The sequence below is a fragment of the Styela clava genome, chromosome 7 (assembly GCF_964204865.1).
Source record: "Styela clava chromosome 7, kaStyClav1.hap1.2, whole genome shotgun sequence".
Classification (NCBI taxonomy): domain Eukaryota; kingdom Metazoa; phylum Chordata; class Ascidiacea; order Stolidobranchia; family Styelidae; genus Styela; species Styela clava.
This window is the reverse complement of record NC_135256.1, coordinates 14,345,567-14,633,924: the sequence shown is the minus strand read 5'-3', so window position 1 is coordinate 14,633,924 and position 288,358 is coordinate 14,345,567. Positions and strand designations below refer to the sequence as shown.

Sequence of the window (288,358 nt, the reverse complement as noted above, 5' to 3'; positions counted from 1 at the left end):
TCACTTTCAATGAAATTGTTTCACTTTTATTGTAAAAATAACAGTCGGAAATAATTTGGGTTTTACCAGGCGTTTTCGTTGTCAGTGGAAATTACCTATGTTACTATTAAAGCAATATATGGAGTTGTAGATCGAATATACATGTAAGCGTGTTTCTAATTTGCACAACGTACTGCTTTCCAGTTGGGCCATAATGTATTCCGGATTATCCAACAAATTTGAAAATGTGAAAAAATTTATGTCATTATGTAGTGATTTTTATGAATTTATTTCATAAACATATGAACAGTTTCACAACAGAGCGGAAAGTGTGGTTAAATTTAACTATCTCGATAAAATTTAACTATATCGTATAAAGAATTTTGGTAAAAGACGGTTCCGTAAGTCACCTTTTTCAGATGTGAAGTGATAAGACGAATAATGTGCTATATATCGACTTCTATACAGATGACATTTGCACTAAAAGGCCAATTAAACAAGACTTATGTGATATATATAGGTTCTGATGATAAGAAAATAATTAAAATACAATCAGTACTCATTACCACCTGGAGACACATTACTGAAGAGGCGTAGCCTATCATATATGTGTATTTATGACAGATATCCAACTGTAACCATGGCGACTCTAATGTGGGCTACTTCAAACCACCACAATGGATATCCATATATTGGTAAATTTCCTTGCGCATATTAATTCATTAAAAGGTATTTGCTCGCTAGCACTCTACGGGTTTTGGTAATTAACTTCACCTCAACTTATAGTAAAACATCGTCAAATAAGCATAATCATCGAAATATGTCATTCGAACAGTCGCGTTATGTTGGGCAAATGAACGATCATGCTGAACAATAGACCTACGCCGAAATAGAAAAGGTGGTGAAAACAATAATGAGTATGGCATTAAAATAAACGCCGCATTGTCTTTGTAAATTTTGCTGATACTGCGAAGCAACCTTCTGTTTAGCCGACCGTAAAATTTGAATTTGTTCAATATGACTCATAAATACCAATTTGATTACACAATCGACTGATCGAGATTCCAAATTCAGACATTCAGTTCATTGAATGCAGATTAGACGATTAAACAATATGGACACATACCAAGACAAGTCGAAAAAGAGAATAATATTTTAAGCTCGAATCCGACCAAAGAACAAGAATGAATATAAGCCATAGACCGATATTAGTATGAATTCGAAATAGCATGAACGGAAATACTGAATTGCCCAAGTAACCTGTACAAATGTTACCTGATTGTTACCACCTGTCTTGGCCAATTTTCGTCTATGTAAAGTAAAGCTTTTTAGTTTGTGGTTATTCATAGGCTATTAGCTTCTATTCACATTACATTTTTGGGTCGGTTGAGCATTACAATCTCACTATAAAATGTACAGCAACACTTTGTTACAGCTCCTTCGTCAGTGACATATGAAACTGTGAAAGGCATTGACTGCAATTTTTTACTTTAGACGAACGTTGTAAACTTTACTTTTATTACGTACTTACTATCAAAAGTGTATGTCAATGGTATATGATATCCCATTTGACTATTATCAATACGCTTGTTGATTAACACCTGCAAATGAAAACAATGACGTAATTTGACCAGACCACGTCGACCAGTGCTGATTTATGGCATCACGTTATTATGAATCTTCGTCACAAACGTTATTATGAATCTTCGTCACAAAACAAATATATATCATTGAAACATGAAATTTATATCTCTGAGTTCACGGCTTGGTTATGGAGACTGCGCATCGTTATTTAGTTCAATCGCTATTAGAAGTTAAAAGATTTTTTTCTACACCTGACATAAAATCACGCGAAAGTTTGTGAGAAAATGGTTTTGGATCCATACTATTTCTCGACCTCTATGGATTGATATTTTGCCTCTCGTGTTATTGTCCAAACATGTATTTTATGTTATTTACCTTTTACACGAAAATAGTTCTATTCACTGTGATGAAACATAATGTAATAAAATATGAATTGGCAACAAGTGCAACTGTAGGTAGCCTATATAAAAAATATATTTCAGACAATATTTTAAAAGCTATTCTTGAAAACGACGTCAGTGTAAGGTGTGTGTATAAATAAATTTATATTACTAAACATATAAGAATCTATTTACTGTCTAGCTAGACTCTAGAGATCTCAAGGATGTTCGTTCATTTTATTACATAAGGCTATCTCAGATCAAACGCTGTGAAATAGATGCTGCTCATTAATGCAAACAAGGATTGGCCTCAAATGCTCGCTCGCAGTGTGTTTAAGTATTTGCAAAAACGATAGTAAAGTTTATTACCGATGATCATGGTTTTTGTTGATTTCATCTATAATTGGGTAATATGAGTGTTTTTTGTTGATTCCATCTATATTTGGATAATGTGAGAAAACACCAGGAAAATAAATATTTTTAGGCCAAATTGGTGACTAAAATTTAATGACTTAGCTTTGTACTAAAATCAACGCTTCGTTCCAAACATGATCACATTATAAGCTCAATAGGAAAGTTCCACAACAGGCTGCCGGTAAACATTCTCATGGGTAACAGATCGTACAGTTGGCATACTGTCAATCAATTCAATCGAACGATCCAAAACAATTTTCCTGAAACATCAAATACGGCATCGAAATTGCGCCATCAGTTGTATTACTCCATAAGACCAACTCTGTAAAGAAATAATAGGTATGTGGCGCAACACTGTATGTTGGGTCACGCAACGCAATCAAGATTATTCAAGAATAACACATGAACAAACTGCTCATCTCGCAAATACAGAATTTTGTTTCAATGTCGCAATAGTCAGTGAACGCGTTCTTGTTTTTTGCTTCAGACGTTAGCGGGCCGCAACAAATGGGTAACATGTAACGCATCTGACGACTAGCGTTATACTTAGCGTTTTGTATCAGATTTATGTCATGTTATTGTAGCCTACGTTGTGACATACATATATTTTCTGAAATGAAGGAACGTGTTGTTGAAAGAGCTCAACAAAAAGAGAACATGTTCATAAAAGTACAATGAGTGACATATTTTCAATTGTTCAGCACGAAATGCTATTTTGCGAGGTACAACCGCTAGATAGACCACACTGTTAGGGAAGGATGAAAAGTACAAGATAACTTGCTTTTCATAATTTACGGTGTGTTTTTGTCTATCCAATAGGTCAGGGGTGGCCAACACGTCGATCGCGATCAACCGGTTAATCGCCACGTCTCGAATAGTCGATCACGTCTGATGTTGAGTCAATTTAATAGCATATCACAAAAAACTGCCCTGAACGAGTTTCATACAGCGCCTGTTGTGTGTTTTAAAACAGGAAGAATATAGTACCGTACATGCGCGAAATACCATATACTCGTACACATGCAGTAATTGGGTGTGGGCACGCCCGATAGAGCATATCATTACGTAACAAATGCAAGTTTCACTACTGCCAAGTTTTAGAAATGACCTTGCAGAATATCGTGTGTCTTGACTGGCAAACGATTCTTCAACAATTCCTGCACTGTGCGAAAGTCATTGCCTCACTCCACGAGTAGTGTGATAAATATTATTCGCAACGGTAGCAGTGGCATCAGAATGCCAAATCTGTTCTATTTTCCAAGCGAGCAAAGAATCGGACTTGGAGAAAATTGGATACTGAAGTTTGAGCAGTCATGTACCATTTATGGTTTGTTTGAAAATATTCATTATTCGCTGTTTAGATCAGGGGTGTGCAACCTTTAATACAAGATGGCCAGATACAAATAACTGGGTGAAACAGCGGGCCGTGCCTTTATTTAACATGGACTTTCTAGTAGTTGCAGTCACAAAAATTTTGGTTATTGATCCTGTGACATGCGTTGTTCGCTTTGCACTGAGGCACATGCTCAGATATTGGCATTGCAATACAAAGGATTTGGAGTTACTCGCACATAATAGATAAAAAATTCGTTTCGCGGGCCGCACACTATTCAAAAGTGAGGCTTCTCCGAGGGCGGCACAATTTTCTTTCGGGTCTCATTTGAACCGCGGGTCGCAGGTTGCACACACCTGGTTTAGATAATATATATATGGATACTTTTCGAGGTTTTTTGAGGAATTGAAAACACTTACGACTAAATATTAGACAGGCCCTAGATTTGAATTGTATGATTTGAAGAAATCTAGAATAAATGATGAAACATTTACTCCGGGTACAATTACATAATTAAATTGACAAAATGTATGGAATATTAAAAATGCATATTTTTGTGACAATTTCATTGAGAATGCGCCTACAGAGCCGAGCTTATTTGCAGCGTTGGAATTTTTGTACGTGTGTGCAGTTATCTGCGTATTCAGTATTCATTCATTTTTGTTTATGACCTTATTACCGATCAGTCGATCGCGAGCTATTTTGAAGATTTTAGTCGATCGCGATCGAAAGCAGGTTGGCCACCCTGGCTATAGGTCATTCTAAGTAATAAAAATACTGGACCTGTTTAAAACAGTGACAGATATTTTTGCTAATGGACCATGCCGTCCATGGCTGTCAATGAAACTGTCATCGTAGGAATGGATGTTTGATTAATCGAATTAGCAAATATGTACAGTTGCGATTGTATCTGTCAAAATACTGAATTCAATAAACACAATTCAGAAGAAAAATGTCGTTTTAATAAATTGTCACGATACGAACGCACTTCGATATTGGATCTTCAAACAAGGTTTAAATACATTCGGCATTTGAATTTTGTAGTATCAAAGAGGTTTTATAATCGTAAATATGAATATATATCCATAATATAGGTTGACTACGTCAAAGCTTTCACAATCTGAATGCGTTATTGTTAGGAGTTACCCTTCTCACAACAATCCAACCAGTATTGTTCTCTCCGATTCATTGCGATGGAAGTGTTTTAATTGATCAATCATGAATATGTATATTTCAATTATATATATCATAATTTGCCCAAATATCGTGACAGCTATTTTAACATCTTGATATGACGCTGATGTACACGGTTCATGGAGTATGAATGTTTTCCCGGCCTCTGACCCCCGAAAAATTCTACCTATACCATAACATTGCAAAATTTTCGGACCTTATTTTAAGAGTGGTTTCGCGAGTTGGCTAGAAACTAGTTTATATGTTTTAAACCAGGGGTCGGCAAACTGCGGCCCGTGGGCCAAATGCGGCCCGCGAACCAAATTTTTGCGGCTCGCCGCGAACGTCCCGAGAACTTTGGATGCATAAAACAAAAATTGCTAATAAATTTATTGTTGTCTCCACATGGACTTGTGCGGTAACGAATGCAGCTGTACGTCGATTTTCTGCAGCGTCAGTTACATATGAGTTGTATGTCGTTTACTAAATAAGTTTTTTTTTTATTTTTAAAATATATGAATGTGAATTTTTTTCCTCCGGGAACGGAGGGAAGTTCGCGTTGAGGGTCGAACATCCCGAAGTGCTTGGACAAAAACTATTTTTCGTTTTTGCGTATTTCGAAGCCGGTGTGCCTAATATATATATAAGCCAAGTCAGTATCGCAGGTGATAGAGGATTAAATGTTAAACGTCATTACAGAACGTATCACTGCAAATACGAAATTCGACCCCGAAACCCAAGTTGCGCCACTGCTCTGTGCGACAGTGCAAACGTGTAATACACACGTCACATATTGTACATAATGCTGTGAACAGCTTTATATGAAATGTATTCAACTCACAATAAATTTCGTACTGCTTGTCAAATTGTCATTTGGACTGCGTACTGCGGGGCAACAAAGTTGTCATTTGATTTTAACGCTTTCGCCGTGGCACAGAAAAAACATAATATAAAAAAATCGCGAAATAAAAACAATGTATGATTTGATAATACAGTATATTTATTAAAAAGTCCAACAGAAACACTGTCCTAGTCTAGAAGACTATTCCTTTTAATATTTCTTCTGGGTTTAGTGGTTCGTTGTCCCTATCCGTCCTGCGAGTACAAGTAAATTTGCCGACCACTGTTTTAAACCATCAATTTGATTTAAAACATTCAATTACCTGTCCTTTAAAATTAACGGTAGAAAAGTTAGGCCTAGTCTATCACAGACATTTCTGGACTAATTTTTGATCACTGCAATTAAACTAAATCTCATAAGAAGACAAAATGATCATTGAGCTATTGGATTCATATATACTCAAATTTCCGAAACAAAATTGAAAACTAACGAATAGCGTGCAAAAATGTTTACAACCATGCCTGAAAATCTGTTCGAGTGACAAAAGTGTCTGATAAAACGTCTATTGTTACGTCAATTTTTGCATCTTCTGATTAGTCAATACTACGGATGCAAATATGAAAGCCGATGCTCAGGGAAACATTCATTAATTTTTTTTTAATTGGAACGTCAATTTATCGATGTAGTGAACACCCTATATATATATATTTACTAACTAATGAGAACCATACTGAAATTGTTAGCGATAGGTGCAAAACTTTTATTTCATTTCAATCTTCTACGTGCTAGGAAAAAATGTGATTTTGACGAGGCGGTTCGGAAAAATTGCTGATCTTATAATTATACACGAAACAAATCTTAATCCCCGCAATTTTGCTATCTTCCTTCTCAGTTACTGGATATTCTCTAACCTAACGCATAGGTTCTCAAAGTGCTCCGTACGGAGCCCCAGGGCTCCGCGAGAGAAACCCAGGGGCTCCGCGAGCTATTCGATTACTTTTCAAAATAATGACTAGTTTTGTGTTCTGTTCAAAGAACTGTTGTGTAACTGTTCAAAGAAGCAATAACAGCTTTGATAAAATTTGACAACAATATAGCCTCGAAATATGACAAAGAGGCGGAATTAAAAAATGACATTATTTATAAGCTGGAGCGCAGCCAGGATTCTCAAGAGGTGGGGATTTGAATCGGAAATTTCCGCGCAACATTCTTTGCGATTATAAAAAAATGGATAACGAGATTTCTGTTGCGTAAAATATTCAATGTATGGCCGATGCGAGCATTTAAAGTGTCTTGTCGTAATAATTCAATTGTACTCATAGTTACACAAGTTTCATTCGAGATTACTATTAGGATTACTAAAATGAAAGAATACTATTCTAAAATAACATAAAATACGTGATAAACTGCCAACTATAAATAAATTGGAGTCTTATTTTTGCGATCTTGGAATTTGTCAAACTTGATTTGTTCTTTTGCACTCGAGATTATTATTAAGCAAGATATCGCCGTTTAAAAAATCACAAGATCTGGGCAAAATACGATTGAAATTTATTTTGCATGCGGCTCCGTCGGTAGTTTCAGAATAAAAAAAAAGGTAAATCGCGCACACAATTGACTGTGTTTCGATTTCGCAGTTACTATACGATGAATAACCAAAGAAAACCTAACATTACACCAAATTTTATGATTTACAATGCCTATAAAAGCGTTTTTAATCTGACGTGAGTCTGCTAAAACCAAACTTATAGTGTCATCTTTCATTTTAAGTTTTAATATTTTAGAATGCCGTTTTTCAATCAAGAAATTTGAGTTGCGGATTTACCTCTTTATTATTAATTATTATTTTTAGCATTTCGTCGCCGATGACTATATAGTAACAAATTTTTCACATTGAACTCATAATTCCCCACGAGGACAAAAAAGCAATTATCGTCGCATTGTGGAACAATACATGTATATGCCGAAGAAAATTTTTGATTTAGGGAGAATGAACACCGGCGTAAAGATGTTTAAAAACATGCCATGCTGACGAAAACTATCCATGATTGTAACAAAATGCAATCGCGCACGCTAATAGCGGCCTTTTGAGTCTTCCGAAAATTTCAAAAGGGAAAAGATTCGACCCCTAGTTTATTAATATGTTTGTCAAGTGTCAAATTTACAGCTTTAGTAAGAGTATATATAATTTATCTTTAAAATTTTGATTTATTTATGACTTGCATTAACCCCATTAAAAAAAGGTTTAGCATTTAAATTAAGTTAAGTACTTTTAACTTACTCAGGAATATTTATCGGAAAGCTACAATTTTAACATTTCTTTTGGGGCTCCGCGAATAATAGTTAACCTTTTCAGGGGCTCCGCAACACCAAAAGTTTGAGAACCCCTCCTCTAACGCACAAGCACATGCACGAAATTTACGCAGAAGCAATTTTTCAGACAGATAAGACAACGATTGCGCACTCCCAGTCTGTCAAACTAGCGACTTCAGAGCGGATTGCGCTCGATCAGTCTTAGCTGGAACAGTCACTGTTGTTTTCATGCATACTTCACCTCTCAAATTCTTCGCGAATTCCGGGTATATATATATCACAGTTTCGCTAATAGTTATAGTTTTGCTAAACTCTTGTTGTTGTCAGGAAATATTTTTCTCTCCGTTGTAATGGGTTTAAAAAAGTTTTTTAAGCATCTAAAAAGGCCATTATTTCTTTCAAATTATTGTCTTCTAAGGCGTTATTTCACTGAATAATTTGCAATTATTATGTTAAGAGCGGAACAATTTGTATTCTATTGTGTTTGAACGCCAGCAATAGAATTGTTGCGGCGGTGAGAACTGATTTGCAATTATAATGGTCAAATAACGGATTTCAGAGCAAGCCGAACAGGTTGCTGGTACTGACTGTGGTTGGTAATCGGATCGTCGCGTCCCTATGCGGAGCACTGCTCTCTTGTCCGAGATTCCAAGGTTGCACTGCCATTAACACCCTTTGCGGTCTCTATGACTAATGAATTTTTCCCAGAGCATAGATTTCATTGTTTATTTCCGCAACAATAACAAATCAGCAATAAGTTAACAATGACGTAACAATTGAAATTTATGTCGCCGCTCAGACAGACATTCAAGCGTGGTTGTAAACATTACCTCTTTTTGGTAGTTCTGCATGCTATTTTACAGTTTTTAGTTGTTTCCAAAAAACAGTTGTACATCAGATAACTAACGTCATTGTGTCTTCTGAAGACCTTGAGCTCAGTTACAATAATCAAAAATTGACAGCGCAAACTCTGCGATAGACTAGCCTAAAATTAGCTATCAGTACCTGCAAGCAGCACGTGGTTTATTGTTTTGAATAAAAATGATAGCTTCGAACATGCGAATCAGTTTGTAAGCGCCAACTCTCCAAAACACTCTCAAAATCAGCATTGAAAAGTTTGCAATGATAAAGAATAGGGAGAATCTTCCGGGGGGTCAAGGGTCGAGAAAATGTCCATAGATCCTACGATAGGAATTCATCGCGCGATACACCGCAATTAGTGTTTTGTTGCCTTCTGCTAGTCATGTTTGTACAAAAAAATCGCCGAGATCATTTTTTGGCGTTTTGAAGCATAGACATTGAAGCATTGAAGCAAATACAACGCACAGAAAGCAAATCAAGCAAGCTCAAAAATATCATCGCCCAATTGATCTATAAAACCGGACGTACAACTAGAAGTAAAAACAAACTTGTTGTTTTTTATATTTTCTCGATTGCCTTGCAAAAGCTTCCGATGAAGAACATTGCTATTTGGTGCAAAATACAAAATAAGTTTCACTATTATACCGTTCATAAGCAAGAGCATCTACAAAATAGAAGCATAAGAAGTTATGTTAACGACTAGCGCTTTTTGAATGAGAATAATAGGTTATAAGCTATATTTTAAAATATTGAAAGGTAGAAAAAATAGTCAGAAAGCAGCGTCAGGAAAAATCAGAAACAATAAAGATTTCAAAATTAGACAGATGTAGCAGGAATCTTGTCGGCCACGTAAAATAGAAAAAATCTTACACCAAGCGAGTTTATTTAAAACTGCGTATAGAGCTAATAAAGCAAAGTATGATACTACTGATGAATGACAGGAGAATAGCGTTTGATTCATTATTCACAAATATATCTAATTACAAATAATCGCAGGAATAGGTAAATTCATAACAGTTTGTATTGAAATAAACTGGCCTTGGGGATCTTTTGCATCTACAATCTTACTCTCATTCCCTGTTAATGCGATGAACGGTGACAATCACAATGCGTGGCTGAACAAATGAGTAAAAAAAACTGCATGCATCAATATGGCAGACTAGCAAGTGCCTTCATTTTGTGCAGGTTGAAAAATGGACCTGGAACTGTGAAGTTGACGTCGATATATAAAATAATCGAATAATAACTCAATGACAGTGAATATTGTACAAGATTATCACATCACAGTGCTTGTCCGTTTCTCTCTGCGAAAATGTAACTGAAACAAACTTCTATCAATAGAACAATTACCTCAGGTCGCCAAGTAACAACAGAATCATCAAAAATCAGCATATAAATGAGGAAAGCTCTTCCGGATCTTATAACCATACTGAATTGGTATATACAAACGGTTGCTCATACAAGCAAATTATATAATAGATGTACCGAAGGCAATGTTATTTTAATATATATATAAGTACTCTGTTTGTTTAAGTGCTTTTTTATAATGGTTGACGTTTTAGTGCAATGATATTCTGAACGCTCTATTTCAAATGATTAAAATCGGGGCAGTGCCAAGGTTCATGTTCTTATATATATTCTTCTTCCATTTTATATCCAATATTTCTTTCATATTCAGAATTCGGTGAGCTGTCATTCAGGCATGTTTACAGTAGAGGCAGCATCTCAGATATCTATTTTGTACTATTATTATTGGTGTTATCTCAACGACGACGCCCTTATAGCTTTCAAGTGTGGTAGAATAACGTCACCTTCCTGACCATAAGCCTGTTAAATAGGTAGTCCATGGATCCCAGTTCCTGTATAGCACCGCAAATATTAGAACGCATAAACCAGTGATAACGATGCGTGTCTGAAAATAAATTTAAATATTATAAAACGAATTTTATGATATGTGCAAATCTTATGTGACAGATCCTGTTGCCACAGCGTTTTATAATGCATAATTTCAATCTCACAACGGCGCAAAGCAACACAAAAAAGGACACGAAGGAGTGTTCGAAATTCTCGCTGTTTATATGATCCCAAGTCTCTCTGAAATTGATCATCAGAGAATCCCGGTGGCAATAATAAATATAAGGATGAGGACAACGAACCACTAAACCCAAGAGAATTATTAAAAGTAATAGTCTTCTAGGCTAGGACTATTATTCCCCGACCTGTGGGTCGCAACCCACAGCTGGGACGCCTGAAAATCCTCTCGATTCGCTTGTTTTTTCAACCAAAAACTTAAAGTTATTGATTTTATTTTCAAATAAATTTTATTGGTTATTTTGCACTCAATATTGAAGTGCTGCTTAATTATAATTGAATATGTGAGAGGTATTGCAGAGTAAAAACATGGCACTAATTTAAACCACGCCATGGTCTCAATACCTCGCTTATGGTAAACAATCGAAGCTTTCTCACTTCGACGTAATTTCTGGTAAAATAAATTTTCTGTTACGTAAAAATGATTGTTTTTGTTAAGAAATTTCTTTTTGGCCATAAAAGTTGCATGCTGTTTAATATTAGAGCGCATCCTTGGGACGCGATATTTTGCCGAATGTATTTTTTTTTTATTTGGATCGCCTGGAAAAAGCCGTGAACCACCGTTTTAGAATTCCACTTTTAGATAATGAAAATTTAAAAGCGATTGGTCCAGCGGCTAAAAGGATATTTTTCGACCCAACATAACTACTACTACAGCAATAACTACTTGGCAAATTATTCTCATGCCCAGGAAAAGCAAAATATATTGCAAAACTCACCTGACTTCGAACAAAAGGCATAACAATGCTTGATACAGTGGATACAAAAACGAGTATGACAGCGAGCACCGATAATAATAAGTTTATAAGTTTTCCAAGTAAAGCACGAGCAGTAGCGTTTTCAACACCTTCCATTGTTACAAGTTGTTGGTGTTGATGTTGTTGTTGAACTTCCATTTTAGAAATTCGAGTTTGGCAACTTTCCAACGCTTCCTAAAAAGATACAAAAATTGAATGTGAATTAGATTGCTTGGCCTATATGGGACTGCGCCTGACAAGTGCGATATTTTGGGCCAATTCCGATATTCCCAAGTTTCAAATTTATTTTCGATTACCCGTATTTTGGGCTAGTGTGGCGTAGCGCGTATCGATGACATCATTTGTTCAATATTTCGAAAAATTCGAAAACACCATCTGTTTGATTTATTTAAAATTTTAATTATAATTTGAAATCTAATTCCAGACAGAATCGTATCGACTCGAATCTGTTACAGATCTCTGATTTGAATTTATTTTTCATGTTTACGGGTTTTGGAAGTCATGGGTTAATCCCAGTGCCCGGACATTTTAAAGTTGGAATCACAGGTCATGTCAAGTTGCCTCAGAGTCGAATCTGTGTCATGGTCAATTCGACTCGAATTTGTTACAGGGCTCCGATTTGAATTTATTTTTCACGTTTCGGGTTTTTTGGGGCATGTTTATCCCAGTGCCGGGACATTTTAAATTTCGAGTCAATAGTCATGTCAAGTTGCCTCTGTTTCGAGTCGAGTATGAGTATTGGTGACTTTCATAAACAACCCAGAAATGGGTACGAGTCACATTGGCAATAAGACTCGAGACATATAGCCTGCGTTAGACCAGGCGTGTGCAACATTATTTTTTTCGGTGGGCCATATAACCAACTTCATCCAAAAATTTAGTTTTTTCCAAGTACAGAACCAATTAAAAAAATTTCTCAATTCCCAAATCTCAATAAAAATTTTATTTGTTTAACATTTCGGTGTAAACACTTGAAATTACGAGTTCTTGCATAGTTTGGTAACATCAGCTTTGAAGAGAATACGGCTATTACTTAGCCTTACAGTCATAAAGGCACCGGGCAAAACGGCGAAAAACTAAACGCAGCGATAAGAGCAAAAATTTTTCATGCATTTTTACCAGTGTGAGCACCTATTTAAACATAAACTGTCGGGTTAGGATTTTATATCCGATGGGGAATATCTGAGTGTTGACAAGGGCCACGATAAAAGCTTGGCAGTCCGGGTTGTTGCACACCCCTGCGTTATCAAAATATGATCCAATTATGTATTGACAACATTCGGTATCAACGATGCCTATTTCAAGTTATTACAGCACCAATTTATTAAATTTTTTTATTCTCTTTTCAATACAATATTACTGGACTTGTTATATAGAGTATAGACATCCTGGTAGTTAAGTCGGGTTTAGATGACTCGACTGACTCGATGACTTTGCCAGAGTTGAAATAGCAAAACATGCCCATCAAAGTCCAGCAATGTTTGATCGCTATTTATAAACATCGATCCATGAGTTTTTTCACAAATAGGTATATAGATTAGGAATAGCAAAAAATTAGGTACCATTAAACCAAAATCAATAGCTTTAAGTGTACCATACGCCGACTCTGTATATTTTATTTGAAACATTCTACCACCCCACTTGTTGTAATCAATATGCTATTTAACTATGAAATATAATCCGTGTGTGAAATAAAAATATGAAAAGTGCATTCCGCTGATGATCTCTAACCTGTATATCTCTCGCTCTCTCCTGAGCGTGATATTCTAATTTTTCTTCTAAACTCGACAAATCTTGTTTGATATCGCCCATCTCTCTGTGATGCATTTCTGATAAATCATGCAATTGATCCTCTATCCTCGTACATCTAATAATATTAAATAGAGATCATGAAATCCTTCACCATTTTTGTCTATATCTCATAACAGGGATATGTCCCATCAAGCAGTTGCAAAAACGCACGAATCGAGGAAATTAACTGGAGACAACGGAGAGACGACGCAGATTTATCGTACAAGTTTCTCTGTATCTGATCAAGATTTAATTATTAGAACAAAGCAATTTATATCTTTCGTCATTTACGCAACACACCAAGAGGAAGGGACCCAGAGTTTTATATAATGTTGGCTTCTCCGAAAATAAAACTTAAAAACTCATTGCAAAGGTTAATTAACTCAAAACTAATGAAACGCCTAAATATCATGTTGCATTCCATAAGAATGATTTTAGAGAAAAACATAGAGAGGAGTACAATACAAAATATAGAAACGACTAAAATATGGGTGGTAAACAGGATTCCCAAAGAGAATTATATTGAACAGGGAGACATAGATAAACCTTATTAGTATTTCTCCTTTTTCGGAATTTCTCATCCGTCATACAGCGACCACGAACAATCCATTACCTCAAGCATTAATTAGATTCTAAAATCGTACTGTAAAATTCAGATGTTGTAGCTTATAACAGCTCAAAACAACCGTTAAAATTCTTATATTTACCTGTATGATCCCTCTTCAATAGTACTAGTGAGAATACCGATATCTCTTTTCACTTGTGATGATAAATCAACGATTTCTGTTTTCACTCTTTCGTGTTGCGCTTCTAATTCCTGGAAACAATACAAGTATCAAATTAAAATGTATGTTCTTAAAAGAAGAAACAATAATTGTAAGTCGCGAATAACACGATGGAAAATAACGGCATAACTGAGGACGAATTTTAGACGAAATATTCAAGAGATAACAAGCACAATGATCATTGTTAAGAGAAACTACAAGATTAACGAGGTCACAGGGACAAAAATGTAAATGAATATGCTTGCACAAAATTCAATTTGGAGCGCTTTCATGAAGAACCAGTTAACGTGCTGTATACCAACAACCAGGTGTATCGTGGATAACAACATCGCCCAGAGATAACCAACTAACCTAAGCAAAACATCCCTATGTTTTTATCACAATTGTCCCGGCGCCGAGCCTCGTTCCTTGACCTCTAAGCCGGATATACATAATATACCACGCTAAAACCTTGTAAAATGATGTCAAATTGTCAACCATTTTCAGTTTATTCATGACCTAAACAAATCACATAATTGTGCTTACGATTAGTCGTTTCAAATGTGATTCAATTGTAGAAAGTTGCGATTTCATCGCTATAACTTGTGGATGTAAATGAATCTGTACAGGTGATTGTTGGTTATTGGCTAAAGATTGATTCGCGTGATTCGTTTGATGAATTTCAGATAATTCTCCGGAACCAGAGGTAGAGACGCTGATGTCTCCGAAGCTGTTGCTTCTTTCAAGACCTAAAAAACAATGAATATACAACGTTGTGATTTCGTGAAATTTAAGAGAGACAACAGAAACCTATATTCGCGCTCAGTGTCCATCAGTGAAAATTATAAAATTTATAAAAGTCGGAATAGCAGTCGAGAAGCCTTCATGAAAACTGGAAAATAAGCTTTTGTACACGGTCTAACGCAAAGTTATGATATAAATAGATTTTGATGTTTGCAGACGTTGAGACTTGAAAAGTTTGTTTGCGGATGATCCCAAAATTGATTTTACAGTGTGGAGGCTTGGCATTATTATGGCAGGCATTATAAACTACGCAAAGCGAAAAGTCTATAACGCGGAAGAAAAAGGGGAAAATACTTTTCAAGAGGAAGATTACGCCAAACGTTGTTATTTCCTGAAAAGTATACATTTTTTAGGGTGAGTTCAACATTTATATTATATTTATCTCATTTGAATCATAATACGATCATTTTCTGTGAATATAGCTGTTGCAATAAAGCTATCCACTCTTGTTTTCACAATCTAACGATGGTGGACGACAAACAAGAACTTGAGAAAAACGAGAAAAAAGGAAAAAGAAAGCTAAGTGAACGTTTAATATCCACGGTAAGTACTTCACTGTCTAAAGGCATATACACCATAGAAAAGCAGAGGGATTTGAAAAAAAACTTTTTATCCAAATATTATCAGATTGAAACGAAGACGCCTTGGCGGAAATCAATGTAAATTAGATTCTATTCTATATGCCACGTCAGTTTTATATACCACACCAGCATAAAAAAAATCCGAGTCCAGCAAATCAAACCCTTTTATTTAAGTACAGAACATGTCTGATTGAACGAAGTTAAAAACCTACCTTCTGATATTGCATCTTCTTCTTTTAATGTCGCTATATTGTCAGAACTTCCGAATTTTTTATTGATCAGCTTTGTTGCTATACCACGAGGCCGTGAAACGATACCAGCAGCACTCTAAAAATAACATAAAGGTATAACTAAATCTAAAGGAAGAGTCGATAGGGCAAATAACCATTTTGAAAAAAAAAACATTGGCAACAATGGAATAAAAAATTAAGCCGAGTGCTTATTAAAGGTTAGCTCGCTATACTATCGAGATTAGAGATCTCGGACACCGATGCGTCAAAGATTGTGTGACAAGTGTGGTCGGATACATCCAACCACGCAGAGAGAAGGCTTACGCAGATTTTCAACTACATTCAAAGAAACCTAATTGGCTAATGTGTAGTAAGTAACATAGAAACCAATTCCAACGTAAGAATACCACAATTAGCTTACAAATTTTTAAAATAGCATGTAGGTATAATCGTGGTGAATAGCACGCAAAGAACTAGTATGTACATGAATTAATTGAACATTCATCGGGTAAGGCTTGAAAAATTTAACAATCAGATCGAAAAATAATTACCAAATTAATAATCAATAAATGGCAAACGTTTTGTAGACTAGGTCTAGGCCTCCGGAAACGAAATGTAGGAACAAAATGACTAAACTCAAAAAAAAAACGAACTTGTTTAACGCTATCCACAACACCACCAGAGAAATCAGTTAACTTAGCGCCGACTTCTTTCAGACCATATTTTCCACTCTTCGGTCCAACGTTTTCAATCTCCCGTAATCTTCGATGATATGTTTCAAGTTTCTTTTGCAGCTGTAACGAAACAAAATTATTAGCTGAGTGATTTTCCATGATGGAACAGAGCCATCTGAACTCACCAAGCGAGTTGTAGTTTTTGAACGTAGACTTCGTCTTTTTAAAGGTTCGCTTTTTGAACCAACCAAGTTCATGGTTTGCAGTTATTTAGAAAAAGCTTACAAGTAATTACAATAGAGCAAGGAAAGGTAGTTAGTTTCACGTAACCCCAACTGTTAGTTAAGTAATTACAATGTGTGATTTTAATATTCATAACGAAGCTATTGACACTTCAGACCAATTTTACGAAAACAATGTAAGGACAGGCATCAACGTCTCTACATATTGAGTCATACCAATTCCTACAAGGTTTAATATAAAGCGTAGTGTGTCGCTAAACCAACCAACAGAACGGGTGATTGCATAAAGAATGGTAATAGATAAGATTATATTTAACACATTTTATTCCCAAAACGCATCGTCAAATATCAGACCACTGCACGCTTCTGGGCATTATTTATTGAAATGCAATGCATAGTCGGCTTTACTGCGACATGCTCTCTCCAAGGAAATCAAAATAATCCATAAAAGAATGCAAGGAAGTGACAGATATACACAGATGGCCCATATATATCGCAAAGTAAAGAGCAACTGGACATTACTTGATGAGGATTGGGCAGACTTTAGCCTTGGCAGTTATCCAAGTGAAGTCGCAACTACGCATCTGCAGTCTAAAATCGATTACAAGAACGTTGACGTACTTAGGTCAATACGATAAAGAGAAAGTAAATTTGCTAGAGTATATAAACCTGACATGAGCAAACTACGACCTGGGGGCCAAATCCGACCCGTTGGGTAATTCAATCTGGCCCACCCGATGCTGCCACAACCAAACTAAAACCAAAATTTGATGTTTTAACTAATAAATAGCTCAAAGAATTTGTTAAGATTGCGATTAAATTTAGTTTCGACAGCGGCCCCATTGTTTTCAAATTTTGCTTTTTCAACTTTTACCTCACACTCACATGGCCCGCCATTCTGAATGGGCAAAATTTTTAGCCCCCTTGCCCACCCCTGATATAAACTGAATCTTGATGACTGAACCATCATGAAAAAAAATGATTAGCAACTATAATTTGCAATGAAGCGCTATTGTAGATCTTACCCATGCAGCTAAAACGGAAGCTAGTGGCGGGAGATCTCACCTGAGCACAATTGTTAATTGAGGTCAGCGAGAATGAACGAAACAATTGTCTATCTATCGAGGATTGCAATATGCAGATGACAACACCGCGAAAAATCATATAACCATCGAATATATTGATTTTTCTCGACTGCTTGCTTGTACATACTGACTCAAGAGTAACATAATAAATCATTGTATAATATGTATAAACCCAAGCAGCTTAATTTTAAAAGCCATAAAAATTAGGATCTTGAATCGGATACTGCAAACAAGCACTTCTCGTATACATATCATCATGAGTCACAAGTCACAATGCTCCGGAAGGTAGCTAGCTACTATTAAAAAAAAACTGAAACACGGGCGTCAAGTCGATATCGATTATTGGATAATATATATAAAATGAATGAATTGATGTGATTTTATTGTGTCGGTCCTAATAGACTATACGAGTTCAGGCCAAAAGCAATAGGCCGGTATGAGGCATAAAACTGGATGCATTATTACAACACCGGACAGTCGCTAGCTACTTCAAAGTTTTGTATTCTAAGTCATAATCCTTGACTCGTGATAAAACAGCAAATCCCAATTTAAGAGAACTCGACCTAACTCTGTATCAATATCCATCGAATACATTCATATCCCACTTGGCTTCAAATCGTCATTGATTTTCTCTCATTAACTCGTCCGACGAAAAAATTAATTATCATAAGCAAGATTCGGCGTTGAAATGATGGGCCCGCTGTAATGCTGTATCACTTGACAGGCTGGAGAATAAATCAGAATTCAAGTTCGAACGTTGCATCGGCCAAGTGGTAAATAGTATTTAAAACAGGACTTATTATCGTAATAAGTGTTAAAAAACGTATAACCAGGACAGAAATACATATATTGACTGACTACTTCAACACACTTTCCGTCCGTGCGTTTCAAGCATGCATACATTAATTTCAAGGTAAAGTCTATTTGAAGTTTAATAAAAGTATTAAAAAAAGTTTAATTTTGCTTAGGTCAGCAAAATCATCTGCATTCACACGACTATCTAAACAAGCATGTCATTAAAGCAGATTCATTTATACCATTATGGGCGACATTATTTCGGCCAAAAATATAGTCCAGCTCTAGCCACAAGCACAGATCATACAATTTATATCGGAAACGCTTAAATTTTAAAAAAATCAATATATACGCTGTCAACGAATTACGTTTAATTAATTTCATAGTGAAAACTTAAGCATCAATATAAAATATTCGGCGTCGGAAGGATGGAAGGGGCCTCGCTTGCCTATTCCCCGCTATTGAATGCAGATTACATCAGGGCAAAATTACAGACATCATTTTCAAAACTTATACTCAGAGCACACAGTCCAACGCCTTCAACTAATACGGGAAAAGTACTTATAGAGAAGACTAGAGAGCTACAGCTGACAAGCTAATAAATATATCTGGGTGGAATCGATTGATGCGATTGCAATATAGCGACATGGTTTGTGATCTATCGAGAATATCATAAAATCCCTAACTCTTCCAAAATACATCTTTCCTACCAACAATTATTTATTACTTAACTAAAAAAAACTTTCCCAGCATGTTGCACACCTTAGCGCTATACTAAATCGCTGATATGATGCAATTACTGATAAAAACGGTGATGTAATAAGAGTCGAAAATAAAAATGACAGGTTTTAATAATGCAAAAAATATAAATATTCATAAGCACGAAAATATAAATAGTGAAAGGTATAACAGCGAGTTATCAATGATGAATAGCGAGCTATATCTTCTAATAATAACACGAGTAAACGACTGAAACCTGGATATAATTGAAGCGTTCTATATATTGCGATTGACGACAACCCCTGCGACTGAGGTAAGTTTAACTAGAGACTTTACATCACATAACAGAATTTTATTCAACCGTGATCCAGGAACCCCTCTTGCTAACAGCGTCATATAGAATAAAGTATAAAATATTTTCGATGGTTAAACAGCATAACAACGTGAAAGAATGTGTTACGTCCTCGAAGTAAATCGACGAACGTCCAGTTATAATATTATCGCTATAGATTTAACCAAAGCTATGCTACATAAAAACTTGAAGACATAACAAAATGGATGCCCTTTAGCTATAAAATCTCAATACAAGACTCAGAAACTCACAATACGTTAAACATTTTACCTATACGTAACAGCGCAAATCAGGTTTTAGTGCGCTTAGTCATAGAGTGTAATTGTATATCACATCCATTAACCTGGTTTCAGAATTAATTCACTGCACGGTTATGTGATCTGGCGAGTAATACAACTATTTTCCCGCGGAGATTTCAGAGAAAAAGTCTAGTAGTATGTTTGAATCGCAAATTCACTTATATGTTTGCACGACAAAGATGTAGTTTTATTTTGAGTATCACCTTTGATCAGGTGGGCAGGCACAATTACCTTCATTTTTCTCGGTTACCTCATCTCACCTTATGTGCATACATACATAAATTATTCTGAAACGAAGCCGAATATGAAATCCCCAAACTTTGCTATAATGGAAAGTAACATTTAGCCAATAACCCGCCCATGAACGCCCATCAAAAAAGTTGCGAAAGTCTTCTACCTTCTATAACGGTGGGCGGAAATCGTGAGTCGAATGAATACATCAAATCACTTCTCTACGTACTAAGTTGTATAAGGTTATTTAATGTTTGAAGACCTTGATCGACCGAGGGCGCGATCACTATGCAACATTCTGACTCGCCGTTTCAATACAAACTGCCTTTTACAGGACGAGGTTGCGATGGTGTATATTCTATTCTGTTTCACATAATACGTATCCCAGACAAAAGCTTTCCGCACGTCAAAACAGGTTGCCCACAAAAATCATAACAAAAGAGCTGAAATATTAAATTTAAAATTTGAAAGGCACTATTTCAAAGCAGAATTATTAATGTAACCGCACGAAATTGACGCGATGTTTTTATAAGAGGAACCTTCCAAAAAGTATTCGAAAGTTCGTCGAAACTGTGAATTTAAACAACATTTGTGTTTTGCAATAAAATCATTTATTATTTAATATTTATCACAACCTTAAACATTCCTAAACCCATTAAGCCATTTCAACGATAGGAGCAAATTCTAAACCTGACCTAAAGCCGGACCAAAGTGCTTTCTACCAATCGTACCTTATATTAGTCATAATAGAGACTTTGAAATAATCGAGACATCATTTATTATTTAACGTATATCAACAACAAAATTTTCCAGTAGCTTAACAACACCCAGTGTTATCTATACAAGACACCGCAAATCAAATACGCGATGGCAACCTTGCATCCGAACCCCGTGCCTTATATTACATTACAGCTATATTCGAGACTTAAAAATAAATATTTAACATTTATTGACTCGGCTGACATGCAGTGTTATCTATACATATTAGACGCGACAAACCAAGTGCGCGGTGACAACATAGCATTTGAAGCGTGTTGTATATATAAAGGCCTAAGCAGATAACTTTGTCTGCTACGGTAGACTACAATTTTTAATATCATCATTCAAGTACTCAAGTGCGCTCCTACAGCAGCATATACAACCCATTAAAACGATCTTAATGACATATCTCTTTATTATATCGAGTATAAATGTAGGTGTAGAAACAAAGGGTCAATAGTCAATAGTGTTAAGAACGTCAATTTCAAATTCAGTTCAACTGCAACTGTGCCAAGTCTCTTTCATAATATATCAAGCGTGAATAGCCAGTCGACCATTGACTGCCAACCAATGTGCCTACTTCAGGGCTTCAAATAAACATTTTTCATATACCAGTCGGACCGAGCTGCTAGGAGCAGCTAGGCCATAGTTATGTCCAAGTCCATGCATAAAAACGAGAGCAATTTCAGAGCGAGTAGCAAAGGTGGATACATTGTCCCAATCGCCGTTTGTGTGGGACCCTCCGAGAATTGCAATTGAAATGTCATATAGGGAACCGAGTTGTTGCAACAGAAAGAATGTATTTCAATAAGAATGAACGGTCAAGTAGCCGTCCTCTGATAACTTTTTTCGTATTTAGTCGCATTCGAAACATCTCACATTGTGGTGACTTACTTGCATAACGATTGCCTTCGACTTCTGATTCTTTTTTTCAAAAACGCTTTTAATTCTAGCAGCTTGTTGTTTGTCAGCGTCTTTAGCTAGCTTCAAATATTCAGCAACATTTTCGTCTCTCGATTGTTGTTCTATTTTGATTTGTTCACTGAAAAAATGAGACGTTTTTATAAAAGTAACATATATATTGTTAGAAAAATAAATACAAAACAAGAGCATAAGACATGGGCGAGCTAACTTCGAGTCTGAAAATTGGAAAGTTACTCGAGGATAACGGGCATCGAAATATTATATTTTCCGCGTGTAGTAAGAAAGTAATTAAACACGATCGGTGCAGATGGGAATTATCTAAGTAGATTTTACTTGTCATTGTTAAGTGACCTGTTCAAAACCTTGATAGCACCACGCTACATAAGTCATAATTGTATTTATAGATTATCTAATACAACTTTCCTGTACTAAGGAGGCTGAATGGACGTCAACGAGTAAATGAATATGACATCAGATTTGAATGCCAAACCATACTTAGCACACATGGCCATATTCCAGGATAATTTAGGATTTTTGAAGTTATAAACAGGCATCAAGAGCCGTCTGGTCTATAAGTGAATTCATATGTGATGCGTCTATTTGCTAATCCTATCATGTTGTTTAATATCAAATTGATGCTTTAGAAATCCCACCTACCTTATTTTCAAGATTTTTTGCTGAAGGTGAGCCCGTTGCGAATCGTTTGAAGACCCTATACCATCGGGAACATCCCCAGGCATACTACTGGTAGAACCTGTAAAATACAATGCAAATATCACTGCATTGATAACCCTGGATAATTCATCCGTAACTTTCTATCAGATAAATGCAGAAGAATGGGATTCAATAGTGAATAATCGAAAGATGGTTCATCAATACAAGAGTTTATCCTCAATGAGAAAAACTATTCAGGGATATGCCCCCTGAAACATTACCACAATAATTGGCTAGGCAAGTCATGACCATAATGACGATCCTATATTTTTGTGGCCGCGTCAGCTTGTCGCTAACAACTATCTATATGCGTGTTTTAAAGCAGAAATTGAAGTGATATTATTAATGCATACCAGTAATTGTTTTTTGAATACGTTGTAAAATCTTATCATCGGAATTGACCGGAAACTAAAGATGTACAATGGTTAAAGGCACAAGCTATCGTGGGCCAAGCATCGGTAAATTACAGTCTGTGGTCAAGCAGAGGGGTTTTGAATCCTATAACACACTAAGAACACAACGGACATTCTTGAATAATAATTTTGTAAAGAATTCTTCTAAAATGAATATAACAAAAAAATACTTGGCATTTTGATGGGCGCAAAACATAAGCTTGTACTTCTGAGCCAGTTCTATCAACGAACGCGCATTTCACTCCCCAAATTATAGTGCGCGATGTCACAAGTATTTAATAACTACAAAATCATCCATGGATGACTTTACTAACCTCTAAACAGTGAACCTTATGCCATAAGTTACTATTACCGAATGATAATCAGTATCAATCTATCTTTGGCATTAATACGGAGTAGCAGAATTATCCATCGATGCAAATGCAACATATATATAGAAACTACATCTCAACTGCAACTAATGTACAACCAGAGAAAATAAACACATACTAACTGACAAGCTTACTGGCTTGTCAGTTAGTTGCAACAATAGATTGACTCAAATACCCAATTATATTGGTGTGTGACTAATTTGGTTCGTAACGCCTCAATCATATGATTTTATAACACGTCGGCCGCGAAGTAGCCATGACTGTACCTTTAACTAATCTGAAGAGATGACACGAGGACCTGTGGCCACACTAGCGCAACAACGGAGAAATCTTACAAGATACAATGGCTGAGTAATGGGAGAATGGTATAATGTTAATTTAAAAGTTGGTCGAAGACTTAAATCGCACACCGTCTCCCGCTCATGCGGTGTTAAATTCTGAAAATTTATGACTGCAGCACGAATCTGTATTCAATAATAGTTATTTGTATACACTCTAAATAACTTAAGTAAAAATAAAAACGGAAACAACTAAGTCAAGACACTTTTCATCAAAAAGACTTAATCATTATTTTCGTTTGGCTCAGATAGCTCAGACAAATAACACAGCTTCAGCGGAAAGTGGTGACTACTAATACGTAACAAAGCAATCGCCCATGAGGTAATACATAGTTGACAATTGACAGCAAAAATTATTTGGCAAAAACAAACCTGCGGCACTTCCAAGAGGCGTTGAGAAGTTCGGTATGATAGGCGTCTCGTATCCCCCATTGGAGCCATCAATATGGTAAGAGTCAGCTGCGTTCTGAGTAATTATCATATTGTCCGCTCCTTCTGTTCCATCTGATGTACTGCCCACACTCTGCAAGACAGACAATTATATATATAAGCAATGGCGATAGCAACAGACCTTATAAAATACTAATGAACACAAAGATATGTAATAAGATGACTCAGGCCCGGTTACAATAACTGGACAACTCTTCCGTGTCCATTGTAATCGTTCATAGTTTTATGGACCTCCAGCTGACTGGGGGTTCAGAGTAGGCTTTTGTAATGTTCTAAAAATAAAGTCGCCTGCTTGACAAATTGTATATCAGGTTTCGTCTGAATAGAACTTTCTCAAGTTTCCAGCGGATACCTCAGACGTTTACAAACATGAGAGGCTGTACAAATATAAACATATCCGATTAAATACATAAAATGAAAGCGCAAACCTGGACTGAATTACGCACTTAATAAGATGATGTTTGTATTTAGTGGTCGCAATTAATGAGAGTAAGGAAGGAGCGATGACACAATCTACGTCATTGGTGGTAGTAAGAGTATGTATGAAGAATGAACACTGGGACAATAGCAACCAATTTTGATAGTTTAATCAAACAAATATAATCCACGACTGGATGCAATATATGATCGATAAATCTTTTTTTTTAAATAGTAATTCTCCCGTGAACTTGGCGATTTAGAAAACTCAAGTATTGAAAGTATATGAAAGAGAAATTAAGGGAAATGCTTCATGAAACAGTGAACATTGATTGGAGTGATGCATTCATAGGAATGATATTTAACCGACTACATGATGCAAAAGTGTGGATGAATGGACCAATCACCATTTCGATGACCTCATCCGTAATGGGCTATTAGGACGCCATACAGACAAATACGGTAGTGAGTCGGTAGAAAAAGTGAAATTTTCTAATCCTACGGAATGACGTTCCGAAATATCGTATTTGGCAATACATCCAATTCCACGTTAAATCATGATGTGAAAGGCACAATTGAATATTTACGAATTTTGGTATGGACCACACTAAAATAACGTTAAAAGTCAAAGGCTAGCAATAGGTTCGAAATAGATATACTTTAATATTATAGTGTTGATTTAAGACGAATAAGTGATTTTGAAATAAAACTAAACTATTAGTATTATTATTACATCTTTAAATACTATTCATTACTCATAACTCAGCATGTATATTATCATCAACCTCGCGAAGAAATGCCACCACGTGGATTCACTTATAAAATATGTCCGCTATAAGCAGACTTGCCGGAGGCTGCAATATAATATGCTATATTATTTCTTATGTTTACAAAACCAAACGGTTTTGCACAAAAGTTTACATTCAAAACATAATGAATTTTATATACGTATTGGAGATCCTTTCCTTGAGGCATTTATTTCTAATTAGCGTATAAATATTTGGATTGTATTTCTTTTCTCATCATTATATCGATATTTGGATTATTGTACACGGAACAACAAAAGCTAAGTAGAGTATTTTTGAAAGCTTCTACCAAAAATTATATTTTACGTAATTACCTCCAAAAGAATGTCGTCAATTGCGTCAGATATGTTGAATGCCATCTTCCTTATTATATAGATTGCAACTTATCTATAAAGCGTAATTGAATTTTTCACTATGAGAAAACTAGCCCTTGATAGAGCATAATTATGATCTTTCAGACTGACAATAATCACCACAGGAAAAATCGCCCTACTGACAAGATTATGTATTATTTATTCAATACCAATTCCTCAGAAGATAACCGCAAGTCTGGTTCAGATAACAACGATAACTCCTGCAAAAAACTCCTATCCTGATCATTCTACCGTTACAATAAATGGTTTCCCAATGACAAGCTCATAAAAATATTCTCCACATGGAAAATGTATCAAAAGCAAAGATTACCCAATTCGGCCTGAGCCAAACCGCACAGACAACGAACAATCCCTTGGGTGTTACTGTTAAACCCACTATATTGTTATTCCAAAAACAATAATTCAGCGGTAATATTTCACTAATAGAACTCCCAAGCACGCGTGCGACTGCAACTTTAAAACTTAGTTATTCCAGAAACCGCATAAGCCTCAGCGTTGGTAGAACGATATGTTGTTGAGCGATACAACAATTTGGACTCTAACCTCGAATGTGACCGCAGATAGTCTAAGATTGCTGTCTTCTATGACACGCATGATCAAATAACAAGGTTAGGCAGCAGGCATGGTAATACTTTCTAACTTAGGGTGTTGATCGATATGAAGGCGGCGAAAGATGGATAACCTGATGGCCTGTCTTTCGTACTTCTTTTAGTTTTGCAGAGCTGATTAATGAAAAATCAATTTTTGGGCGTGGCGTAGCGTGATGCTTATCTGGCATTTATTCAAATTACATAAGTTTGACAAAGCGAAAAACAAAGCATGTTTAATATCGAAAATCCACAAGACGTTCATATTTTAATACGATTGTTGGCGAAAGCGATAGGCTGTACTGTATCTCTCATCTATTTAAAACCCCTTGTCAAGGAAGAGCAAATATGCTTCACACCCAAGTATACTACACTCCAACTCAACACCTTAACTTGACTCTTATAGTTACCACCATACGTCCGATCATATTCTCTTGCCTCAATGGCACTAGGATACATCGTGTGCATCAAATCCCAAGGGCAAAACCATTCGCATATACGTTTAAAATATATCGTCAGGAGCACTCGCAAATATGCTTTATATTTAAATAAACACCCTAATTTGACTCCTATAGCTCCTACCATAAGTCCGACCTCTATAGCATTGGTATATGTCGTATGCATCAAAGCCTCAGGGCATAACCATATTTTGTTTTCAACCAAACATCACTAATTATAGAGATAACTGGATTAAAGTACTCAGTGTAGGTGGATTTTGTTGAATTGGCACAAACAAGCGTCATTATCTAAATAACTTCACCCGTTTAATATTCCATTTAAATCAAATAGGATTGCCATCTCTTTACAGACCCGTGTTGAATATTTACTCTAAGAACAAGAATATAAATACTGCGCAAATGTACTCGCGACTTGTGATAAAAGTATGACTCCCTTTCTAGTCAACCAATTTAAAAATGCTACTGTTAGTTATAACAACTGGTTCTTACAGCCAACTGCTTATCCCTGACAAATAAGTTGTAAACATGTCTTCACACATGAATGCTATTCTTCACGGTTCAGCAGTTTTACTTCTATAGCAATGAACATAGCATAGCAATAAACGCGTCCGATAATTCAATACTAAATTAAATTGGGGGTTCAAGTAAGTATGTTCAATAATATCGATCATAACTTCATTTATTCTGAACGGACGAGGCTACTTATAAATTTACAACGCATGCGCAAGCACAGTAATACAATGCTCATCTCATGTAAGCCTTATTGCTTTTTATTACTGTACACGCATTCATGTATAAGTTATCCGGTTAATGACAAAACAACGAAGCACAGAAATTGATAACAACTATCCTCGGCTCGCTTATATTCACTAAACTAAAGGTGTAGTATATGAAACTCATCTGGCTACACATAAAACCGATAACCAATATTACCTTATCTATTTAATTCCCGGTAGCAGTAGAGACAACACGCATACTACAACTGATTACATATCTGTTCCAGATTTTCAGTGACATTGTGGTTATACAGCTCGTCACTAAAACCGCACTCTTAGCATTTCGTCATTTAGTTTAAGCATAAAAACGATTTTACCCAATAGCAAAACTAACAAAAACGCGGAAATAAACAAGTTAAATGCCAATGATTCTATGATATATACATGCATAATTGAACTACAGAACGATTTGAACAATGCGGAAATATGGTCTTCAATTTCTCGCGAAAGGCTAGCTGGCTTCGGAATGTTTATTGAAATCAAATCATTGAATCGTACTTCAATGCTAAAGAAAAGTATGTTAATAAATGCAAGAGACTTACATCATGCCATATAAAATCGCGTGTCGCATTTGCTGAGGAAGTGGAATCACTCATTTGTCTGCGGGTCAAGAAACGCAAAGTACGTGCCCATGCAGCCTTGGTGCCTTCTAAAGAAGTTTCCCCGAGAGTACCTTTAAAAATTTGGGATCCTGCGATTGAAAAATTCACCGGAGAAGAAGATCGAGATTTGGATAAATATTTCCGCCTGGGTTGTGGAGTTTGACTTCTCTTCTGATTAACTGCAATTTCTTCAGAGTTGTTTACAGCGTCACGCAAAGAAGTTTGGTTTGTCGGAAATAAGAATTTCGGTAATCGATTTTTGCAATATTCGGCCGATTGGGATCTCAATGTTTTATGACGTTTCGGCACTTGTAAACTTTTACTATCAGTTTCCTTACAAGCATACGAATACTTTGTCGAAATGTTTCCGCAACTACGACTGATTGAGAGTGGTTTCTTAAGATTCAGTAAACTATCATCAGATAATTTTTGTTCTGCTGCTGCTTGTTTTATTTGGTCATTTTGGCTATAATCCAATGAAATATCAACAACTGAGTCACTATCCGCTAATGATGAGATGCTTAAATCTGAATCGTCCATGCTTTCCGTTTCTTCTGCGTTAGTTTCCCATTGAAAAGGTTCTTCCATATCAATACTTGGTGGTGTAATCACAACGAACTCTCTTTTCCTTCTGTCCGCTATAGAAGAGCTTGTTGGCCACTCAGGTAATGAAGTGGACGACGGACCCTTCCTAGCGAGTCGCTTTTTTGACGGCATATTATTGTTATAGGATTATCACACCTAATCCGTGCAATACGGTCGTTTTAACTCCGTATCAATGAGTTTAAATTCGTGTATAAGTATTTCTCGAATAATAAAAATAACAAAACAATGAGTTTATTGACTACTAGAACATATCGCCTAACTGCATCTACTTCACAGTCAGTCAGAGGTAAATATGAATTGGAATCAATATGACCTGCATAGTAAACATTAAATTCTTTACATTTTAAATTATTTTGTATTGTATAGACCAGTGGTCGGCAACCACCGGGCCGCGGCCCATCGCCGGTCCGCGGAAAGGTTACTACCAGTCCGCAGAATAGTAACCTAAAACGTACAAGGACTCAATAATACTTTTACAATTTAGCAACCACAATCTCCACGACTAAATAACAGCAAACCAGACAAACGAAAAGCAACAAAATTGACTTCCCAATCAATTGCCATGCTAGTATGTCGCAATAATGCTGCGCCAATTGCGTCCTCTGCGTCTGTATAAGAAGTCTTACATCAGTTCGAATAAGATCTCTCAAACAAAATCATTCTCGCTAACAACGTGACTGCTGGCTCGTAGCTAACTTGGATTTTGTTATAGAAGCGTTTGAACGCTACTTTCCTAGCGCAAACGACCCAAGAATTTTAAAGGAATGGATACGAAATCCCTTCATAAATAACCCTTACGAATCAACTATGAGATTTGTCTCATACAAGGCAGTTGATTGAAATTTAAAATGATTGCGGTCGTTTGGTCAAAACTCTTAAATGAATACCCAGACATAGCTTCACAGGCATTGCTATCTTTCCCGACATCGTATTTATGTGAGGCCGGGATTTCAATATTCACAACTACAAAAGCCATGTAAATAAAAAACACGTTACGTGTATCAATGTCGACCATATCGCCGAATTAGGAACAGTTAATGCCAGCAAACAAACGCAGATCTCGCATTAAATAGCATCATCTTTGTTTTAGAATATGGTGTTCACGTAAATTTTCTGATGCGTGTAATTTATCACATAAACTTAGTTCATTTGTGTTAAGGTGGTCCGCCAAAGTTTTGGTCAGGCTTTACCGGTCCGTCACTCAAAATAGGTTGCCGACCACTGGTATAGACTATAGAGTATAGACTACTACAGAGTTGATTAGAGTAGCGTGTACCTAAATGATTCCCGAATTTCACTGCACTGACTACAAAAAAGAAGCAAAACGGCTACCAAGCATGGACGCGTTACCGAATAGCACTAGGTTTTCCAACAGGGGAGAAAGTTTTGGGTGAAGAAATTTTACGTTGAATTTACAAATATTTTAACTTATTTAGTATTACTGTAATTCATATATAAATATGCATACATTATAAACTAGTACAAGTTAAATGTATTGCCAGAATATATTGAAGATTAAAAAACAAATACAAATGAAGGTATTTGTACTAACGTTTGAACTAATCCATTTTTCATTATTTGAGATATGAAATTTTGCAAAATATTTTTGTGACTAGAGAATATAATACCTTTGTGATCATTCTCATATTTGCCTAACTAACTATCCTTACCTAAGTTTCATCAGAATCCAAGATATGTCAAATGGAGTAAAAGAATTCTGCCTAATTAGATTAAAAATCGTAAGGTAATTTCAAAAATCGTCTTTCCAACAAACGGCAACTAACATGGCGCAAAGTCAGCTAAAAGTAAAATTGATTAGTTTTTCCACAATTAAGAATAAATATTATTGAAAACATCAACCATGCTCTCTACTTTTTATCCTAAAAGCAAATGTCACACCAGTCCAGGTTTACTTGGATGAACACTAATTTCATGACGTTAAATCAATTTTACGTCCATTAATAAAGGCACTGGACTATAAAAAAACGCCCATTATCTATTCTGTTCAAGTGTTGGTGGATATCGTGTACGCAGCCTTGATCAAAAAATATACTTGTCGGGCAGTGGCGCATTACCTAATTTTGTGATGATAATTTGGAAAACTAAAAATTAAAATAATAGAATTCAAAACAAAAACGAAGTGACGTGATTCCAACCATAAGAAACGTCACAACTCACAATATTCAAATTCAACGTATCGACAATATAAGGTCTTCAAGGTCAGAATAAATTGTGAGGAAAGGTTAAAATTATTCAGCGCACTAGGGAATATATCGTGTAATAAAGATAAGATGGCCAAATCAGATACAACATTCTGCGATTAAGCAACTACATTCAAAACTTACTAAGCATTCCAACTATCATTAGAAAAGAAATTTCGCCAATAAATCGATAAGTCGTCGTAAGACCAAGTTGACATTTGACAAACAAAAAAACAAGTTCGCAAAGAAATCACAGGTCCCTAAAGAGAAGCCTTCTTTACCTCATTGTCCAACTGGTCACTTCGTAACTTCCAATAAGCAATGCGAATACTTTTAAAGTTTCTGGAGTTTCGGGAATAGAGAACGCTGCTAGACCAGTTTTAAGCAAAAATAGAACTTGGAAGGTAACTCCAAAAACTCCGTACTTTTCACATATAATTTTTATTTATCATATTGACGAACAAATAAATTTTAAATAACTTCAAATAATTGAGTAGTGGTATTATTACCGGGTTTATCTATGATTTTCAGTATTTTCGCGAGAAATGAATAAAATAATTGCATAATAGTATTTTAGTCCGAAGTATAGTCGGGATTATGCAACGTTCATATCATTGTATAATCCCTCATCATTTACCAAATATTAAATGCATCTTAGACATCAAGAAATTGCTTAAACTTAGAATCAGTAAATCAAATTCCATATGCATATCTTATTATATAATTTATTTTTTGTACCTTTCTGTATATTATAAAATTTATAATTAATCTAAAAACAACCTAACATATCACCTAATACTGATGGCGTTAGTATGATACACCATGGAAATGGGCAAGGCACAAACTGATCGAACAACTGATTATACAAATATTACTCTTGAAAAGGTGAATGAATAGCCAATGATTTGGATATTCACGGCTTATAGGAAATTATGTAATTTCCGGAAATACATCTGAATGTTAATGACACTAAACGACCACACAGATAAATGATAATCAACAAATGACAAATAACAACTTGTACAACCTGGCGAATTCGAATACTTATTTAACACTTTGACTATCTAATCTTGTGGCACCATGCAACACAATCACTAATTAAAAAAACGGTTTTCCGCATGATATTTTAGAATAGCCTGTATATTAAAAAAAGTTTCAGATTCAACTTCAACTAAACCTGTTTGAAGTTCTTCTGTATAATGAACTATAATTCATCAAGAATAAACTCATAAACATTTTAATTTGCACCTGGTTGGTTTTGAAATGAAACATTTTTGATTTTTCAAAAATAATTTACACAACGGGTTTACAAATCAAATTTAATGCCATGGAGCTAACTAGATCTATTACGGGTTCACTTTATGTAAGCCAACTAAATGAGTTCTTTGTTTACTGGTTAACCTAACTTTGATTACGGATAGTTGCTAGCTGGACTAACTTTAACTAGGTGAGGACATGAAGTAACAAAAAACTGCCTTACACTTATGTACTATATATTAATATATCTATTCAATATATAATATATATGTACATGCAATATACATATAATATAGGTACTACGATACATTAAATAATCTTTAAATAAAATACAAGTATACTATTCCCCCAACCGCATTACCAGGACATTATATCCAGATGGATCATGAAGGATTTCACTCTCTGCATTAGTGACCCGTGTACATAACCTAAGTAATTATTTTTTGAGGTACGACTTCCGAAAGGTCCGTCAAAAATTGCTACTGAAAGCCAGAGAGAAACGCATACCAAAAATGCTGTGGTTGCGTTCGGAAGCAATAAATATAGCAATTCCCTATTGTCTTCTACAGACGACTAAAACAGTCAGTCGGCTAGTCGTTGTAAAGTGCTGTGTATATTTACAATTCCGTATTGTCAACCTACCCGAGTACGTTTCCCCGTTCGCCCTAAAATACTACATTACATGACGAGCGAACTTGCTCTATTCTCTAACATTAACTGCATTGACCTTAATAAATCCTAGCACTGAATAGTGTTTTGATCGATTTTATAGATTTATATAGTGACTTGGGTCCGTATCGACAACTACATCAATGCCCATGACAAAACCTTTTGGTATGAATCGATTACGGCTACATTTCATAAAGAATTCAACAATAAAGATTTGCTTTTCGTCAATAATCGATCAGAATATAAGAAAAGTTATCTTAAACCGTGATCCGCAGTTTATTTCCTAAGCCGACATAAAAATAACATCGCCAATTAAACAAGCTCAATACGGAAATTACTTTCTGTCTATCATCATTAAATAGCAATTCTACATCGCAATCTGCAGAATAATCACACCTTAAGCAGAATCGATCATGAAATTTTGTTATCCAAGCATTTTCTCATTTGATAGTTCCACTCCACTGATGGTAACCACTCATGATCTAGCCGAGCTCGACCGTTAAAAACCAAATCCATCGAAGTTAAATTATTTCCTAATTTACCAACAGTACATAGCGCGCGCGATATGTCTGTGTTATTTTATCAGACACAATTATATGCATTCAAATATCTGATAATCAACTCGCGCAAACAATACTACTTCCGACTGAAAACAAAGTTTAATGATAATGGACGCCTACGTAGTAGTACCAGTGAACATTTTCGATCGTTCGGTGACACGTTTTTCTACCACGACAATGCGTAAATAGGGAACGCTCAAACCTACAAACTCGCAGGAAATATTAGGTCAGTGCCGAAGTCAGACGTGCAAAAACTTTGAAAGTCCTATCAAAACATAACATAACTCAACTGTATAAATATTTCAATACAACACAATTTACCTATCGTCATATCGGATTTACTGCTGCAATTCTTCAACCGTTAATCATTTAGAAAAACCATAAATATATTGAATAGGTGACACATACATAGTCAGCAGACACTTCTAGATTTATTTTGCAGGAAGTAATACAGATTCAGACTACCGACTTTCAAATTTTCACCAGCGATAGGAAAAAAAAATCCGACAAAGTGAGAATAATGGCACCTTATAGCAAAGCATTAATCGAACCTTAGGGGGCAATGCTACCCGTTGTGACTGTGGAACTTTCAAAAAAAAAACTTTACTGAACTGTTACTACAAAGTTTCGATATAAAATAGATGCTAGAAATACACCCTTCGTGTGACGTACTTGAGAGATTCAGTATATCCTATTATTAATGAAAAACTCAGTTACAATACAAACCTGAAAATACTATTATCTAAATTTGTCTGCAGCATGTTGTAAATCAGGTCACTTCCATTTTCCCCTCAAAAAGAACTATGATGAAATGAAAACAACATTCTATCTATTACGAAAAGTAGCGCTGTAATATGAAATTAGTAATTCACAAAACGTGTGTTATGCGGAAACAAAGTAGCGCGCCAAGAATGCTACTCAAACGCCTTCTGCTGCGCACACGCAAGGCTAAATCGTATAATAAACTAGACAATAAGTAATAACTAACCTAATTGCAGAATGCAGACGACAAAATTAATTGAATGACGTAGCACCTAACGCACGCCATGAACCTATCACAAAAATAGTCGACGCAGTTGGTATGTAAAAAGTATAAAATAGGTATCTAAAGGATATGTAATAGACGCATGACGACGCATAATACGTGGGTTTATCCAAGCCACTATATAAAACAATAATTGACTACGCAAAATTAGCACGCAATCAACATAAGGAAAAATATGTAAACCGCTATCGCGACTTCATACGTAGAACAAATTCATGAAAACCTTTGCATTTAATCAAGACAGAAAACAAGACATATTTCCAATGTTTTTCCCATTTTTTCTATTTATTCTGATTTTCCCCACAGGTTCGGGCGTTCGCTTCTGCTCCATGGCGACACCCAGTGAAGTTCAACATGATGTTGAACGAAGATTAAGGTCTCCATACCTTAATTGATGAAACAGCCAGCTTTACATGCTATCCTCGTGACAGATATGCTAGATACCGCTACAATTTTTCAGTCAGGAAGTAGCTAAAATAAAACCATATGGGGCAAGCATGCCACAGATCAGTTAGAGAGGGTGTTACAATTAGGGATGGCGGAATCGACTCCGGATTCGATTTTAGAATCGATTCTTTGTGGATTCGACTGGAATCGATTCCGGTGACTTGGAATCGATTCTTAGGTGTTAAAGCTTGGATTGCAAACAAAGTATAACGTTTTGTGACACATATATGTATGAATCGCTATGTGAAGCTGCTACGACGCCACTAACTTCACTATATTTCTACACTCTTATCCCACTCGCTCGTCTGGGCGGGTCAAGGACACGTGCCACATTTCATTCGTATATTTTTTGTCTTTCCTATTGCGTTCATAACTCCTATTTATTTGATTCAAGATGCCCTAGGAAAAGTGAAACGACTGTTGCAATTTCGAGTACAAAAATGTTTACCCCGCAATCCGGCAGACCGAAATAGCAAAATAGCTCTCCAATAGAACGAATTAAGCATATATTGAAAATCTCATCAATGATGGTATTGGCAGCTTTGAAGTAAGGGGCGACGACATTGGTGAATTGACCAGGGAGGTGGGGGCTTCAGTCGAGATATCAAAATATTTAAATGACAGAAATTTTGGCATATCAGCGATCCAAGAAGAAATGTTGCAATGGTGGCAACAAAACAAAAATTCTTATCTATACATCGCAGTTGTCGTCCAAAAGTACCTCTGTGTTCCATCAACATCCGCTGCTTCCGAAAGAGCATTTTGCTCAGCGGAGCTATGTTCAGGGATCGAGATTCGGAATCGAAAATTTAGGAATCGGATAAGAATCGAATGCTTGTAAGTAATCATACTTAGCATCCTTAGTTACAATACAAAATTGATTTTATTGCGATTTCGTTTGCATGCATTTCCCTTTATAACAAAATCCTCCGGTCTTCCAAGTTGCATTACCGGTACGAGAAAAGTTTTTTTCAGATACAGGGTATTTTCACTTTCTTGTGTTTGGTCATATAGTCTAATTGGTCATAATCTACCAATCAAAATAATAACCTCTGTGCTCTGCGAATTCTAACCTTCTGTAGTGGCAAGTCAACTAACCAACTGTAGTGGCAAGTCAACTAACCAACAGGTCATGGTGAACAGAGCCTATACTTGTAACGACAGTTTCATAAGACTGCGATATAGCCGTCACAAACGTACTATAAACGCAGAAAATACATTTAAATTTCAAATATTACAAAGCAACCGAATTGGGACGAATGTAACTTTGCCAAAGTATTTAGAGATGGCCTCGACTGTACGCAATGTTCGTATTTTTGGAAAGGTGAATATGGGTCTACGAGCGCTAAAAGCCTCCGGGAGGGGGTCCCGAAACATACAAGGTTGGGGACCACTAATTTATTCACATAAAAGAATAATACAAACGTATCACAAGAAAATACATTGCAAATAACAAAAGGAAACTAATTTGATTCATGTTGGAATCAGATGGCACCAATAGCAAATGAGATGGGGTGCAAACATGAGGCCATACTAGTGTGGATGGCAACTGCAACCTAATCCTCTGGAACGAATAAAAGTGAGCATATATACGCGATATTCTGACATTGTAAAGGGGTCTATATATGCTATTCGCACAAAAAATTGTGAGGCGAATTTTTTTTGGGTGTTTTGAGGTCAAGGATTTCGAACATGGAGTTTGCTTTCTGTGTCGCCCGCAAAATATAATAATACAACAATAAAATATTTGCTGATTTGGAGCGGCGCATTATCCCAATGTAATTAATTGTCTACATACCAGTGTGTGAACACAAAAACAAGTCGAGGACAATTCTTTGAATCGAAGATGGCGCTTAGGGAAAAGTCAAGAGCATTTTTTTAATTGAAATTTGCTAGAGAACAATAAGAAAATTGGCTAAAGCAGTTGAGTGACGTTTTTGAAATACAGTAGCTTTTCGCCGCATGCGGTCTCTGCCTCTTGAAACTGTCAACTCGATAGAGTTGATTTGATATACGCGTCATTTTTGCAATGCGTTAATTATTAGACGATATGACGCCCTAACATGATTATAAATAAACCCTCAAAGAGTAATGTTTTTACGTTGAATAAACTGTTTACTAATATCTGCATGTTCAAATATATTTGCGCCAAAGTTCCGGGCCTATCACACTCATTAGTACGAGATAACGATCGCGCACGTAATGCCATTCGTTCTATATTGCTTCGTGTCTTGGAAAATATTTTGTGGGAATAGGAAAACTACAAGTTTTGAACGCATATTGCATATTGTTAAAGTGCTATTTCTGCTCGGTCCTAACATTATCATGAATCACTTATGAGAAAACTAGTATCACAAAGATGAATTCACGAAGCTTCCAATTATCTTCCGTCAAATTTGAAGTTGCATGAGGGAAGTATGGGAATCCCTGCAGAAACTTTCTAAAAGGCATTGCTGATAAAAGCAACTACGGTCCAGTGAAAATAGTCGTGCGACTGACTGATTACTACTTGAAGCAGGATATACAACCGAATTATAATCAGTGACAAATAAAAACAAGTTCGATTTCTGAAATGATTGGCCGTCAGACTGAAATTAATTAATCTTATCTTGGGAATATCATTCAGCTCAGGAACCATGCCTTTCGTGTTGTATATTGAATTTGAAAACAATCCCCGTACCAACAATTGGTTACCAAGTATCTGATAAGCTGAACACGCAGCATGGGGTTCTTCCAATAAAAATGTGGCAACTTCTCCACTTGCCTACCAAGAACTAATAAATTTAGTGACGTAAAACAGTAACGACATACACAACACAATACGGTAGCTCATAAATAAGTAAATCATTAATTTATGATGGTTTGTATGATAACTACGTTTTATGGGAACTGTACATTTTATGAGTATAGCCTTGGGTGGGAAACAAACATAATGATAAATGCATCATTGGAAAAGTCAAAGTAGAACATCATTTCAAGCACTTTTATTTCCGCAAAACCAACTCCAAGCCTCATTTTACAGATCACTTAAGTTGAAAGTGTATAAAATTTATAACTGTCTTCTGTAATATATGTTGAGTAAACACAATATACACAATGCCACATGTGTAAATAGAATATCCATTCTAAAGAATTATAACGCACACTATATTTCTGACATCATACATTGTGTACTCAATAACATAAGGGGTCTGTCATATTTGACTTCCACTTTCCAATATTAATTTCATAATAAACCATCCCTGTGGGCGTCGCAATGGAGATGAACCATAGAATATCAAATACAATGTACAAGAGTATCACCTTCAGATACATTCCTGTTTATTATTAGTAAGATTATTCCAAATTTTTTGTAAAATAGGAGCCATACATTGAGAGAAAATTTAGAAATTTGTTAGCATTTAACATGACATCATAAATATGATGGAAAATGTTTTTTTTTCACATTTCAAGAATTAATTTTAGGCATTTCACCTTGGTACAATCCATCACAGGATTGAATGGTATTTTATAGAAAAGCATCCGAACTCCTCAATACAAACATAAGATACTGTTTTCAAATATTCTTACTTGAAAAAATGTATCTTAGTTTTCAATATTGATATAACAGTAACTGCAATTGTACTTAGTATGTAATCAGATTGCATACTGTCACTGTTATTTGATTTTTATTATGCATATATTGTACAATTCCATATCTTCTATGCAAAAAAAATCAATACTTACTTCAAAATGACAAATGATCATGTATCAATATCATGTCAAGTACTAGCATATAAAAACAAATGGCAAAAGCAGCGAGTATGCAACAAAAGACTAAACAAAACCAAAGTTAATCTAATATGGCTGTCTTTCTGAAAATCGCATAGCACAGGAAACTTGACTTAAAGATCGAAATACAAACCTATGAAAACACGTATAAACAATAGATTCTTACTCGATAAGCATCTGAAAACTTCATTGTAAGTCCTCCATCAATAGCAGCTATAGATGCAAATGCAGATGAGGCTGAAACTGCACTCACCGACCTGAAGTGAATACAATACAAAATATGCATTGACCATAAACTACACATTCCACAATTAAGCAATGAATCAGCTTTTCTTTATTTTTCTTTGTTATAAAAAATGCTAAGTGCAAGGTTTGTTAAATTGTTTAGAAACTGACAATGGGACCAAAATGTAAAAAGTTGATCAAATCTAGAATGTTGATAAAAAAAATTTTATTACAAAATTCTTGGAACAAGATTTTCTAACCAATATTGTCAGTTATAGGTCATGTCAATATAAAGTTTTTCATTGTGATAGATGATTGCCAAGTGCATTAAAAATAGCAATCAGAATGGTGCAACAATGAATCCTGCTGAAAATTGAATAGATATATATATTTTATTATGACTGCTGTGCTTCGGAAAGGTTTCTAGAAAGATTTGTTGTCATTGTCAAGGTGTATAAATGAAGCAATGATTTGTTTTGTAAGTGAAAAGTGAGTCGCTCAGAATTCATAGTGAAATGAGTAGACAAGAGTATAAAACCATTCTAGTTTATAATTCTGTATCTCCAATTTGGGCAAAAACTGAAAACTGCGTCGGTGAAGTAAAAAATTACAAACTGTTAGTGCTCTCACACACAATGAGGATGGTAAAAACTAAAATATCAGTATATATGCTTCCTAGCTAAATATTACTAACACTACATGAATAATTCAAACCTTGGTCTTGAAGATGAACTATGAAATTTGGACGTTGACGCATCATGGTGTACCGATGTTTCATCAGTTGAAAAATGACTCTAAAATTGGGAATATGCAAAACAATTACGGTACTACACCTACACATGTATATATCACAATATGATCCATCCATCAATTGTACTTCCTATGTTGCCATTTAGGAATTAAACCATTTTCTAATAGGTCCGATACAATTGATCTTAAATTTTAATCAGAAAGTAGGTATGACATAACCAATTTAATCAGAAAGTAGGTGTGATATAACCATAAAATGTGAAGAGAACAAACAGTGCTCTGATATAATTCTATTCTGAGGCACCACTGTAAGAATTATCAATATGAAGTGATTTGAACACCATCTGAATAAAAACCAATAACCTGAAGAAGATTGAGTAATCCAGATATTAAGCATCTATAAAGCAATAGGCTACTGAATTTTCCCAATGACTATTTTACACTGGATGGCATAAAATATCCTGCAAAATGCTTACTGGCAATATTTAACTGAAAGAGTAATGCTTGGTAAAAACAGATGAGTTTCATTTAATAACAAAAAATCTGCCAGCAAAAGCACCTGCACAGGAGATCCTCTAGTGGCCTTTAATTTCTTGAAGCTATGAACTTTCTTCATTTAATCAGAATCTGATCATCTCTAGCATTATGTACAATAGATTCAGCCTTCACATAACATTGCTTTTTTAAACAAACTTAATAATTCCCTACTATACCTAACTGCAATTCAAAATAAAATCATTACAAAATTATTCACACTGTCGATAATATGCCTCCTGATATAAAATTTATGGGCATGAAATACACACAGGAAGCAAGAAATAGATGCACTAGGTAACCTTGATACACCCGCATTATTATGTTTGTTTGCAGTTTGCATAAATATTATGAGTGTCGATGAAAGGTTAATTACTTATCCTAACCAGGACATCCCAAATAAATTATGTTCAATACAAACGATACATTATACTGGATAAGTCAAATTAACCCGGAAAAGTATGTCACGCTAGGTCAAATAGCATCCTGTATAATACACAATAACAAAGAATAATAGTTTTGTTCATTGACAGTCATATCAGGTAAATATTCACATTTCACGAAACAGTCAAAAATTTGCAATACATGTCAAATGTCATTTATAAATCAATATAAATAAATATTTTGCTTTCTAATTTGGCAGTTTTACACAAAAAATATTATCAATTCCAGCTCACTGAAATGTAGTTGTAATAATAATAAAAATAGTTATTTCTACTATCCATTTGAAATTTAATTACTCAAATTGAATTGAAACCATCAGTTTATTAGTATTCATCTTGAACCATTATTTAAAATATAAATCAGTAACAAAAAGAAATTAAAAAGAAATTAAATATCAGTATATCAACCATGAAATTGCATCCTCTAATTATAAAATGTTGGAACAGAAAGATTAAAAAACATAATCACCAAAAACCATTTAATGAAAAAGTATAACAATTTATACAATTTAACAGGTTAAAAAGCTTCATAAATAAAAATAATTTCACAAGAAACAAGATTTGAAAACTATGCTTAAGTTTGTTTAAAGCTATATCACAGGCACTTGAAACTGAGAAATGCGACTACTAAGATGACAAAAACTATGCGATCATTTGTACCTTGAGAAAACAAATGTTATTGGTACAAGACATGAAAAAGTCTAAAAAGAAAATACAATCACAATTTCATGAAGTTGTGTTTGATTATTCCAACCAACACTAATTAAACAGTATATGAAATAATAAATTGGAAACATTGATGAATGAATAGGAAAGTCAATTATCACATACAATTATACAATATATCGATCAACAACAAATATCAATAAATCAAGGCACATCATGGCTTGATTAAACTGAAAAATTATAAATTTAGGATGCTTCAAACAAATAATCCAAAAATCATTTCCACTTTTATTTCACAGTGCTATTTGCCATTGTGAACATATTATTAAGTTTCGTCAGCTTCCAATTCTCCATCTTTTTGCTTTGACCTGTGTCTGTGGCAATGTGAAAGAGGTATGCTTGAGCTCAATAAGTAGCAGAATAAAGGGGTGTAAAATATCTATATATATCTAATCATCAATCTCTGATTGCTTATATATGCCCATTAACACTTGTACCTGTCGGCTGAATAAAATCTATAATTAGAGATCAATTAGAAAATATATTTGAATGTGCCTATTGAATTTAATCTAATTATCATTTCAAATCAAAGACTGGTAATAAAATAGAGTAATGGTATAAAATTAACAAAGGTGTGTTAGATGTTAGATGATATTACATTTTGCTATATATCGCACAACAACACAGCCTATATAAAAACATAAATGTTCACTTAGTAAATATATCAGTTGTTAACGAACTATTTATATAATACATCTTATCACTGCATAAAAAAAAAAAATCAAGCTCAATCTTGTTGTATTATTTTTAATCTACTTTCAAAAATTGATTGACATGTTGCCAAACACTACCAATTGGTTGCCATAAATAATACATCATAGATCAGCAGATCGCCAGTCTAGCCATTGGTGTCCACACCCAGCATAAAATCACATTGAGATAATTTATTAGCGTTATAATTACCAAAATAATTCTACTTTTCAGCCATTCTTGTTTTTTACACATCTCCAGATAGGAGCAACGATGATGTAACATAACACAAGAATGTTTATAAATTTAAATTAGTTTACATATCATACTTACATCATGATTCTGGCAACCTGGGTTATTCCGGTAGCTCCAAGAAAAACATTGCAGGAACAAAGAAAATAATTTTTAGGAATAATGACCAAACAATACCGAGCCCAGATTGAACCCGTTACAGCAAGAGAGAGGGACTGATTCAAACTCAAAGCCTCAACCGGTCTTGTGAAATCTGACATCCCAGCAATGACTAGACCCTGAAATGTTAAATATTGTTACATGTCTCAGAAAACATTTTTATCATAGATATGCTGTCAAATAAAACCAGTCATCCAACAAATGGTAAACAGTTTGTCATTTATCTGAAAATAGTATCGCAAACTATCTGTAAAATATCGTAAACTAAATTTAAACGAGGAAGCTCAAATTCTTAAACTCCAGTAATATGCAGGTCATATATTGCAATTTAAACATAACAAGCCAATTGATCCTCAATTTCAGTTATATTGAAAAAATACTTCAACAATAATATTTATACTGTCACTGGAGATAAAGCATATCAGGGTATGGAGGTTGGTACAACAGTGATAAGATGTCAGTAAGTCTATAATGAGTATTTTTCTAATCAAAACCAGGGCCTTAAACCTTCTTAACGGTTTTTCATAGAGAATTGTTCGGAAGTAATGGAAGAAAAAGTATCACAGAATTAGCTCCTGCATATTTATTAACTTTAATCTCAGTGAGGTGAAGGACAGATTTGTGCCAGGTTCCATTTGGTTAATTAAAGTCCATCCAATAAATTATTCAGAATTTCTCATCCAAATTTAAGCTAGAAAAATGCAGATTGTGCAAACTTACCCATTTAACAACAGGAGACCAGAAATGGACTGTTTTTGGACCTGGAATAATATTGCAATCAATTAATATAATTCAACTGTAATAAAACAGTCCTGCAGTGGGTGGAAAAGGGAACAAAATAGAAAAACACTGTCTAAAGACAGATATTGGCTATACCAACTCAAGAATACATTACTGGTTACTGCATAATGCATAAAAATAATTTTGTTAGGTGTAAGTTAGATATATATTGTTGTCCCAGAGCAGCAACAGCAATATTGCTGTAAACCTCTACCAACCATCATAATCATGAGAACTGGAGAATGAATGATGAAAGACATACGTACTATTGCATGAATGCTAAAATCGAACACTCCTTCAGTCTATCTTGTGTTGTTTACCACTTAAAACCAGCCATATATCATAACTTTTGGAATGCATGTTAGCAAGTCTAAGTATTGAAATGCACAACCTTGCAACCAGACAACCGCATCACACGCTTGTGATTTGTACCAGTATTGTGATCAGATGTATAATCCAAATGTTTTTGATGACTTTACCTGCAGGATGATTCCATTTACTCTTCCAGCCTGGCGACAACCTTTCCTGAATTCTAGAATCCCATCGCAGAGCTAATCTTCTCAAAGCAGAGGCCATGGCTAATTCAAAATGCCCTTCAAAAGACTGAAGTGCCACTCTGCAGCGCAGCGAGACTGACAGAAGACAAACAGTGGCCTATAAAAGCAGTCTCGGGAGAAATGCCGGGTATTCCTTCCAATGTACCGAATGTATCAGGAATAAATGAGAATATTTATTTCATTTGGATGGAATTTTCCTATTTATTTCCCGGAAGGAAGGCCTATAAGACAACTGAATCACAGACCCTCAGTGGTTAGGTACGCGCCCATCTGCATATCGAATATGGGAACCAGCAGTCATTTGTCTCAGATGGCTTATGCATGAACTTCGCTTGGGAAACCATAACAACCCGACCAGTGGTTGCCTGAAACAGCCCAATGTTTTCCCATTGATTAATTATCCCAATCAGCATCGACTTCTTTGTTTACTTCCGTAACATTGGCTAATCAGCAAGATGCAATGTGTGACGTAACAATAGACGTTTTAGCAGTCGTCCAATCACTTTTATCACTCACACAGATTTTCAGGTACGGTCATAAACATTATCTAATTTTCGCGTTTTTCATGTTATTTGCTAGTTTTTAGCCGTGTTTCGAAAATTTAAGTATGATTTGAATAACTCAACGATCATTTTGTCGTATTAGAAGTTTTAGTTTAATTGCAGTAATCGGAAATTAGTCTAGAAATAGAAGCGATAAACTAGGCAAAACTTTTCTACCGGTAATTTCAAATGACAGGTTGTTGAATGTTTTTAATCAAAATAATGGCATGAAACATATAAACCAGTTTAAAGACGAAGCCACCCTAAAAAAAGCACCTACAATTTTGTAATGGTCAAGTACAGAATAGATTTTTCTCTCAAAAACAGTCTCGGGAGACATGTCATGCATTCCTACATACAAACGAGAATGTTCTCGTTAGGATGGAATTTTCATATTTATTTCAATATGAAAAAGACGACTGGATCATATGGTGGTTGGGTACGTACCCTCTCCCGTGCATGTAATCATTTCTTTCAGATCCCCGTGTATCGACTCTTGGTTTGTGAAACCAGCTTTGGTGAAACTGTAACCGACCGCGTTCACATGAACAGCCAGCCACGACGGCGAGCAATCCAACACAAGTGTTCCCGACGGATTCGAACCTGCAAACCCGCGCAGAGAGGCAAGCGTGTTCCTTGACGCCTAGCACGATGCGCCTTGAATGAAGGCCCTGTTCACAAACGCTATCGGTTTTGGTAGTATCTGGACACCACCGAATAGTATGATTAGGTATCTATCTAGTTCGCTAGATCCATCTCAAAACAACTACGGCAATCCTCCTCCGACAGGAACTTTCAAACCTCGAATACTTGTTCATTAATTAAAACTTACATCACTTAATGCTAAAAACGCTGAGCACTTAGGCACAGATTAAAGACAATCACTTTATCAACTTCAATACTTGAGTTTGAGAGTTTAGATATATCAAATTACACCCAGAATGTATTCTTTGCAATTTAAATAATCATATTTGACAGACATACACATAAAAATTTAACAAACAAAATTTACATGGTGCTTATCCCATAGAGTTTCATATAGAATATTAAAAGTATAATTGCGGCAGCATCACAGATTATGTATAACTAACAAAATTAGTAAATACGTTGCGAGTCAGCATAGAAAATATCAATATAATCCAGCAAGATATCCTACATATCCCATGAAACAATCTTGGATTCAAACACAAGCTTAGTACAAATTCTTTTTTAACACTGGAATATTGTGCACAGTTATATTATTACTTGATTCTGGAGAAGTGCAACAAAATTTTTACTTATGCCTATTGATGTCACATCTTGAAAATTATAAAAGCATGGATGACCATATTTTAATAACCTTCAACAAGATTGCAATAAATAAAATCTGAAGCTATGTTAAATTCACACATGATTAAAAGGTTAAATGTCATATTTCCACAAAAATAGCCTCTAACATAGAAAATTTTATGTCTACCATGAATCAAACCGTTTATGAAATGAAGACAAGGCACTTAAAAATATGAAGTAAACAAGCCAAGAAAAGGTATATCTGCATACTGATTCTTACCATCTGTACCTTATCACATAAAAGATGAAACATCTTAAAATTTCAAACATCATATTTACCGATTGCAATGAAGACATGGTTCAACTGAAATTAATAGAATTGTTGTGTGACATTGGGACCAACTAAGGAATCGATACTTATTGCTGCCTCACTGAGGCTAAGAAGGAGTTGGTTCCACAATATCGTGAAGGATTGGTTGTGTCTCATGTATATTGAAAATTCGATTTAATGTTGGCATGTCTCTTGTATCTGCAGCTGTGTGAGCTTCATCATCACGCATAAAAGAAGTTGCCATTCGTAATGTTGACCAAATATTATCAGATGTCACACCTGTTTCACCGTTGGGTCCTCGACCAGATTTTTGCATGTTCAAGGCGGTTAAGAAGTGTTCAGCTGCCTCTCTGTGTATATATATCCATATGATATTTTATTACATCTTTTATTTGTATCAAATATAAGGCAATAATCATGCCACAAACATTTAGATTGTGATCATGTGATGCAACTAGGTTTTCCATGTGCTGGTCTGTATTTGGTTTCAGTCTCGAGGACGAATATACAGCAACAGAAACACAATTCAATCAACCATTGGGCATGAACATGAAAGACGTATCATTTTAGGGAAATTAATTCCATAATATTCATATACTAATTTTCCCAAATAAATATCTGTTGGATCTATACTGATCTGATTGTAGTGTTGCATATATCTGACTTACCAGATCAGAACCAAGATTACTGAAACATTAATAATGTATAAATTAGAATATGAACTGGGAAACATACCTGTATGCACTCAAGTTGACACAGCTTATTCCCAAATTATATCTTGCCCTAATGAATCCTGGATTAAATTCTAATGCTCTCCTGTATGCTTGTACCGCCTGAATAACAACAGTAACATAATCAGAAATAAGATAGTAAAAGGAATCTCTTGTGATGTTAGCACCACAGGTTGATCTGAAATTTGTTTCCTGATTAGATTTATGACATATAACTGGACTCTAGATTATTCGATCGTGGCAAGGAAGCTCACCAGGCATTAGCCAAGGTTGTTTAAGTCACAGTTAAAGGAAATTTATGTTTTACTTAGTCCAAGATGAGCCAGGTGCATAATCACACCCCAAGGAACTATATTTTTCAAATATCACTGCTAAACTTATGTGAACTCAGAATGAAATTTAAACAAATAAATAATTTCCTCTAGTGCTATCAAACAAAGGGGAACTTAACAACCTCTGCTCATTTCAAATAGTATTTTAATGATCCAAACAACAGCAAATATATAGCAGACTAAAGGAGGAGAGATGATATCAAAGTAAAATGTTATATAAGCAGTAATACCTCTTCAGATCTAGATCCATTAGCTAGAGTTGCACCAAGTTTGTTCCACAATAAAGCATCATCAGGTCGAACAGATAAAGCAGCCTATAACACCAAAAGAAGAATAGTACAGGTTAAACTGTATTGTAGAAGTAAACTATGTAACTGAAGCATAGATTAAACCAATTCCATTTGGCAAATTTCAACCAGCATTAATGTGTCATACATGATGTCATAGGGATAAGTACCCAAACAAAAAAAAACAGATTTAATCCAATTGAAGTTTACATAATAGTGGGATGTAATCATGCGAAGAAAAAATTGGTAGAGATGAACATGCTTGGTATGATAGTGACCCTATTGGTTTAATCGTTGGACCAACTATGTCAGCTTCACAGGTCAATGAGATGAGATATGGGAGAGAAGTACATACACAAAATGGTTGAGTAGTAAAAATCAACAATTTATACACCTTTCAATTGGATTCACCTATATAGACAAATCACACATTTATTTCCAACCTGAAAACAGTCCACAGCTTTATCATAATCATTGCACAGATTGAATAAAACTCCTAAACCACATTGCACATCTGGATCAGGATTCTCTGGTGACATTCTTGCTGCATTCATATATATGTCTCGGACTTCTCTGAATAATTCACTGGAAAGTAGAAACAAATAAAATTGCTTGATATTGCATAACTGCAGCAACCTATTAAAACAATCGGAAAATAGGTATGTCAATCGAGTGATGGCCCACTGGTTGTGCATAAATGCAACTTAAATGCCAAACCGACAAAATTCCGGTCCCTCCCAACTAAAAATGAAGCTCCTTACATATCATTAGATATCAGCGACTGCTTGTATAGTGCCTTGTTTAAACTAAAAAGCACGAATAAGCGTTGTACTGAAAAAAAATTAAGTGTTTGTCTCAGTAAATAATACATAAGTACTTACCTGCTTGCAACACTGCTAACCCAATATGATTTTTGAAGAAAATCTGATTCAGTGCCTGCACTACCGTCGCCTCGTAAATGTTGATATTTCGGATGAACTTTCATCCATTGTTTCAATGTCTGACAAGCTTGCTGTTGCATAGATTCATTTGTGAAACTTACAGCAAGTGCTAGTAATGCATCTGTGTTGTTTGGAGCGAGAGAAATACACCTGAAATGATGAAATATAAACATAATTTGACACAAATAGGAATGATATAGTAAATGTAACAACTGTGATAGTGACACAAAAAAAATTCAAAATATCACTGATGATTACTATACAAGACAATAATTATAAACTTTATTTAAATTCACTTAACCAATACCAAATTTAGAAAATGTCACTCTAAACCTTTTTTGAATTTAAATGTTCTCTCATTATAAATGCATAAGATATCTATTTCTTTTTTTTTAATACCTTCAATATAGGTAAGTGTGAACTGCAAGAAATTTATAGGACCCAAATATTTCAAAGATTGCATGGATATAGCATATTTTTACATATTGCCAACATAGCGCCATATTGCTCAAAAGTCAAATCCTCCTATAATAGTATTTTTGATTACCGTTATTTTACAATCAATTATTCAATCAAGCCATATATCAATTGATCATAATGTCATACAGAATAAAATTTATATGCATTCAAATATTCCATCCATTCATACATTCTGACATCACAGACATGCACTATTGCATAATACTAGTAAAGTAGGGCACTATATGCAAGCAAATATTTACTTTGTTAAGGCGCTTATTGCTGACTGTTCTTGTTCATTTTGAGCTTGTGTTGTACCAAGGTATTGCCACGCCTGAAAAAACATAAATCATAGACAATACTCAATGGTTATCTTTCATAGTTCTCGATGGTACAAAAAGTGAAGGCGTGTCATATCATCATAGCCAAAATGTAAACGAAACATACATGTTAAGAAAGGTGACCTGCAGTATCACTATGCTATACTGTTCAGTGTTCAGTCTCACACTGCATGACTATGCATTTATCAATGAAGATCATCACATAGACATAACGCTTTGTTTACATTTTTTGTGCAAAACAAACTTGTCGCAGCAGTAATTTTGCAATGCATTTCCCACATTCAAAGTACAATTACCATTCTTATCCCGCAGTTGGTATAGTACAGGGTTTTACAAAGCTATCCAAATTTGATTATAAAGGCAGTTTTCAATATATCTTAATAACGATGTTTATTTTATTTTAATCTGTGTTTATTTAAGTTTTTTAACTCATTTAATACATCCTATATAAATTAAAGAGTAGATGATTATATATGATGTTTAAATTTGTTATTTATAGGCTTTATATTCTCTCCTGAGCGTTTATTGTTATTACTGCTTGCAGTTCACCGGTGCTAATAAGAGTTTATCATAGTACTTAACTGAGGATTAATGTAGTCCGCAAAATATTATTCCTATGCCTTGATCAAGTAAGTAAGATCAATAAACCAAAGTTTGTTATATCTCACATACCTCCATATGAGTAGGGTCATTCTGTACTGCAGCTTCAAATAGAAGGACAGCATTTGATAAATCTCCAAGTCGTAACCTTTTCATGCCTTCATCAAAAGGATTCGGCATGTCTTTTAAAGGATTCTCTTCCTTAAATTGATATTCCTGAACGGAAAGGAAAATAAATATATCAACAAAAAGTAATAAGCACCATACAGTATGAAAAATAGAACTCTTTGAGTTAATATATCATTGCATTGATCACAGTTACCCAGGGTTTTACACCTGATCATTAAATCAGACATAAAAGGTGAGTAATGATTCAAAAAGTATGTAGCATGCCATATGTACAGACAAGTAAATTGCTTGACACATACCCTAGAACAGTGGATCTCAAATAGTGGGGTGTGCCCCACAAAGGGAAGCATAGACAATTTTTAAAGGAGCGTGAGACTAATTAATAATAAAAATATTTATTAGATTTGATCTTAGCCGACTTAATTTGATAATTTACATTTTTTCATTGGCTATCGTGCTTGTTGTTATTTTTATTATATGCTATATTACTTCCACCTTACTATCTATTATTTGCAGCTTATTTTTAGCTAGTTATTGTTGAGGTGGGGGGTGAGACTTGACGAATTCTGAAAAGGGGGCTCATAAAAGGTTTGAGAACCACTGCCCTAGAAGGGTTTTTCAAATAAATACAACTTAAAATAATAACACAATTTATATAGTAATAAAATCTGATAGAACCTTCTAATGGTCATTTAGATTGTCAAAATAAAACAATCATAAATAATTGCGACTTGTGATAAAAATCTGAACATAAATCAGGGATGGCCAATACCGAATAGTTCACTATTTCGAATACATTCGAAATTATTTTTTTCGAATATGAAATTTCGAATACTTCGCAAATAAAATCCACTAATTGAAGCTAATCTAAATGTATGTAGGAATTTCCATACAATAAGCAATGGAATAACTGCTATCTACAAGTTACAACCTATCTATATTACCAGGCATTTCATATTTGCAGATTATTGCAGTATATATTTTATATACCATGAGTCATGTTAACAGAATTAAATTAATACGACAATAGTGGTATCGATGATAGATTTGAATATTTGCGCAACACAAAATCACCCTAGTAAAACGCCCATACTTTTACATACCAACCATTATCCAAATTATTTGTCGAAAAGCGGGATAAAGTATGAGGTATTTTTCCGACTTGTGACAATTTTTTCTTGAGTACAAAAATACGAATCAAAAATTAATTATATTTGGGAACTTTACCACACATTTTGAGTCCGCAGATCGCCGTTGTATGTTTGAGTAATAATACTTTTATTATTTCATAAATATGAAAATAGGAATCAAAAACTATTTATAATCGGGTAGTTTACCACACATTCTAAGTTTAAAGATCGCCGTTGTGTTTTGTAAATACGAAAATAGGAATCAAAAATTAATATTAATCGCGAGTTTGCCACACAATTTATGTCCGCAGATTGCCGTGATATTGTGCCGAATAAAATTAGTTTTGATTCTTATTTTCGTACTCACAAGTCGGAAAAAGAATTTATATTTTATCCCACTCTTGGGAACTTATTTGGATAATGGTTGCCATTGGTTTGCATTTAAAAGTATGGACTTTTTACTAGGATGATTTTGTGCTGCGCAAAATATTCGAATCCATGACCGATACCACTATTTAAAATGCCTTACCGTGTTAATTTAATTCTATTATCATAACTCAAATGTTGGTAAATTGGGCAGTTTACCACACATTTGAAGGCCACAGATCGCTGTTGCAGTTCAGAATTATTAGTTTTATTATTTTGTAAACACGAATCCGAAATTAATTATAATTGGGCTGTTTACCACATATTTCATGTCCACAAATACCCGTTGTATTTGGCATTAATACTTTCATTATTTTATCAATATGAAAATAGGAATCAATATTTATTAATATCGGTCAGTTTACCACACATTTTATGTCCACAGATTGTCGATACAACCATGAGTTACGTTGAACAGAATTACATGACATTTTAAATGCCGGTACCATGCAGTCATGGATTGTATTATTTTGCGCAACAAAAAATCACCCTGGTAAAGGATCGATACTTTTAACTATTGTTATCAGAATTATTTGCCAGAAATTATTTTCTAATAAATCGACTTGTTTTTCCAACTAATGATTCCACATGGCAAATAGGACGATGTCTATTTTTAGCACTCAAAAAAGGGGTTTTTCCATATAGGCCTCCAATAAGACGGGTAGAAAAAATCGCTAATAATTTTATATGTTTAGAACCAGATCATGTTAGTTTGGTAGAATCATACTCACTGAATTAACTATTTTTAACAATTGAGCTGTAAATTTAAGTTGTAAAGCGGCAATCATTTTGGACAACCTAATAACCGGAATGTTGAAATAATTTTGGAATGTGATAAATAAGTGTACGTCCACGGGTTATTTCACAGCTGTTTTTTCCTGTCCCTGTCGTGTTTTGCTGAATCGGCAAAACGAAAGGGTCACAAATCACTTTATCTTGGTGGCTGTTTCTCTTTAAAGTAACGATAACCAGCCTGCGATTAAATATCATGATTGGCAGACCCTAAGACCCAAATATAAGGTTACACAAATCATGCTTGAGAAACTCATGCGAATAATAAGCTGGCCACATAGAAATAAAATAAACATACTTTCTCAATTTTTCGACGTAATGGAAATGAATTTGTAAATTAAAAGCCTCGTACACGAATGTCGGCAATGTCCACCAACGCAAACGTGCAAATGTGTCGCAACACTATGCGACGTACGGTCGCACAGAATATAAACAATCAAAGTGCCGATTCTTTTTCATCGTACAGCGTAAAAAGTCGTTTAAAGATTCCCGTAAAACGAAACACCACGTTTACGGCGAAAAGTGGCTACTATTCGGAATTATTCGAAAATCAGCCGAAAAGGTATTCGAATACTTTGATATTCGAATACATTCGAATATTCGATTCGTTTTGGACAACCCTGACATAAATATATACAGTTTTGTACTAACCTTGTCCTGGAATTTAGAAAAATCATCCAACCATGGATGTTGCTCAGATTTTGAAGCATCATCCCATTCCTCCTGTAAACGATCCCAGAATCCTGTGTCAGCCTAAAAATTAGGATAACATGTTTTATTTATGTAATTAGATAAAAAGATTCAATGCATCAACCATTTCATACGCTGAATGAAAATATAAGACAATAGGAGCCTTACGACTATACAATGATTTTCCGGTACTCCCGTAGTATGTGTACTAGGTTATGGTTAGGCCATAATTTTACTCCCATTTTCCTTATATCAGTTCCAATACGAGTTCGGGGACTGTCAAGTGAATATAACCCCGCCCATAGATTTCAGTCCCTCTAAACAATTCGGTGTAGACGAATAAAAGTAGTTACCTCCAAATTGGTACACACACTACTGGAGCGCCGATTCTCCTACACATTACTGTTTCAACAATTTAATTCTAATGTGCATAATTTTTTAGTGTCGAATCACATACAAATTAAATTCCTAAATTGAATTGCAATCTTTGCCTCATAAAGTAATTTTTAAAACATACAGGAGTTGTAAAAGATCCATTCGCTGCTTTTGAGTATTCATCGGCCCATTCCCCATCTTGTGATGCCATTTGTTCATATTCATTTATCCACTCTTCTGCTTTTGACAATTGTGGATTGGTTTGATGGCTCGCCTGAATTGTAACTTAAATTTTAAATTGTATTCAAAATATTGGCATAACTAGTGAACAACTGAACATCATTAACTTCCTGTCAAATAAAACATCATTATCTGGATGACTCTAACCTGATAAACAATAAAAGAAAGTGTTTCAGAGAGAAAGCAGATGAAAAGAAAAAAGATTTGGTGTTTTTAAAAGTCATAAAGTGTGGTCATGAAAAATGACAATTAAATGAAGATGTTTAAGAATAACATGCTTAACAACATACCTTTGTGATGACCAGATAAAAAACAGCATCATTTCCTAATTTGTGATGATTTTTTATACATTTATGAATAATTAAAATGTACCTGACTTCCATTCTCTTCCACAAATTCTGATGTCCAATCATCTGCTTTACCTTTTGTACCAAGACTTGAAACAAAATCAAAAAATTCGGTATTTGATATTTTATTGTCTTTCGAGAATGATTCGACCATTTCATCTGCCGCTTTCTGTAATTCTGTCTTTTCTTGAACTTCACTGCCAAATTCCTTTGACCTGGAAAAACATCATCAGTTGAAAGATATTAGACTATGATAAAAGTCATATATACCAACTAAAAATCACTTTAGGATTCAGTTTGGAATGAAAAAAGAATTTCGAACGGAACAAACATTATCTGGTAATATTATACATACCAGTACCTAAAAGTTCATGCATGGACATAAAACAGTGGTTCTCAATCGGGGGCCCGTGGCCTACCATGGGGCCGCAGAGCAGTTGGAGAGGGACCACCATGTCAGGGGCAAAATGATAAACAGGGGGATGGCTATCAGTGCTAAAAGCCTCCGTGAGGGACCACAAGGCATAATACATGTCAGATCTAAGTCAATCATAAGATAATATCTCACCAGTCTTCAGTACTTGTAACATCATCTATTTCTCGTATTCTGGCAGGTTCATAACCCATCATATTAGGTCCATTCAAATTATTATAAAAAGGTATTTCTTGATGTTGTTCTGAAAAGTTGATAAATGGACAAAAATTATGAGAAACATACCAATGAACAGGGAATAATGTGATAAGTTCAACATGTGTTCAGAATTTTCGACCAAATACAAATCACATGAAGTCAGCAATTGAACAAAGAATTTTGTTCAGCTTGTTAAGCCACTGAGTTATAAATATACACTCTATTCCTAATATCCTGGCACAGACTCTGGTAATATTTAAATTCTCTAAAGTTCTTAATGATATGACTTCATGTTTTTGAAATAACACATCATAAACAATGAAAAGCACAAGACATCTAACCCTACTAAAATATAAGGAAAATTGAAGCAAACAACAAGAAAATGTCTGATAAACAATAACATATAACTTAAATTTATATTCACCATGTCGCAAAAATTCTTCAGCCCACAGAGCTTCTTCACGTCCAGTTTCTCGAAATGGAGCAGGCCTAAAACTTTGAAAATCTTTTTCCCAATGTTGTGCAGTAACTGAGATTTGAATTTCTGTTGATTGAATAGCGTGCTATTATTTGATTTAAAAATACCATGAGCTAATTCAAGCTATATCTAGACAAATCATTAATCACAAAGTCATTTACAGCAAAAACTCTGCACAACATTACATATCCATCAATGCAATAATTTTCAAATCACAAGCAATACCCATTGACTCAATAAAATGTGAACAAGACCTGAGTATGTAGGTTTCAATAAAAAACACCAACGAGAATATCGGTTGGAAACCGAATACTTATCGATCGATAGTTAGGGGATCCCCCAAAACAGAAACTGCAGTTTCGATTCATCCGCTCGTGTAACTTGCGCACTGCGCATCGCACACACACACTCGGCGGGTCTCAAAATTCTCTCGCTTTACAAAAATCTAGATCACTTAATCAATAATTGATTGATAACTCGCTAATTATACGACATAATTCGCCCAAAATCAATTAGAATCTGGTCCGAGATAAGATGAATGCACATGCAAAATCTGGAGCAGATTCAATCTCGCTTTCGTGAGATATCGCGTGCATCTAACAGACACACAGACAGACATACATACATACAGACAAATACCTATCAATATACTTACCGATCTTAAGATCGATAAGTAATAATTGCTCAACCAAAGCTTGGCACATAGTATGTATGTATGTATGTTTATTTGTCTCAAAAATATAACAGTATATGCATAATAATTAAACGGTATAACAAAGACGGGATACATGTTCAAGACCTTACTGGCCAAAAACACAGATGTGCGACATGAACCCCAACAAGTATAACTGCAGTTTAGGACTGCTGCGTTATAGTAGGACAACAGACATGGAATATACAATTAAAACTCTTGTACAATACACAGGACAAAGAGGTACGGCACATCGACGATATGTACAATAAATAGATGAGTAAACTTCACACAATAGTATAAGGCAGAGTAAAATGTTTTACGTTGTGGTGGTCTGGAATCCAGTAAACGTGCTTCATGTAACAGTCGTCCCATATCGAATGTCTGTGGATGTTTGACCACCATTTGATGATCTTGAAGAAACTCATTTGCATATTGTTCCGCGAGAGGTTGATGAGCTCCATGGCCTGAAAAAACACATCAAATATTACAATGTTAGAAAAATTTTTGATATTATTGAACTAGACAATCTTCAAACGATTATTAGGGTGAAGATATAAAGAACTATCATCAGCTGTTTAAACACTTCATGACCTAATGGTAAAACTGTTGAACCATTGTTGACATAACAAGTTGACGAAATCTGCCTCAATTTTCAACATCTCATTCATATATAAAATGTATGAAAATTGGGTAGAGGATCCGGGATGACCATCATTCTCAGCATAGAACAGCATGGTCACTGTTGCATGATGTATCAAGAATGCTTGTCTAGAGCATTGTTATGGGAGTTGTTATGTATGAAAATACATATTCACTCATATCAGCGTATAAAGTCACACCCTGTATTATTGATTGTATCATCAATATATCACCAAATGATGTTGTCAGGTTGTTGTGTATCAGTTTTCTACATACTTATAAACGATTGATTGTTGAACCATATATTAATGTTAGTAGATGTTATCGCTACTGGTGATAAAAGGGATTTCAGACTTTTGGTATGGTAATTATAATACAGTATCTGAATGCAGGAATGTGATCACCCAACGGTGCATAAATCTAACCTGCACTCTACAGAATGATTGACCAATTGCAGAATTGACAGACGGATGAATAAACCAAGGACCCTTACCATTTACTCTGTTAGTCAGTCCTCGATGCTGAAACGATAAATCCTGGTTAACGTGCTGAGTTATTTTCATCAAAGGATTAGCCCCTCCACATTCACCTGCCACCAGTTCCTTAATCGCAGACATTTTACTTCGGAAAAGCCTTCCGCAGCGAGCCAACTCAGAAACTCGAACTGCGATGAATGACCACTGTGAAGCTAGTAGCAAACCTTCTTCGAATTGTGCGCAGCGGTGCGTTAAGTCTCGTTTTTGTGCTCATTGAAGAGTGATATTACAGCTTTGTGCTTTTTGAAGGGTGATGGAGTAAAACGTAGGCGATTTCTAAATTCCACACGGCAGAATTGCTCTCGATTATGGAATTGCTCTCGATTATAGATATGGAAGAAACATCAAGACCAACCATCCGAGACCAACAATCGCCGTGAAAACGCACAATTGACGATTTTCACAGCGCTAATGTTGTTATTAAAATAGCCGATTATTTTCGGTAGCGTGACGTGTTATTTAGCCGTAATGACAAATAGCGGAAGACAAATGTCTTGTTTCATGAAGAAAGATTAAAATTACATATTGTTTATTTATTTTTTGTCAATTGTGCGAGCGAGGCACTTTTTATTCATTGTAAAAATACCGGCGGGAAACTAGCGTAACTTTTTATATAAAATAATTAATGTGTAAAGTATCTTCCATCAACTTTTTGAACTAAATTTAACTCAATGAAATTTTATTGCTGTCGCAGGGATTTGTCTAACGGTTGTCTTAAAAGCATTACAACCGAAAGAAATGCGATAGAGCCGTGTCAATATTACAAGAACAGCTCAGATTTATCAAATTTGCGAAAATACAAATTACATACAACACGATATTATCAGGCACTTTACCACACATTTTTATGTCCGCGGATTACCGTGTTAATTTGAGAAATAACGCTTTCATTTTGTTGACGCAATTTATCTCACATTATTATGTCCACAGTAGTATATTACAGTAGACTCTATCGACGCAACAACGAGTTACACTGAACACAATTAAATTAATATAGAAGGACTTTTCAAATTCCTGTAGTTGTCGCGGATTAAATATTTCACGCCACATAAGAGTCATTGTACGCTGAATACGTCAGCCGTTTTAACGAACACACAATCTCGGCGAACGTTTTAGAAGCCGTTGCATGGGAATTTCCGATTTTGAACAATCGGTGATTTTAATAACAATATTAGTGCTGTGAAAAACGCAGTCGATGTTATGAAAATTTCATAAGAAATTATTCTGCGCTTTTAATAGAGCGTCTCGCATAGATTCGAGATCAGACATGGGATAAATTGTGTCCAAATATGTTCTTAATAGAAAGTCCTTCCGCTCAAGTGGCACCCAATTTTATAATTTCTTATCAAAGTGGAATATATGAAGTTTATCACACATATTGAACCTAAAACTACTCGAACTTAGAAAAGGGAGTACTTCCCTGTTGAAGATACCTCAATTCATCAAAATTACGTAAAGCGAAAAAGGGTTAAATTTTGCAATTTTCAAATATTAATAGAAAGTCTTTCCGCTCAAGAGGCACGCGATTTTATAAATTCATATCGAAGCAGAATATATGAAGTTTATCACACACATTGAACCTAAAACTACTCGAACCCAGAAAAAGGAGTACTCCCCTGTTGAAGATACCACTTTTCATCAAAATTACGTAAAGCGAAAAAGGGTTAAATTTTGCAATTTTCAAATATTAATAGAAATATCTTCCGCTCAAGAGGCACGCGATTTTATAATTTCATATCAAAGTACAGTATATGACGTTTATCACACACATTGAACCTAAAACTACTCGAACATAGAAAAGGGTGTACTCCCCTGTTGAAGATACCCCTTTTCACCAAAAATACGTAAAGCGAAAACGGGTTAAATTTTGCAATTTTCAAATATTAATAGAATTATCTTCCGCTCAAGAGGCACGCGATTTTATAATTTCATATCAAAGTAAAATATATAAGGTTTATCACACACATTGAACTTAAAACTACTCCAACTTAGAAAAGGAAGAACTTCCTTGTTGAAGATACCCCTATTCATCAAAATTACGTGAAACATAAAAATAGGTAAATTTTGCAATTTTCAATTATTAATAGAAATATGTTCCGCTCAAGAGGCACGCGATTTTATAATTTCATATTAAAGTGGAATATATAGGGTTTATCACACACATTGAACCTAAAACTACTCGAACTTAGAAAAGGGAGTACTCCCTTGTTGAAGATACCCCTTTTCATCAAAATTACGTAAAGCGAAAAAGTGTTTGATTTTGCAATTTTCAAATATTAATAGAAATATCTTCCGCTCAAGAGGCACGCGATTTTATAATTTCATTTCAAAGTAGAATATATGAAGTTTATCACCCACATTGAATCTAAAACTACTCAAACTTAGAAAAGGGAGTACTTCCCTGTTGAAGATACCCCTTTTCATAAAAATTACGTAAAGCGAAAAAGGGTTAAATTTTGCAATTTTCAAATATTAATAGAAAGTCCTTCCACTCGCGATTTTATAATTCCCCCCTCCTTTCAAATTCATGGAAAACTGAAAAAGTCACAAATAGCGCGTGCGATTGCTTTTCGCTAAAATTCCTGATTGTTTTTATCAGCGTGACGTGTTATTTAGGCCGTAAACACTTTTAGTTGGTGTTTATTCTCCCTGAATCACAACAATTATTTCACGACAACGATAATAATTACTTTATTTTTGCCCAGAATTGAAATTCGCTGAGAGTTATTATACAATCAATCGAAACTAAATACAATTAGCCATTAGGCATGTTTATCTCATATTTTTACATCAAAAGATTGAGTGGTATTTCAGACTAATAATGTTTATATTTTGACGCAAGAAGACGTAACCGCGAGTTACGTTGGACACAAGATTATATCAATATAGAAGAAAGTTTTAGATTCTCGTAGCTATCATGAAATGAATATTTTACTGGAGAGAATGTTGGTATACGCTGAAAAACTCGGCCTTTTCAATGAGAGCGTAATCGCGGCGACTGTTTCATAAGGGAATGGAAATTTTCGGTTTTGAAACACACCCTTTTTAAAATCCTGACTGCGCCCCTGGCTGATTTTCATCATTCCACCGTGAGCTACATGTAACCCTAACAAAAACGATGAAATAAAGGCGCTCCGTAGTATGTGCACCAAGATGGCGGACACCGGAACGTAGAATGTGTACCAGGTTTGGGTTAGGGCATAATTTTATTCCAGTTATATTTAGAGATGTACCGATACCGATTAATGTTTGGTGTTTGCTTTAACTGATTAAGATACACTGTACAATGTACAGTAACGCTAGTAATCTCGGTGTTCAATTAGAAAACTCATAAGCCGGGTCGTCCAATTTGAATTTAATGTCAATATCGCGAGCTTCGAATATTGTTGTTCGTGTTTAAAAGAATATCGAATATCACCCACACATTCTAGCGCCGCCGTCCTACGTTCAAATTAAAAGCATTTTACAAATATTTTCCTTCGTGGCTAATCGTAATCGTCGACGCAATAAGTCAAAGCCAACATGAAAGAATATCGATCAGCACCGACAAAAAGAAGGCCTACCTATAACCGTCGAGGATGTTTTTTTACTTTACTATTTTATAATATTCTACAATTGCTATCATATATTTTGAGACATTCTAGAGGGATAGGCGGTCACGTCAATATATCTATAAAGTAATTGTGTAGTTAAACAAAATTAAATTAATACCTAATAATTGTGTCGGAATTTAGTTTATCGATGTCGATGGACTAAATGACACGCGTACTTGACGACAAACAATCAGAATTTATACCCGTGCCAAAAGTATATGTGCCGTTAATAGGATTTACGAATCGATTCGAATCGCATCTTTTCCGAATCGATTCGAATCAGATTTACGCGATTCGGAAAAAGAGAGCGATTAACCGAAAAAAACAAAACATTGACCGTTTTTTAATAAATCGTTGTTTTCGGCGGCTTTAAATCTGCCGAATGCGTGCATGCGCACTCCAAATAACACCAAATTACGGGACCAAAAGAAATACATTCAACATTTGTTAATCGTTGTTTTCGGCGGCGTTAAAACTGCCGAATGCGTTTATGCGGCACTCCAAATAACATCAAATTACGGGACGGAAATGAATGAAAATGAATTTTTCGTGATTGACTCATTTGTTTCAAATTCGGCACAACACACTCTTCTACGCATCACTCGAGATGATGTGTGGCGTAATTTCCACCAAACTGCAAGTTCAGTTTTCCACTAAATAGCCTAAGTTTCTATTATGCGCGAATTTAAATAGATCGTATACTTAAAAATTCGTGATAATTTTGATGAAAATTTTCAACAGCACACCCGCGCTGCGACTGAGTTATTGTACGCCCTGTCATGATTAGATAAAGAATCAGCTACCGACGTCTAGATAATATTTAATTTTGATTGAAATTTAATTTGAACTTTGTTATGAGTGAATTATTTTTCGTACATTTGAAGAGAACTATTACTGAATGAGTTCATCGACCGGCAATGTTAATTGACAATCATGTTTCTCATCTTAAAATATATATTTATTTTGTTTGCGTTTGTCAGGCTTCCACTCGAGTGGCGGTAAACGAAATCAGGGGGGCATAATGTAATAGCTAATACAAAAAAAAAGTAGTATATACTTACTTTTAATTCTGTTAGCGCGATACAAGCGGGAATAAAACATTTCGGATTATTTCTAGCAAATGTCATAACGGACAGGTGGGAGTAAATAATACTTGAGGTAAGGCAACTTGTGCACTGTTTTATACTTGTGCACTGTTTAAATCAACACGTGCCAGATTTCATACCAGACCAAGCATACTGTGCGAATGTCGTCTTACTTTAGCCCTGTTTGATCGAGATGAAGCGTCGACCAATTATCGCTGGTCAGCGCGGCGTCCGTTATGCACATTTGGACTTTCTGAATTACGAAATTAAACGTAGTCCACGATAATAATGAAGACTTAGTTAGCCAATAACGCTGTTAGCCACAAATAACATTGTCTGCAATATTTATGGAAAGTTTTGTTCGCAATCGTAGTCGGGTGAACGATTGTTTTTCTCGAAATTAATGTAATTAATCGTGGTTAATTTTATTGTCTTCAGTCATATTCTTGCAAGCATTTCCCATTTATAGCTATTCAGATGCAATTAGAATGTTTTTGTCATATTACTCTATGTTGCTAGCATAAATATAAAATATTGTACTGAAAATTTTGAAGATAAAGAATCGCTAATAAGGCCGGCCTCAATTCAATATAACAAGAAGTGAAACACCACATATACTGGTGTGGGACTAGGGAAAGCAGTGCTGTTATTGTGTTTATGGCATAACAGTACAACTGTTTCCTGCTTATTTTCTTATATGAATTCCGTCAAATTGCCTCAGTCCTGATACGAGTACAGCGTGTTTGGAGCTCAAAGATACACAATAATAACTCAATATTGTAAGACTCACAGATAGGTTGCAACAGCAAGTTTTTCCTCAATGCATTTATTGGGGATATCTATGACCTACATCTTTTTTTATCATGATGGAAATAAGTGTGGCTCATTCACTGAAAAACCCTTATCATCCTTGCTATATAGCTTATTTCACTTTCAAGTTTTTCTCTTCTAGATTTGAGCTTTTTTGTGACTTTGAGCAAACATACGCATTCAATAAACAAAAAAAAGTTTAATGGAATCAGATTCGGAAAGATTCGATTCGAAAATTTTTGATTCGAGATTCGATTCAAAAAAAATGTATCCAGAAGTGGCAACCCAAGCCGTTGATAAGGACCCCAATTCCACTGTATGATTTAAAACTGGGCGCCTATAGTTGCTTTTTGTTATGTGCTGTGTTGATATATTTCTTCATAATTACTACGTAATATTAAAAACGTCATTGCCGATACCGTTACCGATAAATCTCTAGTTCTATTACGAGTTTGGGGACTAGCCAAATGACTCCTGTAGTATTTGTACCTGAAAATATAGCCTAACCCTAACCTGGTACACATACTACGTTACGGTGTACGCCATCACGGTGCACATAATACGGGAGTACCAAAATAAATTTTATCTTCTTTAGTATTTATCGCGATTTCATTGTTTCTGGCTACAAAACTAATCGCGAGTGGCCTTAATTAATACCTATTACTTAAGTCGTCCAAAGACAGGTCGGGTGTAGAAATGCCGTATGCCGAAAGCTATCGTAAGCTCGTAAGCTATTTTCCATGCACGTTATCCAATAGAATGATTTTGTTGCTCATCCGCTTACTATTCAAACCAGGTAGATGGCTATGCAAACCATACGCATAAAAATGTTTGGCACGCAAAGGTGCTCATTATTCATAAACTGGCACGCCGAGTTCAAAAGGTTGCCGACCCCTGTGCAAGAGGTAACATGCATACTCTTCTCCCAACCCCAACAGAATTTTTTTAAAGCTATTCACCTGCTCGAATTATTATTATTTGTATTATTGTTTTATCAGAATGTTGTAATTCAATTTTTCTGTGTGCACGATCCCCGGAGGAAAACTTTCACATGGAATTGCCGAGACTTTACATGGCACAGTATTTAAAATGTGGATCTAATTATTTTGGCCCTGGGTATCAACGATTTGAGGGGGTCGTGCGCTTCTCCTGCAAGGTTTATAGAATTATACTTTCACTTTTAAATGTCGTGGGACAAGTATCCGTCAAAACAAATATAACAAATTGTTTGTTATTAACCTTTGTAGCAAAATTTGCGATGCATATGTTAACGACCTGCCAAATGTTAGCCCTAACACTTTTGCTGCCACGGACCACTATAGTGGCCCAAGAAGCTGACTTTCTTTCTTGCACAATAAATCGACGTTGGATGGATCAATTTTAACAATATTCACATCGACAAAATCTGCAATCAATTATCTTGCTAACTTACAACAATTCTGTGAAAATGAGCAAAATAGGCACGGCACGGTTTAAATATATTTCCATCGATTCCAAAATGAATATTATATCTTTATTTGTCGCTGAGTTATAGTCAATTAAGTTTGCCATATTCAGCTGTTATTGGTAATTTTGATGAAAAGGGGTATCTTCAACTGGGGAGTACTCCCTTTTCTAAGTTTGAGTAGTTTTAGGTTCAATGTGTGTGGTAAATTTTATATATTCCACTTTGATATGAAATTATAAAATCGCGTGCCTCTTGAGCGGAACATATTTCTATTAACATTTGAAAATTGCAAAATTTAACCCTTTTTCGCTTTACGTAATTTTGATGAAAAGGGGTAACTTCAACAGGGGAGTACTCCCTTTTCTAAGTTCGAGTAGTTTTAGGTTCAATGTGTGTGATAAACTTAATATATTCTACTTTGATATGAAATTATAAAATCGCGTGCCTCTTGAGCGGAACATATTTCTATTAACATTTGAAAATTGCAAAATTTAACCCTTTTTCGCTTTACGTAATTTTGATGAAAAGGGGTATCTTCAACAGGGGAGTACTCCCTTTTCTAAGTTCGAGTAGTTTTAGGTTCAATGTGTGTGATAAACTTAATATATTCTACTTTGATATGAAATTATAAAATCGCGTGCCTCTTGAGCGGAACATATTTCTATTAACATTTGAAAATTGCAAAATTTAACCCTTTTTCGCTTTACGTAATTTTGATGAAAAGGGGTATCTTCAACAGGGGAGTACTCCCTTTTCTAAGTTCGAGTAGTTTTAGTTTCAATGTGTGTGATAAACTTTTATATTCTACTTTGATATGAAATTATAAAATCGCGTGCCTCTTGAGCGGAACATATTTCTATTAACATTTGAAAATTGCAAAATTTAACCCTTTTTCGCTTTACGTAATTTTGATGAAAAGGGGTATCTTCAACAGGGGAGTACTCCCTTTTCTAAGTTCGAGTAGTTTTAGGTTCAATGTGTGTGATAAACTTAATATATTCTACTTTGATATGAAATTATAAAATCGCGTGCCTCTTGAGCGGAACATATTTCTATTAACATTTGAAAATTGCAAAATTTAACCCTTTTTCGCTTTACGTAATTTTGATGAAAAGGGGTATCTTCAACAGGGGAGTACTCCCTTTTCTAAGTTCGAGTAGTTTTAGGTTCAATGTGTGTGATAAATTTAATATATTCTACTTTGATATGAAATTATAAAATCGCGTGCCTCTTGAGCGGAACATATTTCTATTAACATTTGAAAATTGCAAAATTTAACCCTTTTTCGCTTTACGTAATTTTGATGAAAAGGGGTATCTTCAACAGGGGAGTACTCCCTTTTCTAAGTTCGAGTAGTTTTAGGTTCAATGTGTGTGATAAACTTAATATATTCTACTTTGATATGAAATTATAAAATTGCGTGCCTCTTGAGCGGAACATATTTCTATTAACATTTGAAAATTGCAAAATTTAACCCTTTTTCGCTTTACGTAATTTTGATGAAAAGGGGTATCTTCAACAGGGAAGTACTCCCTTTTCTAAGTTTGAGTAGTTTTAGGTTCAATGTGTGTGATAAACTTAATATATTCTACTTTGATATGAAATTATAAAATCGCGTGCCTCTTGAGCGGAACATATTTCTATTAACATTTGAAAATTGCAAAATTTAACCCTTTTTCGCTTTACGTAATTTTGATGAAAAGGGGTATCTTCAACAGGGAAGTACTCCCTTTTCTAAGTTCGAGTAGTTTTAGGTTCAATGTGTGTGATAAACTTAATATATTCTACTTTGATATGAAATTATAAAATCGCGTGCCTCTTGAGCGGAACATATTTCTATTAACATTTGAAAATTGCAAAATTTAACCCTTTTTCGCTTTACGTAATTTTGATGAAAAGGGGTATCTTCAACAGGGGAGTACTCCCTTTTCTAAGTTCGAGTAGTTTTAGGTTCAATGTGTGTGATAAACTTAATATATTCTACTTTGATATGAAATTATAAAATCGCGTGCCTCTTGAGCGGAACATATTTCTATTAACATTTGAAAATTGCAAAATTTAACCCTTTTTCGCTTTACGTAATTTTGATGAAAAGGGGTATCTTCAACAGGGGAGTACTCCCTTTTCTAAGTTCGAGTAGTTTTAGGTTCAATGTGTGTGATAAACTTAATATATTCTACTTTGATATGAAATTATAAAATCGCGTGCCTCTTGAGCGGAACATATTTCTATTAACATTTGAAAATTGCAAAATTTAACCCTTTTTCGCTTTACGTAATTTTGATGAAAAGGGGTATCTTCAACAGGGGAGTACTCCCTTTTCTAAGTTCGAGTAGTTTTAGGTTCAATGTGTGTGATAAACTTAATATATTCTACTTTGATATGAAATTATAAAATCGCGTGCCTCTTGAGCGGAACATATTTCTATTAACATTTGAAAATTGCAAAATTTAACCCTTTTTCGCTTTACGTAATTTTGATGAAAAGGGGTATCTTCAACAGGGGAGTACTCCCTTTTCTAAGTTCGAGTAGTTTTAGGTTCAATGTGTGTGATAAACTTAATATATTCTACTTTGATATGAAATTATAAAATCGCGTGCCTCTTGAGCGGAACATATTTCTATTAACATTTGAAAATTGCAAAATTTAACCCTTTTTCGCTTTACGTAATTTTGATGAAAAGGGGTATCTTCAACAGGGGAGTACTCCCTTTTCTAAGTTCGAGTAGTTTTAGGTTCAATGTGTGTGATAAACTTAATATATTCTACTTTGATATGAAATTATAAAATCGCGTGCCTCTTGAGCGGAACATATTTCTATTAACATTTGAAAATTGCAAAATTTAACCCTTTTTCGCTTTACGTAATTTTGATGAAAAGGGGTATCTTCAACAGGGGAGTACTCCCTTTTCTAAGTTCGAGTAGTTTTAGGTTCAATGTGTGTGATAAACTTAATATATTCTACTTTGATATGAAATTATAAAATCGCGTGCCTCTTGAGCGGAACATATTTCTATTAACATTTGAAAATTGCAAAATTTAACCCTTTTTCGCTTTACGTAATTTTGATGAAAAGGGGTATCTTCAACAGGGGAGTACTCCCTTTTCTAAGTTCGAGTAGTTTTAGGTTCAATGTGTGTGATAAACTTAATATATTCTACTTTGATATGAAATTATAAAATCGCGTGCCTCTTGAGCGGAACATATTTCTATTAACATTTGAAAATTGCAAAATTTAACCCTTTTTCGCTTTACGTAATTTTGATGAAAAGGGGTATCTTCAACAGGGGAGTACTCCCTTTTCTAAGTTCGAGTAGTTTTAGGTTCAATGTGTGTGATAAACTTAATATATTCTACTTTGATATGAAATTATAAAATCGCGTGCCTCTTGAGCGGAACATATTTCTATTAACATTTGAAAATTGCAAAATTTAACCCTTTTTCGCTTTACGTAATTTTGATGAAAAGGGGTATCTTCAACAGGGGAGTACTCCCTTTTCTAAGTTCGAGTAGTTTTAGGTTCAATGTGTGTGATAAACTTAATATATTCTACTTTGATATGAAATTATAAAATCGCGTGCCTCTTGAGCGGAACATATTTCTATTAACATTTGAAAATTGCAAAATTTAACCCTTTTTCGCTTTACGTAATTTTGATGAAAAGGGGTATCTTCAACAGGGGAGTACTCCCTTTTCTAAGTTCGAGTAGTTTTAGGTTCAATGTGTGTGATAAACTTAATATATTCTACTTTGATATGAAATTATAAAATCGCGTGCCTCTTGAGCGGAACATATTTCTATTAACATTTGAAAATTGCAAAATTTAACCCTTTTTCGCTTTACGTAATTTTGATGAAAAGGGGTATCTTCAACAGGGGAGTACTCCCTTTTCTAAGTTCGAGTAGTTTTAGGTTCAATGTGTGTGATAAACTTAATATATTCTACTTTGATATGAAATTATAAAATCGCGTGCCTCTTGAGCGGAACATATTTCTATTAACATTTGAAAATTGCAAAATTTAACCCTTTTTCGCTTTACGTAATTTTGATGAAAAGGGGTATCTTCAACAGGGGAGTACTCCCTTTTCTAAGTTCGAGTAGTTTTAGGTTCAATGTGTGTGATAAACTTAATATATTCTACTTTGATATGAAATTATAAAATCGCGTGCCTCTTGAGCGGAACATATTTCTATTAACATTTGAAAATTGCAAAATTTAACCCTTTTTCGCTTTACGTAATTTTGATGAAAAGGGGTATCTTCAACAGGGGAGTACTCCCTTTTCTAAGTTCGAGTAGTTTTAGGTTCAATGTGTGTGATAAACTTAATATATTCTACTTTGATATGAAATTATAAAATCGCGTGCCTCTTGAGCGGAACATATTTCTATTAACATTTGAAAATTGCAAAATTTAACCCTTTTTCGCTTTACGTAATTTTGATGAAAAGGGGTATCTTCAACAGGGGAGTACTCCCTTTTCTAAGTTCGAGTAGTTTTAGGTTCAATGTGTGTGATAAACTTAATATATTCTACTTTGATATGAAATTATAAAATCGCGTGCCTCTTGAGCGGAACATATTTCTATTAACATTTGAAAATTGCAAAATTTAACCCTTTTTCGCTTCACGTAATTTTAATGAATAAAGGCATAATCAACACGGGATATTTATAAAAAATTAGTTGCTAACTATTTATTATGCTTATTTTACCAAGCAATTAATGCTTGCTTTGTAAATGGTAATTTTAGTTTTATTTAATAAATATCTTTTCTTTTTTGTTATGTTAATTTTACCTGTCTTCATTTTTTCAGTTGTAAATAATGACACGCCTACAATTCTGCCAAGAATTTTAACCTTTTCGCCTCGCCGCACACAAAGGTCAAATTCTACTAGCTTCACAGCGGTGATGAATGAGACTTGGCTGACGGAGGTTGGAATTAGATTAGAACCATAGTTCACTGAATATAGTTCGCTCACAGCCGATTCGCTACGCATGAGTGATGCATTACTACGTCTTCGGTTTGCTATATTTTGAAGCTTACGGAAGAGGATTTCTGTTTGAATTTAATTGTGTATTTGGAATGTTTTAGTTTAGTTGCAATATTCAAAAATTAGTCCCAAAAAAGCTGCGATAGACTAGGCTAAAATGTGCAATTATTACGTGTAAGCGGCACGTGGTTGTATATTTTATTGAAAATAATAGTTTTGGGCATATAAATCAGTTTGTAAGTGAACACTGGCAAAATAAGCATCCAAAATTTTGCAATAGTAAAGTATGGGGAGAATTTTTTGAGGAGTCGAGAGTCGGGGAAACGTCCATTGCTTCAAAATTTTCAGTGGTTAAATATTCTAGTTTTCACTAGTTACTAAATGTTCTATGAATCCTATGAGATCTGACATTTTATGCTAAATTTTGCTAAATTAATATTTTTCATAGGTTAGGAACACGGTTTTTAATCCACCAAGCGTGACGTCTGTTTCCGATTTGATTCTACGCGAAGTCGCGAAACTCGGGACAAAAAGTACGATACCGGGTTTGGTATAGAATATATAGTACGACATCAAAAACATATTTGAATATATTCGAGCATTGCTCTATTTAAAAAAAAAAGCAAACTTTGCCATGTAAAAAGTTCAAATCTATGGACCTCTTCCCGATCTTTGACCCCCGTAAAATTCTTCCTATACTCAACCATTGCAAAATTTTCGGTGTTTATTTTAGGAGTGGTTTTGCGAGTTGGCTCCTGCAAAATGGAATATTTATTTCAAACCATCATTCTGATTCATGGCATTCAACAATCTGTTTTTAAACGTACCGGTAGAGAATTTTAGCCCAGTCTTTCACAGTGATTTCTAAACTAATTTTTGAATAATGCAATTAAACTGACACTCCTAAAAAGACAAAGGGATCATTGAATTATTTGATATATATTCGAATTTCCGAAACACAACTGAAAACTAACGAATAGATTTCAAAAACGCGAAAACGAGGTAATGCTCGGGGAGAGGTCCGTAGATTCTACCACCCATATTTTTTAAAACCTTGACAAACTTTTGAATGGGAACACTGACTTTTTCCGCATGGAAATTAATAGCAAAAATTGTAAATTTGAATGAAAGTGACTGAGGAATGAAAGTGACAGAGAGCTGGCACTTTGGTACCGGTATCTGTCTACGTGCGGGTTGCGGATCGACGTTCTGACATCTGAAATTCTGACATTGCGAAGTTCTCGGTTGAAATTGGCTATTTGTTCCTGTCTCATATCATGACATTGGTTAGTTGTCTTTATTTTCATTACTTATATAATGTATTTTCATCATAATAAAAATAACGAATCAAAAAGTTGAATAGTGTGGGATAAATACTGAAATACGGTACTGGAGTATGTAAATCTTATGATCCTATTCTGGTATTCGAATAACTGAATAAGATTTTGTTTTTTTTGTACTGTACTAGACTACTATAAACAATCAACAGCTTCAGCAGTAATGAAATGGCTACAAATGATTTGGAATTTATAATAATAATAATCTTTATTTTGATTTCCCCAAAAAAACATACACATACAGACATAACAAATAATGACAGAATGAACACATAAAACAATGGGAAATTGGGAAAACAGGCAAAACCTCGAGTAGAGTTTGAAACACGTATAAATACATGTGCCTGTTCACCCATGATATTACACTCACAAACATATTACAAAAAAAAGATAAAAACATGAACGTGTTATCGTTCCAACGTTCGGGCGTCTAACTTGTGTTACATCATCATCATTCATCTGTAGTCTACTATTCTATGAAAACTATTATGAAATTCAGCTATTACTGTATTATCGAGGCGCAGTTCTTACCACTTCATGGCAGCTCCTGCTACGAACGAACCGCGGCAGCTCTTGCCATGGTTTTATAGCGCTATTCAGTAATCAGTATTAACGGTATATTCACAAATTAATGTACCAGATTTTAATTGATCATGTGGAATTATATGTACTTGAACCCTAACCCCAAATCCATCAAAACTGTATCCATAAGAAAAACGTTTCAACTTACCCAATATTTGTCACCATGAGGGACAGCCCTGTCTTTACGGCCCACCTGCCGCGGTTACGGCAGCAAAATTTTACCTGCCATTGGTTTTCAATTTGCTGCCGCGGTAACGGCAGCTCGACATTGGTTTGTGGCAGCTAAAATGTCAGTCGCCATAAGTTTGGCCGTAGCGGTCATGGTATGGAAATACCGCCATGGTTTTGCGGCAGCTGCAGACGCCACAGAATACTTAAAACTGCACTTGGTATTATCTAGCTGCTGAACTGAGTACAATGATATGGTAACTAAACAATCAATAGCAAAGTCTTGATTGCTTATTACTTAAAGCTTATTACTTCCCAACCTTAGTGAATTGCCCAACTAACAACTTAGGGAGCGTTTAAGAATACGACCACTGCCCCGATTTCAATATTCATAAAACACTCTGATTTAACTGCCCTGCTTATCTTATACTATTCAGTATCCTATTGCGTCAAATTTACTCCAAATCATAAAATATGAGAATGAATCGAATGATTGCCTTAACTTCGTATTTACATATCTAACAATGTCTTTTTTGACTCAATCTTGACATCTTTCCAAACTCTTCAGTTGAACAATTTAATCTATCTTTTTCTCAAATAACAACTTAGTCGCAGAAGCTCGTCTGATATTAAAAAAAATTAACGGTGTCCAAATCTTTTTATTTTAGGAAAAACTATTGAATCCGGATGGTTATGGGCCAGAGGAATATTTTATCATTTCTCTGATAATATTCATTATTTTTGTCATGATGAAACATCTTATATTCCATACACTTTATTACTGGTGGTATAGAGAAGGAAGACTCTATCTGCCCATGAAATTTCATAATTTCTTGACAGGTTTGTGGGGATATTTATCATATCTAACTTTATATATGCCTAGATATCAATCTGTAGTTATAGTTAACTTATGACTATGAAGTTATTTCAAATAAATGAAAATTGTCGGGAACTGAAGCAGGGATGGCTCAAACCGAATTTAATCTACTATTCCAAATACAATCTAATATAATATTTCAAATATTGAATATATATTGTGAATTGAGTTATGTTGAACAAAAAACTTGTATGAAGTTCATACATGTCTAATCAATGAGTTTGAATTTGTAAATACAAGGAGGTAAAGATGAAAAATTGATTTGGATTGTTTAGTTTGGTTATATTTTCTTTTTTTTTTTGGATTTGAAAAATTAAATGAAGGCCTACAGATTTCGATTACTTAAAATAATAATTTCTCAAATGAAACTATTCTGAATTGCTCCTGATTTCAAGTATTCGAAATATTGAATATAATGTTGATATATAAATATTATGTTCGTGTTTTTAGATCAATGTATATCTTTCTATCTATTTTCACAGGAAAGTCACTTCCACAAAGACTGTTTGAATTTGTAAAATTAGAGTCAGAAAAACAGAAGTCTGTTGAAGCAATTTTAGAAAATATTGAGAATTACTGTGAAAATAAAGAATTTGCTCTCACCCTTGGAAAACATAAAGGTAATATTTTTATTTTGTCTCGTTCAAGTAGGTATTTTATATTGCAACAATAAAATATGGGTTTTAGGATTGACCACTAACTTCGGATTCATTACAAGTGGGTGAAATTGGTGTGTTTCAGCACAGAAAGGATATTGTATAAAATGATTGTGATTTTGATTGAAATTTCTGTTCTGAAACATTTGTTCTGGGGCTTGAAGGAAGTTTTGAATTCAAATTTTCATCATAAGCACGGTAGAGTAGATATATTGAAATCTATTGAATGAAACTTGATTTGCAGAATGTAAAGCATTAATCTAACTTGTGGCTATTTTGAAATTTTAGTTGTAGTCTATTTCATATATTCAGTAATGGAAATGTTTTTGTGATCTGCATGTATTATTTAAATGAAGTTTTCTGTCCAGATGTACACAGCTGTTCCACTCATCAATAACAGACATAAATCCTATGTTGCCGACGTGACAGCAATAGTGTTCACAGGAAACTCCATTCTTTCCTGTGCCGTAGTATAAATAATTGATTACGCAATGAGCTTGTTCAGATTGTTTGCCCTCAACAAATATAGTGGTAAACCTGGATTTTTTGTCAGTCACCAACTCACAATCTCAATTGATTATGTTCGAACTGGTCATGTGTTAGTGATGAAACCCATGTGATTTCAATTATGGATGAGTCACATCACATGATTTGTATTGATCTGTAATAATTTCAGTAAATTTACTTGCATTTACTAGTTAGTCAATGGCCAGTAATGAAATGTTTTTTTACCGAGCATATAATATTTTTTATGTTAAATATACAAAATTGCTCCAGTTTTATATAGTTTTTTTCTGTTGATCCTACCGCCCCTCAAGAATTGACATGAGCGACCCAAATTTTTAAAATCACAGATCTAAAGTTTTCAAAAATCAATTTTAAAATTTAACATAATTCATTTGTGTGAATTTCCCCAGATCATAATATTTTAATAGGCTCATGTACAAATTCAAATTGAAACAGACTTTAAATCTCAAAGCAATTCTCAATAGCTATTTATATGCAGTGCAACTGAGGTTCAAGTATATGGTTAATTGGTTATAAATTCTTAAATACTAGCCAGATTCCTAACTGTAACTGGAATATCGTTCGACTTTTCAGGAGATATTTTGGAGCAAATAGTATCTGAGAGGGAACCACAAAAAGTTCTTGTGTGTGGATCGTTGTGTGGTTATTCAATATTTCGAATCTTGAGATCTTCTTCTCCATCTACTCACATATATGTGATTGAAACTAATGTTGAAAATTGTTCTTACACAAAAAGATTTTTCTCTTTGAATGGAACTGATAATCAGGTTTGTTGAAAACAATTCTTAGATTTCTGTAACTTTCAACACTTCATATTTCCTCTCAAACTAGTAGTGTCAGAGTCAAAATTTTGATCAAATAGCTTGGAATGGGATTAGCTCTCCTTCCAACCCCATGGTTCTCAAACTTTGATGATAAATGGTCCCTTTCCAAAGACTTTGCTCTTCAACAAGTAAAAACAGTTTTGTTTTTTCAATAGGTTTCCATTAGTTAGTTTATCCATCAATTTTGATGATAAATTGCCAACAAACAAAAGTAAAACCCTGTTCTAAATACCTTTTCCTGCTTATTAAACAAATATTAATTAAACGATTAATGTTTTTCTATGTGAATCACTTTATTTAATCAGTACAGTACTATAATTTTCAATTATTTGTTGGTATGATGTGTTTTATACTGTTACTCGGAACATGGCTCCAGAGCAACAAATAACTTTGTTTACCCTCAATTTATTACACCATTTGTGCTTGTGATTTGAACCCATAAAGTTCTCCTACATGAGACACTAGCATGGTTCGAATTTGTAATGCTGCTAATTGTTTCAAGTAGGACAGAAGTGATAATTCAACGATCAATATATAAATTTTAAAAATGTTCATTTTGACAGGTCACTGTGATTTCTGCCAGTCCCGAAGAAGCCATTCCAAACTTGAAAAAAGATTATGGGATAGAAAAATTAGATTTTGTGTTCTTGTCATCATCATCACTAGGAGAACCTACTCATCACAAAGTTCTTCAAAAACTTGAAGAAAGTGATTTATTTTATCAGAATAAAAAGGGTGTTGAAAGTCCCCATACTGTGATTCTCGCAGACAAAGTAGTTCATTTCGGAGAAGCAGAGTTCTTGAAACATGTTCGACTTTCGGAACAGTACGAGACTAAGTATCATCAAATGCCGTTAGAGTATTCACCTAAAGATATCGTTGATGGAATGGAAAAGGCTGTTTTTGTGGGATAGAACTGGCATTTTATTGGGATGTTTCACATTGATGCAAATTAGAAAAGTGTTTTATTATTCATTATTTTTGTGAGACTATGCTAGAATATAGAAAAATATTTTATTTAGAATTTTATACATGAGAAGATAACTATCTTTTATATAATAATAACTATCGTCAAATCCAGTTTCGTGAAACGTGTTAACCTACTCAAAAATATATTCTATTAGCATTGTTGATTGCAAAATCCTGCTGTTTCCATATAATTCTCCACTAATCATTTCCCTCTATAGCTAATGTTGTTACCTACAATTTCTGAATAATTTATGAATTAATTGTAATTAGTGTTGCAGATAATTAGCACACCCATCCTGTATTAATATTGTATCTCAACTCGTTTTTTTTGTTAGGTTATTTATATAAATTAAGAAGTTTGCATGTTGTTCCTGAAATAGGTTAATTGGATTTTGACTTATAACTTAACTTCATTGGAAATGTTAAGTTTTATTTACCGGTAATTCAAATGAATAATGAAAATTCATGTAAAGGAATGTGTTGGAATTTTATGCTGTAGCGAAGTTTAATTAAACAGAAACGTACATTTTTTGATTTGCCTGAGGTTCTATTTTGGTTTACTGCAAAACAACTTTATTGTTTAATGTTGGACACAAATTTTATACTGAAATAATATTATTTCCTTTTGGTATGTTTGCCTCATCATGAAAGTCTTACGTGGGTGTTGCATAGCATAGCAGACTTCTCCCAGGAAAAATAGTTTTGTGTTAGATATGGAGTGTCTAATCATTTTTTTGGGGGGTTTTGTACCAGCCTGAAGGGAAGTTTGGGACAATGTGCAATGACGATTTCAGAACTTGTTTTCCGCATGATTATTCCCGAAAAATGATTGAAATATTTGCTATTTTTTAATATGTTGTTTGAAAAAATCGAGATTTTTGCAAAAATAATAGTTTCGTTGTATAACTTACAAGTAAACGAACATACTTGATCGCGGGTTTCCGTTAGGATTTTTTGGGGATGAATACGAACGTGAAGGAGAAAAATTCCGAGTTCAATCAATTTAAATAACGTGTTGAGAATAACATTTAATCGTCATTTGGCAGCCCTTAACTTTTTTCTACGGTTTCTTCAAAAACTTTCATTTACTTCAAAAAAACTTGTAAATGTTACTATCTTTTTGAAATAGCGTCTTATGCCATGGAAGGCACTTAGTAAGTTCATAATCCACCTCTTATCGCAGTACAATAACTGAGCCAGTTTCTTTAACCACGGAATATATAATGTAGGCAAGTACTATCTTTATGCATAGATATTAGGTATATATATATATAAGAATTTTCATTCGATTGCAGTAACTTTTATACACGAAGGGACGTTAATACGGCGGCGGCTCATCCCAATCTTCTTCTGCAATCTGTTCATATTCAATCCTTCCCGTTCTTCCCTCTTTCTTGTCTATTATCCAAACAATTCTGAAAGATATTTGTTGAGATTATTAGGTGATAATACAGTATATTAACTTCGTGGAGAATCTTCCTAAATGTCAATCAAGTACAAATGTAAGTTACCCCATTAGGAAGAGGGGAATAAGAGCAATTCCTGCTGAAAACATCCATGAAAACCAGTGTGATATATATTGCGTTGCTGGGTAGATCGTTAGGTAGCAAACCGTTGCAAGAAGAAAGCTGAGTACCTCGCTAGACGACAACATAGCAAACGCTGCTCCTGAAAATAAACAGAAAATATTCACGAGTCAGTGACCGCTACCATTCATTAGGAAATATTTTTTTACAAAGACCGATGATTCTGATTTAGGTGACGAATCAGGCATGCAAAAATTTGTGAGTGACCTGCTTTCAATTTTGACGTTATTCTAATTTTGCTGAATACCGATGATAATATATATGATGAAGTGATAATTTCTTGGTTCACGCGCAGAATTTTGTCTCAAAAAATCAGTCCAGGTTCTACACGGGCATCTTTTTTACGACATTTATTAACTCCGAGCAAGCCACAGATATCTTACAATATGAATGGAGTTACTTTTCAGTTTTGTGGAGGAGCGCGACTAAAAAAATGAGCGCAAGGGCGACTCTGCGTGTCTACTTACCTTGCTCAGATTCAGAAGCGAGAGATGATACTTGAGCTTGAATAAAAGGCTTTGGGATGCAACCTATTGTCATCATACTCGTTGCTAAATAAAAATTAATGATGTAAATGAATCTTTAAATATTAATGGTAGTTTAAATTGAAAACGGCTAGTGTATCGGACAGAAGCAAGTAAGCATGTCAACCTGAGTGAAATACTCAAAGAATCAAGAAAATATCAACCAACCATGACACTTACCCACAAAAACAAGCCACGCACTTTTGGCAAATATCATCAAGAATGGAAATCCAAAATATCCTACCAAACTGATAACGATTATCGCCTGATTTCCGATTCCACACTTCTGGAATAAATAGACGAGAATGGGACCCGCAACGACAGATATAAATTTTGTCGACTGAAAATAAATAGATTAGTTATTTTTAGAAAACGTGTAGAAAACAACTACAGTATGAATTCTGGAATAAAAAATATATGTCTCAACGCGAAAATAAGTATCTTGACATTTGGCAGTAAATATAAATTCGGAAAAGTTTTAAAATAATCCTGGTATCCCCATCTCAGATTCATAAAATCTTAAATGTGAATGTAGAAATCACAAATATAATTCAGATTAAAGGGTTGAAAAATATCTGTAGCAATCTCCTACGCTTCATAACGAAGAATAAACTGAAAATGATAATAAATCATTGTATATATGTGATACATAATTTGAATTCGAACTTGGCAATTATGATTATTTATTCTTTTAATAGTGTATTATATATGATGGTTTCCACTTACTAATTGCGCTCCGACCAAAACAGGAGTGAAACAAAGAGGATACGAAAGAAAAAATATTGTTTGAAACACTATGATTCCAACGTTCAAAAACATATACGTGCAATATGATATGATGTACAACCATAGTCTCCACACTCTTCCAGGCATAATACCTCCGGCGTGTTCACATTTTGTCTTTTTCATTTCTGAAAAATTAACACAAGAATTAACGTTTTGTACCTTTGGTTACAATATTTTTGTATTGCTTTTTAATAACAAAATATATATAACCCACAAATCGAGCCAAACTATAGCATGGTGTACGACCAAACATAATGGTGTACTGGTCCTATGAAATATTTTTCTTACAATAATGTAACGAACGATTTTGATATACGGTAATTTATCATTATGACAATCATATCGACAAATAAAACGTCGTAGCATATAATCATTCCGTTGAGCCTCATGCACGCGTAATTTCATATTATCAATCATAGATCCGAATATGAGATATATATTATTTTTGAATAATTACCTGCTTTTAATTGTTTAATATCGGGATTTGGCCCAAAACATTCGTCACACGTCATATATTCTGTCGAGTACACTTTCCATACAGCTCTCCATAAATCAAAAAAGGTGTATTTCTTTTTTCCTTGTTCAGAACGTTTCCCAGTCGACAACAGCGGAGATTTTTCATTGTCATTATCACTGTCATGAGTAACTTCCATGTAAGGACTCTCTCCTTTATCACTGTTTATAGATGAAGACGACGATGGAACTGAAGTACCAGCTTTTTTGTCATTCTTCAGCTTTGCTAAAACCCTTTTATTCCTAATCCCATATTCCAATGAATTCGGAAGAAATGGAACAATGAGTAAGGCGATAAATGTTAATGCCGCTGTACACCATACTGACGGTAAAAATCCTTGTGCTTTTATCCAATAGCCGCCTCCCAAACCAGCCACGCCTCCACCGATTCCAATGAAAGTTTCAAGTATTGTGAATCTGAAAATTCATCGTTAAACTCTTAACTCCAGATAAGTAATTTAATCACCAATTGACAGCGTTATTCTAGTCGAATTAGTAGACATATGTAAATAAAATTTCTGCTGTGTACAACATTGCTTCTTCAACGTAATATATTTATCCACGCATATTTACATTGATTACCGGTTAAGTTTTCTGTGGTTCTGGTTCAACGCATTTGATGCAAAATTGATATGTATTAGAATTTTGTAGTTTATATGGGAACATGTTAGTCAGATAAGACAAAGTGTATACCGCTTTCCTCTGCCTTCAAGTTCTGTTACATCGCCAAGATAGGCCGTCCCTTGAATCAGCACCGTCATAAAATATCCTGTACCTCCTGCCACTGCACCATACGCATACATAGCCTCCAGAGGCCAACTGTGAAAAAAAAAATTATATGTAAGAGAGAGAGAGAGAGAATTATTGTTTAGCCAACCAGAAAACAAGTATTGCAACAATAAAAGATATAGACCTACACAATACGAGGCTTGTCCATGGGAATCCCATTGGAAACGTCCCCGAGTCGTTAAGTAAGATGCATAGATACTATGGAAGATGCCTGTTTATTGTGTGATAGTATTACTTACTGGAAATAGATAATTAATGCTTGGATGATGCTGCTCACTGTCATACCAGCAAGTGGAATTGCAATAGTAATTTTTCGTCCAACTCTATCGCCCCAGGATGTAAGAAGAGCTCCCGCTAACATAGCAGGCACAAAAATGGAAAGGTTAATTAACATCGTCCACCTGGAAAGTAAGTAAATGATTACATTGTCATTTTGTCACTGTGAACCAAATTGTCCCATTTAGTCTAATATCGGCGATAATCGATCTAAAAATATTCAGAACTGTTGTTTTTCTTGCCAATATCAACGTTCGTCTATTTTACATCGACTTTATTACAGTAGGCTATATTGACCTAATTTAACCACTTTACGAGCCCGAGCGCGTTTTTCTATTGTGGTGGAAATCGTATATTTTTGAAGCCGTAGGCCTATGGACCTTTCCCCGAGCATCGACTTCCTTGTTTACTTCGTGACATTGGCCAATCAGCAAAATGCAAAAAGTGACGTAACAATGCCCCTTTTCGCATCCGCTCAGACACTTTTTTCACTTAGACATATTTTCAAGCGTGGTTGTAAACATTACTTCGTTTTCGTGTTTTTGAACTCTATTCGTTAGTTTTCAGTTGTGTTTTGGAAACTTAAATATAAATCAGATAATTCAATGATCACTCTGTCTTCCTAGGAGTTTTAATTTAATTGCAATAAGAAAAATTAGTGTAGAAATAGCTGTGATAGACTAGCCTGAAATTCTTTACCGGTACCTTTAAAAAACAGATTGTTGTATGCAATAAATCACAATGATGGTTTCAAACATATACCCCATTTTACAGACGCCAACATGCAAAAGCACTCTTAAAATAGCCCCGAAAATTTTGTAATGGTAAAGTATAGAAAGAATTTTCTGGGGGTTAAAGGTCGTGGAAAGGTCCATTAGGTTATAAGAGGGTACTGGGGTATTATGTAGTAAATTACGATATAAGATGTTATTTGCGGGATATGATTCCTTAAAATCTCCTACGCAGATGGAATTTTAGTCTAATATTTCGAAGCCATTTGAAGTCGCTGCTTCTTTTTTCGACGAAATTCAGAATATTGTTCCAATCAGCGAAAAAAACGTTACATTGCGTCCGTTTTTAGCGCATTTTTCAATATATATATATTGCAAGAATATTTAGTGTTTAAAATAAGAAAATGTCAAGAGAGAATGCATTTCTCGAAATGTGTACACGATTGATTTTTTACTGTTCGGAAAAAATAACCTGACTTGTCGTATCCATACAATATTATCAAATAAAATACTTTTCATTACTTGCCTTGATACTTCATCTGCTAATACAGTGTCTTCATTAGTCTGATTGGTGCCATTCGGCCCACAATATGATTGACCGGATTCATTGTAATGATGTTTTTCAGCAACCCTCTGCAATAAAATGTGTTATATATATACTGTATACCCATGGCGAAATTTTTTTTATCAAGTTCAATATCAAACTAAAACACAACCAATTTGCATAACAACTGTAGCCTATATGCTATAAGTGCACTATCGCTCTAATTTTCGAATTTTATTGCCAGTTCCGATTAGTTCCATATGGCAAAAATTGATTTTATTAAAATTTATTATATATATATATATATATGGCAAACATTTACACCTATGGGATCAATTAACTTTGCGATCAGTTTTGTTGATGTAATGCTCAATTTCTCTCACATAGTTTTAAACTAATTACCATGAGATGAAACAGCAATGTGTGACTATTATTTTAAATATCTCTTCACCAATTGCCTGTAAAGCAATGATCGTAATATTCTCATAGTTCATCAAATGCTCACCTTGTATATAAATTCATTTCTTAATGGCATTAACAGGAAAGCAGAAGCTGCAGCAAGAAACAATATCAGGTCTACAAGGTAAAATCTCCACATGTTTTATTTCATCTACTGATATTTTTCAAGAAATCATTATGAGAGTATTGCATAATAAGTTAACTGAATAAAGTTTTAATAAAACATTTTGTCATATAATAAGATCAGTCGCACAATTTGTGACTGATCGGGTCCAACAAGAAGAGATTTCATTGCACGCGGTCAAGCTCAGAGAATTTCGAAGAATACTTTACGTGATAGGTGAAAATTTAACTCTTGAAGACATTCCCGTCGCGTACTTTTTCTCATATAGCCTATATATAGTTTATCTTACGCTTTGTCTTCGAGAAATCGAGGTAGTGAAGCAAAAACTATCTCTTGACACAGAACAAAGCTACTATGTTGTATCAGAAACAAGACAATATTTTCACGTCTGCGGTCGACAATTCGTAATACTGAAACAGCGGAAGGCATTTCTGAGCGACTGACCCTTCTTTGTCCGTTGGTTATTTGTATTAGAACTATGCTGTCAAAAAATGTGTAAAGTTAGCTGCATTTTTCCTATATACATATCAATTGTTTGAAATCGCAGTGAGTGCCGCATACCACGAGTGTAATTTAGGAAGGTTTCAATTCAGTCTTATTTTTCTGCAAAAACGCTGCATATGAATTACAGATACGAGTGATATTCAAAGTCAAGTAGTCAAATTAGACCACTTCATTAATTTTTGCACGAAGTGCAATATTCAAATATTTGTTGTTTGCAAGCTTACCGCGATGGCGTTTCGTGTATACGACCGAAGGATATTTATTCATATATCGTGCTTGGTTTACTTTCATCGCTATATATTCCTGGAAACAATGTACTGTTATCACAAAATAGTCCTTTGACCTCATTTATTCATTCCGAAAATAGATACGAACACGTGGATGCGAAAATTCAACCGATCTATCAAAGTACGGAAAACTCGAACATTTTAATTGAAAGGTTCAGCTCGACCCTTCATTTCATAAAAGTTCGTTTTGTCTCAGTCGATTCGGGGCCCGGCGTTATGACGCATACCGCACCTCTGTTTACCCTGCGTGAGTTCGCAGGTTCGAATCCGATGGGCAACGGATTGCTGAACTCCTCTCGCCGCTGCAGTTTACGTAATCACTTGTCGGTAACTGCTTGCTCCACTATCGAGTCCATGCAGCTGAAACAAATAACTGGCTTACTAACATCATACCCGACAAGAGCTGGTAACCGAGTGGCCGTGGTTCGCCACATGATTGATCCGTCTTATCGACTCTTCTCTCCTCCAAGATAAATATGTAAATCGAATCCCCTTTTCCTTATACTGTGCTTATTTAAAAATGTTCCAGCCGATATCTCGAATTTATATCGCATTCCGAAAATCTATCAAGGACGAACACGGATTTCGCATCCCGTGAGAGAGACCAATTAGATAATTTATTCACCGGCACAGAAACTACTGTAATCGCTCATCCGTTCTTGATGTGCCATCCTAGGCATAATAACAACAGTAACAGCTGTACTTACACCATAGAAAAATGAATCAACTGAACGACTTTAAGACCTTATTCTACATAGAAATAGCTTCACGGGACAAGAACATATCCAAAACATGCAGATGCATATTGTTAATCACAACATTGAGCCAAATAATCTGAAACGTCGTTGTCGGTATCTGTTCCCATTTGGCAGGTCACGGTTCGATTCCCCCCACCATACAGTTCATGCATCATCTCAAAGGAAGAAGTGGCTAACCATACCCGAAATTACCCAGTGACTGGACGATGGGCTCGCCATAGTATTCGGCCGCCATTCCTGTTTTACTTCCTGCTGGGAAACTCTTACCATATCCATATCTTGACTATCAGTTTGCTACAGATGTGGCATTTCCATGAATTAAGCTTTCTTGCTGCTTAGCTTTCCCACCCTTGGAATAAATACGAAATTGAACAACTCGAAAACGTTTGAAAGCGAGATATTGAATGCGGATAAATATATCATAGTTCAGATATAGTGAAATAATATACATTAAAAATGTACATGGGATTATTACATAAAAAAATTACAAATGGCACATGCACAAGAAAAAACGATTAGTTATTAATTAGTTATAATGGTCGAAATAAAACTGTTATTACCTGTATATAGTAAATGTAATATAAAAATCTGAATCTTAGGAATCATATATATTTGACTTCCAAGTTCGGGACTTGCTATTCAAGTAGAATGAATCATGAAATAACTGCATACAGATGATCTGGTAGCAAATTAGAATCGTCAATTTTCATTTAATGCTATCCTTTTGTTAGATCAAACCGTAGACAATTGCTAGATTACACAAGATATTTAACAATAAGCAAATAGTGGGAAATGATTTGTTAAATTTTGCATCATCACCTTCATTTTTCCTCCAAAAATTTTTTAATTTAATGAATCAACATCAAACTTCCTAGTTCAGGAAATATGTGGAATTAATTACATAAGATATATAAAAGAGTAGAAGTCTTGTGATATTATTTATTAGATTAAAAATTATTTTATGACAAGCTTGCCAATCTACGCTCTGTGCCAATTGACTGGTTACCCTGTACTACACACACACACACAAATTAAATTCTATCCGATGAATCATAGTGGCCAAATCAAAATAGATGACGTTAGAGCAATAAAAATTACATTGCATTCCAAAAGAAGAATTTTAATGCATTCAAGATGACTAATACATTGGTTTAATCATCTAGGTATACAGGGCTGCCGCGTGTCATAACATGAAGCAATAAATGACCTACTTATGAACAAATTATTCAAATTTATAACAGAGTTGTGATGCCTGAATTATGATAAAATAATTGGAAAATACTATGAATGCTCAATACATTAGAAAAAAATATAATGACTAGGGAACGTATACGAAGAAAATAAAAAACATGGAACGGGAGATATAAATTAATATACTGAGAAAAATCAATTGTTTGTACTTTATATTTTACTTCAAAGTAGTGAAAAATAAGGTGCTAACATTGAATCAATACAGATTTCAGTTTAGTCCTACTCAATTACACAATTAAGCATCTTTAAGTAGTGATTTTAGTAAAACACACAAAATACACAATTTGAGTACTGTACTTCTCAGGTTAAGAATATGTAAATTCAACTCTTCTTCGAAACTCAGGCATAACCTCAAAAAAAAAATTACGCAATCTGCATAGACTTATTGTTTCAAGTTTGACATGAACTTTGAGACAAAAGCGCCACACTCATCTGTAGTTTCATACGAGGATTGATGATAAACGGTAAAACATTTATCATGTGAAAAATATCGGTCGATATGTCTGAGATGTCGCTATAGTTCTAGGTCCCCATGTAGTCAACAATTACAGCTTAGAGATAAGGTCAAGTCAATAACAAGTTACTCATTAAAATATTGGACTAAATATGTTTTGTTGACACAAAGCAATTTTATCATTCATCCTCCCTGATTATATTATGCACGTTTAAAAAATATTATATCTTGGAAGACTTGGTTCGTAACTAATCTCCATTAGTTAAAATTAACAGTACCTTCTGGCAAACTAGCATTGCATAAATAGAAATATCTCAGATCATTGACAAAATTTTGTAAGCATAACACAAATGATGGTTGATCAGATTCCTTATTGAAACTTTTATAAAGTGTGTCTTTTTGTCCTGGTGTAATACCATCCAAGTTTCTTAAAAATTGGGGCAAAAATTTATTGTAAAAAATGTCGAAATCAACCTCCGCCATATTCCAAGTTGTCGAATAAATTTCTTCCTTCAATAAATCGTGTGATTTTTGAACCAATGCTTGAATTAACACAGTGATAAACTGGAACAATATATTCTCATCTGCCAGAAGTTTATAAATTTTTTCATACAATTTTTGTTTTAAATTCAGATTATCAAGGGCATTTAAATTGTGACGAAATATACTGATATCAGGCTGCAGAAATGACTGTCCAAATGCTTGCATAATAGCAAGAAAGTCTTTCTTATGATTAAGCACACCAACCTTATCACCTGTAAGATAGGAAGCGAGCACAGGTGCTGGAAAAAAGTGTCGATTTTTGCGTGACAGAATGTGAAATAGTAGACTGAAAAGTGCTTCTTTCACATCAGGTGATGGACGTTGTGCAACCACAGGGTATATCTGATCAATTGCCAAAGTTATGATGCTTTGGGTCAGAGATTTAAATGTTGTTGTCGACTCATCAATAACAAGCTCTAAAATTTTAATAAAATGTTCGACTGCTCTCACTCCTGCAGAATTTTCATGCATAATTGTTTTCTCCAGGACATCTGGTGTAAAAACCTTCATAAAAGTTTGTATCATTCGCACAGTTTTTTCATGACCCATTTGGGACCGAAGTCCCCGAAAAGCAGCGAGAAAAAATCCCATTAGACATTCTGTAACATCAGGGTGATCAATATAAATAGGGAATAACTCAAGACACAGTTCTATAGAAGATTGCAGGGATACATGGCATATCTGTCTCGTTTTGACAATTTCTTCTCCCACAGCATTCACAAGATCTTCAAGAATATGGAGTGATTTAATAATAATTTGCTTTGCTTCAACTTTATTTTGTATAACCATCTGAATTCTATCACTCAATGATAGAAATTCTTTTAGCAAAGCATTGATGAATGCAGAATGATTTTGCTGTCTTGCATCCCAACATTGCTCCAAATCTGGTGTATTTGGCCAGGGTAGAAGAAGCAAATTAGATAGAGACCGATACACCAATTTTTGTGATTCTATTGACAGTTTACCGCATGAACCCCCAGCAACGTCACTATATAACTTGTCAATGATGGGCGACTTCAGGAGGAATGCTGCACGAATGGTGTTTATGGCAGATAACAAGGTGTGGCTAGCAGGAAGTACCAACTTGTCAGGGACTTCCGGACTGAGCATTGGAATAAGAGCATTTAAATATCCCTGCATGATATCTTCTAATTTAGCTTGAGAGTGGCCAGCTTGTTGAGAATCTGTATACAGCTGAAATAGCCAATGAGTGAAAGGTTGAAGGGTTGCAAGAGATTGGACATGCACCTCTATAACATCAGAGTACAAAACAGTTGGTATTCTTGCTTGCATTTCATACAACTTTATTCTGCTCCCGAAAACAGAAATAGTCAAAAATTTATCAATAAGTGACATGGCTTCTGTTCTTTGCGGAAAATGTTCTCCAATGAAATATTCCGATAAGCGACCCAATGCTTGTAAAACTGTAGAAAGATCTTTCAATGCACAATGAATACGATTTAGCGAATCATTAGAGCCAGGAATACTGAATTGGCGGTTTGGATTGTGAGCCGGACTGTTCATAAAATCGCTGGTTTTAACATATAAATTTTGATTAACTGGTAGAACATGCCTACCTAACTCAAGGTAAATGGCTGCATTCTCTTCTAATATTGGGTATAATAATGATAATGTATCAGATGGAAAAAAATTGCATATCTTGGCTACAATTTCCAAGTTTTCGATCACAAATTGTTGCCATTCTGTGTGGCCTGAATCATCAAGTGTTTCATTATCCAATTCTTCAAGTCTGTTCTGATTGAACTGATACTGTAATTGAGTCATAATTAATTTCACAAGCAAATGTAAACCTTCTTTATAGGGGGCAAGAACCATCATACGAGCATCTTCCCCCTTTCCTTCTAACTTATTACTGAGGAAATCTAGGAATAGTTCCCAGATATCCAAACAATTGTAGTAACCATCAAACATTGGTTGGTTGAAAGTGAATTTAAACAAGAGTTCCAAAAATTCCAATAAAGGAAAGTTTGAGTTACTTTCAATTCGAATAAAATGTACACTGACGAACAGTCTCAAAAATTCTGTAAACTTCTCCAAATAATCCTCATCCAATAATTCCAAATCTGCTCTCGGATTCTCATTTTTGGTCACATGTTTGAGAAAATGGAAAATAAACTTGAACACCCTAAGTAAATAGTCTTCAAAATTGTTAGGGATACAATTTTTTGCCATAAGTTCATTTATACATGTCATTGCTAGAGTGCCAAGAGGTAAATTTGGCATATTGGAATGCTGACCAAAATTTTTGCTTGTAATCAGAGATGAATGAACACCAAATCGTGTGTAAGCAAATAACACATTTAACAATCGTGATGAAATGTTGGATGACAAAGGTATCCAACTGAATAAATGGCACAGGCATTCCAAAGCTTCTAAAGCCAATTTGTGTGATTTCTCAGGCAAAAATGGTGGTAATGTTTCAGATGAATAACCAAGACTGTCAGAATCACCCATTTCAAACAATCCCATAAGATCAGATGCTGTTGAATTCACTTGCTGTGGAGATGAAGAAATAAATATATTCGAATCATTATCTGTAACGCGGGAATGTTTTTTCCATTCTTTTTCTAATGTGTCAGAAATAATATGTAGAATTCCAGGTGCTTGCTGAAGAAGAAATCTTCTGAGTTCTTTCTTTCGCTGATGTGGCAGATCTTCTCTAGGTAATGCCATTTCTTCTGAGATTATACGAAGAGCATTCAAACCCATTGTCCGGGTCTCTTCATCATTTGGTGGACATGCTAGTGATATTATATTAGTGAAAAAATCTGGATAAAACATTGGCCAATCAAGTCGACCAATATCAACAATCACTTTCAGAAGCTTCTTCTTGATAAATGAAGCAACAGTTTTATGTTTTTCAATCAATATGCGATACAAACTGGCACGTATTTCGGTTTTCTCATTAACGTCCACACCCATCCACATTTTATTAGTTAGATTTTCCAGAACTGACAAACAATACATCATGACGTATTCATTCGATGTGCGATTAAAAAAATATAGGCAATGTTTCCACGATCCTTTCTGCTGTCCGAATCGATCCAATTGTTCTTCAATCTCTCTTTTTCTATGATTTGATGTTGATGTATGAAAAAATTCTGTCATAATGTTTTCCAAAGCATGGAGAGAGTGTCCGTCGTCCCCCATGATGCAAATAAACTAGTTGAATAAATTTACTTTAACAAGAAAAAAACAAGAATTATTTTTATGTGTGGAAAAGAAAGAGAGTAGAAATGGGAAGTAGCATACTACTGTACTATGTTCAAGTAGAATAAATATTGCAAAACTCTCAAAAAGCTTTGGGAAAACAAGGACCTATCTTGTTTATTCATATTTCTGTATTTATTGTCTTGGCCAACTACCATATCCTGATACCGGTATCCGCATACTAATACTGCAGTCCCAAACTTCTTTTCCTGTCATGTGAGATGTACATTTCCTACATGCTGGCATGTCTGCATGTAGACTGACGACAACAAATCTCTGTTAGACTACCGTACTATGTTCATTATTCAGGTGCTCTTATTGCAGTATTGCTGCTCAGTCCTACATTCTGGCATTAAATACAAAATACAGTAACAAATACCGGTACAGAAAGCCGTGACAAAAACTCAAGCATAAGGCATAAGATATATTCAGAAATTTGTTATCTTATACCAGAATACTGAAGCTACGGTATTACATCGATTTGTACAGGATACAGATTATTACGCATAAGATATATTCAGAAATTTGTTATCTAACGTAATACCAGAATACTGAAGCTACGGTATTACATCGATTTGTACAGGATACAGGATTATTACGTCTATTTTCACATAATATACAGAATAGCACCAAGAGACGAAAAATTTGTAATGTATTGTGAGACAGAAACAATTATTGACGAAAAGGAAACTAGTTCTAATCGAAAGTTAGAGTACCGTACCGGTACACCTTTACTATATTCTGATATCACCGTACTATGCGGAACTCACCTACGAAATGGCACACAGGGACAACGACCAATATGTAAATTTCTAATCATGACTTCCGCGGACCTCTGTGAAGCTAGCAGCAAATCACGAAATTGTGACTGACAGAATCGCAGAAAATACCCACGCGTAAAGTTAAATGTTCCCAATGATTTTTAAAAGAAAGTGTATATTTTGATTAGTTTTACAATAGCAAATAAAGCAAAACAATCATTAACTACACTACTCGTATTGTTAATATATAGTAAACAAGCTAAAACGACTATTACAGTGCATACATTTTTTTATACTATTTTGAGAGTTGTTTAAAAATGACTGAATTTTCGCCGTTTAAGACGGTCGTTTCATGAAAACCTCCAATAAAGGCAGCATTGCAACACCATTGGTAAAAAGTAGAAACCTCAAAGATTCGATTTCATTATGTCAGAACAGTCTCAGCATGTTTTGACTTGGCCATATATAATACTAAACATAGCGTATAATTTTCAATTTTATGCACAATGTATATACAACAAATTTAAAACTGATTTTGTATTTCAACTAAATTTACTGGATAGTTCATCAAAGAAGATATTTTTCTCTTTGTCACACAACAATAATGCACTTCATTAAACTTAGAATAAGTTGGAGAAAGTCTAAAATACCAAAAAAAAATTTACGCCCTCATGTGGATTCTTTAGCAAATTTCACAAAATTATCGTTTTTGAAAGAGCGATTTCTCAAAAACCGCCAATAAAGGCACACATTCGGAGAAAAAACGGTACCTTATAAATTTGATTTCATTATGTCAAAACAGTAGCAGCACGTTTTGAATTGGCCAAATATAATACCAAACATAGCGTGTATTCAAAATTTTATAAACAATGCAGACGTAACATATTTAAAAATGGTTTGGTTTTTCAACAAAATTTACTAGATAATTTATAAAACATCTTTTTCTCTTAGACATACATATATACTGTAGGTCCATTAAACCTGGAATGAGTTGCGGAAAGTATGAAATAACAAAAAATCATTTTACGCATTCTTGTTGATTATTTTCAAATTTTCAAAAAATTATGTTTTTGAAATCGCGATTTCTCAAAAACCGCCAATAAAGGCAGCACTACGACACATTCGGAGAAAAGCAGATACCCTATAGATTCGATATGAATATGTCTGAACAGTAGCAGCACGTTTTAACTTGGCCATATATGAAACCAAACATAGCATATAATTTTCAATTTAACTAACTATGTAGATGTAACATATTTAAAAACGATTTGGTATTTCAACTAAATTTACTGTATAACTCATCAAATACTTTTCTCTCTTGGTCATACATTAAAACTGTACGTTCATTAAACTTGGAATAAGTGGCAAATCCTAAAATAACAAAAAAATGATTTTACGCCCTCTTGTGGAGTTTTTTCGGAATTTCAAAAAAAAATCGTTTTTGAAGGGCGATTTCTCAAAAACCGCCAATAAAGGCAGCACTACGACACATTCGGAGAAAAGCAGATACCTTATAGATTTGATTTCATTATGTCAGAACAGTAGCAGCACGTTTTATATATAGGTTGTAAGACATTTTTCATTGTTTTATACGATTTGCATCTTATTCCAAGTTTAATTAACACACAGTATCGGTGTTTGAAAAAGTAAGAAAACGGAATATTACGATATTAAGTGAGTTTATTTGAAATACCAAACCTTTTTAAAATATGTGAACATCTACGCTATTCAAATTATTGAGATATACGCTATGTTTGGTATTATAAATGGCCAAGTCAAAACGTGCTGCTACTGTTATGGTATAGTGAAGTCGAATCTAAAAGGTATTTGCTTTTTTCCGAATGTGTCGTAGTGCTGCCTTTATTGGCGGTTTTCGAGAAATCGTCCTTTCAAAAACGATTATTTTTCGGAATTCAGAAAAGAACCCATTATAGAAAGCGTATATTTTTTTTTTTCGTATTTTAAACTTTCCCAATTAATTCTTAGTTTAATAAACGTACAGTATTCATTTGTGACAAAGAGAAAAATATATTTCATCAATTTTCCAGCAGCTTCAGTTGAAATATAAATCCATCTTAAATTTGTTACGTCGACATTGTTTATAAAACTGAGAATACACGCTATTTTGGTATTATATATAGCCAAGTCAAAACATGCTGCCACTGTTTTGTTATAGTGAAATCAAATATATAGGGTATCTACGTTTCTCCGAATGTGTCGTAGTGCTGCCTTCATTGGCGGTTTTCGAGAAATCGCCCTTCCAAAATCGATAATTTTTCGAAATTTTGAAAAGAATCCACGAGAGGGCGTAAAATGTTTTTTTGGTATTTTATACTTTTCTTCTGCAACTCATTCTAAGTTTAATAGACGTACAGTATTAATGTGTGACAAAGAGAAAAATATATATTTTATCAATTGTTCAGCAAATTTAGTTGACATACAATTTCTTTTTAAATTTGTTTCGTCCACATTGTTCATAAAATTGAAGAGTATACGCTATGTTTGGTATTATATATAGCCAAGTCAAAACGTGCTGCTACTGTTCTGGCATATTAAAATCGAATCTATAAGGTATGTGCTTTTATCCGAATATGTCGTAGTGCTGCCTTTATTGGCGGTTTTCGAGAAATCGCCATTTTAAAAACGATAATTTTTTGTAATCCAGGACAGAATCCACTAGGAGTCGCAAATGTTTTTTTGCTGTTTTATACTTCCCGCAACGTATTCCAAGTTTAAAAGATGTACAGTATTAATGTGTGACAAAGAGAACATTATATTTGATCCATTGTCTAGCAATTTTAGTTGAAATACAAAATCAATTTTAAATTTGTTACGTCCATGCCGTTATTAAAATTTAGATTACACGATATGTTTGGTAATATATATGGTCAAGCCAAAACGTGCTGCTACTGTTCTGTTATAAAAATATCGAATTTATAGGGTATCAGTTTTTCTCCAAATGTGTCGTGGTGCTGCCTTTATTGGCGGTTTTCGAGGAATCGAGGTTCGGAAAAGGATAATTTTCCGAAACTTTGTATTTGCGGAATGCCTGGAAATTCATTTTTCGCTTAGTTGGTCTTTTTTTAAACACTATTTTCTTATTAAATTTAATGTATTATTTTAGTTTAAAGATTTTTCATCTATTTTCGTGCCAATATTATATTTTGATCAGCATTTTCAATTTCCATATTTACCTATAAGTGAACACTATATGCGCGTGGAACCTATATTCAATGTGTAATAATATTCTGGCTGAAAGTGCTGCTAGCTTCACAGTGGTCTTCCGCGGTGTTCCACCGCCCTATCTGCAATGTATCTTGGCGTCACCGTGTGACTGGGAAAATTCGGACGGACAATACGGCTATAGTGTATTTCGAGCTGGCTAGGTTTCAGTGACACGACGCTGGTACATAACCTTTGAGGAACAACTCCGTGGTTACTACCAGAAAAAGTGCATATTATCAAAACTGCACACAGCAATTGCCTCGGAGGAAGATGTTAAGACAGGGCTCGGCAACCTACAGCCCGCGGAGTAATAGAATCGGCCCGCGACGCTTCGCTGAATTATAGTAACAAAGCAGCTGTTTTGACGATTTGAGACACTTGTAGACTAAATTATATTATGACCTTACAAGTATATTCTTCACAATCACTCGTTTAATGTGCCTATAAAGCTATAATGTAATTATAATTAGACAAATAGCAACAAAACGAGGAAAAGATGATGCTAAGTACAAATGGTTCAACGAAAAATATCCAAATGGTCAATCTTCGCGCGCTGCTTAAAATTTAACTTCTGACCTGTGTGAAAATATGTGATTCATCAGCCACCCGTTCGGTTTTTAACTTTCTAAAATATGTGCGGCCCGCCAATGACTCGCAACCTTATATTTTGGCCCGCGAGTGACAAAAGGTTGCCGACCCTGACGTAGAGGCTGATCGGTGACTACGACTTTCTCCACCTTCAAGTCCATACTTCCAAAAACAAATACCCGGCTAACTAACCCCCATATCCGACATGGACTGGTAACCGATCGGGGGGGGGGCGTAGTTTGCCACATGATTAATCCGTCTTATCGAACCCCTGGGATAAATATGTAAATTCTATCCCATCTACGATACTTTGACAAGAGTGATGAAACATGTGAATGTGAAAGTGCATTAAGTCAGTAGTTTGTTTCATCACATGCCGAAAGTACACAATGGACAAACATAAATAAGATTAAAAAAAAATACGTTTCAGTGTGAAGGGAGACGCGATAAACCAGTGATGGTTTTCGAGCAGCTTCAACTATTAAAAGTCTGATTAACAGTTTGTTGTTTGAACCGTTTATGTATTTTATTGTTCCTGCCACACAGTCGGTGCATAAACATTACATTGTAGTACCTGTTACGTCACGATCCACAGGATCCAAGTATTATTGTTTGGCAATATTATTGTTGCCACGTGTAGGCGCTGTTAAGTCGAGTTCGCCGCCATTAATGGATATTGCACCATACTTTGCTGCTGTTTTGCTGCCAAGTCAAGTTTTCAAAGTTTCTTTGTGTTGGTATTATTGTGATTTGATTATTGCTGTTTATTGTGTTTATCTTGTAGATGACTTAGACATCTAAATTAGTTAGTAACTGGATTTATTGGGTTGTTGCCCTTGGTGTTAAGATATTGTGCCGTACATTTGTTACTGTGAAGAAAGTGTACTGATGTTTCCAGAATGTATTATGCAATGATTTTTGGGTAAGAATGCTAGTACTTTAAGTTGCTTAATTTGAAGTTCACTGATGTATGTGTATTAAATATTGTCATTGTTAACAGATTGTGAAGTATTCTCGTGGATTCACAAAGTTTTCTTACCCGGTGTCATAAATATTATCGGTATGTTATTTATATTTGGATCATTGCTGAATTTGGTATTATTTAGTTTTATAAGTGTTCTAAGACATGTTATTTTGTTTTAGAAAACCGTCTTCCATCTTTCATTTCCGTCTATTGTGATGTTTGTGTATTGCTGAGCATTTCATGTTATGCTATCAATTCTTCGAATTACAATTTCATTACAAGTTTTCAACAATTGGTTGTGTTTGGACAAGGATTTGGGAGATGCGTTTTCGATTTGTTAGTTTTCTCTATGTGACACCTTGTGCTACCGGGTCACGTTGAAAGGGAGGTTACAGTACCCAAATACAGACTAATATTTTAGGTTTCATTCATTTCAATATTATGTCGTTTTGTATCTTAATAACGTTACCCGTCCGCTGATGGTGAAAGTTTGTTTCAGAATACGTGATTAGTGAATGAAGCTGTAGCTGTAACCTTAAATATTCGTACCATGATGGCCAGGAGTTCTGCAAGCCGACACAAGATGATGACTTAAAGTCGAAATACAAGCCTCCTCTTCTCAGTCTTATACCCCAAAAACGTAAGACTTCATTTCGCTACGGCACAATACAGTTTTTCTTATGATAAAATATTTACTAATACCAACTCTTGGCTGGCAATAATAAGAAACAAATTGAAGAACAGGTATGCGTTTCCAACCTGCAAAGTATAGTAGCCTATACACTATACCAGGGATCGGTAACCTACGGCCCGCGCGCCAGATCCGGCACGCGGAGTAAAATAATTCGGCCCGCGACGCTTCACTGAATTATATAGCGACAAAACGGCGGTTTTGACAATGAATTAATTTTATAATCCACGCTTGAGGAGTTGATCATATTCTTTACGTAACAGAATTTATTGTGAGACATGTGTAGATTAAGTTTTATCATAACCTAACAATTTAGTGAACATGTCATTTGCAAATATTTTTTAGTAAAACTACTGAGTTGTGTTCACGAGTTGTCGCAGTATTCTCCCGCTGTTTAAACTTCTGATCTGTGTGAAAAAATTGTGTTTCATCGGCCATCCGTTCAAGTTTTAAGTTTTTAAAAATATGTGCGGCCCGCCAAGACTTGCAACCCTTAATTTTGGCTCGCGAGCGACAAAAGGTTGCCGACCCCTGTGTTAAGACATATATATATTGTCGGAAACTTGACGGACATTTGCACTCAAGGCTGACGTTCACTGAATATTTATGATTCAGACAAAATTGCAATTTTATTTCAATCATGTTTGACCTGACGTTACACGTCTTCCCATGTTATCAAGTAAAAAAAAACTTCAACAAAAATTGCCGGCGAGCGATGGCTTTCCCCGGCGTAAACCACTTTGTTTTCCTTGGTCGAGTTATGTTTTTTTCCTGTTTAGGTTAAATTTATAATTTCTTATCGCAGACGGTTTCTCGTGTGAGATTAGTTAACTCAAGCATAATTAATTTATTCATGACTAATTAATGTGATTTGGTGGGTATTGACCAGACACCACCGCAAAACGGGTATATAATTTGGCACGTTTGCTTGTAATGAACAGTGAGCTTAAGCACGAACTAGCCAGATTAGCCCTTGTGAATTGGAACCGATCTCGATTTTCAATATATACTGTAACATATTTGATAAAATGTAAAAAAACTACGGGTGCGAAATACCAATACCAATTGACTGTTTCCCTGATCATATTGTTGCACGTTTCTCGTCAACAGGCAGGCATTTACTTGGGTCATTAATTCATTATATTGTATCACTAATGTCTACTACCATAAATTACAGTACAGTATTTATTTATAATAATTCTTATTATTCAGGGGCTTTGTTCAAATACGATTTTTTCTTAGTGAGTGCGCGTGGTGTTATTGAGTAAAACTCTATAAGCAAACATTGATCGGCATCTCTTCCGATTATCACTCCAAGATTTAAAAAAGGTGACTTATAATCATTCCAGATGCATACACTTGGATGGCAGAGCAAGCAGCACATAACACCTCCTACGGACGGTTTCAGATAAAAATAGTTATCATTTTATTCTTTAAAATAAACGAATCTACAAATAGCAATACATATGTATATATTTATTCAAACAAATTTATCTATTTGATCGTGTTTAATAATCTATTGACAGTGGCAAACGGAAATATTCGGAACAAGAATAGTTAACCTGAGTAATATATGAAACATTTCACTTTTAAGAACGCGCGTTTAAAATAATTTGAACCATGGATAAAAATAAATGATACTATAAAATTGAATATCAGGGCTAGCCTATATCATAGCAAAGTATCTAATATGTAGGCTATGTATGAATATACATTTCTCATTCAAACAATACTATATAATAGGCAGTGGCGGCGCATGGTCATTTTGACAACCGGGGCAAGCTACTGCGGGACCATGTCACCCCCATCTACAGGAACAGGATGAGCGCTGTAAGTTCTCCCATCATTTTATGAGTATAAAAACCATTCCATCGGTAACAACCAATCGGCAAAAGCGACAATTTTTAACGATAAGAAAGTGTCCTTAAAACCGGTCCAAGTCAAGGGATTAATAAATATAGACATAGTTTATTTTGAAAGCTCTTTCAAAAGGAAAGGCAATATTTACCCAGATAAATACAATGACATATTAACAGAAACTTCGGGAAAGCAGACAAAACCTAAAATAAGGTTTAAAACGTTACTATGAAGAAAGGAATGTTAATGCAAAGATAAGGACATGCGTCGCTCACTCATAGATATATATGCTGCTAGACTTTTACTGCTTGAACATATATGCAACACGCCGCGGTTTCTTGGAAGCAAAATGCTCAATAACGCGCTGATTAAAGTCATGCATCCCAGAAATAACGTTTCTGTGAATGGATAAAACAGCCAAGGAATTTAATCTATCTTGCTTCATTGTGTTTCTGAGATACGTTTTAATACGCTTCAGCGTGCTGAATGTTCGCTCTGCGTCGGCGGAAGAAATAGGCGTCGTCAAAATGATGTCCAGAAATTTTGCAGACGCCGCAAAGGTATTTACTAGAGTGTTATCTATGAACCCATAGAGCGCGCAAGTTGATGTGATGTTCAAAAAAGTTTGATTGGTGTATATACATCGCAATTCATTTTCCAATTTACCCACGTTTATCATGGGGTAAAATTTGGAGACAGTAGCCAACAAATGGATGGGAAATTGACGTGCAAATTTTGAAAAAATTTTGGGGTTCATCAAAGAGAACGCGGCAAGGTGTTCAGTGCGCAGACGATCGCCTATTTGATTCACCAGAATGTCACAGCATTCCTTTGCAGACAAAATCAAACGCTGCGTTGTTTGCCCGCGGCGTAAAGAAGCACTCCATGTGTCGTCGTATTTTATTGTTTCCCGGATACGAGATACAGCATCGCAGAAGTCTGAAATAAACGACTGCACAGACGCTCCATCCATTAGCCTTGACTGCAATGCGCCATATAATACATTCACGTGATAGAATATTGTGGAGGAAAAAGCGAGAAAAAATGAAAACTCACCATCTTCTATCAGACGCTTTAGACCTGCCGCCTCCCTCACAGAGCGTTCGTCCCAAACCGGAGAGCTCTGAATGCCATTGAAACGCTCAATGAGCTCAGACCTGATTTCGGACACGCCCTGCACCACGCGTGATTGGAAGTTCCAACGTGTTGGTGCACAAGCTGGGAGACGGCGGCTACATATCTGGCGAAGGAGGTCAGAGCGCTTCGGCGAAACGGAAAAAAATGAAGAAAATCCCGAAACATTTGCAAAATATATACGGACGAGAGGGGTATCAAGACACATATTTTTAATAACGAGGTTAAATTGGTGTGCATAACAATGTAAAAAATGCGCATGAGGAAAATCTTCTTTTATATAAACTTGAACACCATGTTTCGACCCACTCATGACTGCCGCGCCGTCATAAGTTTGAGCTATCAATTTTGACTTCACGTTGTAAGGCTGTAACACTTCTTTCAGTACAGCCGATATCCCGCAAGCCGTGCGATCAACGATTGGTACAAAGCTGTGAAATCTCTCGGTAGGTTTACCATCTTTCACAAACCGAAAAATCACAGCCAGTTGGGAAACGCACGTGATGTCAGTTGTCTCGTCAGACTGAATCGAAAGGAACTGGCAATTCTCAATTTCCAGAGCCAAATGTTGTAAATAAATTTTATACATTGAGTCGAGCAAATCATTTTGGATATCCTTAAATGTCCCTTTCGAACCAGTTGCGGCATCAAGATGATCTCTCAATACTGTATCTAGGGATGCGGTGTATTCCACCATATCCAAAAATACCCCTCTATTAGAAGAGCCAGCCCGTTCATCGTGCCCACGGAGGGACAGCTCGTGACAACCAATGAACTTCAAAACATCTATCAATCGACCGAGAACATGGCGGGTTTTCTCGACGTTTTGGTTGTGCCGACGAATAGAAACCGCGCGTCCTTCATCCAACTGTGCTGCAATATTAACATTTCCGAATGTTCGGTATTTTACTGCATTGTCCAGATGCTCCATAGAAGATTGATGATCCCTGGCACGCTCGGAAAGATGTTTAAGATCTCTAAAACCAAATTTACACCAACGTGAGTCACGGGCGGTAGCAAAAAGTAGGCAATCAAAACAAAAAAGTGCTCTTTTGTCCTCGCTGTAACACAACCATTCGTGTTTTTTATACCAAGTTTCTGCGCAGAATGTACGCCGACGCTTTCCTCCGTCATGGGATTGGTCCAGTGAACAATTTTTTGGTTGATAAGGCCCAAGACGTTGTACCTCTAATTTTTGTTCCAGCGGCAGCTGCGAAAACGGAGTGCGAAGTAGTGCATCAACCTTATTCATTATGAGGTCTAAGGCTAAGAAATGCGAAGCCGGAAAGAAGTGAGGAGCTCAAAAGGAATGTGGAAAATCGAAAGCAAATGGACTAAAGGTCTCTAACTGATTCAAATAGCGAAACAAGCGACAAAAACGAAGGCGAGGAAACTATCAACTCTTCAAGCAACCAACGAACGAGAAGGAATGCGTGAATATGTCAACATGTTGTTGTAAGAAACGTCGGCATTGTGTCGTCATAATTTCGGGGCTAGCCCCGATCGGCCCCGATGATTTAGTAAAAGAAACAGAAAACAAACGAGACAAACGCGGCGAGTGGAAGATAAAAGAGAGAATACGATATACAATGAGCAACCGGGGCAAAATCGGCGTCGCCCCGTCGACGTTCGGCGAAGGCTTTGCGAGCGAAAAATGAACCATGTCGGGAGAATATGGCTAGTGTAGACAGTCTGTGCAACCGATATTGAGGTATTTTTCAAATATTTTTTATTATACCGAAAAAACAACCGGGGCATTGCCCCGGTTGGCCCTATTGACGCGCCGCCACTGATAATAGGTAAGTATAATATGAAAGGATATAATTGCGGTCACCATACTGAATCACAGATTGACACACGTCAACTCTAGAATCTAGATGCATCTGTCCCTTAGCGATTGAAACAGCATTCCTGGCAGTGCCGACGCGATGTTACCATCCCGAGGTTATAACAGTTCCTTCGTTACGAAGCGAGATTCTTTGCGATTCTCCCGCATATCAAACACAATACGAAATATCCAATCACATAAATTATAATATGAGTCAAACTATCTACTACTGTGACAAATGATAACGGTAAGCGAAGAAGCATTAAGAACAGAAATTAGACTATAATGTTTGTGCAGGCGCCGTAATAGGAAAGTTTGAATTCAAAACAATGGACAACCACTAAAATTACAAGTTCTGATTCTTTCAAACTTAACTTATAATCACTGGCTATTTTCTAAGATTGAAAAACTGACTGATATACTCTAAAAATTCTTCGCCCCTTCATTTCAGGAAACATCGTTCTATACATCAACTGTTGTGGGCTACACAAACCTGAAAACGAGTATCGGACAAGCTCGCTCGCAGCACCATGCTTTCTGTTTCTGAAAAAATTTAATTGTTACATCACACAGTTAACACTGACTGGCCATTATTACGCACATGAAATAAGTCGGCCTGCTAACCACGCCCATATAAACAAAACGTGCCCGCCCATATATTAGTAAGTGACCTATTCTCTCGTTTCCAAATGCGCGGAAATTTCAGAATCAGATTCATCGTGCGTCTGGCTATTACTGTATTAGGTGCATTTGTGCCGGTGATTTTATCGTTTTATGATGAATGAGGATGTTCCTATCATTGCTCAAGAAGTGAATGAATCGTTTAACGTTACTTTCCTCTCAGAAATTCATGAAATATTGAGCAAGTAAGTTCTGTTTTGGATCAAACTGTTTACAGTTTTACTAAAATCCTTACCTTTATACTGTTATAACTGTATAGTAACGAGCCACTGTCAGACTGTTACTACAGCATTTTAATGACAAATTCTGAAAATAAGTTCTGAAAGCATAGTAATAGAATAATGTCAATGTCGACCAACTGACAAAGCAGCATGTAGGCTACTGATGTACCTAGCTCTGTAGCTTGTAAATTTAAACCTGTTAATACTGTAATAGCATTGTGAACAGGTTTATTGCATTGAAAAGCATAAATACAGAAATATGTCAGTACCGGTACTGTATGTCTGCAAGACCTAAAACTGTAAAGTATCTTACAGTTCTGCAGTTATAACCTGCTTGCCTACATTTGAATTTAGCAATTTTATACAGTAATAAAAGTGTAAGTAGTCTACATACAGTATGTCAGTATGTATCAAGCCTGCAAGTCCAGCCCCAACATTTGCAGATTTGTCAGTTATCTGTTTATTGGAGTGAGGTTTTGAAGTTCATTTTAAGCTTTGTATCACTGTCGGCTATGAAAAATTTAATTGACGTACATCTGTAGATTGAACTTGTGTCTTCAATTTGGTGTAAAATGTGCTCTCAGTAGCTTCTGATTCTAAATTAGAAAAAAAAATTTCAGCTCACCACTCTGTGATTTCAACTACAATACAAATTTCAAGTTTTTTTCAGTTCTTAACTCCAGAGTATTTCTAAACATTGCTCTGACTCAATGCTATCAAAGGGTCTTACTACTTACTGAATACAGCGCGAAACACCGCAAAGAGCGCAAAACAGTGCGAAACAGCGCAAAAGAGCGCAAAACAGAGGAAAACAGTGCGAAACAGAAGGAAACCAGCGCAAAACAGAGGGAAACAGCGCAAAACAGGAGACGCAGTCATTACCACCTCCTGCCACGAAAGAACCACGGCGCCTCTCGCCATGGTTTTATGGCGCTATTTTCGGTATATTTACAAGGTTATGTACCGGATTATAGGTCATCATGCGAAATTTTATCTACCTTTTTGGTGCTCCAGAAGTATGTGCAGCATTATGTCGCACAACTTGAATCCGCTACACACACACACACACATACTATTTTCAGGTTGTGCGCCATCTTGGTGCACATACTTCTGGAGGTCCCTTTGTATCTAACCCTAACCCTAAAGCCAACCATATCCATAAGGAAAATGTTCTAAATTATGGTAGCCAAAATGTGTCACCAGCAGAGGCAGACCTGCCATTACAGCATTTCTGGCTACATACGTTGGTTTGTGTTTTTAATTTGTTGCCGTGGTACCCCAAGTCAAAACAAGGTGCCCCGAACTCATTGCAAAAATTTTTTCTGCTTCACACTGTTTCCCTCTGTTTTGCGCTCTTTCGTGCTGTTTCCCCACTGTTTTGCGCTGTTTCCCTCTGTTTTGCGCTGTTTCGCGCTCTTTGCAGTGTTTCGCGCTGTATTCAGTAAGTAGTAAGACCGGCTATCAAAAACATAAGTTTGACTCAAGACTTGATACTGTCATAGCCATGACTTGATGATGATTAAAGTTTACATATATTATTTAATTAATTTTCTTTCTTAACTTATTACATTTTATGTTCCATAAATCTTTTTTAACATAAATGCTATGTTAAATGTTGCTATTCATCCAATGTTTATATCATTTATGTAATTTTATTGCAGGTTGGAAGTTGGTCAAGATATCGACAGTCTTACAAACAAAGTGAAAGAATTGATAGGAAAATTTGATCAAGCAAAACAGGAGATTGCTGCTACTGGTGGAATTGATTCTACCAAAGAAAGACAGGAAACTGTTCTTAAATCTCTCCAACAACAATTACAAATCAAAAGACAAGTTATTGAGAAATATCAAAATCTCACACTTTCTCGTAACCAACCACCAACTTTGTAAAGACAAAAATAGAATGCAATGACAGGGAATCAAAGTTCTTTCATATATGAGTTTGTGGATAGGAATTCCACACCAGATATAGTTTGTGAATATCCCAGAGATTTAACTGAAGATTGCCCATTGATAATCGACAATGGATCATATCAGTATCGTGCTGGATGGGCAATAAACGATGAACCATCGATTATTTTCAAAAACGTCATCGCAAAAAACAGGTAAGAATGGTTTTCATTCGATCATTAATCTATACTATCTCAGTTTTTGTTTGAAAACTTTTTCTGTTTTTTGTGTGCACTCTGAATAAGGTTGAGGACAAGTGAACACTACTTCTTGTACATTACTATGATTATTTTTGTTTGAAAGCAGTTCTCTATACTTCTCAGCTTTATTTATTCTACCTAATCTAGGCAAGGTGACAAGGTGGCTTGGTATACTTTGCCAAATTCAGAAACAATTACAGATTTACAATTCCATTGCATTTTAAGAAATTTAATGTATGGATGTTCAATTGTATGAAAGTAGTGTCATGTTAACCGTTGACAATTCTCTGTAATGTTTATAATATATATATATGGTATATTTATATTTTTAGAGGGAACCGGAAAGATAGAGATTGGGATATTTTAGTTGGAAATGATATTCCTGATTTAGAAGCTGTCAGATGGATGATTAGAACTGCATTTGATTTCAACATTGTTGTCAATTTTGGAATTCAGGTAGGTTTCGATGGATTTTTCTTTTTATTATTAAGGGTATTGTTTGTGAAGGTTTTAAGTTCCCGTAGGCACAGTATGAGAAGTATGGATGGCAGTATTCACCAAGCAGTTCATACTCAAAATTATAGTGATGGTGTGATTGAAAACACAACGAATACTATGAACGAAAGATCTCTCACCTCAAAAAGGAATAGAATGTTCAAACTTGCTATTTTTGTTTCTGAAATAATAATCGAATAGTGATATGAAAACTAAATCGTGACAAATTGACAATACATAGGCCTACAAGCAATTTAAAAGAACAGGAGAGAGATGTGATGCAAGAATGCAGTTTTTTGTGGAGTGATCGAATTTACCAAAAGTTAAGAAAAAACCTTGATTTCTGTTGAAATTATTGAAGTCATCTCATGTATGATGATTTTTCACGCATCATTTAGTTGTTTCTATATACCACGAAATGTATCTATTACTATCTTTGTTTACTTGTCAAATCCGGTCTTTTTATAGTGTTTCTATGTAAAAAAATAAGAGACTTGGAAAGCCATTTGGTTGCTTGCTCAGTCTCTGACAACCTTCTGAGTTTATGAGCAACAGTGTGGATGGCATTGCTGGTAAGTATTGTGATAGCTGAGAGAATCGACTTGTAAAATGATATTTTTTTGTGAGAATGGTGTTGGGAAGGAATGCTTGCTCGTTATTTCTTTTATAACTACTGGTACTGCAGAGCATGTGATACTGTGTTACCGGTACATACTTAAGCATTTTTTCATATTTGTGTTATGTAAAAGAAATTTTGTTTATGAGATGATGCACTTGTTTCGTTGCAATCATTTCATCTATTTTGGGTTGGGTTTTGAAGAGCACAACTCTCTTGTCATATGTGACATCAGTATTAGTGATTGGACCAGATGGGACTTGTATGAATTATAAGCTAAATGGCATTGATCAGTCAGTGAAGGGAAATTCTTGAGTTACATTTAAAAATACAATTCAGTTGAAGAATATGTTGTGATAGGAAAAAGCAACATGAGTGAGACTTAGTTTGTTAATCCTGCTTTCAGTTTTATAAGTGAACTGAATTTTATTACCGTAATTAGCATTGTTGGATTATCCTACATCAAGTCATGATCTATTGAGACTGCCAGTCTGAAACAGTATAGTATCTTAGAAAAAGCAGAGTTACAGATCGGAAAGAATGATGAGAAATAGTTGACAGTTGACACACAGCAAAAATTGTTTTATTATAAGTCTGAATGCAACAGCATGGAATATTATGGAATAAATCTTGCCAATAACAATCAATGACTTTTTTCAATCTATTGCACGCACTCTGTGAAATGAAGTTTGTAATGCAGCCATCAATCTCAAAAAGGTTCTGCATCCTTTATGTGTGCAGATGGCTGTGTTTTGTTTAGACATCTAGAAATTGAGTCGCTGTATTTTTGTCTTATATTTATGTATTTATTGAAAGTACCAGTGGTACTTTATTGTAGAGTAAGTTATTGTGATTAGGATTCACAATATTTTTTTATTGACTTTTTCCAATAACATTTGGTTTTTTATTAATATTATGAAGTTTCTCAACATTTTTATTGTATGGCTCATATTTTGTAAAGATGAAAAATTTATTCTGTTTTATATCATTTTTCACCAGATTTGCTATTTAGAAAAAGTACTAGTATTGTCTACTTACTTGCAAAGATAGGAAGATTTCATGGATGACTTTGCGGGAAAATCAAAACTATCAAGCGGAAGTGCCATACCGGAAACTTCAGTAGAAAGTTGTGACATTGAATTATTCAATAATAATACAACTAGTGATTCCACATCAATTGATGATGTTATAAGAAAGACATCATTACTAGATTTACAGGACAGTTCGATCGCTTTCAATCAGGAGAGTCATCAGTATTCAATATCAAACTCACCCTTACCTCACCTTTCTACAGTAATGAGCCCTGGCCTTTTTTCAAGTCCAATTCAAGAGTCTACATCTAAAGTGTTACCCAAGCAGTTACGGCTTAAGCAAGTACTAACACTAAGACGACAGAGACGTTTCGGTAGTAGTTGTAATGGGTCTTTCATTCCTCGGCATTTCACAAAAATCATTAAGAGTCCTCCCAAAACGCAGTTTGTTAAACGACGAAAAAAGAAATATAAAATTTTTAGTACTTCGGTTGCACCTTGTCCATCACCTACTCAAAAATTCAATGACTCACTCTTGTTTCGTTTGAGTGGGATCTCGATGAGTCCTTCAACACCAATTGCATGGATGACACAAAGTCCGATAGAATGGGGTGCAGTTTGTACATCAGGCTCATTCTTCTCGAAAAAGAATTCTTGTACTTCAAATGATGCCAAAAACTCAAGCCAAACGGACAGTGTTTTATCATCTACCAAGAATTGCAAGAATGAAACAGAGTGTGTCAAAACGCCTGATTCCGGCAATACCAAAGAAAATTCTAAACCAAGATTATTGGTTTCAAATGATACCTGCCCACCTGACAAGTTATATTTCTGGCATGAAGATGGGTCAGAGCTAATCACTGATGAAAAACTTGGTTGTGGAGGATTTGGACAAGTGTTTGAAGGAACCTATCGTGGTAAAAAAGTCGCAATCAAGAAAATGAAATCAGAGTTTCAGCACAAGAAAGCAGTGTTTGAAAATTTTGTTGGAGAATTATTTTCACTTAGATTGAGTCATCCAAATCTTGTTCGTTCATTGGTTTTGGTACAACCTCCAAATTCACCTATGACCCCTGGGTCGAAAGGTCAAAGTTTTCTTGTCATGGAGCATGCTGGTACCAAAAACTTGTTACAAATCATCAATGACTTAGCTGAAGAGATTACAGTAAAAAGGCGCAAAAACATTTGTATTGATATTTTAGAAGGATTGACATATTTACATGATAAAGGTTTAGCCCATTTAGATTTGAAACCAGGAAATATAGTTGTTACATCACAAGGAACTTGTAAGATTTGTGATTTTGGTTCTTGCAAGCTCGTTAAAATGACTTCAAAAACTTTTAGCGTCAATTCAACAATTTCATTTAATAGTGAATCTTGCACACCATCCACAGCTGATTCTGGATTCTCGTCTGTCAACACAAGTGGAAAAATAAAGCAAGAATCTTTGCTTATGGGTACTTTGATGTATCGTGCTCCAGAACTTTTAAGAGGTCATCAACCAACTCTGAAAGCAGATATTTTTTCATTTTCTATTACTGCTTGGCAACTTTGGAAACGCACAAGTCCCTATCCTGGCCTGCACCAGCATACAGCTGTGTTTGCTATTGTCGCTTTTGGCAAGCGACCAGATATCTCCATTGACTCTTTTGAACAGAGCATATTCGATAAAAAGTATTTAGATATGATTATAAAGTCTTGGAATGGTGGTATCACCCAAAGACCAAGTAGTAGCGAATTGTTGAGTGAAATGAAATCATTGCCTTTGCATGATTAGGTTTCAAAATTTCTGATAACTTGGTTTCTGGTAAATTGTCATTGTATAGGGTTTCTATAAAGTCCTGTGTTAATACAGGTAAAGGAACTTTGATGTGCTTTGTACGACTAATGGTGGGTGTATTAAATGAAGTAATGATATCTACGGTAAATAAATATTGATTAAAATGAAACAACCTGGTTAGGATATATTCATTACCAAATTTTTATTGTAATAGAACAACCTACATTATTATTTTGTCTCCTGTCATATTCCTTTGTTTGCTCCTCGAAATGCATATCTAGTGATCCTTTTCCTGAATACTTATGAAAAGCAGATGTATAATCACTCAACATAATAAGCAGATGCTGGCATGCTTTTTCACCTCTTTTTCTGTGGTTTTGTATCTTTGTAATGTACCATCCTACAATTTTTGAGTAGAGAGACCTCATGAATATATATATCTTTGTTGTATATTTCAGTAGTATTTTGTGATTTATTCCGTTTTGTTCACTTTTGCAATACAATCTCGTTTCACAAGGATATTATGATCGTTAACTTGTCTGGAATGGATAGTAGCATTGAGAAATATCACATTCCCTTATCATTACTATGAACAGTTTTGGGTCGCAAGTCAATCTAGTTATCGGCCATTCAAGTCTCAAGTTTATTGTGAGCCCCAACATATTGTTGAAGTCGCGAGTCAATGCGAGCCTCTGCAATCATGAATTGAGTAGCTACTGCATATAGTTAAGTGCAGAAGTGGATTTCACATCAAGGCTTTTTGAGTATAACTTCCACAACCTAATAAAGATCACCTTGGAACTTCAACCTCTTATAGGGTACTGCACTAGGTTTGCATCAGCGGTCTCTTTTAACTGTCCAATTCAATTAAATATCGGTGAAGTTATAGCAGACATAGTTTTCTCTACTGCCTGGACTTGAGATATCTAACTTACAATGTCAAAGCAACTGCCCGTCCATTTTATAAATTGCAATATGGTTGCACGTTGCATCAGACACTGATGTGTTGAAGAATTATGTGAAAAAATTTCATAAAATAAAGATTTAGGTATTTTATTAAGCCTTTTAGAGTATAGTATTCACACTCTGAATGGAGTTCTTGCTATTTATTATACTTATTTTATATTCTGTTTTTCAGGAATCTGTATTCGACCATTCATTTCGTAATCTTGGTATTAACACTGAAGGTGGAATTCATCATCCTGTTGTATTAACAGAACCAGTTGCAAATCCAGCATATTGTCGAAAACAAATGTCAGAATTATTGTTTGAGGCATACAACATTCCGAAGGTGATTTTCCTACTCCATTAGCTGAACAATAATAATCTCTGTTGTAGACATTTTACCAATTTGTGCTTCATCAAATTCATTCACCAACTAAATTTTTTATTGAAGTATTGCTACACGAGTGAACCAAATGAAGCTATAGATCTTGGGTGGCGAACCTTTTTCAATCAATTGGTCATACATTATATTTTTATTATGAAAAAGAAGACTGTGGAGTGTGGATCAATGATATATGAACAATGTCTGTATCAATGAGAAACATACTGTTGCAAGTCAATTGTATTGTTATGTCACAAATGTTGTAACAACATTGTTGTCGGTAGCTGCATACTTAGTATTTCACTTATTGCTATCAATTTTCATCATGGCTCTGTTTTTGTTTGGGTCGACATATACCTTGCATTTTGTTACAAGATTGTACGCTCCGGTTGATCTCTGGAATATTGTGTGCTTGAACATGAGACAACTGCTCTGCAATTATATGCAGTTTCTTATCAATGTTTGCAACATCATTTCTCAGTCTGATTCCATTTATTTCCAGTTGATGTATGGCATTGATAGTCTCTTCAGTTATCAATACAACAAGGAATCTTTGAATTTGGGTGATTGCGCACTGGTAATATCATCAGGTGGATATTGAAATTTTATATAATAGGATTTTATTGGATTTTTTTTATTCATATTAAGGAGAGGAAAATGGATGACGTCTGGTTCTTAGTCCAGGTTGGGTATGTGAATTGTTAGCCTGCTATTCGTTCCAGATGCTCAAAGATCATTACTGACCAGCAGTTATATGAAACACATTGCATTGGTAAGGCGTCCAGCAATCCCCTCACACACATCATTCCCTCTCCCTCATAATTCAAACCAGCTTAAATAAGCACACTTGTATTTGTAACTGTTTTTGTAACTTGTATTTGTAACTAACAAAGTTTTTTGTCCTGGTTTCTTAGAAACATTTTGAGAAGTTATATCATGATTGACCACCGGAGTATTTATGGTTTCTGGGACCCTGTTTGGTTAGCCAACTTCTTTTAATAACCTCTTTTTTTAATTTTGTAGGATTTCAGTCAACACACATACTTCCAATAATAGATGGAAATCTTGATCTTAATAATGTTAAAAGAATAAATCTTGGTGGATATAACAATGGTGCATATCTGCAACGTCTTCTTCAACTCAAATATCCAAAGCAAAGCAGTATTTTCACTTTGACTAGGTAATTTTTTGTTTGGAGAGGGGGGGGTTTATTTTGTTTTATACGATAGCATCAGCCTGTACTTAGTGTAATCATATATATATATATTTATTCGATAGTTTCTTCGCCATGGCATTTTAAGTTTTGGGTACTCCTGAAGTATGGGCACCAAAATGTCGCATAACCTGAACCCTAAGCTGGTGCACATACTTCAAGAGGTCCAAGTTTTGGAACATCATCTGGAATCTGCTCATATACCTACTATTGCAGTATAATTTTCTGATCCTATGTATTTACCACCACTGATGTCAACTATGAATTCAATTTTACATACCGTATTTGCTCGTTTAATAGCCCGGGCGCCTATTTTTTAAACATACTCACTAGCCAGGCCCTTATTCAAACCGGCCCTTATTCAAGCAGGGCCGCTTGTTATTTTTAAAGTAAAATTACACACAAAAATACCGGTAGATAAAACCGATCGTTACAATAATTAATACCGTATAGGCGTATATTGTCATTTCCAGTTCTCAAGCATGATTTAAACGAGAATAATGAAAATTTTGACTTTTTCTACGCACCGCAGGTACAAATCCGCAAAAAAAAAAAAAAACTTTTACACCGGGCGGGTTTTCAAGCACCGGCCCGTATTTATTTTCATGTCCTGTTCACACGGGCGGCTATTCAAACGGGCCCTTAATCAAGACCGGGCGTTAAAACGAGCATTTACGGTATTTGTTTATACAAGTTTGCTATAATCAAAGTCCAAGTTGCAAATGGCCACTGGTGCACTAATTGCTATTGACACGATACAAGACTGAGACAATTTCAGTTAACTCTGTCCTGTGTATTTATCAGAGTGGAACCATTAAAAATCTTTATATAAAATGTAAAAATATTCATTTAACCTTTCATTCCAGAATGGATCAGTTTTTAAGAGATAAAGGTGAGGTACCTCTGGACTACATAGCTGAAATGAAGAAATGGTCTGATAGGAAATTCACCTCGAAAAACACAATCATGGTGCAGGTCCCCGAGAAATCCAACCCAATGTGTAAGCCAACTTAATATTTTTAACAGGGGAGATACTTTGGATCTGTTTCACTTTCTCGGACTTGAAATTCCTGCGTACTTTTTGTCTGTATGATGGTAGTAAGCATCTAAAAAATGAGTTTCTTGTTAATAATAGTGTTTTGATAAATTTGACTTCAGAAGGAGATTAAATATGTGATTAAAATGATTGCCTATTACAGGGGTTCTCAAACTTTTGGTGTTGCGGAGCCCCTGAAAAGGTTGACTATTATTCGCGGAGCCCCAAAAGAAATGTTAAAATTGTAGCTTTCCGATAAATATTCCTGAATAAGTTAAAAGTACTTAACTTAATTTAAATGCCAAACCTTTTTTAATGGGGTTAATGCAAGTCATAAATAAATCAAAATTTCAAAGATAAATTATATATAGGCCTACTCTTAATGAAGCTGTAAATTTGACACTTGACAAACATATTAATAAACTAGGGGTCGAATCTTTTCCCTTTTGACATTTTCGGAAGACTTAAAAGGCCGCTAAAAGTGCGCGATTGCATTTTGTTACAATCACCGATAGTTTTCGTCAGCATGGCATGTTTTTAAACATCTTTACGCCGGGGTTTATTTTCCCTAAATCAAAAATTTTCTTCGGCATATACATGTATTGTTCCACAATGACGACGATAATTGCTTTTTTGTTTTCGTGGGGAATTATGAGTTCAATGTGAAAAACATGTTACCATATAGTCATCGGCGACGAAATGCTAAAAATAATAATTAATAATAAAGAGGTAAATCCGCAACTCAAATTTCTTGATTGAAAAACGGCATTCTAAAATATTAAAGTAAATATTAAATAATTAAGTTTGGTTTTAGCAGACTCACGTCAGATCAAAAACGCTTTTATAGGCATTGTAAATCTCAAAATTTGGTGGGTTTTCTTTGGTTATTCATTGTATAGTAACTGCGAAATTGAAACACAGTCAATTGTGTGCGCGATTTACCTTTTTTTTATATTCTGAAACCACCGACGGAGCCGCATGCATTAAAATAAATTTCAATCGTATTTTGCCCAGATCTTGTGATTTTTTAAACGGCGATATCTTGCTTAATAATAATCTCGAGTGCAAAAGAACAAATCAAGTTTGACAAATTCCAAGATCGCAAAAATACGACTCCAATTTATTTATATCTGGCAGTTTATCACGTATTTTATGTTATTTTAGAATAGTATTCTTTCATTTTAGTAATTCTAATAGTAATCTCGAATGAAACTTGAGTAACTATGAGTACAATTGAATTATTACGACAAGACACTTTAAATGCTCGCATCGGCCATACATTGAATATTTTACGCAACAGAAATCTTGTTATTCGTTTTTTTATGATCGCAAAGAATGTTGCGCGGAAATTTCCGATTCAAATCCCCACCTCTTGAGAATCCTGGCTGCGTTCCAGCTTATAAATAATATCATTTTTTAATTCCGCCTCTTTGCCATGTTTCGAGGCTATATTGTTGTCAAATTTTATCAAAGCTGTTATTGCTTCTTTGAACAGTTACAAAACTAGTCATTATTTTGAAAAGTAATCGAATAGCTCGCGGAGCCCCTGGGTTTCACTCGCGGAGCCCTGGGGCTCCGTACGGAGCACTTTGAGAACCTATGGCCTATTACATAGTATTGCATGAGCTAATTGTATTCAGAATTTTGTTTCACAATAGAGACTATGTTAAGGTATAAGATTTGTTTACTGTACTTCAATTTTTTTGCTGAAATCCTGATTTATTTTGAATTCATTGGCATTATGTTGTCTTCTCATAGCCTCTTAATGTTTCATTCAGCTGGACAGATCACAAATCCTCCTTGTGAACGAACAATTTCACTTGGGAAGAAGCTGAGGAGAGTAAGATTCTTTCTAGTTCTATATATATATATATAAACATAGTACTCTATGTACAAACTATCAAGAGGCTCGCTCAACATTATTTCTTATAAGTCCTGCAACCTTTTGCATCATAATAAGCATTGATAACTGATCTCACTGTTTATTGCTATTTCGTTTGTTTGAGGTTCAAATTCTGTGCCTGTTAAGATATCAATATTTGTTACCGGTATATGATTTTTGGACTACATACTTGTCAACACAAGGTGGCTTTCAAATCTGCCAATCAGTTGCAGCTTCCTTCATGCATCTGGAACTATTATTTGCTTGGCTATTGCCAAATCTAAAAAAGTGAAGAGTGGTTGTGGGTAACACAGATCGCTATATAATTAAATGGTCTTATGAGCTTTCTTCTTTCCTGGGATAAGTTTAAAGAGTCCTATCCAACTTACAAACAATGCAAAGTTTTCTATAATTCACTAACTAATGATAATTGGCCTAATTTTCTAGTTGGAGTACAGATATTATGATCTCGAATGTATTCTCGAACTTGAAGACGAAAATCCAGATGCAATGTCTAAGGCCATGTCTGATGCTGGGTATGCAGAAGTAGAAGATATTAATAAGAAAATGCATAAGGTTTCTGAGTTTGTATTTTATTGTCATTATTGTGGTTTATTTCCTTTTTCTGATAAATTTACATTTTATGAGGCAAAACCAGTTAAAACCGACTCGAACAGAACATTTCAATTTTATTATTGAATTTTCCTAAATGTTCACCTTGTGATTTGTACATGTTAAAATAGTATAAACTTACTTACAAATTCATTTTTTTTCTCAGCTGCAGACAAAAATTGACAAGCTTCACGAAGAAATGACATTTCTATCACAGAATCCACTCCCTCCTACAGAGGTACCATTTTATTTTTTTTTCTGAAATTTCCTCTTATGCTTTAAACGGGGTTGTTTCTAGGCGTGCCCCGATATTTTTGCAAGTGAATAAGCTTTTCTGATTTGGCATGAGCCTGCTTAAATACTTAAAACTCTGGGTGAGGAGGTATGGTATTGGGTTTGAAGAAAAATTAGTTGACATGGAAAACCAACATTGGAGTCAAGTCATGTTTATTGTGGCCACTGAAATTATTTCTTTCAGAAACCTTTGGTTTAACATCCCAATTCCTATGCCTGAATGTGTAGTGAAAGATGTGTAAACTTTTTTTGGACCTCCTGAATTATGCGCACCAAGATGGCGCACAACCTGAACTCAGGTTGTGTACCAGGTTGGGGTTCAGGTTGTGCGACATCTTGGTGCGCATACTTCTGGAGTACCCTGCATATAAATCCTATCTTTTGTGAATTTGTTAGTTTTAATTTGTTCTAATCGGATATTGATATTCATACATTTGTTCAGATTCCTATTCGAGTAGAAAGACATCAAGCTCTGGAGATTTTATTTCAACCATCATTAGTTGGATATGATCAAGCTGGTATTGGTGAAGTTATGGAAACAATTTTCAATTCTTATCCAGAAGATACTCAAAACCAAATGGCAAAAAATGTTCTAATAACAGGTTGAAAAGTCATCCATGTTTTTTTCTTGACATTTCCTTGGTAAATGTGCCCTCGATGGTGAACTTATAAGAGTTGTGACTATTGCTATTGACATACCATTTAATTGCTTTTTTTCTTAAAATTCGAATTTTGTAGTAGATTTGATCAGAAAAAAGGCTTCTCAAGTTAGTTAGACACAAAGTTAGGAAACTACTTCCTTGTGACCTTTAACATCTACTCGCTGCGATTTACTGGTGCAAAACCAGTTTGGTGGTGCATTTTCTATAAATTTTTGAAAATTCTAATAAAACCACTGGCAATTGAGCTCAAAGAAGATTTGGAAAAGAATATAAGTGTAGTAATACTCTTGAGACAATCAAAGTTAAATTATTTCCACAGACTAGACTTGCTTGCTTTAGCTTTCTGTAATTTGTCTTTAATCTAGTCTTTTAACTTTATAAACTTATCACAGGAGGAAACACCCAGTATCATGGTTTCAGGCATAGAATTGAAGCCGAACTGACTAAATGTCGCCCATTTGGTTCTGAATGCGGAGTAAAAGTCTCAGAAAATCCAACCCTAGATGCATGGAGAGGTGCTAAAAAGTGGGCAATGAGCCATATGGACCAGGAAGATATGTGGATGACAAGACAAGATTATGATGAACATGGATTTGAGTATTTGAAGGAACATAAAGCTTCGAATAAATATTTGAATGTGAATTCTCCAGTGCAAGAATGATTTATCCTTCTGTTCCCAACGCAATCATCCACCTGTTTGAGGCTACAACTTGCTACACATACAGAAGAGGAATGATGAACAAGTTTCAATGCCAAAGCGGGACAGCCCAAGAGAAGGATACCATCTTTTGTGAATGAGCTGATATTCCAGGCCATGTTTAAAACAGCGGTTCAGTCATACATGGCCATTCATTGCACGTACAACAGTAACACTTTCCAAATCTTCGGGTTAAAAAATAAAGTGTATTGTAGTTTTGTATGTGTGTCATATTTCGCTGAAGATGTGAGCAGTCTAGGATCGGAATTCAAAATCACTTTATTATCATGCGAAATTTTTAATAAAATCTCAATCTGACTAGTTGTGTGAAGTCTGTCAGTGGTTCGACACCACGTGGGGTTTGAGTAGCTTGCCTCTTCCTAGACTGCTAGAAAAAGGCCTGTGCTCATACCGGGCTGACATGTACAACAGGATTCCCAAAATTTTGAACTAGTACTAATTAGGGGCTAAAGTTCTTTTGACTGAAGTATGACGAACTGATTTAAAGATTTCACACAATTGTGGTTGTCATATCCCAGTTAAGGCATGGCTGTGAAATGAAATTACACTGGATTCCAGACACCAAATTAGGAAAAATTTTCAGAACTACAGGTTGTGAACTTTTTCGGGTGCGAGCCTTCTGTATTGGACATACAGATTGTTTACTTGATCAATTGCTCTAAAATTTTAAGTAGTTAAAGATTGTGATCTTTGCTAGAAGGCCATTTCTTCTATTTATTTTAAAAATTTCTGTCGATATGGGACTCGTTTTTGTGTGTGATGATGTCAACATAGTTAAAAATTGCACACCTTCACGATCGTGGTCCGACGAAGTCATGAAGAATGCAGTGCCGGTAGTCTCCCGTACAAAATTACATACCCATACTACTTAGTTCTTGCCTTGGCCACAAGTGTGAAAAATTGCATACCTGTACTACTTCGTTGTCCACAAATTTTGACCATCGCTATCTTGATCGACACTGTTTTTTGGGTACCTTTGGAAAACTACGAGCGCCGAATCTGGAGTTTGAAAATAAAACTCCATTCAATGTGAAACCATGCTCAACAGCTCTGACTGCCGATACTTGATTTTCCTTATATAAAAAGTCACATCATTGTCCGAAAAACACAATTCCTGATCATATTCTGTATTTCCAACTAATCTTTAAAATTTAAATGCAACAATAGTGTATATAGTAATTTTAAACAGACTAGAAGAACCCGTAAACCCATATCCCAAAGACCAAATCAAAACTGCACATTAAACTTTCAAGCAAATAGTATCAACTTACACATTTAGCGCCTACTTTTTACAATTCATTTTTAGTGTCTACAAATCTGTGCTCAATCTCTGCATATTATAAAATAAAACCAGGCATTTTGTGATAGTACTTTGCAAAGCATGTTCCAAACAGCCTGTATTGCCTAATGGCCTACAAATAGCCAATTGTGACATAAAAATAAATTCTTTGTTATATCTGTAGTGATGATCATCAGACAACACGTCTAACTTCGAAGAATCTTTGTAAATAGTAGATCTGTCCAAGAGTCATTGCAACAAGAACAACGGACTCAAAAAATGCCCACAATACCACTCTTGAGTTTGTGTTGTCATTGACTGAAATAGAATAAACGAAAAGGTTGATATCCTTGTCCTTTTCAAACTATTTAAGCGTTTTTAAGTTGTTTGATATAAATTATAGCATTTGGGGGAATTATACGAAAAAACAGATGCTAAAGTATCCAAGAAAAACGCTTTGATCATTGAAAATTAACACTAATTCCCAAAAAATATTAATAGCTGTTCTCAGAACACTGTAATGGAATTACGGTACGTTAAATCCTGAGTAATAGAAAAAAAGGAGGGAAAATAGGATTGCCGGTAATCGGAATACAAGAATGAAAGAGTGGGTTTCCAATCGTAATGTATTACTCCGTTATCACCAAGTAAGATAGCAAATTTTATGGAGTATATATACATTATTTTGCAATGATCATTATATCAAAAGGATGGTGGTAATTTTAAAGACGACAGCTTACATTCATAATTAGAGAGCAATTAACAATTCCCAGCCTTAATTTAAAAACAAATTTTTTCAAGCCTATGTCTCTCAGTTTCCACTCTTATTAAGATTTTTCACTTGTCTTACTTGCTCTGTGTATCCTTTCTCTAACCTCCATATACTCTTGTTCATGTTTTACACCAGTCATTGCAACAGAAAGTTCATTGATCATTGATTCCAATTTGTCTTGGTGTTCAGCTAAAAATATTATAGGTAATATCAAGTAACTTCTATAATTGCCAGACTCTTTGCAATTTTGTCAGGGTATAGGTGACATAATCCAATCTGATGGGAATTTGTATCACCAAATGTCTTAAATTGTACTTCAAACATTTATAACTACCCAGATAGATTGGCACTATGAACAATACATTGCAAAACATATATGGAACGAGAACAGACTTAATACATCCGCTTGAAACAAGTTTTCATTCTCACTTATGTTTCCCAGCTCAGTACATTGTTACAAGATGGCATAGGTGATTGCTTCCATACCGCTTGAATACCGGCCGGGTGATCATAATATAAGTTATACAGAGAAATAGGAGAAAATAAGCCAACTCAGATCACAGAATAAATCCATATAAGTTCTGAACTTAGTAATATCAAACCAATTTAATTTTGTAAAACAAATACTCTTACCATCTGATTCTGGACTATCGTTCTTAGGGGAATCACCAATATCAACGCTAAACATGACAATTTTCGGAGTCATTGTTGACATCTTATTACTGAAACAGAATTTATACATTCCATCCTTGTGAGCAGCAAATGCATATTTTCCATTCGACTCTTTGATTCCTTTGTAGATGCTCTCACCATCTGGGCCAGTAACCTGAACAATTGCAATTATTAGCCATTGTAAATATAAATCAATATAAGTAACGGGTCATTGTAGAATTACATAGCTTTTTGCAATACAGAATTACATTGACCAGATAATGAAAATGAAACTATATTAAACTTGAATACTAACATACATGAGAACTATTGAATAAAAACAGAAATCATACATGGTATATTTAATAAAGAAAATTATAGTTTGATATTTTCTTCAAATTACTTTTACCTACAAACATTGCTATAAAGTAGCATGTTTTTATTCGGTTTTATATAACTATTCAAGCAAATGTAAAGGTCCCTATTTCTCATAACTGAAATGTTGGTCATAAACTGCTTTGGTTATTTTGAAACTGATTATACACCAAACTAATAACAGAACCAACCTCCACATCAATGTCTAAGAATCCACCTTCAGCTACTTCAAACATCAGACCCATCTTTGTTCCGGACGGAACTCTGTCGTAGAAACATTCTTCCGCATGAGCATCAACAGTTATAAAATATGCTTGAATTGTTTGCGCAGAGAATGCGATCAGCACCAAAGCTATATAATATTTAATCATTCTTGTTGATATTATTTACAAGGGTTGAACTCTAAAATATAAAAATGTAGAATCTCTTTTATTTGGTATGATTTTAACACATGTTGAACAGCAAAAAAATATTTAAAGATGGCTAGAGTTGATGAGAATTTTAGACACTCAAAAAGTCAATTGAACAATATAGCAAATTAGGGCCAGAAATAAGAATATATTTTAACCACCTCATAGTGGTTATCTTATCGCCAAAGTTTTTTTTTTGCCAGGCTGTTAGAATGAGTTTTACAACATTTACACTAATATGCATAGCATATACATAGGATAAACTTGTGCAACGTCACAATAGACAAAAAAATTTCATTGTCTGGGTTTCTACGATATATATTAAGCATTTTCGTTGGTGTTTTTTCCTTGCTTCAATTGTCTATGTTGTGGTTGATTCAGATGCATTTATTCACTCGTGTTTTTTATGCAAGAAAAAAAAAAACAATAGCAAGGCTGTCATTGAATAGATAGTAATGGGCCCAATGTGATTAGTGTATTGGTATATCTTTGTGGAAAAAATTTACATGTAGTCAACAGTTTTATGAAAAAGGAATCAACAATGCAATGCTCACATATGCCAGTATTCTATAGAATTACAGACGTTGACTAAAATTACACAGCAAGAAAATGAAATGAATAAATTATTGTCTGCGCAAAATTTATCAGCTGTGGAAAGTTGAATGTTGCTATCAATAATACATGTAGAGTGTGTAAATTAAAAACTAGAAGGCATAAGATTTCTAGAAGAAGTAAATTTAAAGCCTCATTGATACATTTAGACTAAGTAAGGTTTCATGTCTATATCATATTTATTATTTCTGAAATCGAATGCAACTTCCCATGCGCATTCAATTTCATTTTGCTCAAAATCATTGCATGTGCCATTATTCATTTGTTTTTATTATCATACGCCTACTGAATAAATTTCACTTACAATTATAGAATTAAGTGATCAGTTAATCATGGTTTATATTTGACGCCAAATATCTTCGGTTTATCACAATAGCCTATCACCGAGAGATGGGGCTTATTAGCTAAGTGGTTTAAAAGTATAACCGCTCGAAAGTTCAATACATTAGCTTATTTTTGTTTGTATATTTCTGGCCCAAGCCTCGTTTTTTTTATAATTTTTTTGGTAGTCTATGTTTTTCTCGATCTCCAGAATTGTCCATTTTTATTTTATAAACTATTTCAGTATTTATAAATCCAACACCTAATTTTTTAATTACAATTGGTACAATGCTATCGTTTGTCTGTTTACATTATATCATTGATTCTACGGTTAGATTAGGGGGATATCTGCAAATTAGAAAATATGAACGATTCCCACTGCAATAACAGAATAACCAAAACAGCAAGAGCGAAACCCAAATACTAAAATACGGCACAAGCAACTGTGTAACATGCTAACTAACGTTTCACTCTTATACAAAATAACAGTTGTTTAATTACTTAATTCTGTGACAATCTTACTATAAATATATTTACAAATTAAAACGAGACATTCACCTAACTGCTTCAATAAAACGAGGTCGACGGGAAGCAAACTCAAACGGAAAGTGCCATATGCTGCATTCTCATTCAGTGAGGTCAATGACGTGTCTTATTCAATGACCCGTAAATATCCGGCAAACGGATTTTCTTTCATTGTGATTTTTCGTAAAATTCTTTCGCCAGCATTCTACGTTTTTGAAATCTGCCTGCGCTCTCATTATTGAAATATGGATTGTTGAACACATCGCAGTAGGGTGATTCACGTAACCACTGGTCGGTTATGGCTTGCTCCACTATAAAGTACATGTATCTGAAAACTTGTATGTATAAGTTTATTTCGACTCCATAATCAGCATAACAATAAAATGATTGATAGAAACAAATAAATAAAAACTGATAATGAAATCCGAATGTACGAATTTGATAGTGATGGGAGCAGTCAGCAACCAGTGGCGTTTGCGACAGAAAAAGTCCAGTCAAACACTGAAACATAATTATCCCCAATGGATTCGAACCCATGCAAAAACCGCACTAGCATGCTCCCAACGCATTGGTTCTCAAACTCAGTTCTTTGGGAAATTCTTAGGCTTCCTGCCGAACATTTGAAAAAGTAAAAACTCCAATTGTGTCCAGTCTGATTAATCAGAGCATCAACAAAACCCATTTTCCTTTCAATATTCAGTTACCAAAGTTATGGTTACAAACGTGGAATGCCAAAACAATTATCCCCCTCTTCCAGACGACCTCAAATAAAATCCATAAGCGATCACAGATTTATTTTATTTGCAGAAACAAATCCGATGATCATGGAATACATACATTTAAAGACAGAAAGCCAGACCGAACGCATTGACTCTTTAATAATGTACTAACATACAAGCCAGATTTTTATTAGGCTGAACGTATTAAGCAACCGATGGGGTATCATAACATAAGACAATTTTATCCTCCTGGAGGGGCACGACTGTTTGCTTCGGTACAAACACTAAGCTCAATGGCGTCAGGAAAAACCCACCAAGACAAATTAGTCAACATTTGAGAAATTCAGCACAAAATTAAAATTTTTAGGACAGTATATTTATCAGAACATTTTGATTATGACACAACAAATCTTCATCCAAATGGAAAATGATTTCCCACGTTCATGTTCAAAACAATATAAGAATTAAAACAAGCTGGAAAACAAGATTAAACTGTACAAGTGATAAGGCAATGTCCTGAAGCAAAGGTCATTCTGATCATCATTTCATAAATTGTATTCACAAATTTCAAATATGGACCAAAGTTTTAAGGGGCGAGACATCTGTTCTCGACTATTATTTCACATTTGAAAAGTACATGCCAGAAATTTACAACTTTTTTTACAAGTGGTGTCTATTGCTGCTGCTTCTTTTTATCCTCCTCAGTTTGTTCAGTGGTACTTTCCTCTGCAGTACTAGATGAGCTTTCAGTTGAGCTAGCGTCACCACCTTGGTCTCTATCAGCTGCCATTTTCTTGTATGCCATTTCAAAAAGTTTCAAGCTCTTTTGTTGTAAGCTAGAGAAAGCTTCTCTAATTGTTTCAACTGATTCGTTTTCTTTGTTAGCAAGAATTGTTTTGACCTAAATATAGAACAGTATCAATAAATCGGAAATAGCATAGCAGCTCATACATGCAGTCTGAAACAATTACAATTTAGTATTGTAAAATAAATAATACAGTCCAAAATTATATCCATTCGCTAACTCGCAGAACTGCAGTAGATCAAATCATCGTTAAACACTGAGCATTGAAGTTTTCATTTACAAGAAGTTTCTTCGCTTCTAGCTGTCACAATGTCAATTCCGTAAAATGAAGCCTAGTTAAAGATTTTTCTATTTCTACACTATACAAAAATGTTTAGATATTGAACACTGACAATTGAACAAGACACATAAGATTGAGCGTTATCATATTCCTCAACTACTATACAAATACAATATTCCCAGCAACGAAGCCAAATCCGTTATATAGCAGGTATCAGATTATACAATTCATGGAAGAAATTGAAATAAAATTAACCTTTTCAATTTCTTCTTTGATATTTTTACATTCTTCTTCCGGAAGTTGATCTTTAAATTCCTCCATTTTAGTTTCTGTATCATGAATCGCATTTTCAGCTTGGTTTACAATCTCAACAGTCTCCTAAAAATCAAAAGTAATTGTTCACTACATATTACTACTTGACAATCATCACAAAGAATAATGATGAACAAAGTAAGTGCTATATTTGATTCAATAGTTCCTACTACTGAATATTGGTGATAATCAGAAAACTTTTTTTGAAATATCTCGTAATTTGAAACAAAATGTCTTTGTAAAAAAAGTTTCCCTAAATAATTTTTACTATATATTTGGTCATTTCCAGTGATTCTATCATCATTCATATAGAATTGCACAAGAACAAAATTTTGCATATATCACGATTTCTCTGCAAAGACGAAAAGACCACTATTAGAATACTTCAACTGAATACTAATTACAATTACTAACAGAAAATTTACAATACCAGATACGCAGTGTTCTCAGGTTGAGAAAAAGTTTGAACTCTTTGACAAGAAAACAGGCAACCAATTGCTCTGTTTATACTTGTCTCAGTATTAGCATGGCATAATCATCATTGAACACAGGGAAGAGAAGATAAGAGAAGATAAGTATTTTTTTACTTTGACAATCGGCTAGAATATATACCTTTCTTTTTTTGTCCTCATCAGCGTATTTTTCCGCTTGGTTAATCATATTTTCAATATCATCCTTGCTAAGTCCTCCAGATGATTGAATAACAACTGAAAATTTCAATAAAATTCATTTGGCACCATACTAATAGCTGGTCTAATTTGGAAATTATTCTATAAGCAGGTGAAAATTGAAATTTAAAAAGGCAGATAAACATTCCAACTCTAACTCCAATCAGCGCACTATACCTACTAAACTAGCAGTTTGAAAAATGAAACTTAACATGATTGAAATTTTTGAAAATATAAGGAATGGGTGACACATGAGAACGGGTGTTGCTGCTCGATAACCACTTAACCAGTAATGATGTCTCGAATTTCTCTTCACCCTGAGGTAACATTTCCTTTTTTTGTATTGTTTATTCATAAGGTGTACTTTAGTATGGTGGAAAAATAAATTACTGAGAATGAATCAGATATGAGATTGAAAATCAATAAAAGAATACAACTTACTTTGTTGTTCACGACCAGTTCCCTTATCTCTTGCCGAAACATTGACAATTCCGTTTGCATCAATGTCAAAAGTAACTTCAACTTGTGGTACACCACGAGGTGCTGGCGGAATTCCGACCAATTGAAATTGACCTGGAAATAAATAAAAATTTATCTCAATGTCAACTCAACATCTTGGTTCCATTTGAATATCATTAAGGAAAACAATTCTTAATAATTCTAACTAGCATTGCAATTGCACTTATAATTCCACCGGGTTGGGTACACAAACAAACTCAAGTGTCAACCGCTATGGTGCTATCTACGGAAATCTCTGTTTCAAGGTTGAACAAATAAGTAAATCTCAGCATGTGAAAGGTCACTTGCAACATTCTACATCTTGATGTTATGAAGAAAATGGGAAAAACTCACCGAGCAACTTGTTGTCTAGAGCCATTTCACGTTCTCCTTGGTGTACTTTGATTTCAACTTGCGTTTGTCCATCAGCTGCTGTGCTGAAAACCTGAAGAGTTGAATGGGAAAATTACTATCTGGTTCATCTGCCACATTGAACAATATGATATCATATAACGATCAACATTGAACCTTGCTATGATGACAGCACTGGTTACATTAGAAAGATTACCATTCATTTTAAAAATAGCAGCTTCTTATCCACCAGTGGACATTTGTTTAAGTCTTGCTCAATGAGAGAATTGAAAAAAACCAAATAAAATGGCATTTACGAAACATGGAGTAGATTCTACTCCATTTTAAAAATTTAATATTAATCAGCATACCTGGCTCTTTTTAGTTGGTATGGTTGTGTTTCTCTGGATAAGTTTTGTGAAAACTCCACCTAGTGTTTCAATTCCAAGAGAAAGTGGAGTTACATCGAGCAGCAAAACATCAGTAACATTTCCAGCGAGCACACCACCCTGAACAACATACAAAATATCAGTGCCAAAAAATAAACGACTTACTCCACCATCCTAATTCATGCTTCCAAAAACTAATAACTGGATAACAAATCCCATGCCCATCATGAACTGGTAACCGAACGAATGGCTGTGGTTCGCCATATGATTAAGCCGTATTATCGACTTTCCTCTGCCCTGGGATAAATATGTAAATCCTATTCTATTCTAAATTATATTAGACATCTCAATGCTGAGAAACAATTAAAATAGATAATTCCTGAATAGATAGTTTACCTGAATAGCAGCCCCCATAGCAACAGCCTCATCAGGATTAACAGATTTGCTTGCAGCTCTTCCAAATATTTTCTGAACAGTTTCCTGTACTTTTGGCATTCTGGTCATTCCACCAACAAGAATAATGTCTTTAATTTCGCCTTTTGATACATCGGCATCCTGAAGTATAATAGAAAGGATAGATACTTTGAAATTTGAATTAGTAATGATTTCTTTAAGATATGTACGTTTTATTAAATACTATAGATTGAAATAAACATAGAAAAATAGTAATTAAAATTGAAAAAAGACACACAATGCTATCAGGTTTAGAATACCTAATTCATTATATACTGAGCAAGATTATATATATATATGCATAGACGAAACTGTTTCATCACATAATTGAACTGAGTTCTCGTCTTTCCTCACCGTGCTGCAATGACAAAGCAATTCTACTCAAAACATCCAAACTGCTTCTTGGAATATGTATACGGTATTAGTCCAGCCAACAAAATTGTTACTGATATGGTAAGATCACTGGCATGACATAATAGAATGTGCTTGTGGAGATGCAGTTCAAATATACAAGTTGGAAATAAATGAAACAAAACATACCTGAATTGCTTTTTCGCATGGCTTTTCGGTTCTTTTAATCAATTCTCCAACAAGGTTTTCAAACTGAGCTCGAGTCATTTTCAAATTCATATGTTTTGGTCCACTTTGATCCATAGTTAAATACGGCAAGTTGATGTCAGTCTGAAACAAACAAAAATATTAATGTATTAAAAATAGTGATGAGTTGTAAGTACAAACTGAGATACAACATAAAAGCATGACGAACTAAGGTACGAATGAATAGAGGCTCATTCGGGACCAGGGTGGTTTGATAAAATTTTATGCTGATATAAATCATATAAGAAAGCCATGCCCACAACATCATCTACAAATTAAATCCTTTGTGACAGTATTGAACAAATGAAATTTCATGCCACGTGAATTTTGAATAAAGGAGGATGTTGGCAATCAATAGTTAGTACACAAAAATGACGGACATCGGAACGTAACATGGGTAACAGGTTAGGGTTAGGCGATAATTTTTTTCCAATTTTCCTTATTTTAGTCCTATTATCAGTTCGAAGACTAGCCAAGAGCCTCCCGTAGTATTTATACCTAAAATTATGGCCTAACCCTAATTTAGTACACATATTACATTCCGATGTCCGCCATCTTGGTTCGCATACTTCGGGAGCCCCCAAAAATATATGTTGGAAAACGCGAAATGTGAAATATTTTGAAGCGTTGTTCTGAATACTCTGTTGCACAGTTTAGTTCAATAGGCCAGAATTTTTTGCATTATTGAGTAAAAGATAAGGCTTCAGGCCAATTATCTGCTGTATTGAAACACAAATTGTACATAAAGTCATATATCATTAAGATCTACCTAGGGATGGGCAATGTAGAATAATTTACTATTCTAGAATATTCTAGAATAGTTAAATCGAATCCAGAATACCGAATCCTATTCTATTTTCATACTTATTCAAATAGTGGGAATTTCTACATTGCTGGATTTAGATGGTAAAAAATTGCAAATGTATTACTTACTATAAATGTATTATCTATTTGGAAATGTCCTGAACATTGGATTTCATTTGATACTAAACAGGCAGTTCCCAGGACAATAAAATTTAGGAATATTACAATATTTTTTGGCTTCAATTGTTCCAAATGTATGTAATCCCTAAATACTAATAAATACTGATATGCTAAATTAAAACACGCTTTACACACTTTAATAGTAAGTGGTTAAATACAAAATAGACATGAAACGGCGTTAAATCATTATTAATGTAAGTCTGCCGAGTATACTACAACATACCCGCTGAGGATTAATTAGATGCTGAACCAGCGTGTGGCCACTGCAACCTATGCGCCATTGTGAAATATTAAATTTAACCACTATCAATTAAAATCAACCTTTTATTCTGTGAGAGAAAGACACGTAAAACCAAGTTCCCGTAAACGCGATTTCGTACTTAGTTATTGGGTAATAACATCTGAAGACGAACTCATTTTCTATGATTACCGTTACATATCATTATCTACCCAGACTTGACCCTACTCAAATTCAATACGTCACTATCTTCGCCAGATGCGGCAACTTTTTTCAAAATTCATCGGCGACTAAAATACTACAGACTTCCGATCAAACGCGCGTCTATCTTGAACGATAGGAATGTTATCATTAATCATTATCTACCCAGACTTAGCCCTACTCAAATTCAATACGTCACTATCTTCGCCAGATGCGGCAACTTTTTTCAAAATTTATCGGCAACTAAAATATTACAGACACTCGATCAAACGTGCGTCTATCTTGAACGATAGAAATGTTATCATTAATCATTATCTACCCAGACTTAGCCCTACTCAAATTCAATACGTCACTATCTTTGCCAGATGCGGCAACTTTTTTCAAAATTTATCGGCGACTAAAATACTACAGACACTCGATTAAACGTGCGTCTATCTTGAACGATAGAAACGGACCGAAAAATATGTAATCTTTTGAGAGTGAAATTTAAATGTGACAGTAGTTCGCGTTTTGCGATATAACTTTGTATTTCGGAAAATGGTATAATAAAATTATTCGTAAATAATATTTGATTTAAATTAATGGGGAGTAATGTTATAACATTTAACGCCTGGCTTTCGGTTTACGTGCATCATTTTTTTGAAAAATCCGTAGGTCGCGAAAAATCATTTAATTTAAAATGAAGCAAGGCACGTCTGTAAACAATTAAAGATTGTTGCATTCAGATTATCGGAATATCTCCAGTAAGTCGGCACAAATAACGCTAGCTAGATAGCAAAGAAGGAAAACGCAAAAATGGTGCAATAAATGATTCCTCGGCGAGAGGTTATACTACCGACTTCTTGTCCTGAATATGCCGATTGAAATTACAGTGTTTGATGTTTACCGATTTACGGGTTCTTTGTGAGCAAACGCAAGTTTAATTAAACGAGAGAGATTTCAACGCAAGAAAAACGCTCGTCTATAATTGATAAATTAGAAACCCGAAATACAAAAATTGACGCTTGGCGCCGGAGAGGCGGAAACCGAATCCTGTTATCGGATCCCGTTGGATTCGAATACTTTGGGATTCGAATCCTCCGGATTCGGTATTCTATATTGCCCATCCCTAGATCTACCTGTAAAGAAGACGAAAGTTCCATCTTGGCTTTCTCAGCAGATTCTTTAACTCTCTGCATTGCCATTGCATCTTTTGTCAAATCAATTCCTTGATCTTTCTTGAATGTCTTTACAAGGTGCTAACAGGTATAAAAAATAGCAGATTTTCAGAGTAGAAGAATTCAAAACTATGCAGCAGTACTTATTCTAATCATCAGTATATCAATCACAGCAGATATATAAATTAGTGATAAAAAGGAAAGATGCAAATAAGGAAATAATTTCAGACTGGTTATAATAAAAAAAAATGTTTCAAATCCGATTTAGTATGATTATTTTGATCCAACATCACAAACAAATGATTAATGTCAGCACTCAGTATCACCTCCAATGTTCCCTCTAATTTTTGTAGCATGTGTGCGCAGAAATTTTGGTGTGTGCGCACTTTTTTGGAAATGACTAATATTTGTGCAAAAACCAATGAAGAAATTTTGGCGTTCTAACTGGGTAATGGGTGGGCCAACAACAAACTTTCCCAACCGAGAACATTGTTACATTACATCGAAATACGTCTGTGAGCGGTAAATCTATGCGTGTGCGCAGCCTTTGAAAGCTGTGTGCGCCCGCACATGCGCACACCTTAGAGGGAACACTGATTACCTCTCAAGATAGCTGAATATGCATGGATTAATACAAAGTATAAAATGTTGCAATCATAAGCAAATACAAACCTCCACGAATGTATTATCAAAATCTTCACCACCAAGCATTGTGTCTCCATTGGTAGATTTTACTTCAAAAACTCCTTTCTGAATTTCAAGAACTGAGATATCAAAAGTTCCACCACCAAGATCATACACTGCGATACTGTAATAAAGTTTTTATGAGTTTGACGATCGATTAGAAAAAAGGATTTCATTTGGCATTTATACGAGGATTTGGCTTGAATTTAAAAAAAAAAAAGAGTAAAAAATACTGCAAATGAGACCTGGAAAAGAAATAATGTTCATGTCAACACGGGCGCACAAGAGGTTTCATACTTGAGCTAAGATCTGAAGCCAGAGCGCAACCCCACAATTCGGGTCGGGTCTGAAAGATCAATCATTACGTTCGGGTCGGGCTTCTCTATCGCTAACTTTCAAATAAATATATGTTTATAAAAAATAAATACTAAAACTATGTATGGATACTAAACCAAGGAATACTTGTTATAAAAGAAATAATTTGAATAAAACAGAGAAAAAGCTGTAATGGACCTTTCCCCGACCTCTGACCCCCGAAAATATTCTTCCTATACTCCCAAACTCTTAAATAAAATATGAAATTTCGGGTATACTGCGGGCTCTGGTCGAGTTTATGACCCACGGGCCTGGTCGGGTCGGGCTGGAATTTTTGGGCCCGATCTCACATCTATTTCATACTATATTCCCCTCCGGGGCTATGGATTCTATTCAACTCTTACTTCAAGTCATTTTGGAAAACAAACTTCGACTAGAGACACTACACCCCAGGTGAAGTAAATATTCAATTCCAGAATCCCGCTACAACTTCAAAAAGATTCTAACGGCTACACAGCCCTAGTTTTATAAAGTCTACTAGGAAATCATGATAAAATAATACATTTTATCTTCAGCTTTATCGAGTCCGTAAGCAAGAGCGGCAGCTGTTGGTTCATTAATGACGCGAAGCACGTTCAGTCCAGCAATTTGTCCAGCATCTTTGGTTGCCTGAGAATTATAAAGTTGGAGCATAACAAAAATATAGAAGTACTTTCAGCATATTGTTGCATAGCATTGGATAATATGAATAGTACATCTATATACAGTTATCCAAATCATGTACAAAATAATTTTGAAACGTGACGAGCCCTATTATTTGATAAATGGTCAAAGAAGAGCAAGATATATGTCTTTTTTGCAATTGACAAATATATTTATAGGCATGTCCTAGAAAATTGTATTGTTGTCAACTATATGTTAATAAATCATCAGTAGCAATTTTTATGTTTTATACATTAATAATTAAATTAGAATAACTTCACAACTAGCACCTGTCTTTGAGAATCGTTAAAATAAGCAGGTACAGTGATGACTGCATTCTTCGCTGGTGTGTTCAAGTAACTCTCTGCTGTTTCTTTCATTTTCATAAGCACGAATGCTCCGATTTGTGAAGGAGAATAACGTTTTCCATCAGTGCCTTCAACCCAAGCATCTCCATTGTTTGCTTTGACAATTTTAAATGGGCTTGTTTTCCTGAAAAAAATCATTTCCTCTTTAGCGAATAGTTGTATAGAAGTATCTCTTTCACAAAAATTAACATTTCTATTTTTTCAGACCACACAATACTTAATTGCATTCCACATACTTGCTATTTCTAAATATACTAGGTACTCAATACAATTAAGCTTGTGTGAGTCCCAATGGATTTAGATGAAATACCACTTACGCTTCTTTTTGTATGAGTGGATCATCAAACCGTCTTCCAATTAAACGCTTTGTAGCATAAAACGTGTTGCCAGGATTTGTGACTGCCTGTCTTCTGGCTGGTGTTCCAACTAATCTCTCTCCATCACCAGTGAATGCAACCGCAGATGGTGTTGTTCTAGATCCTATCAAGACAGATTACAAAATATTTTTAGTCAATTATTCGAGTATGTACCAACTTTGCTGATTATATATATATATATATACTAACATTGGAAAAAATTTGCAATGCTAAATTCGAAAAACTCTAAAATCGGGATGCAGACTAAACAATTAACATATTAGAAAGTATAGAATTTGATTATTCAATATGCGCAGTGGAAATTACACTGCCCCTGCAAAATAAAAGTGGAGTCTTCGATTTGACGGTTTCAATCGAACACAAAACAAAATTATTATATATAAAAGATACAATCAAAATTTGTATTAATATGAATGAAAAATACACAATGCTTACCTTCAGCATTTTCAAGAACTTTAGCTTGCTTTCCTTCCATTACGGCAACACAAGAATTTGTTGTTCCCAAGTCAATTCCAAACACTGCTCCTCGGACGGCCTCAGATCTGAAGTAAACACAAATATATTATAAGAAATACCTCAGAAATACCTAGGAAATAACATAAACATTTTGCTAAAATGCAATACTCACGCATGTCTTCTTCCGCTGATCTTTTGTTTATCACATTGTTCAAGTATAGATGTCTAGAAAACAAAACAGCGGCAAATTAACTAATATAAATATTTCATATTGCCACAGTCAAAAAACAAAAATTCATATATAGGAACTTACGTTTTGTTTCTTTAAATGAATGTGGCGAGATGTAATATTTCTGCACAACTTCTTGCCATGGCGGCTCAAACAAGTTGCTGTTTTCGAAAGCATTTTATCTGTTTTTTTCTTTCTGGTGTTTGTAAATTAGTTGTGAGGACTACAATAGCCAAGTTTTTAAACTAACGTTAGAATTGAATAATCAAATAGAAACTACAAAAATTAGACTTTGCCTGGATGAAAGAAAATAGGATATTGCAAGATCATCTACTGTATAGGAAAGAATTTACATATTTCAGTATTTATCCTGTATCTTTGATGCAGTGACATTGTTCTATTTTATTTGCAAAACATATACAAATTTCTATGATCTTTTATCACAAAGATACCATGCGACCATGGCTCAAAACTTCTTACTGTCTCAACCACTTTTGTAGGTCAATTTGGTTCACAGATCGGGAAATAGGCTATAAAATCGACGCAGGTTCACTAAGCAGCGTAAGTACCTCTAGTTGGCGTGGCACGAACATTTTTGCATATGTTATTCCTATCCCCCACTCGACTACTTCATCCAAAAATTATGTCACAACCACGTCATCGAGCTTGCCAAGGGAAGGCTACGATCGCCCGCTATGGCATCTCCGCTGACGATAATAAACTCGCTAACGCCAGCGATCTCTTTCATATGGGGATTTTAACAACGAGAAAGCAAGTGAAATAGCTAGCTTGATTTCGGGTGATCGTCTGCGCGTTTTAGACGACAATCCGTATACTTTGATGGTCTTATTTTGTCACTGTGATGAAATTTTTGAATGACGTCATCAGTTGGTGGTTAGAAATGACATAGGAGAAAATAGTTATGCTACGCCAAGTACTTGACAGCGTTTAGTGAACTACCCCAATAAAATCATTATTTTGTCAACCACAATACAGTATTCATAACGATACAAGATAAAACGAGCATATCAACATTGATTGTTTCATTATTGGTGCATTATCACACTAAAGCAGTGTAAAGTCGGATATACACTATACCAGGGTGGCCAACCTGCGGATCGCGAGCCACATGCAGTTCTTGCTCCAGTTTCATGCGGCTCTTTTCGCATTGGGTACCTTAGGGAAAAATAACTTTAAACTATAATTCATTATGTTTCGATTAAACATATTAGGATTTGTCGTGCATTCTTTTCTGACATCAAAAATACATGAACCCCGCCATTCCCTTTACAAATGCAATCGTCCATTATTACGTTACATTCAAATTCTTTGTTGTGGGATTGCACTGCAACGACTGTCGTAATCGTATCCAATACGACGTTCGGCAGAAAATGCGCAGTTTACCATTTGAGTGAAGTAATTGAAGTGCAGATAAAACGTTACAAGTTACGTCGTCGACGACTCGTTCAATTCTCAGACGGATTGTTCAAAATTCCCTATTGTCTCAGTCTCTCAGATGAGGCTGCAACTGAGTTGAGAATGATCGATCTCTATGAGGAAGACTAACCGAAATGCGCTTTAAGGAAAGGGACCATTGAGTTATGGAAAAAATGGAAATATACCCCAATGTCAAATAAGCTGCGCTTCGGATATTGTCAATGTTTGGATCAACATAGTTACGTCTGCGAATCTGGGATTTTTACCCTAAAACACGTAAAAGCAAAGCCTGAAAGCATTGATCTGTTTTTGACTGACACCCATGGGATGTGAAAAAAACTGCTTTGCTTAGCAACAACGACATACAAGCCAAATTTAAAGAGGATTATTCAATCCAAGGAATGACAGAAGTCCCACTAAGTAGCATACATAACAATAAATGGCTTGTAAATTTTTGACATAATCATATTGGTTGATGACATTTATAACGGTCTTACTACTTACTGAATACAGCGCGAAACACCGCAAAGAGCGCGAAACACCGCAAAAGAGCGCGAAACAGAGGGAAACAGCGCAAAATAGTGGGGAAACAGCGCAAAACAGCGGGAAACAGTGTGAAGCAGAAAAAAATTTTGCAATGAGTTCGGGGCACCTTGTTTTGAGTTCGATTACCACGGCAGCAAATTAAAAACACAAACCAACGTATGTAGCCAGTAATGCTGTAATGGCAGGTCTGCCCCCGCTGGTGACACATTTTGGGTACCATAATTTAGAACAATTTCCATGTGGATATGGTTGGCTTTAGGGTTAGGGTTAGGTAAAAAGGGACCTCCAGAAGTATGTGCACCAAGATGGCGCACAACCTGAAAATAGTATGTGTGTGTGTGTGTGTAGCGCATTCAGGTTGTGCGACATATTGCTGCACATACTTCTGGAGCACCAAAAAGGTAGATAAAATTTCGCATGATGACCTATAATCCGGTACATAACCTTGTAAATATACCGGAAATAGCGCCATGAAACCATGGCGAGAGGCGCCGTGGTTCTTTCGTGGCAGGAGGTGGTAATGACTGCGTCTCCTGTTTTGCGCTGTTTCCTTCTGGTTTGCGCTGGTTTCCTTCTGTTTCGCGCTGTTTTCCTCTGTTTTGCGCTGTTATGCGCTGTTTCGCGCTGTTTTGCGCTCTTTGCGGTGTTTCGCGCTGTATTCAGTAAGTAGTAAGACCCCATTTATAATGAACTAGAATTAAAACAGAGCTGTATAAAGGTACTGTATATACAGATAGACGGGTCTCGTGAAGTTTCGTACCTAACGTACTTCTAGTCGCCGTAGCATAACAATTTTTTGATATGTCAATCCTAACCCCCATCTGATTACGCCATCCAAAAATTAAATCACTACGACATCATAATCACGTCATAGAGCTTGCCAAATACACGCACAATCGACCGAAATGGCATTGGCGCCGACGATAAAGAACTGACTGACATTATCGGTCTCTCTCCTATTGAAATCGTCGCGACGAGAAAACGAGAGAACTAACTGTTCGATTTCGGGTGCTCGTTTGCGCGTCTTGGATGGCAGTTCGTATAGTTTGGAGGGCTCTATTACATCACTATGACGTTGTAATGGCATCATTTTTGGATGATGTAGTCAGGTGGGGGTTAGGATTGATATGTGGAAAAATTGTCTTGCTACGCCCACTAGAAGTATGTTACTGTGTTAGGTAAGAAACTACACGAGACCCCAGATAGACTATATGATGTTCATGCATGTTCTTGTTTATAATGTGGCTTTTTGCAGGAATAAAGTGCGAAATGCGGCTCTTGGTCTCTGACCGGTTGACCACCCCTGCACTATACAGTCTGACAGTAATAAATAGGTATATTCTGATATTTCTGTATCTCTACTCCCAGACTCCACAACCAGCATAACAGAAAATAAAATAATTAATAAAAATAAACAAAAAATCAAGGGTACATAGACAATTCATGGAACTTCAGTAGCGCATTTTAGTACTAGGAAATCGCGGGGTCAAACGCCCTACGCTTCCATGACTGAATGACCTTCACAGGCAGAATCACCAGTCCCAAACTCAGAAACTACAGAATTTTATCACACACAACACAGACCATGCAGTTTAACCAACTCTATGTTGCAGTATTTCCTATTGTTTAGAAATCATGATAGTGCCCATTTGGGGGTAAAAGTCCCCACTACCAGGATAACGCTACCTGCACGCATCAAATCGAGAAAAAACAAAGTCCGCTAACAAAGTAACGTGCCCCCGCGTCCAGTCGCTTGTTGCGCAAGTGTTGCACATGTTTCTATCGGATTCGGAATGCGATGCACTAACAGAAGATGGCGCTAGCAAACCAAAGTACCGTAAATGCTCGTTTTAACCATTGAGGTGAATGGTTTTAACGTCCGGTCTTGATTAAGGGCCCGTTTGAATAGCCGCCCGTGTGAACAAGACATGAAAATAAATAAGGGCCGGTGCTTGAATACCCGCCCGGTGTAAAAGTTTTTTTTTTGCGAATTTGTACCTGCGGTGCGTAGAAAAAGTCAAAATTTTCATTATTCTCGTTTAAATCATACTTGGGAACTGGAAATGACAATATACGGTTTTAATTATTGTAACGATCGATCTTATCTACCGGTATTTTTGTGTGTAATTTTACTTTAAAAATAACAAGCGCCCCTGCTTGAATAAGGGCCCGGTTAGTGAGTATGTTTAAATAAATAAGCGCCCGGGCTATTAAACGAGCAAATACGGTAGATGTAAACGGAAAATAAGCTGGTTTAATCGTAAATGTTTAATTGATCATGATTTTATGACATTTCTCACAACAACTACTGAAAACTACTTGTGTAAAAGTGCTTGTAACAGAATAATAATGAAAAAGTTTGTTCCCCCTATTATGTACAAATCATTTTGGCAAAGAGTCTTTTAATATTCCCAATGTGAAGTGGGACAGCTACTTCAAAAATTCGTTTTCATCAACAATTGAAACAAATCCAAATTAAACTTTTTTATAAATCTATAGTTCTCAACTATACATTACATGGTTTTGAATTAGTGGATACAAATATCTGTGAATTTTGTAAACAACATATTGAAACCTTATTACATTTGTTTTAATATTGTCCCATAACAAGTCAATTTTGGTTTGAGATAGACCAATGGAAAAACAGAGGATATGAATTTTTGCCTTAGTATAAAAGAATGTTTCATACGGTATGATGATATACCTAATTTGCAATTTATCAACTGCGTATAATTGGCTGTCCGTTTTTATATATATAGATGCTGAATTCAGAAGAACAAACCGAGTTTTGATGTGTTTTCTAAATTTCTATGTGATATTCGTGATAGTGAAAAATATGCAGCATTGAAAAAAGACCTCGATTTTCTCAATTTTGATACTTCGTGGAAAATGTTAACAATAACTGTATTATTGCCGCTAAAAAGTGTAAATTGACTCTGCATGTAAAAAATTGGAAAACTATATGTAGCCTAACTAATTTTTTTCAAGTAAAATTGTATTACATGTATTATGTGTATGACAAGGGTTGTTTTTATTGATAATAAAAATTGGGGTCGTGAACAATTTCACGATTTGCGTTTTTTGGGACTGCAATTTTAACAACAAAGTAGTGAGTAATTTTTTTTTAATTTCGTGATAGCTGTGAACACGTTCACTCTAATTACTAAAGTTTCAGCCATGAACAAGACCCGTAAAATATATTCGGCTATTAGCAGCGACTACGACGGGCAGTACCGGCAAATATCGAAGGCTACAAAATAAAGGCGGTGTGGCCCATCGTGCAAAGCGTTAGGAATACAATCGCCACCGCATCTCTGATTACCTTTCGTGGGTTCGCAGGTTCGAATCCCATGCGGGGATGATCATGTGCGAGAGGATTGCTGGACTCCTCGCCGCCGTAGGGTGGTTCACGTAACCGCTGGTCGGTTTCATCCACCATCATGCCTTTGAAAAATCAAATAACTGGCTAACTAATCCCATACCCGACCTGGACTGGTAACCGGACGAGAGGCCGTGGTTCGCCATATGATTAAGCCGTCTTATCAGTTTTCCTCTCCCCCTGGATAAATATGTAAATCCTATCCTAAAATTGGAGAGGCGTAGTTTGCATGAGTTTTCAAAATTTATAAACAAGTAATACATAAATATGAACGGTATTTTAACTTGTGGCTGAAACGATTGGGTGCTGAGTCGTTTGTACAAATTCGAGGTTGCTTTTTACAAAAAATTCATTAAAATAATTTTTTTTTTTATCAATGTTTGCCATGAAATTTCCTCGGTTTATATTCCGTATAAATAATTCGTATATATCGTATTTTCATTGCTCATTTTGTGGGTGTTTCGCGATTTAAATTGTGAAAACCGACTGACCCTTTTCAATCTAATGTGTTGTTTCGAAATATTATTTCCATATTATTTATGGAATGGCAACTAACTTTAGCTCCATCTATCGTAGATTTTTAGGATATGATTTACATATTTATCACGGGGGAAGGAAAATTCTATAAGATGATTTAATTAAATGGTGAACCACGGACTCTCGTCCAAACCAATTCAAGTCGAGTATGGGATTATTCAGCCTGTGGCAAATGTGGAATGTAACTATTGATTTTAATGTTATTTAACCTCTTTGTATTACTAGCATGTTGAATTCAATGAAAATAGGTTATGGCCTATGAGGCATGTTCCAGCAATAATGATTATAAACGACTAGTTTTTAAGCAATGCTTTCCTGTACTGAGCGATCAATGACGTGTCTCCGGCCTCCGTGTATTCGGGCGTTAAACTTGAAGAGTTGAATTCTGTCTAATCATAGGAGGTCCTGGTCCAGATACCTATCTGGTGTTAAAATTCTGTAAATTGACATACCGCCTGAGACTGATTGTTTGCTTGATTCCTGAAATGTTGATGACAGTCATGTACCAGTGCAATTGTTTTTGTATGATATGCTGGTCTGTGGTTTTCACGATAAGTTCTTGTAAATTTTCCTTGACCCCCGCTCAAATGATTGCTTTTTGCCGTCGTTGAGATCTATTTCCATTAATATCGTAGGTTCGACCAGATTCAGATTTTATTTTCGTCATGCAAAACCAATATACGATATGAAAAAATAAAAAAAGACATATAACAAATTACGAAGACGGATATCGGCTTGTTGCAATAGACGAGGGATCGCGAAAGACTCAAAGAGTCATCCAGTCAGCGACACCTTGTAGCTGCATTGAAGCAGCAAATATAGCAACCGAACAACTCAATATTAAATAGTCACTAAATTCGACACAATCATATATATAAAAGGGACAACAAAAAGAATGCCACAATGACCACGAAAATTTACCTAAACATTCACTAATTCCACTCCACTCTACATCCACTCTATTTAAACTTGCAGCTGCTATAGCAACATCTACTCTCCATCGAATGCTTTTTTGTAATTTTTAAGTAGGACTAACTAGGTTGCTTCTTCATGCACATGTCATCGATACGTTCTCTGTAACACTCGCAGATCTTGATATCTCTGACAGCTTTCTTATCATTACACATTGCTGTAACTAAAATAACGTACTGTTTTCTCGTTATACCAAAAAAAGACGCATGGAAAAGGTAGTAAATTCGATGATGAAGTACAGACATGTCATTCACGACCAGGCCCAACTGACATCGCTTACGTTGTTTTGGCTTTTTATAAACAAATTCCAGTTTTGAAAATAGATCACAACCAGCAGTTCAAAATAACATAAACAATCGCCCCGAAATGCCGTATTTACGTTTCTTCATTATATTGTTTGCACACAGTGTATTTTAGGCTGTGATACGATGAAAGCACGTCCGTGTTTAACGGGCACAAGCTCATGAGGTTGTCTAGTTAGGATAGGATTTACATATTTATCCCGGGGGAGAGGTAAGCCGATAAGACGGCTTATCCATATGGCGAACCACGGCCTCTCGTCCGGTTACCATTCCAAGTCGGGTATGGGATTAGTTATACTGTATTGTTTGTTTTCGGAAGCATGGACTTGGTGGTGGAGGAAGCCGTAGCCGACCAGCGGTTACCTGAACCACCCAACGACGGCGAGGAGTCCAGCAATCCTCTCGCACATAACCATCCCTACATGGGATTCGAACCTGCGAACCCACGCAGAGTAATTAGAGGTGCGGTGGTGAGCGTATTCCTAACGCGTAGCACGTTGAGCCACACCGCCGCGCCAGGGGTTTCCAAACTGTTTCAGCTCGCGTCACACTAACAACAAGAGTGAAAAGTCGCGGCACACTTACTACAAACCAGTGTTATAAATTCCTTATCTGTAAATAATATGCGTTTCGGCAGTAAACAAGATTTCGCGGGTCATTTGTAACAAGTCTTTATCGTTTTCAGCGTTTAATTTCTGTCAGTGCAAAAAATTAATATATGCAGAATCACGAAAATAGAATAATAAATCTTTATATAGCGTGACCCCAAAAAACTGAACCCATACAATATGTTCCAAGTGGACTGGGTGCCGTTTTTTGGATCACCCTATATATGTGTGATACCGGACTACGCCCATTACTGATTGCATAATAATAAAGTTCATGTTGCAGTGTTATTTATTGTGATAAAAATCTCAGGAATTTTGTGAAGATTCGCGGCATACTTCCAAGATCTTGGCGGCACACTAGTGTGCCGGGGCACACAGTTTGGCAAACCTTGGTCTAGCTTCTAGAAAGAAAGATATCTAATGTTGAATAAGTTTCATCAAAAGAGAAGGCGAGTGCCCGAAAATTACAGCCATACGATTAACAGCGAGCTTAACTAACTCGTGCACCGGTCCGTTATTCCAAGAATGCAAACGTTCTTGGTTGCCACGTCTTTGGGTACAAACGTCCATCCGTGGGTGCAAACCTCTATCTGTGAAATGTACTGGTTTAAATTACGTAGGTGCAAAGTTAATGAATCCAAATTTTGTTGTTGCAATTGCCTGCAAAATCTGGGACACACTACTGCACTAGACCAGGAAACTTTGAACAAGTATGCACGTGTCAACTCAAAAATATTTTCTAATCTTGGCTTGATCAATGTTTATATAATCTCATTGCCTTGATACGTCCCAGTTGCATCAGATCAGTATGTTAATCGTTGCATCAGATAGAATATAACTTATCTCAACTTATGTCCCAGATTCTAAATATACAGTATGCATTTTTCATTCAAGAACAGGCTACATTTTAATCCTACAGGCTATTTACTATTATTATTATCATATTTGATATATCATAACTGTTTTTTCTGATTGACGAATAATAAATCTGTCTCTCTCTCTGTCAAATTTTGCAATAGATATTTCGCGCCGTGCTCACTATAGCCAACGACTGACATACCAATGCTTCACAGATAAACAAGAAAGATGACGCCGGTTTGGAGAAACATCCAATATTTTGGGGTCGAGGGTCGGGCATGCATTGGTATGAAAGTTGCAAAGTTTAAAAAAAGTGCAGTATTCGTATATATTACAGTAATATGCTTCGTTGTAAGCCTTTGTTATCCCACTGTACCCAATAAAACTTCGCACCTGTGAGTCAAGAACTACAATCCTTATTAACATTCAGTAAAATATATTAGCATTTCGTATCAAGTACAGTACTTAAAATGCCAGCACTTTACGGTACGGTATCCACCAAAGTGACTATAAACTTTTGGGTTAAAATGCCGATATTCACTAATTTTGATGTAAAATTCCTGTTTGGGCCATGTTTAACAAGATAAAGGGAGAAAGAGATGAGATGCTGATGATGGGATAGAGACTTTCACCCTATATGTTTAAGTTCGATTCCCGCGTTATTGTTTTGACACGCGTTATGGAATGTGACTCCAATCTGGACTCCTTCAGACGATAATAAGCACACAGTGTTGATGCTAATCGTTGTTGTATATTATAGGAAGATGCACAATCCAAATTCCGAAAACAGATAAAATTGAGACACACTTAACTCTTAACACAGTAAATCAGGAGTGGATCAAAACACATCACACTTAACGCAGTAAAACAGAAGGTGGATCTAGAAAACAATATTATGCAGCCCTCTCGGCAAGCCGGGACGATACGTCATCAAATTGGTCGATACGAGAAAGGCAGTACATGTAATCAGTAATCAGTGTTGCTACAATAAAATGACCTATTGTGGGGAATGGAACACACTATTAAAATGAAAGGGTTAAATACATTATAATTCATAGTTACACAATGCACATTCGCTACACAATTCCCCCTCGACAGTAAAAAAAATTAACTTGATAATTTTTTAAATTTTGGAGTCCGGCCGCCGAGAGATGAAGTGAAAGAAAACAAAATAACACGAATTAATAAAAGATATTAGTACGATATAATGAGTAATGGTTGAGGTATACAAGAAAATATACGCCGTATACGAGTGAAAACAAAATACGAGAAAAAAGATCAAAGGGTCTCTCTCTATGTTGCTTAGAAATGCTTAACATTTTAAAATGGAATTGTAACGAAATAGTAAGCAAAATGGCGACAATACTTGAAAGAAAGGACCTAAAAGAATGTAAAACACTTTGATGTTTAAAGGAAGGGCCTGAGAAGAAACAAATGTCGGATTTAGTACTTGATAATTAAACCGAAATTGGTTTGGTGTTTAAGATTGTAAAATTGGCGTTAGAGGTTATTTGAAATAAAATAATAAGTAAGAAAAAATCCTGTAAATTGAATAATGAGTAATTTGACAGATGATTATTGAACCATTGAATCGCTGAAATTGAACCTGAATCAAATTCTATAGAAGTAAAAGAACTCGTGATATCTAAAAAAAACAAGGCATTGATTACTAACAAGTAATTACACAGAAAAGAAAACTGACACTGCACAATTATTTTATTTGTATGTTTTTTTTTGTTATATTTAAATTCTTATACTAAGGTGTTTTGATGTTTTATAGTGGATAATAATAAGAGAAAAGTAATAAAATACAAAACGAATAAAGTGATAAAATACAAGATGATTAATAACGAGGCGACACATTGCGAGATACACACCATATACAACTCGCATATACAACGATATACAACGACCGCCGGAATCGAGTTGACTTAATAGGGTGGGGATAAATTAAAAGGTTGTAACAGTCAAACTTTCGACTCCATTTGAGCTTGGGTGCTCGCACCTGAGAAGTTGCTAGCATTTTCCATCGATTCATCGTCAATTTCGACATCGGTTAACTGGTGTATTTCTTGTTGTCCGTTGAATTGTACTACGGGTTGTCGTGGTATGCTGAGAAGTCGTTGTATTGGTTGCAGCAATCCATTTGTTAATGTACGGCGAACGGACATTCGGCAGTTTGGCAAGCTTCGATAGATGAAATAACCTATTTAAAGCAGGGGTACAACGAATAAAGCGTAAGTGAGGCCAAATAGCGGCCACGCCTTTATGACGTAATCTGACAATGTCTTGGCAGTTGTCATTTACGTTTAAAACAAAGCCATTGTATGCACAATAGACTTCGTTTGATTCAATGCAAGATTTCGTTAGTTGAGAACAAGTTTCGAAGGTTTGCAATGATCGGTATTTCCAATCGGTAAGATTGCCCGATGCATTGTAATATAACAAGAATTCGGTAGTGTTGAATTTCGGAAAGTTGCGAGCTCTACAAGCTTTCGTATCTTCAACATTCCAAACAAATGTAAACACACCTTTCCGGCAAAAACCAGAATTGGGTGCGCATTGACTGAGGTATTTGAACGTGTTTTTGGTTGCGCTTGACGAAGAACAGCCATGAAATGGTTCGCCAGTAGGTCGTTGTACGTTTACAAATCTTGGTATCAACATTTGTAAGAAGGGCAGATGTCTCGTAGATGTTTGCTGAACAATTCTGATTGTATGAAGTTTGTGTCGGTTACAAATAGCTAGTTTGCGTATGTCGTAAGTCTGTCCATGTAACGACTTGTGACATAATTTCAGTGGTCCCTCAACGGCTTGCGTACTCATACAAAGCATGACAAAGCAAGGTATTGTGTAGTAAAATATGGTCATCAGATATCCATCTGAAATTTGCCTGATAGAATAAAGTCTTTGCTTAAATGGCGTGGGAGTTTTCTCAGCCTTCGCGGCTGATTTGATTGTTGCTGATTCGACATTTCCGGAGACGGCCCCAGTCGATGTGCTGAATCTATAAAATGAATTTCTGCATCGCAATTTGATCGTTTCGTGCTTGTATCGGATATCGTATCATTATTATTTGAAATATTGAAATTGAAAGTCCGTGGGCGCGAAACAGTGACATCGCTCGCCGGTGGTTCATTTGATTTGGCGCCAAGATTCCTATCCTCAATATCTGCATGCCATAGGTCAGAAGTTGGTAGGTGTGCAACTTTTAAGTTGTCAATTGAACATTCATACGGCTTTGAGTTCCGGTCGACAATAAAATGCTTACTTCCACGTTTTAAGACCTGGAAGGGTCCTTCATAGAAGTTTTCCAGTCCTTTTCTTGATCGACTGATTTTGATAAATACATGGCTACAACTTCTCAAGTCCTTTGGTATATAAGTTTTCCTTGAAGGCTGTTTGCGTGTTGGATTTGAACAGAGATTTCTGAAAAATCTCTTAAGTTTATTTACATATGTATGAGGGTCAGTATTTGTCGCGTCTGGTTGGGGTTCCACAAACTGTCCTGGAAGGCGTAATGTTGATCCGTAAACTAACTCAGCAGGACTGAAACCCAAATCTTCTTTAACAACTGATCGAATGCCAAGTAATACAAAACCCAAATTCGGAAACCAGTCAGATGGATGTTCACAAGCTCTAAGAGAAGCTTTAACAGTTCGATTGAGACGCTCAACTAAAGAATTTTCTTGAGGACGATATGGCGCTGTCAATATATGTTTTGAACCAAGGAATGTCATGAAATCTTTCCAAGTTGTTGATGTAAATTGCGGTCCATTATCTGTAATAACGGTACTAGGAGCACCAAAATGGCTTATATAATTATTAGTGAAAGTGTGTACGATTGTATTAGTCAAACTGTCCTTCAATGGAACACAAATTGGATATCTTGTATATCTGTCAATTATCATAAGCAAATAAACATAACCATGAGATTGGGGGAGTGGTCCAAGTAAATCTACGTTGATAGTGCTAAAACGTTCATCTGGAACTTTGATGTTTTTCAATTCTGTGCGTATGTGTCGTTGAACTTTTGCTTTCTGGCATCGTATGCACTCACGAACAAACTTACGGATGTCTTTACTCATATTCGGCCAGACATAACTGTCTTTTATAAGTTGTTGAGTTCCTGATATTCCTGGATGACACAAATTATGAGTTAGGTTGATAATACGATATCGTAATGAAGTTGGAATATATGTTCGAGGTTTGCCAGCAAGGCTGACGTCACAAATAATGTTTCCCGCCGATCCTGGAACTGGAAATTGTACTAACTGTAGAGAATGCTTGCTTGCGTTCGTTAAAAGTTGCTTTAGCTCGTGGTCGTTTTGTTGTGCGTTATAGATGTCAGTTAACGGGATAATTTCCTGTTGAGGTACAATGGCATTTATTCCACCATGCTCTGCGGGGTGAATTTCAATTAGGCTCAATGTGTCCGCTGCGATATTCAATGCACCGGCAATGTGTTTTACTGTGAAATCGAAAGTTGATATGTATTCAAGCTGACGGGCCTCCCGTTGGATTAATCGCTCTTTCGGACTTTGAATAGCCTGTACCAGGCTTTTCGAGTCTGAGATTAATTGAAATTTTCTTCCTGTCAATTCATGCCGAAAATATTTGATAGATTCAAAAATAGCCAAAAGTTCCTTGCCAAAAGTAGAATAAGTTTTCTGGGGACCACGAAGAGCTCTCGAAAACATGCCCAGAGGTCTCCATTGATTATTTTCAAACATTTGCAAAACACCTGATATTCCAATGTCAGATGCATCAGTAATTAAAGAAATGGGTGCTTGATGATGTGGATGAACCAACAGCGTAGCATTGGCTAAAGCATGTTTAATGTCATCAAAAGCTTTCAAAGATTCATCATTCCATTTGATTCGAGAACGTTTACTAGGCTTCCCAACTGTCATCTCATTTAAAGGTCGTATAATGGTAGCAAAGTTCTTTACAAAACGATTATAATATGTACAAAGACCAATAAAAGATCTTAATTCTCTCAATGTGTTCGGTTGAGGATATTTCTGCAATACTTCCACCTTGTCGGCTAAGGGTTGTATTCCTTCGGGCGTAACATGATGGCCTAAGAATTTAATTTCTGATTTGTTGAAATGGCATTTATCTGGATTTATAGTAAGTCCATAAATGTGTAAGCGTTCTAGAACTTGATCTAGTGTTCTGAAATGTTCTTCCTCTCTTTTGGTTGCAATGAGAATATCGTCGAAGAATACAAATATATTGTCGATGTTCGCTAAAACTTCGGTCATGAAGTAATTGAACGTCGCTGGGGCAGATGCTAGCCCGAAACAAAGAGTTTTAAACATGTACATCTTATTGTTGCAGGAAAAGGCTGTTTTTGGTTGATCCGATTCCAAGGTAGGAATATGATTATAAGCTTTTGTGAGATCAAGTGTAGTGAAATGTCGACAGCCATGCAATTTATTGACAAAATCGTACAAGTGTGGCACGGGGTGTTTTTCCTTGATTGTGATTGAATTCAAAAGTCGAAAATCGAGGCACAGCCTGATAGCATTAGAACCCCGCTTTGGAACGATGGTAACTGGAGAATTATAAACGGAATTACATGGAATTATATCTCCTAAGGCTAATAAAGTTTTAATTTCTTGTTCCACAGAAGCCTGTAAGTGAAAGGGTACTCTTCTTGGTTTGGCTGAAATAATTTGTCCATTTGTTTGTATTCGATGTACTGTATTGTGTTTAAAGCGAACAGATGTATGTTTAGGAATAGTAATATCTTCATATTTCCGTAGTAAGTTTGTAACTCGACTATCGTGGCTAGGTGAAATGAATGAAGCAGCAATTGTCGGCATAAAGGTTCTCCTGCCTTTAATGTAGTGTTGAGAGCGTGGATTTTTCAATGTAGCTGAACCCACATCGAGTAATAAGTTGTATTTGGTCAGGAAATCAATGCCAATGATAGGGGTTCGCACTTTCGCGATTTGAAATTCAAAGTTGTAGGTAAGACCATCTCCAAGATCAAGGGTTAACAAACGAGTCCCATACCATGGTATCTTCGTACCATTGATGGCATAAAGGGAATGACTAAGTGGTTTCTTTATAGGTATAAAATCAGCTGGAATAATTGAAAGAAATGACCCAGAATCGACAAGAAATCGACGTCGACTCGATTCATCAATTATGTACATAAGAGAAGTTGGTTGTTGCCATGCTGGGTTTGCTGTTGCACAGATTCTTTCGGGTTTTCGACAACTTTGACCCGATCTTAGTGGAAATTTTGAGGAGCCATGGCACATCCTACACCTTTGCATTTGTAAGCTTTGTCGCCAAAAGTCGCGTGATAGTAACAGAGATTGGGGTCCGTGTTTTGTTGAGAAATGTTCATTGGCGGTCCATTATTGTGTCGAAAAGGCGGACCGTGAAGTTTCGGGGGTGGACCACGATATTGGCGATCGCGTCTAGGCGGTCCTCTCAAATTGTTGTATCTCTGAGGTGGTCTGTCCTGGTAATCATTGCCTCTCTGCTGACGGTTGTAATTTGAGCGGTAGGTTTGCTGTTTTTCCTGTGTAACCTTGTCTAACTGAGTTTTAAGCTGTTTCATCTCTGCCAACAACTCTGAATAAGCTCTTGTGTCAGATTGTGGTGTTGTTTTAGAATTAGTAGCAACGCCTGATGCGGAATTTGTATCCCAGAATGTTTCTGCCATGTCTACAATTTGACTCATGGAGCGTTTTGTTCCACTTTTTGCAAAAAGTCGCCTTACGAAAATCGCCACTGGCTCTGGTACAAGTTGAACAAAATAAAACCGTAATATTTGCTCCGGAATCGGGTTTTTTGAAGCGTGAAAATCTAGTGTACGACAAATTAAGCTGTATATTTGGGTAGGTGTCATATTCTTGCATTTAGGGCCTAACGCCTCGATTTGGTCGATGAAATTCAACTCGAAAATTTGTTTGATAGCGTCAATAAAGTTATCATAATCATCCTTCGTTATTTTAGTGTCTCGATCTGGCATAAACTCCTCCATTCTAGCATACTGGTCTGGCGTGAAACTCTGAATTACATATTTGAGTTTAAAATCAGGATCGATGATTCCGAAATATGTGAATGAAGCAGTAATATTATCAATCCATTGCCTGACAGCGTGCTCCCAATAGGCTCGCGTTTGTCAAAAATTTTATATAGTTATCAGGCAACATAACCGTCTCCGTATTCGAAGAGGTGGAAGAACTGGATGAGCGCGGTGTAGGGTTCTCAGAACTGACATTCTCTGTAGTTATTGAAGATGTAGAAGAGCTTGATGATCCTGGTGTAGTGTTCTCATAAGAGATAAGTTCTGTAGCTGTAGGCGAAGATGTCATTGTGCACTGTGTGGTTTTGCGTGAACGAATTTTAGTAGTTTGTATTGCTACACTTATCCTTTGTGGTTGAGTTTTAAGTGAGGTTGAATCAGAGCGTCTGCTTTCTGAATCTTGCTTTTGTTTAAGGCGTTGCGACTGTCTGGTACTTGACATGCGTAACACTAAAATCTAGCGGCGACGGAACGCAACGAACGCATAAAGTGTGTATCTGGCATTCCTATATAAAAATTACACATTACAGTAAAAAAACAATATATAATGTTCGTTTGAATCCTTTGTCCGTGAAAACGTCTCGAGAATAAATATGAAAAGGTATTTACTTGGAAAGGCTGCTGTCTTCATTGTTGAATTCCTGAATTGCCATCATGAAGTTGATTTTCCAGTTGTTGAATTGATTTTTCCAACTTGTTGAATTGAATTTCCAAGCGGTTGCGTGTCTTTACACGTCGGAGGTCATCAAAATATAGGGAGAAAGAGATGAGATGCTGATGATGGGATAGAGACTTTCACCCTATATGTTTAAGTTCGATTCCCGCGTTATTGTTTTGACACGCGTTATGGAATGTGACTCCAATCTGGACTCCTTCAGACGATAATAAGCACACAGTGTTGATGCTAATCGTTGTTGTATATTATAGGAAGATGCACAATCCAAATTCCGAAAACAGATAAAATTGAGACACACTTAACTCTTAACACAGTAAATCAGGAGTGGATCAAAACACATCACACTTAACGCAGTAAAACAGAAGTGGATCTAGAAAACAATATTATGCAGCCCTCTCGGCAAGCCGGGACGATACGTCATCAAATTGGTCGATCCGAGAAAGGCAGTACATGTAATCAGTAATCAGTGTTGCTACAATAAAATGACCTATTGTGGGGAATGGAACACACTATTAAAATGAAAGGGTTAAATACATTATAATTCATAGTTACACAATGCACATTCGCTACAAAGATATTAATATATGTTCCCGACATACAATTTTTCTCAAACTTGGTTCGAGGTTACTTCACAATATGTTCTTCTAGGATATTTTATTATAAAGTGGGGCACGTAATCGAAAAGATCAAAATTTTGGGTTAAAATGCCGATATTTACTGATTTTGATGTAAAATTCCTGTTTGAGCCATGTTTAACAAGATATTTATATATGTTCCCGACATACAATTTTTCTCAAACTTGGTTCGAGGTTACTTCACAATATGTTCTTTTAGGATATTTTATTCAAAAGTGGGGCACGTAATCGAAAAGATCAAAATTTTGGGTCAAAATGCCGATATTCACTGATTTTGATGTAAAATTCCTGTTTGGGCCATGTTTAACAAGGAATTAATATATGTTCCCGACATACAATTTTTTTCAAACTTGGTTCGAGGTTACTTCACAATATGTTCTTTTGGGATATTTTATTTAAAAGTGGGGCACGTAATTGAAAAGATCAAAATTTTGGGTTAAAATGCCGATATTCACTGATTTTTATGTAAAATTCATGATTGTGCCATGTTTGACAAGATATTATTATATGTTCCCGACATACAATTTTTCTCAAACTTGGTTCGAGGTTACTTCACAATATGTCGTTGGGTGGTTCACGTAACCGCTGGTCGGTTACGGCTTCCTCCACCACCAAGCCCATGCTTCCGGAAACAAACAATAACGCCATCTCCATGGCTACCGAATCAGTGGTGTTCGGAGTTGTCTTTTCTTTTGTTGAAGCCTAAGTGACTATTATAGTCACTTTGGTTGAAGCGAGCGATTGCTGGTTACAGCAGATCGTCTCGAGATAATTTATGTATTTTTTTCCTCAATTTATTTAAACTTAGTTCGTTTTTTTGTTTTTTAAATTATAGTGTTAGACTTATTTTATAGGTGCCGCTGCTCGATAACCAGTATTGGTTTCTCGCGTCTCCTTCACCCTGAAATATGGCAAATTTATAATTTAATTTATTGCAATTTGTATGTTTGTGCCTATTTTAAGTATGGTGAGAAATAAACTACTGATTACTGATTACTGAATATATAACTAATCCCATATCCGACTTGGAATGGTAACCGGACGAGAGGCCGTGGTTCGATATATGGATAAGCCGTCTTATCGGCTTTCCTCTCCCCCGGGATAAATGTAAATCCCATCCTATCCTATCCTATGTTCTTTTGAGATATTTCATTCAAAAGTGGGGCACGTGATCGAAAAGTCCAAAATTTTGGTTTAAAATGCCGATATTCACTAATTTTGATGTAAAATTCCTGTTTGGGCCATGTTTAACAAGATATTATTATATGTTCCCGACATACAATTTTTCTGAAACTTGGTTCCAAATGAGTTCACAATATGTTTTTTTTTGAGATATCTTATCTAAAAGTGGGGCACCTAATCGAAAAGTACAAAATTTGGGGTTAAAATGCCGACATTTATTAATTTTAATGTGAAATTTCTTTTTGGCCATGTTTGACAATGTAATATTATATGTTCCCAACATATAAATTTCAGAAAACTTGAATTAGGATGACTTCAATATAGGTTCTTTTTTATATCATCTTCAAAAATCTGCCCGGCCATCGGAAATTTCAGATAAGTTTTGTGTAATTCCGAGTGTAGCAAAATTTCGCCGTAAATCCGGCAAGTACTTTGCGACTAGCTTTTCTTTTTTCCGACGCGGCATTTAAGTGGCATGTTAAATCGTTTTCTGGCAGCGCTATTTTACCGTTCCGAAAACGAGAGAGATGTCCGCTGAGAGATGTCTGCTAGGGTAACTTTGGTAAGTGGAGAAAATGAGGACATGAGGAATTGGAGGCCTTTAACATTGCTAAATTTTGATTACAAATTAATAGCTAAAATTATTGCGAACAGAATTGAAACTGTATTACCAGACCTAATTGACATCAATCAAACTGCGTTCGTTCCTGGACGATCAATTCATCAAAATCTTCTTTCGATTTGGGACGATATATTTTGGGCAAATAAAGAAAATTTACCATTACTTATTTTTTCGATAGATCAAAAAAAGCATATGATATGGTAGATAGGGATATACTTGTTAAATTATTAAAAAAATTTGGATTTGGAAAATACCTTATTAATTGGATAATTACTTTATATAAAAACACGTCTTCTAGAATAAATGTAAATGGATATTTCTCAGAAAAATTTTTTATGTCAAGGGGGTTAAGGCAGGGATGTCCACTTTCTCCATTGTTATATTTATTTATTTCAGAATTAATATCAACCAATATAAGATGCAATAGAGACATTATCGGATTCAAGAATTGCACAAATCAAAAAGATGTATATAATGGGTTCGCAGACGACATAACACTCATGCTTGAGTCAATGTCGTCTGTAGATTCAGTATTAAAATTAATGGAGTTGTTGGAAAGTGGTACAGGTCAAAAAATTAATAGGGATAAAACATAAAAGTACGATATTATTATGTGGATCCTCTCGAAGCTGGCAAATAAATAATACCTATAAGGATATTGCTTTAAAAAGGGAAGAGATAAAATTATTAGGAATATATATAGGAAACTCCCAAAAGTCTAGAGACAAAAACTGGTCTAATATTCTTGCAAATGTTCAAAAAATTGTAAACCTATGGAAGGGACGAAATTTAACCATTGTAGGAATAGTTGTTGTTGCAAAATCTTTGATGCTGTCTAAATTAGGGTATATGGCTAGTTTTGAGTTTATGCCGGAAAAATATATTCAAAAAATCGAAACGATAATCTGGAAATTTATTTGGAATGATAAAGCACAAATGATTACAGGATTAATAGAAATATCAGCTGTAGCCAAATTTTCGAAGGAGGGGTGAAAATGATGAACATTAGGAATCAAATTAAAGCTTCACAGGTAAAATGGGTGTTAAAATTGCTTGAAGGTTGTAATAATCCATGGTCTCAGAGAGCAAAGTATTTTGTAAATAACTATTTTGATGTGTTATCGAAAGGTAACTTAGAATGCTTGTATTTGAACTTTAAATTGGAAACCAATATACATATACCGAAATTTTATACTAGTATAATCAACTCATTCAAACAAATTGGCTTAAAATGGAATCAACCACAAAATATAGCAGAAATATCACAGGAAATAATTTGGCACAATCCTCTAATATTAGATAGAAATAATATTGAAATAACTGCTAAATCAAATTGGGTTCAGGCAAAAATAATTACTTTTAGTGATATCTTTGGCAAAACAATATATTATATTTCCAAAAGAGTGTACCCCCAGCTAGAAAACTCTGCAATAAGTATTTTAAGAAAAAACTGCTTGATAAATAAGTGCGAAAATGAATTACGGCAAAAATGGGAAGCACTTCAAATAGAATGGAGAGAGATATTATCAAGGAATAGGGAATTTGGTCAAACAAGAATATTAATTGATAGGTACAATAGGTCGAAAGACTTGACCACTAATCAAATTTATAGGAATTTACAAAGTAAGAAAAATGATACATTTTTGGAAAACCATAAGGAATACATCTTTAATAAATTTCACCTAACTATGGCAATTAATTGGAATAAAATATGGAAAATAAATATTGGAAACAAGTATAAAGAGTTATGTTGGAAGTTAATTCATAATGGGTTGCCCACTGGAGACAAAATAAAACACTGGTTCATTGATGAACCAGGAATGTGTGTCTTATGCGAAAATAATGTTGAAGAAACTGTGTGCCATTTATTTTTAGAATGTGACTGGTCTAGTGATTTTTGGCAATGGTGTTGCATAGATATTAATCAAAATACTATTATAGCAAACGATTCGGAATGCAAATCAAAATTAATCACAATATTATGCGGAAAATCAACAATTTGGGAATATCGAAATTCAGTAAAATATGATGAAATAGATAAAATGATAAGTAGTATGCGTTCAATTTTCAAGTGTAAACTGGTAGGGATTTTAAATTTACTAAAAGCAAGCGAAAGAAATGAATTATTGTTATATGAGCACATGGATGATCTTTTACATAGGTCAATCATGATGTAAGTTTATATGCAACACCATACTCTGAAAATTATCGAAAGTATGTTATTTGTACATCATTTTCATAAGAGGATGATATATCGACTATGAAACATAGATGGCGAATGGGAAAAACCCAATATGAAAGCGTGGATTTTTCCATATTCTCTGTCTAATTTTTGTATTCTAAATATATTCTAATTGCATAAAAAAAAAAAAAAGGGTACCTAAATCTTGTCGTCATCAGGCCAACCATCCTGAATGACCATAGCAATACTGTAGACTAGGTTTTGATACCGGTAACTACAGAAGTATATTAGTACTCAATTGAGGTTGTTCGTTTTGTGGATAAGGTATGGGGTCAATTCAGTAATTTGTTATTTTAAATAAGGTGCCTGTACATTTGTTAATTCTTACATTCCGGTCTCATGTAGTTTCATACCTAACATACGTCTAGACTCTAGAGGGCGTAGCATGACAATTTTCACGTATCAATCCCAACCGCCACCTGACTACGCCATCCAAAAATTACATCATTACCACATCACAGTGACGTAATAGAGCCTTTCAAACTATATGAACTGCCATCCAAGACCCGCAAACGAGCACACGAAATCGAACAGTTATTTTTCTCGTCTCAACGATTCCAACAGGAGGGAGATTGATAACGTCAGTCAGTTCTTCAGCGCCAATGCCATTTCGGGCGATCATACGTATATTTGGCAAGCTCTATGACGTGATTGTGATGTTGTAGTGACATAATTTTTGGATGGCGTAGTCAGATGGGGGTTAGGATTGACATATCAAAAAATTGTTATGCTACGCCCACTAGAAGTACGTTAGGTACGAAACTATACGAGACCCTTACATTCTACCTATAAATTTTGTGCATTTATTTTTGTTGGAATTGGGTATTGCATTGACTGTGTCTGTTGTGTTGTCAAGTTTTTTAATGTGTTAGTTTGGGTTATAATTGTTTCCAATGTCTCAGAAGATAAAATTCTGGAGGCCTGGAGATTCTTCTCCGCAACAAAATGTTCTTCAAGAACGTCAAACGAACACTTTCGATTCTAGCACTTTGTACAAGCCTACTGGAGCTGACCTATCACTTGATAACCAAAGGAAAAGATTGCCGATTCACAACTATCGAAGTCACATTATATATTTGCTAGAAAATAATCGAACACTTATAATAGTTGGAGAGACGGGATGTGGAAAAAGTACACAAATTCCCCAATATCTGGTCGAGTCTGGATGGGCAACATCTGAGAATCAAAAAATTGCTATAACAGAACCTCGTAGAGTAGCAGCAGTTTCTCTTGCCTCCAGGGTGGCAGATGAAAGAGTGGGAACATTGGGACTGGAAGTTGGATATGCAATCCGTTTTGATGAATGTTATGATGACAAGAAAACTTTAATTAAGTTTATGACTGATGGTGTTTTGCTTCGAGAAATGATGACAGATCCTTTGTTAAAGCAGTATTCTGTTATTATGGTTGATGAAGCACATGAGCGCAGCATTAATACAGATATGTGCATAGGTCTTCTCAAGAAAATACAAAAACGAAGACCTGAGTTGAGACTAATTGTAGCCTCAGCTACCATTGATGCTGAAAAATTTTTCGATTTCTTCAATGTAAAAGATGAGCAAGAAAATGATTGTTGTGCAATTTTGTCAGTTGAGGGCAGAGTTCACCCTGTTGAAACTTTTTATTCAGTTGATCCTGTTCCAGATTATGTTACAGCCACTGTTAAAACAATAATGGAAATACATCTATCACCTAAAGAAGGGGATATTCTTGCATTTCTTACTGGACAAGAGGAAGTAGACAGAGCTGTTGCTCAAGTACAAGAACAAGCTCGATCGGCTGCTAAAAATGGCATGAAAAAATATTTGATTGTCATGCCGATGTATAGCACTTTGCCAATTCATGAACAGCAAAAAATTTTTGAAAAAGTATCACGAAACGCCAGAAAGGTGGTTATAAGTACGAATATAGCTGAAACATCCATTACTGTCAATGGTGTGGTATTTGTGGTCGATTGTGGTTTCGTTAAAATCAAAGCATACAATCCACACACAGGCATTGAATCGCTGATGGTCAATCCGACATCGAAAGCATCCGCTTTACAGAGAGCTGGTAGAGCAGGGCGATGCAGGTAATATTTATTTTAGTAATTGAATACATATGAATATCACAATAATTATTATGTATCTCATTTAAGCATGTGTAGGTGTGCGCTGGGTAATTATGTCCAATTTTTCATCGGGTGATCCATTTTAATTTGTCAATATTTATTAAATATCATGTTTTCACTATCTTTTGTAATTTTTTTAGGCTTGGTGAAGCATACCGACTTTACAGAGAAGAAGACTATGACAAGCTTGATGATATAACTGTTCCAGAGATGCAAAGGACTTCACTTGTGCCTGTTCTTCTTCAGCTAAAATCTCTTGGAGTAGAAAATGTTGTGAGATTTGATTTCTTGTCACCTCCTCCTGCCCAATGTATGATTAACGCAATGGAAACCTTGTATGCATTGGGTGCAATAAATGAGAATGGCTCTCTCACCCAACCTTTAGGATTTCAAATGTCAGAATTCCCTCTCGGACCTCAATTTGCAAAAATGATTTTGAACTCGGAAACATTTGAATGCTCTGAGGAAATTATTACAATCGCAGCTATGCTCCAGGTAAACACAGTGTTTTCCATGTCTGCAAGGACAAAAACACAGTCAATGAAAGAACATAGAAAGTTTGCGGTAGCTGAAGGTGACCACATAACTATGTTAAATGTATACAATGCGTTTGTAAATGAAGGAAATGAGACTAAGAGATGGTCAAATCGCTATTGTTTAAATTTTGAAAGATTGAAGCGTGCCTGTCAACTGAGAAAACAGCTTGAAAAATACCTTAATAGGTTTAATATCAAGTTGATATCATGTGGAAGAGATACTGAAAAAATTCTTCGTTGCATCACATCTGGATTTTTTGCAAATGCTGCTAAACTTCAAATGGATGGTTCTTATAAATCATTAAAGGGTGGTAATACATTACAAATTCATCCCACTTCTGTTCTTGCCACAGAACAACCACCTCAATTTGTTATTTTCAATGAAATAATGCAAACAACAAGCTATTATATGAGAGATATATCTGTTATCAAGCCTGAATGGCTTTGTGAACTTGCTTCTCATTATTATGAATCTGGGACTGAAAGATCGATTGGTGTAAAACGAATGAGAGTGTTTTGAACATATATTTTTGAATGTTGCTAGGACATCAAAATTAATATTGATTTTATTTATTGTTTGAAACATATAGTGATTAGTCAGTTTAGACACTATTCGAACTCAAACATGGAGACATGTTCTGCAGAAGATGAAGTTGAATCATTATTTAACAAAAAGTTTGACTTCTGTAATGACTCTGATGCTTCATGTCATTGGACTTTACCTGTTTTCGAAAACCAAGATGAAAATTTATTCAAATTCGAAAATTCAAATTTGGAAATACTAAAATTGGAACTGAATAAACTTAAAAAATCACTGAATGATTTTGATATTATTAAATGGCACAAACACACCAGTAAAACTAATCCAGCCGGTTATATCAATGATACATTGAGAAACAATTTTCATCCTGAACTCTGTACACAAGCTTGGTGTAAATTCCATGAACTACTTTCATTTGGTAATGTCATTCCAGAACATGCTCTCGCAACCAATAAATTGAATGCTATTCATATATGTGAAGCGCCTGGTGCATTTATTTCAAGTTTGAATCATTATCTGAGATCACATTTTCCTAAAGTCAAGTACAAATGGATTGCCAATACATTGAACCCATATTATGAGGGTAATGATCCGGAGTGTTGCATAGGGGATGACAGATTGATTTTTGAGTCTTTTGACTCCTGGTGTTTTGGAAGCGACGGCACAGGAGACATATTTTCAAGGACTGTTTTGGATGAACTTGAAAAAAGAGCATCTGAACTAAGCATCATCCATTTGGTTACTGCTGATGGAAGCATTAACTGTCAAGAATGTCCTGAAAACCAGGAGAAAGATACAATGCGCTTGAAATATGCAGAACTTTTCTACTCATTAACATTATTGAGTCCTGGAGGAAGTCTTGTTCTCAAGACATTCACCATGTTTGAGTTTCCATCTACAGTTTTGATATACATCTTATGCTGCACATTTTCATGTGTATCTGTTCATAAACCTGCAACAAGCAAACCTGGTAACTCTGAGGTCTATGTGATTGCAAGAAATTATTATGGAAATAATCAATGCATACAACTTTTGTCTTTACTTGAAACAAGGTTCCCCTTCGCATGTGAAAAAGATTTAGGTAAATTATGATACCACTTGTATCATTTCTATTACAGCAATTCATGCATGGAAGGTTTTCTTTTATCTCTGATGAAAGAAATCTTAAAATATATTGACAACATCTATTGCCAAATTCTTGTGACGAAACTATTGTATTGAAAATGAGAGATAATTGCATCATATATTATTTCAGACATCATTTCGTTCAACAGCTTGCCTCCAGATTTTTTATCACAACATGGGCACTGTGTTGAAAAGTTTGCCATTTTGCAGATGGACACAATTAAACAAAACAAAGAACTTTTTGAAAAGAATTGGTCCACAGCAACTTATGAAGAGGTAGTTTTTCAAAGTCATTATATAGTATCAGTAGCATTGAGCATTGTACTTGATGCCTGTTGAATATGATAAATCATTATGACTTTGAATGTTTCAACCTTTCTTTTAGTACAAGCGCAAAATATGCGACACTGCAATTGAATTAATGGAGATGAGAAAGATACAGAAAAACCAATGCTTGTTGAAAAGTGGAATGCTACGAGGGAAAGTGCAATCAAATATTAAACTTAGACCAAAACTTATTGGTTCCTTTTCACAGAGACATAGTAGACCTGATGAGGTAGGTGGACATTGAGATTAATATTTAGAGTAAAATTCTTAGGGGTAAATCTTGATTTTTTTTGTACCAGCATGATAAGTTCCATATCACACACATGAAGATAAGGGACTGGAAAGAAGAACATAGTAATAAAGTGTGCTGGGAAAGCTGCACTGATTCAGTTACCCCAGATAGTGTAAACCTTCTGTATGGTAAACCAATTTCTTCAATCAAGTTGTCACTTTTTTGTGACACTGATTTCCTGATGGAGCTGCATAAGGAACACAGAAGTATTAGCAAACTAAAATTTAATGAAACTGTTGTGGATCCTGAAGTCTTCAATACGGTTTATGAAATAGCATCGCAAACACATGCCAAAATTTTTGAGTTAGAACTTGATGTCTCCCACCAGTCATCATGGGCGAAAGTTTTCATCGGTGCACCAATTTCATCTCTTCGACAAATCAAGAGAATTAGACTGGGAGAAACTGATTGTTCTGTGGGTTGTTCTTTGTTATTGGCGAGTTTAATTGACAAAAGTTTCCCATCTGGCTGTTTTCGGGAGTTGGATACAAAAAATTCTCTGGTTGACATCTGCATATGTGCTTTGAAATCCCTTCAATCTGGTTCAGCATTTGCTGTAATCCTACCAAGGTACATATCCATACTTATTGTTATGTTTTTACATCTCCGTTATTTAATATTTACTAAATCTTGATTCATCATTCTATTAGCATGCTGACTAGGTTCACAGCAGGATTAGTTTGGATCTTGTGCAAGTGTTTTGAGAAGTATGTCATAATACCAGATAAATCACATGCTCAGTTATATTTGATTTGCAAGGGAAAGAAAGATTCTAGCAAGTAAGATTTTCATTATTTCTGGCAATTCCCCTTGCATTTTTATTAAAGGAATAAGTTCTAGTTCACCCACTCTGGAAGCGAAGGAGGTGATCTCTGAGGTGTATCCATCGAAACGCTACTGAACTACAGGGAATTATAGTGGTGAATTATGTTTTAGTACTGGCCTGAGATTTGAAGCAGCTGAGGTTAATATGACCATCTGTGATTGCTGCGAAGAAAGCTCCCGATGAGTCTGGAGCCTTTATTATGTTAATAGGTATTTATGCCTTGGATACATGCAGTACATCGTCCCCATAATAAAAATGGGGTGGTTTAATATCTCTGTATTTCAGGTCAAAGCAATTTTTACATCACTTTTTTTAGATTGGCTGAATTTGTGAATATTGTGAGTCAGGCAATAAAAGAAACTGATTGTGATACAGCACTTTTACAGATTATTCCTCCCCATGTTATACTATCGGTAATTTGGCTATTTTTGTCTTTATGCTATTATTAGAAATGTTTTCAATGTAAATGACATTTTATGTGTTTTTTTCTTTGTGCAGGATAAAGTGTTTACTTCTTCACTACGACAATGCAATCATTACGTGCTTCAAAATCGGTTTCAACGACGCGCCAGTTATACTATCTGATTCTTGTATGTTATTGCATTTCAAAACCTGTTTAAAAATGTTTGTGTTACAATTAAACTTTGATTATGCAACACAGTTCGTACAGGAAGTTTCTTTTTCCACCCTCGTTCGAAGCAAAGTTAAAATAATTTAGAATAGATCATTTTATGACAGCGACTCCCTATAAAAGATTAGTGCTTCTCAGGTCATAGGGGTGTTATGAGATTTATGTTGGAATCTTAGCGATTTTAAGTTTTATGACATGAAGACTAGTGTGTGTAATATCTGTGTACTGTGGAAGAACTTTATGTCAATGGAGATCCCAATATAGGCCAAGCGCCCTTGCTCCTTTTGGCAAATATTAGTTTTATGTGCCATGCTATTTAATGTTGATAATTTGTCGGGGCTTCAGGGAATAAGGTATTATAAGTTGATTAGCTTGGTGTGCTCAAGGTATTTGGGTTTACCTTTCTTTGAGGTAAACATGAAAATCCTATGCCATGAGTGCCCTGTCCTATTCAGAGGAAGACTATCCCAGGGAAGCGAAATCATGGCAGCATTGTTGATTAATCTGTGTTATCGGCTTCCTTTTCTCAGAATAAATATGAGAATTCTAACCACGGTGATGTGGTAACGAATTATACAGGGATGACAATATTGTCCAAGTCTCTGAAGTGATGATAACAGTTGCAAAAGCAAAGAGTAGCACCACTTCGAGACTTTTGCTGAATTAATGTTTGATTTGAATTAAACAGCCAGTTTATTGATATCAGTTACTGTTAGGCAGAGAAAAATTTATTCTACAAATACCATCTAAACAAATATATAAATTGAAATCAATTTCAAATGATTATATCTTACATGATAAACGTTAACTTGGTCGAATCAGTTATATGTAGTATATTATAGATATCTTATTGCTGTTATTAAGTTTGCAGATGTTATTGTAATCTTTGATTAGACTGAAAGTACGATAGCCTACTACCTTCTGTACTATTATTGTACGTGGATCTTACTGGATATACTATCTGCATACCTACCTAATTTCACCTTGCAATCAATCACACTACTGCACTAACGTTACTTCAAGATGAACAAGGAAGTCCAAACCCAGATTCTGGCAGCTATCTCATCTCTCCAGGCCAAGCAAGAGGAGCTAATGTCACATGCAACTCTATTATCTGCCTCTAAAGACCATGGCAACCAGTCCCAGGACATCATTAAGTTCCAGAATGACGTGGCTCAAATCTCCTCCAAGATCCAGGAGATTATTAGCAGGCTGGAGACTTGTGAAAAGCAACAGGACGATTTAGAACAATACAGCCGAAGAAACTGTGTGATTCTCCATGGCTGTAGTTCTGTGCCAGAAACTGAATACCATAAGTTCGAAGACTTTGTAGTGAAAACTCTCAACGACAGCCTTAAACCCAACCATCCTATTGTGAACACTGACATTGATATTACTCACAAATTAAAATCAAGATCTCCGAAGAACCCCATCATCATCAAATTCGTCAGAAGATCAACGAAGAATATGGTGTATGGTAGAAAAAAAGAACTCAAAGGCAGCGGATTGTCCATCACTGAGTCCTTGACCCGTAGCAGGCTCAAGCTACTCAGCGCTGCCAAGGAAGCCTTCGGAAAACAAAAAGTGAGCACAATGAATGGGATTATCTACGCTTACCTAGATAAAAGGCGAGTAATATCTTCCTCAAATGATATCACTACTCTCTCTCGCCCCCTCTACTCCAAGGCTGCTGCCCGTTCAGTGGGACCAACCTCAAGACGTAGCGGTAGCCTATGAGCGGAGGGGAACGATTAACTCATTCATAATCTCCATTTTTCTTATTTGAATAGGCTAGTGCTGTCTAATCAATGGTTCTCCATCTTTTAAACATCTGGAAACCTATATAGCCAGACTAGATATTTAACTTATTTTTTTTCATTTTTATTTTTTACTTTTATTTTGTTGTGCCACTGCCATGAAAACTGATTTAAAATACCCATGTAGAAATTGCCACAAATCAGTTCGAATCAATCAAAAAGCTCTTTATTGTGACATTTGTTCTTCTTGGATACATTTAAAATGTACCAATATTTCTGGACAAAAATATGAAAATCTTGAATCTGAAGCTGATGAAATACCTTGGTGCTGTTTCCTTTGTGAAATAGACTGTATGCCATTCTCTTGTCTCTCTGATTCTGAAATATCTGAGTTATTTGTTCCCCTTCATACAGAAAAAGCTGAAGCCCAGGCACTTGCCAAAATTCTTGATCCTGAATACCTTAACAAAATGTTTCTTGAATCAGCAAATACTGATACTGATGAATTCAACAACATTGATAGTGTTTTCTTGTACAATTGCTCAAATCAATATATCTGCTCCAGTGATGTCAATGCCCTTAAATTCAACGACAGCCTTAAACTAAGTGGTTTCATGACTCTCTCCATCAATATCAGATCTTTAGCCTCTTTCAAAAACTTCACAAAATTTGAAGCACTAGTTAATTCACTGAATTGTAAGCCTCATGTAATTGCTGTAAATGAAACATGGATTGTATCTGGTACAAATGGCCATTTCAATGCACTGGATGGCTATGTTTTTATCTCTAATAGTAGATCTCATCACCGAGGTGGTGGTGTTGGTTTCTACATTCGAAACGATTTGAAATACATTGTCCGCAAAGATATTACTATAATGTGCGAAAAGGTTTTTGAATCTATATTCATTGACATATCATTGGAAAATAAAACAATAACCTGCGGTACTATTTATAGATCACCACTAACTGATGAATTGAACAATGCTAACTTTCGGAATCTCTTGTCCCAAGTTCTCTCAAAGATGAACAGGTTGAATTATAATTATATAATGGGTGACTTCAACTATAATCTTATTGATGAGTCCAATATGAATACCAGCCTATTTGTTGATATTATGCACAACCTGGCCTATTATTCTTTGATAAACTGCCCCACCAGGATAACTTCAAGTTCTGCTACCTGTATAGACCATATCTGGACAAACGTATATGATAAAAAAATTAACAGTGCTGTTTTAGCAGAATGTGTTTCTGATCATCTGCCGATTGTACAATGCTCTCTTCTAGAAAAGCAAATTCAGACCAGAATTGAAACGCTTTATCGCCAGTTTACTTCGTCCAACTTGAATACGTTTAAGAATGAACTGAATTCTATTGATATTGATGACTTCAGCAGCATCCAGGATCCCAACACTTGCTTTGAAAATTTTTTTGAAAAATTCTCCACTGCTTACTCTCAATCTTTTCCTTACAAAAAACAGACAAACAGATCAAACAAACCTTGGTATGATACTGAGTTACGCAAACTCAACAAAGTCAAACAAAAACTTTATAAGAAATTAATAAACAATAAAAACATAAATGACAAGCACAAATTACAGTTCAATGAATGCAGGAACCTTTATACTCGATTGCTCCACAAAAAGAAATCGAATTATTAAAAATCTAAATTTGCTTCTCACAAAGGCAACATCAAGGCAGTGTGGAAAACAATTAATGAGCTTATTGGTAAAAATAAAACAAATTCTTGTCCTTTGATTGGACTTAATTGCAGTAATACACAAACTGCAAATAAATTTAATGAACACTTTTCCCAAGTGGCACAAAGCCTGCTTGACTGTATGCCACAACCAGCTGGCTGTGACAAAAATTACATTTCATATTTTGGGAAGCAAGAATCCTCATCCATGTTCTTAAGGCCAGCTACATCATTAGAAATAAAAAATATTATACGCGATATGAAGCCCAAGTCAAGTTTTGGAATCGATGGTATTCCATTTAAAATATTGAAATATGTTCCAGAACATATTATTGATATCCTGACATATATATTTAATCTTTCACTATCTAGTGGATTAATCATTGAAAGCTTCAAGACATCCAAAGTTCTTCCTCTGTTTAAAAAAGGTAGTGTTTCAGATCTTGGAAACTATAGACCTATTAGTCTTTTACCATCATTTTCTAAGATTCTTGAAAAAATAATGTATAGTAGAATGTCAAACTACTTTGAAACTAACAATGTTTTCCACTCGCATCAATTTGGTTTCCGCAAGCATCACTCCACTGCTATGGCTGCTAATGTTTTGGTACACAAACTGACCAATGCGTTTGAATGCAAACAACATGCAATTGGAATATTTCTTGATATCTCAAAAGCTTTTGACACCATTGACCATTCCATCCTCTTAAGTAACCTCTATCACTATGGAATTAGAGGCGTTCCATTCAATTGGATCAAGAGCTACCTTCAAGACAGGAAGCAAATTGTGCAATATGACAACTCATTCTCTACAAATATTTGTGTCATGAAGCACGGAGTTCCACAAGGATCTTTACTTGGCCCATTATTTTTTCTAGCTTACATTAATGACATGTCCAGGTGTCTGAAATCCTCTGAGTCGATCATGTTTGCTGATGACACTAACTTGATTCTTCATGGGGAAAACCTTGAAGATCTATTCACAGTTGCAAACCAAGAACTAACCAACATTCATAGCTGGATGTTAGTTAATAAATTATCTCTGAATGCTAACAAAACTAAATTTGTATTATTCCATCCAAGCAAGCATAAAAGTGTGAGTTGTTCAAAAAAACTACTGCTCAATGGCAATGAAATTGAAAGAGTGAAAGAAATAAAATTTCTAGGAGTTATCTTTGATGAAAATCTGTCATGGAAATCACAAATAATGCATGTTATTGGTAAAACAAAAAGAAACCTAGCAGTTTCTGCCAAAGTATCCCAGTGTGTTGACCAGTGTTAACTCTAAGCAAATTATGAGTGCGAAAGTGCTTCGCAGTCGAAAAAAAAAGTGCGAAAGTGCTTTTGCCGATTTTAACAAGTTAGGTGCCCTAGCCTTTCATATAACCCATTTAAAACGGCATAGATACTCAAAAAAGCGCTCCTCCGGTTAATATTATGAATTAAAGAGAAGCCTTTCCGTTAACCGAGTTCCCTTTAAGCGAATTCATGTTTAATTAAAACAAGGGAATTCATCGGCAACGAAATGACATCTGCTAACACCTGCCGGGACAATACTTTCATGCAATGTATCAAGGTGTCAGTTGCCTACTCGCGTAAACAGCAAAGACTTTCACATTTGTGACTCCTTCCATCTAACAGACACTAGGCAGGCTGGAAACCATATTAGTTACAGGGTAGATCGTTTGTACAAATCCCGTGCAAAATAATCCCCCCCCCCCCAAATATAAATAGCAATCAACTAATTAGGGTTAAGTGCGCTGGAAATTCAACTTTTTGATTTATCCCTAAACCGAATCTGATAATTATTAATTTGTGATTTTGAACCACTCTGAAAGTCGCCACCCGCTGTTTTAAAAGATAAGTTAACCTGCGTTCCCTCCGGAATATTATGCAGGATACTCCCCTGTTTTAGGAGATAGGTTGACCTACTTTCATTTCAAACCTTTTTCTCCGAAATATTACACAAGATCACTTCGAAAATCCTCCCGTTTCGTGAGCTAGCGTGACCTATTTTCTCATTTACATTTATATTATACTATTTCAGAGCTTACCCAAAGACAAGTAATTTTTAAATGTCGACATGCCTTGGTTTGTGTGCGAGTTAGTTTAAATCGGGCAGAAAACTTCATATATTGGCAAAATGTTTAGTAATGTCATGTACTTTCAGCATTCATAATTAGCACTCTTTGTAATGCTGCTGACCTAGCAATAAATTGCGCCAAGACGATGCTATACAAAACAAAAAAGATTTGGTCGCGAGAGTTACGTGAGATGACTGCCGTTGTTTTTTAAGCAGAATGTAAAAAAATTTATAATTAATAAACGGGAATTACGACGCCCTTTACACATCGTGTGTATTAAACTTCCCTGGTAAGTACTATTATTATTGTACTTATACACCTGTTGGAGCATTTCGGACAATTTCGAATTTAAAATAAATGAAAACCCGACCTATAATAAAGACGCAAAAGTAAAATGAACATTTATTGAAAAAGTTATTATTTAAGAAAGAAATATTTCCGTCCTGTGATATGCTCACAAATATTCTTGATATTAATAGCATACCCTCGGGTATGTACTTTCCATTAGCTCTTTAGTGATCCCTTCAATCCTTGGCCAAGTCATGTTTCGAATATGGGAACATTTTATTCGACCATACGTGGCCGGCGGGATGTTAAAATTGTAAACAAGAGAAGGGTAAAATCAATCGCGAATTTCGTTATAACGGCTCGTTTACGAATTGTTGCGCCTGTTATCGTCGAAAATGATTACATTTGTTGTATTTTGAGGCATTAAAGCAGTAATAATTAGGGCATGACATCATCAAAATCGTCAAGTGAGATCTTGAAATTGCAAATTCCGTAAATAAAATTGTGAATTATTCGGTAACGAATTCAGCTTTAATGACCGTCGGGGTATTGTTTTGTTGAAAATTATTATTAATGTGAGAGCGCCAAAAACATGCAGTCCATACCGATGCGACTGCAATTTATATGGTCGCAATTGGTCTGGCGCGTTTATTAATAGTGTAAAAAAATTATACGAATATCAGTCATAACCAAGCCTGTCATCCTGTTTATTTTCTGTTGGCAGGAATCGTAAAATGCCATCTTGAGACAAATTCACTCCTATTATAAAATCTTAATTTTCAGTTATTATCGTTATACAAATAACGTGTGGCAACTTTTTAATTTCTCGTCGACCAAAAAACCGCCCCACACTCGTCCAAACGTGTGTCGAGCTTGAACGACAGGAACAGATTCATCGACGACCTTAATTAGGGAAAATATGTATTTTATTGGGAATGCAAAATAAATGTAACAAAACGCATTTTTTTGTGATATAACTTTGTATTTTCGGAAACGGGTTGCCGTGAAAGGTAAAATTTGATCTAAATTAATCGCAAAAATGTTTTATTTTAAATGTAACAAAACACATTTTGCGATATAACCTTGTTGTTTCGAAAACGGGTGTCCTGAAAAGTAAAATATGATCTAAATTAATCGCAAAAATGTTTTATTTTAAATGTAACAAAACACATTTTCGCGATATAACCTTGTATTTTCGGAAACGGGTGTCCTGAAAAGTAGAATATGATCTACATTAATCGCAAAAATGTTTTATTTTAAATGTAACAAAACACATTTTTCGAGATACAACTGTATTTTTGGATACCGGGTGTCATGAAGAGTAAAATATGATCTGAATTAACCGTGAATAATGTTTCATTCCAAATGTATCATAACGCATTTTTTGCGATATAACTTTGTATTTTCGAAAACGGGGCGTCACGAAAATTATTAACCTAATGTTTTATCTATCGTCCAACTCAGTGATCGGCAACCTTTTTCAAGTGACGGACCGGTAAAGCTTGACCAAACTTTTGGCGGACCACCTTTATATAAACGAACTAAGCCAATGCCTTAAATTAAACGCTTTAGGAAATTTATTTTGACAATATACTAAAAACGTCGGCGATGCTATTTAATGTGATGTCTGTATTTGTTTGATGGCCATTAACTGTTCCCATATTCGAGATATGGTAGACATTGACACACGTAACGTGTTTCTTACTTCTTGCCTATTTCGTTTTTGTAGGTATCAATATTGAAAACCAGGCCTCACATTAGGATTTCGGGAAAGTTAACAATGCCTGTATCGTTTTGTTGGGGAGATCTTAGTCGGACTGATGAGAGATTCTTATACGGCCGCAGAGAAAACAATTGACCCAGCATTACTGCGACATACTGACATGGCAATTATTTATGAAATCAGACATGTTGCTCAATAGTGTAATGCAGCGGTCGGCAAACTTCATGTACTTTTTTATTATCCAACAATACATTGTTTTTATGTATATATATATATATACTTATTATCAATGTGAAAGATGATGTTTTTGTGGCAACTCGTCGTTCCAATGATGATATTTCGAAAAGCGAGTACGAAATTTAATCTAAGTGTAATGCATTTTAGATAAAGCTGCTCAAGGCCATATGTTCTTCCGAACGTGCACATTACATTACACGTTTTGCACTGTCGCACAGATGAGCTGTGGCGCAGTCGCGTGTCTCGGGATCGAATTTTCGACGACTCGTTTCATAACAAGTTTGTCATTGAAACCCCAACAACTGCGATGCTGACTGGGCATATCGAGCAAACCGGTTTTGGAATACGCAAGAAAGAAAAATATTTTCCCGTTCAAGCATTTTGGAATGCTCGACCCGCGTCGCTCCGCACATAAATCCGTGTAGAAACAATAATAAATTTGGGATTAATTTTTGTTTTATTTAATAAATGTCGAGTCGTTTAAGGGCCGCAACAAATTAGCTCCCGGGCCGCATTTTTTCCGACCCCTAGTGTTGTGTTTGTCTGATTTACTGTTAAATGCTGTTTTTTAGTAGTAGGGTTTGTGGTTAGATTGTAGAGGTTTTATTACGGCCTTGTCCATTTTTGTGTCACCTCTCTGCGGACCGGCAGTAACCTCTCCGCGGCACGGTGGTTGCTGACCACTGGTCTAACTAACGTCTGGAACACATCATTTTCGGGGAGAACTCTAGCCCGCGAAACGTCATTTAATTTAAAATAGAGAATGTTTCACGCATTTCAAAACGGAAAATCACCAGTAAGTGGACAGGGATTCAACCCTCCGGATTCAGTATTCTATATCCCCCCTGTCAGAACTTTCGGAAGAATGGAACAAAGAACCCGTCAAACCGCCGCGGAAGAAGGGGAGTATTTTTTGCACTAATAATTAGGGCGTGACAATATCAAAATCGTCAAGAAAATGGTGAATTTGCAAATTCCATAAATATAATTGTGAATTGCTCGGTAACATTTTAGCTATAATTATCGCCGGGGTATTGTTTTGTTGAAAACACGTTGAAACTTGAGGGAATTAGTTACAATTAGCGCCTGACCTCTATTAGGCACTCAAGCACTCGAAAAAAAAAGCACTCCAGCCCAATCTTTTTAGCATTAAGTCGCATACGTAAAATATCCTGTAAAAGAAGTGCTGTTCATTAACGTCATCTCGTCTTATGACCATGCAGAAATGCCTTTATTGCCGAATTATTCAATCACTATTTTAAATCAACATTCAGGATTGGCACAATTTCAGATTTGCGAAGTTTATCACCATAGAAATACATGAGAAAGTTAATTATCGTCTTAATAAATATCTGCATCACGGTATGGACAATAATATTACCGTTCGCATAAAATTAGGACAGTAAATTTACAAATCTTGATAGGTAATATTAAAGGCAACGCAAATGTTAATTTGAGTCCTCAATGTCAACAGCTGTTGCCGATGTGAACGAACGGGTAAACCCGAAATATAAAACTTCGATGTCCGCCGACCCACAAGAATTCATATTTGTAAAAAAGAGAGGGCGGGAATATAGATTACCCAAAACCTGGATAACGCCGCCAAAACGATCGGTGACAAGAACAATTAGCGATTACAACGGAATTAACCAGTAAAAAGGCTTTGTTGCCGATTTTTTAATGTTTCCACCACGTTTATTTGGTACTCCTTAAAAATATTGGATTCAAAAAAATATTGAATTTTGCCCACCCGTCCTCGCATATCAATGAGAAATAGTTGTGTAAATATCGCAAAATTACGGAAAATGCCACTCCTTTCAACATTGTGATTACAATAAAATGGCACTTAATGGTATTTTGTGAATTTGGTGATTTTGCAAATCTGTGACATGCTGTTAAAAGTTTCGTCTGATTTGAAAATCGTGCAGTTTGGTCACAATTCATCTAAAGTGACTATAACACATAACACTTTTATAGTCATTTTGAATTCATCGATATCATTGATAGTCACATGACCACTCTCTTCAAAGAAAGCACTGTGTATTATTCCAACATCTGGTTTCAATCACCCGAGAGCGTTTTTTGCGGGAGAAGCGGAATCGGTGTGCTTGTATAATAATCATATTATAAACAAGAATTTTGCCGTTAATGCAAGAGCTTTATCTCCTATGTCTGCATCTCATAGGTTAGAATTCAGGTAAATATCGTTATGATATGCAGAATTGAGTTACAAAAGTACTAGTATCTTATTTGTCAACTTAATACTCGAAAATATTTGTTAACTTTGAATTTTTATTCCATTCAAAATCGGAAAAAAGTGCTATTTCTCTTCAAAATCGGAAAAAAGTGCTATTTCGCAGTCCCTAAAAAAAGTTGCGAAAGTGCTTCGCAATTTTCGCAAAAAAGTGCGCTAATAGTGAACACTGGTGTTGACCAATCAGCTCTACTAGCAATGTTTCAATCATTACTACTTAGCCATATTCGATATTGTTGTTCAGTCTGGCTTCATGGTAATAAAACACTTGTCTCAAAACTGCAGAGTATTTGTAATAATTTTCTAAGAATAGTTTTTGGTAAAAGAAAACGTGAAAGTGTAGACTCTTACTTCAAATCACTAAATATACTTAAGGTTGAAGATATGATGAAATTTGAAATACTATCTCTAGCTCACGACTTCCATAATAATGCGCTGCCCAATTGCTTTAATGACATACTTGTCAAAAATACCTCCAACCGAAGAAGTAGTTCTGATTTATTCGTACCTTTCATGAGTAAATCCGTGAGTCAGCATTCCTTGTCTTTTACTGGTCCCAAACTTTGGAATTCTCTTCCCTTAAATTTGAAGACGTTAAAGTCCAAAAAATCTTTTCAAAAACAAGTCAAGTCTCATTTAGTTTCCAAATATTAAAAATTACTACTGGTGGTATTCGATGACAAAAACTTGGGACACTCCACACTTGCACATTATTGTTTTAATGAAAATGTTGAACAGCTATAATAATATTGTGCCACGACTATAATAATATCTTGCCACGACTTGGCCAGAACTAGTCCAGCACCAAAGAAATGGTATTGTGACATGCATGAGTATATATATATTTTTTTAAATATATAGGTAGCTAACGTACTCGGATGATATTTTCTTTAAATAACTGCACACATTCTATCACTTCACGCTCGTGTTTTTATCTTTTTCTAGCTGTGATGTCCCTATCATACACGCTTGGTCTTATGTTTGAGTGGTGGTATAAGGGTTGTAGATAGTACAATATTGTTCCTGCAAGGTTACTAATTATTGCAACTAGGCGAGCAGTAGAGCTATGTTGGATTCTCCCCTTCAGATTTTAATTTGCTGTGGGTCATTGTAATTGGATGTGGTTTTTATATCATTTATGTATGCATGCGTTTTATGTTAAGGCATGGTGTTTGAGTTGACTTGTTGGCCAAGGTATAGATAGTAAAATTTTGTGTGTTTTTTGCATGGTGTGATAAATTTTTCTCTGTCCCAAGCAGAATGTCATCATAGATCATCTATCCATCGCTATATAATGACAATACATCCCATTTAATTAAACAATTATTTTTTGCCTGTAATAAATAGTTCAGAGCGTTCCCCTTCACCCAATCATTGAAACATCTACTCGCAGTTTTATTTTTTGTTTTTCAGGTTACTTCAAAGTGATTAAATGAAGTAAAACACATAAGGAAAAAAACAAAAAAAGACTCCCGATATCCTGTGAAATAACAACCTCATTCCCATATCCTTGTCTGAAATCAATACCCAAGAATGAAAAACCTCACTTAGACCCTTTGTAACCAATTTATTTCCACATCCTACTTTACTTAATTATAGTAATTTTACTGTTACCGGTAACTTAATTACTTATTACAATCTGGACTATAATTTGGCAATAATAGGCTCTAATTTGGGGAATGAAATGGTCTCGCCCACCTCTTCATGCACCCAATTCTGGCAACTTTGGTTGGGCAACTTGGCATTTGACTCCAACTATAATCAGCTTGGCAATATGTTTTCAATAGAATCTTCCTTTTATATACCTAATTAACGATTAGAAGATCGATCAATTTGGCAATGGCAACCATTACAAAAATATCAATATGGTGTGGCAGATAATTTTCTTTTCTAGTATTTATTTATTTATTTTTTTGTTTACTGTATAGTATACCCTAAATTTATCGCGTTTCATTCTTACTTAAATAACTTCTCAGTGGTTGTGTGTGTGTGTGGCTGGTGGGTGCATGTGAGCGTGTGTGAAATAACTTGATAATTTTAGGTGAGTAAACACGTACCACTTCCTCTTGGCAAAACCTTTCATCTTATATTTTGTACGTTATAATCCTTATCTAAGGTTTTGTTTGCTCCCCTGATTTCATAATCAGATTTTATTTATTTGTTTTTATCTGTCAAATGTATTGTTATGCTGATTATGGAGTCGAAATAAACTTATACTTATACTTATCTCATTGGTCGGATTCAATCGCTGACAAAGTTACGATCGACCTTTGGACCGCCGTTTACTGCTGCTCGTTTAAATTATACGGTAAACTAGTGCCTCCAACGCGGTGACTGTTTCTGGTCAGTTATAACAATATTTAGTTAGTTGTCGTAGTTACTCGATGTTTTAGTTTAGAATATTTACTAAACGTTAAAACGACCTCAATAAACACCGTTTATACTGTGATAGGTTGTACCTATACCAGAACCAGCCTGACTCAGTCAGTCAGTGGTGGGTATCGAATTTGACTACCGGTACACTAATTGGAACAGTAGAATGATCAGCAAACCGGGTACCAACGTACGTTTGTATTCAAAACCATAATGTTGCAAAAGGCTCAAGGGCTGTCTTGCTAATAGTCATTAACAATTTGCATGAAGGCATTTCGCTGATATACTCCAAAAAATAATTGTGCTACAGCGAAGTATTATTTCAGATAGATTATATTTAGGCAGTAATAGCAATAGTAAAACTGAGTTTTTTGTAAAAGTGTGAGCGAGATATTCGTTTTCTTATCCCTCTTCAGATATATATTTAAAAACCTACCTTTTGGCATGAAGAAAGGTCAAAGTATACTTCTATGTAATTCTCAAAACATTAACTTTTTGTTGCCATAACTTACTTCTTTACATACCGTAATTATCATCTATTCTAACTCTGAACGTACATTTATAAGTTTTGGTGACTTTTTAACACTATCCTTGAATTGGTCATGCAATAGGTTTTCCCACACCTCATATTGGCTCTTTTCCATCAAGAATAATTATGAAATCTTTGCACCAGGTTCAGTTTTTTCTATCTTAGTAATAAAAATGGATGCTATTAACGCATTTGTCAATGCCCCAGGTAACCATGAGATGTTGGCATTGCTGAAAGGGATACGTAATGGAATAGTGTATGGAGCCAAAATCAGATTCCCTCATGCATTGGTTATTACTTTGCTATGGAGAAGAGGATCTATTCAAAATTTGGCAAGGATCATCTTACGAGCAACATATCAACATGCAAAAAATTTGGGGCAGTTTGTGTTTTTGTACAAGCTGATCAATACAATCTTAAGGAGAATGGGAAGTGGAAAGAAAGAACCATGGCAGGTTTTTATATCTGCTTGTGTTGGTGGTTACTATGTATTTGGTGCCAACAATCCCATTAACATGCAGATCAACATGTACCTGCTTTCTCGCATCATATTTGGACTCTGCAGACTGGGTGTTCAGAAAGGTTATTTGCCAAGCCCAAATAAAACTGAAGGTGGGCGTGATCCTTTCCCAATATTTGGTGCAGTCGTATGGGGCATCGTATTGTGGTTGTTTGAATACCACAGGAAAACACTGCAACCATCCTTACAGTCTTCGATGACATATCTGTACGATGATAGCGAGGATTGGAGCAGCATAAGAGACTTTCTCTTGTAATGTTTTTACAGAATTCAATAGATATTTTCATGATCTACAACACTACTTTGCTCATTGCTAACATGATCTAACTCTCGATTAGCAATAACTGAGCTGCTGCAGCATAATTCTTTTTTGAACTTCAACAAAAATAATTCCCTCAATTTTCATATCTGTTTCTGAAAAAAAATATTCTGTGCAATAATATTTGTAAATAAAATTTAATGTGTATCATAATGTTTTTAAGATATCTGGTAAAAATTGAAGCAACTCTTTATCAGATAATAGGTAGTTGCCTTCTTTCCACTTGGCTTTCAAGATTTTTGTTACCATACCAACTGTTTTTCCTTTCGGAACGCCTGCTTCCTGAAAGTAAATATTTTTAGTTGAGATTTAGTATGGTATTTCTCTTGTATATGTTACATAGGTTGACTTGCTTGATAAAACCAGGGCGAGGCGCCGGAAGCAAGTAAAATTTTTGGCAACTCCGGCTCCTACTCAGACAACAAAGTTCTAGTTGAGGGAAAAAATTTTAGCATGCAAGTTTAGATGAGGCATACACGATCAACATAGAATGGAGGGTAAATATTTTAGCATTGGTTACTACTTGTTGATGTGTCTAGTATACTCACCATCAACATTCCCCCAGAAACTGGGAATCTTGGAATATTCCAATTCTGCAGCTGCTGCATCGTTTCAAAATCACCAATATATTTTAAAACCTCTATTAAATAACCTTTATGATTTCCCTCATGTTTTGGAATCTGGAAATGTTAAAAGAAAATAGCTCAGTTTAAAAAAAATCCTTAGTTGACATAGATAAAAATAAGTTAATTCACAATTTAATGATACTTCAATATACTTAGTGCATTGGTAATATTTATCTAACAACGATGTGTGTGTGCATGGTGATAATGTAAAATAACAGTTTTAGACGAATGTTTAATCAATATTTTTCAACTATAAAGATGTGCATTCTCAATTCACAGAAATTAAATATCCCTGACATTCAAAATAATGTATCAAGTACCAGATATCTTTCACTGAGTTTACAATTAATATGTGATGCCTTAAATAAACTGCTCAGGTTATTTGCATTGAATAATATATTCATGTAATAATATAGCATACTGAGTAGACTCTTATTAAACTGGTATATGTGGATACCAAGTTCATATTAAACCATTGAATACAGAATAAGCATCTTGTTAATTACTTACATCAACCAGTATATCTTGACAAAATTTTAATCGTGCTGGATCACACATATTAATTTTGTTTCTATAAGAAACAATAAACAGAGCAATCTTTCTCTCGTTTTTTGAGAACTGTACCCTCTTTTCTAAATTCAAAACCTGCGAAACAAAATTAGCTTGTGTGCTAAACTGATACAGTATAATTTCCTAATGGATAGATATGACTGCATAAAAACGGAATTATATACAGTACTTCTGATTCTGAATGATAGTATAAAATTAGATACCCTATCTGATTGCTAATCATTCCATACTTTAGGGCAAGGGGGGGGCAATCTTTTATACAGAAGGGCCAGATACAAATAGCTGGAACCGCACCTTCCTCCAAAATATGCTACCTGGTAGTTGCAGGCACAAAAATTTCTGTTATTGATCTTATGACATGCACTGAACGCTTGGCACAAGCTAGCTGTTAGGTAACATCATAGGCATAGGGTTTGGAATTACTCGCACGTAACAGAATAAACTAAATTGATAACTCGCTCCGCGGACCGCACAATTTTTCCTGGTGGGCAGCATAATATACCTGCAGGTTGCACACCCATGCTTTATGGCATTTAGTATATTGTATAATTCGTATTTCCCCATGCACAAAACATGTACCGTAATTAATTAATTCAGTATAGATTCCAACCGAATATCTAGTCTTTTGAGTTTGTACTCTAAAATTAAAGAAAATATTTACAAACAAGGAAACTAAGGTAACAATCTTACGTCCTCTTCAGTTTGAAGTAGAGCACTGGCATATGTCATATGATTCGTATTCAAATGAATAGTAGCATTATAAATTTTCTCAAACATGTCCATATCAACTTCCTCAGGGAAACCTTGGAGTTAAAGTGAGAGAATAGTTTTACTTTGTTATGACAGAGAAATTACAAATTATATTATTTCATGGAATACATACTGACAATTCATAAAAAAAAAAAAAAAACGAAATTTGGATGCAAATCATGCAACCTTTGATGCCACAAAGCTGAGTAATTGTATACAAGCTACAAGCATGTCAAGGGCGGACTCACCGATATACGGAAGTAATCCACACTCATGTATCTTTCGCATGATTTTAGCAACATATCGTCCATTCAAAATCATAGTCATCTCTGACCATATTCTTGGCCCAGAAATTATTAACAAGCCACGCCCTTGTGATTTTATAGCTTGAATAGCTTCCTCATTAAACTCCGCTTCAGAATTTGCTATCCTTCCAAAGAACCTATATCAGTAGGTCAGAAATATCAATCCAATTTGAAAAGGAGCAGGTGGTTTAAAAACAGGGCTGAAGAGCCTGGAGCTGATACCAGCTTATGATAATGAATGGAGAGAGAGCTAGCAGAAGATTTATGGTCTCCAGCCTAAATATTTTTTCACATTTATAATTTTCTAGTGCTTCATACAAATCATGAAATCTATAATTTTTTTGACATAATCATTTGGCGAATCACGACTTTTTGTCCGGTTACCAGTTATTTGTTTCAGATGCATGGATTTGATAGTATAGGAAGCCCTAACCGACCAGTAGTTAAGAAATCCAGCAATCCGCTGGCATATATTCATCCCTCAGGATCTGAACCAGTGCAGCGTCAATAGTAGGTAATCATGGTAGTGGTCATTTGTTCATAAACAATATTCTCATTACCTGAAAAATCTCAAAATTCGCAAATAATCTTCACAGATCCTTCTACTAGCATCTCCAACAAATTTCACCTTTTTCTTTATCAAATCATCTTTTCCATTGAAAAAATCTATGACGTTACCATGAAGATCTGGCAAGATAAGATAAATTGAATATAGTATAATGCGTAAAAAATACTATATAATGCGGTGGGCATAAATGTAGGAATCGGAAAAATAGTTTTAAGATTAAACACCATTATAGGTATAGAAATAAAAAATGACAGAAATCTTACCTAAAAATAATGAATTTATAGTCAAATCCCTCCGAGAAGCATCAAGAAACCAATCTTTTGTGAATTCAACTTCAGCATGTCTTCCATCTGTCACTCTGTCAATTCTTAAAGTTGTTATTTCAAAATTTTCTTCATTTATACGGCATGTTACTGTGCCATGAGATTGTCCACCTTCATTAAACATTCTGATATCATTTTTGCTGAACATCTCCTGAATGAGAAAACATGAAAAACATAAGGATTCTTAGTTCTCATAACATTTGTCAGAAAACATATTCATACCATCAACTGCAGAACTGTAAGAACTCTCGCAGCATCCTGTTTTGCTGGTTGTTTAGCAGAGAAATGATATTTGAAAATGGGGTTTACGAGTTCGGAAATTCATATTACAGTATTATAATGGAGCAATACAGCATTAGTATATTATCTTATTCTTTTAACCATGGTTAACAACATTAAATATTTAACATCAAATATTATTTTAAGATATTGTTGTGACTGAACAATTTACATCATTGAACACAGATAAAATGGAAATGTGAAAAAGTTGACTCACAATCATTTGTTTAGGTGTAGCAGTCGTTGCAAAATCTATATCTTTCGGTTTGATTCCACTTAATAAGTCACGAACCGCTCCCCCAGCAATGCTTAGTTCATATCCATTTTCAAGGAATAATGTTCTAACTTTGTTTAACGCTTCAGTAAAGAGAGAATGAAACTCCGGAGAATCAAGTCTCATAACAACTGGTCCAAATGGCTTATAAGTTTGTGTTTTATCCATTTCGTTGCTCGTTCGGTCGATGGACGAGAAATTTTTAAAATCTTTATTGAACCAGAGTGTCTTGGAGTTCCGTTGATGACTAAGAGAATACTTCACAACAGAAATTCTAGTTGAAAAATTAGTTTTCTGTGAAACTTGATAACAAGATATGGTAGAAAATCTTGCACCAGCATTAAATGTTTTTGTATATCTTGCTCCCATTTACCAATATTACTGTAACCCTATACAACTGTTTGCTAACTGTATAAAATGAAATAAAAAGTGAGATGAAATTGCCAAATAGTGCACATAAGTAATGGCAATGCAGCAAAGTATAAATGTTTGTTGGTATTCAACCAAAAAATCGAAATATGGTTGTTCGTTCGAAAATGTGTTTATATATAACAGTGTACTAATTATAAATTACCGCAAGCTCATTTTACACATCGTAAATTTGTAAACAACATTAGTTAACAGTAGTAAATGTAGAAATACCCTCGAGGCAAGTTGCATGATTCGCTAGTCTGCACATATGCGCTCGGCAATTCATATTTCGAGACCAACGATAGTCAAACTCGAATAAGTAAAAATAGCTAACAGGGAAAGAATAATTCATTGGGACAGCACCTGTACTCCACAAGGCAGTCAAAAAGATCAGTTATGCGGCACCGATAATACTACGCAGGGGAATTCCCAGGTCACGTGTTCGGCTCGTGATTAGCGACATGTTTGTTTGGATTAGAACAGCCCTGAGCCAAAGTTTTAATAGGGAGGGGTTGCGCGCCCTTAAAATTGTGCTTTGCGTGGTGGTTTAGTAAGTGAAGCGCTGTTTTTAGCTAAGGCAGTTGGTGTATCACATAGAATTTATTATTGCCCGACTAATTTATCATTCCGTGTGATGAGGAGCATGGTTTTCCGGAAGTATTCGTGACGCCGAAGACAAAAGTCCAGCAAACTTCTCGCGCTAAATTTTGCCCACGAAATTCGAAGTTGCGAATACTGGAATATGATTGGGCTCTGAAAATACATCTAATTGATTGGCTCAGATGAACGTACATCAGTAACTACTCATATCTTTACCAATTCATCTACCAAAAACTTTTTATTTCTGCTCTAATCATTTTTATATATATCGTGTCTTCTGGTTTGACGTAAATATATACTACTACGGTTTGACGAAAACAAAAATAAATTCTCGCCTCTCTATCTGAACAATTGTCAATGTTGCTGTTGCGTTGGAGTAAATATAAAAAAAAACATCTTGAAAAAAAAATCATAATTGTGAGCAATTTCAGAATGTTGAGTCATTGAGTGTTTATCAATTATGACACAAGGGGTGTTGTTTGTAGACAATATATCTGGTGTATTTTTACATTCATATTCTGATTCTGGAGCAATTTAGAAATTCTGATTTAGTTTTAAACAGTTTTGATGTTGAAATGGGAGGTTCACATTGAAGTGTTCATACGTTTCCCAGCAATAAATAGATGAAGCAGTTTAACCATGAAGTACTGCAATTTGACTAGTAACCTATATTTTATCGTCTATACATTTTATATATAAACTTACCTTTTGCAGGGTGCTTGACATTTTAGAAATGGAGGCGTACAATAGATTCATCGATTACTTTATGGACTTTCACAAAGTGCGGAAGTTCCAAGAGTTTTGCGGATTGTCTGCAATAGAACCTTCACAAGATTCCCAATCAAGTCCTGATCAAAGCACAGGAATATTATCAAAAAATTCCCAACATACCCCTCATGATGCATCTTCACCTTCTTATGCAAATGCTCCAATGAAATCAGTGCCAAGGAGTTGTCAAGAAAATAAAGCCCCGAAAAAGCAACCACTCAACTATGCAGTTAATAATAAATTTTTACATCACTTGTTTCTGATGGCATCTATGCTTGGCACTGAAGTGTTCTATATAACAGGAATCCCGATTATATTCTGGAATCTGGACATGTATATGGCAAGAATGGTCATTACAGTTTGGGTTGTCACAATGTAAGTGCATTAAAAAATGTATAGAATAAAATTATCTTTAAGAACAACAAAAATTTTAACTTTTAATAAAGGAAGTCTATGCTATGCAGTTCAGGATTCGCACATATATTATATTTCTGCATTTTATTCCGAGTGTCAAATTTGATTACTTTGTTTTATTTATAAATTGCGATATCATTTTAAATAAAACTTCAACCTATTTAGGTACCTTGGGCAAGCAGCAAAAGATCTCTTACGATGGCCCCGTCCAACTTGGCCTCCTGTTTTCAAATTGGAAACAAGGGTAGAAGCAGAATACGGATTACCTTCAACACATGCAATTGCAGCGACATCAGTGCCATTTACCTTGTTTATTACTGCTATTGGAAGATATGATGTACGTTATGAAGATTAGATTTGTCTAACCTATTTTATTTTTTTTTCTTATACATCAGAAATTTTATGTTTTATGACATTCATTCATTTATTAGCCAGAATTTAAGATCAAATTGAAAAGATTGGTTATTGAGCCAAATTTCTCTGAGTAACAGTCACAAGAGTTAGATAAATATTCCAACTCCAGTTGACACACATGCGTTTCTTATTGATAATGGTCTATTTGTAACTTTTTTCATCATGCGTGAAAATTATTGATATCCATGGATAATTATTGCTGAGATAAGAGTTTCTGTTTTAATAGAAATTCCCAGCTCTATTTAACACACATGCATTTCTTATTGATAAGGTTTCTATTTGTAACTTTTCTTTATATATCATGTGTGAAAATTATTGGTATCAATGGATAATTATTGCTGAGATAAGAGTTTCTGTTTTAATAGAAATTCCCAGCTCTATTTAACACACATGCATTTCTTATTGATAAGGTTTCTATTTGTAACTTTTCTTTATATATCATGTGTGAAAATTATTGGTATCAATGGATAATTATTGCTGAGATAGGTAATGTTAACGCTTTTTCAATAGTGTAATATTAAAACCTCGTGTGTAATATTTTCAATCATTTCCATTCAGGTGAATATCCCACTCTGTTTCTTCCTCGCTACATGTTGGTGTTTGTTGGTTTCGTTAAGTCGACTTTATGTTGGCATGCATTCCATATTAGTGAGTTCAATCCAAGTTTATTCGTGTTCTTCGTTAGTGCACAAACTGATAATCTTTTAATACAGCTTCTATATAGATGATAATATCAATGATATCATGGAATATTACAATATCACAGTTAGTATCTGGAAATCTGCTAATAAAATCCTTTATCCAATTTCATGGACAGTTAGATATTAATAATTGTTGAATGTTTAATAATTTCCTATTTCGTTTCCTGCCCAATTCTTTACTTATTCAAAATAATATCTAGCGTATAATAGTTGTAATACGGAACTCAATTTGTTTCCGGTCGATGTGGATGACTCATTTGATAATTTTCAAAAGAATTTTTCATAAATTGTTCTGAAGATAAGTTACCGTAACTTTATTTTTAATACTCTTGAATATAGATTCTATTTGAAATTTTCCTTTATAATTGTGACGCCAGGTCTTTAAAAAGTGTCATGTTTTTATTTTTGTTTATTTTTTTTCAGGATGTAATGGCAGGAATAGCATTGGCCACAGCCTATTTATATTTTGGGTGGCCGTTCATGGAGATGGTGAATGATTACACAATATTTTCAAAATATGCTCCGTATATCATTATTATATCTCATTTCCTGCTTGGTAAGGAACCATATGTGTATCGAAGTTATTGTCCCTTTCATCTAGGGGGGATATGGTTATTACAAAAAAATAATATGTCATTAATTGAACAGTGTGGGAAATTTGACATTTATGTGAAGCGCAAATTTGTCATTTAATAATGAATATTTAAAAATAATTTTGTTGAGTTACTGTTATTCATGTAAAACAATAGTAAATGAATTCTCTAGTTATTTCTTTTTAAAAAAAAGCTTTTACATGTTATTCAATATGAATTCTATTATATCATAGCACACTCAAATTGTTTTAAATTTAGTAACATCACTGATAAGTATATTTTCAACGTTACCTACTGGTAATGTAATTAACCATTTACAATTACTGAGTTGATAATTTGATTTTGATGTCAGAAATAAAAATTTAGCTTTAGCACACAGTAGAACAATAAATGTGTGCACTGTTAATAACTTCATGAAATGGTTCAAGAGTCGCACACGTCAAAATTCTCAAATTCATGCTCTTGATTGAGATATTTATAAAGGTTTACTATTATTATATATAGGCTACTATTACAATATTAAATATTTTCAGAGATAATGTGAATAATGCCCAGATGATCTTATGAAGTTTTTGTCACTTAAAAAAGTTTTTTGAAGCAATTTATAAAATATGAAAATGTGTAACTGATTACTGTAGAATTTAGTCTGTTCATGTTAAATAAATTTTAGAATATTTCAAACTAAATAATACCATTAACAACAGTATTAATGAAAATATAGTGAAATCAGTAAACTATAATTAAAATATCTTTTACAACTGCAATATAAGCTGTTTTTCATTATTTATCTTTCAGCAATTTTTTATCCAATTGATCCTGACAGATGGAGTACATCAAGAGGAGACACAGTAATTATTTTAGGAGTTGGAGCTGGAGTGCATTGTGCATCGTGGTTTGGAAATTATTATGGTTTCAACTGGTACGATTTATGGTTTCCATTCATTATTTATAGCAATCAATCAGTTCGAATGTAAATTAGTATGTTCTATTTGTATCAACAAATGAAGGGACATGACCATCCGGCAATAAAGTATAAATTTTTTATTTTCTGAAACACAATTTTACCAACTTTATATGTGCATACTGACTATCCACAATTTGTATGGTACCATTACTTGTACCAATGAGGCACATGATTTCCTCATTGTTGGTTCAACACAATATCAAAATTCCCATACAATTCACTGGTGGTGTCATAATGGTTTCATATTATGAAACAATAAAGCTAGCATTTTTAGTATAAAATGTGATTGTATTTTCTCAGTATTCAACAACATATAGAGGGTTCTCTATACAATTTGATACAAAATAGAAAAAAAAGCTGACATCATGCACCATGCCCTATTTAACTTATTCAAATATTTAAACATTATTGTGACAGGGGTGAGTAAACATACCCAAATCTGACTGATATACCATTTCAAATAAGTCATTATTGATCAAAAATGATTTGCAGTTTTATGACAGTCGTTACTGATATTTACTTAATTAAAAAAAATGCATTCCATGTAATGTAATTGAAAGTTTTCCATTTGGAACAATTTCCAAGAAACCTATAACTATTAACCACATAAATTTTTAAATTTAATGTTTCGTGATTCATATACATGTGTACAAGAATTTAAAAAAATAGGAGAGAAGGCATGTGACTAAATCAAACGATCCAATCAATCTGTTAGCATTTCTGTCAAAGTTCACGTTGTGAGAATGTGAGGCTTGTGTAAAATTAGGTAGGAAGCTTTTCTCACATGAGGACTATCCTTGGCCCACACTCACATTTCCTGGCATAATGACTGGCCATTGTGAAGAATGAGTACTGTCAGCTTATGTTTGCATTGCTCACATCATACATATTATATTCAATGGGGTGATAACAGCATGCGCTCGTGATTAAATACAGCGGAAGCCTATTTCGTGTAGTGATAGAATGGCTCTAAGCCAATATATTGAATAGGCCTAATAAAAGTAATATGACCATCTAATGTTATTGATGATAAAATGCCAATAATTTTGTGATTCGTTTGGTTTTCAAATTGAATCTTAGTAGAAATCTTTTGATTGAATGTACAGTATGCAAGCAAGAAATTCATATGAGTTATCAAACACGAAAATCTTCCTTCTATACTCGATAATGTTACACTATTATTAACATTTTTTTTTTTCGAAACATTGGGGAAATGATTTTTATTTATTTATTTTTTTTTTTATTATTATTTTTTTTTTATTTGTATTAAATTCATGGACAACCACACCCTACTTTGGAATATTTGTAAAATTTAATTACTTGACTCAGGTTTCTCAAAATATCGAATATTATATTTCCAATTTACTGTGTGTTACACATACTTATAATAAAACTTATCAAATGTTCATAATATATATTTTTAGAATATTATAACTGCAATTTTTTGGGAATATCACATATTAATACTTCACACATGAAATTTATGCAGCTAAACATACATCAATTGATGCATGTGATTGATCTTTCACTTTATCTTATTACCTAATAGGCATGACCAGCCTTTATAATGTTTCAATTTTCTCTTTTTATTTAATAAGTGCATTGAAATATTTGCGCTTTGGTTTATTATACTACCTTGTAGCATCAAGGTAGTTTAATCATTGACTTTTGTCCAGTCCAATTTGACATTCTAGATGCATAGGCGAAATAACTGGTGGAAGTAGTAATTGGTGAGTATCAGTACTCAGTACATACAAAGACAAACAGTTTAGCACATTCACTCTCATGGTTTTTAGACGAGGTGCAAAGTATACATAGCGTAATGAGCGATTTAATGTTCAGCGTGTCCCTTGAGCAAACAATCAAACATGCTCTGAATAATAAATGTGCATTGGGAAAATTGTATTTTACATTTTCAAGTAATTATTTTATTTTTTAAGGGAACCGGCGGGTGAGATGCCATATGCCGTTGCTCTTCCAACATTATACCAATTTGGAATTGGTGTTGTACGATATGTGTTTGGAATTGCAGTACTTCTGTTGGTTCGAGCTCTAATGAAATATATTAGTCTCCTAATTCTTTGCCATGCTGTAAGTGTACCTAAAGATGATGAGATGTCCCGAAGACGTACAGAAATCGAAGTGCCATACAAGTTTGTTACTTACGCGTGTGTTGGTTTCAGTGCAAATTTCATTGTCCCAATGATTCTACAACATGTTGGTCTTGTTTTATAGTTGAATAGTTTTAAAATATAATTGCCACACTTTAATTTTCGTCCAGGCAAATTTAGTGTTTAAACAATTTTTCGTGCAAATATACTTACAATTCTACCAAAGAAGTTATTGAAAAATCAATTTTTTGATTTATACAATAAAGATGTGATAATTCAATGATTTGCTTTTCCTAAACCTTACTATTTTAAATATATCTAAAATGGCAATATAAATTTAATGCAACTATTGCATTGCATCACTATTACACCACTTCACAATTTTAGAATGACTTTTATCATTGTTGCAACTATTTCAGTACTACTTTCATCAGATACTACAATCTGCGACATTTCCTCTTTTGCGTTTCGAGAATTTTAATCGTACATTGAATCACTGCAGTGCCAAAGCAAAAAGTTTCAAAATAACAAAAGATCTATTAGAACCATTAATAAACTTTTCACTCTAAATAATATGTCCTGGCCAAAGTATGATGCTCATGAATGCTTGTGAATGATAAAATTTTGTCAATCTTTCGAAATTATTTTTTGAATTTTGTTTGTACTATGTTATAGTGAAATAATTTCTTTCTGGCATTAGTACCTGCTGTAAATTATTTCAACGACCCTGTACACCTTTGTTTTTGGAGTCACAACTAAGATTGAGTTGAATTTGGCATGTGGGTTGGATTCCATATTACTCAAAAACTATTTGGGTGGTATTATTTCCTTTGTTAAATATTTTTAAAATCGTACTCAATGGCAAAAAGACTAATTAATTATTCAAGTTTGATTGTTTTTTCCAAAGCTTGGATTTAAGTTGTATAATGATTTTTTTTAATAATGATATTTAAACATATAAAATTACTAATTGAATTTACCACAACTAATAATATCTTGTATGTTAATGTAGCCATACTTCTAATGAAACCTCATTTTCTTGTTTTTAATTATGCATAAGCCTTAATTATTGTTTCTTAATTGTTTCATCATTTCCAATGCAGCCTTGTTGTACGTTTGAGGTGTTTTTTTTTTAGTATTTTTGCAGGCAGTAGTTTGTATTTTCTTAATTTTTCTGAACTTGATATCTCATTATCTCATTTGCAGTGACCAAACTGTGTTGAACTAAAGTTATTTTAAATTAAACTAGATATGCTAGTTATGGTTAAGCTCAAGTAATAAGATAATTTTATTTGCTACAGTTTGTAAGTACTATTGATTTTGCATTTTTTTTTATTGCAAGTCGACTTTTTCAGAAAATTGGATTAGCAGCTTCCATATTTCCACCATTTTAAATGCCTGATTTAGATTACGATTGTCATAATTTGTCACACTTTTACAAGTACTATCATTTTTGAACACTATATTTCAATTATGTTCCACCAATGAATGTATAAGGAAAATGCAGAATATTCTAGCATTGATTAAAAAATGATTTGTATCGAATATGTGCTATTTACTCCATCCATCTATTAAAGTCGAAAATATATTTTTTCTTTATTTTTAAAAAATGAAATTTTATCATGATTATATATTTTTTCATCGTATCATGTAGTACTGGCATTTTGTATTACAGTTGGTACAGTACAACCAAATTTTTGATGTTTTTGATCATTCCTTCTGTAACTATTGTTATACATATAATACTATTGTTTACCATTTAATGGGCAAAATATGAACACTTAAACTGCATGATATGAAAATCACAAATTTGTCGTCAATTAATGAAATTTATTGTTGCAAAATAGACTTGAATTTTCCCGCAATTATGCAATGTGAAGTGAAAATGGAGTTGAGCTGTTTTGTTTTTCTTTTTGTATTCTGGTTGAAAAACATAATTTAGTGTCTAAATTTTAGACAGTACACTGAGTAGAATTATATTTTTATTAACAGTTCTGGGAGGCATTGATATAACCCCTATATTGGTAATTAAAGCTTTACAAATTTCTGTAATCTAATTGATCCTTCACAGAGGTGACTCTCCAAATCATGAATCAACACTATCCTCTTTGCAAAATCTTCATTCCAAGTTACATATCTACTTTGAATTTCAATCAAATATATTGAAACTTAATAGTGTTTCGCGTTGACCTGATTTTATGAATGATCTTTTGCTATTTCTGCAACTCATTCTTTGTGAAAGATTGGGGATAACATGAAATTGGTGATATGTGTAACAGTGTAAGTTAGTGTTTTTTTTCGTTTTGTTTCTTTCCACAAATCAATGCATAATTAATATTTTTTTCAATTCTTAAAGTGATAGCATCTGATATTGAGGGCAACCAATGATTACAAATGCTTGAGCTTGTGTTATTTTATTAACCATTTTATTGTTAATTACACCACTAACACTTATCAATTTAATTTTGGATAAAAGGAAAAAATACTTAACAGTGCATACTTTTGTTTCCTTAGTGTAGGATATGAGAAAACAATAAAAGTGGAAACATGGTTAAAGGATGCTAGTGTACCAGCATGCTGAGAGGTAATTATAGAAGTGTATTGCGCCTCTAATAAACACGGCATAATACCGGGTAGTGTAGTAAAACAATAGTTTTTTTTTTCGAGGAGACAGCATGGAATGAAGTTTAGAGAACAAACTCCGACGTGGTATCTGCAAAATAAGCCCATGGAGCAACAGTGCTTCTTTGCTCGAATGGATTCTGGAAGCCAGGGTACAGTCACCATTGCAGTGATGTGTTGTATAGGTTTATTTCCACTCCATAATCAGCATAATAGACGACAAAGTAATTGATAAAAACGAAACAAATAAAACTGATTATAGAATCGGGAAAGCAAACAAAACCTCAAGTGAGGTTTGAAACGTACAGATTTTAGATGGAAAGGTATTAATAAAAGAAGTAGTACGTGTTCGCTTACTCAAAAGTATCAAAACTAATTAAGGCACGCACGCACACACACAATCACCGAGATATGATAAGATCGGAAGAGAAAAAAGCGATACACAAAATCAATCAATCTCCCAGTTAAAAACGCATCCAGCAACTATTGAAAAATTCTACTTCTATCAATCAATATACTATTATGCGTTTTATTCAATACCATGAGACAGTCTACCACCAAAGCAGTCTTGGTAGCTAAAGCGTAGTGCTTGGAAACAATACTTTGTTCGGGTGGAACATTTCAAAATTCGGTGCTTCAGAAGTATGCGCACCAAGATGTCGCACAACCTGAATCCTAACCAATACACACATACTATGTTCAGGTTGTGCGCCATCTTGGTGCAGATACTTCTGGAGGTCCCAAAATTCTGTCTATCATAAAAAGGGCGATCTAGAAGTATGTGCACCAAGATGGCGCACAAACTGAACATAATAGTTGTACCAGGTTAGGGTTCAGGTTGTGCGCCATCTTGGTGCACATACATCTATAGCGCCCTTTTTATGATATTTCGCTGCCATTATGATATTCTGACCATTTTTCCGCTTTGTTCTACTTTTCGTCCTTGTTCTCTACACCTTACGTTGCACGGAGAGGGGTATTTTCACAATTCACTCCAAACTTCAAGCAGGCAGGAACATCATATCAACTAAAATTGCTTACGTTCTTGTATAGGATACTACTGGTCAGAATAGATTTGTGCAAGACAAAACAAAATTTAATCATGTCAAAAATTTCATTTCTTCTTCTGCATTTACTGCAAACCTACCGGAGGGAGGTTAAAACTTTCTGTTCACAAAACTTCAACGTTCCAAGTTAACATTCTAACGTTCCAAATTCGGTTGGCTGTATGCGCCCATCTCAGTATTGTAATGTATTGCTAAAATAACCCAAATAAACAGTGTTGATTAGTCTATAAGTTGCGTGTAAATCTACAGACTTGGTGTTTTAAATAAAATTTGAAAACATGGTACTTGTCTGAATGCAAACTCGAGTTCGATCCCCACCTTAGTTGATACACCTAAAGGCATTAACCTGAGGTAATAAAATAATACCCAACCCGAATATGTATGTCGTTTTAATCGCATTTCAGAGCATTTACACTAAATTGTGTGCGATGAAATATTTTCTATTATGTGTGCTCGGGACTTATTTTCTCTGATGTGTGCTTCGATTTTTTGCGACGAATGTAGGGTTAGCGAACAGCCAAAAACGGCAAATTTGAAAGCCAAAATTATAATGCACTAAAATACAAAGCAGGCTTCAGTCAAAAATTGGAAAATAAAATAAAATTACGCAATAGAATTGCAGCACTTCCGCTTGCTTAAAACGGGAAGTCTAGGTCAGATGACAAACCACAGTATAGCGTAGCCATTGCAGCACAGCTAATGCAACTTAAAAAAAAATGTTATTTTATTATTCAAATTCTTTGAATAAACAATTACGAAAATCTGACTACAAGGCCGCCACAGCAATAGCAATTTACATCGGTACCCGTAAGACCTCTGAGCACCCACAAATACACGTGTACACTTTGTGATTGTGACCAACTATTGACCCCCAGCCTTGCATCATGAATTTTGTTTTATATTGGTGATGCAAAACGCACATATATATGCTGTTCAATAAAGCAATTTGTTAGAAATCCATATTCTATTATTTTTATTTATTTGCATCAATCCCATTCAAAATTAAAATAATATTGGACAAACAAAATAAATGAACAACATAAGAATACAATCAGTGACGATGACATCATGTACAATTCCGGGTTCGGCAAAGGGCCAAAATTAAAGGTTGCAATTCATTGGCGGGCCGCACATATTTTTAGAAAGTTAAAAACCGAAGGAATGGCCAATAAATCACATTTTTTCACACAGATTTCAGTTTAATTTCAAGCAGTGCGCGAAGACTGATCATTTGAATATTTTCTGCGTCATTAAACCATTTGCACATAGCATCAACTTTTTTACGTTCTGTTGCCAATCAATTATAGGCTCATTATTCATTAAACGAGTGATTGTGAATTGTATACTTGTTAGGTTATAATATAATTTAGTGTCTTAAAACAAATTCTGTCACGTAAAGAATATAATCGTCAATACGGCTTGAAGCGTCGCGGGCCGGACCCCGATGTACATGGACACAGTTTCTCAGAGATAAATGAAATAGAAACGCCATCAGCCTACAGTGCCAGAGCAATATATATATATATATATGCATATACCGTATCATAACGGGCTATCTTTAATCATGCTTCCTTAATTTCATTGCACGTATTTTGATGTCACATATTACAACAATCACGTCTAATAATAAACGTTTTGTCGTGTACTGATTTTGATGCTAATATCAAGAAGTTTTCGTTTATAATATGTAAAAATTCAATCATGGCCGAAAATTGTTCACACTAAATGTGCATTGATGAAGTGTATTCATTTCTATGACATGTGTTAGTAATAGACTGTGCTTGGTAAAGCCCACGCTCAAAAAGCACATCGGGTTCAGGTCTCTCGAGAATACTTCCTACTGTGAGAGTTAAATCTGTAGTGTACAAGATATCAGTAGACCTTTGAAGATGATTGTCACGAAATTTATATCAATGCTGTTCATCAGCTACTGGTGTTTTGCAGAAAAAGACTGTAAGTACTTTGTGTTGCATTCAGTTTCCGGTTGATTCGTTGTAATATGTGAAAGACTTATATATAAATCAAGTTTAGGATGTATGCATGCGTAAATATTAAATAAACATTTAGCTAGTGTGTATTTGAATACCACTGGTCGTTTCATTATATTTGTCTTGTATAGTATAAGTTCCGATAAGAGGGCATCTTACAATTTGCCAAAATTGTAACAAAATAAAAATATATTATTAGGTGATCGATATACAAAATAGTTCGTCGATTTGATCTATTTTGATTTCTTGTTTTTGATTTGTTTCGCTGCCTGTCAATATTGTATCTCAGACTGTTTCATACAAGCAGTTCCATATAGGTATAATGTTTTTTAGCAAACAAAGTTTCATCAGACGAAGATTCGTGCCAACGGGATGATCCGAACTGTCAGGAGTTTGTCTTCAAATCGGTAATTATTGCGTTACTGCAATTTTTGTACTTGGTCTTGATGATATACGACGCTAAATCTTGAATTATACTTGTGCTATTTAATTTTATAGTCTTTACTTGATCAGGTTTTAAACATTACTATCGTATCAAAGCGTCCATAAGTTCAATTCTAAAAGGCCCATTTATTGCATTAGAACTGGAAGACAACAGTCTATCAAAACATGTATTCGAAACTACCCATACTTTATTTTAAAATTATTAAAAATCAAATGCATTCCGGGCGATGAAAATTAAAGCACATTTCATTCGTTTTTACAGCTGGAAGATTTGGAAGGTAAGTTACGTCTACTAAAATTTGCTACCTTCACGCTTGTCATTTATGCAATCTGAGCGAGGGAGGAGTGGAGACGATATTGTTCTTCGATGTGTGGCCTATCTCAGTTAAACCATTTATGGAAGCAAATAATTTATATAGATATAAAAAGCGGTTATGTATTCTTTGAGTATCGAACAAGTTAAAAAGCTTGCGTGAATTTTGTACTATTCTAAATCAATAACACATACAAGTTATTAGGAAATTATTCGCAAATTCAAATTCTAGTTGTTTGGTATCCTGACTCTCAGGAAGGCATTTCGAGTTTTTGTTACTATTGGAGCCATTCCAAAATTTTTGTACTTTTATCAATTAAAAATACGTGAATATATACGTTCCGTGAAATCGAACATTCATATTTTTATACTATGAATGATAATATTATTGTAGTGAGGCTAACCGTATAATAAGTCATAACGCCACAAATTATTACATTGTGTTACTAGATTAACAAATTGTTCCCATAATATATTTCATAGAACGTTTCAAGAAAGGCGGAGATGTTCAGAAATTTATATCGCAATATGCGACTGGTGAATCTGTCGACTCGAGTAGTGTCTGTGAAAATATAGGTTACGGACCAACAGGTACTCCTATTGACCACTTACTGATTACTTATTCAATAAATTTATAAGGCCGAGAATTTTCATTAATATTTAGATAAGCATGATTGTTAGCGCTCTGTTCTGAACGTTAAGAATCCACATACCATGACACCGGTGAATACGCTTTAAACTCCGTCAGAGCTAGACCCCCAACTGTCGTAGTTTTTGGACACGTAGTGGACATAATGATCGTTTCAATATTATGTTGTTGTTGTTCTTTGACACGTTTCGAAGAAATCGCTTTTCTTTTTGATTACTGGACCACTACTGCTTTGAAATTTTCAGTGAGTAAAGCTTATATATTTTTCGCTAGAGAGCTATTACTTTTATTTTTTGTTATGACGTCATCAAAATTATGTGACGCTACGTGTCCATATATTTGAGCATAGCTCTTTTGCTTTTATTTATTTAGATACACGATGGTTGTTTACGGTTTTCCGTGCCCTCTCTCTCCGTTGCTATCTCTCGAAAAGAAGTTGAAAATCCTATATCGCTTTTGAATATGTATATATATATTCCAACCTCTGTCTAATAATTAACATGCTTTCAACCAATGTGTGCAAAACAGTCATTACAGAATCTGCATCAGCCGTTACAGAAAGTAAAGGTCCAGTGACAACCCCAAACCAATTACTAGAAGACATATCGACTCCAGACACCTCAGCAGGTGTAGTTACCTCGGACAAAGACAAGCACAAAGCCAGATGCAACAATAACATACTAACGTTAAACTGCACAAATGCCAAAATTTGGAATATCAATATGTCTATAGAGAAAACTCCGTAAGTTTGGCTTTTTCGAGCATAATAAGGAATATCTCATAAATCACACAGTCACCGATTTGACTCAAAAACTATAACTATCAGGAAAACTGAATAAAAACGTGAACAAGTTATTTAATTTACGTAATGCAAACTTTCAAATAATTCTATTCGTACTCATTGTAACCCACTCATAGTAATTCTACGCCAGGCTACCTCCCATTTATCATAAATAAATAAAAATTACACAGAGCGGTAAAAATCATTTTTTAAATACCCAGGTATATGGAAAAGGCAGAAGAGTGTTGTAACGGAAAGCAGAGCTGTCGTATCGAAACAAATATCAACGAGGGAAACATTTGTTCCTCCTGGAATGAAGAATTATGGATCAAATACGAATGTGACGAAGGTATGCCATTTAGGTATTTTCTTCGAAGAGAAAATTTCATAATATATATATCTGGTTTGATGAGACAATCAAACACTGTAATTACATATTTGTTACAGTGATGTTTCACGGTTTCCTATTACAATTCGTCTCAAGTAACTGAGAAAGAATTTTTATTTTAGATAAGATGCGATACAAAAGATCTAAAAAAAGTAACGGAAAAAAAGGAAAAGCGGAAAAAGGGAAACATTTTTCCTCTGGTACTATTTGCACCGCTACAAGTGGGTCTGACACAAGTGGATCAAGTTCCTGACAACTAAGATAAGAAGCTAATAAATGCCTATTTAACGCCCTACTCAACGCGAACGTGAGCATATACAATTAATAATTCACAGAACAATTATAAATTATATAACAATAAAGACACAAGTGGATCAAGTTCCTGACAACTAAGATAAGAAGCCAATGAATGCCTATTTAACGCCCTTACACGACGTTAACGTGAGCATATACAATTTATAATTTACAGAACAATTATAAATTGTATAACAATAAAACAAATTGTAAACGATTTTGCCAACATTAACCAGGGAGAGGTATTTACAACTGGGATTTCTGTACTAAACTTAAGCATGGAATAAATAATTTGAGGCGCATCATTTGTGTAATACATATGGTTCAGAAAACTGGACATTGCGAACAATTCTTCGACATTGGATTTTAACATAAAAATATGTTATTGGTCAGCTTTGGTAATTTTTTGAGCCTGTGGTCAACTCTCCGACAAGATGACGCACACAAAAGAATATAGAACGATTGTCTTTCTCGCTGTACCATGGCCGGCTAAGAAGAAAAATAGTGTATGTTTTGCGATAAACTGTGCTGCACACTTCCGAATTATATATATATAAATATGTTTATATTACACTTTCTTCCGTCATGTGCGAACCATTGTTCTGCGTTTTCATTTTCCCTGCATTTACAATTCTGTCTAACATAATATATCGAATTAACCCATTATTCACACGTGAAGTACCTTTTTCATTTTATAGGTCAAACAGCTTCTTTGTATGATATGTTCTTGCGTATTTTTAATATATTACGCATATACGAGTAAGGCTAAAAAGAAACGGGACTGACGTCACAGATTGTGCAACACGATTAACCATCGGTAATCAACACTTTTGCAGTGTGGCGTAATATGTGTTCTTTGCTTAACAGCTGTTTTGACACAATATCGCAATTATTTTTGCTTTTCAGGAACCATAAGTGAATGTGATTAATTTCTTGTTGAAAAAAATGCTGTGCAAGGTCTGATGGAGTTTTTTGGCGATAGGGGGTTCAATTAAAGAATGACGAAGAATGAATGTAAATGAATTTTTGATAGAAATGTATTAATAAACATTCTCATGTAGTATAAATCAACCTGATAATGAAACTCGCTAGATGCAACATTTGCACATATCGCAGATTCACATACACATGCTGAGATTAGAATCAGTTCCAGGTAGAGGAATCCGAGCTTGCTTAGATTTTAGACTTGATATGTTTTAGTTAAATGCCGATTAAATATTGACCCTTTGTGGGGATTGCTTGCATTTTATATAACATAAGAATTTTAGATGATTATTTTTGAAGTCTGATGATTAGACAATGACTCGACAACGCGTGGTATACATTCCATTTAGAAAAAGATATATCATCTTCAATCATCGAACTCACTAACAGTAAGTTCCTTCATTCCAAAACATGCGAGAGACCTCCAGAAGTATGTGCACCAAGATGGCGCACAACCTGAACATAGTATGTGTACACATCCAGGCATGTACAGCCCTAGATTTATTTTTTTCTCTCTTTTATTATGTAAATGGCGCGGCGGTGTGGCTAATCGTGCTAAGCGTTAGGAATACGCTCGCCACCGCATCTCTGATTACTCTGCGTTGGTTCGCAGGTTCGAATCCCATACGGGGATAGTTATGTGCGAGAGGATTGCTGGGCTCCTCATCGCCGTAGGGTGGTTCACGTAACCTTCCTCCACCATCAAGTCCATGCTACCGAAAACAAAAAACTAACTAACCGAAAATCGGGACAATGCGGATTTTATTTCGAGGTTTAGTAATAATAACACTTCTACCATGTCATCGCGGATATATGCGTACGCCATAATTAGCTGTAGATCTCTACTTGTCTTTAGATTAGAAAAAAAATAGTTTACTATTTATTTAGATTACAGAGAAGAATCCTCCCTACATTACGACAATGTTAGGTGAAGTATTGAACATAATATTTATGACATAACAATAGAGTGGTTTTCTTTCTCGCTGAACTGAGTCATAAATCTGGGATAAATCATAGATGTGCTGCCTTCGTTAAAAAAAACACTCTTGTAATACGGTATTATCAAATAAAAAAAGTATTTATGACTACCAAAATATATGAAAGAGTCATTTGAGTCTATCGGACGGGACAGCGGTCAGCTTGGAAATCCGGGACTGTCCCGGTTGGCTAAATCGGGACCTGTGGGAGAGGTGCATTCTGCACATTCGTGTTTCAGGTAAGCACTAGTGCATGAATCCTGTCTCCTAAATTGTCAGCTCATGTATATTTTCATCATTACAAGATGAATGAACAAACATACATTCTGTTCACTTACATACAACGACAGTGGAAGTCCCACTTGAATGATTTTCGTTGAAGCGAATATGAAAACAACATTTGCATTGTCTGTTGCCATATTTGTTCCAGGCAATAATTTACTTTATTCCAATATGACAAATAATTCATATATTTTTGCATATATTCTTTTTAGTACTACAAGATATATGAACAAAGTTCAATATAGGAATAAAAGAATAACAACAAAATACCTTATAAAATTTATAAAGTTTGTAATTTTGTCTACAGGGGTGACGTATGTGGTAACCGCACTTCTGAGTAGTTGTCTTGGAAGTGGCGTCGCTTTCAAATCAGAAATATTCAAATGCGCCAAGTTAGGTTGTATTCCAAGTATATTCTGGTTTAAAACATAATCAATTTCATGTGCTTCGTGACATATTTTATCATCTTGCGGCTGTTTTTTATTGTAGTGAATGCAGGGATACAGTTCAACTCAAAGTGACTAACTATAACACGTAGACACTTAGACTATAGACACTTTTGTTCTTCAACTGCAGCAGTTAGGTTTCATTTAAAATATATTCTGGTTTATAATGAAATCAATTTCATCGGCTTCATGACATATAAGATAAGGTTTTATTTTGGGGTCTCATGTAGTTTCTTACCTAACATACTTCTAGTGGGCGTAACATGACAATTTTTTTACATATCAATCCTAACCCCCACCTGACCACACCATCCAAAAATTACGTCACTACGACGTCACAGTGACGTAATAGAGCGCTTCAAACTATGCGAACTGTCATCCAAGACGCGCAGACGAGAACCCGAAAGCGAACAGCCATTTCTCTCGTTTTCTCGTCGCAACAATCCCGATAGGAGAGAGGTCGCTGACGTCAGCCAGTTCTTTATCGTCGGCGCCGATGCTATTTCGGGCGATCGTACGAGTATTTGACAAGCTCTATGACGTGATTGTGACGTCGTAGTGACGTAATTTTTGGATGGCGTAGTCAGGTGAGGGTTAGGATTGGCATGTCAAAAAATTGTTATGCTACGCCTACTAGAAGTACGTTAGGTACGAAACTACACGAGACCCTTATTTTGATTCATTTGCAAAAAACAAAATAAACATATATACACCGAGGCGAAGAATCTGAAAAGTGAAGAAAACCTAATAAAATAAGTTTAAAACGTATTAAACGCGTTCACTTACTGAAGAAGAAAGAAAAAAAGCCACAAACAAATAAACATGAATATTGACGGTCATTACCCAGGCGTTTCACTTTGTAATCAGGTTGCGTGCAATTTTTTCAAAAACAAAACAGTGAACTAAATACCCGCTGTGCATGTGATGCGGCATGTAAACAAACATTCGAAAAATCCTAGAATGGGGTGCAAATGCATGTTTCCCGCTCCATGCTCAAAAATCAAAAATATATCTAGTAATATCTACTAAAACGTTGACACACAAATGTAAAAATCTATTGTAAGTTTTCAAATATCAGTTCGTGCAGTTTAACTTTTGTATATCCAGTCACATTTTTGAGCAGAGCATAATTTCGTCTAAACTTATCTTCACAATTTCTTCAAAAATCTTCCATTCTGCACCCACGTTGCACATTCCCAGTCCATCAGTCAAAAATCTATTATTTGTTTCTTGATGTCAATAATTCTGAGATATACTTCTCGAATACATATCTTCGGCTCAAGATAGCCATGTCCGCTCGTGACGGCGGTCGGTACTGAATGGAAATCATCTCACGTCTATTTTTCTTTGTAGTGAATACAGAGATATAGTGATTATTTACTCTTAAATAAGAAGTTCCTAAAGAAAAAGTAGGGTATTTTATCACAATAATACATGTACTCAGGTATGGTAATACTGTAATATGCTAAAAAGTTAACAAAGTATTTGGACCATATCAGCAACATCATGGATGATCCCATGGCAGCTGGAGATGCTACAAAAGTGAGTTGAAAACAAATCATTCCTAACTTACAGTATTACAATTTGTTGTTTTCTGTAGCAATATTGAATAGCATTTTTTTTATTTATTCCATACCTGTACACGATACACCATCCTCAGTGTTATTTCAACAAACTGTATCATCCCGAATTATTTGATACTACACAAAATTAGGCTTTTTGAATCATTATTTCAGGATTGAACCTTGTTATCTTTCTTACCTTTTTGCTGAGAGTAGGTAATATGAAAATCCTATCTATTTGGATAACATTTGATTCAAAGACACATTGAGCCTTACTGTTCATTCTATCTAATCTAATTCCATTATTTTGCTAAAGATCATGCAAGAGAGATTGATCGGAGCTGAAAAAGATACAAAGGAATTAGCTCAAATGTTGGTTGATCTTGGTATCAGTCCACCTAAAGAAAAACATGAGAGTGAATTGTGAGTTTACGGATTTAATTAACTATTTCAGTATTTTTTATCTTAATTTTTTTTAGAAAACTCTGCTTATTTTATATTCTTTATATTATATATTATATAGGCTATATTCTTTAACACACATTATTATACAAAACTTTTTTTTTTGTGATGTTTTGCTCTCTGCTCCTCAAGGAGGGCGATGGCCTAGTGGTTAAAACGTTAGGTTTAACTGTTTTTGTGCAGATTCCACACCTCGGGTTCAAATCTCATGCCATCCACCTCATTCAGGGTGTAATAAATTGTGTATGCTATGCTGAACTGGAAAGATCCCGGCCTTTCCAAATAAAAGTAACTTGTGTTATTAAATGTTGTGACATATCAGTGGCTGCTCGTATAGAACCTTTTTTATAAAGAATGGCATGAATAAAGCCTTGTATAAAAAAGCAGTTCAACTGTCCAACACAACATTATTAAACCCTGTAAAGTATGTGGAAGGCGCCATTGATATTTAATTTATATAGATGCTTTGAACTGCCAGTATGAGGTTTAAGAAATATTTTAACATAGTCACTTATAAAAGTAAAACTATATTTGAAATACATTTTGAAAACTAGCATGTTATAATAAGGATTCTGTAATGAAATAATTATGTGTAAAAGGACTGAAGGACTTCTCACCATTATAGGGTAGTTCATGTAAACACTGGTTGGTTACAACTTTCTCCACCATTGGGTCCATTAAAAACAAATTCCCTAGTAACCAATCCAATAGCCAACATTGGCTGGTATCCTGGTAACCAGATGAGAAGCCATGGTTCGCCATTTGGTTGTGCTGTCCCATCGGCTTTCCACTCACCGGGATAAATATGAAAATTCTATTCTAATTGTTTCATTATACTTGTGTGTCAGACAACGACTCTATGTCATGAATAGCTGGTGTTAGCTCAATCTAAGGTAATTCAATTGTATGTTTTTATTCCTGTTTTCCCTATATTTTCAGACCGACTCCCGATAATAATGATGGTGTAATGACAATTGAACGTCTTCTTTCTGATGCAAATGCATTGATATCTAACAACAAAGAACCTCAAAAAATTGTTTCATTTGGACCGACTGTTGAAGTTCCTCTCAGAAATAAAGAAAACAAACCTCCTGTGCAATCTATACTTAAAAAATCGACTGTAACACCTTTGAAACTTCCTATGGTACGTTTTCTTCAGATATCAGTGCTCATGAAACTTTCCAAGTAATATTTTAGTTGCGTATATGTTACTGTTAATAGGAAATTGTATCATGGTATGCTTATATAGTGAGAAATCTCGTGAATGTGACGATTTTCAAATTGGTGTCATTGAACATGCGTCAGCACTGTGTTACACACAATGTTACAATCGTATCTTTCCAAAATGTTTGATATTGCGACATCAACACATCTTAATTACCGTAAAGGGATTCTGTATACTTTATCCTCTTGAAAGGAACTTTGTATTTAATTATGAAGTAATTTGGAATGATTGAACGATCGATGAGTCTTGCATCACGCTATCACATTATGTATCTTTTCATCTGACCAAAGTCAAACACTGTTCTGATTGTCTCACGGCGTCGTAATCGGGTGAAACATTACAAATGAAATTTGTGAAAGTGTGATGCAAGACCTTCAAACCATCCAATGTAGACATTTGAACCTGGGTGATATATTCTTACACTCAGTTCATAGAGATACAATAACATAAAGGCAGAGAGAACTGACATGAGTTTATAAACTGTGTTTTAAGTAAATAATATCTAACCTTTACTCCATGAATTCCCTTCCATAGAGTGAAAAGGAAAAGTCAAATGGAAATGCAATGGCTGCACAATATCAACAATTAGTAGGGAGACTCTGCAAAACAGAAAGTGTAATTCAGTCGTTGAAGTTATCATTGTGTTCACTACAAACCAACAAAGAAGTTTCAGAACGAGAAAAGAACTCTGTCATTCAGAGGTGAAATTGATTTTTGACAATGACCTATTTTGAAAAATATGTGGAATACATTTTCAATGAGGATGCAAAATATTAATGCTTTTGATGGACTGTATTCGTAAAAGCATGTCCCATACATAGCATGGCATAAGCAGCTGTTTATTTATTTAAAAGGTGTTTGTTATAATTGCAACACAAATGTAGCTGTAAACAATGTCATATGAATTTGCAATTTGTAACATTTATTTGCTTTTAAAGTGCTGTTTGTTTGAAAAGTATAAAAAGGAGTTTCAAGTTGTTGTTGGTTGGTATCTTTGATACAGAACAAAAGATATCATATTTCATTTTATAATAACTATTCTTGCTCATTCAAAATTGTGTTCGAATGCCTGGATGATATCCGTTTTTTTTTACTTGATTTTTACATTCATGTATACTATTTTACTTCATATAAAAGGGATGTTTTTTTCACCAAGTGTGTACTATTTCATCATTTACCTTAATTGCCATGCGCAGGTTGAAGGAAGAAATCAATGAAAGAGAATCTGAAATATCTTTGAACAAAGAAAAATTGAGAGAAGCAAATAGAAATGCAACTGATGCGGATAGGAGATGGCAAGAAGCAGAACACGAAGTTAAAAATCTGCATCAACAAGTACAAGATCTATCAGAAAAACAGGTTATTTCATTTTCATTGCCCAAAATTACCTTACTGGTGTGAAAATTAAAAATTTGAAGATTTAAACAAAAATATTGCATATAAATATGAATCAATGGAAATGATTCTAGTTGTATTTATTTTTTTTTAAATATTCTTGTATTAAAGTTTTAGCCTATAATTGGATATAAAGGAAGCGAAATTGAAATGAAAAAATTTATAATATTTAAAAACCAATAACAAATATTGAGGAAGGGTTGCTTAACCAGAAGTATTTTTATTATGGTGAATTATCACGCTCAAATCGTGGCAAAATGTTGTCACTCATATATGAAAATTCATTCAGAATGTTGAGATCTTGTTGAAACCGTAATCGATAATTCACATAACAGAGATCGTGATTTTCATTTTATACAGCAAGGAAAAATTCTGATGTCAGATAATGAAATGAAAGTTTTCCGAGAAAAATCTGCAAAGCGAGTAGCAGAGGCAAAAGAAGAGTTGTTAAAAGAACGAAGTTTAAGAAAATCTCTTGAAGAATCTCATGCTTTGTTGTTAACAAGAGTCAACGATGTAGAAGAAAATGTTGAACATGAAAGACAACAGGTTGTGTGAATATAGGAATGTCCATTTCCAAATGCATCAATTTTCTGAATGTTAATCAAAAACAGCAACAGGTTAAGTGGATATTTGAGCTTTCACATCAACCTCCAACCTTTAAACTAATTTATTCCTTAATGGCATCGGAACGTTTCAAGCCTAGTTTGTAAATTTTGGTTGTGCTTTTTTGTTGATAGAGGATACCTGCAATAATACAGTACTGTTGCTTGTGGCTGTCACTTGTGAGTATGATATGTATAGTCTAAAATGCAAGGATAAAGTTCGGTATTTTTTTTTATTACCTAAATAAGTGCTATTTTTGAAAATACTTGTTCCTTGCGGTAATCCCCAAACTTCTGTTTTTCATTATTTAATTTTTGAGAAAGAGAGCTCAAAAGAGTGGCCTGGAGCTCTAATTTTACCTGAAAACACTATATATAAATATTGTAAGTCTTGCACCAAAAGCTTCGTTATTCACGTATTGTCGCTCACTCAGGTTTGGGCAATTGACATTTTAGACAAATTGAAAAAGTAAAACCTCTAGTTACTACATGTAGGTAAGTATGCTATGATATCTAGATTTTATATTACAAGGAAGAAAAGTTTCAAACTTTATGTTTAGGTTGCCAATTTGAGAGATGAATGTTTGAAACTCAGAAAAGAGAATGAAAGTTTTAAAGATAAAGGAGATGAATGGACAAAACGTGCAAAAGAAATGGATGTTGTTTTAAAAAACTTGAAAGAGGAATTGGATGCAAAAGAACGAGCTATTAAAGTGTAAGGAATTATCATTATTAATATATTTATATATTTTAAACTTATATCAGCTATTAATTTATCTACTTTGAATGTTGTGATTCGTTATGTGAACACCAACTAGCTTCAATATTGCCTGATTTCAAAGGAAAAGTAGGTGCAACAGTCGTGGTACTCTCGTAGCGTGTGTACCAGGTTAGGGTTAGGCCATAATTTTATTCCGATTTTCCTTATTTTAGTTATATTATGAGTTCGGGGACTGTCTGTGTTAGCCACCCCTTGCCCATAGTTTTCAGTTCATTTACACAACTTGATGTAAAGTAGGCGAGCAAAATTAGTTACCTCCATATTAATACACACACTTCTGGAGCACCACAGTTTGTATCTTACTGTTAGCTCATAGTTAAAAAGTAGGAAACATAGACATCGACATTTCGCTATTGTTTTTCCCGATTAAACAATAATGCTAATTTTTTTATAGGACGCTTTTCATGAGTTTGGCTCTGAACAAGGCCATATCCAAGCTCAAATTTACTAATTATATTCTGAAATCATGTTTGATAATTTCAATAAGCTAACCAAAGCAATTGTGAAATTAAAGGATTCAACTGTTTTTTATTTACTTTATGGTATTTTTTGAATACACGTTATCGGATATCTATTATCGATAGTTTTAATATATCCACAACTACATAATGCTATTCATTACAATAAACAGGCTGGTTAATGAACAGAATGCAAGAGATCAGGAATCAGATAAAATTTCAAATCATCAATATAATCTCAACAAACAATTGAAAGAATGTAACGTTGTTCTAGATGCACAGAAGGTTAGTTTTAATTTAATTAAACATACATTTATAGTAACTATGCTCCATATAACGCAAGTTTAGCTTGATTGGGGATGTGCCCATATATAAACTGACCAATGCTCTTTCTTTAGATGGCATCATGACCAAAGCTAAAACATATGTGGGCCAAGCTATCATGCAGTAGTGGTTAATCTCCTGTTGCTCAAATTTAAACACGACTGAATACTTTTAATGCTTGAATAATATCTCTATAAATCTTTTCAAATTATCCTTTTTCGGATAATGTGCTTCGTAACATTTGGAATATGGCATGTTTTATATGGCTGATTAGAAAAGTGTGTGCCTGCTACTGCTACTGCCCTTTCGTCTTAGTAAATCCTTGTAACCAACTGACTGGATTCGTAGTTGATTTTATGATTCATTAGATAATTAAGCAATCCAATTTAAAAAAACAACCTTACATACTGTTATTTCACGACATTTTAAACATGGTTGTTCATGTCTTAGCATCAAAATAAACTGTTTAGTTTGACTTTGGTTAGATGAATCATCACAGAATAAAGTTTGTAAATGTATCATGCGGTGCTTTAAATTTAAAATACTCAATGTAGCATATTTTAGTTGAAAATTCCACAATACATAATTTTTTACTGTACTTTCACTCAATATTTTATTACTTCATTCATATTTTTCAATTCTCAAACGATTTTCCTCTATTTAATACAGGCCGCATTTACCAAACTAGAAACACAGAATAAAAATCTTCAAGTTGAAATAGAAGACAAAAAGACTAAAATCAATTTACTAGAAGAAGAAATAAAGAGAAAAGATTTTGAACATGGAAATGATCTGCGAGCAAAAGAAGTTGAAAGTCAGAATAAATTGGAATCAATGGAGAAATATATGAAGAAGGTACCATCTATGACTGATTTTAGTCTATTGTTTGTCAAACAAAATTATCTCCTTATTTTTTGGGTTATTTCACTTTTGTTAGGCTATGAGTAGACTTTGGCGGTGTAGCGCATCATGCTAAGCGATGTGCTCGCCACCGCACCTCTGATTCTTATGCGTCTGTTGAATTCTGTGAGAGATAATTTTGTGCGAGAGGATTGTTGAGCTCCTCGCCGCAAGGTGGTTCATCTAACTGCTGGTCTGTTATCGCTTCCTCCACAATCAAGTCCATGCATCTGAAACAAATAATTGGCTAACTAATTCCATACCCTACATGGGCTGGTATCCATGGTGAGAGGCCGTGGTTCACTATATCATTTAGCCGTCTTTCCTCTTATCAGATTTACTTTCCCCGAGATAAATATGTAAACCCTTTCCTATTCTAATTTAAAAATTAAAATTAATGGCATACCTTATATAGTTGAAATTCACAGACAAGACATTGATACATAAAGCAAAAAAAGAATATTCAAATTCGTTATGTTACCTAGAATGCTAAAAATTCATATTTTAGAAAATTTTGTTAGGTTATTTTTTTGTAATGAAATTTAAACGAGAATATCAGTCAGAGACCGAAGACTTATCGATTGAAAGTTAGGGGATCCCCCAAAACAGCGCTCTCACTCCATAGTGACACCTTGTGTCCCATCACTAAAAAATGATAACTCGCTAATTATACGACATAATTCATCCAAAATCAATAGGCTTCTGGTACGACATATGATGAATGCACATGCAAAATCTGGAGCAGATTCAATCACGCTTTCGTGAGATATCGTGTGCATCTAACAGACAAACAGACAAATACCTATCAACATACTTACCGATTAAAATCGATAAGTAATAACTATCATAGATTACCAATTACCATGTTATTATATATCCATTACTGGTCATATTCTTGGCTGATAATAATACATTTTGACCCTGTCATAACAAAGACAAATTACCTAGTGTTTCCTTGTAATTTAATTCATTGCTTATTGATTAACAGGATGTTAAACTTGAAAAAACAAATGCAGAGAAATTAGAAGATCGAATCAGAATATTAGAAGATTGTGTTCAGCAACAAGAAAAAATTATTCAAGAAAGAGAATCTGATATTGAACAAAATACTGAAGATTTTAATAAGAGATTGGATGAGGAAAGACAGGTGAGAACTTGAATCAAAATGATTTCCTGCTATGTGAATTGATAGAACCTAAACTAATAGAGAATCAGAAATAAACTGTCTTCATCCTATTCAAAATTCTTCTAGGGTGTACTCATATATGGTAATCGGATGTCAGCACAAGTTCAAGGCTTTCTGAATCAATTTGTATGCAAGGTTTCAAATAGGGCATTGTGTTTGGAAGAAAATATTTGTTATATATGAGCGCTTTTACGTTTGGTGCCAGGTTTCCGTGCCGTGTCCCATGTCTTTTATATGGATACCAGTAAATTTATCCGACAAAACCCCGCAAAAAGTGATATAACCTTTTTCAGAAATTACGAACTGCAACAAAGGAAAGAGATGAAGCTTTAAGATCAAAAGAATCTACAAGTAAAGAATTATCAAAAGGAAATTTAGGTCTTAAGCAAGACAAGGATGTTCTTGAACAAAGACTTTGTGAACTGCAGGTAAGAATTTTTTTCTTGCTGTATGATTCATTTAAATTAAGATACAATAAGGTGAAACTCACTTAATAGAAAATATACTGATACAGAGCAAATCAACACAATTAATAAACTGTACATATATACGAACACCACAACCAGAAAAGGCTTATCGAGGTGTGGTTGCTCCAAACATGAAATAATATTGCCTATTGCCAAATTAGTCCCGGATTTTTCTGACCAATAATAATGTTGTCAGTTGTCACACAGGCTGACAATGATCAATCTCTTTTCATACAACTTTTATTTTCACGTCATAGTTTTAGCTTTATACTTTTTTATATAAGAGATTCTCATTTGAATGATAGTAATGTCTCAAGGCATTTTAATGCTATTTGGCCGTCTTTCTTCATTGGCAATGCCCGGTATTTTGATAGCCTGCTGTACAGATATTTTTTGTGACCTCTACTCTGCCTAAGTCTAAAGTTGCATACTGAATATATATCCACTTCTGAAATCTTGACTAATTTAGTATTTATTATTCACCATAGCTTGAATATGATGCTCTGGTGGAAGCAAAAAGAATGGTAGAAGAAGAAAATGGTAGATTGATGGAAAGATCATCTGCTGTTCAACAACAAGAATCATCTTACAAAAGAATGCAAGATGCATTGACTAGTAACAATGAAGCAAAAAGCAGATTAGCTTATGAAAAAGGGAAATTACAGGTGAATGCCTAGTTTTTGTGTAATTTAAATTAAAATTTGTTAAGTAGTGAGAAAATTTTTTTCTGAAGCCCACTGACTTTGATTGAGCTCGCTCCTGATTCTGAGATAACAAATTTTGATGGCTAAAAAATTGTCTTTGTCAGCCTTCTTCAGTTTCTTTGGAAAAATCTACCAACTACTCACTTTTGGAATTGTGTTCTAGTCCATGCAAATACCACACAAATACAATATACATGAAATTATATAAAGCAAAAATACCATTTAATCTTATGGAAGTGCAATTGGGTGCAAAGTACACTGTATTTTTGCTGATGAGGTATTTCGTACTTTTGGAATTGAATCTAGTATAAATGGCTAAACTATAGATGTACCAGTAAACACTTTTTCTTTCAATTCTGTACAATTTTGTTGTAAATACTCATATCATGCCTTCATCTCGCAGATTCAACGTAATAAATTGATCATCTCAAATTATAAAAAAGCTAACAAAATTTCTTTCACATTTACTCATGCTTTTTAAAATTCTTAAATTAATAAGAGACATTCCAGGATCATTGAGGAAATATAGAGCCCAACTGGTGTTGGCAAAACGATGTAATTTGCTGACATCCGATTTAATTTGCTGACATCTGAAAATTCATCAGCGAGTGCTATGGACAAAAGACTAGCAGTATATATGTATAGTAATGAAAATTATCAAAGGCAAGGCGTGATATATATAAAAGTATGATTATACGTTTTTACCATAACACGCCATGGTAACATTTTTCTGTATAAAAATTCGAAATTTTATCATTTTGCTAACAAACACATGTTATGTTCCCTATAAATAGTAAACATGAATACACCTGTTGACAATCATACGTTATTCCAGACTCGTGTTGAACAATTGGAAGAAGAATTACAATCACTAGCTTCTGTTCAATCTCAATTACTTCAAGTCAAAAGTACCAATCATACCTTGGAACAAAGATACCAAAGAGTTGCTTCTGAACTTGCTGCTGCTAAAATTGAAAGACAAAGAATGGAAGCCGAGGTTAAACAGGTAGGACAGTCAGTTTTTTGTAAGGATCGGAGGCATTGTGACCATTCATAAAAAAATTTTCATGCCTAAATCTATTCCGTGCAAATGTATGATTTTAAAAAATGTATGATTTTGAAAAATTTGATTCAGAATGGCCGATTTACCATATTAAGATACCACACAATGCCTGGATAAAAATTTTAGAAAATAAGTGATTTAAATCGAAAATATTGTTGTGATGTTATGGCATACACGAACTGGATGTTCGATAATTTCATCTCTTTTCCAATAGCTCACAAAATGAAAAATAAATTTTCTCTTTCACCAATTCATAATATGTTTGTAATATGGAGCATCAGTACTTGTTATGAACAATTTAAAATTGCGTTTTATATTCAGATGACTGTGGCAATGAAACGGAAAGAATCAGATTTTACATTAGCGATTGAGGCAAGAGATCAAGCAATGAGAGAAAAAGAAAGTGTTGAAAATCAAATGGAAACTGTCAAGGTGAATAAGCTTATGCTGAAGTAACAAACTTGGAAATACCTAAACAATTTGGTTAAAAAAAGTTTTTAAAATCGTTACCTGAAAACATCCTTTCAAGAATCTGGGTAATGAAGTTATATGATAATAGAATTAGCAAAAGTATTTTTGAAACTGAGATAAAAAATGATTGAGTTTCAGCCATGATTAAAATTAAAATTTAAAGGTTTTGTTCTGTACTTTTGGCTGTTGAATGGTTTTCATAGAATTACAAATTTGCTACAAAACTCCATATGCATTTATTTTACTAAGCTTTCTTGACAGTTCATTAGATTGGTGAGTAAAACTATGAGACTAGTCTCGTGAATATGAATTCATATGATCTAACATTGAAGAAATCCCAAATGAAATAGATCGAACCCGCAAAACTAAAACATAATCTCTTTTTGCCTGGCCATGGTTTTCATAAAAAATTCACATAAAATTTTAGAAAACCTCAAACATTTCCAGCACGACTGTTGTTAAACAGGACTTTTTAATTTTTTGAATTTAAAGTTACAATAATGTTCTTTATTCCCATTTTAATAAAGGAAAATGAAAGTAGCAAAGTACATCTACTGAAAAGAAGTTTAGCTGAATGTAAATCAGATAATGCAAAGATGGCAGGTACTCTAGAAAATATCATGATACGTCATAATGATCTTCAAGAAACACTCGATTCTCTGCAAACACAACTTGGAAGAAAGGATACTGAAGTTGATGCATTGCAAAGGGAGAGGTATAGATTTTTAATAACATATTGTTCAGAGCGGGATTTGTCAAACTGGGCTCCCTGTCCTCTTATTGGCCATGGAGACGTTCTCTATGGCCTGTGTACCAATTACGCTCTCCACAATATTCAAAAATAGGTTGACTGTGAATTTTTTAACGCCTCGACTGTAATGCCACAAGTATTTGGAAAGGAACCATGAATCACCAGGGTGTGATAAATGGGTAGGCAACCAGAAAGTCTCCAATCCTTTCAAATTAGATGCACTTTACATATTTCTTGTGGAAGAGCCTTGTAGGAGTGAAAGGAATACAAAGATGTATAAAATGTTCTTGTAGTTGGCGCTTGTTGGCGCCCTCTGATTACACTGTGTGAGTTTGTACTTGAGTGGGAGAATTGTGTGCGAAGAGAATTGCTGGACTTTTTGCCACCACTAGGTGAGTCACGTACATCAGCTAGTTACGATCCAAATGAGAGGTTGTGGTTGAGCATATGATAAATCACCTTTTCGACTTTTCTCTCATTTGGATAAATTTGAAAATTCTATCCTGCGATGTGTTCACTCTTAACAAGGATGTGTATGAGTAGCCAATCAAACATTCAGGTATTGCAATTGAAACCCGGATTTTCTAGGCTTGCCATGGCCCATTATTTGGCACATGTTCACTAAACGACGTAAGTCGTGCCACAACCTTTTTTGTATATGTTATCCCTAACCCCCACCTGGCTTCGTCATCCAAAGATTACGTCATTACGACCTCACAATCACGTCAAAGAGCTTGCCAAAGTATACCTACAATCGCCCAAAATGGCATCTTCGCCAATGATAACGAACTCACTAACGCCAGCGACATCTCTCATATCGGGATCCTTGCGAAGAAAAAATGAGAGAAAAAGATTGCTCGATTTTGGGTGATCGTCTGCACGTCTTGAATGACAGTTAGTATAGTTTGAAAGGCTGACATAACAAATGCAAAAAATGGTTGTGGCACGCCAACTAAAAGTACTTAATATGTCGTGTTGTGAACTTGGCTCCATTATTTAGCACCAGTGGAGCCATTACTTGGCTCCAGTGAAATCGTTGTGCTAATAACATGTTCTTCTACCATTTTTTTCAGACAAGCGCACATACAACAAATTCAAGCTATGCATGTTGAAATGGAGAAATTGAGAGCTCAATTACAAGAAACAAATGCAAATGAACAAGCAAGAATAACCCCTGTACTTGCAGCGTTAGAGAAAGCAAGACAAGATAATGATCAACTTGCTACCTCACTTGATGATGTTCTCAAAGCAAATTCACAAATGAAAGAGGAATTGCAAAGGTTACAGGTAACTCAAGGCAGTAGTGCATGTTTTTGGGAAATTTAAGAATAGATTGATTTTAGATTAAGATTGAAGCATAAAACTAATCAATTATTCATTATGCAACCCAAGTGTGAGATGATAAGGAAAGTATTGTTAGCTCTCAATATGTTTAAGATTAAGTCAAACTATCACACCTCACCAAGAATTTAATACTTTGGGTATACGATGCTGGTTCTTTCGAAAATAATGGCTTTCTATGTATCAGTGGATACTTGTACAGAGCTTTTTTCAGAGTCGAGGCATGAAAACCCTACGTCAGTCATATGCTCATACCAGGGTGTAATAAATTGGACATGGCACCAGTGCTTGTATATGATCAGATTGAGCCATGATCAGATTAAAGGTGTGAAAGCGCCATATAAAAAACTTAATAAGACATGCAGCAAAGTGTTTCTCATGCAATGCATCTCTGTCTACAAGCAAACATAATATATTTGGAAAATTTTTCCCCCATCTTGATATGTGTACTTTTCATGTCAATGCGAGTTTCAACTAGATATGTTCGAAGTTTTAAGTTGAAAGATCAAAAAAAGTTGTTATTTGAAGATGCTCCATTAAAAAAAAGCATGCAATTTGAGACCTTTGAAACTTATCTGGCGATTACAGTGAAGTAATCTATTTGTGTTGCATTTCGCCCTGCAATAAACAGTTGTGGGCAGTCAGAGGAAGTTTGAAAAAATAAAAAAATTCAAGTTTGACTGAAAATTAAAAAAAATTTGGCTTCTCACTTCAGGCTGATGGAAATTTCGACATCATCTTCTCCCAAAGAAATCAAATTTTGATGATGAAAACTTTGTGACATATGTAAGACTTATAAACCTTAATAAACAGTTAGGAACGCTTAGTCAACTTGATATTTTTTCACATTCTTTCGAAAATTTTGATTTCAATCATTACCGTGAAAAGTCAAAATTTCACAACAGCTATGTAGAAATTTTGCTCAGATGAGTTAGAAATTATGATTCCGACTCTGATAAAATCATGCCAAACTCGGTTTCGTGGCTTCCATATCCATATTTCCAACATTGCTTCCATATATTATTAGAATGAAGTAAACACAAATCAGCGAGAAATCAACTCAATGAAAAGAAGAGAAGATGCTTTATCAGTAGAGGCTGAAAACATGTCACAAACTTATGCAGAAAGAATGCAACATACTAAAGATCAGTTTGAAAAAGAAAGAGACGTTTTGAGAAAACAGCTTCAGTCACAAATTCATGAGGTACAGTTTTTTTTTGTACATATTTCGATTTTCGCTTTGTTAGCAATGTTCATAATTAAATTCACCTGCTACAAATTACAAGTATGATTTTTAAGCATTCATTTAAAAAAACACTTCTCAGACATTGATGTTCATTTTCTAATAAGCTCTTGGATCGCATTTGGTTGTGTGCTCCATCAGCAGTTTAAGTATGACAGTAGCTCCTGACTCTTACACAGTTTTTTAAAATTCAGACTTCATCTTTTGGGAATGCAAATTTTCTATTTTCTGATCCGACTATGATAAATTTAAAAAGTCAACTTGGATTCAGACAACCAGTTAGATTGTTTTATATAATGAGACATTTGTAAAGAGGATTATTTAATACTGACAGGTGAAGAAGGCACTCGAGGCATCACAGTCTCGATGTTCACAACTAGCAAAAGGAAATTCTGAATTGAGAGGAAGGTTTGCTGAAAAGGAAAGAGTGCTCGAAAAACTGAAAGAACGAGCAAAAAGTCAGAAATCCAACCTTGATCGTTTACAAAAAGAAAAACAACTGAATCTTCACACTAATGAAAAAATTAAGGTGCTTTATGAATTTCTAATAACGATTGATGTTCTCTGCACAACCTGATTCTTGCTTAATGATGGCAATTTCATGGCTATTATCCTTTTATAAACTTGGCAAAATAAAAGATCTAAGACTGTTTACGTCTGAAAAGACGTTGTAAAAGTGAATTCCTGAAATTTCCATGGATGGCAAAAAGTATGAAAAATAAGTATTGTATTCCTGAAATTGAAATTTTTGCTATATGAAGTTTTTCTATATTTGAATGCATTCAGATATTGATTACATGCTCATTATCAGGTCTGTGGATTCTGGAAAAATTCACATTCCATTCTAAACTCCGGGCCATTTAAAAAATTACTCCAACTTTGTTGTCCATTGTCCTTTGAAATTTGGATCTCCAACTGACTACCCAATATGTAAATTTTGAAATTTTGACTGCTAGCTTCACTTTGTTTTTGCTATTGTTTTTATGTCACAGGAAATCAATTCAGAACTTCGTGAACTAGATAAAGTGAAGAGTTTATACATGGAGAAAAATAGACAACAAGCAGCTACTATTAATACATTCAATGCGGAGGTGGGAAATTGAGCAACAGGGATTTTGTGGAACCGTTTTGGTTCATTATCAATTTACAATTCATTTCTGAACAGTTTTCTATGCAAATAACTCATTGACTGCTTTAATATCATACCCTTTGAATAAATTATGGATACTGCTAAATAATTTTAACTTTTATCATTATTTTCCGACTTTTCTGACTGATATTGTTGTAACGCTACACAGAGAGACCGCATACTACACATGCTTCGGCTCTCCTGAAGTGTGTGTACCAATATGGAGGGAACTAATTTAGTTCGCCTACTTTACATCAAGTTATGTGAAGGGACTATATCTATCGACAGGGGGTATATTCACTTAGCTAACACAGACAGTCCCTGAACTCGTAATTTAACTAAAATAAGGAAAATCTGAATAAAATTATGGCCTCACCCTAAACCTGGTACACACACTACGGGAGTACCCATGCTTCAGCGTTATGAATAAGCATCTCTATATTTTTCTTAATTATATGTAGTTGCTTATAAAATGCTACAGTTATTCTCAGATCCCAAGAAAACTACTCACAGATATAAGTAATCCATAACTTTTTTTTGGTATAAGTGAACACAACATTGAAGATTTTTAAAATATTTTTTGCATCAACAGGTCAGCTCATTGAAAACAGATATTCTTGCCTTGGGATCAGCTCAACAACATGCAAAAGATTTGAATGGAAGACTGGAAAAACAGTTAGAAAAAGAAAGAAATGAAAGAGTGACTTTGTTGTCAAGGACAAAAGTGAGTAAATTTAGTTATTTCAAACTTGGAAGTTGCTATTAGTGTTTGTTTGCTGAAAGTCTGTGTTAATTTGATACCTTGATATACATTAACCTAATCCTCCCGGTCTGACGCATGCGCGACGTTTTAGACGTTTTGCAATGCTGTGTGTATACCATGAGGTCTGGAATGTTTGTTATGGTCTTGCTTGACAGGAAATCTTATTCCCCACACAACGATATGAGAATGAACCTTATATGACATTTAGAAGTGATAAAATTTCGCTTACATATCACGCGTGTACTTCCCGCTGCGATATAAAAACGTCGCACAACAAGAAAATGATTCCATAAACCTTGGCGTTGCGCGCTAACCAATAACAAAAGCTAGTATGATAAGATCTTATTTTGAAGGTCATTTTATATGCTACATAACATAGGAGAGTGGACATCTCACAACGTCAGGAAGTTATAAAAATATCGAGTCGTTTGATCGCAGCTGCCTCACCGAAAAAAAGTTAGGCGTTTCATCTCGCAAATTCTCCTTGTCTGACGATTATAAGCTTTTATGATTCATAATAAATGTTTTATTATGACTCACAAAAGCTTTCAACGCGATAAAGCACAAACAAACAACCGATCGATCTATCAAGCTTAGCCTGGCCTGATTCGATGTGGTGACTTCTCAAACGGAAAATTTCCAAAACGCTTGAACGACGCGCGCTATGGAAAAGCGTTTAGTATCATATGAAAGTGAAAACCAATGTGCAGTCAACTGTATAGTCACATTTCAGCTTTACAATAGCTATAGACGTCCAACAGCTGATAGAATGAGAGAGTGTAAATATTTTTGTTATTTTTTGACGTTACGAGAGACCTCTTGAAAGAGGTGTTTTAGTTTACGGTCCTCCAGTGACATCTAGCGTATAGTACTCTAAAATACCTTTCCAATGGTATATAATTATTGTATATTGGGTAAATTTTGGGGGTCGTATGTAGGGCTGTCCAAGCGAACCAAATATTCGAAATCGAATCGAATCGCAAATTATTCGAATCGTTTTTCGGCTCATTTTCGAATCGCTTAAATTAGGTACCGGTACATAAAGGGGAAAACATTTTAACGTGATGTATTTCATCGGGCAAGCGACGGCGCTCCGAGCTCAGACCACTCTCGCTCCCCGCTTAATTGGTTTCCCGATATTTCTCTCACCTTCATTTTGTGATAAACATGTCATTACTAATGCCCACCCGGTGGCACGTGATTAGCCATTTCATGCATGGTCATCATAACAAGGTATAATCGGTCATGACGTTTTTGAGAGAGAACAAGGAGAAAATTTAGAAAACGATAGTTCTATAAATAAAATCGATTTGAAGCTGTTGAGTTAGTTATCATGGGAACATGGTACAGGCAACTCAAAGCTGAAACAGGTGTTTTGGGATCCTTATGATGGCAATACCTTCTTTGAATGGAATTTGTAATTTCTTATGATGGCATTACTGTATTATCCATCTATATACAAAGTCAAATAATTGCACTCTTGCATTTTGATGGCTGTTGTACACTAACAATATTATAGTCCTCAAATAATATTGTCACCAAACTAGCTTGGAATTTTTAAATGCAATTTTGAACTTGAGCAACAGTTTTATCTATATTGATGGTTGTTATTATTTGGCTGAAATTTACACAAAAAAACATAAAGACTAGTGAATAGGCTTAAAAAAGGCATCTAAGGCTTTACATGTCCTATTAAAACTGAATCCATCAAAATTGAGATTGCAATTTTTGAATAGTGCAATTTTTACTCTTAACACTCAACAGTTTTCGAGACCCAAATTTTGGAGTTCTCCACTTTTTTTGACCAGTTCATACAAGCGTGTGATCTCCTTTCATAAATCTGAAAACATTGTATTGCAAAATACCAGCAGTAAGTAAGATGTAATTGCACATACGTTACCACAACATCGAAGGGCAGGTGTTTATTGTATAATAGAGACAGATTTAAAATTGCGCAATAATATTCGATTATTCGGTTCGATTCGAATCAAAAAATTATTCGATTTTGGACAGCCCTAGTCGTATGACATTAATAAAAATGGGTATTCAAAATTGGGCTCGATTGGGCGTCTGAAACAGGTTAAACATTATTCAGTGCTTCCGAAATATGTGCACCAAGATGGCGCACAACCTGAACCATAACCTGGTGGGCTGGTACACATACTAGGTTTAGATTGTCCGCCATCTTGGTGCACATACTTCTGGAGGTCCCATTATTCTACACCAACTAATGTGGAACTGATAAGCAACCCAAGAGCTTATCGAGCATGGTCCAGAAGCTGTGGGTGAAGATATAGATATGATTCACTTGTTAATTATCCATCATTCTATATATTGCTTTCAACTGGGCTAAAACTATTTTGATTTTAGCGCATTGTTAACCAATCTTGCTCGCTTCCATTGTCGCCACCATACCCACCAATTTTTTTAATTTTCATCACATTTTATTTTAAATATCACAGAGCTGCAAAAAGTAGATAATTTACCAAATGATAATCTGCTGATATAAATCCTTCTTATTTGTACTCGTGTTTATGACTTATTTCAACTGCTTAGCTAAAGCTATTTTTTCATTTGTGTGTAGGAATTACAGTCGCAATTAGACAAAACAAGAAAAGAGAAGCAAGAAGCTGATGAAAAGTTAAAAAAAGTTCAGCTTGAGACTATTCATGTCCAGGAAAATTTGAATGTAAGTTTATTATATGTAGTTGAACACTACCAGATAAAAGATATCACAGATATTTTAAATATTATGAATTTGAAAATTCTAATCGGATATTCATACACAACCAAAATTTCAGTTCATTTATGCTTTTTCAGACTCAAACCTACCTATTATCGTAAATTGCTATATTATGTAGTACTGAGAAAAATGAAGATTCATTTGGAATATTGTGATATATAACATAGTGAAGATATAAAACGATCATCTTTTTATATTAAAATATTCTTGTTTCTTCATATTTGTTTAACAATTCTCTTCTAGAGTTTATGATAATAATAATTTTTTGCAGGAAGCTCAGACATGGTTCACACACAAGTTTGAGACGTTGCAGGCTGAGTTAAATAGAAGTAAAGGAGTGAAACGAGGGGCAGAAAGTGAAAGCAAGGTACAAAATGGTGTTTTTCCCAATGCTCCAAAATTGTATTGATTGCTTTTTCTGTAATTTAAACTTAAAAATCAAATACTTCAAATCTCCATCTTTTTGTGGTGCCGTGTTTTTCAAGTTATTTTTATGCATTTATTTGGTGCATATACCCCTGTCATTACCCAAATTACTATAATAGGCTCGTCTAGCTCGTTCGTAATTAACAACATTGTACCTGAATAGTAATTTTACACCTCCATGGAAATTATTGTCACTGAAAAGTAACAAAATAGCCACTGGAAGGTTCGAGCATTCTCACTCAATTTCAACTATTTTGTTCAAAAAATTTCAATTCTCAGTACATGTTGAAAAATTTGGTATGTGCCACGTTGTTTATGTACAAATCACAAAACTAATTTTTTAAAAATTTGATTTGTTTCACTGAAACTGTATTCAGTTTCCAAGGTAGTTGGTGGGATTCATCATTATTCGAAAACATGTTACCTATAGCATAATATCAAACAGATTTAATCAAGTATATAATATTCAACATAACGTTGAATCACTTTAACGAATTTTTTCTTATAAGCCAATTTCAGGAATTTTGTCTAATGACTGTATTTAAGAAACTTGATATAGCACCCTGCCTCTGTGATGTACTTTTTCTGTGTTTATTTATTTATTTTTATGGGCGATGGGTTGTCCACCAGATAATGTTTGTGGCGCTGCTTATCTGACAATGTTTATTTTTTATAAAGGGACGTCATAATGATGACAAAGAGAATCATAGATGATAAGAAGTGGAAAAAGAGTCGTCTTATATTACTTTGATGTTTGTGTGCCATTGGTCAGATTGTGGAATTATTTTTTTGTAGATTTTCTATATATATAGATGATGAAATCAATATATTTTTAATGGATTGGATGAAGTTTTTGTCATTTAACTGTGTGAGAACAGAGTGTTAAGAGTAACTATTGCAAAATATAGTAAGACGAACTTGTTCTGTGATGTTAGTCAGATGAGCAGATGATCGAAATCTTGCACTTTGTCAGATCAATGTACTCGATCTTGAATGAATTATATATAAACAGCCAAATTTGTAGTTTTTGTTGATCAGATGCTGAAATAAAGCTTTGTGCAAACAGATATGTGCACTTGTATACTGGCCCACTGTGCAAAAGTGACAACAGTGGGAGTGGAACAGTGGAAAAAAGTGGGATGTGGGAATTCAATAAATTTGACAGATGTGCAAAATTTTCCTAAAGTCTGCTCTCGTGCAATTTCGTGAAATTATCGGATTTAAACAAGTGTACCCCCCGGTGCAACTATAAATTTTTTCAACGATATTTACAAGCTATTTTCTAAATGAAAAAAAAAAATGATGAAATAGAAAAAATATCAAAGTGAAGTAAGGTAAGTGGTACTGGTAAGTGCAAGTAGAATACTTAGGAACATCCGACACCTATTTCCTCTACCTGGACTGTTCTGACGAATGTATAAGAAATTCCATATTCTACAGTACTTTCAATTAATCTGCACTCCTCTAATCCAAGTAAAGAAAACAAAAATACATTTGCCTGGTTATAGAATTTATTTCCATACAATAAAGGATACAAAATCTCATGGATACAAAACTTGACATTATGAATCAGTCTGATGCTAATCATTAACTATAATATATTCATTCATAGACCAGGTTTTGGGGCAAGTTGATATACAGAATATTTCCTGCATTGGCAAATCCCGTTGGTTGACAAAAATGAACACCTCGGTTAGCTTAATTCATGAACATATATTCAAGTTACAAAATTTTATATGCCGATATATGAACACACGATTCACTCACAATGATTAGCTTCTACCCTTTTGAGATATTGGCAAAAATTGAAGCCCAAAGGAAATTGAATTGAACCTTGGAAATCAACAACAAAACTATCATATACAATGACCTTGGAACTTACCAATGACTGCTTTATAGCATGAAAATGTCTAGAATTAGCCTATTGACCAAACATACATAAGATTTTACATTATAATAACTACCCGGTAATTCAATTCTTCTGATTTCCATATTTCATTGGGAGTTTGATTTCAACCATGCAAATTTGAAGTGCGATAAATCATAATTTTCATACGATCAAAACAATTTGAATATACTTGTTTGTCAACATGAAACAAAAAATTTCCAATAATGATTATATTCCTTTTCATACTTTAAAAAGTTCATCTTTCTGATCAATTGATAACACTATTTTTTGTTATTAGTGTTGAATTCAGCAAATCATGCGAGCAATTAAAAAGTTGAATTTATATACTACATCCTTAAAACATCTTAAAGTTTTTCCAGTGCGAATAAAAACCCACTACATAAAGTAAACAGCGTCCCCATAAAGTTGGGAGGGGTCATCGACCAGCGCTCATTACAATTGCACTTGTACAAGTTATAATAAACCAACTATAAAGTTAGAGTAGTACACTACCTAGTGATGGGCCGTTTTCAAATCTGTATATTTGAATATTATTCCCAGGGCTGTGGATTCAGAGTGAGTCGAAATTGCAAATTTTGAATGTTGATAAAAAAAATCCAAATTTTTTATGTTATCTTCAAAAGCAGTAACTTTCAAATTTAAACGGATACCTGTTTATTACAGGCGGCTAGCATAACAAAATTTTTCTCAACAATCAATTCTAAATTTTTCCATACTTCACAGCCCTTTTTGTTTTTCTAATTTACGTAATTTCAGTATTCAATTATGGGAGATATATTATATAAGCAATACAATCATTTTGCTGCCGAAAGCTTATCTCAATAGAAAATTTGAATTTGTGCCTTAATGTGATTTTACTTAAATTCTATTTATTGAAATAAGTGACACGGCGTTAATCTTATAATTAAATAGTAAATCATCAAAGTGAACATTGTATTTATGCAGAAATAATATAAGAGATGATAATAATTAGAAGGCTGTTGAAATATTCAGAAAAAAAATTATGAATCTGCCATCGAATACATTTGCCGATCGTCTAAAATACAATAGAGAAAACATATGGAAATCATTTTCACTTTCTGGGGTACGTCATAATCATAACCCCAAAGCCGTCTATAACGTTTATTTCTCCAAGTGAAATTTGCTTGATAAGATGATGCAGCAGGTCATTCCCCTCCGCTCTTTTGTGACAATTTACTTCCCAATTCCTTTACCATTTCGATTTGGTTTTTCTGGTCAGACAGTGGCTGGCTTGACCTAGAAATCACAAAAAAGCAAATATATTTACATCATGAAACCAAATTTAGTTTACGCAATAAGTCATGATTATAGAAATACTATATAATTTTACCATAATTAAGAGATTGGCACTATTCACTCGAGCATGTTAAATTTGACCTGTCTTTGTAAAATATGAAAAAGCCTACAGATATAGGAATCCTTATCACTCCATCACATGCTGTGCAGTTGGGTATAACTTACACCTGACTCTTATGTGATAAAAATTCGGACTCGATTCCATAAGAACAACATTTTGTTTTCTGCTCCCGAATACCGGACAAGCCAAATTTTAACCACAACAAGTTCAGCATATGATGTTGTCGATTTAATGCTTTTTTAGTTTCCGTCAAAAGTTTTGTTTTCTGTTATGACCATTGAAAGCTTGAATTTCTGATTCTGGACATGTTTAAAACGTTGACTTCGATGCAAATTTAAAAAAAGTTTTTCAAATTAAAATTCCAATATAAATAAAAATATCACAAACTCAAGACTACAACTCTTCAGCCTGAACTTGTACCCACTTTAGAGTTAGACGATAATACAACAGAAAAGAAAAAGAGAGAACTTACAGAAGTGTTTAAAAACATGCAGAAAGTGCAGAAGAGAGAGGAGAAATTGTTAGTTTTGTGAGGAAGAAAGAGAAGACATTTGAGATAAGAGAGTGCGTTGCTGTTTATCCATAGTAGTTTTATCACGAGTACTTGAAAAATTATACAACAGAGTTAGTAGTAGTATTTCATGACTAAAGTAGATATGTCCAGAAAGTTTAGTTTCAATGAAATTATGATTGTTCCGAGTAAATCAGCGGTCTTGCTGTATTTTGTGATATTTTGACAGAGTCTGATATTTCGACAGAGTCCAAGGTCAAATTTCCTCAAACAAGGATATTTTAACAATAAAAGAGTGATTGCATGCATATAAATAATGGCTTTCATATACTTAGTTATAATAATGTGTAGCACGACTCCTCAATCAGTTAGAATAGCCATCTTTGCTACTGCCTCTTAGCGTTAAATGCTTACAGATTTACTAGCTTATAAGCATGGGAGACAAATAAGTGGTGACTTGAACTGCTGTCTGATAGACATCAAATTTTTTCGAAATATAAAAAATGAAATAAACAAACTAATTGAAAGACCAAGTACAGAATAGAAACACTTCAAATATGAATTTTACTACACTTCAGATCGTTTGGTTTTTAGCACAGGAGAGTAAACCAGCAACATAATGAAAACATATCATTTTTCAATTATGCTAGACGGTTAATTAAACTAGAAAAAGTATAAAAGCAGATTTCAATATATAGATCATCCGCAATTTCTAAAAATGATCCATAAAATTTCAAGTGGGAAATGAGTTGAAGGATTTTCCATATAACCAAATTGATATTCATGAAGGTTATCGTTTCATATTTAGTGAATAGAAAGTAGTTATAATTCATAATGCTGTACCGAGAAACATAATTTCAAAAATGATTACCGTAAGCTGTTGACAATATCCCTTGTTTTATCGAAATAGATACTGCTCAAAGTATTTCTGATCTTATTCTCCATGTCTTCAACCAAACGTCCAATATTTACAATATGTGGATTCGATTCATTGACTGGACAGTCTTTCTCCACCTGAAAGATGACATCAAAATATTTTTATACAACGTATTTTTGTCACGAACAAGGCACTTCACAAGCAGCCACTGCTGAGTAAAGAATTACTATAGCTTGGAAGGAGAGGAGAGTCTTTTCAGTTCTGCATTACCTGCCCAATTTATTACACTCTGGGTTAGGTAGTGGCCGTGGGATTAGAACCAGAAATTACAAACTGTGAGTGTGATGCTGTCATAGTTAAGTCTATCGCTTTAACGACTAGGTCACCACACTCACTAATTTCAGGTACATCATTATTCATGGGCATAAATAAACAAGCCTTTGTTATTAATGCTCAATAAATAGTCACATTTATTTTTTACAAAATAATGAATTATTATATAAAGTAACCTTTTACCAACTGAGAAGAAAAAATTAAAGAAAAAAATCCCTACTGTGTGACCTTCTGTCCAACGTTCAGGAAATTTTTGAAAATTTTCACAAAGTATTAAATTTTCTAGCATTATTGTGTTCCTTTGCAATTGATGATTCAAGCATTTTTTTCATAATGGTAGAAATCATTAAATCAAACTTCACTATTACTGCATAACCTCCAATCAAAATTACGTATCTACAGTTGACTAAATTGAGAACCTATAAGGAAAGGTCATCTGGCGCCACTTTTACTGTTATTAAAGCAGATAGTCATACCCAGGGGTTCCCCATCAGAGGTCACAGTGCAGTGGGAGACGCCCAAATGCTAGGCGCAAAATTGATTTTCTTTTTCACTACGAAAAACGACAAGTTTTTTTTCACTACAAGCAAGTTTTATTGCTTGATAAGATCATTTCACAGAGTGTTTTCACTTTTTTGAGCATGGATTGTTTGAACATAATGTAATTTACCAATCAAAATAACACTATGTATACCACTGGAAGGTAAACAGGAGGGCCATGAGTGCCAAAAGCCTCCAAATGGGGCTACGAGCCATTAAAGGTTGAGAACCACTGGTTATACCTAACTTATTATCACCAATGTTTTATTTAATCACACAAGATGGGCAGAAAATCGAACTCAAAAATCGAAGCAGTCCAGTCTGATATTTAACAGTTAACAATGTTTTAAATGTGTGCCATACCTGTCTAGTTAAACTTCCACCAAGATTCATTGTTCCAGAAGCAGATTTTGTTGTTTGAAGCCACAACATAACAGTGGATGTCAGCTTGTAGTGAGCATTGCGTCCACCTGACTTGTCCTGAAAAATAAAAAAAATTCAATGGTCATGTACATCAACATTAAATACTGAAGTAATCATTTTCCAAATACAATTGTACTCTGCTTCGCAGGCAGCAAGCAGAGGTACTCCCATAGTGTTTGTACCAGTTTAGGGTGAAGCCATGATTTTATTCTGATTTTTCTTATTTTAGTTCTATTACGAGTTAGCCCAAAGTGAATATACCAATAGGTTTCTGTCCCTTCACACAACTTGATGTGAAGAAGGCGAACAAAATTAGTTACCTCCATGTTGGTATACACACTTCTGGAGCGCCCTATCAGACACATACACACCGTATTCGACAATACACAATTTCTCAGGTTTGTTTAAAACTATGGTAAGTTTAATTAAAATAAGTAGTTAAAATATCTAAATATGAGATTGGCAGATATCCTAGTATTCAGCGAATCTAACTGACCAGGTTGTTATCATAAGTTATCGAATGATCGCATAAGAAAAATTGACAACCAAATAAGAGTAGCCTACAATTATTTCATACCCAATTGGTCTACGGTAAATGCCAAAATCACATAAAAGTTTTCTAAAATAATAATAAGTTTTCTTCATTAATATTTAAAATCATTGTTTGAAGATTCTGATAATCAGAGTATAATTTAGCTTTCTCTTATTGAACTCACTCATTCATATCTCAAGATCCTGTAGCAGAATGGATAATATATTCAAATATTCAAAAAAAAAGTGAGAACTCCCGAGATATTCAGTCAGGGATATTCCAAGAGTGAAAAATGTTTCTGGTGGTACATTTACAATTAGCATTGTATCACAGAACGCATGTTTGCATTTACATAATATGTCTCAGCTTTGAATAATATGAAATGATATAGTAAATATTATAACTGCTTAATTAATTGGGTCAAATACAAATACCTAAAAAAAATGTTGATTTCACTATGATTGAATTACTGAAAACCAAAAGCCCATAATATCCAAACGTACAGAGAGGCATATTGAAATTTCACAATGGGTTATCATGCCCCAATATGATATTAATGTACCGTAATAGTCATACCAATTGAATAACACAGGTGTGATTAGAAAAAAAAAACTGTTCTATATTGTTGTGTAGAATACTAATCGCAATCATATGTTGAATGATATTTACAATCACTTCCTACCTATTCAACATAAGTTGACTCATTTAACATTAACACAAATAAATCAAATTTGTATAGTCTATATATGTATCATACCATCTGATATGGTATAACTTTCTATAAATCAATGATAAATTTCTTAATTGTATAAATTAACTGTAAGGTGTGCAGTCATGGTATAGCAGACTATTTATATCAATACCTGAAGAGAGCAGACATGATTGACTTTTATGGTCATGTACAATGTGTAAAATGCAATTTTGAAAAATGTGCAAATTTGATGGAATTTTCCCATGGTCAAGATTCTACCAATAAAGTGTACGGATAGAGTATGATTACAGCACAGAAAAAATGCCTAAATTGATGAACTCAAGACTGGTTGAAATCATTTAATACAGAATTATAAAGCTGGAATAAACTATACTGAAGGCTAGAAACTATACTAGAGTCTCGAGATTTCTCAAACATCTGTATTCAAAATTCAACAATTATGTTGTTTCAAGAAAATGAGTAATATAGCAAAACAAAGGTCACTATAGGAATGTTTCACAAGCTCTTCTTTACAAAAGCATTTCAAAGCAGGTGACAATTCACGGAAGTAACCTGACCATGAGAAAAGAAAGGTTTATATTGATTATGAAACCACTATAACATAAATATGATGAGGTATTAAGTGGCATAACACATTCAAAATTAACTGAATATTTAATAATGATTAGCCTATCATATATGTACAATTAAAAGGATGAATATTTCTCCCAAATGGCACAATAGTAGATCAATGGAAATGATAAAAATGGCAGTATGTGTGGTCAGAAAAATCCTTCCCATAAATAAATCAGCAGATTTATTTATGGGAAGAACAGGAATGAGAAAGATATACATATCACACATAAACTAAAATTTTTCCTGCTCTCAATTTTGAATATTCAAACTGCACAAGATTGTAGTATAAATCTAAGAGTTTTAGACGCAGTTGGTTTGTTGGATTGGAATTAGATTTTAGATGTCATGTGTAAACTGTGTATAACCTCAATTTTGAATATTTTCTTACACAGATCTAAACCTAATCCAATACAACAAACCAACCGTGTCTAAAACTTATGTTATCTTGGACAGTCTACCTAACAGTTAGTTAATATGATACTTCAATATCCTAGTAATATTATTCCAAATCAGGATTTTTATAAAAATCGCTGTGACCAGCGATGTGACCGCTGAGCTTGGGTTCCCAAAGGTTCGAACTAAAGTACAAAATGTATCTAATCCATTCAACAACCATGATAAATGGTAAAGTCCATTCCAAACACAATGGGCATAACACATGATTCACTTGCAAAAGAAGATAAGAGCTGTCTTCAACCAATTCTTTCAAATATCAAATTGTTACCCAACAACTTCTCACACATCAATATTTTCAGGTTTGAAATAAATTAAATTCTGTTAATAACATCCATCACATAAACAGAAACACACTCATACGACGATAATCTAGCAAACCAGAGTTTAATAAGTAACAGGGTTTGAGAATATCCAAATTCAAATAAGTACCTGTGTGGCTGTATTTATGTAAGAGCCTCATATAACAAAACGAATACATCTGATAAGACTGATATAAACAATATACCAACCATTTCAATGAATTTTCTGTAAGTGAAGTCCTAATTCAGCCAAATGTACGATTCTCTAACAATATTTCTGGAATAGTTACCGTACTATAACATTATTTCTCATATAATAAAAAAATATATATATCTTAGAACATGCTTACAAAAACTTACTCTGGAATAGTTACTAACATTATTTTTTGAGTAGTTACTCTAACATTATCTCTAAAGTAATCAAAAAAAAAGAATATCTTAAAACATGCTTACAAGAACTTCCACAATGTGTAATGAGTCCCAGCAGCCTTTGACTTTCTTCGTGTTATCACCAGCCTTCTTAATAAGGACTGCACCAGCAAAACCATGATCAAGATCCCAGAGGTACACAGATGATACACCACCTTCATAATACCTATGAACGTAAAAAAAAAATGGCCAAAATTGAATTTTCGAATTCACATTTTTGAATACATACTGAGAAAATATATTCGAATATAGAATATCGAATACATTCTGAATTGGGGGCGAGTTCACGTAAAAAATTACATAAATCACTATATCTTCATGTTGATCACATCTGGCACAAACATAAAGAGCATTGGTTTCTCTGTGTTGTTTCCTGCCAGTTGACATATTGTATGTTTTGATTTGTTCTAATTCATTCCTAAATTTGAAAATTCGCTATATCGAATATAATAAATTTCGAATGTGTTTGAATATTCGATTCGTTTTGGACAACATCCCTGGTTCGAATATTAAAATCGATGACATCAATAACACGATTCATATAAAATATAGATTCATAAGCATCAGGTATTTAAAAAATACCAGGCCAGCGCACACAAACTAAGTTATGAAATATTTAATAAATTAATGAGGTATTTACTGTAGAATTCTTCAATTTGAGTCGACTCAAAGCTTCAACAATATGAGCAATAATATTGGTGCCAAATACCTAATCGCTTATGGGAATAATATAGAGTTCTTTAATTTGAGTCGATTCAAAGCTTCAGCAATATAAGCAGTAATATTTATTGCTGCCATGCAATCATGGAAGATTTAAATTGAATCAAAGAATATCCTCCACTGTCCGGCCAGCCCTGTATTTATACTTACATTTCCCTATAGGAATCAAATGCAGAATTGGCTTCAACTTCTAATTTGCGTAATCTATCTGAAGGTTCAGCACCATCTTCTATGGGTGGATCATATTTGTTACTCCATGGCGACCTGCAATAAAATTAGCAGTGACATAATAGGATAAATATAGTTCTCGATCTACTTAAAATAGGATTGTCATATTCATAATGATGATCCATCCCTAAGCCATTAATTATATGGTGGAAGGCGATAAACATGCCATCTTTCTCTGTTTATGGATATCCATATTAGCCGGAGAAAAAAACAGACTATTTGTTTTCCTTATTATCAAAGACACAACAATATTATTAAAGATATAAAAAACAATAATAAAAATATTATGATGATTAGGAATGTAAAAACTAATAGGAATCGACTATGGCCCAAATCGCCCACTAGTCTAAATCAAATACATTTCAAATTGAAAATAAATTTTATATTTGTATTATCAAATAAATTCTAATTTGAGTAATGTCAACAGAGAAAAAAGCTCATACGTAATAATTCACTATAACAAATATCTCTAATTTTCAATGCTCCCAAATATTCAGATTCTTCTGAGCATTAGCAATAGGATTTAACTTTATGCAATATATATAACTAAGCTCAAATGAAAGATGGTTTAATGTTTGATTCAGAGAAAAGATGACAAAAAGTGAAACAATAATAGTGACAAAGTTGTATTCAAAATAGAATCTCTGTTATAATAAACATGTATTTGAATGACAATAATCTAACTCACAAAAGCAAAGACGACACCAGAGGCAAGATTTAAAGAAGTTTTAAAGGATCTTATTAAACTGATTACAACGTGTGATGAAAGGTCCATACAACTAACCTGTAAGAATCACCATCACGATTATAATCACAAAGAAGATAATCCTTTCCACTGTGCTTATCTCGAGCTATTTTGAGCGGTTGATCAACGGAGGACAGGAGGTCTTCACATAACTCTGGAACAAGGTCAATGAGGTCTGACAAATTTTTCTCAACCTGTTGAGGAGGTAACCTTCTCATCAAATCGAGCGCACAGTCCAACTGCTGCTCCGTCTGTAAAATAAGAAGATTATTGACACATGGATGTAGGCTCACTATTAAATACTCCAATTCTACTTCATGACATCTGAGAAAACCATAAAATAATAATAATTAGAAATACAAATCTGACAAAAACGTAGACACAAATTTTGTTATTAGCGGACTAGGTATATACACTAGTTTTTAAATTGGCTGTGTAAAAACGTATAAATCGTTATTAACAACTTTTATTATTTACAGGGTGAAATTTGGCATGTGGCCTGGACAATATATCATTTAACTATCTTGGGAGTTTTATGGCGTTTTCAATAATTTGTCATCGATTACTCTGAGTAATCGTTAATGTACAAAAAAAAAAAATTTTGACGTCATTATTGTATTGAATATAAATATTTCAGATACATAAATAAATAGATAGACAAATAAATAAATGTTATTATTTCAGATAGATAATCTGACCCCTCAAATACTAGACCACAAAAAGGTTGTAGAACCATTGTATCAATTATTGTTCCATTTGCAGAGAAGAAAGTTGATGCCTGATGGCAAACTGGATAAATCATCTTCGTAACCCTTACTCACCATTTTTCTTTTTGTCACAAGACTGAAACACCGATGTAGAACACTTCTTTGGGAAGTAATAAACCTATAATATGCCTATTATAAATACACAAACCTGTATATTTCAGACAAAAGAATATTTTAATAATCATATTAAAATTACCGGTACTGTTTCACAAAATAACTTTTATAGACTTTTTGTGAGCTTCCACATCTGAACTTTACTTTAAACTGAAAATTAACTATAAAGTCATTATTTATAATACAAATTTATCAAAATAAATGAGTAATCATACACTTGGTAACTACTTTTCAAATGCCTTCATCAAATCACTTCCATAATAAACTTTTGACAGTCAGCCCCATAGCAGGAATGGCAAACCATTTTTACTCAGTGGGTCTTACATTATATTTATAGCATGGGAAAAAGCATGCGGGTAACAGATTTAATCAATCTACATCTACATTGCTGTGGCATCTTTTCCGCAAGATTTATAATTCTGGCTTGTTTTGAACTTTACACATGCAGGACTGAAGCGATTTCTGGTACTGAAATTCATGGCTAAAAAACATGGACTTGTGTGCATATAAAGAACCAAAAAGAGATAACAGTGCTACGACAAATTCATTCATGGTTTTAAATAAGTTTGAGATGGAATTCCACTCAGAGAGAATCCTATTTTTTTGCTGGCTTGCAATCTTACTGCAGTCACTATCATGTAACATGAGCAAAGAGAACTGAAATAGATTCAGCGAAAGTTGATAGGAATGAAAAGCTTTATTATATTGTTATGTCACAAAAGTTGTAACGGCATTGTTGCCAGTAGCTGCAGAGGTATATTGAAACAGATATTCCAGTTCACTCAATGTTAGATAAATTGAGGTTGGTCTACTACGAACTGGCTGGATTATCGAGAAACATAACAGTTGGTTTTTCGTCATTCATCCCCTATAATGAAGTCATTACAAGGTACCATTTTTAATAGTAAAACACTAAATCCAGTATGGCACAGTTCTGATTCCAAGAATAGCACCCACATTAAAATATATCATTTATAACAGTGAGTGCAAACTCCTCCTACACGAGACTGTCTAGGCTTCCATAACGGCGAACCAGCAGCTGCGCAATAAACTAAAAAAAAGCGTATTCTAAACATGTCACGAATAATCCTATTTACCTAAAAGAAAAACCGTAGCATCCAAGAGTTTTTTAACAAAAAACGGCAGTGTGGAGAAATTTGGTCATGTGATGGCCGACACACGTCGTAATTGATTTAAATTTTTATTGAGACAAGCATGACACGATCTACCGATGCATCAGGATGCCCTTGTTTTCGTGAAAAATGTCTGAACATCTCAAAATCAGAAAACTGTGCCATACTGAAATCTCCCATATTGCCACATGCTTGAAACTAAATTTAAACAAAAATGCAGAAAATGTTTTGATTTATAGATTTTTGATTTATTTATCAGAAAATAGATTTTGACAATTTTCTTCTAAACCGATCAGTTATGTTATTCAAATATATCCCAATTCCCAATCCTGCATTCATAATTTAGTTCCATTTAAATAATTATATTCAATATGGCAGAATCCCCGATATCAGGATTAATATAAGATATTTCCACCAGAGAGATTATCATTTAAAGCGCTTTGGTTTTGCCATTCACAGTTAAATAAAACAAGAAGTACAGGCCATTATACTGTTTTCCATGATTTTGAGGGTTTTACAAAACAATACTGAATCCTAGTAATACAATTATTAAATCGGCACAATTGTGTTATACCACCCTCGTGATAGTTAATTAGTGATTGCAGTATATCAGGGATCGGCTTTCTCAATAATATTACCATTTGAATGTTTAGGAATTCCATATTCTGATATTAACAGTAACAGAAAAATTTTGACATACTGATATATTATGTTTATATTCCAATTTTCTGATGCAATAGTTACGTACTGTTCCAATTTCCACCATTGTTTGGTAAATGGGTATTTATGATAGGAGAAAATGAAAGAGACAAAATAAGTAAAATATACAACACACTACTGCACTATGTATGCGCACTATTATCGATTTCAACAGGGAGTGCTATGTTGCAATTGCAAATACTGAAATATGTGTATGCTAGGTATTGAATAGCTGACAAAGTAAATTCGGAAATTAGGTATTTACATAACAATTTCTAAGTCTTCGAAAGAGGTTGTCACACAATACTTTGATTCATTCAATAATGTCGCTAATTTCGCTTGAAAGAATGTTTCATATATTTTATTTATTCATTCCATGTCACCAATAATATATGATATTTTCAAAGGTAAACATGCACTTTTCGGTTGATATGAAATGTGTAGATATATTCACAGATAGGGCATTACTGCATTAAATTACAAATCATATTCTCTGTTCTCCTCCAACAAAAACAGACTATATCTTTTTCATTTCCATCAAAAGTTATTTTGCAGTCATTATAGCATACTTTCAGTCCATACGATAAATCACATTGCGATGAAAATGGCAACTACCTCATACAGAGATTCATGACAGCTAATTATATTTGACTTTCTGACTTTAGCATGACCTTCGTTCGATGATTATAGGTTTGAGATATATCCAACTTATTTAAGTATTTGGCGCACTTACTGTGGGACAGCATTATTGAATATAGGAGTATAAATTTAAAAATTGACAAGCAAATGATCAGGCATGCTGGCATCATAAACAGGAAAAGGTTAATTTTTGCCAACCACGGTGGAGAACAGCGGTTCTGATTGTGAGACATTGTGAATTTACGGCGATGAGTATTTCTATTTAATACAGCCATTCGCGTGCCGCCCTCGCCCAACAGCCAAAGCACTAAGACAAAAATCGAAACTGCATCGGTACGGTACACGTCTGCCAGCCTGAGAGCGATTGGACAAACAAGAACCGGAACACTCCCATCGCAGAAAGCCGACAGAGTTACGCATCAATGCTTGTCCACAACTTCCTTCACGAAGGCGGGCACAGTGGTAATCGTGAGTGAGAGAGCGTGAAAAATGTACGCCCGTGCTATATCGAAGAAATTGAGCTTTTAATTTTTGATGTAAATGATGAGTCATATTATTTACTGAGCCACGACGTTCAACTGTCCTTGACAGACTCGCGCACAACCAGTTCTCTAAATAGCGCACCAATTTAGCGGCTATGTCCACAACAACCATCAACTAAAGTTCTAAATGTAATAAATTGTTCAAAAGCGTTGATACGATGAATAAAAATGAAAATAACAACTCTATTGCAATAAGCTCTAAACAACTCTGTTTCAATTATGTGGAACTTCATACTAATCTCAAAAGACACTGATTTTGGAGTTTTTCGTTAATGTGTCATATAGGATAGGATTCACATATTTATCCCGGAGGGGAAAGGAAAACCGATAAGACGGCTCAATCATATGGCGAACCACGGCCTCTCGTCCGATTACCAGTCCAGGTCGGGTATGGGATTAGTTAGCCAGCTATTTTGTTCTCGGAAGCATGGACTTGATGGTGGATGAAGCCGTAACCGACCAGCTGTTACGTGAACCACCCTACGGCGGCGAGGAGTCCAGCAATCCTCTCGCACATGATCATTCCCGCATGGGATTCGAACCTGCGATCCTACGAAGGGTGATCAGAGATGCGAGCGTATTCCTAACGCTTAGCACGATGCGCCACACCGCCGATATATCCTATTTGTCAGGTGAGCAACCGTTTCGAATTCCTTGCAAGTTTTGGTCATATTACCTGGTAATTCCTTCACTTTTTGCTGCATTGATACGTTATCCTTCTCTCTATGTGTTATCATATTTGTTCTGTAACGACAAATTTGATGACAAAAAGATTTATATAAAAAGTACACACATAACCTGGAAATTTAAAAAATACATACATTTATATTTTTGTCTTTGTTTCAAACCGTTTTTGGTTGAAGAATCATTCAATCTTTCAATTCATGAAATTGACACATAAACAGGGGCGCATCAATGCTGCTGCTGATTTTATTTACAGAGTAGACAAGAGCTGGAAACGTGTGACAAGTACCAACTGGTGCAAGTTTGATAGTTTTGAGTTTCTGGTACAACTTTTTTTATGTTTTCTAGTCTTTTTGCTGATTTCGTAGAGCAATATTATTTTCTGCTCCACGGGAAGGAAGTGGGGCGGAAAGCAATACACGGACGATTCGCTCACGTCGTTTTTCTTACCAATGGAATGGTCATGTTGGCACCGTGAAAAGGAAAAATATCTGTTTCTGTTATATTTCTATTCAAATAATGTTTTTGAGACAAATTAGCATAACCGGCATGGGCGTATAAGATAATATAAGATTTCCATTTCATCCCGGGGGATGAAAAATTGTAAACAAGAATAGAACGTAAAACTAATCGTGAAGTTGTAATTATAACGCCGCACCTTGACTTGTTTACGACGTGCTTCCCGTATTATCATTGGAAAAATGACATTCGTTGTATTAGGAAGTCTCTTTGCAGTAATAGTTGAATTTATAAGTAACGATTTTAGGTATATATAAAAATGGTCGTGGTATTGTTTTGTTAGAAAATAACACAAGAAAACGTTACAATTAAAATCAATTAGTTCTAAACCCTCTACTAGACACAAAACTTTCAAGTTGAAGTTTGTTTTTTACGAATAATGGGCATTAGGTAGAATATTATTAGGTAAAATATTATTGAAAAAGTGGTTTAAAGTTATAGAGCCGAATAGATCACAGGCTTTTAAAGCTGTGGCCTGTGAGTGACGTTTTAGTGCCCGATGGTTGATGGAAATATAACTTCGAAAATGGCCTATGCAAAATGACCTCGGGGAAAGTGGCCTGAGAGGAGATTATGTGCCAGGTACTTTGTTTCTAAAGTCTGTAAATTTTGGGCGATGGGACCAAACCTAAATGCGGAAGATGGCGCAAATGTGCGGATTTTCTAGTTGCTATGCCAACAATTACGCTTCTACCTAGCAAGAATCGGCGAATGATAACATTTTCCTAACCGGTTTAGAGCGTTGTTTAGTGAATGGAAGGTTCTTGACGACATGGCAAGTGACAGCATTCAACCTACCATTGAATCTGCAAGACGAATTCATTCTCATATATCGGGGAAGCTTCATAAAGGTTTGATAACGGCAATAAATTTTTTCACATAAACGATTATCTCAGTATCTGCGCATAATTAACTTGATGGTCCCACTACAGCAGGGTTTCTCCGCCTGGGGTCCACGAGAAGAATTCCAGGGGTACTTGATGGCAGTTGAGTTTCGATGTGCTGCTTTTTTGATATATTTTACCACAGTAGATAACTACCGAAGGAATATGTATGGTGCTGATTGAAACTCTGTCTAGATTTTCCCTAATCTTGCCAAGTAGTGACGCAACAAAGTGAAATCCACATAGCCAGACTGTGAACTCTCAAAAAAAAACAATGTGTCACAAACATTGCAAGAATTTATCGATTTGTTAGTATACAATATATTACAACTCTGTTTGGTGTCTGATCACTGGGGGTTTGGGTTAATTATTTCAGGACATGGGGTACTTAACAGGAAAAAGGCTGAGAACCCGTGCACTACAGCAAGATGCTGAACTCGATGTCTCCATACCAAATGTGGTAACAAGATATCACGAATTGGTACTGTATAGGCTATGCAGTGATGCGCTGAAAAAATCATAACAGCCAGAACGCCCGGAACTCGTGAAAATGTATTGACGTTATGTTTACAACACGTCCACATATAGAAATTTTTGTCTGTTTTAAGATAGAGTAGATGAACTACATTAAAATATGGAGAAATAATTCGAAATATGCCTGTGTAAAATGACAAGTATGTTTATAGCAATATAATATAAATGACAATTTTATTTCAACAACAGGAGCTACCTTGAACAGCCACATCTCTCGACTGAGTATAGGCCTATAACCCTTCACTAGGTTCTCTACGATGTTCTAAACACTAAATCTTTAATAATATAACCATTACAAATGGACAACAATTGAATACACATAAGAAAATGACAGCAACAGGTGACTTTATCACCTTCCCTGTTTTAGTGCTGGCAATTTTCCAAAGCCTTCTTCGAATCAGGTCTATCCAATCTTCAATATCATTTGTTTGTGATATTTTTTTTTAGAATTCAAATTTTTCCAGGTCATGGAATTGCAGCAGCATCAGCTTCAATTCCGAGTAAATACCAAACTATCGTGACTGACAACTCAGATAAGAAGGGGTTCAATTCAAGAGCAAAAAGATTCAGCTCAGATTATTATGTGGTGAGTTTCAAACATGAATGATACTGTATGTAAATAGCAATATTTCATGATGACGTATTCATTTTTTCCCCTTATTCCAGACAGACGCCCCAGGCCCTGGTAATTATCAATGCAGACATGATGCAATTGAAAAATTTTCAACATCTTTCTCAAAAAAAGGAACTGGAACATTTGCATCCAAGGTATGTTGAACGTGCCACAGTTGGGTCACACTAAACTTTCTTAAAACTTAATTCGTTAGACATCACCCTTAAACTAACGCTGCCAAGTTGGCATCCTCAGTTTTTAAAACTGAAATTTCAACAAAACCGAATGAAATGAATTTGTCCAAACATTACCCAAAATACATCCAAATATCTCCAGTGATCCCACAATCACTCTAAAACCAGAAACATGATTATGTATCACAGGGTGAAGGGTTAAAAATAGAATTTATTCAAATGATCCCTAGTAATGAAGTATAATCCGATTTCAAAGCAACAGTATCTCAAAAAAAAAAACTTTCAAAACCAAAATATTATTTGCAGACAAGGCATCGGACACTCCAGCACATGGATGCCACACCAGGTGCAGGTTCTTATGAAGTTCCATCATACTTGCTTTCCAGAAAAGATTTCAACAAAGCCAATTCAAGTTCTTTCCACTTGCCAATAGCAATAAAAAAGGATAATATGTTAATAAGCAGAAGTGATGCACCGGCACCAAATGTCTATACGGTAGTGTTATTATTATTTTCATATTTTAAATGGCAACAACCAACAATCCTTAACTCCAATCACACATGGGATCTGCAATCAAGTTAGCAGTTTTTGATCATGTTTTATAACACTAATAAAAACAACACAAAATGATGAATATCAAATTTAGTCAATTTTAGTTGTAATGACCTGCAATTTAAAATATTAAAAACGTGCAAGTACGAAAAAAATTCCCAGATTTATATTTTTTCGTTATTTGGCCTAAATGTTCCTTCAGAAGTACAAAAAGCAAGATCCCCCGATAAAAGTTATATAGTATAAAATATGATATACATTTACATATCCATACCAATTGGGTTCCTGCAGAGCCGAATACTGATCAATTTGATATGCTTTTGCACTGGTGCATCAAATTGCATGTACGGGCATAAGTGAAGACAAGTCTTACTGCACACAAATGCTAACGAGCAGACTCTGGAATTAATTGAAAATAAATTTTCAGATTAAGGACTATTCATCTGCGAAAAACACAGCAATAGCAGCTGAGGCTGCTTTTAAATCAAGAACAAAGCGTCAATCAATACAAACAGGAAACACCAGGATACCTTCACCGAGTATGTAAACTTTAGATTCTACAATAAATTAGATGAAATTTGAAGAAAAGTTTTCCCAGTTTGGAACATGGCTAACATTAACTCTAAAACATTGAAAATCACTACCAAAAAAGCAAAATATTGTTATCTTTTTTGATGCCCTGCATGTTAATTCTAACAAGTTCTGCTATTCTTAACACTTTATACAGGTAGTAACTCATTATTATTTGAATTTCCAATGCCACAGGTCACTACAATGTACAAGACACCATATTAAAACCAGGAACAAAAGCTCCAGTTTCATGCTTCAGATCAACAACACAACGAAATTTGAATGAACATATTTCTAAAGTTCCTGGACCAGGAACATACAAACCATTTCAATCTGTAACACCACCAGATAAATTAATTCTACCGTAAGTTCAATTTTTAATAGTTTGTTACGCTGCAACTTATGCAGTTTGAATCAAAGCTATCACATGAAATATATGGCAGACTTACATTACAACCTTGTTGATAGTCAATACAATGTGCATGATTCCTGTTCAGAATACTTTCTTTTTTAGGTCTACTTTTTTGAGCCTTTTCTAGTCAATAAAATAAAACTTTCACATACCAGGAGGAAGCATTATCTCTGCATAAGTGCACCTGCGATGCCATTGCCAGCACCAGTTGAAAATCCAGGACCAGGCGCATATGAACTTGTTGACTATGAAGGGCCACCAAAACATTATATGTCTTCCAGTGCTTTTGTCTCTAACACATCACGGTGGTCTTTCGGACAATTACAGACCAAAGAAAACCCTGGCCCAGCCACATATCGTCCAGAAAGAGTCGGAAAACAAAGTTTTATATACAATGCAAACAATCGCTGGATACCTTTATAGTGTTTTTTATTCATTTTTTATCAGAATGGAAACGGTTTCAGATTTTAACTATATACAATTCTTGTTCAGATTTTTCATCCTAGGAAATGAAGCTTACTATAACAGTGTCATTTTTTTTTAAATAAAATTGCAATTTATAGTATATTATGGTATTACCACAAAAGCACATGTATGATTTTTTTCGTTTTAACATTCAGACTATACATAGAAAGATTAATTCAATTGAGACCAATTAGTTAGTCGTTTTTGTTTTAGCGTTGCACTCTTCTGCAAGAGAATTTAGTCTTTTACCCATATCCAAGCAAGAACTTGTGGATGTCTAAGCAATATCACTAGTATCTGTTAGCCAATTTGTTGCCTTTGTTATGAATTACTGACAGAGAGAAATCATCAGGATAGGATTTTTATTCCGGTTAAGTCACTTAATATTACGAACCACTCGTCCGTCAGGTTACCAGTCCATGGCATGAGCATAGTTTACCACATATTTGTTTATTTGCATGGACTTGGTACATTGTAAGTTCGTATCATAAATGGTTGTGGTGGACGAATCATACACATCTCGCCTAGACGTCCCACTCAGGCATATACCATTCAGGAAATTCTGATGTCAAGACAAACCAGTATGCATGTAAGAACCCCCAGTTAGAGTCCATCCATTATAGTTCTACTTCTTAAACTATTTAAATATTGGACTGCCATACCATAAGCGGTGTCCTTTACTTGATACTCTGGTGCTTGACCTTCTCTTAGCATTACATAGTAATGGCAAAATCTGGATTTATTCCAATGCATATAGCCTTTACCGTGATATCTTGGTATTTTTCGACTTCCTGATGGCAATACAAAGCTGTCCGCAATATGAAGATTTGACTTAAATTCAACATTATGATTTGTAACAGCTTCTTCCTGCGCCTCTTTCAATACCTCTGCAATAATTTTAGCTGCTTTGTAAGGCAATGTTTCAAGGTTTTTAAGTGCTTCATCAATGTTCATATATTGAACAGATTTGTGTGTATACCACATTTTCTTGGGAGAATGTCTTATGAATGCTCGACCATGGTGAATCTCTGCTGGGCGAATCATTTCACCAGGTGCTGATGGAGGATAAAGCATTTTGTTTCTATCTGACCATTCTCCCATATCCCGGGACCAATAATCACTGTAATATTCACTGTGTTCCTTTATGATTCTGTTTTGTCCTGGATTTTTGACACCATAGTTCAAAGTTGTAGTGTGAATGAAACATCCTCCGACTGCCCGCAAGTTGTTACCCGATGTTGCACCAAGGAACAGTAGTTTTAATGAAATCATTGTCACCAAACTAGCTTATCTTAAACCAGTAAACAGAATTTTATTAGTAAATAATGTACTTGAGAGAATAGTCTAGTTAACCAGTTATTTGTTTTAGATGCATGGACTTGATAGTGGAGGAAATCGCAAGTGACAATATTCACCTGTCTATTCATTAGCATTAATCATTAAGAAAAAAATATCAAAATATATTAATTTCAATAGGTACTACAGTACCGGTGCCGTTACAGTGTTATCTTTTCAGCGGAGAATGTTTGTTTACATCTGCTCGCTTGTGATTAGTTGAGAATACGGATGTTTTGATGTCGGGGAAAGGTCCATTGAAGTTGTAAATGAAACAGCCACCTTTCCATCTCCCATTACAAGCAGAGCTTTCGTGCAGTTGCGGGCATACCCGTTAACCGCCATCGCATGGCGAGTGGTCCATGCAGCCATGGCCAGTTAGCCTCCACCCTATCTGACTATGGACCACATTGCAAAACAATTTTAGAGGTAGACTAGTAGGTAGACTTTGATATCGCGTTTTTCATTGTGAAACTAGGATGTTGTCTAAACTTCTCTATTATATTTCCTTACTATTAGGAACATTTCCATTACCGTACCGGTATTACAGTCAGACAGTGCTGACATTCAGACATTTGATTAGCATTATGTAAATGACTGCATTCCTTTCTAACCAAATTTTACTCTTTACAGTGCATAATACTAAAATATAAGGCCGTTATGCTCAAAGCTGGATAACTGGCGGGCCACATTACAAAGGTCATTTCATTCGTCTCTAGTCCATTTTCTGGGTCTGGTATAGTTTAGTACCACATCCACTTCTAGTTGGCCTGGCTCAACAATTTTTGCATATGTCAATCCTAACCCCCACCTGACTACGTCACCGAAAAATTACGTCATTCCGACGTCACAGTGGCGAAATAAGAGAGGGAGTGGTCACTTTTTTGTGGCTTTGGGGCCAGGCCACTGAAATGGGGCCAGGCCACGGAGAAATTGGGGCCAGGCCACGGAGAAATTGGGGCCGGGCCACGGAGAAATCGGGGCCAGGCCAGGCCAGGCCATGGTGCTATGCAGTAATACGGAGCCACACTCAAATTCTGGTATGAAAAGGTGATTAGTCCTATTTTTTGTTTGTTTAACAGGTTAATGATGATCTTGAAGGTACAGGCAAACCTAATTAGTGAAAAGAATACGCTTGAATCACATTTAACCGAGAATTTATTGCCTGGAAATACAGGATAGAAAATGGAGCCACAGACTAGAGCAGTTCAGTAATATAGAGCCACACTCAAATTCGTTTTGAGAAGTGGATTAGTCTTATTTTTTGTGTGTTTAACAGGTTAGTAATGATCTTGAAGGTACAGGCAAACCTTATTAGTGAAAAGAATACGCTTGAATCACATTTAACCGAGAATTTATTGCCTGGAAATACAGGATAGAAAATGGAGCCACAGACTAGAGCAGTTCAGTAATATGGAGCCACACTCAAATTCGTTTTGAGAAGTGGATTAGTCTTATTTTTTGTGTGTTTAACAGGTTAGTGATGATCTTGAAGGTCCAGGCAAACCTAATTAGTGAAAAGAATACGCTTGAATCACCTTTAACCGAGAATTTATTGCCTGGAAATACAGGATAGAAAATGGAGCCACAGACTAGAGCAGTTCAGTAATATGGAGCCACACTCAAATTCGTTTTGAGAAGTGGATTAGTCTTATTTTTTGTGTGTTTAACAGGTTAGTAATGATCTTGAAGGTACAGGCAAACCTTATTAGTGAAAAGAATGCGCTTGAATCACATTTAACCGAGAATTTATTGCCTGGAAATACAGGATAGAAAATGGAGCCACAGACTTGAGCAGTTCAGTAATATGGAGCCACACTCAAATTCTGTTATAAGGTGTGGATTAGTCTTATTTTTTGTGTGTTTAACAGGTTAGTAATGATCTTGAAGGTACAGGCAAACCTTATTAGTGAAAAGAATGCGCTTGAATCACATTTAACCGAGAATTTATTGCCTGGAAATACAGGATAGAAAATGGAGCCACAGACTTGAGCAGTTCAGTAATATGGAGCCACACTCAAATTCTGTTATGAGGTGTGGATTAGTCTTATTTTTTGTGTGTTTAACAGGTTAGTGATGATCTTGAAGGTACAGGCAAACCTTATTAGTGAAAAGAATGCGCTTGAATCACATTTAACCGAGAATTTATTGCCTGGAAATACAGGATAGAAAATGGAGCCACAGACTTGAGCAGTTCAGTAATATGGAGCCACACTCAAATTCTGTTATGAGGTGTGGATTAGTCTTATTTTTTGTGTGTTTAACAGGTTAGTGATGATCTTGAAGGTACAGGCAAACCTTATTAGTGAAAAGAATTCGCTTGAATCACATTTAACCGAGGTTCATATATAGGTTATAATATATATATATAGGTTCATAGTTTGTATATTTGAAAATCTCGTAATTCTCTACTTTTTAAGTTTGTTTTTAATAAATAAAAATATAAGATATCCCCCGAAAATAAGCCCTAGTGTTATTTTTCGGAAGAAAATTGAAATGAGACCCAGTCTTATTTTTGGGGAAATATGGTATATCTGTATATGGAGCCATACTTGATTTCTGTTATGGAGATGATTTTGTATTTTTTTTTTCATGGTTTTCAACAGGTTAGTAAAGATCTTCAAGTTACAGGTAACCATAATAGTATGAAATCATGTTTGACTGTCTGAAAAGTAAATACTTTGAAATTTGTTGCCGGGAAGTGCAGTTTGAAAAGTGGATTCATACAGCGAGGTGATTCGGGGACGCAATGTCTGAATGTTGTCGGAAGTGGAATAGTCATAGTTTTTATTTCATATAACAGGTTTGTAATGATGGTTAAGTTACTTTACAACAATAGTACCATAAGATTTGTTTCACTTTTTGGGGAATTATTGTTTTTTGTTCAGTATATATGCTGATATGAGTAATGATCGCAGTGAAACAGATACTATACGATAACTGAGGAATGTATACAAGAATTAGGCTGTAAGAAGCTGGTATCATATCAATTTGATCATAGATTATGAATATGAAAGCTAATTTGTAGTTTACATTTACCAGGTTGGGAAAAATATTTCAAGCTTATCTTACTCAAACTATTTATAAGTAAACTATACATTTTAGCCTAATATTACAATGTATATTATTTATTAGATAACATTAGCTGGCGCACTGGATTTTTCATTTAAGACTGGTTTTAGGGGAAGCTTTGATTCACACTTTTATATTCGTTCGTCATTCAAATGGTTTGAGTAGAGATTTAAGTATATATTTGTTTTTGAGATTGTTCTGCAATGTTTTACGGTTGTGACAAAGCTAGAAATACTTATTAATATTCCTTATATTTTTATATCCACCTGAAGCATGCATAACATATTTGTATTATATTCTTGTGATGATTACTACTACATACATAATTGGATCTGATTTCAGGGATTGTTTAAATTGATAATGAAACCAGGAATCAAGCGAAAAAGTTTTTCCGAGAAGACATAAAAATATATTCTGAACGAGATTCCACTACAAAGATTAAATACTAAAATAGATGGAATAGTATAATGGTAAGATTTGGTATTATTTGCCTTGATCACATCATTGTAACAATAACTGTACAGATGAGACCTGAATACAATCTCCATGGTTAAATTTTTTTGTTCCAGTCAAGATTGTGTCTAATAGTCAAGTCTGAATTTTGTACATTTGTTTTCCTAAAATAACATTTGCAAGTTCTTTCACAATTTTTCTTGACTATTTGCTATTTTTATACTGTATTTGGAAAAATTTCATTTCAAGAGATGTTCTCGCAAGATGTTTTTTGCAAATGGTGTTCCCTATTAAGCACTCTTTTTTTTATAAAAGTGTAAGATGTGAATTTTTCGCCACTATCGGTTTCATTTTTAAATATTGCCTCAATCACTAAGCATTGTAAAGAAATACATGTAATGCCTAATATGTATTAATTGTATCACATGATAAAAAATTGTTCAGTATGGCTTTAACAAATAACATAATTTTTGTGACATCTCAGGTGCTCACGTCGTAACGACATGCAAACAGTTGTCGTAGTTTCCATGTTATTGATTTTGCTTCTCCAAAACATCGCGTACATAAAACAATAGAATGACGTGGAATTGGCAAGTGTGGTATTATGATTGCTCGAAGATTTATTCAGATTCTACGTACCTCAATGTGAGTTTGACGTATTGTTTGTACTGAGCTTTATAGCAGGACATATGCAACAATAAGTAAAAACAGAATAGAATATAAAAATTGGCCCATTCCATTTGTTTCCTAACCTAATGAGTTTTTGATAATAAGTGATCTGCGATGTATACAAATCAGGGATGGACCAAGCAGTCTTTAGTCCAGGGGTTCTCAACCTGAGGTTCGCGAAAAGATTTCAGGGGGTACTTGGATGGCAGTCGAGTTTTTGTGTGTTGCTGTTTTTAATATCCTTTATTACTACCAGAGGAAAATGCGTGCCAATTGAAACATAGTTTTTCCCTGATCTTGCGTTGTTGTGATTGTGACGTAAACAATGTGAAATTCACAGAAAATACAGCGTGCTGCGAGCACTGGAGAGAGTGATATCCTTATTGAAACTTGAAAGGGATTTTATTAGTTAGGGCAATATTAGTAACAGGGAAATTAAATTTAGTTTTATCTGGTCAATAAATTGTTGTTTCAACAAATTGTTAATCGATATATCACAAATTTGTTCGGTGTCACATTACTGGGGGTTCGCGTTGATTGTTTCGTGCCTCGGGGGGGGGGTATTTTGCAGAAAAAAGGTTGAGAACCCCTGGTCTAGTCGAATAAACACCATGTTTTATTGAATCTTCGTTAGATTTGAATTGACTAGTTGACAATGATAAAAATGATGTAATAATTCTATATGAAACCTACATACTTCCTTCTGTTAGATAAATTTCATCCCATATTGTTGCTAACAACCGTGCCATAAAACCCCACTCCCTAATATCACTACCATTTAATTTTACGTTTTACCTGTATTCTCAAAATGGTGTGCAGGATTAAAAAGTATTTATTGGTGAAATAGGTATTTTGATTCCCAGTACTGTAAAATAATAAACCACTCAAGTCATCAAGAATTTTAACATAATTTTTTTGTTTATAGCTTGGAGAGAAGAAGAAATTAAATCATGATGACAACAATACAGACTCTATATAATTTTGGTTTTATATTGTGTAGGAGATACTCAACCTTACCAGTGTAGTTGCTAAAAACAAATCTGAAAAAATACCAAATTGAATTTTGCGAATTTTCCCTTGAATCTCTAAACCAGTTCCAGTCAAAAGAGTCTTACAATTTCCTTGCTTATGATTATCTAATATGCGTTTGTACTACTGTTACTTTTCCGATATATCTATGATGACTTATATTGAAAAAACAGTCTTATGATTGAACATTTATCCCTGATATTCATTACGCTAAATATAATTGAAGTAATTATCGGTAATAGGAAAGTCTTAAGATGCTAACAAAAAGGACTCCCTCGGAGATGAATCTTATTTTAAAAAAGATTATGTTGGAATCCTGCCAATCTGGTGTTTGCAATTTTTTTTTGCATATTTTCCAATAAATGAAACAGTTAATCAACTGGTATGCATGGATCTTGTTTTCTGTTAGGGATAATGTATAACGGAGAAGAGTAGTCTTTTTTGTATGTTGAGTATTGGGATACTAGTGGTTGTGATAGCTACCGATATGTTGTGCCTGCAATTTGTATTACAAATCTAAAATATCTTAGCGTGTAAACCCCTGTCAATTGCCTATGCAATACAGGTAGAACTACACAATTTGTCAGTACGGACTTCATTTAATAATAGCATTTGAGTCACTGGAATTATTCACTGATCTATTAACCATGTATTGTATGAAAATAATTAAATAACAACACATATTTGCTAAAAAAATAACAATCACAAAAAGGTATGCAATATCGATAATGTATCGCTCGCAATATAACCCCCTCACATAAGTAATACATTGGGTGAGCGAACACGTACTACTTCTTTTTTCAATACCTTTCCATCTAAAATATGTAGGCTTCAAACTTTACTTGAGGTTTTGTTTGCTTTCCCGATTCTATAATCAGTTACTCTATCATTTGTTTTTATCTATTATTTTATCGTCTATTGCTGATTATGGAGTCGAAATAAACTTATACCTCTACATTTGTAATGAGTAAGTGTTCGAATACAGCATTTTCCCTGGTTGTAACATACGATACGGTTCAATTGTACAAGTACCGTACATGTCTTAACATTACCAGTTTCCACATTACTTATAAACAAAAATATAACTAAACAAATACGGATGTCTTAACATTACCATTGCGCTGGCCTGGCCCCAAATATTCTGAGGCCTGGCCCCATTTTCTCCGTGGCCTGGCCCCAATTTGTCCGTGGCCTGGCCCCATTTTCTCTGTGGCCTGGCCCCATTTTCTCCGTGGCCTGGCCCCTTTTGTGTGGCCTGGCTCCAAAGCCACAAAAAAGTTATCACCCCTGTTGCGAAATAAGGCCCACCGAAGTATGCGGATGGTCGCCCAAAACACGCAGACGATAACCCGAAATCGAGCAAGCTATTTCTCTCGTTTTCTCGTCGCAACGATCACGATAGGAGGGAGAACCGGCTTTAGCAAGTTCTTATCGGCGGCGCAGATGCCATTTCGGGCGATCGTAATTATACTTTGGCAATCCCTATGACGTGATGGTGACGTCGTAGTGACGTAATTTTTGGATGGCATAGTCAGGTGAGGGTTAGTAATAACATATGCAAAACTCGTTATGCTACGCCCACTGGAAGTACTTGTGGTACTAAACTATACTAGACCCCATTTTCTACTAACGAGAGCCAGCGTAGATCGGATCGGAGAAACAATAGGCATGTCTTGAAGAAGATGTACTAATTCGTATTGCGGCACCGAGCGGATATAATCCGCTGAAAATTAATTTCTTTCGGTCCGCATACTGTACATGTTACAATCAAATGTCACATTCGCAATCAGCATTCTCACAAATAAGAATGAGTAAAACGATGAGTAAACGAATTAAAACGATCCATGTTACAATTCGTGTCCAAAAAGACCAATGCCCAAATATACAAACATTGTAGTAGTAGTATATATTTACTGGACAACATAGTCGAATAACTACGTTAAAGAGCCAGCTGTGGAGGAATTATCATGAGGAATTTGGCATGATACTCCCCAAGTGAAAGACACCAAAACGGATCACTTGCGTATCAGTGTTGTTTCAATTTGCAGTCGTTCAACAGTATTTTGATTATTTTATAATCTCGTTATAGAGGAGGAACTGAAGTAGAAAATAAACCACACCCAACATCACATTTACATCAGGATGTAGGTAAGGTAGTATTCAATTGAACTGCAATAGATTCCGGATTTAGACCTGCGCCGAGAGTGATGCAGCTTACAACTTCGGGTTAAAAAAAAATCTGAATTTGTATTATGACGTCATGGGTGACAGTGTGACGCGGACTAAATATTTCTACTCAGGTCCAATTCAATTCGTATTACAAATATTCCGTGAATATGAACGAGATATCTTTGCTTGTCGGTCAATTACATTTCGATCTACTTTATGACGTAACAAGTAAAATAGTTTACTGAATTATATATCATTTTGTGTGGAAAATCATTTGAGATTAGCATATTAGCTTGATGTTTGTCGGCTGTGCGTTCATCAAAAATGCCAATCAGGCGAAATAAAGTCGGACTCGCGACGGAGCATGACGGCGAAGGGCATAGGGTTTCATGTGGCCGTAAGCGACGAGGCAGAAAATTTCGGAAAAACTCTCACCAGGTGAGTGACTTATGATTGAGAATTAAGATATGATTGAAAACTATCGCCATATATTCGAATTAATTGTTGAATAACTTATGCTCAGGCTTCGCGGCGCCAACTTAGAAAACCAATTTCACATTTAAAAACTGATAATTATTATGATTGGACACGAAATGTATACACATGGATTGATTTGTTATTATGTTGTTGTTGATCTTGTGATTGTTAGAATTTTTTCCTTCTCATTATTATTATTCATGCATAACATGTTACCAGTGGTACGAATACGCGAGAGTTACATCGCACATGAATAGCTAGCTCAAATCTTATACGCTGTGGAAACTCGGCTAAATAATTTGATATCACAATAACAATGATCACTTATGGGATGAGGGGTTCTATACGACGCCTGCATCCGCATCGACATAAATGTCAACTCTCATCAAACCTCAATAAAATTCTTTTTTTTTTTTGAACGTTTGCCTTCGAAAACATACATCCGTCCCGTCTCCCAAGAGTTTGAAATGCTGGCTCCAATGTATCTCGAAACATGGCTTAAGCGCGCCCTGAACCCCAGCCGTGTCGTCCCGCACTTTTCCTCGCTCCCCTTTTCTGGCCCTACAATTTCATTCTGCTGTGGATTTTGGCTCGCCGTCAATCAACTTAGGGGGCCCTCATGAACATCGTTTCTCAAATACATACCATTTTTTTAAGAATACAAATAGCCTAGTTTTATCTCTAAAAGCAAATTATTTACCACCCCCTAAATTTTGAAACACCCCCTAAAAAGAAAAGCTGGGGAACATACTGCGTCAGATTGTTGCCAAAATTGCAGCTTGTATTTCAAATACGGTATATGAATAACTCTCGGATTTATAACGAAAACTGAAAGTGAAGAAACTGTCAGGACTTGCTATATTTTTTGAAAATTCTGTTTTTAGTCCATCATATCCGATGAATGGAAATTTTTGTCTAGTTCAGTCATTACTATGCTTATGTTAGCATATTAGGTTAGAAATCTTAGATTAGAGTCCTGCGCAGTCCAGTCAATTCGACATACAACATCTCACCCGTGGTGAAATAAACTGGCGAGATATACCGAACTGTTCATACAACGATTATGCCAAAGCCTAGCAGCTCATCACCCCATTTGTAGGGTAGGCCGTTTGTGTACAGGGCCTTATTCGGAGCGGGGGATGAAACATTTGTAAAAAACCAAAGTAAAATATTTATTTTCAAACGATTTCATAATTTCTCAATCTGTTTCTAGCAGCAAAATGAAGCTTCGTCCTATTTGACTGCAGTACAATGCATATATGCGTTTGCATCATGGTTTGGTCGGGGAATAAAAAAGACTAACAAGATCTTGGTAAGTCATGATATTTTTCAAACTTCCTATTTGAAAACTAGCTTCTTATCAGTCCGGCCACCACCATCAAATAGTAGGTTGGCTGTAGGAAATAGATCCAGTGATTATTGTGCTGGCGTTCTGATCTACCTATTGACATCACAACAAGTATAAAATCTCGGGTCCGAATGAAAAGTTGTCCGTTGATATCATACGCTAGGTTATCCGGCATGCAGGAAGTTTGGTATACCAAACTGCGAAGATTCCGTTTCTCTAATTTCAATATCTCCCGGCTCCCACCACTCAAGTAACCGCATGCAATAGAGTCTTGTTAAATCAAGAGTGTGAAACAACAATTATTGCTTTGCTTCAGACATTCTCCAACTGCTGTAAACCATCGGATGGAAACAGTGGTGACGAAGAAAGCATCGATGAAGTTCATAGTGATACAGGGGTAAACACATAATATATACGGCATTACTTGAAATATGTAGTCCATATCTATTGCGTGTTTATCCTACAACTGCCAAGCAGTTTTAGTCCGTTAGTTTAAATCTGAACGTTAATTGAGATAGTATGAATTATTACAACACAATATATCCTGTGATTGGTCAGTATAACTTGATTGACCTAAAAAATGGCTCAGTGTGAGTGTTATAACAGAATCAATTAATAGGGTATATTAGTTCAGTTGTCTGTCGCAAAAAATCTCAATTTGAACTTTATCACACGGCAAACTTCAATAGATTGTTATTTCACCAATGAAACATTCGTGTATAACATTGTACCGTGTATCATAAAAACTGACAGAGACGAATTCTATTCCAGTTTTTTGAGTAGTATTTTTTAAAGTATAGTTCACGTACTTTTTAAACTTGATTATTTAGAAGACTTCTTCACAGTCTGCAAATCAGAACGATATTAAATCTCCAACAGTGGAAAAGCATCATTCTGGAATCGGGTAACGTATACTTTACATGTGGTAAGCTAGTGAATAAGAGAGGAAGTTTTTTAATTACAAATTTATGAAATGTGCCGATATAGTGTGAAAGCAAACGTCACAATACCGACTTTGGGTTCATATCCAGTATTGAGGTATATGACATGGAATGCTACCCAACTCTGTTCATATTATTTTTGATTTTTATCTCAACTGCAATAACGAGTAACCTCAGATTCTAGATTCGAATGGTTATTTTTTCTTAAGAAAACAGATTATATTTTTAGGAATAAATTGAATTTGAGTGACCAACTGCAGTTGAAAAAGTCATCTGACAAGATTAGTAGAATCAATGACAAAGAAATACTTTCTGATATCGACCATGAGCGATACAATGAGGGAAAACGTGGCAACGCTCTCCCACCTCTTGGAATACCTGACACGAAATCACCAAGGTTAGAATTTATTGGAAAACCAGACCAACCCCGGCTTATGATACTGAAGATCTATACATCCTCTAGAACGAATTTATACATAATTATATTTTAAATTTTAAAATTCGTCTGTAATTGATTCAAAAATTTATTACGAATGCTATACTCACTGCTTGGCTTCGTATTAGCCAGGTATTTGCAAATAAAATTGACAATTATCCTTCATTTATTCAAAACGAATGATCTGCGCAATACCTAAGAGTCTGAGATTAAAATTTTCTTTTGTATAGTTCTGTATAAGTAATCGACCATAAGCCTTTTCATTTTATAATGAGTGATAAATCCAATCGTTTGTACGAAAATTTAAAATTTCTCTCAATATTTCTCCAGACACCTCGTCAGCGAAGAAATTTCGAAACTTCAGTCCAATGGTGATACACAAACGGAACACCCTACCAAAAACAACACGAATGTTGGAAAAGAACTTTCAGATTCGAAAAGTTCTAAAAATCAAACTCATGAGGCGACATCAGTGTCTGTTCCACCTGTATTGACTGAAATATCGTTGCCATCTAGCGACAAGTCTGTCGCAGCGGAATTAAAAGATAACAGTCAGAAAATTAACATAGGAATGGACGACAACATAGTACGTGAAAAAGCGCTGACTTTCTGGAATTATATTCTAAACAAACCACTTCAAACTTGTAAAAGCATTTTTATTTGCTCAGAAATGTTGTTTTTTATTATATTAGTATTGCAGATTGGGAACTTCGAAAACTCCATAGTTTGTCCCAAGACTGTGGAGTAAGCTTGTTTTCATTTCAGATTCAAGGTCGTAGTTTCGAGACGAGTGTCAATGTCACAATTTTTTGTCACAAAAGTTTTCGAATTCTCGATCCAGAGTTGGAATTTCGAACTTTTTAGGATGATAATCGAAGCAAAAAGTTTAAAATATTAAGTTGACAAAGCGTTCCTAACAGTATATTAGGAAGTTGCAAACGCAAAAGTTTTTATTATCAAAATTTGATTTTCTCGGGAGTGTGGATAGAGAGTAGGAAACGAAATTTTCATCAGCCCAAAGATGGGGTTGACGTCAAAATTTTTCTACTGGGAGTCGAAAAATAGAGCCATTTTTTTTCAATCGTTGGTGTCGATCATACTTTTTTTTCCACAGCCCTAATACGTCGATCGGTCACGGCAATTCTAAAATTCATTTGTGTAATCTATGTCGAACAGTGTTTTTTTTAACCCTAACTTCATAGGTCTAACCCTCAATTTGTTACTTGCGTATATATATAGACTTGTGCAAAACGTTGAGTTGAAAACACCTTTAAAAATTTCTTTCAAACAGTGAAGGTATTGATTTTATTTAATGATAATATCGCAGATGAAATTCATGAAACAATTAGATGATCAGAAAAAATCATTGATTTGTGGTTTGGAATCAATTGCTTCGACGAAACTATTGTTTGAAAAAGGCTTGGAATTTATTAACAAAAAACAGTCTCAAATGAATTTGAACATAAAAGAAGATTTTGGTTCGACAGGAAAATCAACATCGTCCGAAAATATTTGCAATTGTGGTGAGATGCAATTTAACTTTGTATGTTTTTTAATTTGTATACGATATTATATGTGGACAGAGTGCATGTCGTAGTCAACTGTCAAGAAAGTAGGTTCATGTAATGAATAAGATATATTATAATGTCGAATTTATTTGCGTTGAATACTGCAGTTTATCAAGCGGAAGACTCTTCAAGCAACCTCAAAATTGACAACATAGCCGAAACAGAACAACAATTGCAATCACTCATTAACACAGCGAAAAGATTGGAACATTTTCTAACATCTTCAAAAATATGGGTAAGTCCTGTGTGTTAGCTATAATCACTACTTATGGCTTCATAACGTATAACGAGAGTTGAAATATGGTCAATTACATTAAATTACATTGGAGTTACCCAACTAGCTTCGAGCAAATTGCTATAAAAAATTCATATTGCCTGGACAATCCCGAATGCATCAAAGCTGAATTGTATATAGAATTTGTCGTGACAAACGCCATGTCACCAAACTTTTTCTAATGCCATCTTATCTCGTATCTGTGGCAGCTTGCCTATGGATTGGTTAAGAATGAATACTATAACTTATCCTACTTTAATTAATTGCTATTTTTGCAGACAATGGAAAAATCAGATGACGTCAAAGCCAAGGTATCGCAGAATATATTTTGACATAATTTTATCTCATCTTGTTTTTGAGTATATATATGAGATTGCCTTTGTGTGGAGTCGGTGCCCGGAGTCGGAGTTTTAATAAAATCGCTAGTAAAGTCGAAAGTAGGGATGGAATATTGGAATTGAATATTCGAATCGAATTGAATATTTAATTATTCAAACCATTCCAGATGAAAATTCAGAAAAAACGTGAATTCGTCTATTTATTGAGTGAAGCCACATTTTCACAATACTATTCTGGCATATGACTCTTTACTTTCTACTGATTGGTGAAACACGTTTCTTTATCAATGTGTGTGAAGGTCGAGCAAATTGTCCTAATGATTCTACGTTTTTAGTAATTTATCGGCCAAGTATTCGAGATTTGATTCGAAAAAAATATTCGATTCTATTCTGAAATCTTCAGATATTCGAAAATGCCAGCCCTAGTCTAAAGTTTAGACTATCCTATGCGTTGGACTCAAAAGTCAACACATAAACTGAGATTGAGTTTACTCGAAACTTGCAACGGTTTTTAAAAGATCCATTTGACCAACGTTTTCGTTGTCAAAATTTGGTTATCTCGAAGTAACTACGTTTTAGCCACAAAAACCAAATCCCAAAAATTTGAAATGCTCGGATAGACTAAAATCTCGAATCACCGAACAAATTATATAGCGTAATATTGTATTTTGCAACGCATTTGATATCTTTCGCTTAATAAATGGCATAGAACCATATTTCCAACAAAATCTTCATTTGTTGTATTTGAACTGTAGAACCCAGTAGCAAGAAAATCACAACCTGATTTGCAGTTCTATACTTTCAATTGTGGAAGCACCTGCTAACTTTTTAGTGTTTTTTATTTCAGAAATTTGACCAAAAATCAACTCAAACTACTGATCATACAATCAGCAAACAAAAAGTGGAAAAGTTTGGAGTGAGTATATATTTCTTTGTAAGATGAGATTTATAAATTTCATTTGGGTTATCCCGGAGAAGTTGGTATTTTTTTTCATTACCGTTCAATTCTGTTATGTAACTTGTAAAAGCATTTTTTCATAGGAATCATCCTTTTTCAGAAATAGAAGCATAAATATTAATAAGTTGGCCAAACTCAGTGGTTCCCAACAGTTTCAGACAAGTTCCTCCCTTTACTCACCTCGAAATTCGATATTTCTTCCTCGCTATTCGAGGAAATTCTGTTTTTGTTATTTGTTCATGCGCATGATAGGCGCGAGCAGCATTCTTGTTTTGGCTCATTTATAATGTATTCATAAATATATATATATATATATAACAAACATATTATTAAAACAGTAATAATATTATACGGAACGTCATTAGTCAAACTAAACCAAAAACAAAGTAAGAGTTCCTCCATAGGAACAACATATTTCTTCATGAAGGAATTCCTCATCGATTAGAAAACGTTGGCTTTACTGCAATAACGACTCAAAATCTCTTCATTCTAAGGTTACCTTGTGCGTCTCCTGAAATTGTGCATGATATGCGGCAAAGCCCCAATCCTATAACCATGGTTATATTTAAATCTAGGTAGTTGAGAACAAGGCTGCTTCAGTAATTACACCTCAGACTGACGAAGGTGCAAGTACTCTGCTGAGCAGCAATGCAAATGTAAGTCGATTTGATCGTTATCACGTAAAATGTTTACCAACCTCCCCTTTCAAATCGAACTCACCAACAATAAGGGTTCTCTCATTTCAGGACGCCATGCCAAATTACAGCTTTGTAAGACATATGAAACAGGATAAGAACAGCCAAAACCTAATATTTGCTGATGTCACCACGCAAGCTACAACGTAACACGCTTTACCAAATCTATAACCTAATTTCCAAAACGGCCAACATATCGCTAGTCGCGATGCACCTTACCCATTTGTTGTGGTCGTCCAACGTTAAAAAAAGGAGAACGAATTTGCTGATTACGGTTCCATTACTTTCGCACCCACGTACATTTGCACCCGTATATTGCACCCTGGACACTTGCACCCGTATATTAAACCCTTGGCATTTGCACCCGTATACTTTTGCACCCACGGATATTTGCACTCATGGACAATTTCACCGATACATTTGCAATCTTAGATTTTAGCACCCGCATACAGATTGCAACTATGAACATTTGCACCCACGGACATTTGGACCCAAGGAGCTTTTCACTCATGAGCGTTTGCACCCATGGACATTCGCGTCCAGGACATTTGCACCTGGTACATTTGCACCCACGAATATTTGCATCTATGGATATTTCCATGCAGCCATGGATTTTTGCATGAATTGAACATTTAATCATAAATATATATTTTTTTTTAGGTAGCAGAGGACAAATTTCCTTTGCCATCTACGTCTGCAATTGACGATGCTACCGTACCAACCAACGATACAAACGTAATATTCTTTCGCGGAATTTATAATCTTAAACTTAGCTTAGTTGTAACCGGTGATAGATTTAAAATTTAAGAACGGGTTATCTTTTGTACTAAACTCTCTAACAACGGGTTCCCTCGTTTTAGGCAATACGTGTCACTACGCAAGTTGGATGAACGTGACACGCTTTACATAAATCTACAGTACATAACTTTGGAAACGACGATTGTTACGCTAGTTGTAACCTGCGATTCGCGTAATACATGTTCTGAGCTCGTCTAACGTCTAAAACAAAAAACAAGAACTGAATCGCTGAATAGAATTTATTAACGAAAAATGAGCTGATATGGGCCATTCCAAGCAAAAGTTGAATTCCATCAATTTTTTAAAAAGTGTAGTGAAAGTAATTTTTCTTTATTTTTGATATCAAAAGGCATTGGAATTTTTTTGGACTGCATTCATTTCATCGAACAATTTAAAATTTCACCCAGGTTTTTGATGGTTTATAAAAAATGGCCTGAAATGTAGAAATTTTGGTATAATTGACATATTTCGTGATGATTCCTGACACAAAGTGTTTGATTGTGTGGTACAGTTATTTCATATGGAATTGACGCACTGGATTTAAGTTAATAAAGTTTAAATGTTTGCAGTGCTGTAGGACATTTCTTCACCTATTTAACGATTTAATACCAGAATTTTAAGAGATGATAGAGGCCGCTATTCCGAAGTGGAAAAATGTCCTGTAGTGTCACGTCCTGTAGTGTCACATACAATACGCACATTATTGGCATGGATTTTCAGTGTTACATTAAGTAACTTGAGCAACACATAGAGGGGTAGTTCAGCTACTGCACCAGAAAATATTATGGGCTCCTACTGTACCATCGCAAAAATTTACAGCACAACACATCGTACTGTTAGTGCATGGTGGATTTGCCGTCCTGTGGTGTCACGCTATATTTTACTAAATTTTTTTTATCTACTAAGTCAGGTTGGGTGTAACTTTTGTGCAATTTTTTACATGTTCAATAAAGCAACTGATTGGACAATGAAACAAAACATGTAGCTGAAAATGTGAAAATATATTGAATTTAACAACATGCAAAATTTCTGGAATTGTCCTGTAGTGTCACTTGGAATAGCCCATATGGATTGATGATAGTGAATATATAAAATGCAATTCGTGGCAAGATTGTACGATTACAAAAACTTGCTTTACTATATAGCTTGCAGTTTTGGAATATTTTTCTGTTCCATTTGCTTTGAGATTATTCTAATCTAATGCATTGCTTCTCATTTTTTAAAATATATATTTTAGCAATCCCAGACGATCGAAGTGAACCAACTGGAAAATGTTGAAGTCGATAAAGCAATAACTCAAAAATACGCCCACGATCCTTTCTATGATGAACCGATATGCAAAGTACGCCAACAATACACAATGGTATTACATGATGGTTGTCAGTAATTCGTATTTTTGTTTGTTGCTCGACGGCATGATTGTTAGAAAAAATAGTTACATCCATAAAACTGTTACTTTAGGCACAAATTTAGAATGACTGTTAGAAAAGAATTCATTGACTAGAAGTAAAGAAGTTCTGCACATAGCACTTAATTATTTTAATTGCATTTTCAAACAGGCGAAAAATAATGAAGTCGAGGAAAAAAAATATTCTTCAGATGGCATCATCTTGAATCATTTACCCAATAAGGTATTTTGTAACGCTAAATCCTTCTCTTAATCCTGGTCAAAATACAAAGCCTTACAGATCAGAGGTTCTCAAACTGGGGTACATATACCACCACTCGACTTTTCAAGAAGTACATTGGATTAAGTATAAGTAAATTCTTTCCATAACTTCTAATCTGCCTTAAACTATTTCTATCATGTTTTGAAGAACTCGAATCATGGCATGCAAGACAATTTTTGGGGTACACGAATGAATCTATTAATTGTTCAAATGGTACTGACGAACGGAAAGTTTGGGAAAACCAAACTTAGGAAATCCAACGTGGCCTTTAAATTTTATTTTATAAACTTATTTTATAGATTTTATTGTTAATAAATAAGGTATATCTTAGAACTTTGGGTCGAATCCTTGTTCTAGTTCTCACAGAACTAGAGTAACGTGTTTGGCACATTCTTGTTTGCATACATTATACATTAAATTATCTTCATGTGAAACGATTTTGGTGTTTTCAGAAAGGCGAAAACAAACTCGAGGTAAAACCGTCTCCTATTGAAGTTCTACAACAAGAAGGAAATAAGGTAAACTTATACAAGTAGACCTTTTTGTAGACTCGTTACCATTTTGATATTAATCAATCTGCATTCAACTGATCTCTAAAGTCTTATATTCTGCTTTCAGGTGGTTGATGACAAATCTCCTTTACCATCTTCATCTCCCGTTTGTGATGATACCAAGACTGTGCTTATCAGCGCTACAAATGTAAGATTTCTATTGTATTCAGAATTCTGAGCTCAATAAAGTTTGAATGTTTGGTGACAATAGTTTAGATGTTTTATCTGTTGCTAATCGACGTGCATGCAATGCAACTGAAACTGTATGCGGTAGAGATGCCATCAGTATTGATAAAACAGAGCAAAATTGCAGTTGTTTGGATATCCCTCTTGAATAAGCTTGCTTTTTCTGTGTTTGTGGTATATCTCTGTCTTTAATGTTTTTTTAATGTATCACAAAGATCATTTCTTTGATGTTCACCAATCAAATTTGTATACTGTGCTGAATTGAATGTAACTTTCTCTGTTTTCAGGTTGTCGGAGCCAAACATAAAATTGAAAAAACGTCTTTCGATGCAAACTTACAACTAGAGAGAGAAGAGGTAAATATTCGAATTCATCCCATTTAAAAGTGTCAGCTTGGAGCTATTTTAATTCTCGATTTGTGTCTGCTATATAACAGTAAATTTAGCAGACATGCTGTGAAGTAGAGAAAAATAACAATTGAGCTAAAAAAAATGACTCCGACTCCAGGGCTGAGGATTATCAAATTTTGATTGTTAAGAAAGCTTAATAAGATTTATATATTTTTAAGTTTCTGTAAAAAAATTCACTTTTGCTATCAGTTATCATCATTGAAAATCTAAATTTTTAAATTTCTGTAATATCTATTTTCTACTTCCGGACTCTGTATTTGAACCCGAGATTTGAGTGTTATGAACATGTTGACGAAGAAAATGATCAACTGTCCAAACTTGCACTTTTTTTTCGAAATGATCACATAAACGTATTTTGTTGTTGTTTTTAGTCAGAGGAGAAATGTCAAAAACCGGTCGATAAAGATTGCGAAGATGATTATGAAGTAAATATTTAATTAATAATTCATACAAATAATGATATGATTATATGTGAAATAGGATACGATATCAACCGAAAGTTCACCAATATGCTTACGTTGCTATCACAACTAAAGTATGCTACTTACCGAGATGTACATATTTAAAGGTACCGAAGTTGGGTACCGGCTTGTCGACGATCAGGCCTTTCTGTGTAGAGTAAATAACGCTGTTGAGACCTGAAAAACTCAACTCCGACTTTGGGTAGCAAAAAATTTGAACTTCGACTCCAGCTCTGTCCTCCAAGAAAATCAAATTTCGAAAACAAAGACTTTGGCGTATACAAGCCTCCTTTAAAATCGGTTAAGAATGCTTAGTAAACATAATGCATTTTGATTCTGTAGAAACTTTTGACTTCTATTATACTTTACCTACTATTATTGAAAGTATCGAATCCGATACCGGGAATTCAAAATTTTGACTCCGATTCCGGCCATTTTTAAAATACATCTTCGGCGTCGACTCTAGTGAATACGACCAACCTTCGACCTAGACTCTGCAGCCATGGTTAGCACAATCAAATGAAACTTCAAACCGACAACTTCTCGGTGGATACTTCTAATTCCAATTTTGGATATCACAAACTCCGTATGCGCGCTTAAGAATGATATGAACAGAAATTTTTTACCCATTTCAAGTACCTGGATAAGACACAGGATTAAGTCACAAAATCCTATACGTAAGTATATATTAAAGCTGAACTTGTGAAATATAATAAATGATACTTTTCATTTACACAGGATGATTTTGAGAGTGATACTGACGAATCAAGCAAATCATCTGTAAGTCTACATTCGGTTATTTTTTCCAGAATATATTTCTAAGAATATATATTACAGTTAGTTCACTTATTTATTATGATTACTATTATTATTGGACAGGGATTGGACTTAAGGTACGTTTCCAACTTCTTGTTGTTGTTATTAGGCTTCCCGCTGCTTGTCAGCAGGGAACCTATTGTATTCCTGTGTTTTAATATTATTAATATTTATTTATTATTATTATTTTTTCAAATTGGTCCTACAAACTTGAAATTCACCTCAAATGTGCAGAAGTTCTCAGCTAGCAATAAAATGCAAACTTTTTTTTTACGCGGGAAGCCTGTTAAAGCTGCACGCAGCTCTAGTTCTATTTGTCATGGCTGAGAAAACAGAGCTTCTTCACAACTCACACATCTTCACAACTCATGGACCAATCAATTTCAAATTTTCCGTATTCAGGATGAAAAAAAAGTCGATAACGGCCTATTACTTCCATTTTTGTTTTAAACTTCCTCCCAGTCGTAACGGGGAACGCTTGTTTATTCTATGTTCTTTTGTTTAATGAGAATATGTCTTTTTGATTTTTAGAGTGCGTCGGCAAGCGATGATGACCTCTCGACAGTTCCAAAGGTTTGTCTCAATTATTATTTGTTAAAACATATTTGTGTAGAACAAACATCTTCGCATGAAACGAATATATTTGTCTATAGGCCTACTTAAAACAAAGGTAGCGTGTAATGTTGCGGCCATGAATTTCGACGCATTTGTGTTTGTCATTGTTTGCCTCAAGAAGAGTGGGTGCCGAAATCATCGACAATCAAAGATAATATCATGTGCAGCTATATATCAAAAGTTAGACCGAATGAATGGTTTGACTAGTAGTTTAATACCGCTCACAAAATGTTTGGACGAGACACTTAAATTCATGAAACGCAAAATTAAATGCTGTCCACTCTGTCGCGTTCCAGTGGTTTAGCATCCTCAGGTCTTTCCCAAGAAATCAATACCATCATTTGTTGATAATCAGATTTTATACCCAGGATGTTGAAATTACGAATTTGGCAAAATATACCAAGCCAGCCAACGATGTTCCTGGCAAGTCCTGTCTTGCTCCTGTACCTTCCAGTGGCCGAGCCAACGAGAGGAAAAAGACAGTTAGTTTCAGAGACACTCTGGAAGACGTTCGTTACTATAAAATAGACGATTGCCCTTCTAAAGCAGGAAAAGGTAAGATATATAAAAAAAATTTATTTACAACGCTTATTAACATAGATTATAAAACTTATCGACGTAAAACAATGAAGCGTCAGAATTTTTGCAGGCTCACTGTCTTGCTTTGGCGCGGTGTCCCAGCGGTTAAAGCGCTAGACTTAAATTTTAGGCATCGCAGTTTAAACATCCCGGGTTCGAATCCAATTCCCGCCATTTGGTGCAACAAAAAATAATAAACATCTTTGCATGTCGTTGGATATCAGTAGTTTTGTATGGAGGGCCTTTGTTCACAAAGAATGGCATGAATGATCGTTTTCCACAAGCCTATGCACCCAGGATGTAGGAAATTTCGTTAACGATACTACATAGGAAAGATTCTGGTACATTCACACAGAGAGGCTTCTTACTTGAAATCGTCAGTGACTCGGCTCAAGCAGAATTTATTAAAGACACGAAGTGACTCGATTCATCCAAATAAAATGACTCGAACTCATCATCAATCGCCAGTGAAACTTATGAACTCAGTGATTAACTCGACTCTTGACTCGTACTCGACGCCAAACGAATACCCAGTGACTCGACTAGACTTGCGACTCAGAGTTTAGGAACTTTTATGAACATTGCTCATTAATATTGCTTGTGTCATGTCTTGTTCAAAGCAATTTACCAAATCAAAAATACGATGACCCTATAATTATATAATACAACGATGTGTGTTGGTTTTTACTCTTTGAAAATGTTGACACTATTTGCTCAAATTCTTTTCATCGGTAAGTCGAAATGTAATCACAAAAATACAGTACTTAACATTGTTTTATTGTATATTCCATTTTTAAATTTTGTTTTTTTTTGAATGAATTCAGGTTATTTCATGAGTCCTTTTCATATGCAAGAGCTATAACCAGAAAAACAAGGACGAGGATTTGAAATGCAGTATTGAATTTTATGAAAATTGTATAAATATATTTTATCGTTTTCAATATGAGATTTTTCGTATTAAATTTATTTTTGAAATAAAGTATATTTAAAGAAATATACTTTTTAAACTATATATACGCTATATATATCTGGCTAATATTTATGATGGGCTCAGTATTAGTTGAAAATGGTTATTTGACTTTATAACAGCTGAGAGCAACCGCATCGAAGTGATAGCATTAAATTGTGTAGGGAATTTTATACATACACACGATCTTCTCTGGGTCTCACGCAGTTGAGTGAGTTTGGCAGTTCATCGGTATGAAAAAACACAATAAATTTATAGTGTGATTCGCTGTTTAACTGAATATTTGTTTACATTTTGCTACCTGTTTTTTATTATCAGTTTTACATTGTGGATAAAGTTTAATCACTTCTCAATGGCTAAGAATAGAAATTTATCCCTCGTATAAAATAAACTCGATGAACTCAACTAAAAATTCTCGACCGATTTTGAAGCCTTTTTTTCTCAGTATTTCATTTATTTATATTGTAAATGTAGGATTACAATGGGAATGGGGTTCCCAACTTTCAAATTTGGTAAAAAAGACAATGTGACCATAGATTCCTAAGTTTTAAATTAAATATCATTACGAAACGTCCCCGTGCTAATTGCTCTATTAGGGCTTACAACTTTGACAAATTTTAATAAAAGACACTGTGACACATTGCTAAACTCCAAACGAGCAAAAAAATCAAAACAAATTATTGGGTGAGGGTAGGCTATCTGTCATCGAATTTGCCCATGTTGTTCAAGCTTCCTATAAGCTGCTGTTTCTGAGACTGAAAGCACGAATGAGAATGTTTTATAAAAATATTAACACATTTATGAACAAATAAGCAATTACCAAATATACGGAGACAAAGGCCAAAACTAATTAATTGCCATCAAATCTTTCACAGCGCAGGTGGTGTACCTTGCCAAAAACTCTCGACTTTGCTAACTACCAGGACGCTGAAATGTATCGCGATACCGCCACGCCTATTTTGATGACGTTGGGCCCTGATTATTTCAAACCAATTGTACAATCCCTAACGACTCAAAATTTTAAAGCAATCAGTCCAGTTATCGGAGATAAAAAATTCTAACATAGAGTTCAAGAACAACAACATAATAACAATAACGATACATACGTCTATTTCGTGTCCAATAATAATAACATTAGTAAAACGATCCATAGGTCCATTTCGCGTCCAAATTCAAATCCCATAGATCTCACAAAAAGTTCTGAAATTAATAACAGTAAAAGCCTTCTAGCAAAAATCACATAAAATTCTGGAGCAATTGGTCCTATAGTCAGGGATTCTATCGATCTGGAACCCAAAATAAGGACGACTGGAAATTTTTTGCATTGTGAGCAGTAATAGCTGGCTTTCCTATGGCCTCCAGGTTAATGTCACAAATACAGACGTCACAGCAGAGCCGTTATAATGGCTCTGGTCACAGTGTGCGAAGCACTCACCCTTCAAGCTTCGTTTAACTTTGAATTCTTTCCTGTACTCATCACGAAAAACGTTCTTACATTCGCTCATTTTAAAATTTAGAATAAAATACAAAAGGCTCAAATACACTACGACAAACCCCAAGGATTTGCGCGGCGGTGTGGCTCAACGGGCTAAGCGTTAGGAATACGCTCGCCACCGCACCTCTAATGGCTGACGGACAACTCGACTACACGGACAACTCACCAGAGACAACTCGACTACCTAGAGGCCTGGTGAGTTGTCCGTCTTTTGGCATTTTCTACGGTGGTGTTTTAGGTCTATAGAAATGCGTTTTTGATATTTTTAGTGCTCAAATGTTGAGAAAAATAAATAAATATACTCTAGAAAGCATTTTTATTTGTATAGGTGGCTATTTTGATCATGTTGTATGAATACAAATACAGTCTATAGACGAAATTGAGGTAACGTTAGCGAAGTTAGACTGTTGACTTATAGGACTGTGTTCGTTTGATTTTTTGAACTTTATTGGTATTAAATGTTTTGAATGAGCACCTTTAAATATATTAAAACCTTTATACTTCACAGTAAAACTTAAATATTTATGAATGTGAGCTCAGTAGTCTATGATTGCAGTAGTCTGAACTCGCCTACGGCAGTCGCCCGACAGGCCGTCAACTCACCAGTCGAGCAAACGCTCTACGACGTGACGTCATCAATGCTCGAGGTGAAGACAACTCGACTACCGAGCAACGAGAGGCAGGCAACTCACCAGCCGAGCACTCGCTCTGCGATATCGATGCTCGAGGAGAAGACCTTGCTTTGCAAAACGCAGACTCAAGAGTTGCATAGCATGCATTTACTTAATGCCGACTGATATTAGTTATAAGCCAACTCACCACCTGAGTAGTCTACCAGCCGACGGCTAGGTTCCATCTGCTGGGATACAACAATCGGTTGGAGTTATGATGGGTGTCATGGGCCTGGTAGCAGTCCGGGTACTTCCACTCAAACGCTACGTCCTGTTTTTTTAATAGGCTGTACTGTTCCCTTGTCATTGCCACATCTGAATTATTAAAACACTTGCGATGAAACCAATTTCGACAGACGTCACAGATGAGTCCCTCCTGCTTCATGGTAACGTTGTCGTCACATTTTTGGAGTAGTCATCTTGAATTCTTGCGTAGTTTTTGTGGAGTTAATATACCGTTAGTCGTCCTCGTTTCAGTATAAAACTGTGATGAAAACGACCTCGGCTAATGAGTATTTACGTTTGTAGGGGGCAGGCCGGCGATAATGAGGCTTTAAACTCGGCGATAACCGAGCAGTAATCTCGGCGCGCGGCTTCATTATCTCCGATCTGGTACCTTATCTAATCTCCGTGCATAGATATCACTTCACTCAGGCGATCATGAAGAATGTGCGTCACAATAATTTGGCTTGCCTATACGACAAGTGAGTGGTTAATCATATTTATATATGTCTTTGTACATCTTTCACTTCTTTTGTATTAACATGTTTTTGTTTTAGGGACGCTGGAACAAGAGACCTGATCAAGCATGCCATGGCGCTGTGCTATATACCAGCTATGTTTATTACGTCCAGATTCAAATCACTGAACGAAAAGATGCAAACTCAAAATCTTCGCCGAATATTTTCAAAACACATGGCTACACAACAGTGTCTGGACTCCCAATGATTGGCCAGTATTCGACGTAGAAATAAGAACCAACAATCATCTGGAAGGTTGGCACCGCCATTTTAACAGTATAACTCAGAAAAATATGCCTTTCTACAGTTTAATCTCAACAATGTACGAGGTAAGTATAGGGATAGAGGCGGACGTTGTAGGGCGTGTCAACGGCAGGTATGCGGAAGCCAACGAGAGGGTGCAACGTGTCTGGGAACAGAACAAGGAAAGAGAGTTATCTGTGGACTCTCTTCTTCGAAGGTGTTCAAGGATCTACGGGCCGCAGTATTGTAAAGAGTAAGTATGTAACGCAGCAAATGTCCCATAACGTTTAGTATTCAAATAAAATTCATTATTCGTAACGAAAAGGAAAACAAAACCTTCCATCCATTAAATTCCCCCATAACGTTTAGTATTCAAATATTATATTAAATTCATCAATCGTAACAAAAAGTAAACATCTTCTATCCATTCTTCGGCCCAGTTTCTTTGCCAGGCGCAGCGACAGTGCCTATCTGTTCCTGGTTTCCTTCTGCAAAAAGAAATTCCAACTCTATGACTGGAACCTTGCCGTGGTGAGTTGGCTTATAACTAATATCAGTCGGCATTAAGTAAATGCATGCTATGCAACTCTTGAGTCTGCGTTTTGCAAAGCAAGGTCTTCTCCTCGAGCATCGATATCGCAGAGCGATTGCTCGGCTGGTGAGTTGCCTGCCTCTCGTTGCTCGGTAGTCGAGTTGTCTTCACCTCGAGCATCGATGACGTCACGTCGCAGAGCGTTTGCTCGACTGGTGAGTTGACGGCCTGTCGGGCGGGAGGCGGACAACTCGACTACACGGACAACTCACCAGAGACAACTCGACTACCTGGAGACCTGGTGAGTTGTCCGTCTTTTCGCATTTTCTACGGTGGTGTTTTAGGTCTATAGAAATGCGTTTTTGATATTTTTAGTGCTCAAATGTTGAGAAAAATACATAAATATTCTCTAAAAAGCATTTTTATTTGTATAAGTGGCTTATTTTAATCATGTTGTATGAATACAAATACAGTCTACAGACGAAATTGAAGTAACGTTAGCGAAGTTAGACTGTTGACTTATAGGACTGTGTTCGTTTAATTTTATGAACTTTATTGGTATTATATGTTTTGAATGAGCACATTTGAATATATTAAAACCTTTATACTTCACAGTAACACTTAAATATTTATGAATGTGAGCTTAGTAGTCTGTGGTTGCAGTAGTCTAAACTCGCCTACGGCAGTCGCCCGTCAACTCACCAGTCGAGCAAACGCTCTGCGACGTGACGTCATCGATGCTCGAGGTAAAGACAACTCGACTACCGAGCAACGAGAGTCAGACAACTCACTAGTCGAGCAATCGCTCTGCGATATAGATGCTTGAGGGAAAGACAACTCGACTACCGAGCAACCATACTAGTCGAGCAATCGCTCTGCGATATCGATGCTCGAGGAGAAGACATTGCTTCGCAATACGCAGACTCAATAGTTGCATAGCATTTACTTAGTGCCGACTGATATTAGTTGTAAGCCAACTTACCACGGCAAGGTTTCAGTCTTAGAGTTGGAAATTCTTTTTGCAGAAGAAAACCAGGAACAGATAGGCACTGTCGCTGCGCCTGGCAAAGAAACTGGGCCGAAGAATGGATAAAAGATGTTTACTTTTTGTTACAATTAATGAATTTATTATGATATTTAAATACTAAACGTTATGGGGAAATTTAATGGATGGAAGGTTTCGTTTTCTTTATCGTTACGAATATTGAATTTTATTTGAATACTGAACGTTATGGGAAATTTGCTGCGTTACATACTTACTCTTTGCAATACTGCGGCCCGTAGATCCTTGAACACCTCCGAAAAAGAGAGTCCACAGATAACTCTCCTTCCTTAAACTGTTCCCAAACATGTTGCACCCTCTCGTTGGCTTCCGCATGCCTGCCGTTGACACGCCCCACAACATTCTCTTCCAAAATATCCACAACGTCCGCCTCTATCCCTATACTTACCTCGTACATTGTTGAGATTAAACTGTAAAATGGCATATTTTTCCGAGTTATACTGTTAAAATGGCGGTGCCAACCTTCCAGATGATTGTTGGTTCTTATTTCTACGTCGAATACTGACCAATCCTTGGGAGTCCAGACACTGTTGTATAACCATGTGTTTTGAAAATATTCGGCGAAGTTCTTGAGATCTTGAGTATGCATCTTTTCTTTCAGTGATTTGAACCTGGGCGTGATAAACATAGTAGGTATATAGCACAGCGCCATGACATGCTTTATCAGGTCTCTTGTTCCAGCGTCCCTAAAACAAAATAAAACATGTTAAAACAAAAGAAGTGTAAGAAGTACAAAGACATATATAAATATGGTTAACCACTCACTTGTTGTGTAGGCGAGGCAAATTATTGTGGCGCACATTCTTCATGTGGCCTGAGTGAAGTGGAAAGAGCATCCCTGCTTTTCGACGTCCGGCCATACTGAAGAAAGTGCTTGCCATGTTGCGGCTTCGAAGTCCAGTACGAATCTCTTCACACGTGCACCGGAAAACGAAAGGGTGAGTAGGTTGTTAATTACATTGAAGATGTGGACGTAGTCAATTTTCCTGCGCCGGAATGTGCATGGATATCAGTGCCAGATTGGTGATATGAGATTAGATAAGGTGCCAGATCGGTGATGATGATGCCGCGCGCCGAGATTACTGCTCGGTTATCGCCGAGTTTACAGCCTCATTATCGCCGGCCTGACACCTTACAAACGTAAATACTCATTAGCCGAGGTCGTTTCCATCACAGTTTTTTTTTTTGTTTTAACATGTTTTATTTTGTTTTAGGGACGCTGGAACAAGAGACCTGATAAAGCATGTCATGGCGCTGTGCTATATACCTACTATGTTTATCACGCCCAGGTTCAAATCACTGAAAGAAAAGATGCATACTCAAGATCTCAAGAACTTCGCCGAATATTTTCAAAACACATGGTTATACAACAGTGTCTGGACTCCCAAGGATTGGTCAGTATTCGACGTAGAAATAAGAACCAACAATCATCTGGAAGGTTGGCACCGCCATTTTAACAGTATAACTCGGGAAAATATGCCTTTTTACAGTTTAATCTCAACAATGTACGAGGTAAGTATAGGGATAGAGGCGGACGTTGTGGATATTTTGGAAGAGAATGTTGTGGGGCGTGTCAACGGCAGGCATGCGGAAGCCAACGAGAGGGTGCAACATGTTTGGGAACAGTTTAAGGAAGGAGAGTAATCTGTGGACTCTCTTCTTCGGAGGTGTTTAAGGATCTACGGGCCGCAGTATTGCAAAGAGTAAGTATGTAACGCAGCAAATTTCCCATAACGTTCAGTATTCAAATAAAATTCAATATTCGTAACGAAAAAGAAAACAAAACCTTCCATCCATTAAATTTCCCCATAACGTTTAGTATTTAAATATCATAATAAATTCATTAATCGTAACAAAAAGTAAACATCTTTTATCCATTCTTCGGCCCAGTTTCTTTGCCAGGCGCAGCGACAGTGCCTATCTGTTCCTGGTTTTCTTCTGCAAAAAGAATTTCCAACTCTATGACTGAAACCTTGCCGTGGTAAGTTGGCTTACAACTAATATCAGTCGGCACTAAGTAAATGCTATGCAACTATTGAGTCTGCGTTTTGCAGAGCAATGTCTCCTCCTCGAGCATCGATATCGCAGAGCGATTGCTCGGTAGTCGAGTTGTTTTTACCTCGAGCATCTATATCGCAGAGCGATTGCTCGACTAGTGAGTTGTCTGACTCTCGTTGCTCGGTAGTCGAGTTGTCTTTACCTCGAGCATCGATGACGTCACGTCGCAGAGCGTTTGCTCGACTGGTGAGTTGACGGGCGACTGCCGTAGGCGAGTTTAGACTACTGCAACCACAGACTACTGAGCTCACATTCATAAATATTTAAGTGTTACTGTGAAGTATAAAGGTTTTAATATATTCAAATGTGCTCATTCAAAACATATAATACCAATAAAGTTCATAAAATTAAACGAACACAGTCCTATAAGTCAACAGTCTAACTTCGCTAACGTTACTCCAATTTCGTCTGTAGACTGTATTTGTATTCATACAACATGATTAAAATAAGCCACTTATACAAATAAAAATGCTTTCTAGAGAATATTAATGTATTTTTCTCAACATTTGAGCACTAAAAATATCAAAAACGCATTTCTATAGACCTAAAACACCACCGTAGAAAATGCGAAAAGACGGACAACTCACCAGGTCTCCAGGTAGTCGAGTTGTCTCTGGTGAGTTGTCCGTGTAGTCGAGTTGTCCGTCAGCCTGTCGGGCGACTGCAGACTACTGCAACCATAGACTACTGAGCTCACATTCATGAATATTTAAGTGTTACTGTGAAGTATAAAGGTTTTAATATATTTAAAGGTGCTCATTCAAACATTTAATACCAATAAAGTTCAAAAAATTAAACGAACACAGTCTTATAAGTCAACAGTCAAACTTCGCTAACGTTACTCCAATTTCGTCTGTAGACTGTATTTGTATTCATACAACATGATCAAAATAAGCCACTTATACAAATAAAAATGCTTTCTAGAGCATATTTATGTGTTTTTCTCAACACTTGAGCACTGAAAATATCAAAAACGCATTTCTATAGACCTAAAACACCACCGTAGAAAATGTCAAAAGACGGACAACTCACCAGGCCTCTAGGTAGTCGAGTTGTCTCTGGTGAGTTGTCCGTGTAGTCGAGTTGTCCGCCTCCCCCTCTAATAACTCTGCGTGGGTTCGCAGGTTCGAATCCCATGCAGGGATGGGTATGTGCGAGAGGATTGCTGGACTCCTCGCCGTCGTTGGGTGGTTCACGTAACCGCTGGTCGGTTACGGCTTCCTCTACCACCAAGTCCATGCTTCCGAAAACAAACAATATAACTAATCCCATACCCGACTTGGGATGGTAACCGGACGAGAGGCCGTGGTTCGGCATATGGATAAGCCGTCTTATCGGCTTTCCTCTCCCCGGGATAAATATGTAAATCCTATCCTATCCTATCGCCACACTAACAATGTTTCATGCTTATCTGTGCCTTGCTTCTTTGTGTTCCAAAGAGGATTGTGTTGCTTTTATGATGCCACGATAAAGCTTTGGCGATAAAACAAACAACACAAAGCTTCGTTTATGAAGTCCAAATAAGACAAAAAAGGACACGCAAGCCCAAAACAAGGACGCAAGCTGAAAATAAATAAAAAATAAGGACAAATCTTAGAAATAAGGACGGTATGAAATCCCTGCCTATAGTTGAGAGTACAACAATATTTTCATATGGTAACAACAACAAGAAAAATACTAGCAACCGCAACACGAACAACATAATACCAAACCGATTCATAGTCCAACCAAAGCCATTATATAATGGCTCTGGTCCAACAACAACAATTTACGAAATGTCCGTATCCATGTGACACTTCGGTGTCCATTACGAAACGTCACCAATAACAGAAGCAAGCGCTACCGTATCGTTAACGTTAGATTTCTTTCTCCACTTGTTGATTTTTCGCTCTCTGTTCCCCGCGATAGGCAGGATTACTCCCGTCGTGCCTTGCTTTATCAGTTCATAGCTGTCTTCAGTAGGTATATTTAGGTAACTCCACAGTATACCGGAATGTGCCGTATTTCAGTATTTACATATTTAAGCTATCCCACGCAAAAGGAAAAATGGATTAGAGAGTTCTGGAGTTGCTGATGACAGGAAGACGTTGTTACGGATTACGTTGCTTCAATCTGCTGATCTGATTCTGGTGTACGGTATTTTCCGATTTTGGAGACTGCGGTAATCATTTTTTATCCACTTGGTTAACTTCGCAGCTTCTGACAGTCTGAGCTTTGACTTTTGAGGTAGTTGGGTGTGTCTGTGTGGTATTAAAATTGCAAAATATTTTACTGTTTTATCAAATGGAATATCATTGCTGCATTTTGGTCTCCCTCAACATCCATACAGCAGTTCAGACAGCAAGATAGATAGATAGTTTATTTTGGCTTGTTTGTAATAATTTGTAGAATCGAAAGCATAGAAATTCATCTTTGCGCAGGCCAGTAAAACGGTTCTTGAATTCATTTTTGTTCCAAGTGCCCGAACACAGAAATTACTATCACCATCTTTCAAGATACTATCACACATTTTTAGAGATTTATTATAACTTATGTAAAATAAAAATCACATTTTCTTAAAAAGATTCGTATTTTATTAATTCGATACTAAAATCTAGATAATAAAACATGGCCACATTTTTGTATCTGTTATTTCTAATCTCCACCTGAGTCTTGGCTCTGTCATCTAAAGATTACACAGTTACATACAAAATTTTTTGTATGATCATACTTTATTATTAAAGCATTATTGAGTAGTTTCTGTGTGATGTAGTAAATACATGCATAATGTTGCATGGTTGTTACAATGTTCCGAACTTTCCTTTTTGATATAATCGTCTGATAATGTTAAATTGTAAAGGTATCATAATTAAGACTAAATTGCTTTATTAATTTCGTTGTTCAATGGTATATACCTAATGTTTTACTTTTTATCCAACTCAAAATGAATGATATCCGTTAAATTTACTCTAAATGGGGAAAACGATACCAATTAGTCATGAGGTGATTCACAGTCTTGTTTCCTGTTACCTGTTTACTGGTTGAATTAAGAATAAGGATAACTAGACTTCACAACACGCTCAATGTTTAAATGATTATGGTAGTATCGACTGCCATGACAGCATCCCCAGCAACTATGATGAGGATCAATCTTGTACACCAAATTTACAAACTTTTCTCCTGGTGATCCCTATGCCACACAAGTATTTCTAGCGTGATATGGCCCATAGTAGTTAGAATTCTATAGTAGTCATATTGCAGTGTTGTCTTGTAGTGAGATTGAGCCAAACGTTTCATGGGTTGTATGAAGCCAGAGTTATAATTTTCAAACTGCCTAGAGCAGAGGTTCGAATTGCATCAATGGCGATAAACAATGTCAAAATCTTTTTTAGAAATTGGAGTTTTTCATCAAATTTTTCGGGACTCCACAGACTGTTATTTCGTGATTTTAATGTTACATAATTGTACATTTGAGAAAACTCAATTCATTTTCAATGTTCAGGTGTGATACAATTAAAAATTTATTTGTCCCTCATTGTGGTTAAAATCTTTGAAAATCTTGGCATCCAGCACCGAAGAAAAATGGCTTCTCGAAGAATGAAGACCTCGCCAATGATGGCATGTTTGAAAACCCTGTTGACCATTTTCAATTTCATATTCTTGGTAAGTCAGCATAGGATTTGAAATTTGCCATTTAGGTTCTCTATCATTTGATTCCAGTCATTGGATATACTTTCATAAAACTGTATAGACGAATATACACAAAATTAACATGGAATACTGAATAACATCAAATTTAGATTGGTACCGCATTATGTGACAGGTATCTTGGATTGTATTTTGCATAGTGTTCCACAGTAGCATGAGTAATAATTCAAAAATATAAACCATCATAAAAAACTTGGTGTAACGCTCTTTTTATTAATAATATTAGTTTTTAACCGAAAGCATCATTTAAGAGTGAGGTTGAAAAACTTAAATTAATGAGATCCAAATTGACACTGACATAAATACTATTTGTCAAAGATCAACATACATGACCTATTTAGAGGACATTTTACTTAGATATGGATTTGTTTACTGTGTTGTGTACAACTGTAGCACCCCAGGCATTACTTGTACATGCAGTAAAACAATTTAGTTGTCATAAAATAAACTATTGGATATATCTGCTACTTTTTATTAGCAATCACTGTGCTTATTGCACTGTTATTGGTCTTTAACACATTGACTAGTAATGAATTTTATTTGCGAGTTTCATATATAGCTTTAAAGTAATATAATGCTTTGCTATATGGATGCATTCACTATTTTTTTTCACTATTTTACTTGTTTATTAGTCTGAGAGTCAATGGTGATTTTTAATCTATAAACAGCAGTGCAGTAAACAAAATGAATTCAGTATCAATTCTGTTTGTGTTAGTAATAACTAATAATAGAACAAATGGGAATGCTCTTTATTGATTCATTCATGTCCGAAATTTTTTTTCCGTTTCTATTTTAGGTTATTGGTTTGGGAATACTTGTCGTTGGCGTCCTAACTAAAACAAAATTTGAGTCTTATTTGACGCTCTCTACCATTGACTACTCCAATGCACCATGGGCAATGATTGCTATCGGATCATTCATATTCATTGTTGGCATTATGGGATGTTGTGCAACTTTGAAAGGGAACACTTGTCTACTGAGAACTGTAAGTAGTATTATAATTCATGGTTTATTCAATATCCATCCTATCGTGGTCAATGTTTCTATATATTCTGGTAATCAAACCCTATTTCAAATAGCCTGCGTCTGTTGAAGAAGAATGGGTTTAATTCATTTGATACATACAATTACCATCACTTGTTTGGACAATACATTTGATATAAATGAAGTAGTTATGACGAAATTAAGTCTGGAATAATAAAAACATCTGCTAGCTTTTCCATAGCCCTGTGGCAATGCTTGATAACACTCCACTCGGATGGCATAGATAGAACAGTATCATTACATACCGCCTAATTATGTTCTTGCTTTAAATCATCTATGTTAATAAATATATTACCTATTTTTTCAGTATGGACTGTTGTTGGCAATTGTTTTCATATGTGAATTAGCTGGTGCCATCATGGCAATTGTTTTCAAGGGCAAAGTAAGTTAACACCTTTTCTGGTCTGGTTGTTCTCAATTGCTGAAATTCGATACGTTCTTTTTGGTTGGCCTTAGTCAAACATACAAATTTGAAATGATTTAGAATGCTCAATCTTATCGGTTTGGTCAGTTTCAATAATCCTGATTAGAACAGTGACAGACAAAAATGAATAATTTACTATCCCAAATTCCCAATGTAATAATTAAGAATATGGAATATCTAATATATTTCATATTGACCTGATAATATACCCAAGGGAGAAATTAGTAAACATTGAGCTATTTTCAGAAGCTGGAATTTGATGATTACAGATAATGTTCAATAGCGTTGCTTAAAATTACTATCATGTGATTATGATTATTTCATAGGCAATATGTTCTAATTAGAAACTAGCTTTAAACTTTTCATTGTAGTACATATCCAAAGATATTTTTCATGAAGTTCAGTCATGTAGAATTCACTACCTCATAGCTGTATTCCTGATCTATTTGACATAAGCTATTCTAAATCTTGGTCGATCGGCATTTACTGATACTCAATCCCACACTATAATTCCTTATAGTTTCCGTAGCTTCTCGCATTTTAGTTGTTTTTTGTAACTTCGCTCAGAGATCAATCTCCTTAATTTCGAGTCAGTGCGCATATGTGACCTATCTTGAGAAAATGAAAAAATTTTCGAGAATAACTTTCTTCTAATTTTGGTGTATGTTAATGAGTGATATTACTTTTACATAAAGACGTAATAAATTTTTATTAGGTGACTGGGCGTCAGCAGCCAAAATTGATTGTAACCATCTAAAAAGGGTATTCCTATTTCTTCTTTATCTTCATTTTTTAGGTTGATGTCGGTTTCCAAGATGGAATGACAATAGCTGTTCAAAACTATACTCAACCGGAATATAAGGAGGCTGTTGATAACGCTCAAAAAGATGTAATTTTTTTTTGTAATGTTTTGTATCCCTGTATCCATTGTGGCTTTTATGTTGTGATACAGTATAATGTACGGTATATTTTTTTATTAGTAATACTTATATCAGCATGTAGAAGAAGTACCCTGGAATCATATTATAAAACATTTTTCTATGGGAGTGGGGGATTGTTGATTGTAGGAATATGCTTGCCATTATTCTGCTTGGATTTGAATCGTGTGGATGATGATCATGCTTGATGTACTCTGCCTTTCGTAGGGATATTCATGTAATGGCTGGCTCGGTTATGCTTTACATCAAGTCCATGTAGTTTGAACAAAATAACTAGCTAACTATACGACATGAACTGGTGACCGGATGAGAGATTGTGATTACGTCGTCTTTTCTTTTTTGGGGATAATTCCGAAAATTCTGTCCTGTATGAGATAAGATAATTTCATGTGCTTCATGCCCGTTTTACAATAGAACACATTTTATAACATATCTTTTATACAGTTGAAGTGTTGTGGAGTGAACAACTACACTGATTGGTGGAAATTAGAAACATACCAACTGAACACAGTTCCTGCCTCATGCTGTTCCAACAAGACCTGGTGTGATTCAAACTTGTACAAGAATGATACAAACATTGTTGATATATCCAGCATCGCTGGTGGTGATGTCACAGTTGCAATATATGATACGGTGTGTATACTTCATACGTTTTTTGTTTACACTTTTTATATTGATGTTAAATACTGTAAGTGTAATGTTGTGTTCCACATTCTGAGATTAGCAAGATCTCAAAATGTTTGGTATTTAAGATATCAATTTTGCTATCAATTCTCATTTTATATATTATAACCAAAATATATAAAATAAACTTTCGTAGAATTTAAAAAAACAATAGAGCTCAAAATGCTAAAATCTATGGAGTGCAAGATCAAATGAACAACCACAGGTATTAAACCACAATTAAATCATTAGGTATGAGAGTATGGTACTTAATGTAAGCTTGTTATCTGATCATTCAAATGTATTTTTCATTAAAAGCACAAATCAATTCACATTAGTACCCATTAGGCCGTAGCTGAGGCCTGACAACCGGGTTTGTCAAAAAGATGGCAAACTTGTCTAGTGGAATGTCAAGATCAAATGTCAATATATGCTCCAATGAATTGAAATAAAACACAAGGATTTTGTTAAAATGTCAGGAGTAGGAGAAAATTGGTAAAAATTTAAAAGGGATCAGGGTAATGAAAAAAGATTTTTACTGCAATCCCGAAAATGGAACAACAATTTAGAAAATGATTCATATGTCCATTTAATGTCTATAAACAGTAATAAATATTTCGTTGAATAGGTTTGTCAACTCCTATTTTTCTATTACTACTTCCCTATGCATTTCATGATGCGAGATGACCGTTGTAAAAAACTATTAATTCATTGACGTTTTTGGATCACATTTTCAATTTCAATTTGCAGACATAAAGTTTAGAATATATTTTAATTTACACTCCATTTTACGGGGAAAGTATGCAGATTTCAATAAATTTGGTGAAGTTAAATTGAAAATGAAAAAAAATTGGCTCAGGGTATTTTTAATTTTATCAACTCGAGAAATCCATTTTCAAATCTAACAATAAAAAATTTTTTTTGAAACCAAAAATGATATCATTTTCACGCATTAGGCCTACTATATTTTATAACGTATTTGATTGCTAAGTCTCTGTCGTCATTGTGAAACATAATAGATACATTTAGAACAGGGTATTGATCAAATTTTTGTTGCATGATTTATGCAGCATAGTATTAGTAGAGTTATTTTTTCGCATCCGTTAGAGAATGACTCATTCTTGTGATATTATACTGTCAACATAATTGATTAATTTCTGACAAAATTTAAGCTCTGATACATAACAGTGTATGGGGATTTTGAATTCCTATTAATTGACTCTTTATAATCAATTAATATAGGTAATGATTTTCTGATAGATAAACTCGTATTACCTGACAGTTTCACAAAATTTTAGCATTACCTACGGTATGTTATCAAATTTAAAAACGTAATTGGCAAACTTGATCCAATGCTCTTATTTAAAATTCTAAAAGTAATTTGTAATCAAAAGTAACAGTTTAACAAGATGCAATGTTGCCCCATACATAATACTCACTGCTTTACACTCTGCTGTATAATATTGTGAGTGTGATTGATATAAGGATATAACAGTAATTTTTTAGGGTACTCCTTTAATATGTGTACCAGGTTAGGGTTAGGCCATAATTTCATTCCGATTTTCCTTATTCTAGTTCTATTACAACTTCGGGAATTGTTTGTAATATCCAAGTGTTATTTTCGGCAAAATAAATTTAGCTCAGTTATCAAAGTAATATTTTTATACCAAATATGTGAGTAGGTTCTACCGTAGAGGAAATAAAAAAAAAATTATTTTTTGTCTTACTCCAAACAGAAAGATGCAGTATTGCTTGCAATTTTTTCATTATTATCATAGCTTCATTCAAATATGATAGATTCAGAAATTTGGAAAAAAAATTGAAATACATTTGGAATAGTATTTTTGTGATTCTATGTGAATATTCCTGGTACATTTAATAGAACACATTCAGAATATTCGTTTGGTTTCGGCCATTTCTTGGTATATACTATTATCTATTCCAATTGGCCATCAACCAGGCTCAGCTTTAAACACATTAAATGCTTCAACCAAGTTGGTGTGTTATAATGAGACATTCTATATTACCTAGTGTTAAAATATCATATTTCAAACCATGCCACACTCCATTATATATGACTTTTATGTGAGTGATAGAATCAGGAAATGACATTTTTGTGATGTACAATAAATGGATGTTATGACATATATTTCACCACCACATAGCCTTCTGTAGGCTATACTCTTTCACTGATTCAAATTATCAAATTTCACTGATCCTGTTATGAAATCATAGTCTTAAAAAATACCCAGTTTTGCTTATATTGCTTCACCATCAGTTATTGTATCCACCACCCTTTATTGTATAAAGTAAAGGAATAAGTACATCACATTCAGAGACCAAACTAATCATGGTGCCACTTTAACATGCTATCTCAGCTGTTGTGTGATTTCAGTGAATTTAGTATTAGCCTAACCCTAACCCAACGATGACAGGGTCAGGGTTAGAAACTGAATTATATGAAAATGATTTTATGAGATTAATGGATGCTACTTTAGTTTCCTATTGATATTAAGATCACGTTAAGCAAGTGAGATCATGTACCAAAGTAGTTTCATGACGCTGAGATTCACTAAATTCATATTCAATTTACATAGTTATTAATGCAGACTGCAGTCATCGCGAATGATACCAAGTGAAGGCCTTTGATTGTGCCCCCCCTTTGACGACGAGGCTCCAATTACAAAACACCGCAATAGACAAAGGGCTAGTTGAAACATATAATTGTAACAGGAGATCTAGGTCATCGTTCACACCAAATATTCAAATCTAGAATAAACTTCTTACTCTTGCTCTCGGGACTTAATATAGAATTAACATATATATTCCAGAACAAAAGAACTATATTATAATGTAGATCAGTGGTTTTCAACGTTTCTGGTGAAGCGGAACTTCAAAGACACATTCCAGCGGCTTGAGGAACCTCTTTGTATCAGTTTAATCTAAATTCTTGTCTACGAATATATCTAAAAGCAAACGTAATACTGGCAAAACAAAATTAACCCAAATTTAATAAAATTGGCAAACCTAATAGGTATTTTAAATGATATATATCATAGACTCTCGGATAAAATAAAGTCAAAGTACACAAAAATTTTCACGAAAATTCAATTTTAAATAGGTATATAGCCTATAATATTTGATTTCCCAGGCATGAAAAATTCTCAAAACCAAATTGAAATTTCTAATGAGATGCAGCTGCCTGGCTGTTGCATAATTTATGAGTTGGAATGCAAATTCCATGATTGTCTGTGCGTATATGACAGCTTGATATGGTTTATATTAATGTGATTATTAATTTCATCTTTGGACTTATGTATAGCCTTGTTTTTGACCGTTTTTATAATACTTTTTTTTGTGGATTTCACTTTATGAAATTTCTTTTCAAAACAGGGTTGCCACAAGAAAATGTTTGACATTGTTAAAGAAAATCTTGCAATCATCATAGGAGTCATGTTTGGAGTTGCCTTTTTCCAGGTATTGAATTTAAGTGTATTATTTAATTTATCGCAATAGGCTTTGCTTCTTTGTATAGTTTGAGCCATCTGGCACTAGTGCCTTCTATAGGAAATCTGAATGTAGACATTATGGTAATATTTCACACTGAAATCAATAAATCATTATTTTTAAATTTGTTCAGTATATCAATTTTTCTATAATAAAAAGTCAAAATTTTGTTAACGTTATTACTCTTATCAAAATTGTTCTGTACTGCACACGTATCGCATTTTTTGTGGTGAGTATAATTATATATATTAAGATACTATTTTTTGAGTTACTGCAAGAAAACAGCAATGAATTGAACCCATAAAATACTTTTTCTGCTACATTGTTCTGCAGTCATCATCCGAATAAGCATATTTAATTTATGTCTCCTTACAAATTTTTATTGAGCATAAGTCGATATCCGTCTGTTTTCATTTTACAGGTGATTGGAATGATCCTTGCCTGCTGGTTGGCTTCCAACATCAACACTAACAAATATGAACTAGTTTAATTGAAGAATAGGGGAATATTCTTCATTATTTACATTCTGATGTTGTTTAAGTGAATGTTTGAATCTAATTGCATAATGTTAATTCTTTAATCATACCAAAAACTTAGATTGCAGCTGCATGGAAAATTAATCAAACTTGATCCTTATTAGACTTTGTTACTTGTCCATAGATAATTAGACTTGATTACATCTCCAAAAATTAAATAAAAGATTATTTTTAATTCAAATTCCAGTTGGAGTTATTTCCACTCAACCAGCACTCCCACATATAAAGTCTAAAAATATAGATTACAAAGCAAAAAAAAAATTTCTTAAACATAGCTTAAAAATGGAAGGGATTGCTTTCAAAATTTTAAGTTTTTTTTTCTCATTAGGCATATAAATAAACTTATCTAGATTTCCCACTGTTCAGAAAAGTCAAAATTTGAACAAACAGAAAACCTATCATCTCTTATGCTATATTATATTTATTATATAAACAACTTGGTGATGAAAAAGTAGATATATGGAGTTTTCTATTTGGTGGACTAGGGGTTTTCAATTTTTTTGCTGCTGATTTAAAGGAAATAAGTGGTATGATATATTCAATGTGAAAACAAGCTCTTTTTTGTTTGTAAATTGTGGAATTTGGTGACTGTATTATATATATTTCTTACCGAGCTTAATTGCTTACAATTTTGTTTTTCTTAACGGTGTCTTTTCATGTCAGTATGTAGTGTAATGAAAGTGTTTTTTATTTCACCACATTCATCTTAGTAACTTTTCATGACAACTGAGTTAACTATCTGAAAATGAGGGAAAATATTTTTTAATATCTGTAATTATTATAATACAAATTTAAGATTGTTCGAATTTTTAATCCAAGCGTAGCAAATATTGCTTATTTTATTATGCTTCCAGGAGATACACTTATTTTTTTGCATATTACACCTAATTACCATTTTTTAAGCTTCTGACTTCCTTGATTTCATTTACCCGGGGAAACAATTCAGTATTTGTGGTCAAATTATGACAGCCCCATGGCCCCAGTATGTAGTTACTAAAAGTGAAAAGAATTTTTAAAATGACCTAAAAAGTGTGAAAAATCTTGAAACAGTATTAAAGAAAATTTATATATTTTTCAATGTATCAACTGAAAGATCTTCATCCAAAGATGCGATTGCCATTTAAGTCTGAAATATGCCTCATCATATCTTGTTTCATTAGATTAGAATGAAATATCAAAATGCATCATGATATCCCTACGAAATAAGTTGTAAGTTATCCAACTGAGAGCCAACCTAGGATTTGTATTGCAGCAAGATAGAAAAAGTGTGATGTAACATTACCAAACTAGTCTGAAGATTACAAAAGTGCTATGTTGCCTAATCTTCAAGTACATTTCTTACCATACCTGATGATATTCCATTATATATATATCTTTATTTTGATATGTCGTTATGATCAAGAGCCTTTTTAGCCTCTTTCTTCAATGAATTCCGACCATATTCTTAGTTTCACTTCTGCTTGTTTGCTTTTGAAAATAGGGTTTATGTTCTGTTGTATTGATGATATGAGTCATAAATTTGGTGTTTTGAAAGTGTTAGTAGCAAAATTTGATCATATTTGATTTTAGTATTGCCATATATTTATTACACTTTGATTATTTCTTTTTGCTAGCAACTAGGTAGGTAAATTATTTGAAACTCTAAAATTGGTGATGGTTAGTTAGATAATTTTGTTCAAATCGAAGGGGAATGTAGCACTTATCATATGAATAACATTCCATTAAACATTCGATGAAATTTGGTCAACAACAAAGCATAATAATGTGATCATATCTCCTTTTACAAGTGGCTTTTTTACATTTATGTTATTTTCCTGCATGTTAAGTTAATCTACAGGGGGAGTAATTAAAGAAATGGATAAGTTTTAGAAACAAGCACTTGTCATGGACTTAGATTAAACCAAATATTTTGAAAATGTGATCAAGACAAAACTGACTTAGGTATTTTAAAAATTTCAAGATTATATTAGAGCCAGATTACTCATTTTTTTTACAAGAAATTAAGAATTCAATTTTTCTGATTCAAGGATTGTAACAAACCGTATATATATATATATTCATAGTAGCAATATAATAATCAGTACATTTTTTTTTGTTATCAATAAATTTTGCCTGTTGCAGTATTATGTTGCATATTTATGAATTACTCAGAAATGATAAATATATTCACCATGCTCAACCATTAGATAAAAAGTTTGCAGTGTAATTAGACCCGGTTTTGGGGCCTTTTATTGCAGCTTTATTAATACCTTCAATGAGATCCTATATTTACTTCAAGAGCTGCCTAGTGTGCAGTACTATTATAGCAGCATTTGCGTTTTTTGTTTATTTCCCAGACCTGCTCCAAAAGTGCATATTTGGCTACTAATTATCCGTCCACGAGTAGTTTTATTGTATATAAATTATGGTGATTAAATTTATGTGATGCAAGTATTATTGGTCTCATTCGTTAAATAGTCCATATGTGATGTTATTATTCATGTATCTTGTGTTATAATTAATAAAAGTTGTGAAATGCATAACATACTTGTTCTCATTTAGCAGCACTAGGGGTTCCTTTTCATCCCTAGTATTTTTGTGCAAATGGAGTATTTTCTAGGAATTCAGTAGGCATGGTATGTGAAATATATAGTCCACGTGGCAGATTTGAACGGATATTTATACCTGCATTAGCTGGTTCATTCAAAATGGTATAGTCATCCAGTGATTCGTTTCCTTGTTTTGAATGAACTTCCATGATTGGAAAAATATCAACTGGCTCAATATGCATTGAACTAGTGTGGAAATTGTGAGCACTAAAACTGAGCAGCATGTTATATTTCAAAAATGTCTCAATTGGTGGAATCTCACTTCATATGCCAAGTTTTTGATAAAATAACATATCATGAATCTCGATTTATATTTCCCAAAATACATATATAAGGTATCTACCCATAATTATGACAGTGGGACACAACATTTTTGAGATGTCAAGATATTGGTGTGATGAGGAAAATACAAAATATTAAGAGTTGATTACGGTTTCCGTATCATTGAGTTCAGCAAGCTTACTTCTATTCAAAATGGTACTTCCTATATGGATTTGGCCCGAAATTGAATCCGCTGTCTTGTTTTTGTCACTCCTTCAGATTGGTGTTTCAGAGAAATAGTTCACACTCAGCAAGGCCATATAGCTGCTTGCCACAAAACACCCTCCGCACGTACAGATTTACTGTTTCATGAAACAGGAAGTGATCTGACTAAACAAGCAGAGACTTTGACCAATAACGCATTCCTGAAAAAAAACCTCAATAAAAAGGTAAACTAAAAGCAGAGAATTTAACCAATAACGCATTCCTGAAAAAAAAACTAAAACAAAATATGCAAATATTCATATATTTGAAGCACAAGAATTATTGAAAACAGTAATTAAAAAATCAAAGTTTAAAAATAAGATAAAAAGAAATTTGAAATCATGATCAATAGCAGTGGTGGTAGTGTATCCAACATTGGAAAATACAGTTTTAAGGATACATAAAATGTACTCGGTGGAAAGAATCAAAAAATCAACTGAGAATAATGAGTTACTGAAACTGTAGAAATAAAGAATTAGATAAGATTTAAGTAATATGCAGTATAGTAATTGCTTCATTTCATATATTTTTTACAGAACATTCAAGAAGTTTTTTAAATATAATCTAGAGCAGGGGTTCCCAAACCAGGGGTCGCGACCCCAAATTGGGTGGAGTGATAAGTAAGTAGGGTCGCAAACAGGTCGTGGGGTCGCTGAGGTATGGTAGAGGATGGATGTACAAAACATCTGAGATTTCACAAACCATGTTAAATTTAGCAGTTTGTACCATAGCTTACTGTAGCCCATAGGCATTGCTCTACACTTATGCTATAGAAAATGTAGATGCATATTGTGACATCACTGTTTGGTTTTGGCTTCTTTCACTTAATACCACCACATACCCAAACTCAAAAGTCCAGTGAAAGAAGCTCCAAAGTTTTGTGAAAAATTTATATATATTGACCTGGGGTCGTTCAGAAAAAAGCTTGGGAACCCCTGATCTAGAGAGTAGGAATATAACAAAAAATGTTTTTCTTCTACATTCCTTTTTTTAAATAGAAATTATAACTTTTTATTACCTAAATATCAAAATGATTTTTTTAAATATTCTTCAATTTTGGCAGCATCTGATTTTTAGTAATGATTCAAAATATATAGTTTATGCACCGAAAAAACAGGTTTTTGAAAATAATTGGCAGCAATTTGAACTGCAAGTAAAATGATTTAATAAGGTTGAGTAGCGTTCGACTAATATTTAAAAATAGCGCTGATCAAGGAACTTTTTCAACTGCCTTGGAACTGGTAAATTATGAATATGATCAACACGAGTATTCTGACGAATTACAAAACGACACAAATCTTGTAATGAACGAACTTCAGTAAATCTTGACACAGGATGCATAAGACGTACAGGGAAAGATGTCGAAAAAGGTTGACGAGAACGAGAGTAACAAAACACTCCCTGCTCTTCAGAATCCTTTATAGACTTCTCAATAAGTTCAACCACAGATGTATAAGAATTGGGTACATGATCCTCGTAAAAACTAAACCTCATTCCAGAATGCTCAATTCTGGTGTGCAGAGTCCTGTTATTAGATCGAAAGCTGAGAGAAAGCAGATACCGGTCATCTGAACTATCACGAACAAGAAATGAAGCATCAGGTGCATTACATAATCTTCTCTCCGCTTGTTCCCGTGTCAAAGGACCCCAGTACCAGCCTTGTTTTGCTAACTTCTTGAATTCATTTATGAAAGGATTAGAATAATTCAGGCTGTTGTTTGCTTCTATCACTTCCTCTGGTCTAGGTGGCAAGGGAACATCTCTTGTCGGAGATATAGCATTACTATCTTCATCATTTAGACTGGAATATACATGATTTGATGAGGTATTCACATTAGCACTCTGGCCTTCAGTAGCGGTGGTCTCAGATTGACATTCATCATATAACTTGTCTATCTCACCATTTGAAGTTGTTGATGGCGGTCTCGTGTATGCTTGTAATATATCAAGTCCAGCATCAGGTTTTGAGCGAGATAATTCAGGGTCATGTGAATATTGCACTTGCTGTCGGCCAGAAGTATCACAGTACATATTGCTTCCAGCATTTGACTTTCTATTTGATTCATCTTTGTTGCTAGACTTGCGCCGAAATTTTCTTGAAAGTCTCTTCATTTTATTTATAGGAACTGTAGATTAATCTACACTGCTGAAGTAAATAATATTGGTTTAAATTATCAGTACGGCAGTATGCTTGAATATTATTAGTTTCCATGCAATCAGCATAACACAATATCCATGCGGAAATCTGGTAGAGGACGAAGACATGGAACATAGAAAGGTGGGGGTCAAGATGTACCTGAGGTCAATTTTTGTTAGACGAATATTTATCGCAGCCCAGTGGCCAAAGCGCACATTTTGATTCCCACTACCATAGATTATTCTATTTTTTGATTGAATATAGATGAACAGAATGGTTCAGCATTAGAATTTTACTGAATTAGGATTTTCATGTTTACCCCACAAAAAAGTCCATATTCAGAAAATTGCCATAATCTACCTATTAAATCATTGCATACAGACAAAAAAACACTCTGGACCCTGAAAAAATGTTCTAGAATTATTGGATTTAATTATTTGCAGTAAATCGGAACACAGAACATTAATTCCAATTAATGGCATTCGTTGAACATAGCCTATAACCAGTTTACAATTATGCAGGGATGTCTGGATTTAGAGTGTATAGTAATTTCATTTCAAAATTTGTCATTGATTTCGCTTCTTACACCTGCAGACTGTAAAAGAGAGAATATCCATTAAAACAATATTTATTCTGCAACATTGATTTATAAGATTTTGAATGAATTTATAATAAGGGTTTGTGCAAATTTCTTTCTTGCACATGATCCACTTTATAATATACTCCATGTTTCATTCACTTTTTCATTTTTCTCACTGTAGACTATCAATAGGATGCTTTCTCGAGGATTGCTGGACTCCTCGCCGCCATTGGGTGGTTCACGTAACAGCTGGTTCACCATATGATTGTTTAGGCTTACCACACGTCTCGCTTTTTAGCGTCTTGTCCCGCCGTCCCAACAAGTCAGCCAAAAGTCTCGCTTTGGCGTTTAGCCATCCAGCATAGTACACGAATATTACCAAATAACACGTTTTCGTTACTGCTGTTGCTTTGCAGCACTTGCCTACTTACTGAAGATGAATGCGTTATTTTGTTTGTTTCATTGTTAGCGAACCTAGACATGTAAACACAATACTAATTGTTCCTGCTCTGACTTTTATGTGGAAGAAATATTGAACAACGTCTTTTTGAAGAAGGTGATATCTACAGAAAAGTGTGATTGGGCTATTTTAATATTCTTTCTTCTTTTTGCATTTGTATAAAAAATCTAAATTTGAATTATTTTGTATCGTTAACGTCAATTGATTTTTATTTTTCGAACTTAACGCGATATTTAGACAGAGAATATGCACATAAACTCTCGATGTCAATGAAGACAGCCGGGATTGCTTTAAATGTCAGAATGTAGGCCTTTGTAGTAAAATCGGAAGGTGTGAAGTTACAAAATCACAGCTAAGGGGTCGTTGTCTTTGGAGGCGTCCCGCTTTGAAGTTACAAAAATATGGTAACCCTATGATTGAGACGTCTTATAACTTTCCTCTGCCGCGGGATCAATATGTAAATCCTATCCTAATATTAACACTTGAAATATTATCCTGGTCTTGCCGTAAGGTACCTACGGTACCGTACTGACTTAACACCATAACTCTCGTGCCTTCCTTCAAAAAGCGATGAACTGGTTGATGGACCAGTCTATCGATTAAATACTGAAACCCGTCCAACTAAGACAAACAAGAAATCCTGAAAACGTAGAAGCGGCAGTCATCAGAAAACAGAACAACACCGAACCTCTGTGTGAGTTTTGAGAATGATCAGTGTCATTCGCGAGAGTTTCAATAAGAACCTTTAGCGCGAACAGGTGTTTTATTTTATTCATTTTTGAGTACTACTTAATAATGCACCAAGCTATTTTAAAACTGCATTAGATCCTAAAACCAAGATTGTATTTAAACCATCCTATAACTCTGCAAGAGGAAGTGCAATGAAAACAACAATAATACATTTTTGTGAGAATAATTCTTTCCAATGAACCTTTCCCCGAGCATCAACTTCCTTGTTTACTTCGTGACATTGGCCAATCAGCAAGATGCAAAAAGTGACGTAACAATGCTCTCTTTTCGCATCCGCTCAGCCACTTTTCTCACTCGGACAGATTTTCAGTCGTGGTCGTAAACATTACCTCGTTTTTACGATTTTAAACTCTTTTCGTTGGTTATCAATTGTGTTTCGGGAATTTAAATATAAATCAGATAATTCAATGATACTTTACCCTTTTAGGAGTTTTAATTTAATCGCAGTAATACAAATCTGGCTACCATTTACCAAGAACCTCGATTGAGCATCAGTTCCTTTTTAACAAAAAAACACACAAAACAAACATATTCAATTGGAGCATAACACTCACTATAGAAGTCAGTTTTATTTGTGTATTTTAAAGATGGATATGTGAATCTATTCCATTTTCACCCGCATATTTTTAAAATGATGCAGCTAACTTGCAAAAAAAAAATTTACAAAACAGCCTTATGCGGAAAGAAATCGGTGTTATATCTTTATAACAAGTAATGAATATAGACTCATTACAAAACTGCACGCGATTTATTTGGACATCCGTCCGTCAACTTAGTTCAGAACAAAAGACTTCTAAACAGAGGAAAAACAACTTACGGCACTAGACAGCATTGTGACGTAACAATATAGCACACAAGCAGATAGAGTAGTAAACAAGCTATGATAGTAAGCTCAACATAATATATAACACTCCTTCCCCCCTTTTTGGAAATATTGTACAAATTCAAGAACCAAATATTAAAAATAAATGTACAACACAATTACCCGAATTCCAACATTCCCAATCAAATGGTATAAAATATTGCAAAAACAAATATACAAGCAACGTACAGAATTTCACAAAGAAACTAAGAAATTCAAAGAAACTTTACAACTATAATTCTGTCCAGTACAAAATTATAAAACTTCTTATAGAGATAGTTTTTCTGGCGGTTTTGATATTCTGCCAGATCTTGTTTTATAAGGTATGTTTGAATTACTGGACGATTCTGGAAAATTAGGAACTGGGTCTACATTGTCTCTGTCATTTTGAGATTCATCAGTCTCTTCAGTAGCAGTAGAGGTAGGAGTTGAATTTCTATCTCCCACATCAACATCAGGTATTCCTGTTGGAATTGCAGCTGGTATTCTCTCACTCATTCTAAAATCTTGATTCCCTTCACGTACCATTACATCATCAGCAGAAAATCGATGTCGAATATGATCAAGATGACGTCTAAAAATTCTTCCATCGTTCAAACGAACACGACACATTTGACCCATAACTTCAGTTACTGTGGCAGGTAACCATTTGAAACGAGATCCAATGACTTCTGTAATAAAAACTGGGTCATCAATGTGAAAAGTTCTTATTATTCCACTTGGAACATTCTCTGCTGACTTCTTCAAACGTGATGAAGGTGCGATTAGATCAAGATGCGTTCTAATCTTACGACGAAAAAGTAATTCCGACGGAGTCTGACCAGTCGTTGTATGTGGTGTAGTTCGGTATTTAAATAACCACCGAACAAGGCTGACTGACAAAGATGCTGGTGCTTGTTTCTTCAATCCAAGTTTAACTTGTTTTACCATTGATTCAGCTTGGCCATTAGAAGCCGGATGTCTCGGTGGTGAAAACAAGTGCTTCACTCCATTTGCCTTTAGAAATGTTGCAAATTCGCAAATGAAAGTCTGACTTTTTCAATAGTTTCATGAGCAGAAACTGACGATGTAATCCACACATTTGGCCATTTGCTAAACGCATCAACAATAACAAGAAGCATTTTCCCATCAACTGGACCGGCATAGTCCATATGTATTCTTTGCCATGGACCATTAGGATAAGACCATGGGCTAGCAGGAACTTGAGGTGCACTGGGACGTAACTGTTGACACAAACTGCAAGATTTCACCAACTCTTCAATATCAGCATCAACCCCAGGCCACCATACATGATTACGAGCAATTCTTTTCATAGAACAAATACCAGGATGACCATCGTGAAGTAATTGCAACACTTTCTGTCTTCCTTGTGGCGGAATAATTACTCGACAACCCCAAAATAAACAATTTTCATGGACACTTAGTTCCGTCTCTTTGCTTCTATAAATTTGTAATTCTGGGTCTAAGTCAGAAGATTTTGCCAGCCCATTTGAGTATGATGCATAACTGCGGACAGTACATCTCTTCTCGTCCAAGACTGAATTGCATCAACTTTAACAAGGGTAGAATCGACTGCTTCAAGAAGATTCACTACATCACCACAGGGCGGTATATAATCCGGTTTATCAGGCAAAGGCAAACGACTTAGTGCATCGCTATTGGCTTGGTTTTTACCTGGAACATACACTAATTCGTATTGATATCCATCAAGTAATACTTTCCAACGGATCATTCTCGGTGGAGCTGCATCAGGAAGTGGCTTATTCTTTCCAAGTAAACCGAGACGTGGCTTGTGATCAGTTTCCAAAATAAACGGTCTTCCATATAAAAATGAATGGAACTTTGTAACAGCGAATACTATTACAGATTATCTTCAGTTGGTTGAACTCCAAGTTTATTTATACGATATCCAAGATAAGTAATTTCTGAAACCATCCATTTACATTTGTTTGGATTAATTTTTAGACCTTCATTTGTAAGACGCTTGAAAACTTCTTCCAATCTGGCTATGTGTTCTTTATCAGAAGAACCGGTTACTCCAATATCGTCTTGGAAACCACCTACACCTGCTATGTCACCCAGCAGTGTTTCAAGATATCTCTGGAATATAGCTGGGGCACTTGATATTCCATAAACAAGACGATTTGTCGTGAATAATCCCTTATGTGTATTAACTACTGTGCACTTTTGACTCTCTTCTGCCAATGGTATCTGCAGATATGCCTCTTTCAGATCAATAACAGAGAATTTTTCCCCACCAGCAAATTTAGTCAATAATTCATCCACCTTTGGCAATGGATACTGCTCAAGACGACTTGCTTTATTTACAGTCAAGTCATAACTTCCACAGAGCCGAACTGACTTCTGATCAGCTTTTAATACGGTAACCATAGGTGCAGCCCAATCGGATGTTTTACATGGCTTCAAAACACCGATTTCAACTTGTCTATCAAGTTCAGCTTCGACCAATTCTTTGAGTGCAAGAGGTACAGGTCGTGGTTTACAAAATTTAGGCTTAACGCTGTCATCAATCTCCAATTTAGCTTCAGTTTTTGCACAACCTAATCCAGGTGAGGACAATTCAGGATACTTATCAAGCAGTGTACTGATTTTAACATCAGAATAGTTAATTTTGAAAATTGAATTCCAATCAAGTTTGATATGTTTCAACCAATTTCTCCCCAGCAATGGTTTACAGCGGTTACTATTTCTTACCACAGTGATTGGCAATACCATTGGGTTACCATTTTGATACGTTACAGTAACATCCCTTTCTCCCTCTACTGGAATAGACTCCCCCGTGTATGTAGACAGTTTAACATCGGTGTGGTTCAATTCTGCTTTTGGCCACAACTTTTTATATTGCACTAAAGACATGACAGATAGTGTAGCTCCTGTATCTACTTCCCAAGAAATGTTTTAGCCATCGATGTCAAGATCAAGATAGATTGGATTGCATTTCACACCCACATTGTTATTTTGCACGGACGACACTGTATGATGTAATTCGTATGATGAACCAGAGTTTTCATTCGTTTCACTTTCGCCCGGCGTATTCTTATCACCAGCGATACAACATTGAGAATTACATTGCTTACTTCTCTGGCCGTGTCTATACTGACTTGATTTCTTGAATCGACACACACTCTTGGTATGGCCCTTTTTATCACAACAAAAACACTTGGCATCTTTAAATGGACATTCACGGGCAAAGTGCTTAGAACTATCGCAGCGAAAACATCTAAGAGACTTACCCCCTCTAGCCGAAGAAAGCTGTGGTGCTCTAGGCTTGAATTTGCTATCGGAATTCTTTTCACGCTGCACATCAATTTCATATAATTTCTCTGGTCTCGTGTGACGTTGTTCAATTTGTTTTGTTCGTTGCTTTGCTTGTTCTAGACTTTTTGCATAATCCAGAAGTTCTCGAAGAGACATACGCTGCTGTAGAGCTTTTTCCCGAACTCTAGAATCACATCCACCAGAAATAACTTGCTGTTTTATTTCACGATCAGCATCCGTAAAATCACAGGTAACAGCTAATTTACGCAAACGTGCCACATAAGTATCAATATTTTCGCCAAATTTCTGTTTTGCATTCCTGAAAACATCACATTCAAAATCAATGTTTATCTTTGGCACGAAATAATTATCCAATTTCTTAACGGTGTTGGCATAAACATTATCATTTTCATCTGCATTCGGCGGTGCGGGCAAATTCTCATACAGGTCAAAAACTTCAGGTCCCGCAAAATGTAATAATAACGCTTTCTTTCTCTCTGCGTTGTCAACCGACATGGCGAGGCACATGTTTTCAAATCGTCGCAGCCATTGTTGCCATTCGTCTGGGCGATTAATGTTGAATTGCGCAACTTCCAATGATGCTGACGTCATTATTCTGTTAACAGTTGCAATCGTGCTTCAACGATGCTCAAATAATTTACTGCCGTTTAATTCAATATAATAACAGGCCTTGGGTTCCCAGTCCAGTGAATGCTGTTCACTATGAATATCCAAAGTCACTGATTATGCTGCAATATTCAGTTCTAACTCCGTCGCAGTCCAGCGACTGTTCTCTTATCTACCCTCGAAATTAAGCTGTAACTTCGATATATTTTCCTTCCTTCCTTCCCCAAGAAATGGCTACAAAACGGCACAAAAAGGCTTTTTAATCCTCGTCGCCAATTTGTTATATCTTTATAACAAGTAATGAAAACAGACTCATTACAAAACTGCACGCGATTTATTTGGAGACCCGTCCGTCAACTTAGTTCAGAACAAAAGACCTCTAAACAGAGGAAAAACAACTTACGGCACTAGACAGCATTGTGACGTAACAATATAGCACACAAGCAGATAGAGTAGTAAACAAGCTATGATAGTAAGCTCAACATAATATATAACAATCGGCGCCAGTGTAGTTCCGCTAGAATCAAGCAGCAACATGGTAGAATGGGAATCTCGTTGGAATACCTTTACACGATGAGAATGTATATATACTCATTGCTTTGTATCGTTGTGCCAATATTGAGCCTGTCAGAAAAAGCATCTGTATTAGTTTATTTTAATTGCGTACTTTTTTGTGGTTTGGTTGATTTTAGCGTAAGAAGGCATCACTAGTCGTGTATTTTAGTTTTTTTTATCTAACACCTGTCCTAGAGTGTCTGGGCTAGCATGGGTCCGTGTTTATCGCTTTGTTAATTTAATTTCTACTGCTCTTGCGTATGACACAGTCTTGTATCACAAAGCTCACACGCTTAGGGTCCGATCAGAGAGTACCTCATAATGCTTTTTTATTATAACGTTACTCAATATCCGCCCCGTGTGTTGCCAATCGTTTGTAGCATGGCGTAGTTTAAAATGAACTGTGGTATCTATCTTATCTAATAACCTTCAGTGAAGACTTTGGTTACATAAATAATAGCAGGCGCCTCGCCCACCATGGCGTAGTTTAAAATGAACCGTGTTATCTATCTTATCCAATAAACTTTAGTGAAGACTTTAGATCCCAAATACACAATTGTTGGACGGCCAGCAATTCTTGCAGTTCAGCATATTGTTATCCAAGAGTTAGTTGCCATATATATACCTAACGGAAATTAGATATAAACGTTCAATTGTTTTAGTCAGTGATATTATAAATTGAATTTATTTTGCAGCCCACACGAAATAAACATGCACTCATCAGACACGCGGCCACAATTTTCATAGCTCTTACTTTTATGTAGGAAATGTAATGTTTCGATGCTTGTAGCAATGTTTTCGAAATTTGTATTTCAATGAACATCAATCAAAAATGAATAATTCCAGTTTTAAATATGATAACATCAGTGGCGGCGCGTCAATATGGCCAACCGGGGCAATGCCCCGGTTGTTTTTTCGGTATAATGAAAAATATTCGAAAAATACCTCAATATCGGTTGCACAGACTGTCTACACTAGCCATATTCTCCCGACATGGTTCATTTTTCGCTCGCAAAGCCTTCGCCGAACGTCGACGGGGCGACGCCGATTTTGCCCCGGTTGCTCATTGTATATCGTATTCTCTCTTTTATCTTCCACTCGCCGCGTTTGTCTCGTTTGTTTTCTGTTTCTTTTACTAAATCATCGGGGCTAGCCCCGAAATTATGACGACACAATGCCGACGTTTCTTACAACAACGTGTTGACATATTCATGCATTCCTTCTCGTTCGTTGGATGCTTGAAGAGTTGATAGTTTCCTCGCCTTCGTTTTTGTCGCTTGTTTCGCTATTTGAATCAGTTAGAGACCTTTAGTCCATTTGCTTTCGATTTTCCACATTCCTTTTGAGCTCCTCACTTCTTTCCGGCTTCGCATTTCTTAGCCTTAGACCTCATAATGAATAAGGTTGATGCACTACTTCGCACTCCGTTTTCGCAGCTGCCGCTGGAACAAAAATTAGAGGTACAACGTCTTGGGCCTTATCAACCAAAAAATTGTTCACTGGAACAATCCCATGACGGAGGAAAGCGTCGGCGTACATTCTGCGCAGAAACTTGGTATAAAAAACACGAATGGTTGTGTTACAGCGAGGACAAAAATGCACTTTTTTGTTTTTATTGCCTACTTTTTGCTACCGTCCGTGACTCACGTTGGTGTAAATTTGGTTTTAGCGATCTTAAACATCTTTCCGAGCGTGCCAGGGATCATCAATCTTCTATGGAGCATCTGGACAATGCAGTAAAATACCGAACATTCGGAAATGTTAATATTGCAGCACAGTTGGATGAAGGACGCGCGGTTTCTATTCGTCGGCACAACCAAAACGTCGAGAAAAACCGCCATGTTCTCGGTCGATTGCTAGATGTTTTGAAGTTCATTGGTTGTCACGAGCTGTCCCTCCGTGGGCACGATGAACGGGCTGGCTCTTCTAATAGAGGGGTATTTTTGGATATGGTGGAATACACCGCATCCCTAGATACAGTATTGAGAGATCATCTTGATGCCGCAACTGATTCGAAAGGGACATCTATGGATATCCAAAATGATTTGCTCGACTCAATGTATAAAATTTATTTACAACATTTGGCTCTGGAAATTGAGAATTGCCAGTTCCTTTCGATTCAGTCTGACGAGACAACTGACATCACGTGCGTTTCCCAACTGGCTGTGATTTTTCGGTTTGTGAAAGATGGTAAACCTACCGAGAGATTTCACGGCTTTGTACCAATCGTTGATCGCACGGCTTGCGGGATATCGGCTGTACTGAAAGAAGTGTTACAGCCTTACAACGCGAAGTCAAAATTGATAGCTCAAACTTATGACGGCGCGGCAGTCATGAGTGGGTCGAAACATGGTGTTCAAGTTTATATAAAAGAAGATTTTCCTCATGCGCATTATTTACATTGTTATGCACACCAATTTAACCTCGTTATTAAAAATATGTGTCTTGATACCCCTCTCGTCCGTATATTTTTTGCAAATGTTTCGGGGTTTTCTTCATTTTTTTCCGTTTCGCCGAAGCACTCTGACCTCCTTCGCCAGATATGTAGCCGCCGTCTCCCAGCTTGTGCACCAACACGTTGGAACTTCCAATCACGCGTGGTGCAGGGCGTGTCCGAAATTAGGTCTGAGCTCATTGAGTGTTTCAATGGCATTCAGAGCTCTCCGGTTTGGGACGAACGCTCTGTGAGGGAGGCGGCAGGTCTATAGCGTCTGCTAGAAGATGGTGAGTTTTCATTTTTTCTCCACAATATTCTATCACGTGGATGTATTATACGGCGCATTGCAGTCAAGGCTAATGGATGGAGCGTCTGTGC

At 35.0% G+C, this 288,358-nt stretch overlaps 28 protein-coding genes, 2 long non-coding RNA genes and 1 other non-coding gene across 41 annotated transcripts in view; 17 read left to right on the top strand and 14 right to left on the bottom strand.

Annotated features, from left to right (window-relative positions):
* The window catches only part of LOC120327531 (uncharacterized), a 5,235-nt gene extending 5,226 nt beyond the window's left edge, over positions 1-9 (top strand). Inside the window, exon 3 of the mRNA XM_039393848.2 lies at positions 1-9. This exon is cut by the window's left edge and continues 2,622 nt beyond it. The gene's annotated coding sequence lies outside the window, so the exon portion shown is untranslated.
* Positions 10-8,727: 8,718 nt separating this feature from the next.
* LOC120327533 (transmembrane and coiled-coil domains protein 1-like) lies at positions 8,728-40,514 on the bottom strand. Of its 3 annotated transcripts, XM_039393851.2 has the most exons (13): positions 40,375-40,514; positions 39,780-39,859; positions 39,007-39,097; positions 24,187-24,337; positions 22,636-22,732; positions 21,949-22,096; positions 16,551-16,691; positions 15,880-15,994; positions 14,829-15,031; positions 14,226-14,335; positions 13,459-13,594; positions 11,689-11,901; positions 8,728-10,790 (listed from the first exon to the last, which is right to left on the bottom strand). In XM_039393851.2, exons 1-13 carry the CDS (start codon positions 40,429-40,431, stop codon positions 10,686-10,688), a joined length of 1,647 nt encoding a protein of 548 aa, XP_039249785.2. In that variant the 5' UTR covers positions 40,432-40,514; the 3' UTR covers positions 8,728-10,685. The 3 variants fall into 3 exon arrangements, with proteins under 3 accessions (XP_039249785.2, XP_039249784.2, XP_039249786.2); XM_039393850.2 differs by lacking the exons at positions 39,007-39,097; positions 39,780-39,859; positions 40,375-40,514 and adding an exon at positions 28,225-29,095; XM_039393852.2 differs by lacking the exons at positions 39,007-39,097; positions 39,780-39,859; positions 40,375-40,514 and adding an exon at positions 25,802-26,981.
* Positions 40,515-40,532: 18 nt separating this feature from the next.
* On the bottom strand, positions 40,533-44,318 carry LOC120327546 (uncharacterized). The gene is made up of 4 exons (XM_039393867.2): positions 43,879-44,318; positions 43,340-43,380; positions 42,542-42,738; positions 40,533-41,832 (listed from the first exon to the last, which is right to left on the bottom strand). The coding sequence occupies exons 1-4, from the start codon at positions 43,973-43,975 to the stop codon at positions 41,784-41,786; spliced, it is 384 nt and encodes a 127-aa protein (XP_039249801.1). The 5' UTR covers positions 43,976-44,318; the 3' UTR covers positions 40,533-41,783.
* Positions 44,319-45,413: 1,095 nt separating this feature from the next.
* On the bottom strand, positions 45,414-57,037 carry LOC120327725 (peroxisomal targeting signal 1 receptor-like). The gene is made up of 14 exons (XM_039394071.2): positions 56,854-57,037; positions 56,042-56,185; positions 54,974-55,093; positions 54,487-54,595; positions 53,944-54,133; positions 53,474-53,605; positions 52,918-53,019; positions 49,862-50,005; positions 49,112-49,182; positions 48,330-48,539; positions 47,892-48,033; positions 47,392-47,475; positions 46,834-46,931; positions 45,414-46,448 (listed from the first exon to the last, which is right to left on the bottom strand). Exons 1-14 carry the CDS (start codon positions 56,975-56,977, stop codon positions 46,205-46,207), a joined length of 1,914 nt encoding a protein of 637 aa, XP_039250005.2. The 5' UTR covers positions 56,978-57,037; the 3' UTR covers positions 45,414-46,204.
* A 12,895-nt stretch (positions 57,038-69,932) lies between these two features.
* Positions 69,933-75,390, top strand: LOC120327726 (catechol O-methyltransferase-like). Its single transcript, XM_039394072.2, has 5 exons — positions 69,933-70,104; positions 71,574-71,745; positions 72,265-72,402; positions 73,540-73,733; positions 74,354-75,390. Exons 1-5 carry the CDS (start codon positions 70,096-70,098, stop codon positions 74,702-74,704), a joined length of 864 nt encoding a protein of 287 aa, XP_039250006.2. The 5' UTR covers positions 69,933-70,095; the 3' UTR covers positions 74,705-75,390.
* Positions 75,391-75,844: 454 nt separating this feature from the next.
* Positions 75,845-82,888, bottom strand: LOC120327564 (proton-coupled folate transporter-like). Of its 2 annotated transcripts, XM_078114231.1 has the most exons (11): positions 81,381-82,888; positions 81,014-81,060; positions 80,491-80,597; positions 79,197-79,358; positions 78,862-78,987; positions 78,113-78,585; positions 77,596-77,780; positions 77,050-77,209; positions 76,813-76,896; positions 76,271-76,427; positions 75,845-76,174 (listed from the first exon to the last, which is right to left on the bottom strand). In XM_078114231.1, exons 2-11 carry the CDS (start codon positions 81,041-81,043, stop codon positions 76,078-76,080), a joined length of 1,581 nt encoding a protein of 526 aa, XP_077970357.1. In that variant the 5' UTR covers positions 81,044-81,060; positions 81,381-82,888; the 3' UTR covers positions 75,845-76,077. The 2 variants fall into 2 exon arrangements, with proteins under 2 accessions (XP_077970357.1, XP_039249817.2); XM_039393883.2 differs by having other exon boundaries at positions 81,014-82,888.
* A 133-nt stretch (positions 82,889-83,021) lies between these two features.
* LOC120327563 (exportin-6-like) lies at positions 83,022-88,107 on the bottom strand. The gene is made up of 2 exons (XM_078114230.1): positions 83,893-88,107; positions 83,022-83,850 (listed from the first exon to the last, which is right to left on the bottom strand). Exon 1 carries the CDS (start codon positions 88,057-88,059, stop codon positions 84,604-84,606), a length of 3,456 nt encoding a protein of 1,151 aa, XP_077970356.1. The 5' UTR covers positions 88,060-88,107; the 3' UTR covers positions 83,022-83,850; positions 83,893-84,603.
* An 11,700-nt stretch (positions 88,108-99,807) lies between these two features.
* LOC144425173 (uncharacterized) lies at positions 99,808-101,959 on the top strand. Its single transcript, XM_078114612.1, has 2 exons — positions 99,808-100,033; positions 101,731-101,959. Exons 1-2 carry the CDS (start codon positions 99,942-99,944, stop codon positions 101,957-101,959), a joined length of 321 nt encoding a protein of 106 aa, XP_077970738.1. The 5' UTR covers positions 99,808-99,941.
* Positions 101,960-101,977: 18 nt separating this feature from the next.
* LOC120328013 (actin-related protein 5-like) lies at positions 101,978-114,182 on the top strand. Its single transcript, XM_039394386.2, has 11 exons — positions 101,978-102,174; positions 102,552-102,675; positions 107,280-107,432; positions 107,971-108,058; positions 108,492-108,648; positions 109,548-109,681; positions 111,496-111,557; positions 112,047-112,175; positions 112,378-112,449; positions 112,948-113,107; positions 113,560-114,182. Exons 1-11 carry the CDS (start codon positions 101,978-101,980, stop codon positions 113,826-113,828), a joined length of 1,545 nt encoding a protein of 514 aa, XP_039250320.2. The 3' UTR covers positions 113,829-114,182.
* Positions 103,941-106,658, top strand: LOC144411622 (uncharacterized). Its single transcript, XM_078114611.1, has one exon. The coding sequence runs from the start codon at positions 104,390-104,392 to the stop codon at positions 106,136-106,138; it is 1,749 nt and encodes a 582-aa protein (XP_077970737.1). The 5' UTR covers positions 103,941-104,389; the 3' UTR covers positions 106,139-106,658.
* Positions 114,183-114,996: 814 nt separating the features above from the next.
* LOC120327888 (transmembrane emp24 domain-containing protein 2-like) lies at positions 114,997-117,391 on the bottom strand. Its single transcript, XM_039394244.2, has 4 exons — positions 117,154-117,391; positions 116,570-116,762; positions 116,015-116,125; positions 114,997-115,482 (listed from the first exon to the last, which is right to left on the bottom strand). Exons 1-4 carry the CDS (start codon positions 117,331-117,333, stop codon positions 115,358-115,360), a joined length of 609 nt encoding a protein of 202 aa, XP_039250178.2. The 5' UTR covers positions 117,334-117,391; the 3' UTR covers positions 114,997-115,357.
* A 2,216-nt stretch (positions 117,392-119,607) lies between these two features.
* LOC120327887 (stress-70 protein, mitochondrial-like) lies at positions 119,608-129,930 on the bottom strand. Its single transcript, XM_078114610.1, has 16 exons — positions 129,698-129,930; positions 129,557-129,609; positions 129,364-129,470; positions 128,869-129,031; positions 128,474-128,675; positions 128,044-128,150; positions 127,155-127,290; positions 126,444-126,563; positions 123,846-123,986; positions 123,249-123,407; positions 122,835-122,972; positions 122,467-122,557; positions 122,056-122,187; positions 121,559-121,653; positions 120,890-121,012; positions 119,608-120,450 (listed from the first exon to the last, which is right to left on the bottom strand). The coding sequence occupies exons 1-16, from the start codon at positions 129,788-129,790 to the stop codon at positions 120,223-120,225; spliced, it is 2,088 nt and encodes a 695-aa protein (XP_077970736.1). The 5' UTR covers positions 129,791-129,930; the 3' UTR covers positions 119,608-120,222.
* On the bottom strand, positions 121,388-121,493 carry LOC120329108 (small nucleolar RNA U6-53/MBII-28). The gene has a single exon (XR_005567714.2). It is a non-coding gene; the product is annotated as a small nucleolar RNA U6-53/MBII-28 (small nucleolar RNA).
* Positions 129,931-140,185: 10,255 nt separating the features above from the next.
* On the bottom strand, positions 140,186-146,545 carry LOC144425244 (uncharacterized). The gene is made up of 2 exons (XR_013477400.1): positions 145,913-146,545; positions 140,186-140,439 (listed from the first exon to the last, which is right to left on the bottom strand). It is a non-coding gene; the product is annotated as an uncharacterized LOC144425244 (long non-coding RNA).
* A 4,533-nt stretch (positions 146,546-151,078) lies between these two features.
* Positions 151,079-153,896, top strand: LOC120327731 (putative ATP-dependent RNA helicase DHX35). Its single transcript, XM_039394077.2, has 2 exons — positions 151,079-152,731; positions 152,911-153,896. Exons 1-2 carry the CDS (start codon positions 151,554-151,556, stop codon positions 153,824-153,826), a joined length of 2,094 nt encoding a protein of 697 aa, XP_039250011.2. The 5' UTR covers positions 151,079-151,553; the 3' UTR covers positions 153,827-153,896.
* Positions 153,897-153,931: 35 nt separating this feature from the next.
* On the top strand, positions 153,932-157,084 carry LOC120327729 (cap-specific mRNA (nucleoside-2'-O-)-methyltransferase 2-like). The gene is made up of 7 exons (XM_039394076.2): positions 153,932-154,928; positions 155,103-155,248; positions 155,358-155,528; positions 155,599-156,161; positions 156,242-156,370; positions 156,734-156,830; positions 156,916-157,084. Exons 1-7 carry the CDS (start codon positions 153,932-153,934, stop codon positions 157,000-157,002), a joined length of 2,190 nt encoding a protein of 729 aa, XP_039250010.2. The 3' UTR covers positions 157,003-157,084.
* Positions 157,085-170,101: 13,017 nt separating this feature from the next.
* Positions 170,102-171,105, top strand: LOC120328717 (peroxisomal membrane protein 4-like). The gene has a single exon (XM_039395248.2). It carries the CDS (start codon positions 170,166-170,168, stop codon positions 170,766-170,768), a length of 603 nt encoding a protein of 200 aa, XP_039251182.2. The 5' UTR covers positions 170,102-170,165; the 3' UTR covers positions 170,769-171,105.
* On the bottom strand, positions 170,955-175,254 carry LOC120328716 (CCA tRNA nucleotidyltransferase 1, mitochondrial-like). Its single transcript, XM_039395246.2, has 8 exons — positions 174,470-175,254; positions 173,914-174,124; positions 173,643-173,769; positions 173,026-173,219; positions 172,718-172,830; positions 171,968-172,102; positions 171,380-171,511; positions 170,955-171,113 (listed from the first exon to the last, which is right to left on the bottom strand). Exons 1-8 carry the CDS (start codon positions 174,893-174,895, stop codon positions 170,979-170,981), a joined length of 1,473 nt encoding a protein of 490 aa, XP_039251180.2. The 5' UTR covers positions 174,896-175,254; the 3' UTR covers positions 170,955-170,978.
* Positions 175,255-175,404: 150 nt separating this feature from the next.
* On the top strand, positions 175,405-183,997 carry LOC120328410 (sphingosine-1-phosphate phosphatase 2-like). Its single transcript, XM_039394881.2, has 6 exons — positions 175,405-176,680; positions 176,885-177,056; positions 177,692-177,781; positions 178,258-178,390; positions 179,223-179,346; positions 181,332-183,997. Exons 1-6 carry the CDS (start codon positions 176,271-176,273, stop codon positions 181,624-181,626), a joined length of 1,224 nt encoding a protein of 407 aa, XP_039250815.2. The 5' UTR covers positions 175,405-176,270; the 3' UTR covers positions 181,627-183,997.
* A 2,850-nt stretch (positions 183,998-186,847) lies between these two features.
* LOC120328335 (uncharacterized) lies at positions 186,848-191,008 on the top strand. 2 transcript variants are annotated; one of them, XR_013477293.1, is made up of 8 exons: positions 186,848-187,144; positions 187,513-187,586; positions 187,886-187,901; positions 188,420-188,527; positions 189,114-189,327; positions 189,588-189,715; positions 189,877-190,865; positions 190,955-191,008. XR_013477293.1 is itself a non-coding variant. In XM_039394792.2 (7 exons), exons 1-7 carry the CDS (start codon positions 187,081-187,083, stop codon positions 190,005-190,007), a joined length of 735 nt encoding a protein of 244 aa, XP_039250726.2. In that variant the 5' UTR covers positions 186,848-187,080; the 3' UTR covers positions 190,008-191,008. The 2 variants fall into 2 exon arrangements, 1 of the variants encoding a protein (XP_039250726.2); XM_039394792.2 differs by having other exon boundaries at positions 189,877-191,008.
* A 2,399-nt stretch (positions 191,009-193,407) lies between these two features.
* LOC120328732 (coiled-coil domain-containing protein 150-like) lies at positions 193,408-213,737 on the top strand. The gene is made up of 23 exons (XM_039395262.2): positions 193,408-194,279; positions 194,616-194,722; positions 195,701-195,905; positions 196,521-196,687; positions 197,183-197,345; positions 197,742-197,930; positions 198,547-198,701; positions 199,399-199,510; positions 200,219-200,404; positions 201,438-201,596; positions 201,929-202,063; positions 202,591-202,767; positions 203,642-203,812; positions 204,191-204,301; positions 204,868-205,055; positions 206,165-206,378; positions 207,460-207,636; positions 208,010-208,204; positions 208,668-208,766; positions 209,397-209,528; positions 212,152-212,256; positions 212,582-212,677; positions 213,415-213,737. Exons 1-23 carry the CDS (start codon positions 194,244-194,246, stop codon positions 213,448-213,450), a joined length of 3,315 nt encoding a protein of 1,104 aa, XP_039251196.2. The 5' UTR covers positions 193,408-194,243; the 3' UTR covers positions 213,451-213,737.
* A 488-nt stretch (positions 213,738-214,225) lies between these two features.
* LOC120328006 (F-actin-capping protein subunit beta-like) lies at positions 214,226-224,365 on the bottom strand. Its single transcript, XM_039394378.2, has 7 exons — positions 224,265-224,365; positions 223,483-223,694; positions 222,621-222,734; positions 221,775-221,916; positions 218,648-218,764; positions 217,406-217,548; positions 214,226-215,902 (listed from the first exon to the last, which is right to left on the bottom strand). Exons 1-7 carry the CDS (start codon positions 224,265-224,267, stop codon positions 215,812-215,814), a joined length of 822 nt encoding a protein of 273 aa, XP_039250312.1. The 5' UTR covers positions 224,268-224,365; the 3' UTR covers positions 214,226-215,811.
* Positions 224,366-229,260: 4,895 nt separating this feature from the next.
* LOC120328521 (O(6)-methylguanine-induced apoptosis 2-like) lies at positions 229,261-232,920 on the top strand. Of its 3 annotated transcripts, none has more exons than XM_039395032.2 (7): positions 229,261-229,391; positions 230,423-230,544; positions 230,625-230,726; positions 231,072-231,260; positions 231,745-231,856; positions 232,083-232,251; positions 232,455-232,920. In XM_039395032.2, the coding sequence occupies exons 1-7, from the start codon at positions 229,313-229,315 to the stop codon at positions 232,720-232,722; spliced, it is 1,041 nt and encodes a 346-aa protein (XP_039250966.1). In that variant the 5' UTR covers positions 229,261-229,312; the 3' UTR covers positions 232,723-232,920. The 3 variants fall into 3 exon arrangements, with proteins under 3 accessions (XP_039250966.1, XP_039250967.2, XP_039250968.1); XM_039395033.2 differs by lacking the exon at positions 229,261-229,391 and adding an exon at positions 229,479-229,732; XM_039395034.2 differs by lacking the exon at positions 229,261-229,391 and adding an exon at positions 229,797-230,098.
* On the bottom strand, positions 232,712-234,462 carry LOC120328522 (large ribosomal subunit protein uL22m-like). The gene has a single exon (XM_039395035.2). The coding sequence runs from the start codon at positions 234,034-234,036 to the stop codon at positions 233,368-233,370; it is 669 nt and encodes a 222-aa protein (XP_039250969.1). The 5' UTR covers positions 234,037-234,462; the 3' UTR covers positions 232,712-233,367.
* Positions 234,463-234,974: 512 nt separating this feature from the next.
* LOC120335010 (uncharacterized) lies at positions 234,975-239,707 on the top strand. Of its 5 annotated transcripts, none has more exons than XR_013477434.1 (4): positions 234,975-235,149; positions 236,706-237,641; positions 238,109-238,269; positions 239,219-239,707. It is a non-coding gene; the product is annotated as an uncharacterized LOC120335010 (long non-coding RNA). The 5 variants fall into 5 exon arrangements; XR_013477433.1 differs by lacking the exon at positions 234,975-235,149 and adding an exon at positions 236,210-236,439 and having other exon boundaries at positions 236,472-237,641; XR_013477435.1 differs by lacking the exon at positions 234,975-235,149 and adding an exon at positions 236,213-236,331.
* A 2,073-nt stretch (positions 239,708-241,780) lies between these two features.
* Positions 241,781-250,724, top strand: LOC120328606 (uncharacterized). The gene is made up of 13 exons (XM_039395137.2): positions 241,781-241,929; positions 243,182-243,280; positions 243,633-243,713; positions 244,147-244,220; positions 244,487-244,654; positions 245,024-245,279; positions 246,021-246,216; positions 246,369-246,496; positions 246,814-246,846; positions 247,721-247,789; positions 248,407-248,487; positions 249,187-249,261; positions 250,562-250,724. Exons 1-13 carry the CDS (start codon positions 241,816-241,818, stop codon positions 250,709-250,711), a joined length of 1,524 nt encoding a protein of 507 aa, XP_039251071.2. The 5' UTR covers positions 241,781-241,815; the 3' UTR covers positions 250,712-250,724.
* Positions 250,725-250,798: 74 nt separating this feature from the next.
* Positions 250,799-255,538, top strand: LOC120328605 (uncharacterized). The gene is made up of 10 exons (XM_078114425.1): positions 250,799-250,804; positions 250,884-250,955; positions 251,447-251,526; positions 251,594-251,693; positions 252,019-252,087; positions 252,513-252,566; positions 253,341-253,382; positions 253,950-253,991; positions 254,402-254,588; positions 255,437-255,538. The coding sequence occupies exons 1-10, from the start codon at positions 250,799-250,801 to the stop codon at positions 255,472-255,474; spliced, it is 690 nt and encodes a 229-aa protein (XP_077970551.1). The 3' UTR covers positions 255,475-255,538.
* Positions 255,539-261,067: 5,529 nt separating this feature from the next.
* Positions 261,068-263,032, top strand: LOC120343924 (uncharacterized). Its single transcript, XM_078114827.1, has 3 exons — positions 261,068-261,261; positions 261,538-261,717; positions 261,814-263,032. Exons 1-3 carry the CDS (start codon positions 261,203-261,205, stop codon positions 261,965-261,967), a joined length of 393 nt encoding a protein of 130 aa, XP_077970953.1. The 5' UTR covers positions 261,068-261,202; the 3' UTR covers positions 261,968-263,032.
* A 2,819-nt stretch (positions 263,033-265,851) lies between these two features.
* Positions 265,852-275,702, top strand: LOC120327751 (tetraspanin-7-like). The gene is made up of 7 exons (XM_039394107.2): positions 265,852-266,023; positions 266,865-267,053; positions 267,420-267,494; positions 268,333-268,425; positions 268,919-269,107; positions 272,531-272,614; positions 273,066-275,702. The coding sequence occupies exons 1-7, from the start codon at positions 265,943-265,945 to the stop codon at positions 273,132-273,134; spliced, it is 780 nt and encodes a 259-aa protein (XP_039250041.1). The 5' UTR covers positions 265,852-265,942; the 3' UTR covers positions 273,135-275,702.
* Positions 275,703-276,539: 837 nt separating this feature from the next.
* Positions 276,540-278,611, bottom strand: LOC120327999 (suppressor of cytokine signaling 6-like). Its single transcript, XM_039394371.2, has one exon. It carries the CDS (start codon positions 278,403-278,405, stop codon positions 277,488-277,490), a length of 918 nt encoding a protein of 305 aa, XP_039250305.2. The 5' UTR covers positions 278,406-278,611; the 3' UTR covers positions 276,540-277,487.
* A 2,738-nt stretch (positions 278,612-281,349) lies between these two features.
* Positions 281,350-283,959, bottom strand: LOC144425109 (uncharacterized). Its single transcript, XM_078114424.1, has 3 exons — positions 282,947-283,959; positions 282,602-282,899; positions 281,350-282,078 (listed from the first exon to the last, which is right to left on the bottom strand). Exons 1-3 carry the CDS (start codon positions 283,957-283,959, stop codon positions 281,350-281,352), a joined length of 2,040 nt encoding a protein of 679 aa, XP_077970550.1.
* Between the last annotated feature and the right edge of the window lie 4,399 nt (positions 283,960-288,358).

Coding starts and splice junctions, on each gene's coding strand:
- LOC120327563 (XM_078114230.1), bottom strand. CDS start 88,059: ATGGGGGACGACGGACACTCTCTCCATGCTTTGGAAAACATTATGACA.
- LOC120328013 (XM_039394386.2), top strand. CDS start 101,978: ATGACAGGGAATCAAAGTTCTTTCATATATGAGTTTGTGGATAGGAAT. Junction 102,175..102,551: donor AACGTCATCGCAAAAAACAG/GTAAGAATGGTT, acceptor TTATATTTTTAG/AGGGAACCGGAAAGATAGAG. Junction 112,176..112,377: donor TTAATAAGAAAATGCATAAG/GTTTCTGAGTTT, acceptor TTTTTTTCTCAG/CTGCAGACAAAAATTGACAA.
- LOC120328335 (XM_039394792.2), top strand. CDS start 187,081: ATGATTGTCACGAAATTTATATCAATGCTGTTCATCAGCTACTGGTGT. Junction 187,145..187,512: donor GTGTTTTGCAGAAAAAGACT/GTAAGTACTTTG, acceptor AATGTTTTTTAG/CAAACAAAGTTTCATCAGAC. Junction 189,328..189,587: donor ATGTCTATAGAGAAAACTCC/GTAAGTTTGGCT, acceptor TTAAATACCCAG/GTATATGGAAAAGGCAGAAG.
- LOC120327887 (XM_078114610.1), bottom strand. CDS start 129,790: ATGCTTTCGAAAACAGCAACTTGTTTGAGCCGCCATGGCAAGAAGTTG. Junction 127,291..128,043: donor GATAAAGCTGAAGATAAAAT/GTATTATTTTAT, acceptor ACTTTATTACAG/TATCGCAGTGTATGATCTTG. Junction 126,564..127,154: donor TTGATAATACATTCGTGGAG/GTTTGTATTTGC, acceptor TATACCTGTTAG/CACCTTGTAAAGACATTCAA.
- LOC120327546 (XM_039393867.2), bottom strand. CDS start 43,975: ATGGCCTCTGCTTTGAGAAGATTAGCTCTGCGATGGGATTCTAGAATT. Junction 43,381..43,878: donor TAAATGGAATCATCCTGCAG/GTAAAGTCATCA, acceptor ATATTATTCCAG/GTCCAAAAACAGTCCATTTC. Junction 41,833..42,541: donor CAGGTTGCCAGAATCATGAT/GTAAGTATGATA, acceptor ACATTGCCACAG/ACACAGGTCAAAGCAAAAAG.
- LOC120327533 (XM_039393850.2), bottom strand. CDS start 29,001: ATGCCGTCAAAAAAGCGACTCGCTAGGAAGGGTCCGTCGTCCACTTCA. Junction 22,733..24,186: donor GCCTCTTGGAAGTGCCGCAG/GTTTGTTTTTGC, acceptor TGTATTTTACAG/GTTCTACCAGTAGTATGCCT. Junction 15,995..16,550: donor TTGTGGATAGCGTTAAACAA/GTTCGTTTTTTT, acceptor TGTTATTTTTAG/AGTGCTGCTGGTATCGTTTC.
- LOC120328605 (XM_078114425.1), top strand. Junction 251,527..251,593: donor AATAAGGTAAACTTATACAA/GTAGACCTTTTT, acceptor TGATCTCTAAAG/TCTTATATTCTGCTTTCAGG. Junction 252,567..253,340: donor ATTGCGAAGATGATTATGAA/GTAAATATTTAA, acceptor TCATTTACACAG/GATGATTTTGAGAGTGATAC.
- LOC144425173 (XM_078114612.1), top strand. CDS start 99,942: ATGATGAATGAGGATGTTCCTATCATTGCTCAAGAAGTGAATGAATCG. Junction 100,034..101,730: donor ATTCATGAAATATTGAGCAA/GTAAGTTCTGTT, acceptor ATTTTATTGCAG/GTTGGAAGTTGGTCAAGATA.
- LOC120328606 (XM_039395137.2), top strand. CDS start 241,816: ATGCCAATCAGGCGAAATAAAGTCGGACTCGCGACGGAGCATGACGGC. Junction 244,655..245,023: donor CCTGACACGAAATCACCAAG/GTTAGAATTTAT, acceptor ATATTTCTCCAG/ACACCTCGTCAGCGAAGAAA. Junction 246,217..246,368: donor CGAAAATATTTGCAATTGTG/GTGAGATGCAAT, acceptor TGAATACTGCAG/TTTATCAAGCGGAAGACTCT.
- LOC120328716 (XM_039395246.2), bottom strand. CDS start 174,895: ATGGGAGCAAGATATACAAAAACATTTAATGCTGGTGCAAGATTTTCT. Junction 173,220..173,642: donor CGAATTTTGAGATTTTTCAG/GTAATGAGAATA, acceptor CTACTGATATAG/GTTCTTTGGAAGGATAGCAA. Junction 172,103..172,717: donor TACTTCAAACTGAAGAGGAC/GTAAGATTGTTA, acceptor TTTGTTTCGCAG/GTTTTGAATTTAGAAAAGAG.
- LOC144411622 (XM_078114611.1), top strand. CDS start 104,390: ATGGATGACTTTGCGGGAAAATCAAAACTATCAAGCGGAAGTGCCATA.
- LOC120328006 (XM_039394378.2), bottom strand. Junction 222,735..223,482: donor CGTGATGGTGATTCTTACAG/GTTAGTTGTATG, acceptor ATTTTATTGCAG/GTCGCCATGGAGTAACAAAT. Junction 215,903..217,405: donor GATATTGTCAACAGCTTACG/GTAATCATTTTT, acceptor TGTGATTTCTAG/GTCAAGCCAGCCACTGTCTG.
- LOC120327751 (XM_039394107.2), top strand. CDS start 265,943: ATGGCTTCTCGAAGAATGAAGACCTCGCCAATGATGGCATGTTTGAAA. Junction 266,024..266,864: donor TTTTCAATTTCATATTCTTG/GTAAGTCAGCAT, acceptor TTTCTATTTTAG/GTTATTGGTTTGGGAATACT. Junction 268,426..268,918: donor TTGATAACGCTCAAAAAGAT/GTAATTTTTTTT, acceptor TCTTTTATACAG/TTGAAGTGTTGTGGAGTGAA.
- LOC120328521 (XM_039395032.2), top strand. CDS start 229,313: ATGGCAAGTGACAGCATTCAACCTACCATTGAATCTGCAAGACGAATT. Junction 230,727..231,071: donor CTGGAACATTTGCATCCAAG/GTATGTTGAACG, acceptor TATTATTTGCAG/ACAAGGCATCGGACACTCCA. Junction 232,252..232,454: donor CCAGATAAATTAATTCTACC/GTAAGTTCAATT, acceptor TTCACATACCAG/GAGGAAGCATTATCTCTGCA.
- LOC120328717 (XM_039395248.2), top strand. CDS start 170,166: ATGGATGCTATTAACGCATTTGTCAATGCCCCAGGTAACCATGAGATG.
- LOC120327725 (XM_039394071.2), bottom strand. CDS start 56,977: ATGTCTGCGATTAAGGAACTGGTGGCAGGTGAATGTGGAGGGGCTAAT. Junction 54,596..54,973: donor TGAAGAATTTTTGCGACATG/GTGAATATAAAT, acceptor TCAACTTTTCAG/AACAACATCAAGAAATACCT. Junction 47,476..47,891: donor AAGCTGTGGACTGTTTTCAG/GTTGGAAATAAA, acceptor TTGGTGTTATAG/GCTGCTTTATCTGTTCGACC.
- LOC120327888 (XM_039394244.2), bottom strand. CDS start 117,333: ATGATTAAATATTATATAGCTTTGGTGCTGATCGCATTCTCTGCGCAA. Junction 116,763..117,153: donor TCTTAGACATTGATGTGGAG/GTTGGTTCTGTT, acceptor GCAATTGTTCAG/GTTACTGGCCCAGATGGTGA. Junction 115,483..116,014: donor AGAAAGGATACACAGAGCAA/GTAAGACAAGTG, acceptor ATTCTATTTCAG/TCAATGACAACACAAACTCA.
- LOC120328732 (XM_039395262.2), top strand. CDS start 194,244: ATGGATGATCCCATGGCAGCTGGAGATGCTACAAAA. Junction 198,702..199,398: donor AAAGAACGAGCTATTAAAGT/GTAAGGAATTAT, acceptor TACAATAAACAG/GCTGGTTAATGAACAGAATG. Junction 212,257..212,581: donor ATGTCCAGGAAAATTTGAAT/GTAAGTTTATTA, acceptor AATTTTTTGCAG/GAAGCTCAGACATGGTTCAC.
- LOC120327564 (XM_039393883.2), bottom strand. CDS start 81,106: ATGTGGAGATTTTACCTTGTAGACCTGATATTGTTTCTTGCTGCAGCT. Junction 78,988..79,196: donor GCATTAATTATCTATTTCCA/GTAAGTAATACT, acceptor TTTTTTTCACAG/TTGGCCTCTGGAGGCTATGT. Junction 78,586..78,861: donor CTTGAAGGCAGAGGAAAGCG/GTATACACTTTG, acceptor ATGAATTTTCAG/ATTCACAATACTTGAAACTT.
- LOC120327999 (XM_039394371.2), bottom strand. CDS start 278,405: ATGAAGAGACTTTCAAGAAAATTTCGGCGCAAGTCTAGCAACAAAGAT.
- LOC120327731 (XM_039394077.2), top strand. CDS start 151,554: ATGTCTCAGAAGATAAAATTCTGGAGGCCTGGAGATTCTTCTCCGCAA. Junction 152,732..152,910: donor GGTAGAGCAGGGCGATGCAG/GTAATATTTATT, acceptor TAATTTTTTTAG/GCTTGGTGAAGCATACCGAC.
- LOC120327726 (XM_039394072.2), top strand. Junction 71,746..72,264: donor ATTTCATAATTTCTTGACAG/GTTTGTGGGGAT, acceptor CTATTTTCACAG/GAAAGTCACTTCCACAAAGA. Junction 72,403..73,539: donor CACCCTTGGAAAACATAAAG/GTAATATTTTTA, acceptor TCGACTTTTCAG/GAGATATTTTGGAGCAAATA.
- LOC120328522 (XM_039395035.2), bottom strand. CDS start 234,036: ATGATTTCATTAAAACTACTGTTCCTTGGTGCAACATCGGGTAACAAC.
- LOC144425109 (XM_078114424.1), bottom strand. CDS start 283,959: ATGTCTTTAGTGCAATATAAAAAGTTGTGGCCAAAAGCAGAATTGAAC. Junction 282,900..282,946: donor CAACCAACTGAAGATAATCT/GTAATAGTATTC, acceptor TTTATATGGAAG/ACCGTTTATTTTGGAAACTG. Junction 282,079..282,601: donor AGTCTTGGACGAGAAGAGAT/GTACTGTCCGCA, acceptor ACATTTCTAAAG/GCAAATGGAGTGAAGCACTT.
- LOC120328410 (XM_039394881.2), top strand. CDS start 176,271: ATGGAGGCGTACAATAGATTCATCGATTACTTTATGGACTTTCACAAA. Junction 177,057..177,691: donor CTGCTATTGGAAGATATGAT/GTACGTTATGAA, acceptor ATTTCCATTCAG/GTGAATATCCCACTCTGTTT. Junction 179,347..181,331: donor AATTATTATGGTTTCAACTG/GTACGATTTATG, acceptor TTATTTTTTAAG/GGAACCGGCGGGTGAGATGC.
- LOC120327729 (XM_039394076.2), top strand. CDS start 153,932: ATGGAGACATGTTCTGCAGAAGATGAAGTTGAATCATTATTTAACAAA. Junction 156,371..156,733: donor GGAAAGAAAGATTCTAGCAA/GTAAGATTTTCA, acceptor CACTTTTTTTAG/ATTGGCTGAATTTGTGAATA. Junction 156,831..156,915: donor CTCCCCATGTTATACTATCG/GTAATTTGGCTA, acceptor TTCTTTGTGCAG/GATAAAGTGTTTACTTCTTC.
- LOC120343924 (XM_078114827.1), top strand. CDS start 261,203: ATGTTGCGGCTTCGAAGTCCAGTACGAATCTCTTCACACGTGCACCGG. Junction 261,262..261,537: donor GTGCACCGGAAAACGAAAGG/GTGAGTAGGTTG, acceptor ATTTTGTTTTAG/GGACGCTGGAACAAGAGACC. Junction 261,718..261,813: donor GTCTGGACTCCCAAGGATTG/GTCAGTATTCGA, acceptor GCCTTTTTACAG/TTTAATCTCAACAATGTACG.